The 261,972-nt window shown below is 40.1% G+C and overlaps 11 protein-coding genes and 2 long non-coding RNA genes across 20 annotated transcripts; 11 read left to right on the plus strand and 2 right to left on the minus strand.

Annotated features, from left to right (window-relative positions):
* Positions 1-1,563: 1,563 nt before the first annotated feature.
* On the plus strand, positions 1,564-10,758 carry LOC124119762 (nucleolin-like). Its single transcript, XM_046482397.2, has 5 exons — positions 1,564-1,720; positions 4,520-4,657; positions 5,316-5,480; positions 6,983-7,100; positions 7,879-10,758. Exons 1-5 carry the CDS (start codon positions 1,664-1,666, stop codon positions 8,124-8,126), a joined length of 726 nt encoding a protein of 241 aa, XP_046338353.1. The 5' UTR covers positions 1,564-1,663; the 3' UTR covers positions 8,127-10,758.
* Positions 10,759-15,967: 5,209 nt separating this feature from the next.
* LOC124119737 (phosphatidylinositol 4,5-bisphosphate 3-kinase catalytic subunit beta isoform-like) lies at positions 15,968-70,359 on the plus strand. 3 transcript variants are annotated; one of them, XM_046482369.2, is made up of 26 exons: positions 15,968-16,113; positions 19,269-19,416; positions 29,291-29,386; positions 30,421-30,553; positions 33,796-33,896; positions 34,282-34,407; positions 35,486-35,662; positions 36,758-36,827; positions 39,467-39,627; positions 42,336-42,521; positions 43,232-43,364; positions 46,320-46,423; positions 48,145-48,156; positions 48,726-48,737; positions 51,486-51,539; positions 52,823-53,014; positions 54,863-54,987; positions 55,437-55,586; positions 56,429-56,600; positions 57,692-57,810; positions 59,112-59,215; positions 60,986-61,064; positions 61,939-62,103; positions 67,111-67,228; positions 68,186-68,331; positions 69,703-70,359. In XM_046482369.2, the coding sequence occupies exons 2-26, from the start codon at positions 19,279-19,281 to the stop codon at positions 69,962-69,964; spliced, it is 3,135 nt and encodes a 1,044-aa protein (XP_046338325.2). In that variant the 5' UTR covers positions 15,968-16,113; positions 19,269-19,278; the 3' UTR covers positions 69,965-70,359. The 3 variants fall into 3 exon arrangements, with proteins under 3 accessions (XP_046338325.2, XP_046338326.2, XP_046338327.2); XM_046482370.2 differs by lacking the exon at positions 48,726-48,737; XM_046482371.2 differs by lacking the exons at positions 48,145-48,156; positions 48,726-48,737.
* A 2,110-nt stretch (positions 70,360-72,469) lies between these two features.
* Positions 72,470-79,648, plus strand: LOC124119738. Of its 2 annotated transcripts, none has more exons than XR_007220325.1 (2): positions 72,470-75,143; positions 75,243-79,648. It is a non-coding gene; the product is annotated as an uncharacterized LOC124119738 (long non-coding RNA). The 2 variants fall into 2 exon arrangements; XR_007220326.1 differs by having other exon boundaries at positions 72,470-75,123.
* Positions 79,649-87,345: 7,697 nt separating this feature from the next.
* LOC124141095 lies at positions 87,346-94,573 on the plus strand. 4 transcript variants are annotated; one of them, XM_046508994.2, is made up of 6 exons: positions 87,346-87,640; positions 90,391-90,775; positions 91,350-92,353; positions 92,963-93,029; positions 93,606-93,774; positions 94,438-94,573. In XM_046508994.2, exons 2-6 carry the CDS (start codon positions 90,469-90,471, stop codon positions 94,565-94,567), a joined length of 1,677 nt encoding a protein of 558 aa, XP_046364950.1. In that variant the 5' UTR covers positions 87,346-87,640; positions 90,391-90,468; the 3' UTR covers positions 94,568-94,573. The 4 variants fall into 4 exon arrangements, with proteins under 4 accessions (XP_046364950.1, XP_046364952.1, XP_046364949.1 ...); XM_046508996.1 differs by lacking the exon at positions 87,346-87,640 and adding an exon at positions 94,028-94,115 and having other exon boundaries at positions 90,097-90,775; positions 94,438-94,538; XM_046508993.2 differs by lacking the exon at positions 87,346-87,640 and having other exon boundaries at positions 90,097-90,775.
* A 3,969-nt stretch (positions 94,574-98,542) lies between these two features.
* LOC125378583 lies at positions 98,543-101,879 on the plus strand. The gene is made up of 3 exons (XR_007220327.1): positions 98,543-98,772; positions 99,871-99,999; positions 101,206-101,879. It is a non-coding gene; the product is annotated as an uncharacterized LOC125378583 (long non-coding RNA).
* Positions 101,880-125,271: 23,392 nt separating this feature from the next.
* LOC124119758 (ventricular zone-expressed PH domain-containing protein homolog 1-like) lies at positions 125,272-153,840 on the minus strand. The gene is made up of 15 exons (XM_046482392.2): positions 153,742-153,840; positions 148,670-148,886; positions 146,435-146,579; positions 145,234-145,408; positions 142,952-143,115; positions 141,876-142,085; positions 138,544-138,758; positions 136,554-136,727; positions 133,886-134,003; positions 132,653-132,770; positions 131,281-131,417; positions 129,968-130,102; positions 128,357-128,506; positions 127,262-127,366; positions 125,272-126,157 (listed from the first exon to the last, which is right to left on the minus strand). Exons 2-15 carry the CDS (start codon positions 148,876-148,878, stop codon positions 125,927-125,929), a joined length of 2,286 nt encoding a protein of 761 aa, XP_046338348.1. The 5' UTR covers positions 148,879-148,886; positions 153,742-153,840; the 3' UTR covers positions 125,272-125,926.
* Positions 153,841-159,756: 5,916 nt separating this feature from the next.
* On the plus strand, positions 159,757-165,689 carry LOC124119751. Its single transcript, XM_046482385.2, has 3 exons — positions 159,757-159,918; positions 163,412-164,135; positions 164,172-165,689. The coding sequence occupies exons 1-2, from the start codon at positions 159,908-159,910 to the stop codon at positions 164,061-164,063; spliced, it is 663 nt and encodes a 220-aa protein (XP_046338341.2). The 5' UTR covers positions 159,757-159,907; the 3' UTR covers positions 164,064-164,135; positions 164,172-165,689.
* On the minus strand, positions 165,687-168,841 carry LOC124119750 (purpurin-like). The gene is made up of 2 exons (XM_046482383.2): positions 168,492-168,841; positions 165,687-167,121 (listed from the first exon to the last, which is right to left on the minus strand). The coding sequence occupies exons 1-2, from the start codon at positions 168,763-168,765 to the stop codon at positions 166,727-166,729; spliced, it is 669 nt and encodes a 222-aa protein (XP_046338339.2). The 5' UTR covers positions 168,766-168,841; the 3' UTR covers positions 165,687-166,726.
* An 8,018-nt stretch (positions 168,842-176,859) lies between these two features.
* LOC124119734 (sterile alpha motif domain-containing protein 9-like) lies at positions 176,860-203,208 on the plus strand. Of its 2 annotated transcripts, none has more exons than XM_046482365.2 (4): positions 176,860-176,964; positions 193,421-193,514; positions 193,994-194,116; positions 194,729-203,208. In XM_046482365.2, exons 2-4 carry the CDS (start codon positions 193,463-193,465, stop codon positions 198,946-198,948), a joined length of 4,395 nt encoding a protein of 1,464 aa, XP_046338321.2. In that variant the 5' UTR covers positions 176,860-176,964; positions 193,421-193,462; the 3' UTR covers positions 198,949-203,208. The 2 variants fall into 2 exon arrangements, with proteins under 2 accessions (XP_046338321.2, XP_046338322.2); XM_046482366.2 differs by lacking the exon at positions 176,860-176,964 and adding an exon at positions 177,352-177,421.
* Positions 203,209-213,108: 9,900 nt separating this feature from the next.
* On the plus strand, positions 213,109-217,389 carry LOC124119752. The gene is made up of 7 exons (XM_046482386.2): positions 213,109-213,185; positions 213,845-214,052; positions 214,725-214,870; positions 215,082-215,220; positions 215,519-215,655; positions 215,991-216,135; positions 216,766-217,389. Exons 1-7 carry the CDS (start codon positions 213,164-213,166, stop codon positions 217,040-217,042), a joined length of 1,074 nt encoding a protein of 357 aa, XP_046338342.1. The 5' UTR covers positions 213,109-213,163; the 3' UTR covers positions 217,043-217,389.
* Positions 217,390-220,686: 3,297 nt separating this feature from the next.
* On the plus strand, positions 220,687-228,832 carry LOC124119746. The gene is made up of 7 exons (XM_046482379.2): positions 220,687-220,810; positions 221,593-221,800; positions 223,600-223,760; positions 224,684-224,825; positions 225,237-225,373; positions 225,782-225,929; positions 227,716-228,832. The coding sequence occupies exons 1-7, from the start codon at positions 220,789-220,791 to the stop codon at positions 227,984-227,986; spliced, it is 1,089 nt and encodes a 362-aa protein (XP_046338335.1). The 5' UTR covers positions 220,687-220,788; the 3' UTR covers positions 227,987-228,832.
* Positions 228,833-235,976: 7,144 nt separating this feature from the next.
* LOC124119755 lies at positions 235,977-244,730 on the plus strand. Its single transcript, XM_046482389.2, has 7 exons — positions 235,977-236,090; positions 237,295-237,490; positions 238,194-238,336; positions 238,740-238,881; positions 239,389-239,525; positions 240,538-240,685; positions 243,406-244,730. The coding sequence occupies exons 1-7, from the start codon at positions 236,060-236,062 to the stop codon at positions 243,692-243,694; spliced, it is 1,086 nt and encodes a 361-aa protein (XP_046338345.2). The 5' UTR covers positions 235,977-236,059; the 3' UTR covers positions 243,695-244,730.
* A 7,776-nt stretch (positions 244,731-252,506) lies between these two features.
* Positions 252,507-261,225, plus strand: LOC124119754. The gene is made up of 7 exons (XM_046482388.2): positions 252,507-252,649; positions 255,760-255,970; positions 256,695-256,840; positions 257,412-257,556; positions 258,251-258,387; positions 259,563-259,713; positions 260,315-261,225. The coding sequence occupies exons 1-7, from the start codon at positions 252,613-252,615 to the stop codon at positions 260,652-260,654; spliced, it is 1,167 nt and encodes a 388-aa protein (XP_046338344.2). The 5' UTR covers positions 252,507-252,612; the 3' UTR covers positions 260,655-261,225.
* Positions 261,226-261,972: the final 747 nt, after the last annotated feature.

The following is a 261,972-nucleotide window of genomic DNA, read 5'->3' on the forward strand; positions in this document are numbered from 1 at the left end:
TATATTAATATACAATGATGCACTTCTGTATAATGATGTAACTGATACAAACAAACAAACAAACATGGTCTTCATAATGCTTTTCTTTCAGGAACAAGATTCTTCCGTGCTCATCAAGTTAAATCCTCTCCATCATATATTCACCTACCTACCAAAATGGCAGTTGTTATTTTATTGATAAATGCATGATGTTCAAGTTACTTTGTGTGTGGCCAAAGAAGGTTGAATATCAGTAATTAATAATGCATAAAATGTGTTTTAGAAAAGCGACAAGAAGAGTAAAACCTGACGTTTCGGAGAGCTGGAGGTTACATGTCATACCAAAAGACGTTAAGAGATAGTACTTGTTGTTACTCTGCCTGGAGCTCGACATGAAGGGGGCTAAAAGAAGGACTGGTCGGCTCGGAGTCAATATACTGTGTTTGAGTAGGGTATGGGCTTAGTACCCTATATTATTAGGTGTTGTATGGCAGTGCTACTATTTTGGGGCGACTCGTTTAGGCTACTGTGTTGTCATCTATGTATGTTTATGTATGTAGTGTCTGAAACTTCACATAAAGAGGATGGGGGCGGGGGATGGGGGCGAGAGAGGAACACTTCTTTTCTCTCCTCCCCCATCCTTCCTTGTATTCGGTCCATTACTTTTGTCTATTGTACGCGTATAATACACTTTATTCCATATATTTGAAATTAATTGTAATTTAATATCGATCATCTCTGATATTTGATGTCACATCAAAGAGACTATTCCATCGAATGAAGATAAAATTGAGGTATCAGTGTAAACTAAGATGAAGATGACATACAGTAAACTACGGTTATAACGAACTCAAAAGGACCACTAACTTTAGTTTGTTATAACCGTAGTTCGTTATAAGCATATATACAGTATAACAATAGCAAATAGTCGGGACAAAAAAATCAGTTCGTTATATCCGTTAGTTCGTTATAAGCGTGTTCGTTATAAACGTACTTTATTGTAATTGGATTGTAATAATTTGCAAGATATACGTTACGTGTATATGCAGCATTATTCATGATCAATAGATTACATATTCCTAAAACAAATTCACTGATAGAATTTGAGTTAAATGAAAACCTTTTTATAAATACATATTTAGAGATTATTTCGAAATTATACAAAGAAAACAAATATCACTTTGCATAAAAATTGATAGTATGAAATACATATGTTATTAAAAATATTCTTAGAACAACGAATATGTCAATTTTGCACGAAACAAACATGTTACTGTGAACATGACAACAAATACAGAAGAGAGAGTGAAACCCAGTGCAACTTTACAAAGCAAAACATTGGCTTTGATACGAATAATTTCTGTGAAAATCGCGCTTAAAGAGCACAATTTTTGTTGATATGCCTTCCGAATTCATCAGTAGAAAAATTCCCATACATGGTGTTGTTCAGATAATGGTATTTTATTCTAAATTTTCGAATTTGCTGAGTGATGTTGAATATCGTAGTCGGTTTGTGTTTTTACATTCCCGCTTCCGGGTTGCTCTCGATCATGCTGACCAATCAAGAAGCCGGTTGCCTGACACGTGACCACGCCTTCCTGACTTGGTTGCGGCTCTCCTCGTGGAAATCGAGCATATTTCGTCCTGTATTCGGCATCTGTTTTTTGCAAAAAGACATCTCAAAATGACCGACGCAAAGCCCTCGCTTGCTCGTGATGGAACAATGCAAGTGACTGCAAAGGTGGGTTAAAGATTTCGACCGGGATTGTCCCAAAATCGGCGTCCAAAATCAGGTGCTTTTGTTCCTTGAGACGCCATAGATTTCGACATGTTTGAGAAATGCAGGGGTGACCTACATACCCGCATTTGGCCACCAAATACCGAAAACTAAGAGATGAATTGGCAATATTAGGATTCTTGAATAAATAATCTTTATTACTGCGAAGTTTTGTTTCTTAGTTTTCATTCCTAAGGATAATTTTGCATGGACGAATTTGCAAGTTGTCAAAATTCCAATATGGCGTCTTATATGTGCAAGGTCATGTTTGCTGGTCATGTACAATCTTGCCCGGTTGTGTATTATAAAGGAAGAGCGCTGTATTCGAAATGTTGCTTGAAAGTATTGTGCAATCACTGTTTAAACAAATGGACATACTCGTATACACTGTCAACTCCCATGCCAACATTCCTCTATTTGAAACCACAGTGATCACCAATCCAGAAATTTCGTACAATTTTCTAAAGTAATTACATATATAGCAAGACGACGTTATTATATCGTGTCAGATGGTTTCGTTCGTTTGAATAAGGATCTGTTACCATATCAGGTGTCATTTTGAAAGCATAGATGTTGATTGTGTGTCTAAAGTCTGAAGAATACCACTCAAATCTGGATGTGGTGATTTAGGTGATTTGTATTTTTGATTAAGATTTAGATATAGTACAGACTTAGGTTTAATAAACTTGATGTTCTCTTTAGCATATGAAAAGGAACTGTTCCTACTGAAGTTCCAGAACAAATATGAGTACAATGGCTTTAAGTGTCTTGAAAACATGAAGCACTATGAACATTAATCAGTGAGATGTAAAACATGCCAAGGTTTTTTTTCAGTCACTCAGATTGAGAAAAATATTGTTTTCTACCCTAGTTATCTCAGGTCTTATCAAATATGTGTGGAGGATTAAGCTATAATAGTTATTTGTAAGTCTTTAATTGCTAAAATTTGGTAACTTGACATTTAGAAGCATTTGACAAGGGAAAGATGCAGTGACACTTTTGTGCTTAACTTGGTTAGCAAGTCATGTATTTGTTGTCGCAGACTTTCAGTGTCAACCATTTGTGGGTTCTTAGAAACTTAAAACAATTATTTACTCGTCTAGAAATCTGAAATTCCTGTTGTGAGATACTCGCTTGTTTTGTTTCACTAATCTACAAGATTATGAGTATTCTGAAGCTATTTTTCTTTCAAGTCTAACATGATGCCTATCGTCAATAAGTCATTAATAACTCCAAGCTTTGGCACAAAATGCATTTTTGGTACAAATATTTTGAACAGTACCATATACCGTACTGTGACTTGTCAGAAAGTTACTACATATGAAAGTGGAGTAAAACACCCCATTAACCCAATTCCTGTTGTCAGTAATTTATTCACCCAAATCCAATTACCACTTTGAGGTAGTGTATTCTGTGATGTTTGTACCAAGGGTCCGGTTGGCTTTTTTAAAGGTTTTGTGTACATTAAGATTAGAGCAAATTTTATACCAGATGCGCTAGGGAAGGGCAGAGCTTTCCTGGCCCATGGTTTGTTGTCTTAGGGGTGTGGCTCAGCTTCTACAATAGACCATGGTGCATTATGGGCTATTTTTACATTAGAGAAACTTTTTTGCCCTTGGTGAAGAAGCGTCGCCCATCAGAACTTGAATGAATTGATACATTTCGTCGGCATTTCAACTGGGAAGTACTTTTTGGATAACTGGTTGTTAAAGCAGGTTTGATGCAGTTTTCTGTTTTGTTGTGAACCAAATTAATGTGTTCGAAATGTGAGTGGAATACTGTTTTGCTTTTGCAAAGCTGAATCAGCACTTTTGTGCTTAGCTAGCCTTGTGTATGAAAAACACTTGGCATTGTGATTTGAAGTGCGAACAGATTTTTCTTTTGGCTTTGTTGTGAAATATGAATGATACTTATTGTTTATAAAGAAGTCACCACAAAATAGTTTCATTCTTTTATAAATATGTCATTTCAGAAAAACACTGAGGAGACGTTTCTTGTATATCAGGGATTTATCTAGGGAATTTTTATTAATTTTTTTTTCAATATTGAGATTATAGTTCAAAGTTCTTATTTTCTTAAATCCAAAATTAAATTCAATCTAATGAACTAAACATTAAAGCCTCTCTGTACCTCTTTATCAAAGCCCCGACCAAACAGGTCAAATTTAGTCCATAATGCCAAGGACATTCTTTTGTGCAATCTACAACTTGAAAACTACTTCATAGGTTATTTTCAAATTCGGTGAGCACTTTTTATACCTATAGGAGAGGTGCAGTGCGAAGTTTGATTTCCATATTATGATTTTCTGAAACAATACAGCTTTTTTTTCTTTTCTTTTTACTTGGATTATTTTACTGAAACATTTGTGTGACCTTTAACTACTCTATGGATTCTTTTCAAATTTGGGGTACAGTTTCTACACCAATAGGAGATGTGAGGTGTAAAGTTTGATTTCAATAAGTGGATTGTCTAGTGAAATACTGCTTTTTCATGTTTTGAACTTATGTTGGGGGTATCAGCAAGCACTGCTCATGTTTTGTCTTTTTACCCCTTTTACAAAAATACTCATATTTTTTGCTATTTGTGAAATGGGTGTTGAAAGGCAAGGACATGGGATGTCTAGCAGTAATTGCAATTTGGTCATTTGTACTGACATTGGCTGCAGATATCAAATATCAGCCTCTTAGCATGTCTAGATGAATCCAAACATATTTGTGCAAGAAATTATCAGTTTTTTCTATGAATAATATTTGTACTTTTCAGGAGGGTATTGATTACCTTGAGTCAGCTGGACACGACAAACTGCTCAAGCTTCAGGGACTGAAACCAGAAGAAGACGCAGCATCCGGCTCCAACAAATCTGGGCTTCCCCGAGATAGCACTATGGCAGTTACAGCAAAGGTATGTCGGTGGAGGGTGGGGTGGGCTTAGGGCAGGCATTCAGGGTTGAAGTTAAAAACTGGCACAGGTAATGAGTGGCCCATCCCAGTCGACTGACGCCTTATAAAGTTCATGCTAGTAAACAAACTGTAAGTGACAGAAGATGTAAACACTGGTAACAAATTGTCTGTCTCGAGCAGAACAAGTGAAATAAGGCTGGGAAGGCACAAGGGATGAGTCGGATGTCACATGATATAATGTGTAATGACAATAACAATAAGACTCCATAGTTACATTACTTTCTGACTGCATGCATTATGTTTTACATTCATATGTTTGAATAAAGATTAATTAAGGTTCAGTGTATACATCGTCAGATGGTTTCTGCACATATCTCAATTTGTTTTAACACTGCACGGCTAAAAAATTCCCCATTGAAACCTACAGTGGTTTTCCAGGTAGCATCAGGTAGTAAAATCTATTGCATGTATGACATGAAGTCACCTGGGGCAATATAATTGTATGTTTGGATTCTTGTTTTTGAAGAAAATAGGGTCATGATCCAACAAAGAGAGAAATAATGGCCTAATACTAACAGTTTCATTTATTTGGGGATGACTGGGCAGCTTATGTAATGCAAGTTGTGTATCAGCTGTCATTCTAAAATGTTCTCTTACAGGAGGGTGAGCAGTTTCTGGAGGCAGCTGGAGGAACCGTTGATGCAGATGCTCTAACTCGAAGCCAGCAGAAGAAAATTGAAGAGATCCAGAGTGAAACATCTGAAGAGCCATCACCAAAGAAACCTAAAATGTCAAAGGAAGGAACAATGGCTGTCACAGCTAAGGTAGGCATATTCAGGCTCTAACTGGGTTAATCATCCAAAAAAACAACAGGGGAGGTAATTGGCGTATTATCTCCCTTGATGGTAGTTCTTTGAGGTAACACACAACCCAATGTTTTCCCATAGACTTCTATAGTAACATTATATATTTTTTTAAATAATTAAGCATTAAACAACTATTACCTGTACATGTGTGCACAGTTTGTCCTCAGAGCAGCAAAAAAAAAAAAAAAAAAAGTGACCAGCTTAGTCAGCTTCTTTTCCGAGTACAGGAAGCTAAACTCACCACCCCCAGTTCCGCACCAAATGTCACCTTATTGAAAATATTCCTGGTCACATTCAGCATAAGTCATCATTTTGAAAAAGACAGTACTAAATAAAGAAAAACATGGTCATTTTTAATAACTGGATTGATGTACATTTAAAAGACATAAAATCTTACACAATATCATCCAATCACTGCCTGCAGATATCATCGATCTCCCTACGAAAACCGCACTGTCCCAACTGGTTCTGATTTAGTGTGGTAGAACCTTGAGTTTCTGCCATTTTGTAATCCTAGACTGGATGTCATTATTATATATAAGAGAAAAGGAAACATTCTTTGGGCAATGGTGCCATCAAAAGAAATATTTTTTAATTAACACATGTGGAGCAGACTATTGTCAATAAACGTTGTATTAAGAGCAGAGTTAAATGGTTTTGTTCCTCCCTCCTCACTTTTGAGAAATATATCCATCAGAAAAATGTTTTATGCAGCTGAAGATAAGGGAAATGAAATACAAATGAGATAAGGCGATGGAAATGACTTTCCAAAACTCTGTTTGATGCATGTCATTGATCCCAATTGTGTGGATCGATGCTCATGATATTGATCACTGGATTGTCTGGTCGAGACTTGATTATTTACAGACCGCCGTCATATAGTTGGAATATTGCTGAGTGTGGCGTTAAACAACAAACCAACCAACCAATCTTTCCAAAACTAAATCCTTTACATCTTGGATATTAAAAAATGACTATTAAAACGCTGATGGCATTGTTGATTGTGTGCATAGGAGTCAATAGTTTCAATTGTCGCAATAATAAAACATCAATTATTCATGAGACATCTCATTAAATTTCTAAACTTGCTGTTTGTTAATTACAATGTCAGATTGGAGTTACTTCCCCTCGATTTTAGTAGTGACAGGGACGAAAACCGATGATTTTGACTTTGGCAGCAGTACTTTCATCCTTTCTATTACATTGGTTAATATGATTAACAATCCTTAAAGTTTGTTTAATACAATTACAATAGTGAAAATCGTCTCCCCAACTATATACTATACCTGACTCAGCGTTAGCATAGTTTTCAAACCTTATCATTCTGCCTTGTGCAATCATAAAGATTCTACGGCTTAGTAACATTATGTTGTAAAATACTTTGATCTTGTGAAAATTATTGTGTTTTTGCTAAGTTTATCCCTTATTTAGGTTATTAATTTTTTGATTTTTCTTGTCAGGAGGGTAAAGATTTGCTAAACAATGAAAAACTTGGTGATACAAGACAAGAGACCAAAGCACGGAAAGGGCGATCAACACCCAAGAGAGAAGGAACAATGGCGAAGACGATGCAAGAAGGTTTGTCAAGCAGTTTGTCAAGCAGCCCAGTGTTCTCAAAAGATATATATATACACAAAATATTTCCACAACAAACTTTGTCAAACGCTAGATGACAAAAATACAAATGCAATCTCTGACCACATGTAGCAGTTTTTGTTTTGGGTCAGTGATCGACAGACATTTCTGGCCAAAAAGGATTTTAATTCATTGATTGGAAGGTAAAGCAGAGGTTTAGATATCATGTCTGTCGACCCACGAAGATCCAGGGTAGAATAGATCTTCAGAAACCCATGCTTGTCATAAAAGGCGACGAACGTGGTCAGGTTTGCTGACTTGGTTGATACATGTCATTGTGTCCCAATCGATGCTCATGATGTCAATCACTGCAGGGTTTGACAAATGTCTTATCTACACACAAGCCCACTGGTCCAGTAAGAAATAAAAAATTCTGGCCCAGATATTAAGTTACAAATCCAACAGAAATTCAGAAATTTAAGAGTGCAAACACTTGCCAATATAGTTAAAGCCTTAACTCAGTGTTTGATTGGTCAGCAAAGTGTTAATTGGAATCAAGGGCAGATAATTTGAGATCCCGGAACCAGGGGAATGGATCCATGGGTCAATGTGTGTTTACTGAAATATGAGCCGTGGAGATTTAGAGGATGAATACACGCACATCCTACGACATTACAACTTGCAGTAGGATTTTCTTATGTTTCCTGTAGAGAATAATAATAGTGAATAATATAATTGATGACAAAATTCATTTTCTTCAGTGTCGCAATTTGTTTTGCAGCAAAATCGTTGTTAGGTGATGATGACCTCAGTGGGGGTCGAAGGACAAGGTCACGTGCACGAGGGGCCGCTCCACCAGCAAAACCACCAGTGAAACGAGCAGGTACGATGCAGAAGACCGCGAAGGATGGAAAGGAATTTCTAAACAGGTCAAGAAAGAGCAAGAAGGAGGAGGAGGAAGAAGAAGAAGACAAGGAAAGCAAAGATGAGGAGGAGGAAGAAGAGGAGGAGGAAGAGAAGAATGAGTGAGAAGTAAAGTTCATTTCGCAAGACATCAATCCCAGTTTTCATTTTCATCAGACTGAAGAGAGCGAAAGAGAGAGAGAGAGACATGTGAATCATTTTATTAACAGAGCAGCCAATTTAGATGTTAACCTGAATAGATGAAGAATGTTTGTCTTTGTTTAAGCATATTTTGATCATTCAAAAGTGCAAATTCTTATTTATCGCAATGATAAATAATGAGATTTCTTAACAATTGATAGATGTTTTGGACAGGTCTTGGAATGGATCATTTTACATAAACCAACCAACAAATGATTCATTTCTGAAACAAAGTTATTGATCAAATGTACCTATAATCATTTACATTTTAGTTCCATTGGTTCAACAGGTGAAGTGCCATTTTCATACATTATCAGAATGTATATTTAACTCATTGATGTCTGTTCTGTTTGTAAAATGAATAATTCTCGTACATTGGTTTAACGGCAGCAATTGATAATAGATGAATATAATAATGGTATCTGTTAACGGCTTGTAGATAATGTTATTATCACTAATAAATCACTACACAGAAACTGTTTATTTCAATTTTGACATGTCAATCAAATGCTGTGTATATGTCATCAGTCCCTGCTATGTAGATATGCATCATTCATATTGGCAGTGAGTGAACGTGGTGGCTGAAAGGCGATGGCATGTCGATTTCAATAGACACCTGTTTGAAATGAACTCCAGCACCACTGTTACCATGGTTACCATTTGTTATCATTGACTTTTTATTAGAGCATCAATGCATAAGAAATGTTCATGTGTTCCAAAATCTGCATTTGTTTCGCAAGTAATACTTCTCAACATTATCAACATATCCTTGATGGCATTATAGTACACGCATATATACACAGGTCTTTCCTTTTGAGAAACAAACCATCTTCATGCTTTGGGAACATTTGAATTAACACAAAGGCAGTTCATTCAAATCAATATTTATGGATCGATGAGTTAATCGATCCATCATCAAAATGCATAATCACACTCTGTAACTGGTTTTGCAAACTGTGTTCAATGTTTGGCCTTTCACAGCCTCAGCCATCTTGTATTCATCCAAATTCATGGCCATTTTACAAGCTAACATTACCTGCAATTTTAAAACTCTCAAACCTTGAAACGATTTGTGTTGTCACAATCTTTGTATATGGATTGTTACATAGGAGTGTTAGTCTTTTATGTAGATGAATTTGTTAATGATATAGACTAGGCAAGACTGTATGAGCGCAAATGTGTCATGCGTTGATAGATTTTGTCGAACGTTTGTGATGTTCATTTTTTAGAGACGCTGACTTACCATGGATATCTTTTGCTTACTATGGGCGTTTTTAGTGGTATTTATGTAATTTTACCTATGCTGATCAGACAACCCCTTCAAGTTGAGATATTTTACTCTTAATAAGATACCTCTCTGTGTGAAGAGTAACGATCACCTCAGCGCTAAGATCGCTTTGTACAACGGCACCCTGAGGACAACTCCATGAGGCCTCTTTTGGTAAGAACGACTTCGGGGCTGGTACGAGCGAGTGAAACGTTCAGACCACCATATCTGATTTCTGTACTGAGAAAATGAAGTAAAAGGACAAGTTCCAGATGTAGTTGTGTAAGAGAGCATCTTTTTATTGTTATGGATATCTTATTCTTCCTGTTGCCTTGGCACCATGGCTTCAACACCAAAAGGTACTGTCGAAGGAATATTTGGTGTTCTGTGGGTTCTCTTTTGTTCAAATGAAAAATTTCAAATCAAGGTGGTAAGAAATGAATCTTTAGAAACAGATGATGTCGAAATGGTAGTTTACTCAATGTTTACGTGACGTGACCTCCAATCATCACACATAGAGAATAGTATCAGAGTAAAAATCTGAATTTTATGTAGTACAAAAGCCCAATAGAATAATATGGTTCCCTTTTTATGAATACCAGGGGAGACCAAGGGGGGACTTGAGCTTGATATACTTCTTGATATATTCTTGCGTGCAGCTGCAGTGAGTTTTACTACCAAAGACTTGTATACGAGTGATAATATTAACTAGAAATCATTGTTACATTGTAATACAAAATTACAATATTGTGACCGCAAGGATACACTTTTCCTTCAGGTGAGATAAATTTTATTTAAATTGTTGATTTTTTTTTCTAATTTATTTCAGCTCTATTGAGCACGATATTTCTGTAGCTTGCTGAATTTGGTTTAGTTTGTTGTGAAAATGAACGTCTAACAATCTTTATCACAATTAATTGTTTAGGTATATACAAATGTTCTATCTATTGAGCAAATTTGTCCTTATCAAAGCTGCAAAATGATATTTGTGTCTTGTCTTACTGTAGTAAATGTTACTTTCATATTTTAGATTTTGCATTTACACATTTTACTAAAGTGTTATCTATATATATGCTAAAACTTTCCTTTACTTCAATGTGATTCTTTTATCATAAGTCCATGACTGCCAATATGATCCAACTAGGACAACACTTCATAAGGGAACTGTGTCATTTGTGTCATAATGTTTCAATGACAACTGTCAGCCATGAGGAAGTGTTCTACTTTTGTATCAAGATGTGTATGTTTTGTGACTGAGAGCTTTGGAAATAAACATTTCTTATGTCAGTACTGTACGTGTTATTTTAAATTTTGTATCTCTTATTGTAGGGGCAGTGGGGTAGTGGTTTCAGCGTTCAGTGAACACAAGGAAGGCACAGGTTCGATTCCCCACACGGGTACAATATGTGAAGCCTATTTCTGGTGTCACCTGTCAACTCTTTTACTTTTGTAACCTTATAGGTTTTGGGGAATGATAAAATCCCTCAAGGGATAAGTGAATGGTCTTTCGTTATTCAAGGGTGCCAGTGCACTAATGTACATGTTCCTCCTTGAATGTAGTAAGCCCGCAAAACAGTTGTTGCTTTTTTCATGTATATTTCCCCCATCCCTAAAAGGGGTTGAAAGATATCTCTCTGCGGGTTTTCTTAAGGACATTGGTGTGTCGGGAAACGAAAGGCAGACATAAACTGATGCCACATAAAAAGTGCAATATTCAACAGGAGTGGTATGTTGAAAGTACACAACATTAATCAATGGTTCTTTGTGCATTCTCACTCCATGGCACCATGCTACTGCTGCTGGGGAACTGAGGCAAGTTTTGACCCAAGTTTCTTTGCATATAAGACAAAATAAACTGATGTGCTGAAGAAAGTTGCTTCTATTTTTGACGAAAATTAAAACAAACATGAAATGGTTATTCGATGGTGATGTGATCAGGTATTGGGCGATAATACATGCATGTCAATGGGTATCTGGCAACAGGTGATGTCTCAAGGAACATGGTGGTCGCAGTTTCAGGGAACACAGTAATGACCCCATTGAAGCAGGTATTGTCATACCCAGTTGGTTCACTCATGCCAGACATTATCAATTGCGAAATTGAGCGCCAGTGCACGCGCAGACTTCATGGATAGCCATCTGATGTTATTGGGAATCCGTTACCACTCTTCCTTCTTTGCGGCTTTAGCTGTTGACGGTTCTTTGGTAGATGACGCCTCCTGATCTGTCCATCACCACACCACAAGTTTGTTGTTTAACGCCGCACTCCGCAATATTCCAGCTCTATCAGGGTGGTGAGATATGACTTTGGTGAGCGAGCTGACCGTGGAAGAACATCGTGCACAGCCAGGATATCCTGAGTGTTGTCTGTTGATGTTGGCGAAGGAATGGTAACATCACGGTTTGGAGAATGTCATCGCTGTGTACCTTGCCGTTGAGGTTGCCACGGATGATGACAAAATATCGATACTATACTATAAAATATCGAATATAGATATATTGCAATTGGTAAGCACTTAAAGTCAATACATCGATTGTTAAATCAGTTTCCGATCAATAGTATCGAATTCAGTTTGGAATAACGATCGTTTCGATTGTATTTACCATATCAGTAAAATAAATGCATTGCTGTTTAAATTTGTTTTTCTTTTTGATCATGAGTGGTAATAATTTACACATGGCATTGTGAAAGTTTCTTTTTCTTAAATTATTAGGGAAAAGAAAAAACAAATCAGTCGTATCTCAAACTTAACTTTATATTTGTTGTTATGGTTTTCACATTCAAAGGAAACTTCAGTTCCAAGATTTAATTTAACTCTAAAATCCATCTAAAATGATACACTGAAAACTATCGATATTTATCGCAATAGTTGCTTGCAATATCAATAGTTATCGCAATAGTTGCTTGCAATATTAATAGTTATCGCAATAGTTGCTTGCAATATCAATAGTTATCGCAATAGTGATTTCCAGACCAATAGGGGCGGTCGGTTAGCCTAGTGGTTAAAGCGTTCGCTCGTAACACCGAAGACCCGGGTTCGATTCCCGACATGGGTACAATGTGTGAAGCCCATTTCTGGTGTCCCCCGCCGTGATATTGCTGGAATATTGCTAAAAGCGGCGTAAAACCAAACTCACTCACTCACTCCAGACCAATAGTCACCCCTACCTTACCTCACGAATCCTTCTCTTAACCACCAATTTTGTTGACCACCCCTTGGAGTAGAATGGAACCACAGCAAGCCATGCTGTTCGTAAGAGGCGACCAACTGGTCTGTCAGACTTGGTGACTTGGTTGATAAGCGTGTCATCGTGGACCGACTCATTAACTTAACCTGAAATGTGAACTTTGACTGACCTTAGATATATAGTGACAATGGCTGTATGATCATAGCTTTGTGACCCAAAGGAAAACCTTTCAATTGTGTCATAATATACTTCCATTGCACACCAAATACGTCTGTCCTTTCTTTATTCATTTATGGCGATCGCACCTTTTCCTTTGTCCCTGAAACTGAGGGCACCGGTCTCCCACTCGAACTTGATTTTTTCACCAACTTTCCAGGGCCCGTTTCAGAACGCAGCTATTTTAATTAACGTCAGGAAAACTCCAAACCGACCGTTTAATATTTTAACCAGACGTTAGTTAACCAGCCGTCAAATTACTGATGCGGGATTAAATAGATAACAATAAGGTTAGCTGACACGGTGAAGGTTTAACATATTGGTTAAAGCACATATTAGGTTTAAATATTATCCCAAATTCCTGTGTCGTATCGAATATTGTCCGCAGCAGCATCGTTGACTTTACCGCGCTTTTAACCAACGGTTGACGATAACCATGCTTTGATAAAACATCATAACCATTTGGTTAACTGGAACGGAGAGTTAACACTGACGTAAATTAACGGCTGGTAAAGAGTTAACCGGGTTTTGAACAACCGGGTCCAGATCTTTCAAGCTCCGATTAAAGACACGCCTTTTCAAGTTCGCCTTTTGTTGATTGAAATGAAACCTTTCGTGCATTCATGCGCTATGGAAGGGGACTGTAAATGTGCATCAGACGGTTGGGATAGAGCTGCACCGGTGCTGGCTACTTCTAATTCCCATCGAGACCTTCCCTCTGGTCCACTATAGTGAATACAGGAAGGTCGGCGGTTCGATCCCCAGCCGCATCATACCAATTTGAAGCCTTTAAAAGATGTTACCTGTTGTTTCCCGATTTGGCGCCCGACATTATAAGGGGATAAAACAATGGTTTGGCCGGAGTCAGTATATTGTGTCATGGGTGAGGTTTAACTGCGGCACAGTTTGTTTTGTTGTTTAACGCCGCACTCAGCACTATTCCAGCTTGTATGACGGCGGTCAGTAAATAATCGTGTCTGGACCAGACAATCCAGTGATTGACATCATGAGCGTCGGTCGAGTCAGTTGGGATACAATGACATGCATCAACCAAGTCAGCAGGCCTGACCATGCACCCGATCCCGTTGGTCACCTCTTACTGTGAGCATGGATTGCTGAAGACCTATTCTAACCCGGATCTTCACTGCATGGGATGCGGCGCGGTATCTCGGTGGGTCCAGGCTGGACATGCACTCGGACTCTCTATCTATCTATTTGTTTGTTTGTTTGTTGTTTAACGCCGCACTCAGCAATATTCCAGCTATATGACGGCGGTCTGTAAAATAATCGAGTCTGGCCCAGACAATCCAGTGATTGACATCATGAGCATCGATCCACGCAATTGGGATCGATGACATGTATCAACCAAGTCAGCGAGCCTGACCAGCCGATCCCGTTAGTCGCCTTTTGCGACAAGCATAGTCGCCTTTTACGGCAAGTATGGGTTGCTGAAGACCTATTCTACCCCGGAATCTTCACGGGTTCGACTCTATCTAATCTAATGCGCTAGACTCAACAATGTCATTGTACTCATGTTTTTTAATAAACTGACGGGTTAACGAAACTAAACACCCATGTTTGATGGTGATTAAAAATGAAACAAACAAGAAACAAAGATGGTTATTCGATGGTGATATATGTCATAGTATTATTATGCTTCACCAATGGAGTATCCGAGTCAAGCAGGTATTGTCATGACCAGCTTAATATTTGAGTGTGTACTTTCTTTTCCCATGCCCGACAGGTTAGTTTCTAATTTATAGTTGTCAATTTTAAAGTGTTTTTTTAGTTTTTTGTTTTTTTGTTTGATTGTTTGTTTGTTTAACGCAGCGCTCAGCAATATTCCAGCTATATGACTAAATAATCGAGTCTGGACCAGACAATCCAGTGATTGACATCACGAGCATCGATACATCAACCAAGCCAGCGAGCCTGACCACCCGATCCTCTTATACATGTCGCCTATTACGACAAGCAAAGTCACCTTTTACGGCAAGCATGGGTTGCTGAAGACCTCTTCTACCCCGGAACTTTTATGGGCCTTAATTTTCTTAGTACAATGACCATACATGCTGAGGTTTATGTTCGTCTTGGCTTTCTCTTCAATATACTTGAAACAAACTTACAAAATACAGGAACATATTCGATCATGATTCTACATATTTCACAACCTCCGAGTGGGTACGTGTACAGCGTTCGCTCGCTCGTCACGCCGAATTAAGGCCTGTGTTCGATTCCCAACATTGGCAGGCTTACAATCTGTGAAGCCCATTTAGGATTTCAAGTCAAGATATATGGATGGAAAATTAAATTGCTAAAAAGCAGGTAAAACACTAGAAGACACTTTGTTCGAAATACAGTGCGTGCCAAATTTACAGTTAAAACTTCTATAGCATGGTTAAAATAGTTCCCGGTTTCAGCACGAAGAGTACACAGAAACATCATCTCAGCAACAGTTGATGTTTAGTTTATCATATCCATCCAGTGATATGTAAACTGAACAAAATGTGTCTGAAAAAAGGGTGCTCGCACCCCACAACCAACGTCGCACGCGCCTGTGTAGTATATCTATAATCCTGGGATTCAGAAAAAGAAGCGATGGTGCCAGTTGATAAGGGTCATGGACTGTACAAAATATGCTGATATACGCATGTCGTTATGGAATCTAGCCGCTATATTATAATATTAAATCAGAAAGATGTGGGTGTAAACACTGCATGGTAAATATAGGCCTATATTCACCGACAAAATATTGCGGACATTTCTTCTTATCCATGCAACAGTAAACGGAAGCAGATCAATTATGTAGTAATATTGCAAAGTATGGTGTGCAAAAACCCTTGATGGCTGTTCCTGTGCTGAGACTAAAACCATGTGCTATCTGCGACATATCAGCTGTTCGAGCTAGATTTTGAACTGTTGTGCTTTCCGCGGTCTGCAAATTGCGAAGTGCTCGAAGGCGTAGGATTACAAAGAAAATATTTTTTATCACAAACGACAATTTCAAAGATGCACATGTTTACAAAGAATGTGATACGCCTGCTTCAACTCATCAGCATCAATATTCAGTACATGATATTTGCAGTTAATACATGTTCCAGCACGGGGACTATGTTTTTCGCGCGTAGTGAGATACGACACGATGAGTTATCACGTCCAGGAAGTAAATGGAAATCAGCACAAATCGTCATCAACAAATATGTCAGAAAGTGCGGGTAGAAAGGGGTGGTTCTCACGTTGGTAAGTGTCCACGTTTATCCAGCAAATGGCAGATGGTGTGTGGGTGTGCTACACAACGATCATTATATGTTTATCATTTGTGTCACTTCACATGTTTCGTTATCAACTCAGAATTTCGAAATTAGAAAGTTATACAGTTATAACTTATATTGCTCACGAACCATGCTTCCTTTCTACTTCCCCGTTTGAACAAAAGTAATAATTTATTGGAACTGACATCCGGGAATTACATGTTTGTGGCCTATTTAGAATTATGATCAATGAATTATGATTGTCGAGAACCCGAATCATATATATATATGTCCTTGACTGGCTATTGAACTGACCACTATAAGTAGGCCTAATATTTCTAAAACTTTAATGTATAAAATAGGGTTGATTATAACGTGGAATATTACTGTTGCAAAAGTAGATCAATGATGTTGCTCAATAGTGTATTATACGATACAAAAATTATAAAGTGATTTGAGGTTACAGCATATATCGTGGGATCATGGGTTTTCAGTCATCATACGTTTTTTTAGACGGTCATCTTTATCACGACTCGTGCTTTAACAGTATACATGTCAACTCTCATGCATCTCGCGTGAGTCTCACACATTTATCACCTATGTCACGCTCACACGCAAGGTTGGGAAATTCTCACGCATTCATATTAAATGTAGATACAAATATAATTTTTCAGAATACATGTTCTCTAAGGCCATTAAAATGGTCTTAAAATCATTCAAAACCAGCCCCACCAGGGCTTAGCCCTGGACCCAGGGGGGTGTGCAGCCCCTACATCCTGGCTTCTCAATCATTTAGACATCCAGGGATTGATAGCTATGTAACAAGACAAATTTGTTATGGATGAGCAACTTCTTTAGTACAATTGGGCGACGTTTCGGTGTAGATCTAACACCGTTATCAAGCAAATGATGACCATGGGTTCGAATCTCGGTTCGCCAAGATTATGTTTCTTGGTTTGTCAGATCCAAACCCGTGCTCATGGGTTTCACCAAAGTGATAAACGCCTGAGACCTGTATCACTTTGGGCTTTCCTCCCACATCAAGCTGGCCACCCAGGGGTAGAAACTAACAGTTTTTGTCCACTTGTCCTTACAATGATAACATACAGCAAAACCCTTAAAATGGGCCAATTTCTACTAGTCCTTAGGATACCTTCACTATTGGGCAGTTTGGTAAGGACTACATGGACAAAGTTTTATACAGGAACAGGAAGTTCATTAGTTTGTTTCACAAAAATACCATATTTACCATAATAAAAGCAATGTGCACTTAAAAAATTTAAAAGGAGGTGGTAGGGTAGCTTAAGCACTTAATGCTTCAAGTGCAAGTCCAACAGTCCAATCCCTACAACAATGTTAAAAGCAAGATAAGTGATTTTTTACGCTCCTATTAATAGAACGAGGAAATTCATTTATCCCCCATGATATTAGTCATGTTTGTGATGTGCATGTGTTCTCTGTGTGTAGAACATGTTGAAGGTACAAGATAAAATGGGGTCGGTGGGTAGCCTAGAGGTTAAAGTATTCACTAATCATACCAAAGCTCTGGGTTCGATTCTCCACATGGGTATATGTGTGAAGCCCATTTCTGTTGTTCAACGCCGTGATATAGCTGGAATATTGCTAAAAGCAGCATAAAACCTCACTCACTCACTCATTCCTATACACCCACTCACGTGTAAAATTGAAATACCGTATTTAACCTAAAAAGCACCCAGGGCGCTCTCAAAATCAGAAATAGGTTTTATCAGACTTTTGAAAGATCATAAATTTTGTGGTTTATGCTGACAGCCTGAAATGTTTATATACAACAGAAATAATTTTTCCAGAATTTAATTGCCCATAATTAAGCCTGTTAAGGGTGCATATAACACACAAGTGCGTATTATACATGAATAAATAAGTCTTGTGTACATTGATCAATCGGAAGGGGTGCTAATTGGGATTGTTCACTAGCCAATGTATTAGCAATTATCGCTGTGGGCGCTTATTAGAGCAGGGCGCTTATTACGTCAAATACTGTAAGGATGTCTGAGTGATTTTTGCAACAGTCGGCAATATTGACACACTGAGCCTGGTTTCACAATGTGACACTGTGACTAGACAATTCCAGGGATCAATAAAAGGAACTTGATTAAACTTGCTCCAGGTGCATGTTGACGAAAACCTAGTTGCACCAGACAAAACCAGGTTTCACTCTGGTCCCAAAAGTTATCAAAGTTGAAATGTAGGTGCATGAACTAGTCTGAATTAATACAGATTCAGATCTCTTGATGACTGCGCCACGTTTGTCATGATTTTAACACAGTTAACGAACCGTAAAGATCTGGGTTAGAATCGGCCTTCAACAACCCGTGCTTGCTAAAGAGGCAACTATGCTTGGTGTAAAAGGCGTCAAACGGGATCGCATATCATCATATCTCATTTGCGTAGGTCGTTGCTCATAATGTTAATCACTGGATTGTCTGGTCCAGGCTTGAATAATTACAGACCGCTGTCATATCGCTGGAATATTGCTGATTGTGGCGTTAAATAACAAACAAACAAATGTTATCAACCTCTGGTTTACCTTGGTGAGATGATATATCTTGTAGATTGCTGACCGTCGCATAAAATAACATTTCCTAGCCTGCTCTTAAGATAAGCAGCTGGTGTTGGAATGCACTGTGAAATGTATATCTGTTTGTTTGCTGCTTCACGCTGACTAAGCAATATTTCTGCTATATGACAGTGGTCTGTAAATAATTGAAACTGGCGCAGACAATCCAGTGATTGACATCATGAGCATCGATCTACTCAATTGGGATACAGTGATACAGTGATGCATCAACCAAGTCAGAGAGCCTAACCACCCAAGCCTCCTACGACAAGCATGAAAAAGTATGGTGTCCGGAATAGAATCGGTTCCCAATCAGAGGAGATTGATGGCTCATGACTTAGTTGTTTGGTGTCATTGTGCCTTGATGGAGTGGGATGTTGCTCATGATATCTACCACTGGTTTGTCTGGTCCAGACGCAACAATTTACAAGCTGCCATGATGAAGATGGGTTGTTGCCAAATGTGGTTTTAGAAAAACATTTACTTGCTCGATATCATATGTAGTGAATGTAAACTAATGTTCAGATTTGATTACCTCCCTTTAGATATCCCATAATGCCACCTATAGTGGTGCTGGCGGACATTAGTTCAAACCTCACGGATGACAGCCTTAGCATCGACTACCTCCTCCCCAATGGTATTCTCATTCCAATCAAAACAAGTTTCTACAAGCCGTTTGAAATCATCAAACAGGTAAGATCAGACTTAGAATTTTTAATTGTATCCTAAGATTATTCTTGAAAGACCGCCTCCATGGTCTAGTGGATAGAGCATCTGCCAGGAGAGCAGAAGGTCGGTGGTTCAATCCCCGTCTGACAGAAAGATGTAACTTTTTATTACCCTGCCTGGCGCTTGGCATTATGCGGATAAAACAAGGACTGGCTGGCTCGGAGTATGCGATGTCATGGAATGAAGTATGTTATCATGGTATCTTAGTGATTTAGCACCTAAAACATGTAATTGTCTGGACTAGTTCAAGCAGCCACACACATATTCATGCATGTCGCTACATAAGTGCAATAATCTTAAATCCCATTTCACTTCACCACTAATCCAGAAGACAAGTGGAAACCTCATTTAACAGGGTGCCGTTGTACAAAACAACATTAGTGCTACGACTGTCAAAAGTCTTTGTTAAAGGGGCACTGATCTAAAGCAATTCCCCGGGACTGGTTGTTGCCTTGTTATTGTTTTTTCCCGTGAGTATCAGGATGATATAGCAGAAACCTAGACTAGTTCGCGACCTGTGCTGCGCAATTCCTAAGCCCATTTGTCACTTTTATTGATAGTAAAAGGGCGTATGGTCACATTGATCAACAAAATGAAATACAGTTCTGTAAATAATAAGGAAATGTAGGTATCTTTGTGGGTAGCATCGGTAATGGGGACGAAGTTTTGATAAGTCACTTGCTTGGTACTTGTGCGATTTTTGTTTACACTATTTTGACTTGCAGCACAAAGTAAATATTTCTCCTGATCATTGCTTATTTTATTGTGTTTCTATTTTAACAGTCAAAATGTGCAAAATTTTCACTTAGTGAATTTATTAAACGCCTGAATATTCAGTTATTTTACCCATCTGTATTATTATGACAACGAATTCCAAACATTTTTATGTTTAATACCATTACCAAGAGACTGAAAATGTTATGATGAAAAGCACATTTCTATATTGTTTGTCTTCTAATCCTACATGATAATCTATTGTGATGTTTTTATGCCCTTTTGATCGTCTTAATCAATTTTAGTCAATCTGTTAAAGAAATGGACAGATTTCTCAAACAGTGATTAAAAACAATCAATGTATTTTCTGTTAATCCTTTGATGACTAGGAATGATACATTGATTTACAAAAAAGTAAATCAACTGATCATTCATCTCCTGCTGGGCTGCCATGTGCATATTACATAACACACATTTCACCTCACTTCAAACCTGTATTTAGGTTGAATAATTACCCCAGACACGATAAATGCCTTTGTCAGGTATTCTGAGTGGTGCTACCACAAATTATACCTGTAATAAATTCATTAACTGAGCATCAAGTGAATGACAACACAAGTTTTGGGTTATATATATGTACCAGAAAGCATGGATGACAACAAGGGAGTAGTATTCGTATTATCGACGCAATCAGAAATCCGAAAAAGCTTTCACTGCATGGATACTTTTTTAAATGATTAAACTATAACCATCAGGGGTATTTCCAAATGACAACATCTGATGAGCTCCGCCGTTATTTTTGGATTTGTTTAGGCTGAAGAAATTAATTAACATGCACCCTTTGTCGAAATCTTTATAGATCATGGTTAACCAATCAGTGTTCAAAAATGAGTAAAACAAATATTGCCTCCAAGTTTACTTAGGGACCTTGCAGACGGTAGCCCAGTCTCTTGTCACGCTCAGTTGCGTTGCGTATCATCCGGGTACTCACGGGGGAAAAACAATAACACAGGCAACAACCAGTCCCGGGGAATTGCTCCAGATCAGTGCCCCCTTAAGGTATGGGAGTTGCGATCACCTCAGCGTTAAGATTGCTCTGTACAACGGCACCCTGGTCCTCAGGGTGTGTGGCTCCTCTTCCTAGGTCTTTGATCAGTCTCTCCGACCAAATATCAATGTTTCCTCATTACTGCATGCAGATAATCCATGAAAAATGTCTTGATCATGTTGATCATTCCTGCTGATTCGTTTTCTTTCAACATTGTCACAGTGATGATGTGTCATTTTCATTTCATCATCAGACTTTTAGGGGGGCTGGGACCCCATCTGAATCCCTGGACTTGACAGTAGGGCTGGGACATGACACTGAGAATTAAACCCTCAAATGCTCCCAGTAAATGAAGACTACCATCAATGGATTCTTACTTGTTCTTATCACAATTTATTTGATTCAGTAGTCTTGGGCTAGCAGACAAGCATGATGTTTTAAGGCAGTAAAATGTACATTTAATCTGCAATGCAATACACATTTAATCTACATTTAATCTGACGTGATCCACCATGTTCACAGTGTTGATCAGTCTGTTTTGTAATGTTGTCAACAAACCCAATTTTGTCAATCCAGACGTAAATGTTGATACATACTTTAAAATATTTGATTGTAAAATTTTACCCATTTTGCTATATGGTGCACAAATATGGTGTACAGAAGTAAGAAAAAGCATTGAAAGTATACCTACTAAATTTTGTAAATATACTTTGAAAATAGGATACAAATCTTCAAATGCTGTTGAATAAGGTGAACTTGGAAGACCGAGAATGTATGAACATGGTGTTGTGAGAATAATTAAGTATTGGATTAAACTATTAAGAATGCCTCTGGGTAAATATCCAAAACATTGCTATTTCATGCTGTGTAAACATGATGAATTAGGTTATAAAAATTGGGTTTCATATGTAAGATATACATTGTTTAGTTATGGTTTCGGTTATGTATGGTTGATGCAAGATGTCGGAGACTGTGATGGTTTTATTTATACATTTAAGGAAGGAACAAGAGATTTGTTTATGCAAGAATGGTCAGATTGTATATCTAAGTCACCAAGGCTAGATTTATATTGCACTTACAAATCCTTACAACAACCTGAAAAATATCTATCATCGATTAAGACTGTCAATTTAAGAAGATCTTTAACAAAATATAGATGTTGTTCAAATGATTTTAAAATACATAAATATAGAATGTCTGGTGACCATGACTTTGCTGACAGTCTATGTACTTTCTGTAAAGAAGACTTAGATGATGAATACCAAGCAGTATTTATACATCCAGCTTATACTAACTTAAGGTTAAGGTATTTGCCCTCGTATTATTATCAATATCCTACCATGCACAAGATTGTATTGTTACTCACAACAAATGACGACAACATTTTATTTCAGCTAGCTCTTTATTTAGATAAAATGTTTAAACTTAGAAATTCCAAAGCCAATATTAACTGGAGCACTCTGTCACAATATGTCAAATATTATCCAACCATCTGTACTATTGGCCTCATGACCAGACTATACAAAATAAATGCTGCTCTGTTCTGTTCAATTTTGTCAGCTGTTTTTGTAAAGATTTTAGTCTTCACAGATTGGGGCAGTTGATAGCTTGCTACCATCTTCATGTTGCTGGAATATTGCTGAACACTGAGGCAAGGCAGTTAACTTACTATATATGTCCATTTTCCACCCTTGCCCAACTAGGCTGGAATTTTGTGGCTTGATCGTAGCTCCACCTGTGGCTATTACGAGTAATGTCCTTTCTCTGTCCCCATTGACCAATCAGATTCCACTTTTTATATCACTTTCAGTTTCATAGCCAAATCTCTTTTGCTTCTCTCTTCAAACATCCAAAATTGGCATTCATTGATGTTGTTGAATGGACTTGATAATCATGAAATCATAGCATAGAGTTGAGGATGACTTGTATGTCTGCTAAACCAAACCAATTTGTGATTGCAATTTCCAGCCTGTGATTATTGTAATTCTGTGTTATCAATCTGTTATTGAACCAATGGCTGCCAGCCACCATTGATTCATGATATTCAGAAGTCGCAGTTGTTTGTTACATCTTTTTTCCATGGTTGTTTATTTCAAGTTTATTGCAGGCTTCACCACCTTCTCAACAACCTTCCTTGAATCCCTTCCCCTCCTTCCATCCCTCCTCCCCAACTGTCTTCATGGTTTCATGGATATTGAAGCCCCTGTCCCCTCCCTCAGCCAACCAGGATGTCCTTCTCATCCCATTTGTGTAGACTAGGGCTGCAACGAACACACTATGAGGCCAATACGATTCATATCACGAATGTAGGGTAACGAATACCAATATTAATTCATAAATACAACAAGTCAGCAATTGATGTATTTTTTGTTATATTCAGTGAAGCAATAACGACATAAATTATTTGACATGGTTTGTTAATTATTAATATATTGCACATTTTTGCTGCATGTAACCAGGTACTAGTATCTGCTCAAATGCAACAAATACCAGTGACCACATTACTGTCAAATTAAATATTATAAGAGTGTTGTTTTTGAAGAAATCTATGCATATAATGTGTTCTTATGGATATTTTTAGGTACAGGGTATGTAAATGCACATGATTGCATATTCATATATATTCGATTCTATTTGCGATGAATAACGAATTCAGTTCATGAATTGATACAGTTCGATTCACTGAATACACAAGTGAATCATATCAGCCCTAATGTAGACTAACATTGGTCCCTGAATTGAACATATTTATGGACAAAAACAGTTGTTATTTAAGTTATGAAATATAATTTAAAGGAGTCCAGAAACTCTCTTCATTTTCAGATACTGCAGTTATCTAGAAATGCTAAATATTATAGATTTGCATGGGCTGTATTGGATATATTTGTTTCAGGGTCTGTATGACAGACTACCTTGTCTGTTAGGTCTGCTGATAACATGTCAAAGAGGCCAGACCATTTTTTAATCTTTTTTCTCTGATGTTGATTGTGAAAACTTTGGTTGGTTGGTTGGTTAAAAAATTAATCTTTTTTAATATTTTTAAAAATTAGTTGTACAAACATGTTGTCAGTGATACACATGATTCCTCTACAAAGCCAGAACATTCGTTATTAATATCAACATGATCTGGGAAATGCTTTATTCTCAATTGGGAATGTCTACTGACATTTGCTGCAGACATGGGGCATTTGTAATGTTGATATCCTGGTAACTGTTGACAGAAACAGAAAAGATGCTTTTAGTTGACCTTGACCTGTTACACGATCAGGATCTGTAAATATACTCCCCTCACGCGACCACATGTATTGACCGAGAATGAGGAAATGAAACGACTAGTTACTGTTTTTTAGGGACGTATTAGAAACTTAATCGCATCTTGAAAACATGTCCTGATGAGAACAAATAACAAATATGCCGTGGTATACATTGATGTTGTCAACTGGACTTGATATCCAAAGACATGATAGTATGGAGATGAATGTATGTCTGCTAAACCATACCAACTTGCGACTGCAATTTTATTGAAGATGCTGACACTTATATGATATATCACATATGTTAATTAGTTGTCAAGAAACGTTATCATTATTATTTGGTGCTGAGCAGCCTGTCAACCCGACAGATCTTGTCAACTCCTGTCAGCCCTCTTCAACCCCTGTCAACCTTTGTGAACCCCCGTCATCTTTTGTGAACTCCCCCCTCAACCCGTCAACTTTTGTGAACTCCCCCCATCAACCCCTGTCAACCTTTGTGAACCCCTGTCACTTTTGTGAACTCCCCCCTAAACCCCCATCAACTTTTGTGAACTCCCCCCTCAACCCCCGTCAACTTTTGTGAAACCCCGTCAACTTTTGTGAACTCCCTCCTCAACCCCTGTCAACTTTTGTGAGCTCCCCCCTCAACCCCCGTCAACTTTTGTGAAACCCCGTCAACCTTTGTGAACTCCCCCCTCAACCCATGTCAACTTTTGTGAACTCCCCCCTCAACCCCTGTCAACTTTTGTGAGCTCCCCACTCAACCCCCGTCAACTTTTGTGAAACCCTGTCAACCTTTGTGAACTCCCCCCTCAACCCGTCAACTTTTGTGAGCTCCCCCCTCAACCCATGTCAACTTTTGTGAAACCCCGTCAACCTTTGTGAACTCCCCCCTCAACCCCTGTCAACTTTTGTGAACTCCCCCCATCAACCCCTGTCAACCTTTGTGAACCCCTGTCGCTTTTGTGAACTCCCCCCTCAACCCCTGTCAACTTTTGTGAGCTCCCCACTCAACCCCCGTCAACTTTTGTGAAACCCCGTCAAATTTTGTGAACTCCCCCCTCAACCCCTGTCAACTTTTGTGAGCTCCCCCCTCAACCCCTGTCAACTTTTGTGAAACCCCGTCAACCTTTGTGAACCCCCCCCCCCCTCAACCCATGTCAACTTTTGTGAACTCCCCCCTCAACCCATGTCAACTTTTGTGAGCTCCCCCCTCAACCCCCGTCAACTTTTGTGAAACCCCGTCAACCTTTGTGAACTCCCCCCTCAACCCATGTCAACTTTTGTGAACTCCCCCCTCAACCCCCGTCAACTTTTGTGAACTCCCCCCTCAACCCCTGTCAACTTTTGTGAGCTCCCCCCTCAACCCCCGTCAACTTTTGTGAAACCCCGTCAACCTTTGTGAACTCCCCCCTCAACCCATGTCAACTTTTGTGAACTCCCCCCTCAACCCCCGTCAACTTTTGTGAACTCCCCCCTCAACCCATGTCAACTTTTGTGAGCTCCCCCCTCAATCCCCGTCAACTTTTGTGAAACCCCGTCAACCTTTGTGAACTCCCCTCTCAACCCATGTCAACTTTTGTGAACTCCCCCCTCAACCCCCGTCAACTTTTGTGAACTCCCCCCTCAACCCATGTCAACTTTTGTGAGCTCCCCCCTCAACCCCCGTCAACTTTTGTGAAACCCCGTCAACCTTTGTGAACTCCCCCCTCAACCCCTGTCAACTTTTGTGAGCTCCCCACTCAACCCCCGTCAACTTTTGTGAAACCCCGTCAAATTTTGTGAACTCCCCCCTCAACCCCTGTCAACTTTTGTGAGCTCCCCACTCAACCCCCGTCAACTTTTGTGAAACCCTGTCAACCTTTGTGAACTCCCCCCTCAACCCGTCAACTTTTGTGAACTCCCCCCTCAACCCCTGTCAACTTTTGTGAGCTCCCCCCTCAACCCCCGTCAACTTTTGTGAAACCCCGTCAACCTTTGTGAACTCCCCCCTCAACCCATGTCAACTTTTGTGAACTCCCCCCTCAACCCCTGTCAACTTTTGTGAGCTCCCCACTCAACCCCCGTCAACTTTTGTGAAACCCCGTCAACCTTTGTGAACTCCCCCCTCAACCCATGTCAACTTTTGTGAACTCCCCCCTCAACCCCTGTCAACTTTTGTGAGCTCCCCCCTCAACCCCCGTCAACTTTTGTGAAACCCCGTCAACCTTTGTGAACTCCCCCCTCAACCCATGTCAACTTTTGTGAACTCCCCCCTCAACCCCCGTCAACTTTTGTGAACTCCCCCCTCAACCCATGTCAACTTTTGTGAGCTCCCCCCTCAACCCCCGTCAACTTTTGTGAAACCCCGTCAACCTTTGTGAACTCCCCCCTCAACCCATGTCAACTTTTGTGAACTCCCCCCTCAACCCCTGTCAACTTTTGTGAACCCCTGTCAAGCAACCATACCAAACAAATGAACCTGAGCTTGTCGACCAACTAATGAAGGTGGACTCAATTAGTTTACAGGCATAATACAACATCCACCCACTAACAGATTGTTCTTGTTACGAGACAAGTCAACAAGCAGGAAGGAAGTTATATCCTTGTTGGCAACATCCTTGATAATGTTTCAATGACCTATCAAATGTCACTGTGATTTTACATACGTGGTTGACATGAAACACAGTGTGAATTTACACAGAAGAACATGCGAAAATCTAACACATTGTAGGGGCGATCGGGTAGCCTAGTGGTCAAAGCGTTCACTCATCAGGCTGAAGACCAGGGTTCAATTCCCAACATGTGTACAATGTGTGAAGCCCATTTCTGGTGTCCCCCCCCCCCCCCCCCCCATAATTTTGCTGAATTATTGCTAAAGGCGGCATAAAACCACATTCACTTACTCACTCTCACGAACGCATTGTAACTTTTCAGATTATTGATTAAATGCAATGTGACCCTCCAGTCAAAGAAACTCTTTAAAAGAGAACAATGCATTCGCTCATACAATTATATATTTTTCACAGCTTGTCTTTTTGTAAAAAACACAAATGTGACCTGCCTGACCTGACATCATGACATATTAACAGGGCTCCAGGTACTTTCATGAGCCACTGAGTACCCTTATTTACTCACAACAGTTACTGATCGTTCACAGTTGGGTATTTGGACACCAAGGAGAAGACATTTTTATGTAATAATTCTGCAACAAATGGTGTTTCAGGTTACTTCTAATTTGTATCTGTTTGTGTGCTGACTTGGGTGTGCAATGTGTAGCATGAACTTTCAACAGCAGTATTTACAATAGGCAAGATGGAATGCCTTTTTTATGTATTATCTCCTGCCATAGAGTCCATGTACGCGTCATGCTTGCATTCAGTCAGTAAATAATTATCTGTGAAGAATTACAGCTACATTTGGTAATTATGCAGTGTTGTTGTATACTATTGTCTTTCCTCATGCGTGTATATTCACAAAAATCTCCATTTTGTTTACGCAACTATGCAGCTTATCTGTCGCTCTGTTTGAATATGTTATGTAGCTTCTCGCCTGACTCTGTTTGCACTTCAAGTTATCTCATTGAAAGTGTGATGGCAGTCACAAGATAGACATATTGTCAAGCACTTTTTTTTCCTCACAGATAAGTCTTGAAACTTGATAACTGATAAATATATTGCATGTGTGACTTGTCAGGTGTACTGGTTTTCTCAGCTGAACGTTTGTGCACGGGCCTCAGCCTTTGTGTGATGTACCGGTACAGCTTGTAAACTCCTGTGCTAGTGTCACACATGACTTACTGTACCTGTTTCTGTGAAACAACACATGCTTGCTGTAAAAGGCGACAATGCTTGTCGTAAAAGGCGACTAACAAGATCGGGTGGTCAGGCTGGCTGACTTGGTTGATGCATGTCATCAATCCCAATTGCGTGGATCGATGCTCATGATGTCAGTCACTGGATTGTCTGGTCCAGACTCGATTATTTACAGTCCGCCGTTATATAGCTGGAAAATTGCTGAGTGCGGTGTTAACCAACCAACCAACCAACTCTATGTTGAATGGACATTGATTTCCCATGCAAAACCTATTTTCCACATGAAATAACAGGTGAGGTGAAATTGGGTTTAGCGTTGCATTCAAGATTATTGCACTAGTGTGCAAACGTGTGAACGTGCATGCGTGATGGTGTGTGCTTGTACTAGTCGGGACTAATTTCGATTTTATAGTGCAAGCTTACTGAGATACCATGCCGCAGTTTAACATGAATACCCCACTCAGACACAGTATACTGACTCCGCGCTTACCAGTCCTTGTTTTAGCCCCTTAATGCCAAGTGCCAGACAGGGTATCATCTTTTAACGTCCACCACCAGATCACGGAGTAGGTCCATAAAATAAGAACATGTTGGACTATACAAATTTGGTTTATGTTATTCACAGGCTACTAATGTCGCTGGCATGTTGATGGGGGCATAAAGCGACATTCACTCACTGATAGGCTGCTGCTTGTGTCGACCATGAGATGAAAATATTGAGCAACTCAAATTTGTTTTTATTTCAATCATAAGCAGAAAAAACCATAGATCAAAACAGCATGTCCTTATCGTGAAGAAAAGATTATGGTTGAGGACTTGAAAGTCATGGATTTTGATTGTAGGTTGGAATCCCAGATTTTCCCTAATTAGGATCCAGAATTTATAGTCATTATCTGCAGAATGCTTTACTAGGAGCTAACTCTATCACTGTCTCTCTCTCAAACAGATCACTCACTTACTCACTCACTCACTCACTCACTCACTCACTCACTCACTCACTCACTCACTCACGACTGTCCTACTTTCAGGAGTTGTGGACTGAGGCAGAGAAGTTCCCCCTGTTCAAGTTGTTGAAGAGATCGGACAACTACTGCTTTGTGTGTGTCAACATCAATGGAGAGCGGGTGGGTACAGCACATTGTTCATTGGTCACATTCTGTGATTACTCAGCACTTTTATGCCATCAGATCAATCATCAATTTGTAATCACAGCAGCTCAGTCTTATCTGACCTCATTTAGTGTTCCCGATACAAAAACAAATGTTAATGGCTTTATTACCGAAATAACATGTTAGCAGAACTGGTTTTATTTTTAACCATTTGTTTACAAGAATTTTTGCTGTTAAGCCGTGAAAAGACCTTTGAATCCTTTGAAAAAACCTTTCTGACTTGAAAATGATATGAACCATTATTAACTCTGCTGTTCAATAACTATATCAGTTTCTTATTGTGCAAAAGATTGACCTGTAACTCGATCAGTTACTAATATTGATAGAATGGTGGGTTGACTTTAATTCATATATTGTGGCCTTACATGTCCTGCCTAACTATGTTGTCATGTTTGGCAGTGAAGAGGGACAGGATGAAAATGTTATAATTCATATATTGTGGCCTTACATTTCCTGCCTAACTATGTTGTCATGTTTGGCAGTGAAGAGGGACAGGATGAAAATGTTATAATTCATATATTGTGGCCTTACATTTCCTGCCTAACTATGTTGTCATGTTCGGCAATGAAGAGGGGCAGGATGAAAATGTTATAATTTATACATTGTGGCCTTACATTTCCTGCCTAACTATGTTGTCATGTTCGGCAATGAAGAGGGACAGGATGAAAATGTTATAATTCATATATTGTGGCCTTACATTTCCTGCCTAACTATGTTGTCATGTTCGGCAATGAAGAGGGGCAGGATGAAAATGTTATAATTTATACATTGTGGCCTTACATTTCCTGCCTAACTATGTTGTCATGTTCGGCAATGAAGAGGGACAGGATGAAAATGTTATAATTTATATATTGTCAATTTGTGGCCTTATATGTCCTGCCTAACTATGTTGTAATGTTTGGCAATGAAGAGGGACAGGATGAAAATGTTATAATTTATATATTGTGGCCTTACTGCCTAACCATGTTGTCTTGTGTGGTGGTGTTCAGGAGGAAATACTAGATGAGAGCCAGTGCCTACATGATGTACGACCATACAGCGCCTTCCTTAAGCTGGTGGAGAGAGAGGGTGACGAGCGACACAAGACCCTTGTCAGGAATATCAACAGTCTCATTGGGAAAGGTAAATTGAGTTTATAAGCCAGTTATTGAGCGAGTTGTCTGTTGTAGATACAAGTGTCCTGCACTTTGTCCGTGTGATTTGAGTGAGTTGTCTATTGCTGATACTTGTGTCATGCACTTTGTCCGTGTGATTTGAGTGGGGTGTCTATTGCTGATACTTGTGTCATGCACTTTGTCCGTGTGATTTGAGTGAGTTGTCTATTGCTGATACTTGTGTCATGCACTTTGTCCGTGTGATTTGAGTGGGGTGTCTATTGCTGATACTTGTGTCATGCACTTTGTCCGTGTGATTTGAGGGAGTTGTCTATTGCAGATACTTTTGTTATGCACTTTGTCCGTGTGATTTGAGCGAGCTGTCTATTGCTGATACTTGTGTCATGCACTTTGTCCGTGTGATTTGAGCGAGCTATCTATTGCTGATACTTGTGTCATGCACTTTGTCCGTGTGATTTGAGGGAGTTGTCTATTGCTGATATTTGAGCGAGTTGTCTGTTGCAGATCCTAGTTTTATGCACTTTGTCCGTGTGATTTGAGCGAGCCGTCTGTTGTAGATACAAGTGTCCTGCACTTTGTCTGTGTGATTTGAGCGAGCTGTCTGTTGCTGATACTTGTGTCATGCACTTTGTCCGTGTGATTTGAGCGAGCTGTCTATTGCTGATACTTGTATCATGCACTTTGTCCGTGTGATTTGAGCGAGCTGTCTATTGCAGATCCTAGTGTCATGCACTTTGTCCGTATGATTTGAGCGAGTTGTCTATTGCTGATACTTGTGTTATGCACTTTGTCCGTGTGATTTGAGAGAGCTGTCTATTGCTGATACTTGTATCATGCACTTTGTCCGTGTGATTTGAGCGAGCTGTCTATTGCAGATCCTAGTGTCATGCACTTTGTCCGTATGATTTGAGCGAGTTGTCTATTGCTGATACTTGTGTTATGCACTTTGTCCGTGTGATTTGAGGGAGTTGTCTATTGCTGATATTTGAGCGAGTTGTCTGTTGCAGATCCTAGTTTTATGCACTTTGTCCGTGTGATTTGAGCGAGCCGTCTGTTGTAGATACAAGTGTCCTGCACTTTGTCTGTGTGATTTGAGCGAGCTGTCTGTTGCTGATACTTGTGTCATGCACTTTGTCCGTGTGATTTGAGCGAGCTGTCTATTGCTGATACTTGTATCATGCACTTTGTCCGTGTGATTTGAGCGAGCTGTCTATTGCAGATCCTAGTGTCATGCACTTTGTCCGTATGATTTGAGCGAGTTGTCTATTGCTGATACTTGTGTTATGCACTTTGTCCGTGTGATTTGAGAGAGCTGTCTATTGCTGATACTTGTATCATGCACTTTGTCCGTGTGATTTGAGCGAGCTGTCTATTGCAGATCCTAGTGTCATGCACTTTGTCCGTATGATTTGAGCGAGTTGTCTATTGCTGATACTTGTGTTATGCACTTTGTCCGTGTGATTTGAGCGAGCTGTCTATTGCTGATACTTGTATCATGCACTTTGTCCGTGTGATTTGAGCGAGCTGTCTATTGCAGATCCTAGTGTCATGCACTTTGTCCGTATGATTTGAGCGAGTTGTCTATTGCTGATACTTGTGTTATGCACTTTGTCCGTGTGATTTGAGAGAGCTGTCTATTGCTGATATTTGAGCGAGTTGTCTGTTGCAGATCCTAGTTTTATGCACTTTGTCCGTGTGATTTGAGCGAGCCGTCTGTTGTAGATACAAGTGTCCTGCACTCTGTCTGTGTGATTTGAGCAAGCTGTCTATTGCTGATACTTGTGTCATGCACTTTGTCCGTGTGATTTGAGCGAGCTGTCTATTGCTGATACTTGTATCATGCACTTTGTCCGTGTGATTTGAGCAAGCTGTCTATTGCAGATCCTAGTGTCATGCATTTTGTCCGTATGATTTGAGCGAGTTGTCTATTGCTGATACTTGTGTTATGCACTTTGTCCGTGTGATTTGAGCGAGCTGTCTATTGCTGATACTTGTATCATGCACTTTGTCTGTGTGATTTGAGAGAGCTGTCTATTGCAGATCCTAGTGTCATGCACTTTGTCCGTATGATTTGAGCGAGTTGTCTATTGCTGATACTTGTGTCATGCACTTTGTCCGTGTGATTTGAGTGGGGTGTCTATTGCTGATACTTGTGTCATGCACTTTGTCCGTGTGATTTGAGGGTGTTGTCTATTGCAGATACTTTTGTTATGCACTTTGTCCGTGTGATTTGAGCGAGCTGTCTATTGCTGATACTTGTGTCATGCACTTTGTCCGTGTGATTTGAGCGAGCTATCTATTGCTGATACTTGTGTCATGCACTTTGTCCGTGTGATTTGAGCGAGTTGTCTATTGCTGATATTTGAGCGAGTTGTCTGTTGCAGATCCTAGTTTTATGCACTTTGTCCGTGTGATTTGAGCGAGCCGTCTGTTGTAGATACAAGTGTCCTGCACTTTGTCTGTGTGATTTGAGCGAGCTGTCTGTTGCTGATACTTGTGTCATGCACTTTGTCCGTGTGATTTGAGCGAGCTGTCTATTGCTGATACTTGTATCATGCACTTTGTCCGTGTGATTTGAGCGAGCTGTCTATTGCAGATCCTAGTGTCATGCACTTTGTCCGTATGATTTGAGCGAGTTGTCTATTGCTGATACTTGTGTTATGCACTTTGTCCGTGTGATTTGAGCGAGCTGTCTATTGCAGATCCTAGTGTCATGCACTTTGTCCGTATGATTTGAGCGAGTTGTCTATTGCTGATACTTGTGTTATGCACTTTGTCCGTGTGATTTGAGAGAGCTGTCTATTGCTGATATTTGAGCGAGTTGTCTGTTGCAGATCCTAGTTTTATGCACTTTGTCCGTGTGATTTGAGCGAGCCATCTGGTGTAGATACAAGTGTCCTGCACTTTGTCTGTGTGATTTGAGCAAGCTGTCTATTGCTGATACTTGTGTCATGCACTTTGTCCGTGTGATTTGAGCGAGCTGTCTATTGTGATACTTGTATCATGCACTTTGTCCGTGTGATTTGAGCAAGCTGTCTATTGCAGATCCTAGTGTCATGCATTTTGTCCGTATGATTTGAGCGAGTTGTCTATTGCTGATACTTGTGTTATGCACTTTGTCCGTGTGATTTGAGCGAGCTGTCTATTGCTGATACTTGTATCATGCACTTTGTCTGTGTGATTTGAGAGAGCTGTCTATTGCAGATCCTAGTGTCATGCACTTTGTCCGTATGATTTGATCTATTGCAGATCCGCAGAATGTGGAGGCGTGGCAGTCGGCAGAAGTGGCAGACTTCCGGTCCACCATGAGGCAGATGTGTGAGAAGATTGTTCAGGACAGGAATGATAAGGTTTGGAATGTTCCTGTGCGCACTTTACTTTTATTTTTTAATACAGACCTTTACTTAACTCACTTGTGTAGCTCAGTGATTTGGGGGTTGGGGTGGGGGCCATTAATTTGTTTTGTTTGGTCATTTGTCTGTTTGTACTGAGGTTTTTGTGGGAATATATGATTAGGTTAATAAAATACAAGAAGTGGTTCTCATGCAGTGGCTTTACATCTCTTATATCAATAGGAGAGGTGCAGCGCAAAGTTTGATTTTGATAAGTGGATTTTCCGAGAAAATATTGCTTTTTTCATGTTTTGACTCGGGGGTACTAGTGAGCCCAGTTCATTTTTTGCCTTGTTTGTTTTAGTCTTAAATGTTTTCATTAGCTTATATTAACATGTTTTAGGGATGGTTCGAAGCATTGATGTACAAATTCCCTCCACGTCTGCGGCCCAAGGTGGATCTCCCCAGCAAGATCACAGACAAACTCAATAACAACATCATGGTGGAAGTCGTCATTGAAGAGTCCAAGGTGATCAGCTTAGTGGGAGTCGCTTGTCATGTTCCAGGGGTGGTGAGGTAGCCCCATGGTGAATGCTTTTCTTGTGGGTTGAAGCATCAACAGTACAAATATTGTGTTACAAAAATCCAAGCCAGAATATTAAATAGTCCGTCCCCAGGTAGACAAGTTTGCTTTGGTTGCGTGAGACAGAGCTGACTAATGGATTTCAACTTCTTTTTTCCTTCAATACGGTGTTTCAGTATCCCTGTGTTATGGGTTTTCAGGCGCTAAGAAAACAGTCATAGTTTTCTCTCTAATCACATGAACAACTGTAAAACATGTCATCCACTTATAAAAGACAACTTTGTCTTAAAAACAAGCCATCATCTGAGGAAGTACAATGTCTGTGTGATTGTCTGTGTAATTGCGATAAACATGGCCATCCGAAAATGTTTGATGTCTGAAAACCTATGATCCAACTAATACCTTTATGAAGCAGGTGCAGAAGCAGGTTATATAGCTAAGAGTTACATAAATACAGATTTACAAAAACACATACCAACAAGGGTGACGTGGCTAGAGGGGTGAAGCATCAGGATTGAATGTTTTGATGGAGTTGTTTCTGGCAGGAACGATAAGGGTTGGTCCACTGAATCTGGTCCACTGGGGCTGGTTCACTGGATCTGGTCCACTGGTTCTGGTTCACTGGATCTGGGGCTGGTCCACTAGATCTGGTCCACTGGTTCTGGTTCACTGGGGCTTGTCCACTAGATCTGGTCCACTGGGGCTGGTCCACTGGTTCTGGTTCACTGGATATGGTCCACTGGGGCTGGTTCACTGGATATGGTCCACTGGATATGGTCCACTGGATCTGGTCACTGGGGTTTTGGTGAACGTGATCCGAGATGGTGGAGATGAAATCTTGTTTGTTGGTTGATCTGTGTTGTTCTGTGATGCAAATGTTGAGGGGTCAAGATGTTACTCTTACATATTAGTCTTGACAGCAGCATTTGATCTTGTAGACTGTGCCTCTTGGCTGGGGTTGGCTATTGTGGGTTTTCCATTTGAGCCAATTGACTCTCTCTGACCTCTCACGACATTGTTCCAGAGCACATTCACGATCCGTCTGCCCGGCTTGTGTAGACCTTCCGAACTGATCCAGTTGGTGCTGGTGAAGCTGTCTCGCTCCGGGAACCTCGTATATGAGCCGGAACAGTATCTCCTCAAGTCCTTCGGTATAGAGGAATACATATATGGCGTGAAATATCCCCTCCAACAATATAAGGTAAGGAGCAGGGAGGACATTGATGGCTTTTAGTTTTCACACTCATGAAAACCACTGTTCTAATGATATGTTTTGCGATAGTCATCCTATATTTTCCAGCATATTTTATTATCATGATCATGATAAATGCCTTGGACCCATTCGCCATCATAGCTTTGTTTGGAAGTGTTTTACACATTGTTTTACACACTGGCGCTCACATAATGTAAACAAACCTAACACAACACTTACCGTCTCCGTTTCCCAGATCATTAACTTAGCTTCAAATATCTCTCTCTCATGACTGTAATTTGAGTGGACAGATATTTTTAGCATCACGTCAATCAAGTCGAAGTCAAAATGAATCTTTGGTTGCTAATGGGTCGGGGTATTTATCATTATTGAATGGGGTATAGCATCCTGGATTATAGACGGTAAAGCTTGTTAAACTACTGGTTTAGTAATGGTGGTCCAGACTTCATTGTTCAGATGGGCGGTCGGTAGCCTAGTGGTTAAAGCGTTCGCTCATCACGCCAAAGACCCAGGTAAGGTTTCCAGACATGGGTACAATGTGTGAAGCCCATTTCTGGTGTCCCCCACCGTGATATTGCTGGAATATTGCAAAAAGCGGTGTAAAACCATACTCACTCACTCATTGTTCAGAGGACAACTTGATATAGTTGGATTAGTGTTGACTATGATACAAACAACATTATGTGAGATAATACAGTTGAACCTCGGGGTATCCGGACGTGGTTGCAAATGTAAATTTGGAGTTTTGTTTCAACGAACTTCAGAACTGTCTAAATGCAAGAAATACCAGAAAAACATTGGGATTGCTTTACCCTCGGTGTCGTGATTTACCTATGACATAAGTCCCTGTGGTATGTTCTGATTACTTTAAATGGCAGTAAACATGGTAAAGGAAAGTAGGTGATTCTTGCTTGACTTTGCATCAGTAATTTGGCATGTATCCGTGGCAAGGCCAGTGAAGGGACTGGTTCTGTTTTTGTATGTAGTTGTGAGTTCTTTTCTAGTTTTTCTTGCATGTTTGCATTTGTGAAAAAATGTTTTTGGCAGACCAGAAAATATGTCTCTCTGTTGTATATTTTTCAGTATGTGTACCAGTGCCTTGTGAAGAACACGGCCCCCCAGTTTCTGTTGGTTGCCAGGGAAACTGTTATAGGTGATGTACTGTATTATGGATGTTGATTATTCCTTAATTGTTTTTGTGGGTATGCGTCTGCATTGAGAGTGGCAGGTCGATGGTTTGATGAACTATTAGGGCTGGGACAAGTCCAAATTTACTACCTGGGTGCGCAGCCCCCTATTACCCGAACCTACCTGGGTAATCGCTGTAGGTCTCAAGAGATAGGTAAAACATGTCCGAATGGGAATTATTTTACCATAGCCCTGGCAAAAAGTATTTAGATACATGTATTTAACAATCTGGTCATGCATACACTGAAGTTGACTCAAGTTATATCTTTGTTCAAAGAAATGGAAAGTTAGAATGAATGGGTGCATAGTCAGAAAGACATGCAAACATTAATGACTTTTAGTGTCACTATAGAGTTCCAGATAATTTTTGTCATTGAACAATATATCCCGTGACTAACCACGGGTCTAGGTAGTCCTCTGGGTACCCGTGTCCTACTAAGTACCCACCTGACCCGGGTACCTGAGTACCCGAGTTACCCGTCCCAGCCCTACCGCGTATCATACCAAAAGACGTTAAAAGATGGTACTTTTTGTTACCTGCTTTGCCCTCGTCATTAAGGGAATAAAATAAGGAGTGGTCGGCTCGGAGACTGTGTAATGTGTCTGAGTGTGGTATCCATGTTAAACTGCAGCCGGGTATCTCAGTGGGCTAACACTAAAACCATCATTAGTCCGGACTAGTATAAACATGCAAAGCACACGCACACACAAACACACACCAGGACTCGATTTAAGGTACTTGATGTGACTTGCACACATGAAAAGCCAGTGATGATTTCCTGGAAAACAATAAATGCAAATTATATCTTTTTATTAAACAATAATGTGGAGAATAATACGCCATGGTATACAGAAATCATGGAAATGTACCCTGGATGAAATCAAATAACAGAAATGTTCCTAGCTGGCCACTTCCCAACACTGATGTCCATACAACGGATTGCAAATCGGTTTCTCAGCAGAATTCCAGAATGCAAAACAGACGTAAAAAAACAAGTTGGAGTTTGAGCATCTCAACTTGGCAACAATCTATTCCCGCATAATCATACGCGATACTTTAGGCTAGAAATAAACCAGAGCTTGATTTAAGGAACTTGATTTGACTTGCACCAGATCTCGGATGACTGTGTCATGTGTAATTAATTACACATATCTCAGGGAAATAAAATAAAGCTAACGAAGTGTTAGGTACTAAATGTGTTCACAGATCGTTTATGTGTGGACAGGTAATGGTTAGTCATAAATTTTAAAAAACAATAACATGCACTTGGTGCATGTAGATACAATGTATAGATATTTGGTTGCATTTTTTAATAATAGGTTGCACTGGTGCATTGTTTTTTTTGCTAATGCAAGACCTGCGTCACTGTTTAAGTGGGATAATCTTGATTGTGACGTAAAACCCCATTTCATCTCACCTTGTCTACTCCATCTTTCTCATACTTGTGAAAATTGAAACAACTTCATGAAGAAGAAATGTGGAATACTTTTAGTCATTGCTGTTCATAAGAGCATGATTTAGAACACGGTAGTCAAGGAGCTGCAACTGGCCGTCCTGAGTTGTCCAAGAGATATGCCACAGAATAATGATCTTGACAGAAGTCACCATATTGTTGCTTCCCTTACCACATTACTTTAACATGTTGTTATATCCCCATTAAGAATCTTGCAATTCCCTTGATTATTCTGTGAGACAGTACATTTCAATGTAGACCCCCAAATCATGTGACCTCAAATATTGGCTCGTCACATCATCAGTATTGAACTGTCACGTGATGAATACTGACTTGTCTGCCAGAAAACAAGATGGCGTCGGGTACTAAAATTCCACAGTTCGCAGCTATGTTACTGTAATCAAAGACGTATATTGATATATACGTCCTTGAATGAAATGGGATGTTAAAAGGCTTCATAAACTTTAAAGGGAATTTCGGCATTACAAAACGAAACGATACTCTTGACGAGGTCAATTGGCAAAAACAAGGACCCAAGGACACCTTTTTTTCACATACTGACCTCGTCAAAACTAATTACTTGTATGATATGGCAGGAAATAAAATAGAGTCCCAAGCACAGTAAACCCCAGACCACACACCAGCTCAGCTTCCCACGGGGACCTTGGCGATAATAGGCCCCCGGCACTTTATTGTATGTCGTAAGAGGTGACTATGTTGGATCAAGATGTCCTTTGAATTGATTGTTTTTTGACTTGTTTGTATTTTTGCTTGATTTTTAAAACCACACTTAAAAAATATTCTAGTTTTATGATAGTGGTCTGTAAATAATCAAGTCTGGACCAGACAATCCAGAGAATGACATCATGAACATCGATCTACACAATTTTGATACAATGACATGCATCAACCAAGTCAGCGAGTCTGACCACTAGTTTCTTACTATTTAGCATAGTTTGCTGAAGACCGATTCTAACACGGATCTTTATGGGGTGACTTGATAGTGTACACGTACCCCAACAGCCAGGGGCATGTTCTTCTAATCAACTACTGCTTTGTCTGAACACCTTTATTTACAGGCCACAGAGATATAGCTGGAATATTGTAGTGTAAAATGACAAACAAATATTTACCTCTATTTCTGCAACAGATCCGAAGCCGGCTGTCCCTCCTCGTAAAGGTAGCATAGCAAACTACTCACAAATATCAACGGACCGTCGCGGAGAGGACCTCTGTGTGTGGGACTTGAAGGAGCGGTACTACTTCACTGTCCGAGGGATAAACAAAGTCCAGCTCCCTGATGGTGCCAAGGTAACGTAAATCCACCACTCGGATACCATGATATGATATCTCAGCATGAAGATCTGACGGCACAAACTTAGGTCAAGTGAACTCTGAGCCAATCTCATTAAAATCAGATCTTAGTTCTTGCTATCGCGAAACAAAGATCTGAGGACATGCCATTACGGGTCACGTCAGAACGACCTTTCGCAAACTTTGACCGACCACTGAAAGGACCAACAAGAAGTCGACATCAGCCAATTAGAAAGCAGCTTTCTTGAGCTTTACGGCATTCGTTTCAAACTGGTGACTTCCGTTTCAGACTATGATTGAAAAATATGTTGACACAGTTCTCGATTAACATTTTGAAAACTCAACAAACGAACATTCCGGAATGTCTAATATGTGGTTGTGATTGCATGGCAGTGCTTCCAACGTACTGTGCAATTCCTCCTCCGTTCAAATGTTTATCCCACGGAAGCGAGAGATAGACAATAATTTTGACGGAATCAATCGTACGGGCCGTAACTGTCGTTTGGAATACCCCGTGTTAACATTTTTGAGGTTGCATGATTAGAAAACACATTCCAACTGTCACTTTCATGATCTGGTAAGCGACGCTTTGATTGGTCAGATGAAAGTTCACTCTGACGTAACCCGTAATGGGATGTCCTCAGATCTTTCTTTAGCGATAGCGAAAATTAAGATCAGATTTTAATGAGATTGACTCTGACCACACCCTTACCCCAAATCTTTCTACATGAAGGATGCGTGGGTTCTTGAGCCAACAAGATGTCAGCTTTTGAAAATGATTTGGCTTCATTTCTTTACCACCTTGATTTGAATTTTTTTGAAAAAATGAAAACCACAGAACACAAATATTGCATTGATAGTTGGGGATGTAGATGCCATGGCGTTCATGAGATGTATGCAAGGTCCATAATAATATTATCGCACAGCTTTAATGTTTTGCAGTCAAATCTCCCTGATTATTTTCATTGTCAAGATACAGAATGAAATATGCTTGTCTAAATGCTTCGCTCACTCGTACCAAGAATTTAGAAGCATAGCTCTGATTGGCTGATTATAAAGTTCACCTCCAATGGAGGCATCCTCAGAGATATCATGTCAGAGACCTGATTCTGTTGAGATTGCCGTCCATGACATTTTACATATTGTTTGCTAAATTAATAAAGTCTGGTCTACCCCCATTTATAGTGTAATAAAGTATGGTGATATAGTATATAAACTATACTTTATTACACTCTACAGCGTTAGAAACTAACAGTTTTTGTCCACAAGTCCTTATAATGTAGCAAAACCCTTAAAAAGGTGTAGTCGACCAGTGGTTATAGTGGGTAAATATATATATTTAATAACGTTATGGGTGGGTTAGTATAAGGGTGAGTTGAACGGCTGACGTAGTACCTATCTTTGTAGTCCTTGAGTAATGGCTTATGCCCACGCGGGCGTAGTGGCTGGGAAGACGTGACGATGGCACGCTCCTTGCATGCTCGGCTAGGCGGAAGCCATGATTGAGAGAGCCGAGATGTAAGGAGCGTGTTCATTGGTTGTGTCCGTTTTCCTGGTCACATGGTCCGCGTGTTGGCTTTATAAGCCTACCCTGGGTAGGGAATCGTCAGTCGTCTCTCACCAGTATCTGGTAAGCACGGTCGACTCCCGCGTCCTGAATCAGGATCATTCATTATTATTTTTAGGGCTTTCATTGAGGAGATAGATTAAGATGTATGGGTGGGGGAAAAATAGAGTAATGATTGAATAGGTTTGTTTATAGATGTTTTACTTTTGGGAGTTAAGTTAGACGGGTGGTTAATAGTACAAGTTTAGTTATACGGGGGAATAGGTTTAAGTAGGTAGGGAAGGGGGAAAATTATGTAGGGAATAGGTAAGGTTAGGATTTGGCCCCTTTTTGTTTTGTTTGTTAAATAAACTTTAAACCTAACTCCGTTCTTTGTGTTTTCTTTGTGATTAGAATTGATAAACCCTACCAGGAGCCTACTAGAATATAGAGACCTAAGACTACTGCCAGAGAGAAGAAGAAACACAACGCAAAATACGGCAGCATATAACATCTGACCTTTGGTCAAATATAGCTATATTTCTACTGTCACTGGGCGCCTTTTACAGGCTTTAGAGGGCGCCTATTACAAAGGGCAAATTTCTACTAGTTCTTATGATACCTTAACTATTGGCAAGTTTGGCAAGGACTATAGGACTAGTGCCAATTTCTACCGCTGCTCTACATGGGGTTAGACCAAACTTATTGCTTTTCTAAGATGCTGAATTTAAGACTAACCTTGGGGTTTTATTAGAGATGGGTTAAAAAAACACCTGTAATGAGCGGTGCCCTAAATTGAAAATCCGTGAACTGGGCTAACTGCAGGCTGTTCTACCTAATTGCCTTTACCCTTAAGTTAGGAGACATTTATATATTTTAACACAATACAACACCACTAAGATGGGTTGTTTTTCATTTAAATAGGTCACATTTCAGGATCTGTTCAGTGGGTTGTTATCCATAAACCCATGCAGCAATAAGAAGACTTTATAAATTTATGTTTTTATATTTTTCTATATTTTGACTTGTGAATGGTTGTCAAACGTATGTTGGTCACTTACAACCAATCAAATACTGGGTATGTGTCACATGATTTTTAATTACATCTGAAACGTGTTAAACTCAATTCACTCACTCACTCACTCACTGTCTGTTGCAGGTGAAGCTGTTCATGGGTCTGTACCACGGAAGCGAGGCTCTCTGTGGCATCAAGACCACAGACGAGATGATCGTACAAGAGGGAGTGTGTAACATGAAGCTCGATGTGACCTTTGACATCGCTGCCCGAGACCTCCCCCAGATGGCTCGCGTCTGCTACACTCTGTGTGCGACAGGGAAGAAGAAGGTGACATGTTAGGGACTGTCGGAGTTACAAATCATGATTTAAAACAGATTGCAATTGAAAGATGTACAAAATTGAAGACAAGGTCAGTTTTTTATGTCTATTTATATTATGTTGTGATTTGATGGCAAGCAGCACTGATAGGTGTGAAATGTGATGCTAACATGCTTGAAATCTTGTTAAATATGTCGCAATATAGAGGCTTGAACAGACACAGACCGGGCACTGGTCATGAATCTGTAATACTGAAACCCCATAAGGGCAGAAGCTCAGGCATCTGATAAGGTCATATGTTGAAAAGTGCAGCCAGGGCAGTCATTCATCTGTTTGTAGATTCACAGACAGGGCACACATTCTGTTCTACAGACTCGCTGCAGGGCAGACATTCACCTGTTTGTAGATTTGCAGACAGGGCAGACATTCACCTGTTTGTAGATTTGCAGACAGGGCAGACTTGATTCTGTTATGTAGATTTGCAGACAGGGCAGACTTGATTCTGCGCTGCTAGGGCAGACATTCATCTGTTCTGAAGATTGCAGTCAGGGCAGACTTTATGTTCTATTGACTCGCTGCAGGGCCGACATTCATCTGTTATGTAGACTTGGACAAGACTACACATAGCTTGCAAACTGTTAAGGATCAGTGTTAAATGCTCCTCAATGATGCAGTTTTGATTTCACTACTGTTATAATAATATTAACATGTTTGTTCAGGATCAAACAGCAGTTGCATGGGTGAATGTAGCTGTATTTGATTTCCGCTCACGGCTGACCCGAGGTGACCGGAATCTCCCAATGTGGCCATGGACTGATGAGATGCAGACTGAGGAGTTCCTGTACCCCATTGGTAGGTTCATGATGCTTCCAACATATCATCCATTCTCAAGAAGGGCCGGGGGACACGGGTGGCCATGTCGTCTAAGGCGCCGCGATTCACTGTGGTTTGTTGTGTCCCTTGGGCATGCCAGAAGCCTATGATTGTGGGTTCGAATCCCGGTTTGCCCCAATTATGTTTCTAGGTTTGTCAGCACCATACCTGTGCTCGTGGGTTTCACCGAAGTGGTAAACGTCTGAGACCTGCATCACTTCGGGCTTTCCTCCCACATTAAGCTGCCACGCCGTGATATAACTAGAATACTGTTAAAAGCGACGTTGAACCCAACTCACTCACTCACTCACTCACTCACTCACTCACTCACTCACTCACTCACTCACTCACTCACTCACTCACTCACTCACTCACTCACTCACTCACTCACTCACAAGTCTTTCCCAGATTTTCAGACTGTTGAGGAATTACATTCGATCATTCCCTCCAATCACACCTGTATTAATTACAGGCTGTCCTGATTTGCCTGGAATATTGCCGACAGTGGATTCAAAATTCACCCATTAATGCACATAAATAAATGGAATTGGTCTCAAGAGTTGGAAACCAAATGCCACATTGGGAATTGCTCATCTTCCCAAGGCAAGAGAGTTAACTGACTATAAAAGTCCAGTTTCCACTCTTGCTGAACTAGGCTGGTATGATGGAGTAACATTTCGGCTAACGAGTCTATAGTCCAATCAAAATCGAGCAACGAAATCGAAATCCGGTTCGTAAACTGTCATGCAGATTTCGGTCGATTGAAAGATGTGCAAAACATGTGCACCAGCAACTCGTTGTCAACAGATATTATCTAAATCTTTCCATGGTTTTAATCAAGATGCTCATGTGAATTGATGCACTTAGTGATGTAAGACTCGTTTTATCACAATATTGATCTTGATTATCGATCTGATCGATAAGACTGGGCGCTGCCATTTTTTTTGAAGAAATGCAAGTGATACGAGAGGTGGAATCTGATTTGTCCATAGGAGAGGCATGGAAGGGACATAGCTCGTAAAAGCCACAGGTGGCGCTACGATCAAGCCCAGGAATTCCAGCCTAGTTCGGCAAGGGTGGAAACTGTACTTTTAAAGTCAGTTAACTATCTTGCCTCGGGAATATGGGAATTGCTTAACTGGAGCCCTGGCAAAACTATTTGGATGCATGTACAGAACAATCTTGCCATGCAGGCACTGAAGTTGACTGAAGCTTTTTCTTTATTCAAACATATAAAAAGTCAGAAGGAATGTGTCAAAAAGAAATTGTAGTGTAACCATGGACTATTATTCTAATTATAACATGTCTAAGCAATATATCGTAAGACTAATCACAGGTCCGGGTTGTCCAGTGGCTACCTGGGTCCTACTCAGAACTCTCCCAAACTGAGTAAGACTAAACCCTCGTCTAAAAATGAACTATTTTTAGGTTCACCTGATGAAGGAGTAAGTATATACTCCGAAATGTTGTGTTCCTCATAATAAAGAGTGAGTGAGTGAGTTTGGTTTAACGCCGCTTTTAACAGTATTCCAGTCATATCACGGCGTGGCAGCTTAATGCGGGAGGAACGCCCGAAGTGATGCAGGTCTCAGACGTTTACCACTTCGGTGAAACCTACGAGCACAGGTATGGTGCTCACAAACCTAGAAACATAATTGGGGCGAACCGGGATTTCGAACCAACAATCATAGGTTTCTGGCGTGCCCAAGGGACACAACTCTGCACAGTGAATCTCAGCGCCTTAGACGACTGGGCCACCTGTGCCCCCTCATAATAAAGAAGTCGACATGTGTATCACTACTACATTCCTTCAAAGACTTCATATTTAGATTATTGGTAGTGTTGCATTGATGGAGAAATCAACCATTATCGCTTTTGCTGTCAAATATATGAACACAAATGGATAAAGGATTAAAACTCTCAGGCTTGCTGATTAGTTGTAAAACATTGTTCCTATATTTGATAAGGGTTACATTCTACTTAACTTCCAAACACATACTCAAAACTATTTAAGTTTGTAAACAGTTATAACCAGTGTCTTGAGTGTAAAAAGTACAGCGAAGCAGCTTCATTGGCAGAGAGATTAGTGATGTCGTGTTATTGTGATGTCATGGTAGCCAGAATTGTTGTCTTCAGCAATCAATGTTTGTCGGGAGAGGCTCACTGACTTGTTTGATGTCATTGTATCCCAATTGCGTACATCAATGTTCATGATGTCAATCACTGGATTTTCTGGGGTTGCCCTCATACAGCTGGTATATTGAGTGCAGCATTAAACAACAAACAAACAAACACGAATATTGCAACTTTACTGTTGCTGCTTCTAGCTGTGTCGGCTCACAATGCACAATGCAGGAGGCAGAAGTAGTCCAAGATTGTGTAGTCAGAGTGGTGTCCCTTAGCTGCCCAAAACATCTGATCGTGGGTTCTAGTCTTAATTCTTTATGCTGTGTTCAAAATAAAGCATGAAAGTTCAGGATCCCATTCCGCAAAATGATCATTGCGCTGAGATGATTGAAACTACCATACATTAACATTGACCTACGACAGTCGTTGTGCCGATATCGCCTTGTGGAACAAGGCCCCGGGGTCCCTAGGTTCAAATAGTAAAGCAGAACACCTAGTGAACCCCAGGGCAATCTTTGCGCTTAGATGATCATAAGTCTGTTAAAGTTTGACATTTACAACATTTGTTGGTCTAAGATTGCTTTGTGGAACAAGGCCCAGGACCTCCCTTTATTTTAATCCCTGTTTCGGATGTCAGATTCATACGATTGAAATACATGGCGCTGTAACTAAAGTTCAGTTATACATTCACGAAAGAGAGGTACAAAAGACATAGGTCATAGATTTGCTTTGTGGGACAGGGCACAGGACTCACCTATGTTAACTACTGCCTGTGAGCTCCATTAAACACTGATTCACTCACTTCAGGGTCTGTCACTCCCAACGCACAGGGCAACGAGGCCACAACACTTCTCATCAAGTTCCCCGACTTCAACATGAAGAACAACATTCGCTACCCAGCATTTGACAAGGTGAGGACCAGGAACAAACACATTCAGTAACTTTGGAAAAGAAGCGTTTTTTTCTCACATCATTAAGTCTTTAATTGCAAAATTGTTGTTTCATTTTTTATTCAGCTAGGTCATCTTTCATACTTTTTCAAATATCAATATCAATTATTCCTGTCAATTAGATTTTTCTGTTACACATAATTACTTTAAGGAAAAAGGTAAAATAATTAGTTTAAATTTGTTTTAATGGTTTATGATCATGTTGCAAATGTTTTAACGTTGTTAATAATGTTAATTATTAAGATAACTTACTATGTTTTTAATATTATTCTTGGCTTATGTTAACATTTGCTATATTTTGTGAGAATGTGTCAAGACCGTTTATTGTGCAGCTGACTGTTCTAAGAATGCTGCTGTATGTGTTGAAGCCCTGGGCACTAATCAATGTTCTGAAATTCTGGCTATTAATAATTTCATGTGTCTCTTTGCATACTTTATGTGTCTGTGTTAGTCTGATTCTTGCTTCAGTAAATATCTATTGTCCCTTAGAGAAGGAATTAATTATTTTGAAAATGGGATAATGCAGTGGAGAAAATATGAGAATCTGTTGGAGCAACAGATTCGAGTGACTGCTCTGACTTAAGCCTTGTCATAGTTGATATAACATTTCTCTATGATTTTGCATAAAGACCTAGTATAGTTGCAAGTTTTACTTGTTAAAATGCATGTTCAGAATGGCGGTGTGAATTCCTGGCTCAGAATCTACTGCAACAACAATAGCATTAGGCCATTATAATGTCTGAACAATTGAAGAACACATTCTTTCATCCTTGAATAAGCTAAATAATTGGTTTTAGTCTGAAGCAATGAGAAACTAGTGTGGGTCAATTGTAAACAGTGCCGTGTCCCGATGGCATGCCAGACACATTTGGCCTGTGTTTGAATCCCAGATTTGCCTTATACATATTTCTAGGTTCATGGTTTTACCAAGTGGTAAACGTCTAAGACCTGCATTACTTCCGGCTTTCCTCCCACATTGAGCAGACACGCTGTAGTATTATATTCCTGTTTAATTGTTGAAGGACAAGGCGAATCTATAAACCATATTAAAGCATTGTTCATGACGAGTAAAACCCAGAAGGTTGTGCCAAATGTCTAGCACAGCGATTTGCTCAGGAATCGAGAGGACAATAGATAATTTACAGCATGTGTAAAAAAACTTGCAGGCCCTGAGAGTTAGTAGAGTAATAATGTTATAAGTCCAAAGTAATTTCTGCTAGCCCCAGGCTTATGGGTAAGCATTAATTTCAAACCAAGGTCTGCTTGCACAATGCAATCTTAGCCCTAAGACTATTGTAAGTGGGAGTTATGATGGTCTTAGTGCTAAGGTCGCTTTGTGAAAGCGGACCATGGTTTGCCTAGTCCTCATCAATGATGTAACGATGTGATGTGGTTATAGACATTAGCATGAAACCCCCTTCACTCACTCACACATGGGTAGAAACACCCTATAGGAATACATGGTTGCAACAATGTACGAATTCAATGAATCCACTCTTCACGGATACCACAGCTGTTTCACTTACAGATTTTGCCAATTAGCAGAATTGTTAATGTCAATTTGAAAAACAACATATATGGTTTGAAGGCTTGCTAAAATTGTCATCTTTTGGAATGGATATAACTTTTCATGCAGCAGGATATATGTGACTGATTTTGCGTGTTTGTTTTTCTGCACACAGACTGATCCCAGAGTAAGTAGATTACAGTAACAAAGCTGTTCAAGTATTGTTATTTTTGTAGTGTTGTGAACAAGTATTATTTCTCTTCTTTTTTATTAACATCTTGGAATTTATTGTCTCTAAGTATTTCAAACTTTAAGATAACACAGCTGCTATTTGAAACTTAGTTTAATGCCATATCACAAAAAATGTGTAAGAATTGATCCTAACACCAGCAGAGGATATATGTCAAGACTTATTTACTGAGAACCAAGACTATTTTATTTTTAGCCTTAGAGTTGATATAAAAAACAGTAGCGTAGAAGGGGTGTGTATTATTGTCAAATAACTGTCATCGAAATATTCCTGATTTCTTCAATATTTGAACTAAGTTAAGACTCTCTTTCTCTGACAACAAATTTGACTTGTTATGAGTAGTTTTAGAAGCACTTCGCATTGTAAATTTATAAGCACCGGGTGCACTTATTATGGTGAATACAGTATATTTCCTTGATTTTATACTTCAGTGCTCATTTCAGCTTCATTTTTTTTTGTTAAATTAATTTTGAGTTCAATTATTTATTGATTTACGTTTACTTTAGCACATTTCACGGGTAAGGTCATTCTTTTCAAATATCTTGCAACATGTTGTCTTTTCCCTGCATTGGCCTGACAACCAAGCTGTTGTGGTTGTTGTACCACTGTTGTGGCTGAGGTAGCCGCTACACGATTCACCACTCCATAGTACTAGATTTTCATGATACTATCCCCAAAACTCATTGTGCAGACACATATGTCATTGCAGAAATATATATTATTTATGAATATTATCTTTTCTGTATATTGGCTATAAATATCTGAGAGACAATGAGAAGTGTTTTTTCCCCCACATTTTTACAAATATTCCTGAATCAACTGAAACTGTTACCATGGTTACTGCAGCTTTCATATTTTTTGCAAGCAATGTGTCATTCGTTGATATGATGACTAACCCAAAACAATCTGGCAATGTTGCCCTAACTTATTAAAGTTTGGCTATCAAAGTTCAAATAATTTTGCTGTCACAATTCTAATATTTTCATTATTTGCTGTCACTGATCAAGATATTAAATTTTACAATAATCCCCAATTTATTCTTCCTCAAAACTTTTATTTATTACAAGAGCATATTGTGTTCATGTTTTTGTCTGGTCTTTCCCAAATTCCTACTCACTTGTGTTTGTGATTGAAATAAATAATACTTAGGCCCTATATATCATTAGTTGGTTTACAACTCTGATCAACAACCAAAAACAAGTGAAGTTGGAAGCAAAAGTGACTTTTGACAATATTTTAGTTTTGCTGACTTTGTTTTACAATTAGATGAAATGTAAAATACACGAGAAATGGTGAATAACGCTTATATAAGACTTTATTCTACCACCAAAAACGATCAATTATCTTTTGGAGCACATTTGCAGTTATGCAATCTTAAATAATCTTATTGTTATAGGCAAAACATGATTCATCCAGATAGTTAAAAAATGAAAGCTACGGTGTTATAAGATTGCAAAGGTTGGGCTTGTCATGTTAATTTTATGATGCACTGAGGCGGCCACTTGTGACATGAATTTCATGATTGACCTCGATAACATTAAGATGCTAAGAATTCAGTGTTGTCGAACTGTGTTTTGTTTGTGTGTTGATGGTTTGTTTCGTATTTCAAGTATTACCTCCTGACTGTGAAATGGTTTCTCAAATTAATTATTTGTGTGAGGTTTTCTTATAAACACCAATGTAACCATGGTAATCTATCATTTTGTCAATTAATGTTAATGTCATCAATGCTGTTTTGCACTGACAATTTAATGGAATTAATAAAATCATTTGTATATGTACAATAGAGAACACGAACAAGGGAACCAGGTTGTGTAGAAATCATCGAAATAATTTGTAAATTTGAAGCTTTGTGCTTGAGGCTTAAACAAGTGCTGGTGTCTGACACAAAGGGTTAACTGATACCACAAGCAATTATCAGTGCTTTTGGCATTTTTCCAGTTAGTGTTAGTTGCTTGTTGTACTCCATGCAAAATGTTCATTTTAGATAATCCAGAGTTACCTCCCCTTTGCTTACCACCTGGCCTGGGACAAGTGCTATGATTGTTTGCTGTGTGATGTATCGATTGATTACATTTTAGAAAATAACCAAGCATCACTGCAGAACCCCCTCCCTTCGTGGATTTTCCTGATCATTTGACACCATTTGCCTTTGTTAGTTATTTTAAGGTGTTTTATGACAGTTTCAAGAAAATAAACATACAACAATTGATCCTCCTGACTCGTGCTATCAAGTAATTGTAGTTGGACAAAAGTTTTCTTTTGATTTATTGTAGTTTTTTTTAAATAATGTTAAAGAGATGTGAGTATTATTTTCATTTAGCCATTTTTATTAAACTTTGTGCATAAATTTCCCTTCAATAACTCTTGTGTGGCTTGCTTTTGATGGAAATGAATGATAAATTTTGTAGTCTTTATAATGAATGTAAAATCAGCTGTGAAAGTTAAAATTTCATTTTAGAAACAGACGGGTTTATATACTGGGCTTGTAATAAGTAAAAGCAAGGATGGTTCCTTCCCCCTTGTAACTGGAGGGGCATATATGCAGCATATATGAAAACAAATGTAAATCAATAATGCTGGGGATTTATTTGGCTTATCTGACTCACTCGGCATTAAGACTATTAAAAAGGTTTTGAAAATAAATGCGTCAAATTTCAATTTAAGTCTTAACACTATGTACATGGTACAGTGTAGATACACGGTGCGCACCGTAAATTTATAATGATAAATTGTTTATTAACATATAGGTAGGACTCATTTTGCCAACAAAGTCATTTCATTCCTGTTTCAAATGTTCCATGTGTGAAACGATACTGGATTGAAATATGAATCAGTACAGGTTTAAAATATGAATCGACACAGGTAATGAATCGATCATATCATCTGAGAATTGTATCGATGTATTGGTGATTCGTGCCATCCCTGTAAAATGCCATCAGAATTTAATGAAATAACTAATGTAAAACAATCCATAATAACTTTGATTTTTCCAGTTTGCCTAAATTCCCAAATAATTCACTGATAGATGATAACACAATAAATCGAATGATAAATAGAAACATGAATAATGATGAAGTCATTCGTTTCAATTAATCAAAATGGAGTTTGCCACTTTTGAAAATCTGTTAAAAATATAAATAACTTATAAATGGTTATTTTCTAGCTCCAGTAGAGTTTTATTGCGTCAATGAGGCTGAGGATGATAGTGCTTCTTTAAGATGAAGATGTATTGTATCCCAGTATATGGGTAGTCTGTGTTGCAGGTGCTTGAATGTGCTGCCAAGAACATGGAGCCGAGTGGAGCCCCTGGATCCGCTGTAAGTTGATACTGATACGTCTACCGCAAATGTATCATGGGTCAAAGTAGTTGGATGTAGGAGAAAAGATTGACAGGTTTACGGTGTTCCTGACTGTGCAAGTCAAACCTCCTCAGCTGCTTGACCTGCTCCTCGGACATCTGACCACTGTGTTCACTGTGTGTGGCCACTGTGAGGTTGGTCTTATGTGATGAACTCTTGGTCCCACTTGCTCAGATGACATGGAGCATTATTCAATTATTTGTCATAGATTTGAATTAATTGGGACACAAGGCTAGCAAGTAGACCCAAGCGTGAGTATGGTTTTATACCGCTTTTAGCAATATTCCATGAATATCACGGCGGGGGAGACCCAAAATGGGCTTCACACATTGTACCCATGTGGGGAACTGAACCTGGGCCTTCGGCGTGACAAGCGAACGCTTCAACCATAAGGCTACCCCTACCGCCCCATAGAACATCACACAGGGATACCTGTGACATGAACCAAACAATAACTTTTTAATTATTGAAATACACATTTACATTAAAATAACTTACAAAGTCATTACTGTTTTTGTAGTTTATGTTGTACTGTTCCACTGGTGCATGGGTGGCCCCGTTGTCTAAGGTGCTGCAATTCACTGTGAAGAGTTATGTCCCTTAGGTGCAGAGATCATAAGTTTAGTTCCCTGATTATGATCCTTGATTGGTTACCACCATGCCAAAGCTTGGGATCAGTACTGAAAAACTGAAATACTGTTCAAAGCGGCATTTAACCTGATGCACACACTCCCTCACCATCTTTATAAACCTGTCACCGTGTTACCCTATACTACATTAGGTTGCCGATAACCTCGGGTAAACCTTGTAACCAGCTCATCTTCCTAACCTAGGTTTTGAAGCGGTTCTCTTCCAAAGCCTGGTTTTGAAATAAGTCGCTTCTAAACCTGCTTTGCAACCTCACATATCATGCTAAGTTTTGTAACCTACCGGTACTGTTTTCACACTGAGCTACCGGGGCAGGTGATGAGAAGCTGTTCAGTTTTACATGTCATGACTCCAGCTGGTCCTTGCTGCACATGTTTTTCCCTCGCACACTTTGATCGAATTCTTTTTATACCACAACTCACTGTATTGTTTCACTATAAGGTATGTCGATATTTTCTTATTTTTCTGGTATTTCTTGCATTTAGACGGTTCATAAGTAGGATAAAACACGCCGCGCTTGCAGTTTTACATTTTCAACCCAAACTCGGAGACGTGTTGATCTCACTCTGAAATAACTAATTGACTCACTCCAGATGATGAAAGTGAGCAAGTCCCACCTGGAGCAGCTGATGATGATTGTCCAGAGGGACTCCCTCATCCCGTTGTTTGAACAAGACAAGGAGCTTCTGTGGATGATGAGGTACGAGTGTTGCCACAAGTTTCCCCACGCTCTACCCAAGGTGCTCAGCTCCGTCAAGTGGAACAGTCACATCGATGTGGCCAAGGTAAGGAGACCAGTGTCGTGGTAGAAGGAGTACCCTGTGGGGATGCCGGTGTAGCATTGGTCCCCAGCAACGTATGCTGGTTGTAAGAGGCGACCAAATGTCTTCAGGATCAGTGTCTTGGCTGGTTGCATGTCATCGTATCATGACTGGGTTGTCTGGTCCAGACTTGATTATTTACAGGCCGACATATAGCTGGAATATTGCTGAGTGTGCTGATGGACAACAAACAAACTACATAACATCAATCACTGGTCCAGTGGGCCACGTAAGGGCCGTATCGGTGTATATGTACCGCAAGAAAATTTACAGATATGAATCCAGTTAAATTTGAAAGTGAAGTAATATGGTCATTAATGAGTAATACGTCCTACTTTTTACATTAGACTATGATTCACATTAAAAAATGATATCAGTCTTCACAATATATATCAGCGATCATATTACACAGGTGAGGTAAATCAATACCGTATTCGACGTAATAAGCGCCCTGCTCTAATAAGTGCCCACGGCGATATTTGCACATATATTGGCTAGTGAACAATCCCAATTAGCACCCCTTCAGATTGATCAATGTACTTATTTTTTTGTGTTTTATATGCACTCGTGTGTTATATGCACCATTAATTATAGGCAATTAAATTCAGGAAAATATATCTGTCGTGTATGATACGCACAGACTTTTCTTTTGTATCATTTCAGGCTGTCAGCATTAACCATGACATTTACGATCTTTCAACTCTGTTTTTTTCTCACCAAAATTATATTCTAATAAGAGCCCCCTTTTTCTAATTATAAGAGTGCCCTGGGCACTTATTACGTCGAATATGGTACACATGGAGATTCTGTATGTCAAATGGGAATTCTAAAAGCAAGGCCAATCATTTAGCAGCTATTGTATTCTCTTTTATTTGATTGGCTAATACATGTATTCATTGGCAATAACTCGAGCTCGGCTTGTGTTGTGACTCAGTCATTTAATCTGATCATTTTGTGGCGAAACTGTCAAAACAACAGTAAATAAGACTTTCTTTTGCGAACCTGAAGTTACTTTGGTTTTGTCTTCCATACGAGATATGGTTGTGGTTCTTTTAATAAGCTGATAGATAATGTCTCTCACAGCAGACATAGTCACACTGGTGGAATTAAATTTCAAGATTGTTTGTGTTTGATATAAAACGTGTTGTTTCTATAATCGGTCAAACACAAGATGCAGTTAATGAAATCTTGCTTTTTATTTACTACATTCAAGTTAACCAGCAATGTTTGAGTGTTTTTTTAGCTTTACAAAGTGTTTTGTACTCCTCAAAGTATGTCAGAACTCCTCCATCACAGATTAATGTGGTACATACTCCTCTAGTTGAAAACTTAGCTGGAGCACTGCTGGTTTGTCTTGCCCAGACTCGTTTATTTACAGGCCACAATCATATGGTGGGAGTGCAAGGGGAGAAGTAGGTGCCAGGATTGTAAGTTGGAGTCGATTATTTACACGCCACAATCATATGGTGGTAGTGCGAGGGGAGAAGTAGGTGCCAGGATTCTTAAGTCGGAGTACCAGATTCAGCTTTAGGATCCGTGGTTCTGATCTGAGATGGGGGTATAGTTTGAAGGATACTTCTGAGGGTTTATATCAGCTGTGCAGAATTACATCCCTTAGCCGTGCCAGGATATGCTTGTTGTGAGTTTGAATTTTGTATGTTGTATGCTTTATTTTTCTATTTTAAGATTTAGCAGTTGGGCATATAAAAACATTTGATTTCTGTTTCTGACTCTGTTTTTGACTCTAGTCGGTCAAATCTGAACTGAAAAATAAAAAAAGATAAAAATTAACTGTTGATATACTGTTGGCAGATGATCGCAGTGCTGCAGACCTGGCCACAACTGGATGTGGACTATGCACTTCAACTACTGGACTTCAATTACCCAGACAAGAACATACGCAAGTTCGCTGTTAGTTGTCTGGATAACACAGACACGTGAGTTTCCATAGTTACACATTCCTTAGAATGGCAAATGCTTGATTAAGTGTTGGATTCAAACACCATTGTGTTTGTTGGCTATCCTGTTGTAAACTACTCAAGAAAAGTTAAGGATCCCCATGGGTTTTTTCTATAATTGTAGTTACTCTGTCATGTAATGCCATGTGATGACAGAATAACTATAGAAATATGAAAGAACCGATAGTTTGTGAACTTCCTTTCCTCAGTGTATGATGAAAGGGAAATAACATACAGAGATGTCCATTCTAAGAATAAGCTGATGAAGTGATGTCAGGTGACATTTGAGGCCAAGGACGAAGGGGAATGCAGGGTTGAGAATCTTCCTCATGTCCACAAATTTTAGCGACCACAAATATGTCAAAATTTGATGGCTTCCCCCATAAACACCCCAATTTATGGACCATTTGTCCTCACCTCGTCCACAGGTTCAGTGATGAAGAGTTATCCCGCTACCTGCTGCAGCTAGTGCAGGCGTTGAAGTACGAGACTCACCTGTGCTGCCCCCTGGTGGAGTTCCTGCTCACTAGAGCACTCGGCAACCAGCACATCGGACATCAACTCTTCTGGCTGCTCAAGTATGCTGTTCTTATTGTCTTCTAACTCTGTTTCGGTGTTGTGGTAGATTGCAAGGCCATATTTTGTTTTCTCTCTCTTGGCAGTGGGGGGTTCGGGTAGCCTGGTGGTTAAAGTATTTGCTTGTCACGCCGAAGACCCAGGTTCAACTCCTGACATTGGTACAATGTGTGAAGCCCATTTCTTCGTCTGGAATATTGCTAAAAGCGGCGTCAAATCTCACTCACTCACTCACTCACTCACTCACTCACTCACTCACTCACTCACTCTTTATTTCAGAGATATTATAATATTGTATTTTTGCACTGTATTCAATGCAATGATATAAAATTTAAGCAAAGGCTTTTTTAATCGTGACTATCACATTAATTTTAAAATGAAAACATTTGCTGCTGCCTTGGACCAGAATATTGGCCTCTGATCAGGTCTAGATTAATCCATTATGGCCTCATTGTTTTATCAAGTAGTAATTTAAGCGGCTTCTTGTCATTTGTCACTTTGTCATACATAGTGTGCTTCAACCAATCGTTGATAACAGGTTTCAAAAGTTACTTCCCAGTGTGAAATTATGTTGTAAACGTGAATTATTGAAAGAAGGACATCATGTGATTAAGAGATTATTCCGCTCTTTGCATATCATAAGTATCATATTAAGCATAAAAATATGAATTATGTTCACAAAGGCATGGATTATATTATTCGTGTTCCTATACCGATCTAAGCCACGAATAACTGTCATTACTGCTGATGCAACTGAAATCAATACATACACACTCACCTTATATGATGAAGTTTACGTGACTGATCATCTCCCTTGACTGACTCCCAATGACTGTGTTGTCAGGTCGGAGATGTACAACCCGTACGTGAGTGTACAGTACCGGCTCATCCTGGAGGTGTACCTGGTGGCGAGCGGCGAGCATATGATGGCGCTACACAAGCAGCAGGAAGCTCTCGGCAAACTCTGCGTCGTGAACGGGTTGATCAAGAGTGAGCGATACAACATGGGTGATCAGGTCAGTTGTGCTTGTTCGTTCTTGATCACTGAATGGATCTTTGTTCAAGTTACGCTGCAGTTTGTGTAACAATGTCAAACGTGAAACCATGTAACGTATGTTCTACACGATTTCATTTTGTTCTGGACCGCGTTCCCCGGGCGCGTCATACCAAAAGACGTTAATAGATGGTACTTGTTGTTACCCTGCTTGGGCCTGGGCATTAAGGGGCTAAAACAAGGACTGGTCGGCTCGGAGTCAGTAAAATGTGTCTGAGTGGGGTATTCATGTTAAACTGCAGCATGGTGTCTCAGTGAGCTAGCACTATAAATCGACATCAGTCCGGTCTAGTACAAGCAGCCACATACACACACACACGTGCATGCTATATAAGTGCAATAATCTTGGACGCGACGTTAAACCCCATTTCGCCTCACCTCATTTTGTTCTACTTGTTCTGTTGTTGTGTTTTTGTCCTCTCACTCGTGTCTACGACAGCAGGCATCGTTATGAATTAGTTTATTTGTTTCACTGTTTGACACCAGCTTCCTCATGCCTGTCTCGCGGTGCAGTCTCTACAAGTATCTGCACCCCACCGTCCAACCGTGGGATAAATGCATACTGTGAGATAGGATTAGTTTTAAGTTTTAAATTTTACATTAATTTGTATATTTATACATCTCACACGCCATGTGCCCTCCCGACCATCCCCGCATCACAGCTCCACCAACCAGTCAGCTGGGGTAGTCACGTCGTATCGTATGAAGTTGCGTGGGATTACAGTGTGTGACTGATTTTAGGGGTGGTGACCATGGTGATGCTGGGATGTGTTCGGGCGAAAGAAAAAGGAAGAATTGCGTAGTGTGAGATGGGATAAGTATATAAATATACACTTTAATGTAAAATTTACAATTTGGTCTGAGAAAAAATTCAAAACAGATAAAATTTGCTCCTTTTAGGGATACAATATATAAGTTACCAAACTGGGATTCTGAGTGTAGTAAGAATTCCAAATGAAATGTTTATCATGTACAAAAGTTTCCACTCACTCACTCACTCACTCACTCACTCACTCACTCACTCACTCACTCACCCACTCACTTGTGTTTCAGAAGTCCCATGAGCAAGCCAAGAAGGACATGCAGGCTGTACTCCAACAAAAGACCTACCAGGACATCCTCTCCAACCTCTGCAGCCCTCTGTCCCCTCTCTTCAGGCTCAGAAGTCTAGAGTAAGTCCCCATTTTAATCTGGTGCTGACCCAGTGTGTTAGTAGTGGCCCCCAGCAACCTATGCTTGTCTCCCTGTGAGGATTCCAGGTCAGAATAGGTCCCCAGCAACCTATGCTTGTCTCCCTGTGGGGATTTTGGGTCATATTAGGTCCCCAGCAACCTATGCTTGTCTCCCCATAAGGATTTCAGTTTAGAATTTACCCCCCCCCCCCCAGCAACCTATGCTTGTCTCCCTGTGATGATTTCGGGTCAGAATAGGTCCCCAGCAACCTATGCTTGTCTCCCTGTGGGGATTTTGGGTCAGATTAGGTCCCCAGCAACCTATGCTTGTCTCCCTGTGGGGATTTTGGGTCAGATTAGGTCCCCAGCAACCTATGCTTGTCTCCCCATAAGGATTTCAGTTTAGAATTTACCCCCCCCCCAGCAACCTATGCTTGTCTCCCTGTGATGATTTCGGGTCAGAATAGGTCCCCAGCAACCTATGCTTGTCTCCCTGTGGGGATTTTGGGTCAGATTAGGTCCCCAGCAACCTATGCTTGTCTCCCTGTGGGGATTTTGGGTCAGATTAGGTCCCCAGCAACCTATGCTTGTCTCCCAATAAGGATTTCAGTTTAGAATTGACCCCCCAGCAACTTATGCTAACAGAAAATATCCCTGTGATATTCCTGGAATATTTTTGGCTGTAACTTAGAACACAATCTGTTCTCTCACTCAGGATGTGATGTGGCCTTGTGTGCTGTACACCTCTGCGTTATGAGATTCTCACTTTTGAAAGATAATGTTACGTTTTCCCTATATATGGAGACTACCTCCATGGTTTAGTTGACAGTATACACCAGCTGTGCGATCCAATACGTATCACGATACTTGCATGTGCTCTTATCCTTGGGGCGTAAGCCATCTTTTTCATAGACAGGATGGCCAAATACGATTTACAGTTGTCAGGAATGGCACAATGGATGAAAATATTTCGGTTTCACTACTCATTTTCTCCAGTCATTAGTGTTTAGTGTAACATTTATTATAAAATACATCTAATGTAAGAATCGATGCTTTTAATTTAGTGTGCGATTGTGATCATTAGTTGTATTGAGAAGTAAAGAAATTGCGATCCACCGATGCAATGGTGTATCATCCCATTACTTTTAGATAGCATGGTAGATATTAAAGCTTTTACTTGTCACACCACAGGATCTGTTGCCCACATTCTTGGTGTCACTTGGCTATATCCATGAATATTGCTGAGAGTGGCTTAAAACGGAATTTCAATGAAATATAACTTTGGTTTGTTTCATTTACAGCATAGACAAGTGCAAGTTCATGAAGTCGAAGAAGAGGCCTCTGTGGTTGGTGTGGAAGGATGAAGCTGGTCAAGACATGTCCCTTATATATAAGAATGGAGATGGTTAGTGAGCAGAAGATCCCGGTTTCTTTTGGAAATCTGTTTTGTGACTAATAATGCTTTCTATTGGAAGTCTGTTTTACCGTACTTGACGTTTCACAGTGCTTTAGCTTCCCTACCTTTACAGACAGTACTGGAACAGAGAGACAGGTATCCACCTTGGCCCGTACTCCCTCATATTCTGCCAACATGACAGACGTCCTTACAGTGAGCCGAGGCTTACCTCTGATACTTCTAAGTTATCCTGACGGTTTTCCGGTGGCTTTGCTCAAGTATATCCTTTTCTGACGTATATTCCACTTCTCTGCGGTATAATTCTGCTTTTTGCTGTTTATTTTCGCAGAACAATTGCGACCAAGTAACTTAGCACATTTTCATGGCAAGGTTGCCATCTTGAATTTATCCAATCTTGTGGGTTCTTATTTGAACTATCTACTTCGTTGTTTGCTTTATGTTTTTAGAAGTTTATGGTAAATCTCTCATTTATTTTCTTGTAAATGACCTGTTAACATATGTCTTATGATATATATGTGGAATAAGTTTTTGTTGCCTGTTTTGCACTCTACACACAGTGTTAGTGTTTGGGTGCATGGATCAACTTGTTTTCCATGAACATGTTTATATTCTATGAGATGTGAATTGTTTTAAAAACCTAACATGGGGAATGTGTGCTCTGGTCCCCAAGAAAGGTTCCACGAAGCTGAGTATGATTGACAGTCTCGCTCTTTTCAACAAGAACTAACAAGTTCGACCAACTCACTTTTAGATGCTTTCATTCAATGCACTCCGCCACCAGGACCAGCCCACAACCCTCACGAGATTCAAGCACTTTCATTTACGATGGACCTCCATGTCAACAGGAGGGAACCTTACCTGGCACACTTTGCAGTGATTCCTCAGTGTGACTGGGGTTTATTACAGCAAGCCTGCCTTCCCTGTCAGCCATGGACTACTTCAAGCAAGGTCTGCCTCCACTGCCTCCCCGTTCTGGCGCCACTGATCTGCCACGGATCTGCTGTCATACAGTGATGCATATGAGGGAGTACCAAGCTCCTCACAGTGAGCCGAGACCTACCTCTGAATCTTGAATATCATCTTGAAAATCCCATTCCGAAGCTCCCTGTACCATCGCTGCCATTAGTGAAAGCTCCCCACTGTGATAGATGGCTTCAACCATGTTTGGAGTTGAACTTGCCAACTAACCATTATGTTTTCAAACAAGTGATGACTGCCAGGACGCCGAATACTCTTAACCCTGCTAAATTATTTTTGCTTTGTTTGTCAGTTTGAATTTCTGGCAATAGACTGCTTCAACCGTCTCACTTTTCCTGGGGCGATCGATTAGACTAGTGGTTAAAGCATTCGCTCGTCATGCCGAGGACCCAGATTCGATTCCTAACATGGGTACATTGTGTGAAGCCCATTTCTGGTGTCCCCCGCCGTGATATTGCTGGAATATTGCTTAAAGCGTCGTTAAACCATACTCACTCACTCTCTCTTACTGTCTGTAAGGTAGGGAGGCTAAAGCACTTTTTAGTGTGAGGTAAGTATAAAAACATTGCATTTATCTGTGACACTACAAAAATACTTTCTTTTTGGAAATCTATGTCCTGTGACTATTCGTTAAGACCTGTGGGTTGGTACACCTGTAACCTTGTAATAAGAACAGATTTCCTTTGTCATAGAGTTGCAAATGTTTGAATTTTCAAGGTAGCTTTGAACAATGATTTTGTAGGTTGATGCACCGGTAATACGTGATGATGTTTTATACAGATCTGCGGCAGGACATGTTGACACTGCAGATGCTGGAGATCATGGACAACATCTGGCAGTCAGAGGGCCTTGACCTTCGGTAAGAAGCCATCATTGTATTCTTCAAGTGCAGTTAGATAAACTGAAAGTGATCCGGGGACATTTGATTAGCAATCTTATTTTCGTTCATTTCTGTAGACCCAAAACCATGTAGACCACATTCGCTAATGAACTATTGTTTTCTGATTGGCTGCTTGCTGGTTTTAACATTAACTATAGGAATATGAAAGAATCGGGTGTCATGGCAGTCCAGATTAACTTGAGGAATATGAAAGAATCGGGTGTTCTTTTACTTCTTTTGAGTAGTATCATTATAGGGGATATTGTAGTCTGCTGAACATGAAGTGCATTACCCTTTTGATTATTAGAAATATTTTCCAAATAATTTGGAATATATTCAATTATTCAGCTTTAAAATAAGGCAACCTAAATGTTCCTAAATAATGTTCACTCTATGACACTCGTACACATGGACTTACAGGAAGAAAACTTTGTTTCAATAGTTCTGTCAATCGATTTTGGCCCTCACTTGTGATTATTCAAAGAAAGACAATGATAAGTATTACTTACCCAAACAATAACTTTTCTTGCTAGTTTAGCTGGTGGCCTTAGCAATCCAAGCATCTATAAAAAAGAAAATATAAATGTGGAAAGATTTTGAACATATGACCCAGACATGAAACAGATCGTTGTGTTGTGACAGGTCAGCATCGTCCAATGATTTGCATCATGTAATTCTTTGTAGTAATGACTTTGGTATGATTGGTTAAAAAACCTTTTATCATTGATAATTATTGGTGAGAATATCATCAGGCTATTGATAATTTAGATTTGTTTTTAAGATGTTTACTGGACCCAGACTTAGTTTATTAATTCTCTCATTTATACATATGTTATGTATTTTCTGTGTGAAGGATGAACGTGTACCGTTGCCTAGCAACAGGACAAGAACAGGGTGTGATCGAGGCAGTGGGTCAATCTCAGACGATTGCTAACATACAAAAGTGGTTCAACAGAGGAGCCTTTGACAAGAAGGCAGTATTTGAATGGCTCAAGCACCATCATAAGACTCAGGAGTCGTAAGTCTCATCTTGTACTGATTGTGTAGGAGTGGTCACTTGTTCAGACATGACTACCATAAATTAGGCTTTAAAAAAAAAGAATTGGTTCTCAGGCAATGACTTTTCAAAATATAGTGCAGGTGGGCAGTATTTTTTTTTATTTTGGGGGGGTTATTCAAACTAGTATGTAACCAAATAAACAGTTGTGTAACCAAATAAACAGTATTGCCCAATCGACCTTGGAAAGGGCCTCCCTACACAAATGAATTCCTTGATGAGTAAAATACTGGAATACAGTATTTGACTACCATTTGACTTGGAATATTTAAGGTTTGGGGGGGCTTTTTTAAAATGGAAATTAAAACAAAAAGTGCGGCAAACTTTATAACAATGCGGGCGGTGCCTTATAACCAAGACTATTATTTTTTTTAGTCTTACCGTTGCCATAATCATTACGATTTTTAGCTAACAGGTATTACAATGACAAAGTCAACCGTAAAGGAAAGAATTATATAAATCAATTTGTTCAATAGCAGTGTACCTTCAGTTGTTTACTCATTGCATGTCATTCTCTTGAAGACTGGCAGGACATCCTGTCTAAGAGTACTGTGTAGGGAGCTCCTTATTGTCCCCCGCCGCGCGAAGCGGGGGATATAGTATTCACGACTGTCCGTCCGTCCGTCCGTACGTCCGTCCGTCCGTACGTCCCACCTGTTTGTTGCCGCGATATCTCAAGAACTAAACACTGGATTGTCTTCATATTTGGAACTATGGTGTATATACAGACTCCGCAGACACCAGTCGGTTTTGGTGACCTTGACCCCATTTTCAAGGTCACAGCAGGTAAATCTGCTTTTTGAGTTGGAAAACGGTGTTGCCACGATATCTCAAGAACTAATCGCAGGATTGTCTTCATGTTTGGAACTATGGTGTATATACAGACACCGCAGACACTAGTCGGTTTTGGTGACCTTGACCCCATTTTCAAGGTCACAGCAGGCAAATCTGCTTTTGGAGTTGGAAAACAGAGTTGCCGCGATATCTCAAGAACTAAACACTGGATTGTTTTCATATTTGGGACTATGGTGTATATACAGACTCCGCAGACACCAGTCGGTTTTGGTGACCTTGACCCCATTTTCAAGGTCACAGCAGGCAAATCTGCTTTTGGAGTTGGAAAACGGTGTTGCCGCGATATCTCAAGAACTAATCGCAGGATTGTCTTAATATTTGGAACTATGGTGTATATACAGACTCCGCAGACACCAGTCGGTTTTGGTGACCTTGACCCCATTTTCAAGGTCACAGCAGGTAAATCTGCTTTTGGAGTTGGAAAACGGTGTTGCCACGATATCTCAAGAACTAATCGCAGGATTGTCTTCATGTTTGGAACTATGGTGTATATACAGACACCGCAGACACCAGTCGGTTTTGGTGACCTTGACCCCATTTTCAAGGTCACAGCAGGCAAATCTGCTTTTGGAGTTTGAAAACAGAGTTGCCGCGATATCTCAAGAACTAAACACTGGATTGTTTTCATATATGGGACTATGGTGTATATACAGACACCGCAGACACTAGTCGGTTTTGGTGACCTTGACCCCATTTTCAAGGTCACAGCAGGCAAATCTGCTTTTGGAGTTGGAAAACAGAGTTGCCGCGATATCTCAAGAACTAATCGCAGGATTGTCTTAATATTTGGAACTATGGTGTATATACAGACTCCGCAGACACCAGTCGGTTTTGGTGACCTTGACCCCATTTTCAAGGTCACAGCAGGCAAATCTGCTTTTGGAGTTGGAAAACGGTGTTGCCGCGATATCTCAAGAACTAATCGCAGGATTGTCTTAATATTTGGAACTATGGTGTATATACAGACTCCGCAGACACCAGTCGGTTTTGGTGACCTTGACCCCATTTTCAAGGTCACAGCAGGTAAATCTGCTTTTTGAGTTGGAAAACGGTGTTGCCACGATATCTCGAGAACTAATCGCAGGATTGTCTTCATGTTTGGAACTATGGTGTATATACAGACACCGCAGACACCAGTCGGTTTTGGTGACCTTGACCCCATTTTCAAGGTCACAGCAGGCAAATCTGCTTTTGGAGTTTGAAAACAGAGTTGCCGCGATATCTCAAGAACTAAACACTGGATTGTTTTGATATATGGGACTATGGTGTATATACAGACTCCGCAGACACCAGTCGGTTTTGGTGACCTTGACCCCATTTTCAAGGTCACAGCAGGTAAATCTGCTTTTGGAGTTGGAAAACGGTGTTGCCGCGATATCTCAAGAACTAATCGCAGGATTGTCTTAATATTTGGAACTATGGTGTATATACAGACACCGCAGACACCAGTCGGTTTTGGTGACCTTGACCCTATTTTCAAGGTCACAGCAGGCAAATCTGCTTTTGGAGTTGGAAAACAGAGTTGCCGCGATATCTCAAGAACTAATCGCTGGATTGTCTTCATATTTGGTATTTTGGTGTATATACAGGCGGGGGACATTTCGTCACTTCTGTGACAAATACTTGTTTATGTTACATTTACAGAGCTCCAGAAAATCTTTTAGTGTTGTGGGTATTTTACCCATGCACTTTAAAATCATTGGGTATCAGTAATTCTGTCTGGGTACTAGTTTTTGCACATGTGGGTATTTAAGTTAAATATTTAAAAACACTATTCATCTAGTCCCTGCAAACTGGTGTCGTGTGGGTTCGAGAGCTTTATAGGACTCAAAAATACCACGATACTTCTAAGAGAAAGTGTGATGGCAAATGATCATGATGTGACTGTCATCGTGGAGTTTGGCAAGGTTGGCGGAATGCACGTTTATCTGTAATGTTCGTTGCTTATTTGATACGCTTGGATTTTACTTTACTGCAGATTTCTGCATTTCTGATGCGTATTTTACGCAGATACGCAGCTTATCTGGAGCTCTGCATTTAGATATATTTTGGGTAGTTTCTGGTTCTTTCAAGTTACTGGGGAGTGAGTATGTGAAAATATGTGGAGACTCATCTGAATGTAAACGCCCTAATAGTAGCAATGATGAAGCTCGCAATGGTGGACAGCAATAGAAAATTGAAGTATTAACAAAAGAGCGAGTTGGTTGGTTGGTTTGTTGTTTTGCGCCACACTTGGCAATATTCCAGCTATATGATGGCGGTCTGTAAATAATCGATTCTGGACCAGACATTCCAGTGATTGACATCATGAGCATCCATCCACCCAAATGGGATCAATGACATGCATCAACCAAGTCAGCGAGCCTGACCACTAGATCCCGTTAGTCACCTCTTATGACAAGCATGGATTGCTGAAGAGCTATTCTACCCCAGATCTTCACGGGTCACAAAAGCGAATAACTCATTCATACAAGGATGTACTGTTCCTTTCAGACAGACCACCTCCGTGGTCCTGTGGTAGAGCGTCCGCCCGGAGAGCGGAAGGTCCGGGGTTCGATCCCCGGCCGGGTCATACCAAAAGACGTTAAAAGATGGTACTTGTTGTTACCCTGTCTGGCGCTCGGCATTAAGGGGCTAAAACAAGGACTGGTCGGCTCAGAGTCAGTATACTGTGTCTGAGTGGGGTATTCATGTTAAACTGCGACATGGTATCTCAGTGAGCTAGCACTATAAATCAGCATCAGTCCAGACTAGTACAAGCAGCCACACTAACACATACTCGTACATGCACGTCGCTATATAAGTGCAATAATCTTGGACGCGACGTTAAACCCAATTTCACCTCACCTCACCTTTCAGACAAATGAGTAAAATTACTGAATTTGTTTTAGCCAGATAGGGCATGAGGATTAAGTTACTTTGTTTGATTTGTGAAGGAGCCTTCCATTCACTTTGCAGAGTTATGGTTCTTGCTATACCAGGATACGGTGTAGGGTCAAGTGCATGATTCTCCACAATTACGATCCTTGGCTTCGCAGCCCAGTACTTGTACTCATGTATTTAACAATACAGTGAATGACTTTCAACTCTTTGGGTTTTCCTTCCACAACGATCAGACTTGTGTACCCTGTAGTGATTTAAACGCAGATTAGACCCCAGAAACCTCATGCATCTTGCAAGAGCCAAGTTGGTTAGTTTGTTGTTTAACAATAATTGACAATCCAGTGGTTGATATCATGAGAAGCAGGTTTGGAATGGAGTTTTTCATTATTGATGGTGTCACTCATTGTGCACTGGGGAGTGGAGGGAGTGATGCTCATTCATCAATCACTGAGATTGGTATGGTTATTGTTGAAATAACTGCACATTCTCATGCCACTATGCCATGTTGGGTAATAATATTAGCATAAATTCCCTGTTTGTTATATTTCCTTACAAAATGTGAGATACTTTTCCTGTATCTATTTTTTACTTCCCCCGTGGGGATTCCGGGTTAGAATTGGTCCCCAGCAACCTAGCAACCAGCTTGCAGTTAAGGCGACCAAATGGTGGTCAGCTTGGTGACTTGGTTAATTGCCTTACTACCTGGCCCCACTTGCACAAGGTGATCATAGCGCTAAGACAATTGTAACTCCCATACCTTAACATAGGCTTATGATAGTCTTAGCACTAAGGTTGCTTTGTGAAACTGGGCCCTGATGGCGTGGATCATTGTTCCCAGACTTGTCCAGAATCAATTATTTACATTTTGATGTCATATAGCTGGAATATTGTTGAGTGCGGTGTTAAACAATTAACAGACTATTTATTACTTTAAAATGCTTGTTGACACATGTAATGCAGTCTTGTTAGTAAGGGCAACTTGTTGAGAGTTCAAGAAGAACCAAGGTAATGATGCTGTCGCCTTTCTTCGGTTGCAAGCACAGAAAGCCCTATGTTTGAATGAAAGAACCGTGTGAAGGTGTCTGTTTGGTGTATTTTCTCCTGGAAAAAGTGTTTTAGAAACTGGGACAAGTTGCCAGTTACACCATGCAACAAACGTACCAAACATTGCTTTGAATGACCTTGACCTGCAGTTTACAAGAGTTACTGAAAGCTCTGTGTTTGTTTCAGACTGGACGAGGCAGTAGAGGAGTTCATCCTGTCGTGTGCTGGGTACTGTGTCGCCACCTATGTCCTGGGTATCGGGGACAGACACAACGACAACATTATGCTCAAACAGTCTGGACAGGTAGGAACACTGACTCATCTCCTTGACAATGGGGGGATTCTGGGTTGGAAAAGGTCTCCGGTGTCTGGTGCTTGTTGTAAAAGCTGACCAATGCACAGCCTGTAGAGATTCCGGGTTAGAACAGGTCTCTAGCAACCTAGGCTGATGGTAAGAGGCGACCAATGGTATGGGTGGTCAGACTTGCTGACTTGATTGATAGCGTGTCATTATAACCCACATCTTGGATCGTTGTTCACAGTATAAATCACTGGTTTGTCTGGCCCAGACTAAACTATTTACAGGTAGCTGTCATAGAGCTGGAATATTATTGAGAGAAACATCTTTGATTCATGAGTGTGAGGTGATCAGGCTCAGAGACTTGGCTGGTTGAATGAAGAGTGGTGACTCGTGGTCCTGGGTACAATGCTCAGGTCACAACTCACAAGTTAAGCAACATTGGTCACAGAGGGTAGATGGATGGGTGTCATGTTCTTGAAGTTTCCAGGGCTTCAGTCCAGCCCTACACTGAAACACATGAAGCACAGGTGTCTCCCTAGGCAAGTGACTGTTCGAAATACACCTCTCTTCACCGAGAAGTTGTAATTATTGTACCCTATTGGCTTAGATTTGTGCACTCACCTTCAGACACTGGTTTGACAAGTTGAGACGACCCGTGGAGATCCGGGTTAGAATTGATCTTCAGCAACCCACGCTTGTCGTAAGAGGCTACTAATGGTGACTAAGTTGATGAATGTCATCGTATCCCAATTGCGAAGATCGATGCTCATGACGTCAATCATACAGACTGCCGTCATACAGCTTGAACTTTGCTGGGTGTGGCGTTAAACAACACACAAACAAAATCCAAGTCGAGACCTGATTATTTACAGGCCGTCATGATATCTATCCCTGGCAATAATGCCTACCGCCACTCTGGCTGACGAAATAAATAATTCATGATCCATTTTTCTTTTTCAGTTATTCCACATTGATTTTGGCCATTTCTTGGGCAACTTCAAGAGCAAGTTTGGTGTGAAGCGAGAACGTGTTCCCTTCGTGCTCACGACACATTTCGTCTATGTCATTCAGAAGGGCAAGAGCAACAACTCCGAGAACTTCAAAAGGTAAAAACAGCTGTGTTTGACAGAAGTCCCAAGTAATGCACCATGACCACCCACGAGGTGACCTTATGGATATGTGTCCTCAGAAGACTGACAATGATTGGCTGGTTATAATTTGTGACCTGACTCATTGTTAGTTATACCAAGGTTCCGTCAGTCCGTCCATCAGAAAACTTTGTCCGCGCGATTTCTCTTAATCTATTCAGTGGATTCGTTTCAAACTTAGTACATATAATCTGTGTCATATGGAGGGGTGCAGTCAAAAGAAGAAACTTGTTTTTATTAATTTTCCATTTTTTAATGAATTTTTCAAACCCTAACCCTATCCATTATTTAATTTGAAACTACTGACACACTAGGCGGGTCGGGGGTATTAGTGAGCCATGCTCACTTTTTCCCTTGTTTGTCATCTGTTCCTAACAGTATTGCTTGCTACTCATACTGTCGACCACTGGCTAATGGTCATCGTGATATAGCGTAAAATAACATTCTATCCCACTTGTCCTGCACACATTTGCTACTTCTGTCACTGTATATAGTATTCCCACCTCAGTGGTCTAGTTGTGTATGCCCGGAGAATGGAAAGTCTCACTGACAATGTGGGTAGGCGTTGTGTGTTGTGTGTCAGATGCCCCCCTTTGTAGAGGGATCGTGCAAGAAAAATTCTTACATGTTTTCCCTATGTATGGAGACCGCCTCCATGGTCTTGCGGACAGAGTGTCTCCTTTAGAACGGAAGGCAATTCTTTGTTTCCCCACTGCATCATACCAAAAGATGTTAAAAGATGATACTTGGTGTTCGCCTGCCTGGTGCTCGTCAGTAAGGTTATAAAACCAGACTGGATAGCTCAGAGTCTGTATACTGTGTCAGAGTGGGGTAAAATTGTTAAACCGTGGTATGGTTACTGGGCTAGCTGTATAAAACCAGCAGACACGCATACACACATCGCTGTATAACTGGAATAATCTTGAATGCAATGTTAAACCCCATATGGTACACATGTAACAGCATCGCGAGAAGGCTGTTCCCAGATGCACCCCTGTTAATAGCTAAGGTTTTGCTGTTTATCCTCTGTGAAGGAAATGTTGAAGGTCATGGCTGGTAGTAGGTTTCAGACAACTCATATGTATCAGATATATTATATTCCTCACTGGTAATAGCCTAAGTATATTATTCATAAGAGTATACAGTTATAGCGAACTCAAAGGGCACACTAATTTTAGTTTATTATAACCGTAGTTTGTTTTGAGCATATATAACAAATGATCGTTCCTTATACCCGTCAGTTCTTTATAAGCGTGTTCATTATAACCGTAGTTTGTTATAACTGTAGTTCGTTATAACCGTAGTTCGTTTCCTGTATCTTGTTGCCAGGTTCCAGAGTACCTGTGAGAAGGCGTATCTGATCCTCAGGAAGAAAGCTCCTCTCCTCTTCTCCCTCTTCCTCATGATGCTGTCGTCAGGGATACCGCAGCTCACCTGCACCAAAGACGTAGACTATCTGCGGGAAACTCTCAAACCAGATCTCACCGACGAAGAAGCAAAGGCCCACTTCCAGACCAAGTTCCGAGAAGCTCTGGAAAAGAGTTGGACAACAAGCATCAACTTTTATATTCATCTCATGGCCAACAACTAGATGCAGATTACTGACAGACATGGTTCGGCAGTTGTGTTGTTCATTCTTTGTAAGGATACCAGTATTACAGAGTTGCGAGTTCTTGGTGATAATGTTTACAGGAGGAAACATGGTATATCGTGATATCAACAGAGACTTACCACCGGTTGCAGTTCTTCCAAAAATATTTTTGTCTTACTCACAATAAGATGCTGTATCTTTTGATAACGTCGACAACAATATCATTGATTTCATCAATCACAAGGTTTCATTAGATACTCATTTCCCTGATTACTGTAAATCTTGAAATTAACGCGAGCGTGAATTAAATGCGAAAAATGAGAGTGGTCTTTGCTCGCATTATTAAACATCGCATTTATATCAACAATATGACATTTTGGGTAGCAGAAATACCAACTTAGACATACACTGAAAACAAACAACTATGTATTCCACAACACTGTTTGCAGCTTACTTACTTACTTATATTGGAGATTTAACGTGCGTTTTCCGACTGCAAGCGTATGTCGCACACGGGCCCACCAGGCCATTTAATGTGTTTCCGAAAGGGGAAAAGGACGTGGTGGTGCAACCCAGGAGGGGGGTTTAGGGGTTGCTTATATAGTAATTTTGAGATTTTGACATTTGGAATGAATGCCAAGAGTGGATGGAGGACGAACTAAGGGAGCTGTGTGTGGTGGGTGGTTTGTTAGTTTATGTGATTTTGGTATATTAGTTTATTTGGGGTTTAAATGCGATTAATTAGTCCTGTTTTAATTAAGTATATGCCTAAGGCTTTGAATTTTTCTAATTCATTTTGTGGATTTAGGATTGATTCTAGTGTAAGTCCGGTTTTAAGATTTAGGGTGGTCTGTAGTGTTGTTCGGTGTGTTTGGTAGTGTGTGCAGTGGATGAGTACGTGTTCTGCTGTTTCTTGTTGTTTGCAGTGTGGGCAGGTTCCTGTTGTGTGTAGTTTAGCTATTTTAAGGTGGTTATTTAGTTTGGTGTGGCCTGTTTGCAGTTTAGTCATTATTCTATCGATTTTTTTGGATGGGTGGAGTATTTTTGGTTTAGTTAGGTTTTTTTTAAGAACTTTTCTGATTTGGCTATTTGTGTTTAGGTATATATTTTGCCATTTTTGGTGATTTTTTGTTTAGTGACACTTTTAATTTCTGATTTTGAGATAGGTAGGGTTAAGCTTATTTCTGGGAGTTTAAGGGATAATTTGGCTGCTTATGCTGTTTGCAGCTCTTGTAACAAGTATATAAACAATGTCATTCAAACACTAATCACATCCTGTGAATAGTCACTGCTGGGGTCAAGACAAGAGTTCTACTCACTTATGTTATCACTGATCACACTTGCAAGTCCAGACAGACGCCACCCACGCAACACAGTGTCTTTGTTCTTTGCGACTGCGTCAAAGGCCGACACGAGCCAGCGCGCATGTATTGTTTTAGCTGAAGTACTCTACTCAGCACTAATAAGCGGTGCTATTTGGTGTGTGATTGGACTAATGTAAGGTTGGATTAAGGTGTGGATTCTCCTGTATTTTCTTAAGATATAAATCCACTGATGCTTGAGAGGAGGGGGTGTCGCATTCATATTGAGACGCATTTTTGGCTAGGGGCCAGCGGTCACATTCTTTTGGAGACGCATTAATTTCATGATTTACAGTATCTGTGTTATTTCATCCATATAAGGATGTTGAGACCATGACAGAGTAGAGGCTCTCCTGCCGAAATAATGGATCCTCAAAGATCAGCTGAGTTGATACCGAGTCTTGTTCCTCATCAGTGATCAATCTGAAACATCCGACCACCTCCAAATGTTTTCACAAGGGTGAGATTCTGTTTGTCATCCAAATCATTCTTCTAACTTTCTCAGTTCGAAAATCGTCATAAGCAGTTCCTTGAGTGTAAAAAGTACAATCTCACTGAATCAGATCTTAGTTCTCGCTATCGCTAAACAAAGATCTGAGGACATCCCATTATGGGTCACGTCAGAACGACCTTTCATCCAACCAATCAAAGTGTCGCTTACCAGATCATTAAAGTGACAGTCGGAATGTGTTTTGTAATAATACAACCTTGAAAATGTTAACACGGGGTATTCTGAACGACAGTTTCGGATTGTGCGACTGATTCCGTCAAAATTATTGTCTTATCTCTCGCTTCCATGGGATAAACATTTGAACGGAGGAGGCATTGCACAGTACGTGGGAAGCACTGCCATGCAATCTCAACCATATATTAGACATTCCGGAGTGTTCGTTTGTTCAGTTTTCAAAATTGTAATCGAGAACTGTGTCAACATATTTTTCAAGCGTTGTCTGAAATGGAAGTCGCCAGGTTGAAACAAGTGCCGAAAAGCTGGAGAAAGCTGCTTTCTAATTGGCTGATGTCGACTTCTTGTAAGTCATTTCAGTGGTCAGTCAAAGTCTGCGAAAGGTCGTTCTGACGTGACCCGTACTGGGATGTGCTCAGATCTTTGTTTAGCAGCAGCGAGAACTTAGATCTGATTTTAATGAGATTGGTAAAAAGTACAGCTTCAGTGGCAGAGAGATTAGTGATGTCATTTTACTGTGATGTCATGGTAACCCATGATGTCACAATGGTCTGCAAAGTATTGTGATGCAATTTCATTGTAGTCATATCTCCTTGAATAGATCACTTGATCTCACCAAAGTAATATCTCCAGTGGAAGCCTGATTTGGATGATAAATCTTATTCTTAATCCAGAAAATCTGCTCATATTTTCACTATATATATGTCTTTGTATTGAGATTTTGTTATTTCATAATTCCAGAGGTTTTGGGTATTCAATTACTGTGCCCTTCAGACATGTCCGTAGATAGAAGTATATATATATTATTTATTTATAATGTCTTTTTTAGTTTTTTTATTGGTTTCCCCAAAGACTTGTTTGATTTAGGTTATTAATATTGATAATATGAGCAAGGTAAATTTTAAAAATATATTTCAAAACAGGTGTGGCTACGTTTTAAAGGGAATATGGAACAGATACCAAATGTGTCTCTTCCATTATTTCTTGTGTAAGTATCCTCAACTTAACAGGCCCTGCTGACTCTATGAATCTGAATTCTGTTGAATCAGTTTCTGTCAAAACATAAATACTTACATTCTGTTAATATGAAAGCTACATTTTAGCCAATGTTTATGTATATGTCTGTTTTTCCTATTGGACACAAAATCATGATTTTATTACAAGTATTCCATAGCATTCTTGTCATATATAATAGATTATCTACAAAGTCAGTCAACCGCTAGTTAAAATCATTAATCTATATTTACCACCCATCTTTAATCTATATTTACCACCCATCTTTAGTCTGTATTTACCACCCCCATCTTTAGTCTGTATTTACCACCCCCATCTTTAGTCTGTATTTGCCACCCATTTTTAATCTAGATTTACCACCCATCTTTAATCTAGATTTACCACCCATCTGTAATCTAGATTTACCACCCATCTTCAATTCATATTTACCACCCATCTTTAATCTATATTTACCACCCATCTTTAATCTGTATTTACCACCCCCATCTTTAATCTATATTTACCACCCATCTTTAATTCATATTTACCACCCATCTGTAATCTGTATTTACCACCCATCTTTAATCTAGATTTACCACCCATCTTTAATTCATATTTACCACCCATCTGTAGTCAAGATTTACCATCCATCTTTAATCTAGATTTACCACCCTTCTTTAATCTAGATTTACCATCCATCTTTAATCTATATTTACCACCCATCTTTAATCTATATTTACCACCCTTCTTTAATCTAGATTTACCACCCATCTTTAATCTAGATTGAAACTGACATTTACAATTCATCATCCTGACATAACAAAGCATGGTCCTGTGTACAGTGAACAGGTCACAGCTCAAGGAAAGTTTATCAACGTCGGTCTCCAAGAGTAGATGGATGGGTGATCATGGTCGACAGCTTGCTTCCTAAAAGTTTCAGAGCTTTGGCCTCAAGCACATGTATCAACTGTGGTGTTTCTTTTGGCAAGTGCATCATTCTAAATATGTGTCTGTTCACCCACCAGTAAATGGGTACCCGGTAGGATGAGATGGTCAAGTGTCTGGTAACCTAGCTCTTCACAGGCAGCTTGGTTTGTCTGAAGCATGGTGCACACTGGGCAGAGACCTTGAAATAGATCTATTTTTATGGTGTATGGAGAGTGGTAATAGTAAGTAAGAGCTGTCAAGATCTTAGCAGACTTTAGCAGATATGTAAGAAAGTGAGATATGCAGTTTCATGATATATAATATATTAATCGGTTCTTTAGAAATTAAGAATCCAAGAAAGAGAAAAGATAATACTCATATACATCACAAAATAAAATTCACCAAATGTTCTTGATTATGGGGCTCTCAACCACACTGACTATTTGACAGGAATAACATCTAGCGGTTGACGGTAACCTCTGTGACATCCCTGGGCATAATGACACAAACTGTCTCACCTCACCTCACTGGCATGAGGAGGTTATTTCTTACAAGGATTTTATTACACAACGAAACTATCTTTTCAGATGTGAAATCAATTGTGACTGCTACTCAATACGCTATGCAACAATTATCATCCAACTATATTTTGTATCTTATATATATAATGTTGAAACTATTTAAAATATTTTGTATTATGCTTTTCTGTTGATAAGGTGCACATGTTTTTGAAAAGTATTTGTAATGTTTGTATTAATATCGTACATTTTTGAATATTTTTCTAATTTTCATCGTTCATGTTCGAATTAGAAATCACATGTGTGATCTTGCTATGTACAGTGAAACTGTGTTAAGCCTTGCATTCAGGACTGCCATAGAGAACTTCATCTCGGGTACACAATGTATATCCTGCTGTATTGCATTTGTTTATTCAGATGATTTCCGTGACGATTTCAGTTTTTGCATTCCATTACAAAACAATTTCTGAGTGCGCTAGGAAATTACATAGAGAAGGTGTGTCTGACATAGAGATGGTGTGTCTGACATGGAAAAGGTGTGTCTGACATGGAGATGACCTGTCCCACATTGAGATGGTGTTTCCACATACAGAGGGTGTCTCCCACATAGAGAGGGTGTGTCTGACATAGAAAAGGTGTGTCTGACATAGAGAAGGTGTGTCTGACATAGAGAAGGTGTGTCTGACATGGAAAAGGTGTGTCTGACATGGAGATGACCTGTCCCACATTGAGATTGTGTTTCCACATACAGAGGGTGTCTCCCACATAGAGAGGGTGTGTCTGACATGGAAAAGGTGTGTCTGACATAGAGAAGGTGTGTCTGACATAGAAAAGGTGTGTCTGACATAGAGAAGGTGTGTCTGACATAGAGAAGGTGTGTCTGACATAGAGAAGGTGTGTCTGACATAGAGAAGGTGTGTCTGACATAGAGAAGGTGTGTCTGACATAGAGAAGGTGTGTCTGACATTGAGAAGGTGTGTCTGACATAGAGATGTGTCTGACATAGAGAAGGTGTGTCTGACATGGAGAAGGTGTGTCTGACATAGAGAAGGTGTGTCTGACATGGAGAAGGTGTGTCTGACATGGAGAAGGTGTGTCTGACATGGAGAAGGTGTGTCTGACAGAGAGAAGGTGTGTCTGACATGGAGAAGGTGTGTCTGACAGAGAGAAGGTGTGTCTGACATGGAGAAGGTGTGTCTGACATGGACAAGGTGTGTCTGACATGGAGAAGGTGTGTCTGACATGGACAAGGTGTGTCTGACATAGAGAGGGTGTGTCTGACATGGAGATGGTGTGTCCCACACAGACAGTGTATCAGACCAAGTGACAGTGTGTCTATCATAGAAACAGTATGACATTGAGCAGATGTGTCTGACATAGAGACGGTGTTTCCACATACAGAGGGCGTCTCCCACATACACGCTGCATCACCCACTAAGAGAGGGCATCTCTCACACAGAGAAGGTGTGTCCGACGGTTATGTTTCTAGTCCTGGACATGGTGCGAGATCCTTTTCACGTGTTTCCCGGTTTTGTTTGTAAATTTGAAGGTCGTCTAACGATGACAAAGGTGTACCATATATATAATGCATGTTACGTCATGTTTTGTTGATGATAAACTTGTTTTGTCTTCAATTTGCTCTCTATGGTGTCTGTCACTGTACATACATGTCATTGTTTGTTCCATGTCATGTTTATGCTATTGTTATCGTTATTCTTCCATTGCTTGTGGAAAACCGTCACATTTTGACCTGTTATTCATTGAAGAATGAGAACAGAGCTTCAGAAATATCAAGTAAATGTTGCTGTTTGTTAGATTTTACATATAAATAAATATGACAAGCTGATTTTCAGAATTCATGTGTATAGCATATTTCGGTCGTAAAACTTTATCAGTATTATGTTTATCGATTTTTTAATGCTTATGCCCAGATTATTTGTGATAAATGTACAGCTAATTCAATAATTATGTTAGAATCACTCTTCAGCAACACATGCTTGCCGTAAGAGGCCACTATGCTTGTCATACGAGGGGCTAGCGATATCGGGTGGTCAGGCTCGCTGACTTGGTTGATGCGTGTCATCGCATCCCAATTGTATAGATCAATGTTCATGATGTAAATCACTGGATTGTCTGGTCCAGACTTGATTATTTACAACCCGCTGTTGTATAGCTGGAATATTGCTGAGTGCGACATTAAACAACAAAGAAACATAAACGTATACTGCAAGAAATTAGTAATTCTCCCAAACATGTCACATGACCTAACTTGATCTGCATTGGCAGAACTGTTGATGACCCCCCTAGATTAGACTCTTCCAATGTTGTAAGTATTGGCCCAGTACTATAGAGCTGTTGAAGTGTATTTGTTGGAGAAGTCACAAGACGTTGAGTTTAATGTGTGGCTCACAAATGTTATTTTGTACATTCCTGGTTGCTAATATTGATTGTTTCACAAGTTATTACATTGCTGAAAGTTTATTATTCATATATTTAAAGGCTTTTGTTTGTTCTGGGGCTTATTTCTTCACAGCATGTGTAAGAAGACAGGGCCTTTCACAAAGATTGATGTTCAAACAACAAAAAGAAAGAAATAAATAACACTCCTATTACCTACATTCCACTATAAGACCAGACAATTTACTTGCTTCTTTTACAGACTCTCTCTCTCTCTCTCTCTCTCTCTCTCTCTCTCTCTCTCTCTCTCTCTCTCTCTCTCCATAATAAAATAACATAACATTATAAATTGACACGTGCATATTTTCTTGTGTAAAAAAAAACAAAAGTGAAGTAGGTAGGATATTTCACATCTTCTCAAGGCAAGGGCGTTTAAAACAGACTTTAAAAGTCCATTTTCCACTCTTGACGAACAAGGCTGGAATTTCTGGCGGCGCCCAGTAAAGACGATCTGATCAATAATAGAGATCTATTTTGAAATGAAACAGGCTTTACCTTGCAAAGTGAATCAAATCGCTTGACCACCTAAATTAAAACATGAAAAGATTTGGAAAATATGTGTCGACGCCCCGTTTACGGTACACATGTTCTGCAAATCCTGCAATCGAATTTCAGCACTGCATGTGCCACGTTGTTTAGGAACCAGGGTGTCGATATCATTAAGGGCTTTTGATTGGACTATGCATAGACTTGTGGAAACTGAACTTTTAGAGTCGGTTAACCACTTTGCCCCTGGAAGATGGATTTTCCATTAGATTGCACTGCGTGTGTTCATGAAGTCATATTGTGTTTTGTTATGTCAGCATATTGTCTTCTGTTGCCCATATTATGTAGACATCTTAGTATTTTGTGGCATGGTATTATCATTTCAATTTTTGTAGGTCAACTTTGTAGGCAGCACTGTCTAATATATAACAAAACATTCCAATAATTTGTCATGAGATTTATAAATATTTTTCACCAACTAAAAATATATTTAGATGACACAATGAAATGAAGGGGATTTCAACTTTCATTAGTTTGATTAATCAAAAAGTTTTAGAAAATTGAATCACACTGTTTTACATCTCTAAGTTTTGTTATTTCTTGTGTTTACTGTTCATTTTGAAATATTTTTTGTTATCAATTAGGCATTGGCCGTGTATGCTTTTTTCAAAACATGCTTTTGTTTGATTTCTGTTTGTATTCAGTGAATGGGATAAGGGCAATGTTTTCGTTTAGCTCCCACGGAACACAAGGTCGAAGTGAGCTTATCACATGTCTTGTCCATCCGGCTGTCTGTTTATCTGTTTACTTCTTTCACTGAAGGAATCCAGCACCAGAGTGGGACTTAGATGAGGGTCCTGGTTGGGAGGGTTGGTGGGAGGGGGAGGTTACACTGTTAATAACTTAAACTTAAAATAACAGTCACAAACGTAAGATGAGTCAAAGCCTATCATCAAAGATTAATTTAAAATGGTGGTTCAGTCCAATGAGGACACATGAGACCAATCTGATTCTCATGTAATCAATTTATTGTGGCCAAAGTATGGCAGATCTTGAAGTATTAATTATTAAAATACTCTCCTGATTCTCAGGACAAGAGACATAATATTTATCTTTCCATATAAAGCGAGTTATGATTTAGTGGTTATAAGAAAAATATGTGCCATATATTTTGTCTAAGTTTTGTTCACACTTAGTGCCATATTTGGGCAATAGTCCATTTTCCAGTTTGAAAGAGATCTACAATTCTAACTGTGCTAACATGCAAGACAGAACATGTTGTCCTTTCAAAATGGCCTCCATTCTGTACCCGTCTGCACTTTGCTTGACTCTCTTTCTGTCAGTAACCAGCTTTTTTTGGAGGATGTAGACTATGTTTATCAAGACAGGAGCCATTTTGTCCTCAAGCATGTTCAGGTGGAGGAGAATAGTCAACATTCAAAAGTAATTTCCGGTGTTGTCCATCATGGCTTAGGCTAAAAAGAATAAAAGTCTTGGTTCTCAGGCACCACCTACATCATAAAATTCTTTTTTATTCCATTTTCAAAAAAAAAAAAAAAAAGCCCAAAGGTAGTCAAATAGTGTATTCCAGTATTTTACTCATCAAGGAATACATTTATGTAGCGAGGCCTTTTCCCAGGTTGATTGTACACAATTGTTACATACTAGTTTACAAGCACACACACACACACACACAGAGAAAAAAACCACTTGTCCGCATTATATTTTCAAGAACTATTGCTTGAGAACCTATTCTTTTATTTTTTTAAGCCTAAAGAGATTATAAAACTTTTGATTAGGTTATAGATGTATATCGTCATTAAATTATCACCTTAATTTGAAAGGATACATATTAGCTTGATGAAGATTGACAAATTTCTCTATCCTTGGTTCCGCTGAAATATTTCATTGGAGTCTATTACTTGTTAAGTATCATTTAATATGTTGTACACAAACTATTTATACCTTATATGATCATGATCAAGATTTTAATTGTTTCAGTTAAAATTAATCATTGTTAATTAGACATCGTCATTAAACATAGAATTTGTTTGGTGAGAATGAATGAAAACTTGTTGGTATTTTTCTTAGTGCCCGGTTTACTATTTTGATAAGAAATTTATCACATATTTTCCACACAGCACAATCAATGTCAATATGTTAGGATATTTTTACTGTGTCCAATAGACCAACCACAGTTTTGCTACCTGTTGTTAATATTTGTTAATCATTCTAATAAATGAAACAGCATATTTCACATTGTGTTGTGTTGTTTATAAGACCATGACAGATTAGGTATTCATGTTAAACTGCGGCATGGTATCTCAGTGTGCTAGCACTATAAATCGGCATCAGTCCGGACTAGTACAAGCAGACACACACACACATCGCCGTGCATGCACGTCACTATATAAGTGCAATAATCTTGGACGCGATTTAAACCCCATTTCACCTCACCTGATATTACTATAGCTAATTACTCTGTAATATTTGTGGCACCCAACAGGTGTTTCCGTCAGATCTGGTTTAATGGTTTCATGACTCAATGTAGGAAGTGCGGTGAAATAGTTAGTTTGTTTGTTTGTTGTTTAACGCCGCCCTCAGCTATATGATGGCGGTCTGTAAATAATCAAGTCTGGACCAGACAATCCAGTGATTGACATCATGATGATCGATCCACGCAATTGGGATCAACAAAGTCAGCGAGTCTGACCACCCAATCCCGTTAGTCATCTCTTACAACAAGAATAGTCGCCTTTTACGGCAAGCATTGGTCGCTGAAGACCTATTCCACCCCGGATCTTCATGGGTCGAGGTGAGTATAGTCAAGTTCAAGATTATTGCACTTCCTTAACAAAGTGTGCTTATAGTAGTCTGTAGACCCTTGAAGATCCAGGTTAGCATAGGTCTTCAGTAACCCATGCTTGACATAAAAGGCCAGTATGCTCTCTGACTTGGTTGATGCATGTCATCGTATCCAAATTACGTGGATCAATGTTCATGATGTCAATCACTGGATTGTCTGGTCCAGACTCGATTATTTAAAGACCACAGTCCTAGAACTGAAATATTGCTGAGCGCAGCGGTAAACAACAAACAAACTAGTCTGTACTAATGTTGGTTTTATGGTACCAGCCCACTGATATACTAGTTTTTAACATGGATACCTCACTCACAGTTTCCTGCCAAGTCCTTGTTATATTCCCCTTATGCCAAGCACCAGGCAGGGTAACAACAAGTACCATCTTTCATGTCTTTTGGAATGATGCAGCTGAACCACAACCTTTCATTCTCCAGACGCTTTATCCACTAAACCACAGTTGTGGTCCCTTAATTCAGGGACAAAGACCAAAGCGATGCAGGTCTTGACCCAAGTGTAGATTGAATTTTTGTGAAGCAGGGTTACCACGGGAGCTCAGCAGGCTGCAGGAGACTCATGACTTCACCTGCGCACATTCATATTTCTGTACTAACTGTTTTTCTGACCGGGAAATATGACATTGAAAGTAAACAGGTGGTTTTACGAATTACACAAAATATTTTATTCATTTCACCATTTTGGAATGGCTCTAACAAACCAGACTGCCTCTGTGGTCTAATGGATAGAGTGTTTGCCCGGAGAGCAGATGTGTTTCCCGGTGGTGTTATAACCAAAAGATGTTACTTGTTACCCTGCTTGGCGCTCGGCATTAAGGGGATAAAAGGGCTGTTTGGCTCGAAGTCAGTAAACTGTGTCTGAGAAGGTTATTCATGTTAAACTGCAGTATGGTATCTCAGTGGGCACTGAACACTCGGCATAAGTCTGACTTGTACAAACAGCGACACACACACGCCTTTTTTTGTGCAAGAATGTTGAACGCGACGTCAACCCCTGTTCACCACCTCCAACAAACCAAGGGTCATAATCAGGATCAGTATGGGATTCGAACTTGGCACAAATAATGAGAATCATCGGGGAACTTATTAATCAGCCAAAAAGCGTCCAGGCTTCTGAAGTCCTTCATTTTTGGTAGGAGTGAAAGAAGCATTCAAACAAGAATATGTTATGTCTTTTTATTACTTGCCCGTGAAGAGATCACCCGTTTAATAAACATACAGCTGTATTACACATTGTGTAATACCAAAATGCGTGCTTATGTACTCTCGGAAAGCGCTCAACATCCCTTGGCTTATTCAACGACATTGCGTGTGGAGTTGATAGATCACTGAGAGGAGCTTATGCACACTCGATGACCCCAGCAACCTTGTTGCTAGGCTGACGTCACATGGCATTGTTTCGCCAATGGATCTTGCAACAAATTCCACAAATTACGTCATCGGGTATTGTGACGTTATTGTAAACTTTGAGGTGCAAGACCCGTTCAAGAGGGCGATCGTATTGTAGCGCAACGACAGTCGTTAGTCTAAGTTAAAGTATGTGAGATGCGATAATTTTGTGAATTCTAACGGTGGACCTTTGTATGCTGTGGATCGTGTAGGTGTCAGCCTATTCATACTCAACAGTATAATTCTAAAAACGTTATAAATGGCAAGTAATAAATAAAATACTAAAGACGCTCCCGTGTAAAACCAATTTTATGAAACTCGTGAATAGTTGTGGTATCTGACTAGCGAAAATATCTGGAGTATTAGTATAATCAAGGAATTCAATATGCAAAGACATACGGCCACATACAACATAATTAAAAACACAATATTATATGCATGTTCATATCATACTATCATCGTTGTCTGGATGAAATAATGCCCCGACGTTAAATTTAACTTCACTCATGTTCTACTATGTTTATGGACACGAGTGACATGAACACAAATATAATGTTCTATTCATTAACGAAGAAGATGTCTACATACAGTGATGAATTTTAGGGTTTGCCTATAAGGACAGCAAGTCGCAAGACCAAAGGAACCACCATTTGTCGAATGAGGTCAGTCTGCCGGTCTCTTTTCCGAGCTTGACCTGAGATTGGAATGACGTCACCAGTCTTCAGCTATGACGTCGTTTCTTGTGTAACGTCATTCCGACCTTACGTCACAATAAGATTCGAATGACGTCAACAATGCCGTCCGGATGACGGAAACAATACACTGTAGTCTCGTGATGTTATATGACCCTAGAGCACAATTGAGTTTTATCATTTAACTTAAGCATTTATCCATGACATAAGCTTATGACATAAAAACATTTATTACTTGCCCGTGAAGAGATCACCCGTTTAATAAACATACAGCTGTATTACACATTGTGTAATACCAAAACGCGTGCTTATGTACTCTCGGAACACGTTTCTAGAAAAAATATTGAAAGCTCTCAACATCCCTTGGCTTATTCAACGACATTGCGTGTGGAGATGATAGATCACTGAGAGGAGCTCATGCACACTCGATGACCCCAGCAACCGGTGTTGCTAGGCTGACGTCACATGGCATTGTTTCGCCGAAGGATCTTGCAACAAAATTCCACAAATTACGTCATCGGGTATTGTGACGTGATTGTAAACTTTGAGGTGCAAGGCCCCGTTCCACAAGGCGATCGTACTGTAGCGCAACGACAGTCGTTGGTCTAAGTTAAAGTATGTGAGTTGCGATAACCTTAACGCTACGATAATTTTGTAGAACGGACGCCTGAATTCTAAAGGTGGGCCGTTGTATGGTATTAAATTCATACGTTTCAACTTTTGACGTGTGTGAAGTATTATTGTGTTGAACTCAATTGGATTATGCCGTGGATCGTGTAGATGTCAGCCTATTCACACTCAACAGTATAATTCTAAAAACGTTATAAATGGCAAGTAATAAATAAAATACTAATCTCGCTTCCGTGTAAAACCAATTTTATGAAACTCGTGAATAGTTGTGGTATCTGACTCGCTTTCGCTCGTCAGATACCACAATTATTCACTCGTTTCATAAAATTGGTATTACACGGGAGCTCGTTTAGTATTCTATATGAATGTCATACCCCAATGACATAAGTATGCAAATTAGGTATGCAAATTAGATAACCGGAAGAGCGAGCGGTTTGATTTGAAACTATATATTATAATGAAGTTACACCAGAAATATAATCAGATTACACAGAATCGTTGTTGTTACCGTTATAAAAGTTTCAATTATTCTGCAAAAGTCTGTTCAAGTATTTTGTTTAAATTAATCCGAGGAACTTTTTTTCTCAGCGAATTGTTTATTTTGGTTTACATGGCTATGGAAAACATGTATCACTACCCACGATCTATACGTAAGATTTCGACAAGTTGCTGATGTTAATGTTAAATGCAATTATTCCTTAATTTGGAAGCAAAAATGTGAAAATGATAAATAGAATTCATCACTCGTGTTTTTTAATTTGGTAAATATCAACCTCGTCCCGTTAATCGGTATTTGCCTCGCCAAAGGCTCGGCAAATACCGATTAACTAAGACTCGGTTGATATTTCCCATATTAAAAAAACACTCGTGATGAATCCTCTATTTATGAACCCTGTATGTTTGCCTCTGATCAGTTGTGTCACATTTACTGTATTATACATTCTACCATGAATTTGGAAATTACTCTATTCTGATTGGTCAATCAGAGGCTATTAAGTCACAATAAACCCCCTCTGATTGAAACAGCTGGTTTGACGGGCGCATCACCGCGGAAGCTAATATACATAGAATAGTACTTTTTTCAGTCATTGTCGGTAGGCATTTTTAAATAATTATATCTACAATTACAGATTACAAAATACATAGATGATGTTACTACAATATTCAACGGATGTGTGGAAATTCATTTCGTGCAGAAAACACGATAGAAATCAACAAAGGGAACGTATTTACGTTTTGGAGACAACAGAGAGCTTGGAATTTTGGCGCTTTTCTATAAACGACTGTGACGTCATATCTTTTGCGTCACAATAAGCGATATGACGTCATAATGGTGACGTGCGATGTAGAGCGAAAGCCTTGCAAAGCTTGCTTTGTTTTCTTTATGGATGCCCACCTCATGTTAGCTTACCAAGTTGCCGTGCTTATATGCTTACAGTGCCTGTCATATGTTCGAGTAAAGTATGACGGTGAAAACAAACTGCTTGAGTATACACAGTGCCATTTTTTGTTCGGTGATTCCGTAATTCAGATCGATAACCTACTCAAAACACTGGACTCAACCCATGCCGCTTCACTCAGAATATTTGCTGCGCGTTCGGTTCCAAATTCAATTTAGCGCGGTTAAATCTACAGGTAGCCTAGCTCTATATTGACAACACAGCATGTTTATCTCGTAATTGTACATAGAGCAAGGAATAGCACATTGTCGATGGTCACATGTACCGTGTTCACAGTTGTTATTAATTGACAATTCGGAACACACAGTTCTTGATCTACACTCAAAAAGGATGGACTATTGTGTAATGGTGGTTTGGTTTTGCTAAGATCAAAGTTTCCAAACCGAGGTGTATATACAAAGCATCAAAGCCATAGAAAAACCAGTCTCGATTCCCATCGAAACAGATTCGTTTCAGGCAAAGGTTTTAGAAAGCTGATATGTGATTGGCTGAACAACCCACGCATCCTTCATTCACATTGGGTGGTCATAGTTCACTCAAGGTTCACATGACGCGACCTTCTGTGACATTCGTCACCACTCGCGTGTTTCCGAAACCTACATTCGGGCGTCCCGGAATGGGACGAGTTGGTCACGAATGCTTCTGTGGAGGTCTCTTCCGATTTTCACGCAGGTGTCGTATCGGAGTAAAATATTTAAATTTAATGAGATTGAAGAACTAACTAATTGCTGTAAGAGTCAACCAAAGCTTTTTCTACAGTTTGCTACAGACGGACAGGCGACAGAGAAAGATACTTTACATCAGCTCTCTCGATGTCAGCCGGAGCTAAAAACGTAAAACAAGAATGTAATGTAAGTGGTTCAAGTGAATGAATTGACCCCCAAAAGAACATTCGTGGAAATAATTAACAAACCCCGAGCCACGAATTTCCTCGATTTTATTTAGGAGATAAAAGAAGAAATGGTCGGCTCGGAGTCCGTGTACTATGTCTGAACTGAGTATTCAATAATTCAGTGTTAAACTGCGGTATGGTATCTCAGTGGGCTAGCACAATAAAATCAGCATTCGTCCGGACACTATAATGAGTGAGTGAGTTGGGTTTAACGCCGCTTTTAACAGTATTCCAGTTATATCGCGGCGTGTCAGCTTAATGTGTGAGGAAAGCCCGAAGTGATGCAGGTCTCAGACGTTTACCACTTCGGTGAAACCCACGAGCACGGGTATGGTGCTGACAAACCTAGAAACATAACCGGGGCGAACCGGGATTCGAACCCACAATCATAGGTTTCTGGCGTGCCCAAGGGACGCCGGACACTATAAGCAGCCAAACATGCCCCATACGTACGTACATTCACTTCGCTGCAATAATCTAAACGCGACGTTAAACCCCATTTCACCTCGCTTATATTGCACAAATTTACTCTTCATAGTCGATCCACCCTTACTAAAAAAGTAACATCATGGTATTTTCAGGTAAACATATTAAAAAATGTATTTCTGCAATAAATTCAGTCAACTTCTTCAACCAACGATGACTTTATGTAACATGCCATGTCATACAAAACACGTGCAAGTCGTGAAGAGTGACTAAACGCGATAAGCTTGTTTGCACATGCGCACCTCACGTTCAGGACACACACGTGGTTTGGTGATTAGTCGAATGACATGGGAGTGGGTAAGGGGTATGTTCAGCACAGCGCCGCTTTCACAGCTTAATGATTTGAACGAAGTCGATGGTATGTTGCATGCATGCATTAGTTAAAATACATAGATCTAGTGTAAGCAAATGGACTGCTTTTTTCAAATGTTAAATTAAGAATAACTTTCATAATTTTTATACTTCATTATTTTCGTATGTTTCCTTCCTAACAATGTTATTTTTAAATATAAGTTTTTGTGATTTCATTTTGTTCCTCAAATTTCAACAAAATTATAGAACGACAGTGTAGTATTCATGCAACCATTACATATTATTATTTCAAACTTGTTCTCTGTGGGGTAGAATGTTCTCGACACGCCATTGCCAGCCGTACAAGGCGACTAAGTTTGATCGATGGCAGATGAAGGCTTAGTAAATGGCTCTCTTATCAAATCTTTACTTCAAACACTATTTTACAAAATTAATTTCACCTTTTAACGGATCCTGGAAAGAGCCTCCCTCAAAAATATATATAATTACAAGGATTGAGCGGCAATGCATACATATATATATGTTTTGGAGGAGTGGAAACGGGCGGAACTCTTCCAACGAATCCTGTTGTCCAAATGTTTGTTTTATGACATTGGGCAGATGAGGGGGGGGAAATATCGTGTCATGTGACATTTCTTATCCGCAACTTCAGGATGTATTTTTTTGCTGCTGAGCAACATGAGAAGATGAATCAAGATTTCATTGGTTGTTCTTGTCATGGCGGCTGCTTTGTATCAGAGAACATATTCCAGATTTTAAGCATTAATTCTGAGGCAAATTAAGATAACTGAAAATTACTAAATTACCGTTCATGATATTAAGAAAATCCGTCTTATTATCATGAGGTGCACTGTCGAAATTTAAGCCAGTACAGTTAAGTGCATAATTTAGTTTTCTTAATTTATCAAATTTATTGTAAATGCATTCCATCCTAATTGTGAAATTTACACTGCTAAACATGTTATTAATATTCAAAAGAATGAAGTCAAGAATTATGTGAAATATACTAGCATAGTCAGGGAAATGCATTTTCCCTCATAATCTTTTTCGGGTACCAACCATGGCGTATGGTAATGAACATTCCCCAGAACATCAAACAAACAAGCAAGCAATCAATCTTAATCATTATCGGGGCGGTAGGGTAGCCTAGTGGTTAAAGCGTTCGCCCGTCACGCCGTAGACCCGGGTTCGATTACCGACATGCACTGTAAACCCTTACCGTACACGTTACATTGCTTTTACGGTAAGTCCGCGTAAATTCGATACATTTTTGTACTGTTTCGGGTGAAACAGTACAATACCGTTCTTGTCGTACCCGTTTCGTTGGTTTTACGGTACTTTCGCGTAAAATCGGTACTCCACTGTTGTATTCGCAATCGCGACTATTAGGGTGACGGTATTTTACCGTATCCAAATGCATCATGGGATATTTGTTTCCTGCCGCCATTTTTTGTCATCGGGAAGAAAAGAAGACTGTGGCCCCCAAATCCGACCGAAAAACAACAACAGCGGTATAACTTTATATTGGCAAAATGGTCGTAGATCTTGTGGAACATGAAAATAGTTATTTTATGCGTTGTAGTAGTTTTGTCAACATTTTACGGCCGTGAGTTTGGAGGTATCGCTAATCCGAGCAATGACGGGGCCATGCTTTCTTGCAAATCCTGCCAATTTCAGACAGATAACCTCAGACACTATGTAGTGCATTATGCAATTCACAGAAATGTTCCAAATATACAGTTCCCATGTTGTCATGAACAATGTAAAAGGAAGTTTAAAACATATTCAGCCTTCAGGTCTCACGTTCACCGCGATCATAAAGGTGAAGGTCACAGGACAGTGAGACCCAGTGTTGCAGTATTACTTTGCTGCAGGAGAGACAATTGTGACTCAACATTCCCGTCTATTGATGACCTATTGACTCATTTGCGACAACATATTAGACAGAGAGATTCTGTTAATTGTCCTTTCAGACATTGCCAGGTGAAATGTGACAAAATATCTACATTTTCGTCACATTTGTCCAGAAAGCACAAACATCAGCGTTTGGATTGCATTTCATCAGATTATATTTATTCTGCCACCCGCAATAATGGAGCTGAAACTGAAAACCAAACTGACAATTTTGAGGAGATGCCCAGTGAGAAAAGTTCTGTTAATTATGATATAATTAATGATGATGAAAGTACATTTTTAGAAGTTTCGGAGGCAGATTTTCTACGAAATGTTGCGCAATTTTACATGAAGTTAGAGGCTAAACATTTGCTGCCAGTTTCAATTATTCAAGATATAATACACGAGTTTCAATCATTCCATGACTGTAGTGTTCAGATTATTGAAAAACACATTGAAGACAGACTTTTATTGCTTGGGGTTAGTGCTGAAGTTATTACGCAAGTGAAAAATGACATAAATGAGTCTGATGTATTTTCCAAATGTAATAATGGCCCACTGAGGTCAAATAAATGTAGGACAAGTTTCTACACAAAACATTTTACATATGTTCCACCTGAAGAAATAGTGTTAGAATCTGACAGTGTGACCAGTGGGGATCAGTCCAGTTTCCAGTACATACCAATACTAAAGACTCTGTCATGTTTATATTCTTACCACAAGGAGTTCATAAACTTTCATGATCTTGAAAACAGGGAGGCTTTATGTGCAGATAAATTGATCGACATTCATCAGGGTTCACTCTATCAGAAAAGTTCATTTTTTTTGAGCGGGGATAAACTATTTCAGATCATACTTTACCAAGATGCCTTTGAGGTGGTAAACCCTTTAGGATCTGCTCGCAGAAAACACAAACTTCTAGGTGTATATTTCACTCTTGGCAATTACCCTGTGTTTAGACGATCAAATATAGATCACATGCAACTAGTAATTCTCTGCAAAGAGAAAGATTTGAAACAATTTGGTTCAGACAAATTGTTTAAACCTCTGTTAAGAGATTTAAGACAGTTAGAGCTTCATGGACTTGACATTGGTGATGGAACTTTCATTAAAGGCTCATTGTTCTGTATACTTGGTGACAATCTAGGATCACACATGATTGGAGGCTATCTAGAGAGTTTCTCAGCAGATTATTTTTGTAGATACTGCATTATCAGTAAGAGTGAAGCATTTGATGGGGATCATCCAGCTAGCGGTTACAAGAGGACTATAGAGAATTATCAGGAAAGTGTTCAAGTTGTTACAGATGACAAGGTACCTCATCATAATGGCATCAAGAAAAATTCAGATTTCAATAACCTTACACATTTCCATGTGGTAAATGGTTTACCACCATGCTTGGGGCATGATCTTTTTGAAGGAATCTTGCCATATGATCTTATGCTGATCATTACTTACCTTGTGAAAGAGAAAAACTGGTTCACATTTGACCAGTTGAATAGGCGTATTGCGCAATTCAAATATAGAGGACGTGATTCATTAGACAAGCCTTGCACTGTTGGACATAACTGTGATAAACTTACAGGGCATGCAGTACAAAATTGGGTGTTTATAAGATTATTCCCCTTGTTAGTTGGAAAATACATACTGGATACTGAAGACAGTGTGTGGTGTCTTTTCCTGTTGATGAAAAAATTAACAGAGATAGTGTGCAGTCAGTCATTTTCTATGTCATTGGTAGCTTTCCTCAATTCAGTTGTGGAAGATTATTTGTTTGAGAGAAAGAGACTCTTTCCAAATGTTAGGCTTCGGCCAAAGCACCATTTCATCAGTCATTACCCTGAACTTATCCTAAAGTATGGACCTTTGATGAGACTTTGGACCCTCAGATTTGAGAGTAAGCACTCATATTTTAAGAAGTGTGCCAGAAAACTACAAAACTACAAAAGCTTAGCAAAAACATTGGCCAAAAAGCACCAAATGTTGCAATGTTTCTATAACTCTGGAACTCTTTTTGCAGCTGAGCTGATTGCAGATAACCTGTCACCATTTAATCCTGTTGTATATTCAAATGCATTCAGAGAAGCAATTGCCCGTCATTCATTAGATGCGACAAACACTTTCAAAGCTGACAAGTTGAGTTTCAAGGGTGTGCAGTACAGAATTGGAGATATCATGATAATAAATCAGTCAAGTGTATCAGAGTTAACAATTGGAAAAATTCAAAGCATGTTAGTCAATAATGAGCAGTTGTATTTAGTTGTTAGCCGTGGAGTATTTTTCTTTGTCCCTGCAATGGAACTATTTGCATGTGAGGAGGATTTAAACACTGGCAATTTAGTATGTAACTCCATTACTGAATTTGCAGATTACTGCCCTGTTGCTGTGTACCAGGAAGCTGGAACAAACTTCTTGTCATTGAGACAAGCTATTTCAGTCTAACACAATGGAACAGAACACTATGGATCAAATGGAAATATGTTGTGAAAGTGGCAATATTCCACAAAGTCCTAAAGCTGTATCAGACTATGGACTAAGGGCAACATTGAGAAAAAGTGTAGTTGACATATTGGGGAATTTGGAAGAAAGTGTTATCTCTGAAATTGTTCAGGAGTTGGAGAAACTTGGTGTTGTAACCATTCAGGATTTAGAGTGGATCCATGAAGACGATCTGAAGGGAAACATTCGACCTGTCCATGCACGGAAACTTTTGAGAAGATCCTTGATGCAGAGTTCCACCAGAATATCAGCTGGTAAGCAATCATCTGAATAGATATATGTAATCTTTTCCGTATGTCAGATGAGGGTGTTTGAATTTAGCATTCATTGCCTCTACTTTAAATGTTTCTTGTGTAAAAAAACTTAATACCTGACTTTTTTTCAGTTCCCTGACAGATAACATCTATTTTTAATGTATTTCAACATTCGATTCTTTCGAGGAAAAAACTTTTAACACAATTTTATTGTCTTGCAAAGAAAATGTCTTTTTCGGAAATTTGGAAACAGTTAACCCTTCTCGTGCAGCTTACTTTACCGAACTGCATCTGTTAGTGGCGGCTCCCTTTTCCTTCACCTGTCCAATTTAGTTAATGATGTCTCGATTAATGTTCACAGTAAGTATCGGCCCACCTATATTGTAACACACCTATTATTAAATGGTCACCCATGTATGATAACATACCCAAGATTTGTGACATCTCACACCAACCACCACCCATCTCACACCCATCTCACATAGACCACCACCCCACCAACAAGCACCCTTCCTGTATTTCTCACTGCGACATTGATTTGAGATTAACAACATTTAACTTCTATTAATATTAGTTCCAGGAAGTAGCTGTTCTTCCATGTCACCTTTGTCACCTACTTCGCCATCATCGAGTGATTCGTCCATGAAGTTTTCACCGAAAAGTCCGAAACCCATCATGTATTCAAATCGAGACCCCAATTGGCCGGTTAAGATGGAACTTCCCTGGGATGATCTGAACTGTTTAACCAAGGAGGCCCTTGTACAGGGTAAACGCTTAACACCAGATGCCAAGAAGGAGGTTGTACATAAGGTTGTGGATGTTGTAAGACGAAACACACATCATGCCCTCCGACCTCAGTTTTCGATCATTGCACAAAGGATGGTAGCTAAGTATACACAAAGTCTTCAAGACAAAATTGATGACAGTGTGGTGGGCTCTGGGTATGACACTTTGTTAAACAAATTAGTGACCAGGAACCAAAATCTGAATCGCGGATCCTCAAAATTCTGCATGTCAGGAAAGAAACGGCCTATGCAGAATACAGAAACTGAATCTGGTAGTGACGATTCCAGAAATGAAGTCAAAACAAGGAGGGATTCCTATGGTTGTGTTAAATGGATGCCAGAGTTGAAAGGTGATAAAGTGAAGGTCATGGAGGAAATCAGGGATGCCCTGATTGAGATGAATCAGTGTAATTCTGACAAAAAAGATGTGAACAAGATAGAAGAGAACATGTTGTCATGTTATGCTCTGCAGAGAAGGGACATCAATAGTGGAATGTCAGTGGTGGATCTCAAATTATCATGGCCATTTCTGTTCAGTATTCAAGGAGTTCTGTGTCACTCCCAGGAATTACTTGGTTTTAATGTGCGATCCGCTCTGGGAAATGCATACGCCAAGAAAGGACCTCGACTAAACAATTTCTTCAGGAAATCATCTGATGGAAATGAATTCATCTTTGATGAAGCACGACGACAGAGTAGTCAAGATAACCTGAAGGCTTGGTTGTCGGCAGTGGTACTGTGCATAATGGGACACCTTGGAGAAAAGGATGAAGAGCTTTTCTATGTTGTAGATGTAAGTTCAATATACAGGTTGCTGAATCTTGATCAATTTTCCCAGTATTTTAACTTCTGGAATTAATATTATGAATATAATACACTTGCTACCTGCCCAATCACCAGGGACTGTAAATTTCTGAATTTATGGGATGCACAGACACATTTTGCATGCATTTTATGACAGCTATATCTCTGAGGTAGAGGGGTTATGGGTATGGGGGTTAGCTGATTAGTGATTGTCTAAGGTTTAAAATATTCTTAGATGTACATGATGTAGGCAGATTTTGATTTTGGAACCTTTCTTGGGTCTTTGGTTAGAAAAAGATTAAAAACTGAGAGCTATTTAAGGGCACTCTGTTAAAGCAATCTCCTAGATATTCACATCAACAAATTATCCGTTCAGATAAATACATATATATCTAGCATTCCTTAAGTCCATATTGATTATTTGTCAAATGAATATAAAAGATGTCTTTTAAGAAAATATTTTATTTGAAGCTTTTAATTGTTCTTGTTATTCTAGTATTACATTCCATCTCTTTTCATGTACTTCATTTACCAAAGCTAAATTCACTAAAATGGTTACTCTTCTGAAAATAAAAGGTTTTAACACTTGTTTCTTAAGGAAACATCAACTGCTGCAGAAGTCCAGGCTTCCAGTAAAACAGATTCACCTGTGTTGGTGGTTTTGGGTATGTTGAATCAATTGTTGGCATGTCAGTTGTTTACAATGGGAGTTTGTTTACTGTAACATTGTGTACAGTGACTGTAGTCTACTCTTGGATGTGGTGAAAACTTGCAGACCCCCTGGATTCCGCGATTCCATTGCACATTGTCCTTGTCATATGTAGACCAGGCTGCGGTTCCACAAAACAAACTAAAACTAAGATGATTGTGGGTAATACTGCATTCCAGTGGCTTGCTATGGTCATGGTGTGAAAATCGCATTGAAAACGGGTCCCCAAGGCAAGGCAACCTTCACGCTACGACCTTCGTAAGCCTGTGATGTGAAATGACTCGTCAAGGCCTAGTTTTAGATGATCTCTTTAAGATCATCTTAGCGTGAGGTTGTTTTGTGGAATGGGCTTCTGCTTTCTGTGGCAGAGATGGCGACATTCAAAATGACCATTATTTTTAGCCCACCTGGACCGAATGACAATATACTTTCTTAAAATGCCCCTCACATCTTACTTCAGTTAAAAACAAATCTGTGATTCAACAAATAAAAAAAGAAAAGGCCTTATGATTTTCAACTTAAATATGTACAGGTGACTCTGTATTAGCTGGGAAGAGCTACATGGTAATGTGTGACCGCCAAATCCTCATCCCAAGATGTCACAGTTTCATGGATTCGTTCTCAGCCCTCTTTGCATCATACTACATCTTCAACCTGCAATACCAGACCGGGGCTGCAGCTACACTTGAGTTCATTCAAAGGTAAATTTCTATGATATTTAAATGTGTGATATGTTAAGAAAATTTTCCATGAAGTATTTTTCTAAACACAAATGGGACATTTAAAACCAAGGAAGATTGGTTGCAGAAACACTCAACAATTCTAGCATCGGTTCTGCAGTTTATCTATTTTCTGAGGTAATTCGGTAAAATGAAAATTATTTGTAGCATGCAAATGAGATTCCATTTATATTTTGTATTTTGGGGGATAGACTACTGTTTGGTTGCTTTTTAGCCCACCTGGACCAAAGGTCATGGCAGCCATATTGAAAATGCTGAAAAGGTCGTCTTCAAAACTACTGGGCCGATGAAGCTGAAGCTTGGTGTGTTCCAAACCAATGATGACACTCAGATGTGTTCAAGGCATTCGGATCAGATTTCCAATATGGCCGCCAATACCATTTTGTTTTTTTTGGTCAGACATTGATTAAGCAATTGAGTTGAAAATTGCAGTGGTGGTAGCTAGCACAAAGGCCACAAACACATTTGACTAGTTTTGCTGTATTTTGGTATTAAACCTGGATTTGACCTTTGAAGATTGACTACGCCCCTGCTAAGTCCATTGTTAAATGTTAAATTTACTTGACAAAGTGAATATATGTAGCCAGAACATTATGGCAGTGAATCTTCCTTTGTTTTTTTCAGGTGCTTCATTGGTATCAATCCTGATAGGGGATCCAAAGGCAATAAAGGGAAAAAGAAGAAAACTCAGATGGGTGCCAAAGTATTGAAGCTGATCAGCAGCCTTTCTGACTTTGAGTGGCTTGAACCATAAAGTGATCGCAAGGAACTGTAACTTATATATCTAATACAGCTTTAAGTTGTTGTTTTACATGCTGAACTACGAGTGGTAATGAGTTTGCAGTTATTGTTTTATGGAAATAGTTAAAGATTTATTATTTCCACTTGATAAATGTAAAGCAGACTGGTAATGCAAATTTTATCTTTAACCAAGGTGTTTTATTTATCATGAGCTGTATAGTGACTACATGATCATGATTAGTGACTGTAACTTGCTTGAAGATTTAAGCATGACTGAACTAGAACCCTTAAGTCCTATTTTAATGTGCTGTTAATGTATATTGGTGGCAGATTTCATTATTTTCAATGAAGGTAAGGATATCAGAGTTTTAATAAGTAAAAATCAATGATAGGTGTTAGCAACATTTACATAAAAACTGCAAATTAGATATTTAATTCACTTGTTAAAGTGGGCTGCATTGTTTAAATTTTGAGAGTTGCTGCAGATTGCCGTAATTTTTTTATGTAGCTTAAAACCTGAAACCTGAAGTTTCAGTGGTATTCTGTTTTGCTATGATAGATTTAATTGTTTTCAATGAAACTAAGGATATCATAGTTCATTGGATCACCATTAGATGTTTTATGAAGTTTGTCAAATTAGAGAGAAAGTTAACTGAGCATGTACATCACTTGGAGTGCCAGTAAACTCAGCTTGTACATCACTTGGAGTGTCTGTAAACTGAGTGTGTACATCACTTTGAGTACCTGTAAACTGATTTTGTACATCACTTTGAGTACCTGTAAACTGATTTTGTACATCCCTTTGAGTACCTGTAAACTGATTTTGTACATCACTTTGAGTACCTGTAAACTGAGTGTGTACATCACTTTGAGTACCTGTAAACTGATTTTGTACATCACTTTGAGTACCTGTAAACTGATTTTGTACATCACTTATGGTACCTGTAAACTGAGTGTGTACATCACTTTTAGTTCCTGTAAACTGATTTTGTACATCACTTTGAGTACCTGTAAACTGATTTTGTACATCACTTATGGTACCTGTAAACTGATTTTGTACATCACTTATGGTACCTGTAAACTGATTTTGTACATCACTTATGGTACCTGTAAACTGATTTTGTACATCACTTATGGTACCTGTAAACTGAGTGTGTACATCACTTTTAGTTCCTGTAAACTGATTTTGTACATCACTTATGGTACCTGTAAACTGATTTTGTACATCCCTTTGAGTACCTGTAAACTGAGTGTGTACATCACTTTGAGTACCTGTAAACTGATTTTGTACATCACTTTGAGTACCTGTAAACTGATTTTGTACATCACTTATGGTACCTGTAAACTGAGTGTGTACATCACTTTTAGTTCCTATAAACTGATTTTGTACATCACTTTGAGTACCTGTAAACTGATTTTGTACATCACTTATGGTACCTGTAAACTGATTTTGTACATCACTTATGGTACCTGTAAACTGATTTTGTACATCACTTATGGTACCTGTAAACTGATTTTGTACATCACTTATGGTACCTGTAAACTGAGTGTGTACATCACTTTGAGTACCTGTAAACTGATTTTGTACATCACTTTGAGTACCTGTAAACTGATTTTGTACATCACTTATGGTACCTGTAAACTGATTTTGTACAGCACTTATGGTACCTGTAAACTGATTTTGTACATCACTTTGAGTACCTGTAAACTGATTTTGTACATCACTTATGGTACCTGTAAACTGATTTTGTACATCACTTATGGTACCTGTAAACTGATTTTGTACATCACTTATGGTACCTGTAAACTGATTTTGTACATCACTTATGGTACCTGTAAACTGAGTGTGTACATCACTTTGAGTACCTGTAAACTGATTTTGTACATCACTTATGGTACCTGTAAACTGATTTTGTACATCACTTATGGTACCTGTAAACTGAGTGTGTACATCACTTATGGTACCTGTAAACTGATTTTGTACATCACTTTGAGTACCTGTAAACTGATTTTGTACATCACTTATGGTACCTGTAAACTGAGTGTGTACATCACTTTGAGTACCTGTAAACTGATTTTGTACATCACTTTGAGTACCTGTAAACTGATTTTGTACATCACTTATGGTACCTGTAAACTGATTTTGTACATCACTTATGGTACCTGTAAACTGATTTTGTACATCACTTATGGTACCTGTAAACTGATTTTGTACATCACTTATGGTACCTGTAAACTGAGTGTGTACATCACTTTGAGTACCTGTAAACTGATTTTGTACATCACTTTGAGTACCTGTAAACTGATTTTGTACATCACTTATGGTACCTGTAAACTGATTTTGTACATCACTTATGGTACCTGTAAACTGATTTTGTACATCACTTTGAGTACCTGTAAACTGATTTTGTACATCACTTATGGTACCTGTAAACTGATTTTGTACATCACTTATGGTACCTGTAAACTGAGTGTGTACATCACTTTTAGTTCCTGTAAACTGATTTTGTACATCACTTTGAGTACCTGTAAACTGATTTTGTACATCACTTATGGTACCTGTAAACTGAGTGTGTACATCACTTTTAGTTCCTGTAAACTGGGCATGTAGATCACTTCGAGTACATCAAGCCATGTTAAGTTAACATACTTATATTTATCATCTGTTTCATGTCATAAAGTAACTGGTAATGTTAAGGAGAAAATACTTTCTTGTGCAGGATTGCAGTTCTGAGTTGTTATTATTAGTCTATTTAATCAATGACTCACTCACTTTATTTCACAAATTGCAGAAGGTATTTGTTTACTGATCATATAAATACCCAGTCAGTTAACTGAATAAAACTTGTTTTTTGACAAATCTGTTGTTCAAGTGATTTTGTACATTCACTATTCAGCAGTAAATTACTGTAGTAATGGTAGAAGAATGGTTTTAATACGGTAAAAGGTTGGCAACCGTGCTGACGGTCATTTACTGTAAAAAGTACAGTATAAAAGTACTACGGTATATACTGTAGTACTACGGTAAATGCGCGTCAGCACGGTTGCCAACCTTTTACCGTAAAATATTACGGTATGGTTTTACAGTGTGGGTACAATGTGTGAAGCCGTGATATTGCTAGAATATTGCTAAAAGTGGCGCAAAACCATGCTCACTCACTCCTACATAATCTTTTCAGGGTACCCACCATGGCGTATGGTACTGAACATCAAGCAAGCAAGCAAGCGAGCTATCTTGATTCACAAATACTTGCCTGGAAGACCAAAAGCCTATAAGTACAATTTGTATGGACTGAAGAATTGTCTTCAGCAACCCATGCTTGTCCTTAAAGGCGGCAAACGCTGACTTGGGCGATGCATGTCGTGGTATCCCAGTTGCGTCGATCGATCCTCATGTCAATCACTGGATTGTCTGGTCCAGACTCGATTATTTACAAACCGCCATTGTACATAAACTTGAATATTGCTGAGAGTGGCATGTACAACACATGAAGAAAACTGGAAGTGTGAAAGTTTTCTGTATCAAGGGCAAGGCCACATTCACTTTTCACTTGCCCATAATAACAATCATAATCATAACAATGTTATTTTTAGATCTTGGTAGACGCTTACAACTGTCATGGAGCATGTCATCCGTTTGCTATGTCCACACTTATTACAAGGCCGTGTCCTGTTGCAGACGCTGTTTGACGAGCGGACGTTGATGTTGTGAGACTGTCCAGAACTGGTTTTTCCCATCTTTGTGTCCAAATACCGCCAGTTCCTCTCGTATCCTTCACGGACGGTGAATGACTTGTTGGGGAGATGGGATTTAGTTGTAGAAAACATGCACCAGTGCGACCTGTTTTTGAAAAGTGCAACTTTTTGTCTACGTGTACTGTTAGGTCAGATTGTTTTGTGGAAGGGGTGGAAGAACGTTGGGTTTGTTATAATACGTTGTCCAAAACAAGCCACTGTTGCCATGTTATTTACCTTAACTCTGATATATCTGTGAACGCATCCCACGCAAGACACCGGAGATTATATACAGCGATGACATCCCGCTCCCCCAGTCAGAAGATGTCAGAAGAACATCCGGCCTACAGCACATGCACTTCTCAACGCGTATGGATGTACCTATACTATAGTCGCTCCGTTCAGTATAGCATTGGTTCTTTGTTCTCCGTGGGGATTCCTGGTTGGAACTCATGCAGCGACCTATGCTGGAAGTAACTTCAAGTAAGTGACTTGGTTGGACACTCATGGACTGGATCGGTGCTTACAGTATAGATCTTTGGATTGTCTGGTCCATACTCGATAGGTCGCCGTCATGTAGCTGGAATATTGCTGGGTGCCGTGTTAACCAACATACTTCACTTGGCATTCGGCGAAATATATGAAAATATAAGAAAAACGTTTTGAGGTAAATCTTGATGTCTTTCAATTTGCAGTACCTCAGTTTTACTACAAAATCTGTGCTAATCTATTTTCCCTGTCTATCGCTGGTGGAACAAGAAACAACACTGTAGATGGCGGTATGTAGTACATGTATTTCATTTGTTCCACTCTGCTATTGCTAAGATGATCGTAACTCCCACATTTTAACATAGGCGTACAATAATCGTTGCACTGAGGTCGCTTTGTGCAAGTGGGCCCTGGACATGCCATGTCCTTTGTCTGGTTTTATTAGCAATTGCATCAAGGTTGCTTCTGCTTCTGGGGTTTAAGTGAGGGGATTGAACAATGGCACCGATGGCCCAGTCGTCTGAGGCGCCGCAAGTTGCTGTGCAGGATTGCGTCCCTTGGGGGTACACACGTAACCAATGAGTGTAGGTTCGAATCCCGGTTCGCACCGATTGTTTCCCCAAAGTGGTAAACGTCTGAGAACTGCACCGCTTCAGGCTTTCCTCCCACATTAAATTGACACGCCATGGTATAACTGAAATTTTGTCAGTGTGTGTTAGTACGGCTTTAATGTTTAGTTTTACGTTATTGAATGAAATGTTAATATATCCTAGGCACCATAGGCAACTGTACATCGTGTAAAATCATGAGGGGAAGTGTTTTATCTTGTTTCTCAACTAGAAAGAAAAATCTGAAACATTATCAACAATTTCATGTTTGGACACACTTTTCACACTTTTGGTAACTGTTATGTTCTTGAAAAAGATTCTTAAGGGCAATGTGATTATCAGTGCCTTTGTGGCCCAGGTCTTGCACAAGTTTGTGATTTTATGAGATATAAATACAGTGACAGCTCAAAAGGAAGAGGTCACTGAAGGTTTATAATTTTAGTAAGAAAAGATGAGCCAGTTGACTGATGCTGTGTTTCTGCAGGGGAGACTGCTGTACTGTCACCCCCCTCCCTGTCTGGATGCTGCATACTCCCAAGCCATACCCACCCCGGAGGAAGGCGGAATCACCCACCCTGGGCGGCAGGGGAGTGAGGGGGATCTCATGCTGAAGGTGACAGTCCACATGTGGCTCTTATCATCTTGTCAGCCTTCGATATTCGTGTCAGTGCGCCACATGAGACAATGATGCAATGATAGTAGTCCTCATAGACTAGCAGCATTTGAGGGCTAAAATTCTGAACCAGTTCTCGATGCTTCAAATATTGTAACATATGTTACTAATTGGAACTGAATAAAACTGAGAGAAAATGAAAACATTGTAAACAGTTTAGTCTCGTTCAAGCACTATTACAAACTAGTAAATCAAAGTTTCCACTCAGGCTGTACTGAGTATTCTGAAGCTGGTCGAAGTCAGATGATTGAAATAACTATCTGAAGGTGAGGTGAAAGTAACCCGTTTCTCACTGTATCCAGTGCATACATCCTCAATAAGCCAGTGTACTGTATATCTTCGTTTTGTGTTTCCAGGACTCATCCGCCACCATAGCTTCATTTCTACTTTAATTTCATTTTCTTTGGTTGATGATTTCAAGCTCATTTTTTAGCGAGAGAAACTCTATGCTTAGTGATAAGAGATTGCTGGTGATGTCACTTCCAAAACAAAGCCATGGTCATGATAGAATTGAGATAAAATACTCTGGAAAGCCGAGGCTAAAGTGCTTGCAGTTGCCAATTGCAATTCTTTACCGAATCGTCAGTATGTAGGCTGTAGCGAACCGGGCGGTCAGGTAGCCAAGTGGTTAAAGCGTTCGCTCGTTACACCGAAAAACCGGCTTCGAATCCCGACACTGGTACAATGTGTGAAACCCATTTCTGGTGTCCCCCCGCCATGATATTGCTGTAATATTGCTAAAAGCTGCGTAAAACCATACTCACTCACTCTTTATAAAATACTCACTGTGGCGAACCTTTGATTTTTATTGATAATTGTCTTGATAGTTCGTTATGACAGTGACCCCCATGTTTGACACTTCTGAGACATGGATTATGTTTTAGAACCAATGCACACAAACACCAGTTTCCATGCAAACAGAACATAGAAGAAAGAGTGTTTTAGATCATCTCTGATACACATGAAAAATAACTTCAGTCGAACCAGCTGGATGTGTCAAATTCTGTCTTGAACTCATTTGGGAGGCCCAAGTATTAGAATTAAACATCAAATGTGCAAGCTGATTACTGTTTGGTTTGTCTGATATAAATGGAGACACAAACTTTTATTGGATTCATAATGCAACACCAATATTTGTATTTTCAGGTCAAAATGTCTGCCCACACATGGAGTGTCCAAGTACGTCTGCACGGAGGGGCCCCAGTAGGTGTCTGCGGAGTCGTCACTAAACTCCACACCTCACCGCAGCCAGACATCAATCAATACCGAACCATGGACACGACACAATAACGAAGTGGTTTTAAACAAATATTTAGCAGGGCATGAAGGTTCTGTTGATCTGAACAGTACGATTTCTCTAAGGAGCAAAGGTGGCCCTCGTTTCCAGCTTCCAGAACATCTGCCAGGGTCCACTGATCTCAGGGACCTGGTCTGGATCTGTGTTCATGCTGACACCTCTTGATATAACCGACATACTGTTTAAAGCAGCTTAAACCAAACTCACTCATTGTGTTGATGGGTTTCATTATAGTGGCAAACATCTGACGGGCATCTTTTGTCCTTACAGACGGTAGAGTTGCCCCCAGGCCTACCAGAAACCTTGGAAAGGCCTGGAAAGTTCTGTCAAGACCACTGATCACTGGTTTGCCTGTTACGGATTTGACAATGTTTACTGCACTGTGTTATAGCTGGAATATTGCCGACTTTTGCATTAAACATTCACTCAATCACTGTTAAACTTACTCATATGTAAGCTGGCAGTGAAGATCCGGGGTAGAATAGGTCTTCAGCCAACCCATGCTTGCCGTTAAAGACGACTTTGCGTGACCACGGTCATGTAGCTGGAATATTGCTGAGTGAAGTTATTGCCCAATTTGATTAAGGTGTATCTACCAGCAATATAGTTGACACTGGTGGGGGGACTGTACAAACTGAGTGTTTATTGAAGGTTGTATCGTCCCCTAAGGACACAAAAACACCACCTGTATTTCTGTGTTATCGGATTTGCTCATGGCACAACAAAACGGTGAATTGAAATATACTTGGCTGGGAAGTTTAGGACTAATACAGTATTACTGGTAGTGCTTCATCACATCTTGTACAGTGTTGCTTGTGAAATAAAACATAATACAGAGAAGCTTGCTGGTTTGACACGTCCTGTTTTGCAAGTGAATCCGCTGAAACAGGTTCCATGCTGTGATAAGGCTGGTGAAAGACTGCAAAAGCAATTTACAAGCTAGCAATCAATTCACTCACTGGAAAAAGAAATCGATAAAATGGAAGAAAATTTATTTGCAATAACAGGACCTTAAAAAAAAACTGAAATCATTTCTCAAAAACAGACTCCCCTTGGTTTGTCAGCATCCACGAAAATAAAGAAAGCAAAAAACTTTCCATTACACAAAAAATCAGAACCTTAAAAAAACCCATAAAACATTTCTCAAAAATTTCAATCCAAGGTGGTATTTTACTGCAGCTTCAATATACAATTACTAGGCTTACTTATAAGCACTTACTAGGAGGAAGAAGTTTCATATTTGTCCTACAAAACATGTATTGGTTATATATGTAACTATGATAATTAATTTCTTCACAATATTTTTGGGTTTTTTCTTGTAAATCGAAATGACCACATGATTTTACGTACTTCACATATATTTCCACTGTCGAAATCTGCATATCTAGAAGCCATAAATCAAATAATTACTGGCCCATTTGATTGTTGTCTGCTGAAAAAGTCGAGATGTTGTTAAGTATGACACAAATTGCTACTTAAGCCATTTACAGTCTTCAGTTTCTCCAGATGCTTGGTGACATGTATGTCCAGCTCACATTTTCAAGGCACAACAAACATACCACATCGATCTTCTACATGCGTGTCAGTGTCACTTTCACTGTCCGAACTGTCAGTGATGCTCACATCAGCAATATCTACATCTACATCTGAATCATCGGGGTTGGTCGTCAGTTGCTCAGTGATGCTGCTTGGCATTTGATCACAATCTAACTAAACAATTGATATGTTCTATCTACAAACTTCCAGCCATGTCCTTCTGGTGCATATTGAACAGGAGTTGGTGTGTGATACAAAGATTGTGTGTTTGTCCTTTTGACCATCAAAGCCAACTTAGAGAGGCATGACGTCTGACCATGGACAATGGTTACCGTCCTGGTACCGGCTGGATCATGCACATACAGTGGCTACTATTGGCTACCATAACACGGGTTCTATGAGGAAGTGTCCGGTGTCACAACCGTCACCAGAGAACCGTCCCATGAAGATTCCCATGCTAAGAGGCTACAAATTGGATCGGGTGGTCAGGCCAACTGACTTAGTTGACACATGTCATTGATGATCATGATATCAATCACTGGATTGTCTGATCCAGACAATATTATTTACACATCTCTGCCATATAGCTGGAAAATGGCTGAGTGCAGTGCTGAACAAAAACAAACCCGGAGAACCATCAGAACATAAGACCATGGGCTTACACTTGATCAACAAGGTAAGAAGACGGTACGGAGCAGTATCTACCCAAGCCATGACTCACCAGTGTCCAACAGACTGAATGTCAGGGGCAAGTCACCATGGGCAACAGTGGCTACCATGGGACTATGACAGATCAGACTACAAGTCAGACTACAAGTCAGACATCAAGATGTATGGGCATCCATCATGATATAACCCAACTCGCTCACCTGTAGATACTTCGGAACAATAAAATGCGAGTGTTGGGTTGTGAGGCAGGCAGGCAGGAATGAAAATCTAATTATTTGTCATGGCTTGTACTCCATTAAATACAGTCAAACACTACAAGTCAAGAGCAAGTCACCATGGACAACTGTGGCTACTGGGGCACAAGGACAGACCCGACTACAAGTCAAGGGCAAGTCACCATGGACAACTGTGGCTACTGGGGCACAAGGACAGACCCGATTACAAGTCCTGGGCAAGTCGCCACAGACAACAGTGGCCACTGGGGGTCAAGGATAGACTGGACAACAAGTCAGACATCAAGTTTCAACCATTAGACAACTTCACCCAGCTACAGGATGTTGTTGCATTCCGCAAAAATCAAAGATTGCTTGCTGTTAACAGACAGATTTAGTGAGCGAGTTGGGATTAACACAGCTTGTCAGTTTGATTTGGGAGGAAAACCCAAAGTGATGCAGGTCTCAGACATTTACCACTTTGGTGAAACCCACAAGCATAGTTTGGTGCTAAACCGGGATTCGAACCTTGAACAGTGAATTGCAGCACCTCAGGACGACTGGGCCACCATTTAACAGACAGATGATGGAGATTAGCTCGCCATGCAATACCTCCTATTCAGGAATCAAACAGCGGCATGCTGGGAAACAACCCCTCGTGATGAGTGAGGTGAGGTGAAATAGGGTTTAACGTCGCGTCCAAGATTATTGCAATTATATAGCGACTCGTGATGAGTGAGTATGGCTTTAAGCCGCTTTTAGCAATATTCCAGCAATATCAGGGCAAGGGACACCAGAAATTCGGCTTCACACATTGTACCCATGTAGGAAATCGAACCCAGCTCTTCGCGTGACGAGCAAGCGGTTTAACCACGAGGCTACCCGACCGACCCCCCTCGTGATGAAGTTGGACAAAGTAGTTTTGTTGCTTCATCACTTGAAACACCTGAAAGGTGGACATGTCTGGATGGATACAGGAAACAGCTGCATCAACACAAGGCGCTACATTGACATCAGTGCAGCTGCTTTGATAATTGGCAAAGATGTGTCATGTACTTCCCTCTGTACACTTTCACAGGGTGCGACTACACAGCTGCATTCATCAGAAAGGGAAAGTGTCAACCTTGCAAATGGTCCGGTCATCGGAAGCCTTCTCATCTACGTTTAAGTGTCGGGGGTTGTCCCAGATACCATCAGAAAACGTTTCTTGAATTGAGAAGTTTGTGTGCAGCTTATATTCCAGACCGGAGATATCAGACATAAATGACATTTGATTTAGTATTTCTAAACAGAAGTACAACACATTGTGCTCCACCGGACAAGATTCAAGGGTATGACCCATGTGTTACCACCATCCAAGAGAACATTGGTTGAAATGATCAAACAAACTCTGTGTAAACACCAACTCCTGTTCAATATGCACCAGAAGGACGTGGCCGGAAGTAAGTAGATGGAACCTACCCATTGTTTAGTTTGATGGTGATCCAATGCCAATCCGCATCACTGAGCAACTGACGACTATCCCTGATGACACAGATGTAGATAATGACAACGTAAGGATTAGAGACAGGTCTTACCAGTTTCTGTGTCACGTTCACTGTCTGAAGATCAATGTGATACGTCCGTGGTGCCATGAAGATGTGAGCTGGACATACATGTCACTAAGCATCTGGAGAAACTAAAGATAGTGAATAACTTAAATAACAATTAGTGTCAAACTAAACAACAACATGACTTTTACAGCAGACAACAATCAAATGGGCCAGTAACTGCTTGATTTATGGCTTCCAGATATGCAGATTTCGACAGTGGAAATGTATCTGAAGTACTTACAATTGTGGTCATTATGATTCACAAGAAGAAACTCAAAATATTATGAAGAAGAAATTAATTATCATAGTTACATATATAACCAAATATTTGTTTTGTAGGCCAAATAAGATATGAAACTTCTTCCTCCTAGTAAGTGCTATAATTATTGTAAATTGAAGCTGCAGTAAAATACCACCTTGGATTGAAATTAGTTGGGAAATGTTTTTGTGCTCTATTTTATAGATTCTAACAGAACACATTTTAACTGACAACCCATTTACACAAGATTCTTATCCTAGATGCTTTTATATTTATTTAAAAATTGGTCAAATGATAACTTTTCCAAAAACCACTACAAAGAGTTATCTACTCCGGTCAACATCTAAAATCTGATCCCGATCACTCATTTTACCATAACCTTCTAATTACTTCAATGGAATGATAAAAAATGATAGTCTTAATTTTCAACACATTTCTGTTACAGACAATATAATCTGTGCTTTTTTCCTTTAATATGAGTGAGTGAGTTGGGTTTAACGCCGCTTTTAACAGTATTGCAGTTATATCACGGCGTTTCAGCTTAATATGTGAGGAAAGCCCGAAGTGATGCAGGTCTTAGACGTTTACCACTTCGGTGAAACCCAAGAGCACGGGTATGGTGCTGACAAACCTAGAAACATAATCGGGGCGAACCGGGATTTGAACCCACAATCATAGGTTTCTGGCGTGCCCAAGGGACGCAACTCTGCACAGCGAATCGCCCCTCCTTAGACGACTGGGCCACCCGTGCCCCCTCCTTTAATATGAAGTAAAGTGAAATGAAAGACAAGTGTCAATACAGATTATTTTAGCCATTTTTTATGCCAAACAAGTTTTGTTGCAACAGAAATATAAAACACTTACTGTTAGAGTATAACTGTGTTGCTTATTGTATTCTCCATATTTTGACACCATATATTAAAAGAAAAAAATCATTAGTTTTTTATGAAAACATCCACTTACATGAAGTATACTGCACAATAAGTGCTGAGCCAGCACCTCTAGTGAGAAAATGGAATTTTGGATTTTTGTAAGACATTTTTTTGTGTGAAAATTCAGCCCTTTTTCTCTTTGAAACAAGCATTAACTTGTATGGACCTCAATATGAAATAAATCGCTCCCCTCTCTTAGACTTATACACTCTTCCATATGCACTTTGACTCCCAAGATGCATTTGTTGTTTGTTTAACGCCGCACTCAGCAATATTCCAGCTATATGATGGCTGTTTGTAAATAATTGAGTCAGGACCAGACAATCCAGTGATTGACATCATGAGCATCAATCCACATAATTGGGATCAATGACATGCATCAACCAAGTCAGCGAGCCTGACCACCCGATCCCGTTAGTCGCCTCTTACGACAAGCATGGGTCGCTATTCTACCCCGGATCTTCACGGGTCGCTGAAGACCTGTTCTACCCTGGATCTTCACGGGTCAGAAGCATTTGTAGTTTTTTAACCAAAATAATTATAAAACATAACCAAATGAGACGGCGGGGGCCACCTGCACAGTAGATAGTAACATTATACCACATGATGGCCACCTGCACAGTAGATGGTAGCATTATACCACATAATGGCCACCTGCACAGTTGATAGTAACATTATACCACATAATGGCCACCTGCACAGTAGATAGTAACATTATACCACATAATGGCCACCTGCACAGTTGATAGTAACATTATACCACATAATGGCCACCTGCACAGTAGATGGTAGCATTATACCACATGATGGTCACCTGCAAAGTAGATGGTAGCATTATACCACATAATGGCCACCTGCACAGTAGATGGTAGCATTATACCACATGATGGCCACCTGCACAGTAGATAGTAACATTATACAACATAATGGCCACCTGCACAGTAGATGATAGCATTATACCACATAATGGCCACCTGCACAGTTGATAGTAACATTATACCACATGATGGCCACCTGCAGAGTAGATGGTAGCATTATACCACATAATGGCCACCTGCACAGTAGATAGTAACATTATACCACATGATGGCCACCTGCAGAGTAGATGGTAGCATTATACCACATAATGGCCACCTGCACAGTAGATGGTAACATTTTACCACATGATGGCCACCTGCACAGTAGATAGTAACATTATACCACATAATGGCCACCTGCACAGTAGATGATAGCATTATACCACATAATGGCCACCTGCACAGTTGATAGTAACATTATACCACATAATGGCCACCTGCACAGTAGATAGTAACATTATACCACATGATGGCCACCTGCACAGTAGATAGTAACATTATACCACATGATGGCCACCTGCTCAGTTGATAGTGACATTATACCACATAATGGCCACCTGCACAGTAGATGGTAACATTATACCACATAATGGCCACCTGCACAGTTGATAGTAACATTATACCACATAATGGCCACCTGCACAGTAGATAGTAGCATTATACCACATGATGGCCACCTGCACAGTAGATAGTAACATTATACCACATGATGGCCACCTGCACAGTAGATGGTAGCATTATACCACATGATGGCCACCTGCACAGTAGATAGTAACATTATACCACATAATGGCCACCTGCACAGTAGATGGTAACATTATACCACATGATGGCCACCTGCACAGTAGATAGTAACATTATACCACATGATGGCCACCTGCACAGTAGATAGTAACATTATACCACATGATGGCCACCTGCACAGTAGACGGTAAGATTATACCACATGATGGCCACCTGCACAGTAGATGGCAACATTATACCACATGATGGCCACCTGCACAGGAGATAGTAACATTATACCACATGATGGCCACCTGCACTGGAGATAGTAACATTATACCACATGATGGCCACCTGCACAGTAGACGGTAAGATTATACCACATGATGGCCACCTGCACAGTAGATGGCAACATTATACCACATGATGGCCACCTGCACAGTAGACGGTAAGATTATACCACATGATGGCCACCTGCACAGTAGACGGTAAGATTATACCACATGATGGCCACATGCACAGGAGATAGTAACACTATACCACATGATAATAAGTTCCAACTTAATATCTTGAAATTTCAAGATACTATCGAAAAAAATAAAAAACAAATGGCCCTAAAAGGCTTCCTACATTTGCCCATCAACCAGATAATATTTTAATTTCGGTTATTAATTGATCATGCTAATACTTAAATATTGCTCAGTGCCCCTTATGTTCAAAGAAATGTTTATTAACCATTAGCCATGGTTGGTAGCCTAAAAAGAAATGACAAATGCATTTGCCTGATTGTGATAGCATATCTCTCACAATTCTTGACGACATTCTTTACCACAATATTTATCACAATTAAGCCGATAACATTTCAGCATCACGATGGAAATTATTTACAATGAATTTTATCAAATAAAAAACAAAATGTTGCACCAAACTTCAGTGGTTTATGATTGTGTACCTCTCATGATCATGATTATAAGAAGGATTTTCTTAATATTATTTCAAATGACATATTTTGTAATTGTATGCTGGTATTGGTGTCTGTGAATGGCTCCCATCTTTCTTTGTATTGCAATAGTTTCTTGCAGTTTCCTTTTTTTCCAGTGATTGATGTAGGTATGGAGGTATTTTGGTTTGTTGCCAGCTAATATCGAAGTGAGGATGGACGCCGGTCATAAAATTGTTGTTGTTTTTTTACATATATCCACGTAAACACATATGAGCCTGTATCAATATTAACTCAAAACGGTCATCTGATGGAGGGACCCCGAAAAACAAGTGGTTGAAACAAGCGTCAGAAATTGTCTCAAGTCCTCGCTAAACTCTCCAATAATTATGGTATCATAAGGACTAGTAGACATTTGACATTATTAAGGGATTCATTAAATGTTATCATTATAAGGACTAGTGGACTAAAACAGTTAGTTTCTGTCGTTGTTGGTTTTCATAAACAACATGCTTTCATCTTCTGACATGTTTCGTTTGGACTGTGCGCACCGGAAGTGGACAGTTGTCCGGGGGGACAACTCTGTCGATTTTTCCTTTGGGGTTTCCTTGCACGGCGCCAAGCTTTATATGCTTTGCTTTGAGAAAGTTTCTTGCGGATGAGCAATAGTTGGAAATATGTTAACAAACTCTTAAAAGAAACCTTATTTTTATCTCCCACATGTATAATAATGTGTGTACATACGAAATAAATAAATGATAATGAAATATTTTTTAAAACATTCCTGATATTTAGTTTTTGTCTTTTCTAAAAAAAATTACACCAAAATGTTTGTGTTGGTCCGACACGATGATCAAACGGAGAAACTCTTTGATATGAGTAACAGTTAGATAGTTGTGGGTTTAACAATATCTGCATGTCTTCACTGATCTAGTTCTTTATAAAATAGGGGCGGTCGAGTAGCTTTGTGCTTAAAGTGTTCGTTCGTCACGCCGAAGACCCGGGTTCGATTCCCGACAAGGGTACATGTGAAGCCCATTTCTGGTGTCACCCGCCGTGATATTGCTGGAATATTGCTAAATGCGGCGTGAAACCATACTCACTCACTCTTTATAAAATAATATTACATCAATGTAACTATTACTTTGAAATGATTAATTAAGAAAAAAATTAATAACTTTACCACTGCAGATATACAAGAACATTTTTTTATGCCATTCTGCCCAGTGTTACTGCCATAATTATTCATTCAATGTTCTTGACAATGCAACATATGTTGCTGACATATGATGTGCCAACAAAAAGTGGTTTTTTTTATGTCATTCCATTCATTTAAAAATTTAAACATTTATCATGTATACCACTATGGCTGCGTCAACTTTACACTTCTTGTTCCTTGAAAACAATAACAACTGTTTCAGGGAGTCATTGTTGTGATACTCGTGAAGATCTGGGTTAAATAGGTCTCGAGCAACACATGCTTTCCGGACTAACGGGATCGGGTGGTCAGGTTCTCTGACTTGGTTGATTCATGTCATCGTATCCCAATTGCGTGGATCGATGCTCATGATGCTAATCACTGGATTGTCTGGTTTAGACTCGATTATTTACGGACATCCGTCATATAGCTGGAATACTGTCGAGAGCGGCGTTATCAAACAAACAAAAAACATTGTTATGAAAACATGTTACTAGTTTTGTTTTCATATGTCTGTTTTCTATTTTTATATTACACACGTATTTAAACTCAAACGTATCATGTTCTCATTCCCGATTCTGAATTTACCACATGCAAATTACGATTTATTTCACCTTCTGGGTTACACACGCGCTTTATGATTGCATATAGGTACTTGCATCAATAGGTAGGTGTGCTACATTTCAAGATCCGGGATGGAATAGGTCTTAGCAACCCACGCTTGCGACTATGCTTGTCAATGCTTGTCGCGACTATGCTTGTCGTAAGAAGCGACTAACGGGATTGGGTGGTTAGGTTCGCTGACTTGGTTGATGTATGTCATCGTATCCCAATTGCGTAGATCGATGCTCATGATGTCAATCACTGGATTGTCTTGTCCAGACTCATTTATTTACAGACCGCCGTCATATAGCTGGAATATTGCTGAGTGCGGCGTTTAACAACAAACAAACACTTAATTGAAATCAGAAAGGGCATAATGTGTTTAAAAACAGGTCTGAAATGCTCCAATTAAATTCCATCACCGATTTATAGAAATTGACCTCTCGAAAAGCCGCATTAACCCAAGGTCACCTTGACTGATGGGTGCGGTGCCAAACAACTAACACAATGCATTGTTCAAATGTCACCATCTCACGACCTGAGATGTCTGAACACAAACAGGCATATAGAATCAGATACTTCTGTAGTTTATACCTTTGTGAGTTTCATTCTTCTGAGCCATAGGCTACATAAATTGTTTCTGAAGGCTGGTATTTATAAAGTTAAAGCATTGGTCTCAATAAATATATCATAATAAAGAAATCCCTTTAATAAAGAGGCTTGCTTACCAATTTTTGCAGAGTCAGAATTCGTTTGTTTTAATCCGATTAAAAATTAATATGAAGGGTGTCATGAAGTCAGTTCCCGCTAGATGTGCCTGAAATTGTCCGCAATAAGTTCGAGTCTTTATTATATCTGTTTTCAACATATTCGATATGTTTGCTCCAAGTCAGGTGTTGATCTAGGATCAGGCCTAGAAATTTGATTGGTTTGCCTTTTATGGAGAGAAAGGGTATTATAGCATCTTTCTCCCTGCGTTTGAATGGAACTCCCACAGTTTTTTTTCACTTGAAAGAGTGAACACCCATTCATTGCATCATTGATCTACTCCATCCATGGCTGACTGGAGTGACAGAACGTTTAATGCTGCCTGTGGCGTGCTGTTGTCTGGTGACATTGGAATGATTGTTCCCTATTTCAACTGATAGCAACAGGTCTTGCAAGAAGCTGTCTATGAAGTTTGCCATGTTCCATTCTTCTCCAGTTTGTGCTTGTTTGGTAAGGGGTCCACTATGCTATACCACGTCGAAGGCTTTGCTGAAGTCCAGAAATACTGCGGCTAGGTATAGTCTGTTTAATCGACATTTATTTACTTCATTTTCCAGTCTTAGTGTATGATCTAAACACGAGTGTCTCTCCCCGAAGCCGCTTTGATCAGGTTTGATGTGGTTGCAAGTTTCAAGGTGATGCGTGATTTTTCTTTTGTAGCCATGGCTTTCATAGTTCTGCACATGTTTGAAGTTAACCTTTTCTTTGACTGTTGGGGCGGTCGGGTAGCCTAGTGGTTCAAGCGTTCGCTCGTCACGCCGTAGATTCGGGTTCGATTCCCGACATGGGTACAATGTGTGAAGCCCATTTCTGGTGTCCCCCGCCGTGGTATTGCTCGAATACTGCTAAGAGCGGCGTAAAACCATACTCACTAACTCACTCTCACTCACACTCACTCTCTGTACGGGAATGGGGGTAACTTCGGAATTTTTGTAGGTTTACGCTCAGCCCTGATTGCATGTATTTTGCTCCAGACTGTTTTTAATCAGCATTTGTGGTTTCATTTAGAGATTTGCAGGTTTGCCATGACTCCATTTTAGAATCGTCTATGAGGTGTCTTACTTTTGTCCTGGATGCTGAGACTTGGGCGAAGACTGATTCATCCCATTTAGACATATGGGCTTTCTTTCTCACTCTTTTGCTTTCGTTATTTCCCTGTTTCACCATGGTACCGAAGTTTTGCCGGTTGTGCCGGCTTTTGGGGGGAATTGATTCAGCTGCGACAATAATTATTGAGGTGAGAATGTGGCAAAAAAGATCAGGATTATCCGATGCAATTCCTGGTGATTTGAATGATGTACATTCCTCCCTAAATTTGAGCCAATCAGCCTTTGCATAGTCCCATGTAGGCAAAGGATTGGTCTGTTCCTCTAATGTTGGTGGGCTGCCCATAGCACTACGAAAACAGGGTTAGTCCAGAGTAGAAAAAGCGAACGCAGGCATGTACATGCACGTTGCTATATAAATGCTAAAATCGTGAACCTGACTAAACCCCATGGCACTAACCCTACTTCTTTAAGCTGAAAACCAGATCTGACAGAAACACAAGGCCATAGCCAGGGTGCTACACAAATTACAGAGAAGAATTGCTTTTTCCATATTTTATTAACACATAGAATAATGTTGATATCACCAAGATATCGGATATGATTTATCATATATCACAAGTAGAATATATAAAAAGTTCCGATGTAAACATGATCAACAGTTAACAAGTCAATGTGGAATTTATGAAGTAAACGAGTGTGAGTGGAGGACCTTCACGGTTGCAGATTCTGACGGAATCACTGTCGTACACAATACCATCTTTGGTGATCCAGGGTATTATATCTCCCTTCTATCATGATAAATACCCTGAACCCATTCGATAGGTCATATTACCATCTCTATGAGAATTTCTATCATGATTGTAATCTATATTTAAGCATTACCTATTTCGACTCAACTGGAGGCAATGGTAGTGAATGGGTCCAAGAAGATATTATACACTGGATGACAATACTGGTTCTTGTAGAATCTGTGTCAAACACTATACTGGTTCCGACAGAATCTATGTCAAACACAATACTGGTTCTGACAGAATCTATGTCAAACACAATACTGGTTCTGACAGAATCTATGTCAAGCACAATACTGGTTACGATAGAATCTATGTCAAACACAATACTGGTTCTTGTAGAATCTATGTCTAACACAATACTGGTTCTGACAGAATCTATGTCAAACACAATACTGGTTCCGACAGAATCTATGTCAAACACAATACTGGTTCCGACAGAATCTATGTCAAACACAAAACTGGTTCCGACAGAATCTATGTCAAACACAAAACTGGGTCCAACAGAACAAAACAAATCTTTTCTCAGCAACATAGTAAAGCTTGGCTCTGACAAAACAGTACAGAATTTCCATGCTTACAGTCAAATTTTCCCTAGTATAGTGTTGCAATTAAGATGAGTTCTGAGATCCTTGAGGTTGACTCCTCCTTATTTAAACTGATGGATCTCTACATCTTTACATCAGGGATATGACAAGGACCACTCGACAACCATGCTCAATTCTGAACACTGTCTTCACAGACACTACAGCCTCCATATGACACTTGGTAATCTGGAGGGTAGTGTTCCCTCTGAATGTTTCCGACTATTGAATGTCTGAATGTAATGAGTGACTGGTACAGAGTAATTTTCCATTGCATATATTAGACATTCCCCCAAACATTGTCCAGATGGCAGGGTTTCCGGACTAACAAGGCTTAATTGTTTATGAACTATAAAAATATTAACCATGATTATTCATTCAAGCTTATTACTATTTAGTCAGAGTAGCCTGTTACTTCTCCTTAGCATGATTGCATAAACAGATAGAGGCTTTCATTGTTGTAAGACACTACAATGGACAACAGATCTCCTATGAACAAGTTAACACTATGCCATAGGGCAACACTGTACAACAATATGAAGAACTGAGTGTTATTTGAATGAAACATTACTAAGTTGAACCAAGCACAATACATGCCATCAAATTTGTTTTGGAAATATTAGGCAGCTACATGTAATGCATCCTCTGTCCTCCGGGGTATTATATCTCCATTCTAATGATATGTACCCCGGACACATTCACAACCTTAGCTTTGTCACCAGCTCCATCTCTTATCATCACCATAGGAGTGAGTGAGTGAGTGAGTGAGTGAGTGAGTGAGAGAGAGAGAGAGATATTCCAGCAAAATCACGGCGGGGGACACCAGAAATTGGCTTCACACATTGTACCCATGTCGTGACTCAAACCCGAGTCTTCGGCATGACGAGCGAATGCTTTAACCTCCAGGCTACCCAACCACCCCAAGTGTTAAGTGAGAGGAGGGAAGTTGTTCAGCTACAAGACATTTCGGTTGTAAATGAGATGGTATTCAAAAGTCAAGTATTGATGTCATTGCTAAATCATGAAAGAACTGTAATTTGACTGGACATCAATTTTAATGAGCCAGACTCCAGGCGGAGCTATGATGGTGAAAGTTTGCTGGGTATTAATCATAATACAGTGCAGATAAAATACCCTGGATAATCGAGGATGCAACTTGTCAAGCGTGGTCCTTGAGGTCACTGTTACAACATCTTCATCTATGGACCCCAAACTATGTTTTAATGTCATGCGTGATTATTTTACACAGGGGTCAGTCAAAGCTTGCCATTTTTCTCTTACTATGGATAAACTTTGTGAAAACACACATTCAAATCCTTGACACTTTAACATAAATATACAGACATGATATGTGATGCCAGCAGCCATGTAAAAACTGGTCAAGTCAATACAACAAAACAGCTTGTATCCCCACTGGAAAGTCAGAATGAGGCATGTAATGATTATTTTTATTATGATCCTTAGTTTTCAGAACAATATTCCATGCTTGTTTGTTTCACCAAAATGGTATATCATCAGATGTCAGCTTGATGGGAGGAGTGAGTTGGGTTTAACGCCGCTTTTAACAGTATCCCAGTTATATCACGGCATGTCAGCTTAATGTGGGAGGAAAGCCCAAAGTGATGCAGGTCTCAGACGTTTACCACTTTGGTGAAACCCATGAGCACGGGCATGGTGCTGACAAACCTAGAAACATAATCTGGGTGAACTGTGATTCGAACCCACAATCATAGGTTTCTGGCGTGCCCAAGGGACGCAACTCTGCACAGCGAATCTCGGCGCCTTACACAACTGGGCCACCCGTGCCCCCTGATGGGAGGAAAGCTTAAAGTGATGCAGGTCTTAGAAGTCACTTTGGTGACACTCCAGAGGACAAGTATAGTGCTGACAAACAAAGGGAATATGTGAGGCGAATACTGGACACAAGCCTATGATCATTTCCGATGCATCCAGATGTGCCTACCCATGTGTCGATTCATCTGTTAAACCTGTACAGATTTAAAAAAAAGGTAACATTTACAAAATTTGACAACATAATCAGGCTGACAGCAATGACCAATTGTTAGCCAGGCATAGAACATGGAGGAACTAATGGGCAAGGTAAGTATCACCCCAGGTATTGCATCGTTACTCAAGTATTGTATCAATACACGAGGAAGGCGTATCAGGACACTCCTGATATTAAATTCCTCCAATTACTGGACACTCGGACAATGATCAGCCAGTAATGTCACACAGTATGTAGGCAGTCTCTGGTTCTGTTTCTTCGAAGAAATCTCCATGTACATCAAACACACACAGGTTAAACACGTACACAATACACACCCATCCTAGATGCTGTATGAACTGTATCAAATGGATGGGTTCTCATATGAATGATCAAGACTGCATAGACAGGGGCCTATCATATTGTTGTGGACAAATCATGTAAGTCAAATCACTGCATAGATTGGGTGAAAACCGAAGTGTTAACAAGATGTAAAATATTTCAAAAGTTAACAATCACAGAGAAAATATGATCAGAAGGCGTTACATATATACACTAAGAATAAAATTCAAATCTGTCTGTTGTGTTACTGTAAAACCTTGTCCACAGGATTAAATTGATACATCAATGTTTTACAGAATAACCTACAACATGTACAAGCTACATGGAATTTAAGTTTATTTTTCCTGTGTGAATTTACTAAGAGAGTCCTGCACCCTGACATTTCGCAAACAAAGAAACACTGGAACAAAAGCAAACTTTTGTGCGCAGTGAGAATTATTGAGAAAGAATTATATCAGCTCCATGCCCTCATAGGTCGTACACAGAGGACAACTGGCTTTTCTATTACATGCTTATCTCAACAACTGAGCTAACAAAATTTATATTCTCAAAAATAAAAATGCCACCACTTTCAGGTTATAAGATGTCTGAAAACGATAGTGTCAATTAGGCAGACTGAAAGTAGTTTCATCAAGAAATAAACCTAGGGACCAAGTTGTATGTTGTGTAAGCACTCGGTTATATTCCAGCCATATGACGACAGCCTGTAAATAATTGAGTCGAGACCAGACAATCTGGTGACTGATATCATGAGCAACATTCCACACCGTTGGGGTACGAAGACATGCTGTCAACCACGTCACCAACCATCTGATTAGTTTGGTCAGCTCTTATAACCAGCACAGGCTGCTGGGGCCGGAATGTCCGAGAGACTACATTTTCAGTGGGGCATGGGACCAATCTGTTAGTTTCCAGGGAGGTTCTGTCTTTTTGGGACCATTTTTTCTTGAAAACATGTTATTCCAACCAAAAAGTAAGTAAGTTTTATGCAATGAATTGCTTCAGGTGCGGGAGCCAGCAGGGGAAAAGAGACCTGGCCTTGGACCAGACGATACATTGGTCGGTCCCTATAACCAGGCAGGCTGATAGTAGTTCCGTCATGAAGGGTGGGTTATTTCATCTGTGTGAATATAGATTTTATATTTAGAGACAGACATAGAATTTCAAGTCTAGATAATAATAAATTGATTTATCCATTTTCCAAACCAAGCAAAGCGCCTAATATCAGCCATTGCGCTAAAAATGAATCTGACTTGTCTTTAAACAAGTCTTCAACAGTACACCGAGATACTTGAGTTGACAAGGTTTTACAGTGTATTGCTGTAACCTTCACAAACACTCTGGAGGGCATTACATGTCAAGGCACAGTTTCTACATTTACATCTTGATACATAAACTTGCAATCGGTCAAGCAACCATAGCCAGTTATCCTATCAAGCATTTTGGATAATGTATGGAACACGTCTCAACATGGAACCAAAACAGCTCCAGGCAAAAAGGTTTTTAAAATGTACAATATTTAGAATAAAGAAGTAAGAATATCTGTTGTAAGTTCAATATGGACAGGGTAACAAATATATAGGTTTACTGATGGAGGGATTTGTTTGTATTGTCCAACTAGGACTGTTCATTGATACCTATTACCGGTAAATCTCTGAAACAGTAGGTGGAAAGTATACTTGTAAGTTTCAATTTTATTACCAACATTTGATTGGGTGAGTTGTCATGCATAAATATCTTTGACATAGGGTACTTACAGGCCTCAAAGTTGCGACTAAAACGGTCGCCAATGCGACCTAAATTTCAATTTGTCTACTGTCTAAAATTTAGAGGTAGCCAAATGACTACCTTGAAAAACATCTTGTGGCGACTAAATTCTAATGCTACACATATGTAGACACAAAAATATGTCTGCTACTAATTTTACTCACAAATGTTTCCTCCTAAAGTCAACAATGAACCGAAATGCATAAATATTAATGTAATTAGTATTTTGTTTTAGTTGATAGTTTATTAGATAAGGCAGGATGTACCTATATAATCTACTAACATAAATTGCATCATTGTTCGAGTCACAAGTAACAAAACTCAAGTACAGTTTCCACTTATATACAATTCCAAGACTAGTGCTTTGACTTGTACATATAATAGTTATTTGATAAAAGATAATTTCAAATGCCTTTGGCTACCTACAATATTGGCTTGACTTCTTGATTTTACCACTGGCTACCTGAAAACAAATACTCGTAGCCATATGGCTACTTTGACTTTAAATTAAACTTTGAGGCCTGACTTAAAAGTATCTTTCACCTGGTGCCATTGTACAAAACCTTAGTGCTACAAATGTTGTAAGCCAAGGTTAAGGCATGGGAGTTACAATCACCTTAGCGCTAAGATTGCTTTGTACAACGGCACCCTGTATGTTATTAGGTTTAAAATATGTTGCGTTGTCTATGACACGTCATTCAAAGAAAATAGAACTGGTAAAATAGATCAATAGGAATTCCCAAACATTAACCAAATGAAGTCATTGAGGATGTAACAGGATAGAAAGTTGAGATTACCACAGATACCTGTTTCAACAGTCTCTTCATTCAATCACACTTATGTATCCATGGCAACGATATATGAAATGTATACAAATATATGAAATATAGTGATAATGTTGCCGTGGTGATATGTTACATGACCTGACAAAGATTTGAGCGCAAGTTAAGAAAAAATAAATCAACATGTTATCACACAATCTGCATAAATACAAAGCTGATGTAAACACAGTAAATGGAATCATGTATGTAAAACGAAGTTCAGGATATCATCCCAGAATCCCCAAACCAGAAGTAAAAGGATATGGACTTTGTAATCTAAAAATTAACAAAGGGACCAATAATTTAACATGTTTGTTGTTTAACGCAGCACTCGGTTATATTCCAGCCATATGACGAGAGCCTGTAAATAATCGAGTCGAGACCAGACAATCCGGTGACTGATATCATGAGCAACATTCCACACCGTTGGGGTACGAAGACATGCTGTCAACCACGTCACCAACCATCTGATTAGTTTGGTCAGCTCTTATGACCAGCACAGGCTGCTGGGGCCGGAATGTCCGAGAGACTACATTTTCAGTGGGGCATAGGACCAATCTGTCAGTTTCCAGGGAGGTTCTGTCTTTTTGGGGGGTTTATTTTGATAAATGATAAAGTAGGTAAGTTTTATGCTATGAATTGCTTCAGGTGTGGGAGCCAGCAGGGGAAAAGAGACCTGGCCTTGGACCAGAAAATACATTGGAATGAAAACTTACAATTTACCTGCACTTAAGCCTTCTGGTTCTATAATCCTGTGAAATGTTCAGTCATATATCCAAATTGAGTTCTATGTAATATCAGCCCTAACTGAGGATAGATAACACAAGCATATAAACCGACATCAGTATTTAGAGTGATGAACATTACAGAAAAAATATGTCCTCAATAAGGGCGGCAATGCATTCACGATTGCCCCTGATAGATGATGATTAACTTGTTACCTCACAAGCTTGAATAAAACAAAACAAAAAATTAACAAAATTAACAGAAAATTCACAACCATAGAACATAAAATGTACACCGAGATTCAAACTTTGAAATGTGACAACGATCTGAAACAACCATCTTGAAATCAGAACACAAGAAGCTCCACACAGGTTCAACCGTGACTGACCCTGGTGAAGAGTTCTGTCTAGAGTATAATGGACGGTTCTGTTCAACTCCTGTCACACAGTGGACATATTCTCTACAGATACAGAAACACCCTGTTTTTATGCACCTTGTTAAACCGGACACCTCTCATTCTAGACAATGACAAATCACAAAGTCACAACAAATTGATTACAGAATCACCAGCTGTTTTACGAAATGATCAGACTTACTTCCAAACTACCTCTCTAGCCCAGAAGCACCTTCACAAGCTTCAGAAGATTTTCAAATTCAAATTTCTAATCTAAAATCGACCAATCAAAAACACAATGTTTACACTTGATATAATGATAAAAGTCATTCTCGTAAATTGCTCATTATCTGAAAACAATCTTCATAGCAAGATCGGATATTTGAAAATATAACCCAAGTAGTGAAACAACAGACTAATCAAGATAATGTTGTGTACGATTAAGGGACAAACATCACTAGAACATAATGGATTCTGGTATATTTTACACTTGTGCTTCTACAATTAGGACAAATCTATACCCCAAACCATCAAATAGTTACATTGTTCTAGATTATAGATCTCCATCTCACAATACAATCATGAATAAGGTTTATCTGACATACAGACTTCCATTGCCTCTGAGGTTACTTCATACAGGACCTCCACTTGGAAGACCTCTTAACACACAGGATCTCTACGTACAAGATCTCTACATACAGGATCTCTACATACAAGACCTCTACGCACAGGATCACCACACAGGCAAGCTCTGTACACAAGATCTCTACATACAGGATCTCTACGTACAATATCTCAACACACAGGTTCTCCACACAGGCAAGCTCTGTACACAAGATCTCTACTTACAAGATCTCTACGTTCAAGATCTCCACACCCAGGATCTCCACACAGGCAAGCTCTGTACACAAGATCTCTACATGAAAGATCTCTCACATATAGGTCTAAAAAATACAGGATCTCTACACTCAGGATCTCCACACAGGCAAGCTCTGTACACAAGATCTCTACATGAAAGATCTCTCACATATAGGTCTAAAAAATACAGGATCTCTACACTCAGGATCTCCACACAGGCAAGCTCTGTACACAAGATCTCTACATGAAAGATCTCTCACATATAGGTCTAAAAAATACAGGATCTCTACACTCAGGATCTCTACACACAGGATCACCACACAGGCAAGCTCTGTAACAAGATCTCTACATACAGGATCACCACACAGGAACTTTACATACATCTCTTCACATATTCTTGCCACTAACTCACTATAAGCGAGGATTGAATAGGAATCTGTAAGTTAAGATACTTTGGGTACAGTCATGTGTAAATAATCATAAAAATAATAATCTAGAATATTCTACTAGTAATCTACACCATACAAAGGACATAAATGATATCCTTGTACAAAGTCTACCTCAATATTCAAGAATAAATAAATAAATGTTGTCCTAAGACCATAAACTCTGATAATACATAGCTATATAATCATGGTAACAATGGTAAGCCAATGCTTTATGACGAACTGGAGTACCAACAATGGTAAGCCAATGCTTCATGACAAACTGGAGTACCAACAATGGTAAGCCAATGCTTCATGACAAACTGGAGTACCGACAATGGTAAGCCAATGCTTCATGACAAACTGGAGTACCAACAATGGTAAGCCAATGCTTTATGACGAACTGGAGTACCAACAATGGTAAGCCAATGCTTCATGACAAACTGGAGTACCAACAATGGTAAGCCAATGCTTTATGACAAACTGGAGTACCAACAATGGTAAGCCAATGCTTTATGACAAACTGGAGTACCAACAATGGTAAGCCGATGCTTTATGACAAACTGGAGTACCAACAATGGTAAGCCAATGCTTTATGACAAACTGGAGTACCAACAATGGTAAGCCGATGCTTTATGACAAACTGGAGTACCATCAATGGTAAGCCAATGCTTTATGACAACCTGGAGTACCAGGAAACTAGTTCAACAAATACACGTACAGGTAGTTAACATGAATTTGCAAACAAAACCAACTCTCTGTTATCAGGTGTACTGAGCTCCAGATAACTTTTAGAGCAATTGAGTTTTTACTCAAAGGTTTCTATTTTAATTGGGTTATTACATTTTTCATTGGGTAACCAATATTTTTTCACTCATCTATTCATCACTCTATTGGGTTTTTCCAAAAATGAGTAAGCATTTTGAGATTTCAAAAAAAATATGACAGTTGGAAATATAGGCTGGACTCGGAAAGTAAATTTGCTCGTAATTGTGTTTCGGAAATTAGCTCCATTGTACGCATGCTGAAAAAGCTTCATTGGGTATTTACGTGTGCTGGTTTCAAACAATTGAGTTTTTCATTTAATGCATGCATTTCTGTATGCAAGTTAATTGAGAGTAATTGGGTTTTGAAATGTTTTTGGGGGGTATTTTACGCAAATACGAAGCTTATCTGCAGCTCTGGGTGTATCCACGAAAACATCACTGGATGACAGCAACTCAGTCCAGCCTTGTACTGAAAGTGTCAGCAGTCAGCAGTCAGAAACAACCACAGTGCTTTATGAGAACGAGTACTTTTGTTCAACAGAAGCGAAAACTGGTTGAGAGAGTTTCCCATACACCTATTGAGCTAGTGACCTCCCCTGAACCTCTAGTTCTTTGAATTTGTCACCAGCCAAAAACTAGAATGCATTTCCCCTGCAGGACAACTACAATGTAGTATTGTTTTTCCACTCTGAAATAAGAAGCTGCCACTGTGACAACAGTTTCAAAAACCTGTGATAAGTTGTCTTTCTGATTCAGCCTCGAGGTCAGCATCAGTTACTGGACTCCTCAGAAATACAAGAATGTGGGACTACTGCGAGTCGATTGAGACAGTTCCACTACATGGGTTCCTTCACTATATAGGATGCTCTGGTGATACATCTTCCCGAGGCAAGAGAGTTAACTGACTGTGAAAGTCCAGTTTCCACCCTTGCCAAACTAGGCTGGTATTATGGAGTTAGATTTTGGCTGGACTAACAAGTCTATGCATAGTCCAATCGCAATCGCGCAATGAAATCAAAATCCGGTTCGTAAACCGTTGTGCAGATTTCGGTCGATTGCATGATTTACAAAGCATGTGCACTGCCAGCTCATTGTCAACAGATATTTTCAAAATCTTTTCATGTTTTTAATCAAGGTGCTCGCGTGATTTGATTCACTTCGGGATGTAAGACTCGTTTTATCACCATATAGATGTTGATTATCGATCAGATCGTCTTGACTTAACCGCCATTTTGTTTGAAGCAAAGGCAAGTGATACTAGAGGTGGAATTTGATTGGTCCATAGGAGAGGCATAGAAGGGACGTAATGCGTAATAACCACTGGTGGCGCTACGATCGAGCCCAGGAATTCCAGCCTAGTTCAGCAAGGGTGGAAACTGGACTTTAATGGTCAGTTAACTCCCTTTGCCTCGGGAAGATGCTTGTGATAATACACAGACGAACTCTGTGATATAACACTAAATACATTTGTTTTCCTCATCAATTCTTGACATTCACCTTCATCACCACTGTTATTTCACAGAAAACAAGTTGATTGGTAATAAATAATTGGATTACATTGTTATACTTAAAATTACAACACAAATTTGAGTAGTGTGTATGTCAGTGCTTTTCATCCTGACCTCATACGACAGCAGCATGTGTTCATACAAATTGCAGGTGGGTCACTTGTAACTCCAGCCATGCATGTTTCATGAATCAGTCTCAGCACCATGACTGCTGCAAGCATATGTTTGACATGGTAGTTACAATAGCACAACCACTGCTTGGTGAATGGCACAGGTCATCAATGCAAATATTTTTAGTCAGGTAATTGTACACAACCGAAGAAAGTATTGCATAGAAGTCGCATTTGTGGTGGCCTGAGAACAGCAGGGGTCTGGAAACGGTCATATGTGCCGAACGTGTCCGATTGGGAACCTCAAATGTTCAGGTTTAAAATATTGCTTACTGGGCATTTAATTTTTCTGTCCGGACATTTAAAAATATTGTCCGGACATTCTTAAATTTTGACCGGACCGGATTATTTTTGCAACAGGTGAGACACGTGGATAGGTAATTTGCAAATGTACTGTACACGACGACCATCTTTGCTGTTCCCAGAGGTGCTGTCAAAAACATGTGAGTCTGTGTTGCACTACATTTGTTGCCCCGACAATGGAAGGTCGGAGGTTGAATCCCCTGCCATGTCATACCAAAGGACGTTAAAAGATGTTACTTGTTGTTACCCTGCCTGGCGCACGGCATTAAGCAGATAACACAAGGCATGGTTGGCTCGGAGTCAGTATGATGTGTCTGTGTGGAGGAGTATCCATGCTAAACAAGGTATCTCAGTGGGCTGGCACTATATAGCGGGCATTAGTCTGGATTAATATAAGCAGCCATTCTCACACATGTATGCACGTCGCTATATCAGTGCAATCATCATGAACTGTTGCTAAACTCCATTTGACCAAATCCCATTTGACCAAATCCCATTTCACCTAACCTCACCTGTGCCACCATATGTGTGCTGCTTGGTCGTAAAACATCTCAAGTAGGATTTGTATGGAGAGCAGTGTCATGCTCTCAGAAGTCATCGTGTACCCTGTTTAGAATATTCAAACTATTGATTTCAGCACCAGATCTCTTCAAACAAGATAACAAGAGCTATCACAAGCCTCACAATACGATGAGACTGATCTGTTTAACATCTGTAAGAATTGATTTCTCAATGTGTTCTGTGACAGAAAAACATTTTAAGATTGTCCTAGTCCCTGTTTCATAAGGCAATCATACCACTGTGATGCAGGACCCATTTCACAAACCTATTGACGTGCTACAACTGTCGTAAGTAAATCAACGTAATGGTATATAATGGACTTCTAGTGCAATGGCTGTTGTAAGTCTATGTTAAAGTATAGTCATAAAAATAGTTGTAAGTCTATGTAACATATGAGATTAAAGATTGTCGTAAGTCTATGTAACATATAGGAGTAAAGATTGTCGTAAGTCTATGTAACATATAGGAGTAAAGATTGTCGTAAGTCTATGTAACATATAGGAGTAAAGATTGTCGTAAGTCTATGTAACATATAGGAGTAAAGATTGTCGTAAGTCTATGTAACATATAGGAGTAAAGATTGTCGTAAGTCTATGTAACATATAGGAGTAAAGATTGTCGGAAGTCTATGTAACATATAGGAGTAAAGATTGTCGTAAGTCTATGTAACATATAGGAGTAAAGATTGTCGGAAGTCTATGTAACATATAGGAGTAAAGATTGTCGGAAGTCTTTGTTAACTTATAGGAGTATAAATAGTCGTAAGTCTTTGTTAAAGTATAGGTTTGAGTAAAGATTGTCAGAAGTCTATGATAAAGCATAGTAGTAAAAATAGTCGGAAGTCCATGTTAAAGTATAGGAGTAAAGATTGTCGTAAGTCTATGTAAAATATAGGAGTAAAGTTTGTTAGAAGTCTATGTTAAAATATACCTGTAAAAATTAGTCATAAGTCATGTTAAAGTTCATGAGTAAATATAGTCATAGGTCTACTTTAAGTTATAGGAGTAAAGATTGTCGTAAGTCTATGTTATAGTATAGGAGTTAAGAAAGTCCTAGCACTGTGATCACTTTGTGAAACAGGTCCCAGCTGTGTACAAAAGCAGTGGTCTTATGACAGTCTCAGAGTGAACTACATCATAGATCACAGGCGGGAAGTATGTATATCTGGGGGCATAATGGTGACAAGATTCTAGGGTTGTTGCTCATCTTCATATGCTGGACCACGGCCCTCCTACAGCTTGGTGTCGCTCATCACAGAACGTGGTCGTATGTCCCTGTTCTGTGTCCTGGCCACTGCGATGTGGAGACACTGCACCCACTGTTCCACGTTCTGCTGGCCTTTGGCCTTGAACACATAAGTCTGATCTGCTGTGAAGATCTCAAATGCACGAGGAATATCCCGGATTCCCTTCCGGACTGCTTTCACACTCTGAATCTTGCTGACTGGTAACATTTCTTTACACTGAAAGAAAATGAACACAAATAAGTGAAAAAAACCTATTCCATTACATTGAAAACTTGAAATCTGCATCAATGCCAAAAAGACTCTGATTTGAACTTTGACATCAATCCCCTAAACCAACCCGACGTCTTTGAGGGCCACATCACGCAGGTAATAACAAGAGAAAACTGTGTCGGATCAAAAACATCTTTCCATGATCGTTTTAATAGAACTGTTACTATGTAACGCCATGGTAGAGGCTAATGCCCTGATCTCGTGAGGATTATTCACTCTCGGTGGATCAAGTTTGGTGATCTCATAAGCCTGAGGGATGACTGCATTAAGTAGTAATGCAGGATAAGTAAAAAATTCATTGATTACAGAAATCACTGTGCTCAGCAATATTCCAGCCGGATGACAGAGGTCTGTAAAGGATCGAAACTGGACCAGACAAGCCAGTGATTGCCATTATGAACATCGAACTACACATTTGGGATATGATGACTTGCATCAACTAAGTCAGAGAGCCTAACCACCCACCCGATCCCATTGGTCGCCTCATACAACAAGCACAGGTTGCTGAAGATCAATTCTAATCCGGATCTTCATGGCGGCGTTAACAAGTTAGACATGGTATCAAAACAGACAGAAACATCCTATGTGTGTTCAGACCCACTCCTAACTCGCTACAGACCATGTCTCGCACATCGATGCAAACATAAAAGGACAAAAATATTTTCCTTTTTCAAAAGCATGAATGAGAATAAATTAAGAAACACACAATGTTACGGATCCTCCATGCAAGTTCCATGCATGTTGACCATTGTTTTCTGAGAAGATGAAAAGACAGCGCCATGGTACTGTAGCTCACCTGGATAATATTATATATGTAATCAACAGTCAGCCACTACGCAGAAGTTGCAGTCAACATTGCTTTTCAAATATTCCCAGTATAATACTTCTAACAATACTGAGGCTAAAAATATCAACAAAAACACATGTAACTAAATTTCCACAATATTTCCAAGTCGGCAAGAATGAATGTTCTATCTTGGAGCATTGCAATGCCCAACAGTTCCATTAACTTAACACAAAGTATACTCTGGGCCTGTGTGTGTTACTGACCGAATCACTCTTGCTGTAGGTGAAGTTGCCCCCGGAGAGGGTGAAGTACCGCGTCTTCCAGCGTTTCAGGAACTTCCAGCGGCCCTTCTTCTCCTTCAGCTGGCCCTGACAAAGTATTCAGGAGACAATAAATTATCTACAAGGAGACCTGGGTTCACATAGTTTGTCTTTGAAGTTGAATTGAATTTGAACTTCACTGTCTAGCCCTCTTACACAGAAGTAGTTACACAGCACTGAGCTTTGATAACACACTCTATTTCTCTGGCAATAGGCTGATTGATATTAGCGTTAGGCTAAAAAAGAAATTGGTTCTCAGGTTGGATTTCAGAACACTGGTGTGGGCTGGCGGCCTTTTCTGGGGTAGAGGTGGTGTTCAGTCGACCTGGGAGAGTGCCGCCCTATATAAATGTAATCCTTGATGAGTAAAATCCTGATAAATGTTTCTTTTCTTCTAATTTGAATCAGCTAGTGGTGGTCACCATGGTTGTACCAAGCTTTGACACTGTTGTAAATAACAGAACTCAACTTCTTGGTATCTTCATGTTCTCCAATTGTATCAAAAGCAGACACAAAAATCTTCCATGTCAACAGACCAGTTAACCAGCCTTATATGCTTAAAACAGCTGATGCATATGTTTTCATGATTATCTTTGCCTCATTTTTATATCAAGTGATTTAGAATTAATTTTCTTTACACAATTCTACAATCTCGCATTTAACAATGATAATAAAACATGTCATCATCAAAACATTGAAACAGTAAAAGACATAAACAAAAGGGTACTCTGGAATGTTTGACTACAATATTTTCTTCTGTACAGTGCACTTCCCCCCCCCAAAAAAAGCTGTGTAGAGGACATGGAAACAAAGGAATTACCCAAATGGAACTAGTTTTTTCATTTCATATATTCTCAGTGAATTCAACCATTTCTTGTCATATGCTTATCAAAATGTGTAGACTTTTAAAAATTGAAATGGATGTCTGTTGTTTAACACCACACTCAGCCATATATCAGCTGTATGAGAGTGGTCAGTAAATAGTGAAGTGATTGATATTTTGAACAATCTCTGGGTAGGAGAGCGAATGTGACTCACCGCTATGACAGGCAGGCCATCCTGTAGCAAGCCGGACACTTTTTCTGGGTGGTTGCACATGAAGCATGCCCAGTTCTCCTGCGTCACGCTCAACTCAAACACATCGAAGTAGCGCTCATCGTGGAGTTCATGTAGCAGAGTATCTTGATCCTACACAACAATGAAGAACAAAAGATTGTTCAAATCAGAATTACACATGATCGTTTGAGCAATGATCCAAGTTCACACAGTTCAAAGAAGCAATCTCATTATGTGTGTGGCTGTTGCTGAATGCCTCATTCAGCTGTATTGAACTGTATGGTGGCGGCCTGTAAATAATCTAGTCAGGAGTCGACAATCCAGTGATTGATATTGTGAGCAACGATCCATGCCATCTGGGCACAATGACCTGCAACCAACCAAGTCTCCAGTCTGACCCCCCGATCCATGAAGTCACGTCTTACTACCAGCATAGGTTGCTGGGCCTCAAATCCAACCCATAGTTACCACAGGGTTTCAATCTCAACAAAAGTTTGCCACTAACGTGGCTATATCCCCCGCCCCTGTTGCAGAATTTATGACATGATTAAATCTAAACAAACCCTAACCTTTTTTAACCGAGGAGGAACTTGTCATGGAAATTGTAAAAAAAAGAAGAGTTTGGAACCTAAGTCCATCTTTTTGCCATGGAAACATAAAAAAAATTTTTTTCTAAAATTTCTAAATAGCAAAAGGCACCAGTTCAGCATCTACTTGACAGACCTGCAAAGTTTGATGAAAAAATATTGAACGGTTTATGAGTTATGCTCCGGAAACGAAACGTGACGGACAGACTACAGACGGACGAACAGACGGATGTAAGGACGGACGGAGACAGTTTCTATATCCCCCACCAACTTTGTTGGGTGGGGGATAATAAGATAAGATGTTTTACTCCAATACAATACCTCTCGGAGTGAAGACCTGAGAACACCTCAATAGGAGATTGCATCAGGCAAAACCCTGACCGAAATTTTGGCTGCCCAGTCTACATAAAGAATGAGTGGGTTCTTGTGGCCATAAGATGCCCACTTTCTATAACAATTTGGCTTATTTCTTTACCATTTGACCCTGCCTGCCTGACCCTGGCTGGTAACCTTTCTGTCGGCTGCATGAGATTTTCCTTTACATGCCTGACTGTCCGGCAGATAATTTTAAGACTCCTTATGTATTCAGTTTTATTATAACTCCTCATAGATTCTCAGTTAATTGTTTGCATTATTTCAACCTTATCAAGACACAATTTGTTTCATATTTTATGCAATTTGCTAATATTTATAATGTCTGAATGCGGGCTTGTAACTTTTAAGATGGGCAGGCAACATTAATGGGTCTGTCTTGAAAAGTTGATGGGTTTTAAAATTATTTCAAACACTGACCATAATGAGATTAGGGTACAATGTCCCATCAGTGCACATCAACTCATAGTGCAGACAAACCAAGGACCTGATTTGGGCCAAATTTTACCCAACCATGCTGTTCGTTTAATAGGTGACCTCATGCATAATCATTGGGTTTTGATACCAAATTTATCAGAGCAGTTTATCTCATTGTTAACACCATCTGAGATAAAACTGTTATTCTGTAGCTCACCTTATGTGCAGGGAAGGTGGAGGTCATGAGGGTCAGGAAGCTGCTGTTGCCCCGCTCCCCCTTCAGAGCATCCCAGCAGCGCTTCAGGCAGCTCACGTTGGTGTCTCGCTGACTCAGAGCTGAGGAGGACTGTGCCTGAAGACCATACACACGCAGGTACAATAGAGTCTGGACCAGACAATATAGTGACTGCCATTATGAGCATTGATCTATGCATAGGTTGGTTTGTTGTTTTACGCCGCACTCAGCAATATTCCAGCTATATGACGGCGGTCTGTAAAATAATCGAGGCTGGACCAGACAATCCAGTGATTGATATCATGAGCATCCATCCACGCAATTGGGATCGATGACATGCATCAACCAAGTCAGCAAACCTGACCACCCAATTCCGTTAGTCGCCTTTTAAGACAAGCATAGTCGCTTTTTAAGGCAAGCATGGGTTGCTGAAGACCTATTCTACCCCGGATCTTCACGGGTCCTATGAAATAGGCATACAAAGACATGCATCAACCAAGTCAGAGAGCCTGACAAACCGACCCTGTTAGTCACCTGTTCTAACAAGCATGGGTTGCTTATTTTAACCCAGGGTAACACTGAGCGAGTGAGTTGGGTTAAACGCTGCTTTTAAAAGTATTCCAGTCATATCACAGCGTGTCAGCTTAATATGGGAGGGAAAGCCCAAAGTGTTGCAGGTCTCAGACGTTTACCACTTTGGTAAAAGCCACGAGCACGGGTATGGTGCTGACAAACCTAGCAACATAAACAGGGCAAATCAGGATTCGAACCCACAATCATAGGTTTCTGGCGTGCCCAAGGGACGCAACTCTGCACAGCAAATCGCGCGCCTTAGACGACTGGGCCCCCCAGGTAACACTGTGAGTTTATAAGTTACAAAGACTTACTTCCAAGGAAATATTTGTGTGTGACAATTGCATCAATCAAATGGCAGCCATAGAACTTCTAAGTTAACTCAAAATGCGAACGGGGCGGTCGGGGAGCCTACTGGTTAAAGCGTTAGCTCGTCACCCCGAAGACCCGGGTTCGATTCCCGACATGGGTACAATGTGTGAAGCCCATTTCTGGTGTCCCCGCCATGATATTGCTGGAATATTGCTAAAAGCGGCATAAAACCTCACCCACTCAAAATGCGAACCGAGTCAGTTGTGACCTGACAAGCAATTGACACCAATTTACCTCACACATCATGATGTCATGACATAAGAAAAGGATGTGTATTGATTTTTCGGACAGTCAGAGAGCAATATTCTATAAGGAGTATTTATGAAACTGGATATATATATGAAGCTTACCTGTACAGATAAAAACATGAGGTGTATCCATGTTTTGGGCAGGCGTGTGTTGAGTGTGAAGTAGCTGTTGAAATACAGGCACTGCTCCGACTGACTACAACACTGAAAGTGGAGGCGCAGGTACCGCCGTCGGCCATCTAGAATCATGATATACAGCATGCAGTCCGTTTGCCAGAGACAGATGGCAATAGGGAATTCTCATATTAATGTCAACTTTCAATGCAACATTTTCATGATTATATCAATCTTCGATAGGGGTGCACGGTTGGCCCAGTCGTCTAAGGCGCCGCGATTCGCTGTGCAGAGTTGTGTCCCTTGGGCACGCCAGAAACCTATGATTGTGGGTTCCAATCCCGGTTCGCCCCGATTATGTTTCTAGGTTTGTCAGCACCATACCTGTGCTCGTGGGTTTCATCGAAGTGGTAAATGTCTAAGACCTGAATCACTTCGGGCTTTCCTCCCACATTAAGCTGACACGCCGTGATATAACTGGAATACTGTTAAAAGTGGCGTTAAACCCAATTCACTCACTCACTCACTCAATCTTCGATAGGGCATTTTCATGAATTTATGAACTTTTTATGGGACATTCCCTAATGCCATTAGCAAATGTCAAAAATACATGTTTGATAACAATAACTTCATGTCCTAGAAATTGAACTGATCTAAAAGGTGATAAATTCACGGTCTGACTGTTGACTCTGAAAGTAGCAGCTGACTTATTATGTGTTACAAGCAGGTAATTCTACATTACCACTCTAACTCTAAAACAGAGGGAGTGGGTTTGGTTTGATGCCCCACTATTAGCATTATTATGCCTCAAAGTGAGATTGACCAATCAGAGAGCAGAACTACTGACCCAACATGAGCCCGTTTACTGTCAGAAAAAATCCAAGATGGTTGTAACTGACCTAATATGACAACGTATACAGTCAGTAATAGCCATTTTGGATTTTCCAACACCCACCTCACATATTTCACATAAAAATTCTGGTACAGAAAATCATTATTCGACACTGTTTTGTGTTTTAATATAATTAATTGTGATGCTCACGACTCGCAAAATATTCTTCTGCTAACCTAATATAACACTGTATACACCCACTAAAGACACCATAACCAATAATATTCCAGACATGTTAGGTCAATTGGTACATGTTATACCCACACTGGGATTAGAACTGAGACTTTGGCATTAATGTTTTAACTACCAGGCAATGCAACCGCCCTTATTAGATTAAAAAACAACAACTACAAAATGTTGTCCCTCTAAATCAATTGGACAGGTAAGCCCCTGTAATACAAATGTTATCTTATTTAATATGAAAAAAGCATGGGTAAAGTATAGTGAATAATTTGAATAATTACTTACTGACAACACTGCACTTTGTTGGCAAGGGGATCCTGGCTTTGAGGCTGCTGATGAAGTTCTTGATTTTACTCAGATGTTTCTCACAGAAATGTTGCACACCATCATGGGTCGGTTCAAACTGAAACAATGTGATCATCTTGCATCTTGTACACCAAGGGAAGTGTTCAGGCACTTGGAAAACATCGAGCTGGGACCCTGATATTACTAAACTCATAAAATAAGAGATAGATATAAGATACAGGAACAAATACTGATCAGGTCCCCTCATCTATTCATAACTCTATTCGGTTTTTTCCCCAAAAAGTGAACATTTTTATATTTTAAAAAAATGAAATAATGTTTTAGATGTATATAACCATGATAACTGTTCCAAATATATAGGCTTGACTCGGAAAGTAAATTAGCTCGTATTTGTGTTTCGTAAATTAGCTCCTTTGTATGCATGCTGAAAAAGCTTCATTGGGTATTTACGCATGCTGTTTTTATACATTTGAATTTTTCAATTAATGCATGCATTTCTGTATGCAAGTTAATTGAAAGTAATTGGGTTTGAAATATTTTGGGGGGTATTTTACTCAAATATGCTGCTTATCTGTAGCTCTGCTGTAACAAAGACTTACAGCAGTCGTAGCGCTAAGATGCTTTGTGGCCCCTGGGCTTTTATTATGATTTAGGTGGTTTCTAATAAATTACATATGCATTACAGTACCATGCTTTACTGATTATGACATTGAAGTTTGGCTCCTTTAATTTTCCCCTGGCTCCTTGTAAACAAATGTAAGGAGCCACTAGTTCATAAAGTAAAGAGCTAAACCTGGAGGCCTACAACATGAATTAAAGTATTTAAAAAAGCTGATAACAAACAAGGTTAGAAATGTAAATGTTCTGGAAATGATTGCAGTAAAGACTCAGACATCCCATGCAGGGTATTCAGAAAATCTGATTAAAATCAAACCTTATTTGGGTGTAAAATAACCACAAGACAAGGTGGCCATTATTATTTTCCATTCAGAACTTCCCGTTTATGTTCGTTACTGCTTTGCTTACTTGTAATGAGAATTTAGAAATCGACATGATGATTGGCTGATATGGACATTTTTTCAGATCTTGACGGAGAGAGTATCAAATCTGGGACAGAGAGAGGTATCAAATCTGAGAGAGAGAGGTATCAAATCTGAGTCAGAGATCTGATTTGAACGAGATTAGGTATGTAGAGAAAGACAAGACACTCACAGATTGGTTCTGTCCGGTCAATGTGGAGGCGCTGTTGGCGGAGAGTCTCTCTGATATAAGTGTGGACGTCGGACTCCCTGCTCGGTCACTCCCAACACCCATGTTGGAGCTGCTTGCCCTGGAAACGCAAGCAAATACATGTGTACTCATTCAGCACAACCAGTGAGGATTCTAGGTTAGAAATGGCCCCCAGCAACCTTCAAGGTGACGTAATGAAGTGGGTGGTTAGACATGGTGACTTGGTTAATAGCTTGTCAGTGTGGCCTGATGGTGAGGATTGCTGCTCATAACATCAATCACTGGTTTGATCCACCGTCATATAACTGGACTATTGCTGAGGGGGGCGTTAAACAAAAAACAAGCAAACAAGCATACAGGGTGGAGCTCGTGTTACCACAACAGACTGACAGACATAAAGATTCACTTCAAGGCCAACTCAGACATGTTTAAGAATTCATTGAAGTCACAGCACAACATTTATATTACCCAAATCAATGTATCAGTGTGCACACGAATTTCATAATCAGGTCCGAAGGGAGGGGGGGACACAACCTGGGAGGTTTACAGTCACATTATCTTTTCAAAATCTATCGATAAATACCCTGGACCTATTGCTGACATATTTTGTTTCAAGACAACCACAGCACAGCCAACTGCAGGAATTTAGCGGGAGGACCATTGTGCCCCTACATGGTATACATGGACTCCATAATTCAATATTAATTTTTAAAGCTTGAATTCGTATTTGCCATTTGGGAGTACAGCAACTGAATTTGTACGTCTTAGCTATGGGTGTGCATTATCAATAATTTAGAGTGTCTTATTGTCACACAGAACTATCCTACTGATAACACAACATAATATCCTGATTATTCTGATAACAACATAATGTTATGGCCTGCCCACATTAGAAAATCAAGACTTGCAAGTTGATCAGACTTCAAAACTGTTTCACTTCTGCATCTCTAATAGCTTTCATATGGCAGACTGACATCTACCATTTCCGATTCCATACGCAGATCCAGAGGAGTTGCTGGTGCACACACACCTTTGTGAAGTATACTCACCACATTGAATATAAAATATATTTTAACTAAATCATTTCCTCACTCACGCAAATTGTTTCCCGAATTATGAGCTGGCATCCCCACCCCTTTTCCCAAAAGCTGTGCATGCCTCCATTTCATAAAAATTGTTTTTGGCTTGCCATTCCCTAGTATTTATGACACAGGGTTTTACTTTGCATATGAAACTGGGAATCACTGCACATGTCTTTGAAAGTCATGAGCACAACTTTGAGAGTGATGAATGTAATTGATATAATATGATATTTTTTACATTTTTATACTTATCCTGCATTACCATGATTACAGTATTTATAACTTTTAGTCAACAACATCTTTAAAACAAGACATAGCTCCTGACAGTCTTATCATCACAACCTTTTCATGTATAGAAATGCCTGTAAGTCATAGTCACTTTATGTACGTTCTACTGCTGGGGACATCCTAACAAAACAATAAACAATTTCTGTTACAATCCCTTTGATGTGTATGTAGCAAGTCGTACTCAGTAACACAAATCTAATCTCATGAAAATGAGATAATTAATTTTTATACGATAACTCTGTGTGTGAAGATCTGAGGACACCCAAGGTCGGATCAGCCATTATTTGGTTGTGGCTATGTTATACACATCTTCCCGAAGCAAGGGCGTTAAATGACTGTAAAAGACCAGTTACCACTCTTGTCGAATTAGGCTGGAATTCCAGAGTTACATTTTGCCTGGACTAACGAGTCTATGCATAGTCCAATCAAAATCGTGTAATGAACTTGACATCCGGTTCGTAAACAACATGTATTTCAACGAGCAGATTTTGGTTGACTGAAGGATATGCAAAGCAAATGGGTGTCGAGAGATATTTAGCAAATCTTTTCATGTTTTTAATTAAGGTGCTCAAGTGACTTGATGCACTTCACAAGGTAAGACCCATTTTACTACAATATAGATCTTGATTATCGATCAGATCTTCTTGACTGGCTGCCGCCATTTTGTTTGAAGCAAAAGCAAGTGAAGTGAGAGATGGAATCTGATTGGTCAATTTGAGGGACATAGAAGGGACATAACTTATAATAGCCACTGGTGGCACTACGATTGAGCCTGAAATTTTTGGCTTAGTTTGGCAAGGGTGGAAACGGGACTTTTATAGTCAGTTAACGCCCTTGCCTCGGGAAAATGTGTTATACACCCAGTTGTTTCAGAAAGCTTGGCATCTACACCTAAAAGGGAGTACCAATATGGGAAATGTGTATTCTGAGTGAGTTTTCTTTTGTTAAAATCAAAATTTCCCAAATCGAAATTGTAAAGAAATGAAGCCAAATCAATTTAGAAAGCTGACATCTAATTGGCTCGCACATCCTTCATTTCCTTGGGCTGGTCAAAGTTAGCTCAGGGTTAATCTGATTTGACCTACTATGGAGTTGTTGTCAGATCTTCGTGAAGAGAGGTGTCATATCCGACTAGATGATCTGATTTTAAGGATTTTAATTGCATCAAATATCATGGACATGACTCATTGATACTCTGTTAGGAGTAATTTCGATGACAATGGCACCAACTATGCAGGATGCCTGTGTCATGTGAAACCCTTCATGATCTTGCTACTCACCTGGAAGACTTTGCCAACGATTGCTGACTCGCCATATTGCTTGATGGCAGCGTAGTTGTCTTGACAGACACTGTGCCACTAGGATGGGTTGCATTCGGTGGGTTGCCCACGGTGATGATAGTGATGGTTCCTTCTGTCTGGCTTGACACTGATTTCATCTCCTTCTCACCATCACTGAAGTTAGAAGGGGAAATAACTCTCATTTGATGTAACAAAGGGAGATGACTCAATTACCAAAGCTGATGAAGGTAGTTTCTTCAAACTAAGCTGGTCAAGACAGAAATGTCTTTTGTTAAAAAGCTATCGGAAACACCATCATCGTCAACCAAAATTACAGGAGCACGGAGTTCAATAAATCCTCAATCGTCAAGGGTGTAAATAGCTTCGCTGATCTTTTTTACTTTTTCACGGGAGTTTTCTTCATGTTCTTAGTGTTTGTAATCTTGTCAGTACTGTTTGACACCCAGTCCTGCTCATGGGGCCAACATTCATACAACTAAATACTGAAAGATTCATAAGGCAAATCCACGCATTGAGCACATCGTGCCGATGTACTGCAACACCTACAGAAATTGGAGAGGCCGAAAATACCTGTCTGCAAGTGAGACACGCGGGACGATGCATGGACTGTCCATCCATGATGAAACACGACTAAGAAGAAAATGAAAACTGGCAAATTGAAGAAGGACAAAGGGTTTTATCAGCCCCAAGTCAAAACCTTTTGCACAATGTATTTATTCCTGAGGAACCCAAATAATTTACAGTGTTACAACACAGGCAGCAGTTGTTGTTAAACGCTGCAATCAGCAATATTCCAACTATATGACGACAGTCTGTAAATAATGTGAGTCTGGACCATACAATCCAGTGATTGACATCATGAGCATCGATCCATGCAATTGGGATACGATGACATGCATCAACCAAGTCAGCGAGCCTGACCACCCGATCCCATTATTCACCTTATACAACAAGCATAGTCACCTGTTACGGCAAGCATGGGTTGCTGAAGACCTATTCTACCCCGGACAGTTAGTGAGTGAGTTGGGTTTAACGCTGCTTTTAACAGTATTCAAATCATATCACTGTGTGTCAGCTTAATGTGGGAGGAAAGCCAAAAGTGACACAGGTCTCAGGCAATTAACACTTTCGTGAAACCAACAATCACGGGTATGGTGCTGACAAACCTAGAAACATAATTGGGATGAACTGGGATTAGAACCCACAATATTAATAGGTTTCTGGGGTGCCCAAGGGACACAACTCTGCACAGTGATTTGCAGTGCCTAAGACGACTGGGCCACCCATGCCCCACTGTGTACAGGCTACTTTTTGACAATGAAGACAATAATAAACAACACATTGCCGCATTTCATAAATGGTGTGACATTTTCACAAATACTTAAGTTGCTTGTAATAAGTACCAATCACATCTGCAAAACAGAACTTTTAATGATGACTGTTCTGTTATGCGATTGTTATATAAAAGTTGTAGTCAGTCTGTTTTAATCTTCTGTATGGTATCAACCCCTCTCACTCAAGAAGAAAATCATTATTTTAGGAGGCAAAGTTTCAGGATGTCATAGATGAGCTGTGTAAGTTTCTAGCTGAGCTGGTACAATTTTAGATGACCCTTCTCACTTGTCATACCCTTGCTATATGTTTTACCATCCAGACATTTTTTACTTGTTCCCAATCTTATATCCTAAAGATCTAAAATGTCTTATATTTCTGTTTGCCTTAAATAATTGTTAAGGACACTGTTTTCTTTCGTAAATCAGTTTTGATCCATGTCATGTCAAACCAGAATAACTATAGTAATATGAAAGAATTGGTGGTCCTTAACTTCTTGTAAAAAGTATATTTTCAGCCCACCCAACAATTCAAACTTAATTTTGCAAATTATGTAAAAAATTAATTTCATCATTAAACCAAGAAATGAAACGGAAGACGTGGAGCAAATCATGTACTGGAGATTAGGGACACCTACTATTTCTTGAGATCTTCTTTCATTTGTTGAACAAAGAGTCGAACTGCACTGGATCCACTGGATGCCAGCTTTCCAACTTCCTCCATGTTGTCTACCAATAGGGTGTTGTGATTCAGTCCAATACCTCGTATCTCCTGGAGGATTGTGGGTAATAGGGCTGGCTCTGTTGTCGTTAACCTACTCACCAGATAGTTCATCGACTTCTTAGCTTCCGTCTGGTCATGAAACAGAAGACCAATGTAAAATTTCATGTGGTTTATCATTAGACCTCTGCGACATATTATTGGCCATACTATTACAATGATAAAAGGCATTACCAATCTAAGCAGATAAAGAATACTATACAGAGAAGGATTATGCAGGGCCGATATTTGACCCAAATTCTGGCATTTGCGAAGACAAGTACGGAAGGCTTCCTCAGGCAACTGCTAGCAGGTTTATAAATACCACAGCATTCACAACAAATATCATGTGGATTGGCTGATGAATAAGTATGTCTGCAATTCTTACAGACCGGTGATTTATCATGATCAGTTCCCATAATTTGCTGAAGATGATGATGAGATAAGAGAAAACTTTTAAAAAAATATAATCAATTCTCCACCAATCGAAACACGGTCACACACAGTGGCAATGAGAAAGAGAATGATGTGGGAGGGGTAGTCAAGTGATCAGGCCAGGTTCCGTCACAGCACATGGGATTACTGTGCATGACACATTTTTTTGAGTGGTGACTGCTGGGATGTGTTCAAGCGAAATGTTTTAAGAAGCTGGATACTATTTTAGGTCGTTTCCACACAAGGATAGATGGTGAAGGATGAAAATCAAAGTGTGAGATAGGATAAATTTCAGGATAGGCTTTGTAGAGTGAGTGAGTGAGTGAGTGAGTGAGTGAGTGAGTGAGTTTAGGTTAACGTATCTTTTAACAGTATTCCAGTTTTTCACGGCGTGTCAGCTTAATGTGGGAGGAAAGCCCTAGGTCTTCCTAGGTACTAGTAATCTTCATTACGACCACCCACTTCCCATTAAGCCAACCCTTACAACCAACCTTGGACCCACTTCTGCCATGCCACTGCAAGAATTCCAGGTCAGAACACATTGCCATTATCACATCCTGGGCAATCTGATGGTGCCCATGATCTTGGCAATCTGTGGCACCAGTATTGTCTAGGCCTTGATATTCCCCACTACTGACCTGACTGATGGTGCCAATGGCACCCATGATCTGGGCAACCTGTGGCACCAGTATTGTCTACTGCTTGATATTCCCCACAACTGACCTGACTGACAGTGCCGATGGCGCACATGATCTGGGCTATCTGTGGCACCAGTTTTGTCTACTGGCGCACATGATCTGGGCTATCTGTGGCACCAGTTTTGTCTACTGGCGCCCATGATCTCGGCTATCTGTGGCACCAGTATTGTCTACTGCTTGATATTCCCCACTACTGACCTGACTGATGGTGCCAATGGCACCCATGATCTGGGCAACCTGTGGCACCAGTATTATCTACTGCTGGATATTCCCCTCAACTGACCTGACTGATGGTGCCGATGGCGCACATGATCTGGGCTATCTGTGGCACCAGTTTTGTCTACTGGCGCACATGATCTGGGCTATCTGTGGCACCAGTTTTGTCTACTGGCGCCCATGATCTGGGCTATCTGTGGCACCAGTATTGTCTACTGCTTGATATTCCCCACTACTGACCTGACTGATGGTGCCAATGGCACCCATGATCTGGGCAACCTGTGGCACCAGTATTGTCTACTGCTTGAAACTCCCTGCTACTGACTGGACTGATGGTGCCGATGGCGCCCATGATCTTGGCAACCTGTGGCACCAGTTTTGTCTACTGGCGCACATGATCTGGGCTATCTGTGGCACCAGTATTGTCTACTGGCGCCCATGATCTCGGCTATCTGTGGCACCAGTATTGTCTAGGCCTTGATATTCCCCACTACTGACTGGACTGATGGTGCCGATGGCGCCCATGATCTGGGCAACCTGTGGCACCAGTATTGTCTACTGCTTGATATTCCCCACTACTGACCTGACTGATGGTGCCGATGGCACCCATGATCTGGGCAACCTGTGGTACCAGTATTGTCTACTGCTTGATATTCCCCACTACTGACCTGACTGATGGTGCCGATGGCACCCATGATCTGGGCAACCTGTGGCACCAGTATTGTCTACTGCTTGATATTCCCCACTACTGACCTGACTGATGGTGCCGATGGCGCCCATGATCTGGGCAACCTGTGGCACCAGTATTGTCTAGGCCTTGATATTCCCCACTACTGACCTGACTGATGGTGCCGATGGCACCCATGATCTGGGCAACCTGTGGCACCAGTATTGTCTACTGCTTGATATTCCCCACTACTGACCTGACTGATGGTGCCGATGGCACCCATGATCTGGGCAACCTGTGGCACCAGTATTGTCTACTGCTTGATATTCCCCACTACTGACCTGACTGACGGTGCCAATGGCACCCATGATCTGGGCAACCTGTGGCACCAGTATTGTCTACTGCTTGATATTCCCCACAACTGACCTGACTGACAGTGCCGATGGCGCACATGATCTGGGCTATCTGTGGCACCAGTTTTGTCTACTGGCGCACATGACCTGGGCTATCTGTGGCACCAGTTTTGTCTACTGGCGCCCATGATCTCGGCTATCTGTGGCACCAGTATTGTCTACTGCTTGATATTCCCCACTACTGACTGGACTGATGGTGCCGATGGCGCCCATGATCTGGGCAACCTGTGGCACCAGTATTGTCTACTGCTTGAAACTCCCCAATACTGACCTGACTGATGGTGCCGATGGCGCCCATGATCTTGGCAACCTGTGGCACCAGTATTGTCTACTGCTTGAAACTCCCCAATACTGACCTGACTGATGGTGCCGATGGCGCCCATGATCTTGGCAACCTGTGGCACCAGTATTGTCTACTGCTTGATATTCCCCACTACTGACCTGACTGATGGTGCCGATGGCACCCATGATCTGGGCAACCTGTGGCACCAGTATTGTCTACTGCTTGATATTCCCCACTACTGACCTGACTGATGGTGCCGATGGCACCCATGATCTTGGCAACCTGTGGCACCAGTATTGTCTACTGCTTGATATTCCCCACTACTGACCTGACTGATGGTGCCGATGGCACCCATGATCTGGGCAACCTGTGGTACCAGTATTGTCTACTGCTTGATATTCCCCACTACTGACCTGACTGATGGTGCCGATGGCACCCATGATCTGGGCAACCTGTGGCACCAGTATTGTCTACTGCTTGATATTCCCCACTACTGACCTGACTGATGGTGCCGATGGCACCCATGATCTGGGCAACCTGTGGCACCAGTATTGGCTGCTGATCTGCAACTTCCTCCAGCTTTGCACGATGCTCAACAAATGTTTTGGGTTTGTCAGTTGCCATGTCAACAAACATGAGCATCACCACAGCTCCCAGCATGTTGCTAGGGAACAGCTCACAGAACTTGGGAACATGTTCCTCTAAAAGCTGAGAATGAACAGAATAAAAGAGAAAGCATGTTTTAGACTATATTTTGAAAACTCGTCCAATGGAAAAGTCGTATATCGTGTAAAATTATATATTATCGACTTCCACAATCATGGAGAGGAGTGAGTATATACCTGATCAGAAATATTCCACAATGTGATGCAGGCATGAAAATATGTCATGACACAATCTGAATAAATACTATACGATCTATATACAATGCACACATATACTGCTGTATGTAATATATGAATATTGTTTAATTGTTTGTTGTATCCACCTATTAATATTCCAGCAATATGACAGTGGAATATATATTGAATCACCAGGGCTCGAATAAGCAATATAAAACATGCACCAGTGCAAACTATTATTGAAAATATACAACCTAATATTTAAGTCTACAAGGCAAAGTGCATGTCTAAATCTTTCAAATTTGTGGCTAACCCTTACTTGTCCATACAAAATCTGTCTTTGAACACACTCAGTACCCCTAAGCTTTATATACCATACTACGTCAACAAAACCTGTTATGTGTTATTTGCCATGTTTTTTGTTGTTGTTGTTGGGGGTTTTTTTTAGGGGGGCTTGACATCATCAAACAGTGGGTGCACATTCAACTCTCAGTCTGATAAATTTGTGGGACTAGTGTGCAACTTGGTTTTGTCTGGTGCAACTAGGTTTTTTTTATGTCAAAATCACCTGGTGCCTGTTGAATCAAGTTCCATAATAACCCTGACAACAGACATGGTAACTCTATCAGCATACATATAAGTGAAGACATCATGAAGCAAAAGAAGTCTTTAACCATGACAACAAAGATATTTCAGTGTAGACACATGACATCCATTTGCTGCTGCATCTACCTGGGGTTTCTTCTTGGCAATGGAACCAAAGACCTGGATGAGGGAAACTTTCTCGGAGGAGTCACACTTGTCCAGCAAGGCTACCAGGTCATCTACATGGTCGTCCACCGGCACCGGGTTCTGGGCGTAGATCTGTGGCATCACCTGACTCATCTGGTAGTTACCTAGACACCACAGAGGGCATGTATCACACAAAGGTCATGTATCACACATACAGGTCATGTATTACACATACAGGTCATGTATCACACATACAGGTCATGTATCACACATACAGGTCATGTATCACACATACAGGTCATGTATCACACACACAGGTCATGTATCACACATACAGGTCATGTATTACACAGGTCATGTATCACGCACAGATGTCATGTATCACACACAGAGGTCATGTATCACACAGGTCATGTATCACACACAGAGGTCATGTATCACACACAGAGGTCATGTATCACACATACAGGTCATGTATCACACATACAGGTCATGTATCACACACAGAGGTCATGTATCACACATACAGGTCATGTATCACACATACAGGTCATGTATCACACATACAGGTCATGTATCACATGTAGAGGTCATGTATTATACACAGAGGTCATGTATTACACACAGGTCATGAATCACACACACAGGTCATGAATTACACACAAAGGTCATGTATCACACTGGTCATGTATCACACACAGAGGTCATGTATAACACACAGGTCATGTATCACACACAGAGGTCATGTATAACAAACTGAGGTCATGTATTACACACACAGGTCATGTATCACACAGGTCATGTACCACACATAAGTCATGTATTACACACACAGGTCATGTATTACACACAGGTCATGTATCAAACACACAGGTCATGTATCACACACAAGTCATGTATCACACAGGTCATGTATCACACACAAGTCATGTATCACACAGGTTATGTATCACACACACAGGTCATGTATCACACACAAGTCATGTATTACACACACAGGTCATGTTTTACACACAGGTCATGTATTACACACACAGGTCATGTATCACACACAAGTCATGTATTACACACACAGGTCATGTATTACACACAGGTCATGTATCACACACAGAGGTCATGTATTACACACACAGGTCATGTTTCACACACACAGGTCATGTATCACACATAGAGGTCATGTATCACACACACAGGTCATGTATTACACAGGTCATGTATGACACACACAGGTTATGTATTACACACAGGTCATGTATCACACACACAGGTCATGTATTACACACAGAAGTCATGTATTACAGAGGTCATGTATTACACACAGAGGTCATGTATTACACACAGAGGTCATGTATTACACACAGGTCATGTATCACACACACAGGTCATGTATCACACACACACACGGGTCACATATCACACATAGGTCATGTATTTCACGTAGGACACTACAGCCACCTACCACACAGGACACTACAGATACATGCCCCACAGGATACTACAGCCACCTACCCCACAGGATACTACAGCCACCTACCCCACAGGACACTACAGCATCCTACTCCACATGACACTACAGACTCCTTCTCCACAGGACACCACAGCCACCTACCCCACAGGACACTACAGCCACCTACCCCACAGGACACTACAGCCACCTACCCCACAGGACACTACAGCCACCTACCCCACAGGATACTACAGCCACCTACCCCACAGGACAGTACAGCCACCTACCCCACAGGATACTACAGCCACCTGCCCCACAGGACACTACAGCATCCTACTCCACATGACACTACAGACTCCTTCTCCACAGGACACCACAGCCACCTACCCCACAGGACACTACAGCCACCTACCCCACAGGACACTACAGCCACCTACCCCACAGGACACTACAGCCACCTACCCCACAGGACAGTACAGCCACCTACCCCACAGGATACTACAGCCACCTACCCCACAGGACAGTACAGCCACCTACCCCACAGGACAGTACAGCCACCTACCCCACAGGATACTACAGCCACCTGCCCCACAGGACACTACAGCCACCTACCCCACAGGATACTACAGCCACCTGCCCCACAGGACACTACAGCCACCTACCCCACAGGACACTGCAGCTACCTACCCCACAGGACACTACAGCCACCTACCCCACAGGACACTACAGCATCCTACTCCACAGCACGCTACAGCTACTTACCATGCAGGACTCTACAGCCACCTACCCCACACAGCACTAGTCACCTACCCCACAGCACGCTACAGCTACCTACCACGCAGGACACTAACTACGATGAGGGCCATGTGTTTAGCCAAGAGGTCAGCATTGTCGATGGTGGCAAGGGAGAGGTAGCTGGACACATTCCGTGAAAGGTCTTTATTCTCACAGTCCAGGAACTGCACCACTGCCGGGATAGCCAGCGTCATCACACACTGCTTGTTGTAGTGCTGCAAACAGAGAGACACCAATGGTCATCTTCAGAGTAGGACAGTGGTCACTAATCAATGGTCACCAGATTAATGTTGGATGAAAACATAAAGGTCTCTGGATTAATTCAGGTTAATGTCAAAGACTTTCATCACTTTGCATTAAAAGCTATTTTAGAACTTCTAGGAAACACTGTTGCAAACTGTTTTGTTGTCGTTCAGTTCATTTGCATAATTGTCTTAAATTTAGCATAATATAAGACGTAATTACGATAAAATGGTGGCTGCAACAGGGTGTTGCAATGGCTGCCACAATCAAAATCAGGGTACATCAAACATTTGGTGTTTAAAACTAAGGGTGGTCCAAGGGTCCTTCAGATTTGCTCCCATAGACTTTCATTGGACTCTATTGTAAATTTGGGGTTGTTATCAGAACACATCAGTCACAAGTTTAACTTTGGGGTTGTTTTCAGAATGCATCAGACTCATTCATAAATTTGGGGTTGTTATCATAACATATTAGCCTCAAGTGTAAATTTCCTTCTTTAATAGGCATTTAGAGGTTGGAGTACTAAGAAAGGATAAGAATCTATGGATGAACACCGTTATCAAGCAAGTGATAGACAGAGTGTCGTTGACAAGTACATATACAAGTAGGAGGCAATGTTTATACAGTAGAGTAGATATTGTTATACTGGAGTAGAGAAGCCTGTTATACATACACAAGGGTTGTGATGACAATCATCGGTGAAGTCAGTGACATAAACAAACCTAACCTAACCTAACCCTAACACTAACATAACCATGTTAACAGAACCTAACAATAAGGATTAAATTGTAAATTTGGGGTTGAACATCAGAACATGACGATAATGTAATTCAAAAGGATTTAGTAGTGCTGAATATGACAGTGTTTGAAGTTAAGGGGTCCTGTGGTCTTTGAGATCCTCTGCTACAGAGATCCCCGAAATCTTTTAACGTTAGGTTTATCACAAGGACCCTTGACTTCCATGCTTAACTCCCACCACAGTACAGGACTATTCCTACCATGAAGAGACAGCTCATGACGTCAGAGGCTATCTTGACGTGGGGTGGGTCTTCCTCCTTCTTGGCGGGGGTGAGGTTGTGTGTGTGGCACATCTCCAGGAGACGCACCAGGGACTTGACATGCTTCTCTATACTAGACGTCTCCCTGTTTTGACAGGAGGTGCAAATGAGTCAGTGACGTTTATTGCATCTTTGAAATGTTTTCAGTCATATGACCACGATCACAGCATGTAACACCACTTTTTAGTTATCAGTCAGGGTGGCCTCTTTTGGATGCGGATTTTCAATTCCTACTACAGGAGACGTTTTTTTGCTTTCAGGGGCAAAGTCACTGAAGCGCGTGAAAAAGGTTGGTTGGTTGGTTTGTTGTTTAACGCCGCACTCAGCAATATTCCAGCTATATGACAGCCGTCTGTAAATAATCGAGTCTGGACCAGACAATCCAGTGATTGACATCATAAGCATCGATCAACGCAATTGGGATCAATAACATGCACCAACCACGTCAGCGAGCCTGACCACATGAAAAAGGACCTTGAATATCCTGCGTATTGGTGTCACTTCAACGTCAGCGCTTGGTTGATTCCCGGCCTTCATTACCACCAGGAGGCTCTTTAGGTGGCCGCAGCCTGTGTGGTTAGCGGCTGAAGCGGATACATGAGAAGAAGACGTGTGTACTTGAATGTGTGTGATTTAAAACTGACGTGTTGCACTATCAGGATTGTTTGTTTGAAAATTATTAATATATATATACATACATGTATACATGGTATATGGTTATATCATGGCATGTCAGCTTAATATGGGAGGAAAGTCCAAAGTGAGTGAGTGAGTGAGTGAGTGAGTGAGTGAGTCTGGTTTTACGCCGCTTTTAGCAATATTCCAGCAATATCACGGCGGGGGACACCAGAAATGGGCTTCACACATTGTACCCATGTCGGGAATCGAACCCGGGTCTTCGGCTTGACGAGCGAACGCTTTAACCACTAGGCTACCCGACCGCCCCAAGTCCAAAGTGATGCAGGTCTCAGATGTTTACTACATTGGTGAAACCAACGAGCAAAGGTATGGTGCTGACAAACCTAGAAACTGAATCAGTTGTGGTTATATTACAGTTACAAAAGATGGGATATAGATGGACACAAACATATGGCATAGAGGGCACTGTGAATGTTATGATACATAAAGACAACAGGGAAATACCAGACAATCGGTTGAACAGTTTGTTTTTTTATCACATGTTTTTACACCATCATAACTTGTAAAGTAATGTGCTGAATGTATTGTGATACAAGGGTTCCAAATCAATCCACTGTAAACTACGTTAATTACGAACACGATTATACCGAACTGACGGATATAACTAACTGTTTTTGAGTCCCGTCCATTTCCAGCAAAAAGTCTGTATATGTGCCTATAACGAACTACGGTTATAACAAACTAAAATTAATGGCCCCTTTTTGTTCGTTATAACCGTAGTTTACTGTATTGTATCGAGGGCCTTGTTTGGGGTTACAATACTTTATTGCTGTATCTTTACACACAGCCAACACATCGGAGTCTGTTTCATCATGCTAATACCCCTTTTCACTACAACCACGAATATCGTGGAGCACTCTGAATCGGAAACTTTCGAAATTTGTGATGATTTGGCCAATAATGCCAACTTTCATGCCTAATTGGGTTGAAAAATATGAAGAGTGCCAGGAATGGGTTAAGAAACATGTACCAATTACAAGATCCATGTACAGATCATGCACGAATTGTAAGAATCACCTACGACTAAGTTACGAATATGCTGAATGTTGTTCTTACTTAATTCTTACATGATTCGTAGTTGACTCGGGACATTCATGGCTGTTTTGGGGTGTTTTCGGGTTGAGGTCAAGAAATGTTTGTAGCCACGAATCGCTAAGAATAGCCAAGAATGCAAACGAATCAATTACGAAGCTGTTTCGGTACATAAGAATTAATTACAAATAGATTACGATACAGCCATGAAATTGCAATTCGTGGACCCTTCCACAAACAAAAACTTTCTCGCCAATTCGACAAACTCCAACGAACTGTACAAATATTTGGGCATCAAAAAAGATTCATTTAAGAACTTCAAGAAATGATTGAGATTTATCTACGAACATGAAAATTTGCCTATTCGGGGTGATTCGGGATATTCATGGTCGTAGTGAAATAAGGGCATAATCAAACTAACAGTGCTTGATTATCCTTGCCTACCTGATGGCTGTCGTGATCCTGGTGATGCAGATCTCCACCACGCTCTGATCGTTATCGTTGCTGTCATAGTCGGCAGTATCAGCAATGTCATGTATGCGGTCAATGATGTCCGAGAGGTCGGCTTCTATGTCCTTATCCTCCAAAGAGAACAGCTCCCCTGCTTTAGACAGATCCTTCTGGTTAAGGACTTCGGCAAAAAGCTTGTGCATTTTGCCATCTGAAGCAAAAAGAAGTTTTCAATTTTTATTTGTTTGACCAAAGTCAAGAAAGAAAATCCAGAAATTTCAATTTGCAATGAAATCTATTGAGAGTCCCTGCAAATCCTCGTGTTGTGTGGGGAGCACAAGTACACTGAACATTCCAGGAGGACTATTTCCTGCCTAACTGTAGATACTGTCAGAGTCCACATTTCGTTCCACGATTCAAACTAATGTTTATCACACGACACCTTGGCCTCCATTCTGTAGCAGTTGAAAACCCTGTTAGTAAACTTGTTGGAATTGTGAATTGGGCGGAGCCTAGGTCTTCTCTCATTAGTCTTAACAATGCTTAACCAGAAACCACCCCATTTTGTTTGTTTGGCGTTTAATGCTGCATTCAGTGATATTCTAGCAATAAGACAGCAGTCTGAAAATAATTATCTCAACTCAGGCCTCAAAGTTGCAACTTCTTTGGTCGCCATGGCATTGACATTTCCTCTTGGCAACCAATATTATTTAAGTCGTCGCCACTTGGCTACTTGGCAAAATCATCCCGCATAATATTAGAGACAGAATAACAATACATTAATAAATACTGATTGACTGAACTCAAATTTCATAATATGAGTAAGTGAGTGAGTGAGTATGTTTTTACGCCGCTTTTAGCAATATTCTAGCAATATCACGGAGGGGGACACCAGAAATGGGCTTCACACATTGTACCCATGTCGGGAATCGAATCCTGGTCTTCGGCGTGACGAGCTAATACTTTAACCACAAGGCTACCCGTTTGCCCCTTCATAATATGGTGTGTGAGGTAAAAAAACAATTGATAATCTTGTCAAGTATTTACAACAACATAAATAACAACAAAGCTTGTTAAATCAAAGGTAGATATCAGTATTTGATATGCTTTAACAGTATTATACATTACTGACAACAATCTTAATGTTTTGCTCCTTAATTTTTCACATGACTTCTTGAAGTTCACAATAGCTCCCTGAAAACAATATTAGGAGCCAATGGCTCCTTGGGAAAAATGTATACTTTGAGGCCGGTCAAACAGTCACTCCAGTGATTGACACTTGAGCAATGGCACATGCAATATGGACACGATAACATGCAATCAACCAAGTCACAGTCTGATCGTCCAATCCATTTGGTCACCTCTTAAACCAAGCAATGAAGCAGAGGTGCTGGGAGTCTGTACCCGATATTCTTATCCGGAATCCCAAACAGCCATGTACAGCACAACACAATACAGTACAGCAAGGATAATTGGATCCAGCAGATCCAATAGAGCCCCTCAACAGGCTTACTTACAATATCGGGGCTCGAAGTTCACTGAAATAGTCTCTTTCTTTCTTTGTTGTATTACGCTGCACTCAGCAATATCCCATGCATATTTAATGCAGAATGCCTCTGGCATACTTTATGAACATATTCTGTGCTCAAAAGACCGCCATTTGTGACAATTAAGCCCCTTGTTACAATAAAAATTCTACCACTTACAACACAGATAATTGTCAAGGGAGGCTATTCATGTTTGGCTTCAAGATCAACAAAGATCGATTATGTATCGCTTTACTCGTTTACAACGGTAAATTCATGTTTTTTATTAAAAGGTGATGATAACAAATAAAATAACTGACAACGTGGCTATCGGCAGGAAAAAAAATAATGGAAATATGATATATTTTTTTTACATTTTCTCATAAATTACAGTCAGCAGGTCCGTATTCCGAAAAATATAAAACGCCTGGCCTTAATTATAAAAATGTTGTTACCATGGTAAGCATGGTGAAATTAATCATTTATTACTGGTACTTAATGTAACCTTGACCCAGCACCTGAGGAATACATATTGTTTGAATTGTATTTCAAACTTGCTATGTCTGTACATGACAATATCTCCCTACATGTTATTTGTGTTAATGGGAAACAACACTTGAACTTTGAAAGTATTGAAATGTGGCTCAGCTTTTTCTTCGCGGATTCAAAATTTGCCTTGTGTTCGGCGCCAAAGAATGAGAAGCCTCACATCATAACAAAGGATATAGAATAAAGACTTGCAGCCAAACTGACATGTGTTTTTGTTGTTGATTAATGCATACAAGACTTAAAAGGGTGAAGCTAATGGTCAACATCATATTATGCGGAGTAAGACACTACATAGTATCCCTTCAGGGAATTCAGGTGAACGAACAGGTAATAACAAACTTGGTCAATAAAAATGTGAAAAATTTGAGATCAATTATCACTAGGCATGATGACTTAAATTGTATTTTCCGTTCTGTTAAGCATTGTTATATACACAGATGCCACTGATTGATATACCCCTGACACTGAGCGTTGTACCTCCAGCGTAATGCTGCATACTTACTCAGTCTTTAGCTGTCACCTCAACATTCCACATAAAAACACAACACATGTGTTTCCTTCAAGCCTGTACTACCTCGAATGCTCATACTGACAAAAACCCTGGTGTACCTCAGCCGATACAGGGTAGAACTCACAAATCAATGGAGCACTGCTGAAGTGCACTCTCAAACGCAGGGGTGAACATAATTGAATTATTTTGCACAGGTAATCTGAGTGATTCTAGCACTAATTATACTCGTAACAGAGTCGTTAGTTCGTTTGATTTGTTGTTTAACTCCGCACTCAGCAATATTCCAGCTGTATGACGGTGGTCTGTAAATAATCGAGTTTGGACCACACAATTCAGTGATGGACATCATAAGCATCGATCCACGCAATTGGGATACGATGACATGCATCAACCAGTCAGCGAGTCTAACCACCGGATGCCGTTAGTTGCCTCTTACGACAAGCATAGTCACGTTTTACGGCAAGCATGGGTTGCTGAAGACCTATTCTACCTCGTAGTCATTAACTGAGCATCAAGTGAATGATGACAATTAGAGGTGCCGGGTTTATACAAGCATGCATGACCAGAAGGGAGTAGTAATAGTTGAGTAGTAATATGCCTATGTTTTGAGTATATGAACTGAACTTCTTTGTTGTAAAAGTAATATGTACACATATTTGCTGTATACTAAACATACATACATACATATTTACACATGCACACGAATTTGCAAGGTGAAAAGTTTTAGTAAGTATCATCCTTCAAATGCGATGATTCAAAGGGATTCCCCCTCACTGTCAACGAGGTCCTCCCTTGTTTGTCTGAAGCCCAGTTTCTTGGGTCGTTGTCGCTAATTGGCATCTGCTTATTATGCGGGATAATTAGAATGGCGCCTGCTCGACGACTGAGAGTCCTGTTTCCCTTTAATAATAATGCACTAGTTTCCATCCACCAAGTGGATACTCATAGAGCTACACTATTATACTCGGACCCCATGGTACCGCGGCATTCATCGTATCGCGGCATTTGTGATTTCCGATAGTTCACGCGGGACACGCCTCTTGGCAGCTGTCTATTAATGCTAATCAGTAACCAGGAAGTGCACACTTCGTAAACAATTTCAATTTCCTCGGAATGTTCCGTCTGCTGTAAGTTAGGAGTTATTAATGCGTTGATACATATTACTGGCATCTTTTGTAATATTGCCTTACCCCCATCTATCAATGGCCAACAATATAACCCGTAGTTCCCCAAGTAAACTTTCTCGATCGACCTGAACTAGATCATCTGCATATTCATGGCGACTAATGAGGTAACGGAAGTTACGTAGTCCGCACATTTTTCCCCGCTCTGTGCCAAGAATCTATTGGGATATCATAAGGGCCATAATGCCAAACGTAGAAATACGTTCTTCACTAGTAACCAAAAGATAAATACATACTTTGGCCATACTAGGAGTGCTTTTTATATATTTATTGTTGACTTTTAACATTTTTCCATTTTGTGACAAATTATTGCCATCTAATTTTTTTTAAACAATCTTAAAATATCATTTCTGATATTTTGATGTTGACTTTTCGGTAAATATGCATTGAATACCTATTGCTGATAACACATTTAGAATTTTACTTGTGCTGTCTTTGCACTTGTCTGGGCAAATCACTGATGTCTGGCAGGATCGTACCAAGTGATTGGTAGAATTATGTCCTCTTTTTGTCCAATTCGGACCTCAATACACAACTTTTCTCTGTACCGCGATACGATGGAGTTCTCTCCCTTGTCAAACAGAGCGCGAGGCCCGGCTTTTACTCGGAGCTACTAATGTAAATAATGAACTTTTATCAGTAAAATATGCATTGTTAGATAAAATAAATGACATCTGATATAGAGAACACGAATAATCATAAAGGTTAGTGAGTGCATTTTGTTCCGTTTAGCGTACATGACAAGTACCGCGATACCCCGAGGTTGCAGGCTATTACCGGTCAATGGATCAGCGAGCACTCGATTTCAATTCTCAGCTCCCTGGGGAGTATACAACCCAAGCTGCCTGTGATAATTTAAATAACTGAAACATCCAAAGATCCAAACAACTAAATAATTGAAAGCAATTTTCAATAATCCAACACAAACTTATTGTTTAGATGTTTTTATGCATATCATAGACATTCAGTTCAATGAGCTCACCGTGTCACCCTGTCCATCGATCTATAATTTCAAGACGTCTGTTTTCATAATGAATGATCAGACGATAAATTGCCGGTATATTGGGGCATTCAAAGTGCAAAACCTCTCATCAGCAATTGCACCTAATTGTCTTAGAATAACAATTTCAAATATGGACCTAGCTTAGCAATGCAATGTTTGTTGACAATATTGACAATACAACTTCACAAGGCTCGCCTGTTGATTCACTGGCATCGGATTGTTGTGACAACTTCAAATCTGGGCATCTTAGATACCCAAGAAGTTATCTTTTTAAGATAATGATAAAAACTTACTTGACGAACTTCTCTCAAGACAAACGTTGCGTTGATTCAAAGCATTTCAAAAAGTTTTCCCTTAAAGTGCGATAGCGCGATCAAAATTGAACCGGAAGTAAATATAAGGGAGCAGTTATTATGCTGTATTGAAGTCGTCTTTTGATAATCTAATTTACAGGATCTAGTTAACAAGATAACAATGATAAGTAATTTCAGCTTCTGTAATCATTATTTCAGTAAAAATGTTTATTTGTTGATTGAAAAAAGAAAGAATTATGTACAGGTATGCCAGTACTTTATTCATTTCATATTGATGTGGAATGAACACTCATTTACAAAGTTCAAATCAAAGCGAAACGAAAGATAATTTGATATCCAATTTAATATTATGGTAATTTAATACTTATTTCTCAAGGACCTACAGTTTCTTGAATGAAAAACAAATCAGCCAATTCACCCTTCTGCCAACATTTAAAAGTGTACATCAAAAGTCAGAGCGGAGCTTGGGCGCATGGCGCGTTTTACTGTTGAAGCGTCTTTTCCAAGTGGTTATTTTCTTTTCACTGTTCGTGGATGAAATCAGATCCAAGGAAAAACTCCAGTATCTTATCATAAGCAATATTACCATTTACATTTAGGTTTGATCATGACAAATGCTTACATCAATAATTATTAATCAACGCACAAAGATACTTATGTCAATATCTTTGTATAACGTATCGATTTTCTATTCATTCATTGAGGATTTGATATATGTGTTGAATTTGGTATTGTACTAGAAGATTATTTGATGAAAAGCCTTACGTCATCTTACATGATCAGTGTGCATTGTGTAAATTTATTTTTATAACCAAAATGCAAGATAGACTTGAACTTGCAAATTGCGTGTATACCGCTCACTAAGAGTGACCTCACCGCTTGTACGTCATCAAACGTCGGCGGTGTGGAAATTTGCTCATGCTATCAACTACTTGTTTGCCTGTCCCAGACTCTGGCGTAATTTTCTTGGAATAGTGTTGACTGTTAGCGCTCTCGGCACCTCTTCTCACAACTTAAGACCCGTGAAGATCCGGGTAGAATAGGTCTTCAGCAACCCATGTTTGCCGTCAAAGGCGACTATGCTTGTCGTAAGAGGCGACTAACGGGATCGGGTGGTCATACTCGCTGACTTGGTTGATACATGTAATCGTATCCCAATTGCGTGGATTGATGCTCATGATATTAATCACTGGACTGTCTGGTCCAGACTCCATTATTTACAGACCACCGTCATGGGTACAACGTGTGAAGCCCATTTCTGGTGTCCCCCGTCGTGATATTGCTTGAATATTGCTAAAAGCGGCGTAAAACCATACTCAATCACTCACTTACAGACCGCCGTCATATTGCTGGAATATTGCTGAGTGCGGCGTTAAACAACAAACCAACCAACCAATCTCACAACCTAATTATTGATTTCTTAACGACCTCCAGTAGTGAGTGAGTGAGTGAGTTGGGTTTAACGCCGCTTTTAACAGTATTCCAGTCATATCGCGGCGTGTCAGCTTAATGTGGGAGGAAAGCCCGAAGTGATGCAGGTTTCAGACGTTTACCACTTCGGTGAAACCCACGAGCACGGGTATGGTGCTGACAAACCTAGAAACATAATTGGGGCGATCCGGGATTCAAACCCACAATCATAGGTTTCTGGCGTGCCCAAGGGACGCAACTCTGCACAGCGAATCGCGGCGCTTTAGACGACTGGGCCCACCGTGCCCCCAACGACCTCCAGTTAGGAGAGTTAACACATTTTTTTTATCAGGACTGTTTCCTTTCGGTTTAGGAGACCATTCGACGACACACTTATTTTCGTACTCTGCATTATGGATCTGCCTACATGTACTCCAGAACCGTGACATGTGTCTGTATCATATATAGTTGATACATTAGTCAAACGTATACGCTTTAGGAATTTATGGAGAAATCCAAGAATCCACACATTTGAGCTACGATGACATGCATCAACCAAGTCAGCGAGCCTGACAACCCGATCCCGTTAGTCGCCTCTTACGACAAGCATACCGTATTTCCTCTATTAGTCGCCGGACCTCTAATAGAAGCCGGGTCAATTGTTCAGTGCACAAAATAGAAGCCGGGCCTCTAATAGACGCCGGGTCGATCAATTGATTGAGATATATCTACGGATATCTACGAACTCAAAATATTTCCATTTCGTGACGATTCGGGACATCCGTGGTCATAGTGAAATGGGGTATTAATAGAAGCAGGGCCTCTCATTGACGCCGGGTCAAAGGCTTGTCCGAAATAAACAGAAGCCAGGGCGTCTAATAGAGGAAATACGGTAGTCGCCTTTTACGACAAGCGTGGGTTGCTGAAGATCTTTTTTAACCCGGATCTTCACACAGTTGCAGGATGAATTGCCTCCAATTCAGCAGTGAGTATACTGACTGACCTTCAGGCAGGCGGACAGAATATGCTTGGGGTTTGGAGCGTTGGACATGGGTCCCATTACCAGCAGTGTTGTTGATAGGATTCTTGGATCAATCAGTATTTGTTGGGGCACAGACGTCCCCGGTATGTGAATGTTAGTGACAGCTACAGATCGTAGTAGGGTTGGGTGTTCTTTTTTAATAAAGAAGGTTCCTACTTATATGTGCGTGATTAGTGACATGTGCGTGTCGTTCAATAAGGTGACTCGTCATTATTTTGTTAAAACTTGCGATGACTGCAGCAAGTTCCCGGGACCCTATTGCACACTGAACAAACAAATGAGCCATAGGCTTAGCTGCTAAATTAGAAGTTTGAACCGCACTTGTGATTTTTGTTTGTTTGTTGTTTAACGTCGCACTCAGCAATATTCCGGCTGTATGACGGCGGTCTGTAAATAATCGAGTCTGGACCAGACAATCCAGTGATTGACATCGTGATCATCGCTCCACACAATTTGGATACGATGACATGCATCAACCAAGTCAGCGAGCCTGACCACCCGATCCCGTTAGTCGCCTCTTACAACAAGCATAGTCGGTTTTTACGGCAAGCATGGGTTGCTTTAGACCTGTATATTCTACCCGTATCTTCACGGGTCTGCAGTTGTGCAAACCGGATTCAAAATGTTCAAGGGCAGTTAATTCCAGATCTGCATATGGTCTCCGAGTGTACAGCTATGGTTTGTGTGCGTCGACTCTCCTCTGGTCGTGATCTTTGCGAAGAAGGGGGGTAGCTTTAAAAATAAAATTGGAAAAAGCTTCCCTTGTCGCATGTCAAGCCCGGCCTCCCTACATTCCCGACATGGGAACAATGTGTGAAGTCAGTTCATGGTGTTGCCCACCGTGGTATTGCTGAAAGTGGCGCAAAAGCTTATTCACTCTTCATCTTAAGCTGCGGCATGGTATCTCATGGTTCTTGCACCATAAAACTGGTATTATTCCGAACTAGTACAAGCAGTCGCACACACACATGTATGCACGTCACTGTATACGTGAAATAAGTTTGAACGTGACGTTGAACCACATGTCACCTCACCACTTCGTTATACAGCTTCTCTCTTCTGCCACTCCTCGCCTGACGATTACCTACGTGACCAGGATGTCACTAAACAAGAATCAAGTAATAATAAAAACGTGTTAATAGGCTCAGAGTTTTATTACCATCAGCTAGTTGTATCAATAGACAATAATATATAAAGACCGCCGTCATATAGCCAGAATATTGCTGAGTGCGGTGTTAAACAACAAACAAACAAATAATATATAAAGGTTAAAAACCCAATTTACACCGACAAAGATAACTGATTACAATAAACTACGGTTATAACAAACTCAACGGGACCACTAATTTTAGTTCGTTATAACCGTAGTTCGTTATAAGCATATATACAGCATAAGTACAGCAAATAGTCGGGATAAAAAGTAAGTTCGTTATATCCGTCAGTTCGTTATAAGCGCGTTCGTTATAAACATAGTTTAGTGTAATTAAATCAGAGCAAATACACAAGCTATGAATCCACAATGTCATTTTGAAAGATGTCAAATGTAACAAATGATATATTTGGGATAACACTTTTTCAGTAAGGTACATATTCTGGTATTTTATATTATATTTTTGAAATACTTTTTGGCTCGAGGTAATGACACCTGATTTTGAGAAGGGTTTTAACTATGTGCGCGGACGTCGTAGAGAACAACCTGTCCTGGTCAGCCGGGGGATGCAAAAGAAGGAATAAGGAAGCATACACATAAGAGATAACATATATCAAATCAAAACATGATAAAAGTATTCCAAAAAACCGCTAGAGAATAAACTCTATGGGTCAGCCATTCTCTAACAATGAATGTAAAGACACTGGACAACGACGACGCCGGACTTTGCCGAATGGTGACGGAAGCCGGACAATAAAAGAAGGGGGGTCACTAGACTATGACAAGATTGGTTTTGCAACCCGGTGACACGCCCCGAGAATGCCCCTTGCGGTATTCCATATCTACCCGAGTTGAAAAAGAATACTTACTGCACACGTAAAAAATGATGGTATGAAATGTCACAATCAGAGCACAACAGCCACATATACGCCGGGCAGTCGACAGGGTGCACACCTGAATTACGGTATTTCTTGTGTTCAAATCAACCCTCCAGCATGACAGGCAGGTAAGATGCACAGATGGTCTCCGTGGCACATTCCAGTTATCGTATCACTGACCCGTAACATATGTACAAGGTCAGGTAGCCTTGTGGTTAAAGCGTTCGCTCGTTACGCCGAAGACCCGGGTTCGATTACCGACATTGGTTCAATATGTGAAGCCCGTTTCTGGTATCCCCCGCCGTGATATTGCTGGAATATTGCTAAAAGCGGCGTAAAACCATACTCACTTAATTAATAAATATGTTACGTGTTCCGCCCACTATTGCTGATGATGAGAAGTACGATGTATAACAAATTAATAAAGTATTATCTTACCTTTTATGACTGGTTCTGCTGGTGGTTCGCTCACAATGCTGTGCGCTGAGTAGTGACCGTTTGTGGTTTGAATACACTCTGATCATCATATCATCATACGGTTCTAGTGATGAAGCGGTTCCTTTGGATGATTTGGATCTTGTTCTTTATTTAATTATCTTTTTTGTTTTCATGACTGTCACGGAGATGTAGTGTCATTAATCAAGAATAAAGTAATAATGAAAACGTGGCACTAGGTCCACAGGTTTTCTGTAATCAGCGAGTTGTAAACAGAGTTAACAATAAAAAGGATAAAAAACCCAGTTTACACTGACAACGATCACTGATTTATTAAATCAGAGCAAATATACAAGCTGATTAGCGAAGCAACTGTATAACAGTAATAAAAAGTGCGTAGACAAATCAACACAAGATAATTGACAACATGCAGAGACGGCCAATTTGGTCGGCCGCGACCAATGAACCCTTAAGAGTTAATTAACTCAACCCTACTGAGTGAATAACCTCGGTTGGGTTAAATAGCGGGAAACAAACACAGAGGGCCTATCCCTAAAATAAATCTCTTAGACATTAAAAAAGACGAAAACCGCCCGGATAGCAAACTGGTCTTATTGACTAAAGACTGTGAAGCCAATTTATGGTGTCGCCCGCCGTGATATTGTAAGAGCGCCACAAAACTTCACTCACTCACTCTTCATGTAAAGCTGGAACATGATATCTCATGGTTGCTGCACTGTGCATGCACGTCGCTGTATACGTGAAATAAGCTTAAACGCGACGTTGAACCACATGTCACCTCACCACCTCGTTATACAGCTTATCTCCTCTGCCACTCCTTGCCTGACGATTAAATTCATGACATGCACAACTTACACACTGCACAACCGCCTACCTATGGAAGACTGTTAGGGGCATTCTCGCTTTCTCGCGATCGCTAGCTTTGGGAACAAGCTAACTATATATGACAAAAAGTGCGAGAGTTCGACATCGCGAACATTTTGGGCGGATTCGAATTCTCGCACTTATATTAAGCTTGTTTCCAAAGGACCAGATAGCGAGAATGCCCCTTTATATCTACCCGAGTTGAAAACGAATACGTACTTCAAACGTCAAAAAACGAGTTGTAAATCATGGATTGTAGGACCACCACAGCCACATATACGCCGGGTAGTCGACAGGGTACACACCCGGATTACAGTATTCCTGTGTACAAGGCCCTTCTCTAGCATGGCAGACAGGTAAGATGCACAGATGGTCTCCGTGATACATTCCAGTTATCGCATAACTGACCCGTATCCGCCACTGGTGAGATCATTTTTCACTTTATGCCTCTATATTTTATCTGGCGGCCGCCAGATACTTCCACTGGTGAGATAAAATATAGAGGCATACAGTGAAAAATGATCTCACCAGTGGCGGATATGGGTCACCGTAGACCCGTAACTCTGCATCTGTAAAAGGCGACTATACTTGTCGTAAGAGGCGACTAACGGGATCGGGTGGTCCGGAACCCGTTCCACAAAGCGATCTTAGTACAAGTTGGTCGTAACTCACATACTTAACCATAGGCTTACAATCAACGTAGCACTAAGATCGCTTTGTGGAACAGGGCCCAGGCTCGCTGACTTGGTTGATGCAGGTCGTCGATCCCAGTTGCGTGGATCGATGCTCATGATATTAATCACTGGATTGTCTGGTCCAGACTCGATTACTTACAGACCGCCGTCATATAGCTGGAATATTGCTGAGTGTTAAACAACAAACAGACAAATATCTGGACTGTCTACATCTTAGAACAACCAAGAACCACTTGAAGGGTCATATGTATCTCATGTGAAAAAATCGGAATATGATTAAACCATTTGTTTGTTGTACCGTTGAAAAAACAAAGCAGTGATGCGTGACGTGTTTTTATAAATACACTAAAGTACGTTTATAACGAACACGCTTATAACGAACTGACGGCTATAACGACCTGATTTTTTTGTCCCGACTATTTGCTATAGTTATGCTGTATATATGCTTGTAACGAACTACGGTTATGACAAACTAAAGTTAGTGGTCCCTTCGAGTTCGTTATAACCGTAGTTTACTGTAGAATAAGACGTCTACCTCTTATCAAAAGCTCTCGACGTTATGCGTTCGGCTGTTAAGAAAGGTGTGTCATCTGTATCCGTGTTCTATTCAAGGAGATCACAATGATACATTAGCCTTGGATATGATTACCTATTGTATACAACGGAAACTGCCGGGCTAAAAATAGAATGCACTCATGTTTGATGGTGGCTAACAATGAAACAAACAAGAAAAACAATGGTTATTCGATACTGATGTATTTGATAAGGGTGGGCCTTTGTTTGTAGTGGGGCCACGTGTGGCCCAGTTGTCTGAGGCGCCGCGATTCGCTGTGCAGAGTTGCGTCCCTTGGGCACGCTAGAAACCTATGATTGTGGATTCGAATCCTGGTTCGCCCCGATTATGTTTCTAGGTTTGTCAGCACCATACCCGTGCTCGTGGGTTTCACCGAAGTGGTAAACGTCTGAGACCTGCATCACTTCGGGCTTTCCTCCCACATTAAGCTGACACGCCGTGATATAACTGGAATACTGTTGAAAGCGGCGTTAAACCCAACTCACTCACATTTTGTTTGTAGTGTTTCGGCGACTGTTTTCGGCCAAGTAATGTTTGTCATTTTGGGTCAAATCCAGTCAACCTTTTTTTTGCCAGGCAGTTTATGTAACTTTTGTTTTACCGGTTGAATGAAACGCGGTTATAGCATACACGTGTGAGCGGTTGTACGCACAGTAGCTGTGACCTTGGTCAACAGCGCTTTAAATACAATATGACAGGGGATCGGCAGTCAGGTGGGTGCGCAACTATATTTAGCAGTATGTGCAGCGTACGTACAGTACCAGCACGAAACGTACGTGCAGATGTATTATTTAAGAGCGCTATCGACCAAAGTCACTGCTAGATATAACCGTCACATCACTGTCGATGTTTACGCGGATTAAAACCACGTGATGAAAACTCAATGATGATGTTTATCGCTAAGAAAATGGACATTTCTTGAAAAGCGTACTTTGCAATTTGTCGCAACTGTAAGAAATATCCCTCTTCGGGCGAATGGCTTGTTTCCACGTTATAAGTATGAACACACATGAGTCTATCTTCGTCAATTAATCGTCGCGATATTTCGTGATTCTATTTCAGGTGGGTATGACAAAAATCCTGTAACGACCCACAGTCTTGATACTTCTGCAATATAATGCTCAAAGGCAAACATTTTGCAGTTATTTAAACACCTGAATAACAGAGACAATGCTTTGATTGACACAAAACATAATTACTTCTAGGCGAGACTATAATCTCGTCCCTTTTTAATAAACTGTTACAGTTTGAAAAGGAAAAAAACAAACATTCTGACGACACGTAGATGGACCTGCATGTACACACAGCATTGGGGTTACATTTAGACACTGATGTACATGCGTTAAGGGGTGTGGTGGCAGCTGTTTATGTGCATTTCGTTGGGCGTGTCTGCATCCACCGGGGGTTACATCCTGCGTGCTGTGCCAGGATCACCGGGTGCTGCTTCTCTTAAAGACCCTTGAGCATATATTTTATGAAACAATCCTGGTCGCATTCCCATCCATCCCCTTCTCAGTTCTAGTATCCAAGTCTCATCCCCGTCCTAGCGCAAGCATCCAAATCGTATCCCCTTCTCAGCTCTCGCATCCGCCTCACCACCTTCTCAGCTCTTGAATTCATATGTCACCCCCTTCTTATCTCTAGCATCCGTCTCTTCCCCTTCTCAGTTCTAGCATCCCAGCATCATCCCTTCTTAGCTCTATAGCATCCAAATATCATCTTCTTCTCAGCTCTCGTATCCGTCCCATCCCCTTCTCAAGCGTCAGCACGCAAGCCCTATCCACGAATCACAGTCCCGAAGAGGGACTGGTCAGTCGAAATTACTAAGGCAGATGGCGACCTGTTTAACACACGAAGCAGCAACAACTTATTTGCTGAATCCATTGCTCACGTGTTACAAGAATGTCAAGACCACGCCCCAGCCCGGGCTCGGTTTAAACAAGAATTGCAGTTAGATCCGCTATCTGTCATAGACCTCCTAAAGAGATGCAATAGCGAAGGCCAAACTAACTCTATTTCTGGGAGATGGACAGCTACTCGAACGTATATAAACAGAGCAGCCAAGGATAAAAATGAAGTTATATCAATGTACGAAAATAGAAATCATGTCAATGCAAAAACAGAAATTGTGTGAATACCAAACTCACAATAGATATGTGTAACCTACTCACACACATGAGTCCCAGGACCCGTGAGGATTCCGGGGTAGAATAGGTCTTCAGCGACCCATACTTGCCGTAAAAGGCGACTATGCTTGTCGTAAAAGGCGACTAACGGGATCGGGTGGTCAGGCTCGCTGACTTGGTTGATACATGTCATCGATCCCAATTGCGTGGATCGATGTTCAGGATATTAATCACTGGATTGTCTGGTCCAGACTCGATTATTTACATACCGCCGTCATATAGCTGGAATATTGCTGAGTGCGGCGTTAAACAACAAACCAACCAAACAACATGAGTCCCAAAGAGGGACAGGTCAGCCGAAATTGCTCAGGCAGATGGCGACGTCGTTAACACTTGAAGCAGCAACAACTACATCAGTGAATACAAGGTACTCTGACATCCACCTTTGTTTCAGCGACAACACCGACCCTGAAGAAATCCAATACAAGCAGGATGACAAAACCGCCAAAAAGAGATGCATCCGCATCTTGAAGGAAATGGAGTTCCGCTGCATGAACTCGGCAATCATGAACTATGAGCTGTCCAGTCACTATGACAACCTCCAATTCCGTGTGTCCGTCGTCTCCAGCATCGCCGCAGGAATTGCCACGTTGCCCGCCGCCAAGGTCATCCCCGCAGCCCAGGCCATGACTGGTTTGGGGTCAAAGGTGACAAAACTGGGAATGGTCGCACTCCTCGGTGCTTCCGCCGCTGCTGTGGCCTATTCACAGGCGGCAGAATATCTCCTTCCAAGTTTGAAACGGAAGACTACGGACTACAACAAAGCTGGAGCCGGCTGGCAGAGGCTTGAACTGAATATTCGAGGCTTCCTCGCGTCTTCTACGGTGGACCAGACGACTGTTAACGAGTACAGGTCTTTTATAGAACACTGTGGAGAAAAACGGGAGGAAATTTGTAACATCGCTCGCCCCGAGGAGTGGAGTTATAAGAAGTATAACGCCACCTGTAGTCACGTGATTGAGAGGTACAAGAAGAGGAACCAATGGCATATGGAGTTTCGGCGGCAGCAGAAAGAGGTGGAGGAAGAAATGAAGAAAACTGGATAGACTGGTTCCCGATCGTTTCCGCGACAGAATGGGAGGAAGAGAAGCGATACCAAGCGGAAAATACGGGAACCAGTCTACAATCACAGGAACTCGTTAACGAGTTCCTGTGTCTACAATCTGGTAACCGGCAGTAAAGAGATTTTGACATTGACAGAACCATTTTGCTCTTAATTTTGTTTTAAAACAACATTTATTCAGACCAATCTAGATTATAAGTTTCATTGCTGGTATGGGAACCTGTGTATTCAAAATAGAAATAAAATGATCAAAATTGTTAAAACATCATATACAACTATTGGACTTTCAATATCGGGGATATCCGCAGTTGCTAAGTTCAACATATTTTAAAGACGGCAAAGCCAGCATTCGTTGTTTTAATCGACCTAATGTTCTCTTTATCCACGCACGGTGTTTTTAAGAATTGCTAAAAATCAGTGTGGAACTTAGAATTATTCAAAGTGATTTTATGTATGTGTAGTGAGTTCTCTTTGTTCGAGTATCGTTACGCGTTCTGTCCAACATTACTAATGATGAGAAGTACGATGTATAACAAATTAAAAGCATTATCTTACCTTTTATGACTGGCTCGGCTTGTGGCTCGCGCATTATGCTGTGCGCGGACGAGTGACCGTGTATGGGTTGACCATACACTGATCATCATATATTATACAGTTCTAGTGGTGAACTCGTGCATTTTGGAATTTTTTATATAATTCATTTTATTTTATGTTTTCATGACAATAAGTTGGAAATGAGAGTAGTGCTCGTTTAAAGAGCAGAACTTCAAAAACGAATATTTCCAGATGTAATTTGATATACAGATCAGTCTAGTGGTGAAAAGTTCCTTTTGATGATTTGGGATTGTTGAAATGCTTAACAGATGATATTGTTTTCTTCCCCGATAACTTTTTAATTTGAAATATTTTTTTAACATTATGAAGCCCGTAGAACCTATTATTTTTAAGCTTTTAAGGATAACATAAATATTTGAATATATTTAATAGTGAACTACACAGAAAAAAAACTACACAGAAAAGTACAGTATTGCTCGGGAAGTTGTTTCTTCTTGTGGCAAGCATCAGTCGGTGTGGTACACTATCGTTATTTTATGTACGCTTCAACCCAATAATCAATAAATTTTGCTGGTTAACAACAGCTTTTTGGACTCGTATGTCATGCGAAGAGAATATATTGTAACAGTGAGAAGTGTTCGATTGAACAAAATAATTGTTTCTGAGATTTGAATCATCCAGAGTATTTACTACATATTTTAGACCAGAAAGTTCCGTTCTTGTAGTTGAAGCTATTTTAAAACCAACCTTTGGCGAATGTTTGGCGAACACCTCACGTTAACAATGTTTTGTTTGGCGTACACCATCAATGTTATGTTAGGCGGAACACATTAAGTTATCAATGTTATGTTTGGCGAACACCCCGTTATCAATGTTACCTTTAGCAAACGCCTCATTTTAACACTAAGTTTCTGCTTTTGGAAGAATGCAATTTGCATAGTTTTGTATGCATTCGGAACCCACTGCTTACTATTGCTTTGGACGTTTTCTTTCCATGAATTATAGGCCTTGTAGTTATGAATGAAGGAAACGTAGTAAAGAAAAACAAACACTCTTTTCTCTTTTTTTATTTAAACGACAACTGAAACACGTTTCTACACAACAATGCAAAATGTCAACATAAAAAAATCGACTAAATGGAGTATATTCACAGTGGAACGTCAAGATGAATGCCTGCCCAGTCAACAGAAACAATACTTGTCGGTGAAATCATGTGATACATGGAGTCGTCTCCACATTCAGGTAAAGAGGTCACGCGCACGCACACGCACAAACACCAAAAAGACACACAGAGACACACACTCGCGCGAACACAAATAATCATCATTCTTACTCTCTCTATCATCTGTAACGCTGTGGAATGTTGTTATCTATCTATCTATCCATCTGTAACACAGTGGAATGTTGTCATCTATCTATCTATCTGTCTATCTATCTGTGACATAGTGGAATGTTGTCATCTATCGATCTATTTATCTGTAACATTGTGGAATGTTGTCATCTGTCTATCTGTAACATAGTGGAATGTTGTCATCTATCTATCGATCTATTTATCTGTAACATTGTGGAATGTTGTCATCTGTCTATCTGTAACATAGTGGAATGTTGCCATCTATCTATCGATCTATTTATCTGTAACATTGTGGAATGTTGACATCTATCTATCTATCTGTAACAGAGTGGAATCTATCTATCTATCTATCTATCCGTAACATTGTTGGATGTTGTCATGTGATATTACAATACTCTGCAAGACAACTTTCAGTTATGTTCCGGCTTAGAGCACAACCTACTCACTCCAGTTAATGTCATGTTAACCCATGTTTCCCTTACTCATTAAACATAGACACCCGTTTATCCGGACGTGTAATGCCCCACCCTGACATTGCTGGCCCCTCCTTCAAGAGAAGCACAATAGTGCATGCCTTGAAGCATTTACAGAACATATATCCCGTCTCTACCATGGTGTAATGGACATCATGCACTTGTTGACGTTACTCACACTTCTATTCGGAAAGCAAGGTTTCTGGACTAACAGGGTTTCGCTGTATATCCACAGACATTCCAGCAAGCCCTTTCTTACAATCGAAACTAGACTTCGTCTTTGGGCAACTTCTTGTCTTTAATATTACAGTTTCCAGTCTGTTTAATAGGCTTCATCTTCGATGGGTCAATACACACGTCTTTGATGATGGCGTTGATCTGCTGCCATTGGTCGGGGGTATGTCCTTCTGGGTTCCGGTTCAGAGTCCACACAAACTCCTTGCCCGGTTTGCACGTCCCGTCGTCCACCTGTGCCCAGCATGCATACACCACAGCGAATCCTGTGTAGTCTGTGCGGAGAACCCAATACGGTTTGGCGCCGATGAACCACCCAAAAAGAGTCCCCGGAAATGTCACAATGTTCTTCTGTGGAAAATCCTTGTTCGGGGCCACACCAAGTCCTTTTGTGCCCGAACACAAAAATCCGAGTAAACCTGAGCCACCTGTTAAAATAGTAAGAAACACGTATAAACACATTCAGGCACCACTACTACAATTGTCATGGCTAAGCTATGTCTGCGCTACTACTACTACTACTACTACTACTACTACTACTACTACTACTTACTGCAGTCATGCTACCTTCTACTGCCGTGGCTATTACAACTACTGTCACGGATGCTACTACAATAGGCATACGACTGCTACTACTACTGTCACGCCAACAACTACAGTCACGGCTACGGTACTACTACTACTACTACTACTGACCCGTGAAGATTCCGGTGTAGAATAGGTCTTCAGAAGCACATGCTTGCCGTAAAGGGCGACTATGCTTGTCGTAAAAGGCGACTAACGGTATCGGGTGGTCAGGCTCGCTGACTTGGTTGATGCATGTCATCGATCCCAATTGCGTGGATCGATGCTCACGATGTCAATCACTGGATTGTCTGGTCCAGACTCGATTATTTACAGACCGCCGTCATATAGCTGGGATATTGCTGAGTGCGGCGTTAAACATCAAACAAACCAAACCAAAACTACTACTACTAGTTCTAAAGTCGCGGGACCCGTGAGGATCCGGGGTAGAATAGGACCTCAGCAACCCATGCTTGCCGTAAAGGCGACTATGGTTCTAAGAGGCGACTAACGAGATCGGGTGGTCAGGCTCGCCGACTTGGTTGATGCATGTCATCGTATCCCAATTGCGTTGATCGATGCTCATGTTAATCACTGGATTGTCTGGTCCAGACAAGATTATTTACAGACCGCCGTCATATAGCTGTAATATTGCAGTGTGCGGCGTTAAATAACAAACAAAACAAATAAAACACGAGCGTCGCGGCTGCTGCTATTACAGCTACTACTGCCGGTACTACTACTAGGCCTACTACTACTACTACTTACTACTACAAATACTAATACTGTTACTCCTAGTTCTGCTACTGTCGCGGCTATTAATAGGCATATTACTGTCGCGCCAACTACTACTACTACGTATACTGTTATACTACTTCTGCTACTGACGCGGCTACTACCACTCCTGTAGCTATTCATTTTATTATTTTGTAATTATAGCATCTAACAACGTTTTAACCCCTACATTTAACTAGATAGACTTACATATCTATAGTCTCTGAAATAAAGATATCTTACAGAAAAAAAACCAGTTTACAAACAAGACTGTCTTCATTTTCAAACACAGCAGTAATCTAGACTTGCCAAATATTATATACGTGCATGGGCTGCATTGGATATATTTGTTTCAGGGTCTGTAGGACAGACCTACAACTAGGCGCGCGATATATTAAACAAGAGCCTGTGCAAGGCTAGGGATATTCAAGCCTTAAACACAACTGTCAGTCATGCCCACCTGTCTGTATTCCGATGTTGCCGTCGTCGTCCAGCGTGTACACGGCCTGGACGTCACTGGGAGGGAACCAGTTTGTCAGGAAGGGAATTTCCATCCAGTAACGGTTGATCGCCACAGTGTACCACTGCCCTTGGTACGCGGCAGGGCTGAAGTCCGTTTGTGTTGGAAATGCATCCACGCGACAGTCTTGTTTTGCAAATGCATCATCAGCATCGCCCGACCCCCCTCGGGGCAGGAGGGTGAGGACTATCACTGCACAAGCAATCTGATGCATCTTGCGGTTGTGTCAGGGTGAGGTGGTTTGGTGGCGTCACGCTCGTGATGATGTACGGCGAATGTGAAATATGCGAGGGTCTTAACGGATGCGGTGCCCAATCCCTATTGTGTGTTTTGTATTGTATACATTTAATTTTAAATTAGAAGATGGTGTATATATTAATCAGTAATAATGACTTGAGTCACACCAACATTAGAATAGAATGTTCATGAATTCCCGCCATTCTCTTTCCATCCTGACGGCTGCTCCGCCCCCAGAACGTCATTTTCCACCGTGTCTACTCCGCCTTTTTGTTCAAAGCAAGGGACATAACTCTGGAGAAACTTCAATTACATGGCGCCATATATTTGACTGGGCACGCGCCCAACCAACCCTGTTTAAACTGGATAAATTCCCCAAATTTTTCCATTCCAAGTCCTTTCTGGGGTTGCAGACATTGAACAAGAAAAAGAGAACAATATCTCATTAAAATGGGGCGGAGTGGGCAAGCGATGAAAAATGCCAGGCTGGCAAGCGCCAGGTGCTGAGATCGTATCCCGCTTTGGACAAGGTTGTAATTCAGCAAATGGACCAACACTGGTTAAAGGGCTTTACGGCGTTGTCACTGTACCAAGATGACAGATTGTGGAAACACGGATAGCCTACGTACATACACCCGAAACACGCGACTCCTCCTTGGTATAGTGGTAAAGCGGAAAGGCTGGGGTTCGATCCCTTGCCGCGTCATATCAAAAGTATACTGTGTCTGAGAGGGATATTCATGTTAAACTGCGGCATGGTATCTCAGTGGGCAAGCTCTATAAAAATCGGCATCACTCCGGGGGAGTACAAGCAGACACACACACACACACACACACACACACACACACACACACACACACACACATGTGCATGCACGTCGCAATATAAGTGCAATAATCTTGAACGCAATAATCCGTGACACTAGTGTCAAAACGTGTCACTCAGCAGAGAATGGGGAGCCCCATATTTGAGAATCATTCTAGCGCCTGAAGGCAGCATGGGTTGTATACTCCTCAGGGGAAACATATTTATCTACCGCATTTGTGCAGAGACGTTGGATAAAGTGAAGTATCTGAATGTATCTTTCATAACATAAAATCAGATCTTTTACACCGATACAATACCTCTGACAACGTCTCTTTGCGACCTTTGCCCGCCCAATCTAAATGAAGGATGCATGGATTCTTGAGCCAATCAGATGTCAGCTTTCTAAGACGATTCTTTACCACCTCGATTCGGAAATTTCAATCTCAGCACAAGACTGGTCGGTTTGTTTGTTGTTTAGCGCAGCAATATTACAGCTATATGACGGCGGTCTGTAAATTATCGAGTCTGGACCAGACATTCCAGTGATCGATATCATGAGCAGCGACCCACGTAATTGGGAGCGATGACATGCATCAACCAAAGAAAACCACCACAGAACACAAATATATCTTCGATGCTACACACTTATGCGTGTTGATGATGGCACTCAGAAACGACAGGATGTATAAAATATCCAACAACGTAACAAGAACCAGTCACTAATAGCCTGGTGTTTGTTTGTTTGTTGTTTAACGCCGCACTCAGCAATATTCCAGTGACGGCGGTGTGTAAATAACCAACATTGTCCAAGCCGACATGTTTTCACCCCTATACAGAGCCTCAAGTCACGATGCGCGACTGCTGCTTCATACTGACGGCAACAGGTTGTCCACTTGAAATATTCCCATTCAATAAGAATTATCTTGAGATCGAAGAAGCTAAATATGAATGCAGTGTAGGCCGTTCCATTGGTTTACAGATAAATCAAACACATTCCCGAGACTGTATCGTTCACATGCATGTGTTGAATTATCGATCAGATGAAAATCGACTGCCTGCAACGTTTTTGATTTGTGTATTTTATCATTGATATGATTACTGGCGATAAAACAAATGAGAGAACACAGAAATATTGCGGTTGAATGTTGAGGATTTGGCCTGAAAACCATTTAACGCTATTTGAAATGTTAAATATCCAGGAGCGAAACTATCAAAGTAAAAGAAAAGCAACTGCTTACACCTAAAAAAAGCCCACATTTTGTAATAAGTACACCCCAATTTATCATCTTTGCAGTAAATTATTAATTCAATCTCTACACGCTCAAACATGATATTTTTCTTTAACTTGAGAATCGCACACAATTGAACATGTAAAAACACACAACAGTAATATCGATTCGTTTTAATGTTCAAATTTCATATACTTACATATAGGGGGGTATATATTTTTATTTACTGACCAATAACGAGTTCTTGTGTACTTCTGTCACCTCGTTACATTACACAGTCCATCCATGTGTTTTTCAGTAAATAAAAATATATACCCCCTATATGTAAGTATAGGGGGTATATATTTTTATTTACCGACCAATAACGAGTTCCTGTGCAGAAGTTCTAGTCTGGTCGTAAGGAACTCTGGGTTGGCTTCAAACGATTGAGACATAGTTATATTGAAATCTAGGCTCTGGTAAAGACTGGCATCTATTCAAGCTGGCCGTTAGTATTTCGTAACTCATACGTAAGAGGGGCGGTCGGGTAGCCTAGTGGTTAAAGCGTTCGCTCGTCACGACGAAGACCCGGGTTCGATTCCCGACATGGGTACAATGTGTGAAGCCCATTTCTGGTGTCCCCCGCCGTGATATTGCTGGAATATTGCTAAAAGCGGCGTAAAACCAAACTCACTCACTCACTCACTCATACGTAAAAAAAACCACACGTGCAGCGCTTTCATTGTCGGCTTCGCTGTGCGGAGCTCTCTATTGGTTGGTTTGAGAATTGATTTGGCATTAACTAAAGATGTGACGCCCTAATCGGAAATAATTTCATGTATGATTTAAAAACACAGAACCACCGATGTACTGAATCTTTACCCGCGTATACAACATTTAAAATGGAGGGATGCATTTTGTGAGCACTGGTTTAATATACAAATGCTGAATAAAACCCTCGAAATATTTGCGTTTGGTTGTGCTATTTATAATGGAAACATTGCAACATGTGCTAATTGTGTATGAAGTATTCAAGACAAACTGCACGATCCACAACCGACGCAGACGGGGTAGATAAAACATACTTACATACTGCACCACCCGATCAGATCGGATCTTCCTTACTCTGCTTATCTCCCAGCCAACATGGTGTTCTGGTGACAGGTTTGTTAGTTTTACACCTGAACACTTCCATCTTCCCGAGGCAAGGGAGTTAACTGACTTTAAAAGTCCAGTTTCCACCCTTGCCGAACTAGGCTGGTATTATAGAGTTACATTTTAGCTGGACTAACGAGTCTATGCATAGTCCAATCGAAACCCGGTTCGTAAACTGTCGTGCAGATTTCGGTCGATTACAGGATTTGCAAAGCATGTGCACCGATAGAACAGAATCTTCTACTTTATGTTCAGCTAGGGTATATTTACCGTTGGAGCGATGACACTTGTCTCAAGCTTTCACTTTTTATCAATATACATTTTTGTTACGTTGAGGTTTTTTTACGGTCAGGAATATGACCCAAGACGCCTACACAGCTACAGGGGTTGCGGGGCGAACTTGTATGCATCATCTATCGTGGTGGTCTTGATTGGCATATGGGTATTGGCGGAGGGCTGCGTGCATTGTTTTTTTTAACAAGCATATGAATGCCAACGCATTCTTTCTACTTATATTCTTAGTACATGCTTCAACTGCTGTGACCAGTATGAGTGTTCATGACAATGGAATCTGTTTCGTTGGATAATCGAGACTGGTTATTCTCTGGCGTTGACGTTATCTTTAATAACATGGAACCAATTGATTGCCTCCTATTTCACACATTGTAGTATCAACAATGCGTGATATAGGTAATATGCATCTATGAATTATAATTCTTACTTCCAGGTACACGTGAAGACGTGTATTTGCTGTCCTGGTTGTCCACGCGAAAGACGTTGATGGCTCCCTGTACATGACCCTAGAAGGGGCTCCACAATGACATAATTTACACTGACGTGGTGAGTGAGTGAGAATGGTTTTACGCCGCTTTTAGCAGTATTCCAGCAATATCACGGCGGGGGACACCAGAAATGGGCTTCACACATTGCACCCATGTCGAAAATCGAACCCATGTCTTAGGCGTGACGAGCGAACGCTTTAACCACTCGGCTACCCGACCGCCCTGACCACTACATGGACCATTATGAGCAATTAATATTTTATATGTTTATAGTTTTCGTATGCCAGTTGGGGGGCACGGGTGGCCCAGTCGTCTTAGGCGCCGCGATTCGCTGTGCAGAGTCGCGTCCCTTGGGCACGCCAGAAACCTATGATTGTGGGTTCGAATCCCAGTTCGCCCCGATTATGTTTCTAGGTTTGTCAGCACCATACCCGTGCTCGTGGGTTTCACCGAAGTGGTAAACCTCTGAGACCTGCATCAATTCGGACTTTCCTCCCACATTAAGCTGACACGTCGTGATATAACTGGAATACTGTTAAAAGCGGCGTTTAACCCAACTCACTCACTCACTCACTCGTATGCCGGTTGCTTGTGATATGTACTTTGTAACCTAGTTTCTTTGCTACTTATTTGAATTTAACATGTACTGACGTAACATAACAATATTTTAATCGAAATCAATAACGCCAATAATACTTATGCAGCGTATTACACAATTTGTACCTTCAACAAGCACCTCCCACATCCCATCTCGATCCACACTCACGCACCCACTCCTATCTGGTGTATAAATAAAACTGCAGGGACTCGCTCAATACTTTTTACCTGCAAAAAGACCTGTGCACCACACCTTCATTGTTAATTTTCCATATAACCCAGACTTCATTGTATGTTAAGGAAGAGTTTACATTGATCTTGTTTTGTACTGGGTCTTTGACTAAAATCTGCAAATGGAAGAGAACTATTACCATTTAACAGTTCAAATCATCTTATTAGATAATCAGTGTCGGTTTCTTTATTTCAAAATGAGTAATTCACTGTGTTATCTTCTTTAGTCACCTTATACAGGATAGGATTTTTTGAATGGCTATTTCATATGAAAATATTAAGTAAGCGCGGCGTGTAACTTTTTCCCAGATGTACACTCTCCAAAAAAAAAAGAAACGCACAAGTAGATTTTTAGTAAATTTATTGTACCTGACGAAGTCGATATATTTGATTTAATATCATAGATACAAATATGAAATTTTGGAGCTAGATAGTCACATGTTGTCGTTGTACAAAGGCATTGAAAACTGTACATTGTCATGTCACATTAGGCCACAGGATGGCGCTGAACTAAAGTTCTCGTGCAATCACGACTTTGCATCTCCTCGGCACTGACTGGAGAAGTGTACGAATTCTGTCCAGCGGAATTCTGCGCCTTTCTGCCTGTAACGCGTTGGCCAGTTGTGGGAGTGTCTGCTGCGTGTTCTGACGTTGACGTACACGTCGATCGAGTTCATCTCAGAGGTGTTCGATTGGGTTGAGATCTGGAGATCTCGACGGCCAGGGCAAGCCGTTGATGTTGGCATTATGAGGGTACTCTACCTTGACACAAACTGTGTGTGGTGGAGCGTTGTCCTGTTGAAACAACTCCCTCTGGCGATCAATTATTGGAAGAAGGTGAGGTTGAATAATATGATTCATGAAGCGATTTGCTGCCAAATTTCCCTGAAACACAACCAAGTCAGATCTCGTGTTAAATGATATGCCCCCCAACACCATGACACTACCGCCACCGAAATTGTAGAATTCACGTACACAATGTGGGACAAAACGTTCATTTCGACGACGATAAACACGTTGTCTTCCATCTCGCCGGTGAAGAAGAAATCGTGATTAATCGCTAAACCACACTCGTCTCCAGTTTCTCAAATTCCAAGGATGTAAGATATGGCCCCAACGCAAGCGTCGCTGTCGATGGGTCTGTTGCAAAACAGGGACGATAACTTGTCTTCTTGGTCGGATTCCAGCCTCGCGAAGATGATTCCTGACAGTCTGGTCCGACATCCTCCTCAAACCAGGGATGCATCCTGCTGTGGCATTGCGATGACGTAGGTGGAACAGCCGTCCTGTGCAGGGGTGGTAATTCTTGGTCAGCCGGTTCTCGGACGGTTTGCAGTGGAATTGAACTGTGTGTGTCGGTCATAAATGCGGCAAATGCTGCTGTGGTGGACGTTGAAGTGGCGTGCAACAGATGAGTGCTATTCCCCTCTTTGGATACGTCCTATGGCGATGTTCCGATCGGCAGCGCTGAGACTCGGCATTTTCGAACTTGAAAAATGTTGACAACTGAATGACAAATTATTGGCTTTTGGTTGCCTTTTTACAGCCACTACCACGAGTACGAATGCCATAACTTGCACGTGCATTTTGCTTTACTGTTTTCCTCTATGACATTTTTGAACAAGTGTAAAAACCATGCCGTTTAAGACATTGCAAATCGACAATGGCTGCGTTTTGACGCACCGTTTGTCGAATGTAAGGCCACCAACATTTTCCAATAACTTATATTCAATTTATATACCGGATTTTTGTGTGTAGTCAGGTTCAATGAACTACATACTACCTATGCGTTTTTTTTTTTTGAAGAGTGTATAACCTGATTTTAATGCCATATGCAAGTGTTATGAACTGGCATGTAATTGATGCACGATAGTTTTAAAGTATAAGCATCTGCACGCAATCGGTTTTGATTAATCCCTAGGCATCAAATACGCGTAACAGCCGCATATCAACCAATCAAATGCCTAGAATAACTGAAAAGTGACATGTGTTGCATGTCTGCCCACTCCCCAAAGCGATTTGTCAACGCATTCATTTAGTCTTGGAAAGCCTTTGATGGTGTAAATGGGGACACCACATTGTACTTGTTAGAGGTTTTGTTAAGTCGATTTTAGGCTCCTGTACTTTCAGTGGGGTCCGGCAAGGTTGTAGTTTAAGCCCTGTTTTATTTACATGTTACAAAAAATAATTTTGATACATATAAAGGAGTCATGTCATCATGATATTTTTGTTACGAAATATATGGAAGATTTATGCAACTATTGTGCTAATAAAAACGTATTTGCTGTTCAAGCTTCACTTGGTGAATCTGTATTATGTATACTTTATTTCATGAAACCTCGTTAACCCGGACAGACATAGTTCCAAATAGAATCGTCCTGACTAACATTGGTCGTAGCAATGTTCCTTTACTTCACAGACGTTTCGAACAGTAATCGAACAGTAATCACGATGAAGGCGGGGTTTTCAGACTAACGATGAGTATGAATTATTAGTTGCCCGACGGCGTGGGACGTTGCTCATAATATCAATCACTGGTTTTTCAAGTCCAGATCGGTTATTTTCAGGCCGCCGTCATTTTGCTGGAACATAACTAAGTGTGGCGTTAAACAAAGAATATAGCCACTCATTACCTGTACTAAGAAAACAATGTGGGTTATCAGGTTATAACTGGTCCCCATGCTGTTCGTAGGAGGCGACCATATGAATCGGGTTGTCAGACTCGGTGATATGGTTGATTTCTTGTCATAGTAACACGACGGAGCGGATAGTTGTTCACAATATCGATTATTTACAGGCCGACCTTATATAGCTGGAATGAGTGCGATGTTTACCACTATCCAACAAGCAACAAACAAGGGCATGATCAATTTTAGCGTCTTACGTAAATCAATTGAATCACCGTGCCTGACCACCCGATCGCCTCGTACGGTAAATACATATTTATATATTGATTGGGACCTATTTTCACCAGGAATCCCCAATGAAGCTAATAGCCACCAAACTGTCAGTCAGTTAGGTATTTTAACGTCCAACCGATCCAATCAATTGCGAGAATAGAATATGTCAATATATATATTTTAAAAAGATATGTATGAAACTGAAGATTGTATAATGGATTAAACTATGTATAGTACCAATAAAATGTGTTCCGTTCTATTCTGTTATGAATAAAGTATATTGATAAGAAATCAATACTTTTGTGTAGAACCAGGGCGGATCAAACCGGTTTTAACAGCTTGACACATAAATATTCTTAGAAACAGCTTACTTGGAATTACCCATGACACGTGCACCTATTAATAGCTTTTCAATCGCCAAAATGGCGGGACGCACCTGCTTTGACACCTACTTCCTTGGTGTAAATATCCACCTGTTGTTGTTTGTAGAATAAGGTATGTACTTAATACTCACATATGCTATCTAACTGCCGAGAATGGTTATTCATACATGCGTTTACAATTTCAAATGAACATTCCTGTTGTTGACAAGTAGAAAAGAAGACAAGTAGACAAGTAGACATATTGTCAGGCCTTTACAAACTACATTGCGGAATATTGAATAGGTAATGTACATTTACGTAACCCAATTAATAGATAAATCATACTCCTCGCATCGATAGTCACGATATTTCGATTAAAGATATGTATTTACATTTCCATGTAATGAATTCGGCCATACACAATACAACATGACACGAGTGTATTTTTAGTATCGTCATGCAACTGAACTGTGGCAGCTGGGTGTGTTACATCATTCATTTTGCATACGGCAATGCAGCCACACATCTACTTACTGAAGGTTTAGCACTCAATGGCGGTTGAACACGTGTTGGACGAGCACATTTTTGGAGTCAGTGAGCACATTTTCTTCACAATCACAGTTGTCGCCCTTAACTGACTCTCGCCAGCAATATGGCATTCACTGTTATGTAGCCTGAAGTTGAATGCCCACTGCGTTTACGTTAGACCGCCGGTTGGAGCAAGGCTTCATGGAACTAATCTATTACTATTCTATTACACTTAGACAATCTGTAAATATAACTGATGTAAAGAAGATGTTGGGATAAGGTGGACTTAATATATATTAGTACTTCTAATGATTTTATATATATATATATATATATATATATATATATATATATATATATATATATATATATATATTATTTACTATGTAAATTTTAATGTGATTTCTCTATAGCAGTGGTATTGAGGTCCAACATATTGTCTAAGTGTAATAGAATAGTAACAGATTAGACCCTTGAAGTAGCACTGCTATTATTCCACTATTATTAGTACTGCTACTGCAAATTCTACTGCTACTGCAAGAACACCACTACCAATGCCACTACCGCTACCACTACCACTACCACTGCTACTTCTACTGCTACTGACTGCAAGAACACCACTACCACTACCGCTACCACTACCGCTACCGCTACCACTACCACTACCACTACCACTGCCACTTCTACTGCTACTGACTGCAAGAACACCACAACCACTACCGCTACCGCTACCGCTACCGCTACCACTACCACTACCACTGCTACTTCTACTGCTACTGACTGCAAGAACACCACTACCACTACCGCTACCGCTACCACTGCTACTTCTACTGCTACTGCTGCTGCTAATACTACTGCTACCACTACCACTACCACTGCTACTGCTACTACTACTACTACTACTACTACTACTTCTACTACTAATACTATCACTACTACTACTACCGGTACTGCTATTGCTGGTACTACTACTACCACTACTTCCTACTACTACTACTGCTGCTACTACTACTACTACTAGAAACGCCAGAAACCTATGATTGTGTGTTCGAATCCAGGCTCGCCCCGATAATATTTCAAGGTTTGTCAGCACCACACCCAATCTCATTACAATCAGATCTTAGTTCTCGCTACCGCTAAACAAAGATCTGAGGACATCTTATTACGGGTCACGTCAGACCGACCTTGTGCGAACTTTGACCGACCAATGGAATGACCAATCAGAAGGCAGCTTTCTCGTGTTTTACGGCTTTTCGACTACGCTTCGAAACATATTTTGACAAATTCTCGATTACAAATTTGAAACCTGAACAAAAGAACATTCTGGGTTGGCTAATAGATGGTCTAGATTGTATGGATTCAGTCGTTAAACCCGTAACTATCGTTCGGAGTTAAAGTTTTCGAGGTTGCATGATTAGACATCTCATTCCGACTGTCACTTTCACAATCTGGTAAGCGACCCCTAATGGGATGTCCTCAGATCTTTGTTTAGCGGTAGCTAGAACTGAGGTCTGATTTTAATGAGATTGCACCATACCCTGACTCGCCCACTGCTACTACTACTGCTACTACAACTACTACTGCTACTACTGCTACTACCGGTATTACTACAACTGCTACTGCCTGTATTACTACTACTGCCTGTATTACTACAACTGCTACTGCCTGTATTACTACTACTGCCTGTATTACTACTACTGCTACTGCCTGTATTACAACTGTTGGTACTGCCTGTATTACTACTACTGCTACTGCCTGTATTACTATTACTACTACTGTCTGTATTACTACAACTGCTACTGCCTGTATTACTGCTACTGCGTGTATTACTACTACTGCCTGTATAACTGCTACTGCCTGTATTACTGCTACTGCTACTACCTGTATTACTACTACTGCTACTGCCTGTATTACTGCTACTGCTACTGCCTGTATTACTACTACTGCTACTGCCTGTATTACTACTACTGCTACTGCCTGTATTACTACTACTACTACTGCCTGAATTACTGCTACTGCTACTGCCTGTATTACTGCTACTGCCTGTATTACTACTACCGCTACTGCCTGTATTACTACTACTGCTACTGCCTGTATTACTGCTACTGCCTGTATTACTGCTACTGCTACTGCCTGTTTTACTGCTACTGCTACTGCCTGTATTACTACTACTGCCTGTATTACTGCTACTGCTACTGCCTGTTTTACTGCTACTGCTACTGCCTGTATTACTACTACTGCCTGTATTACTGCTACTGCTACTGCCTGTTTTACTGCTACTGCTACTGCCTGTATTACTACTACTGCTACTGCCTGTATTACTACTACTACTACTGCCTGAATTACTGCTACTGCTACTGCCTGTATTACTGCTACTGCCTGTATTACTACTACCGCTACTGCCTGTATTACTACTACTGCTACTGCCTGTATTACTACTACTGCCTGTATTACTACTACTGCTACTGCCTGTATTACTACTACTGCTACTGCCTGTATTACTGCTACTACTACTGCCTGTATTACTACTTCTGCTACTGCCTGTATTACTACTACTGCTACTGCCTGTATTACTACTACTGCTACTGCTTGTATTACTACTACTGCTACTGCCTGTATTACTACTACTGCTACTGCCTGTATTACTACTACTGCTACTGCCTGTATTACTACTACTACTACTGCCTGTATTACTACTACTGCTACTGCCTGTATTACTACTACTGCTACTGCCTGTATTACTACTACTGCTTCTGCCTGTATTACTACTACTGCTACTGCCTGTATTACTACTACTGCTACTGCCTGTATTACTACTACTGCTACTGCCTGTATTACTACTACTGCTACTGACTGTATTACTGCTACTGCTACTGCCTGTTTTACTGCTACTGCTACTGCCTGTATTACTACTACTGCTACTGCCTGTATTACTACTACTGCTACTGCCTGTATTACTGCTACTGCTACTGCCTGTATTACTGCTACTGCTACTGCCTGTATTACTACTACTGCTACTGCCTGTATTACTGCTACTGCTACTGCCTGTATTACTGCTACTGCTACTGCGTGTATTACTGCTACTGCTACTGCGTGTATAACTACTACTGCTTCTGCCTGTATTACTACTACTGCTACTGCCTGTATTACTACTAATGCTACTGCCTGTATAACTGCTACTACTACTGCCTGTATTACTACTACTGCTACTGCCTGTATTACTGCTACTGCTACTGCCTGTATAACTGCTACTGCCTGTATTACTGCTACTGCTACTGCGTGTATAACTACTACTGCTTCTGCCTGTATTACTACTACTGCTACTGCCTGTATTACTACTAATGCTACTGCCTGTATAACTGCTACTACTACTGCCTGTATTACTACTACTGCTACTGCCTGTATAACTGCTACTGCTACTGCCTGTATTACTACTACTACTACTGCCTGTATTACTACTAATGCTACTGCTTGTATTACTACTACTACTACTGCCTGTATTACTACTACTGCTACTGCCTGTATTACTACTACTGCTACTGCCTGTATTACTACTACTACTACTGCTTGTATTACTACTAATGCTACTGCCTGTATAACTGCTACTACTACTGCCTGTATTACTACTACTGCTACTGCCTGTATAACTGCTACTGCTACTGCCTGTATTACTACTACTACTACTGCCTGTATTACTACTAATGCTACTGCTTGTATTACTACTACTACTACTGCCTGTATTACTACTACTGCTACTGCCTGTATTACTACTACTGCTACTGCCTGTATTACTACTACTGCTACTGCTTGTATTACTACTACTACTACTGCCTGTATTACTACTAATGCTACTGCTTGTATTACTACTACTGCTACTGCCTGTATTACTACTACTGCTACTGCCTGTATTACTACTACTGCTACTGCCTGTATAACTGCTACTGCTACTGCCTGTATTACTACTACTACTACTGCCTGTATTACTACTAATGCTACTGCTTGTATTACTACTACTACTACTGCCTGTATTACTACTACTGCTACTGCCTGTATTACTACTCCTGCTACTGCCTGTATTACTACTACTGCTACTGCCTGTATTACTACTCCTGCTACTGCCTGTATTACTACTCCTGCTACTGCCTGTATTACTACTCCTGCTACTGCCTGTATTACTACTACTGCTACTGCCTGTATTACTACTACTACTACTGCCTGTATTACTACTACTGCTACTGCCTGTATTACTACTACTACTACTGCCTGTATTACTACTTCTGCCTGTATTACTACTACTGCTACTGCCTGTATTACTACTACTGCTACTGCTTGTATTACTACTACTGCTACTGCCTGTATTACTACTACTGCTACTGCCTGTATTACTACTCCTGCCTGTATTACTACTACTGCTACTGCCTGTATTACTACTACTGCTACTGCCTGTATTACTACTCCTGCCTGTATTACTACTACTGCTACTGCGTGTATAACTACTACTGCTACTGCTTGTATTACTACTACTGCTACTGCCTGTATTACTACTACTGCTACTGCCTGTATTACTACTCCTGCCTGTATTACTACTACTGCTACTGCCTGTATTACTACTACTACTACTGCCTGTATTACTACTTCTGCCTGTATTACTACTACTGCTACTGTCTGTATTACTACTACTGCTACTGCCTGTATTACTACTACTGCTACTGCCTGTATTACTACTACTGCCTGTATTACTACTACCGCTACTGCCTGTATAACTGCTACTGCCTGTATTACTACTACTGCTACTGCCTGTATTACTACTCCTGCCTGTATTACTACTACTGCTACTGCCTGTATTACTATTACTACTACTGCCTGTATTACTACTTCTGCCTATATTACTACTACTGCTACTGCCTGTATAACTGCCACTGCCTGTATTACTGCTACTGTAACTGCCTGTATTACTGCTACTGCTACTGCCTGTTTTACTGCTACTGCTACTGCCTGTATTACTACTACTGCTACTGCCTGTATTACTACTACTGCTACTGCCTGTATTACTGCTACTGCTACTGCCTGTATTACTGCTACTGCTACTGCGTGTATTACTACTACTGCTACTGCCTGTATTACTGCTACTGCTACTGCCTGTATTACTGCTACTGCTACTGCCTGTATGACTGCTACTGCTACTGCGTGTATAACTACTACTGCTTCTGCCTGTATTACTACTACTGCTACTGCCTGTATTACTACTAATGCTACTGCCTGTATAACTGCTACTGCCTGTATTACTACTACTGCTACTGCCTGTATTACTACTACTGCTACTGCTTGTATTACTGCTACTGCTACTGCCTGTATTACTGCTACTGCTACTGCGTGTATTACTACTACTGCTACTGCCTGTATTACTGCTACTGCTACTGCCTGTATTACTGCTACTGCTACTGCGTGTATTACTGCTACGGCTACTGCGTGTATAACTACTACTGCTTCTGCCTGTATTACTACTACTGCTACTGCCTGTATTACTACTAATGCTACTGCCTGTATAACTGCTACTACTACTGCCTGTATTACTACTACTGCTACTGCCTGTATAACTGCTACTGCTACTGCCTGTATTACTACTACTACTACTGCCTGTATTACTACTAATGCTACTGCTTGTATTACTACTACTACTACTGCCTGTATTACTACTACTGCTACTGCCTGTATTACTACTACTGCTACTGCCTGTATTACTACTACTGCTACTGCCTGTATTACTACTACTGCTACTGCTACTGCCTGTATTACTACTACTGCTACTGCCTGTATTACTACTACTGCTACTGCCTGTATAACTGCTACTGCCTGTATTACTACTACTGCTACTGCCTGTATCACTACTACTGCTACTGCCTGTATTACAACTACTGCCTGTATTACTACTACTGCCTGTATTACTACTACTGCCTGTATTACTACTACTGCTACTGCCTGTATTACTACTACTGCTACTGCTTGTATTACTACTACTACTACTGCCTGTATTACTACTACTGCTACTGCCTGTATTACTACTACTGCTACTGCCTGTATTACTACTACTGCTACTGCCTGTATTACTACTACTGCTACTGCTTGTATTACTACTACTGCTACTGCCTGTATTACTACTACTGCTACTGCCTGTATTACTACTCCTGCCTGTATTACTACTACTGCTACTGCCTGTATTACTACTACTACTACTACTGCCTGTATTACTACTTCTGCCTGTATTACTACTACTGCTACTGCCTGTATTACTACTACTGCTACTGCCTGTATTACTACTACTGCTACTGCCTATATTACTACTACTGCTACTGCCTGTATAACTGCTACTGCCTGTATTACTGCTACTGTAACTGCCTGTATTACTGCTACTGCTACTGCCTGTTTTACTGCTACTGCTACTGCCTGTATTACTACTACTGCTACTGCCTGTATTACTACTACTGCTACTGCTACTGCCTGTATTACTACTACTGCTACTGCCTGTATTACTACTCCTGCCTGTATTACTACTACTGCTACTGCCTGTATTACTACTACTACTACTGCCTGTATTACTACTTCTGCCTGTATTACTACTACTGCTACTGCCTGTATTACTACTACTGCTACTGCCTGTATTACTACTACTGCTACTGCCTATATTACTACTACTGCTACTGCCTGTATAACTGCTACTGCCTGTATTACTGCTACTGTAACTGCCTGTATTACTGCTACTGCTACTGCCTGTTTTACTACTACTGCTACTGCCTGTATTACTACTACTGCTACTGCCTGTATTACTACTACTGCTACTGCCTGTATTACTGCTACTACTACTGCCTGTATTACTACTTCTGCTACTGCCTGTATTACTACTACTGCTACTGCCTGTATTACTGCTACTGCTACTGCCTGTATTACTGCTACTGCTACTGCGTGTATTACTACTACTGCTACTGCCTGTATTACTGCTACTGCTACTGCCTGTATTACTGCTACTGCTACTGCCTGTATGACTGCTACTGCTACTGCGTGTATAACTACTACTGCTTCTGCCTGTATTACTACTCCTGCCTGTATTACTACTACTGCTACTGCCTGTATTACTATTACTACTACTGCCTGTATTACTACTTCTGCCTATATTACTACTACTGCTACTGCCTGTATAACTGCTACTGCCTGTATTACTGCTACTGTAACTGCCTGTATTACTGCTACTGCTACTGCCTGTTTTACTGCTACTGCTACTGCCTGTATTACTACTACTGCTACTGCCTGTATTACTACTACTGCTACTGCCTGTATTACTGCTACTGCTACTGCCTGTATTACTGCTACTGCTACTGCGTGTATTACTGCTACTGCTACTGCCTGTATTACTGCTACTGCTACTGCCTGTATTACTGCTACTGCTACTGCCTGTATGACTGCTACTGCTACTGCGTGTATAACTACTACTGCTTCTGCCTGTATTACTACTACTGCTACTGCCTGTATTACTACTAATGCTACTGCCTGTATAACTGCTACTGCCTGTATTACTACTACTGCTACTGCCTGTATTACTACTACTGCTACTGCTTGTATTACTGCTACTGCTACTGCCTGTATTACTGCTACTGCTACTGCGTGTATTACTACTACTGCTACTGCCTGTATTACTGCTACTGCTACTGCCTGTATTACTGCTACTGCTACTGCGTGTATTACTGCTACGGCTACTGCGTGTATAACTACTACTGCTTCTGCCTGTATTACTACTACTGCTACTGCCTGTATTACTACTAATGCTACTGCCTGTATAACTGCTACTACTACTGCCTGTATTACTACTACTGCTACTGCCTGTATAACTGCTACTGCTACTGCCTGTATTACTACTACTACTACTGCCTGTATTACTACTAATGCTACTGCTTGTATTACTACTACTACTACTCCCTGTATTACTACTACTGCTACTGCCTGTATTACTACTACTGCTACTGCCTGTATTACTACTACTGCTACTGCCTGTATTACTACTACTGCTACTGCCTGTATTACTACTACTGCTACTGCCTGTATTACAACTACTGCCTGTATTACTACTACTGCCTGTATTACTACTACTGCCTGTATTACTACTACTGCTACTGCCTGTATTACTACTACTGCTACTGCTTGTATTACTACTACTACTACTGCCTGTATTACTACTACTGCTACTGCCTGTATTACTACTACTGCTACTGCCTGTATTACTACTACTGCTACTGCTTGTATTACTACTACTGCTACTGCCTGTATTACTACTACTGCTACTGCCTGTATTACTACTCCTGCCTGTATTACTACTACTGCTACTGCCTGTATTACTACTACTACTACTGCCTGTATTACTACTTCTGCCTGTATTACTACTACTGCTACTGCCTGTATTACTACTACTGCTACTGCCTGTATTACTACTACTGCTACTGCCTATATTACTACTACTGCTACTGCCTGTATAACTGCTACTGCCTGTATTACTGCTACTGTAACTGCCTGTATTACTGCTACTGCTACTGCCTGTTTTACTGCTACTGCTACTGCCTGTATTACTACTACTGCTACTGCCTGTATTACTACTACTGCTACTGCTACTGCCTGTATTACTACTACTGCTACTGCCTGTATTACTACTCCTGCCTGTATTACTACTACTGCTACTGCCTGTATTACTACTACTACTACTGCCTGTATTACTACTTCTGCCTGTATTACTACTACTGCTACTGCCTGTATTACTACTACTGCTACTGCCTGTATTACTACTACTGCTACTGCCTATATTACTACTACTGCTACTGCCTGTATAACTGCTACTGCCTGTATTACTGCTACTGTAACTGCCTGTATTACTGCTACTGCTACTGCCTGTTTTACTGCTACTGCTACTGCCTGTATTACTACTACTGCTACTGCCTGTATTACTACTACTGCTACTGCCTGTATCACTGCTACTACTACTGCCTGTATTACTACTTCTGCTACTGCCTGTATTACTACTACTGCTACTGCCTGTATTACTGCTACTGCTACTGCCTGTATTACTGCTACTGCTACTGCGTGTATTACTACTACTGCTACTGCCTGTATTACTGCTACTGCTACTGCCTGTATTACTGCTACTGCTACTGCCTGTATGACTGCTACTGCTACTGCGTGTATAACTACTACTGCTTCTGCCTGTATTACTACTACTGCTACTGCCTGTATTACTACTAATGCTACTACCTGTATTACTGCTACTGCTACTGCCTGTATTACTACTACTGCTACTGCCTATATTACTACTACTGCTACTGCCTGTATAACTGCTACTGCCTGTATTACTGCTACTGTAACTGCCTGTATTACTGCTACTGTAACTGCCTGTATTACTGCTACTGCCTGTATTACTACTACTGCTACTGCCTGTATTACTACTACTGCTACTGCCTATATTACTACTACTGCTACTGCCTGTATAACTGCTACTGCTACTGCCTGTATTACTACTACTGCTACTGCCTGTATTACTACTACTGCTACTGCCTATATTACTACTACTGCTACTGCCTGTATTACTGCTACTGTAACTGCCTGTATTACTACTACTGCTACTGCCTGTATTACTACTACTGCTACTGCCTATATTACTACTACTGCTACTGCCTGTATTACTGCTACTGTAACTGCCTGTATTACTACTACTGCTACTGCCTGTATTACTACTACTGCTACTGCCTGTATTACTACTACTGCTACTGCCTATATTACTACTACTGCTACTGCCTGTATTACTACTACTGCTACTGCCTGTATTACTACTACTGCTACTGCCTGTATTACTACTACTGCTACTGCCTGTATTACTACTAATGCTACTGCCTGTATTACTACTACTGCTACTGCCTGTATTACTGCTACTGCTACTGCCTGTATTACTACTACTGCTACTGCCTGTATTACTACTACTGCTACTGCCTGTATTACTACTACTGCTACTGCCTATATTACTACTACTGCTACTGCCTGTATAACTGCTACTGCCTGTATTACTGCTACTGTAACTGCCTGTATTACTGCTACTGCTACTGCCTGTTTTACTGCTACTGCTACTGCCTGTATTACTACTACTGCTACTGCCTGTATTACTACTACTGCTACTGCCTGTATTACTGCTACTGCTACTGCCTGTATTACTGCTACTGCTACTGCGTGTATTACTACTACTGCTACTGCCTGTATTACTGCTACTGCTACTGCCTGTATTACTGCTACTGCTACTGCCTGTATGACTGCTACTGCTACTGCGTGTATAACTACTACTGCTTCTGCCTGTATTACTACTACTGCTACTGCCTGTATTACTACTAATGCTACTGCCTGTATTACTGCTACTGCTACTGCCTGTATTACTACTACTGCTACTGCCTATATTACTACTACTGCTACTGCCTGTATAACTGCTACTGCCTGTATTACTGCTACTGTAACTGCCTGTATTACTACTACTGCTACTGCCTGTATTACTACTACTGCTACTGCCTATATTACTACTACTGCTACTGCCTGTATAACTACTACTGCTACTGCCTATATTACTACTACTGCTTCTGCCTGTATTACTACTACTGCTACTGCCTGTATTACTGCTACTGTAACTGCCTGTATTACTACTACTGCTACTGCCTGTATTACTACTACTGCTACTGCCTATATTACTACTACTGCTACTGCCTGTATAACTGCTACTGCCTGTATTACTGCTACTGTAACTGCCTGTATTACTACTACTGCTACTGCCTGTATTACTACTACTGCTACTGCCTATATTACTACTACTGCTACTGCCTGTATAACTGCTACTGCCTGTATTACTGCTACTGTAACTGCCTGTATTACTGCTACTGCTACTGCCTGTTTTACTGCTACTGCTACTGCCTGTATTACTACTACTGCTACTGCCTGTATTACTACTACTGCTACTGCCTGTATTACTGCTACTGCTACTGCCTGTATTACTGCTACTGCTACTGCGTGTATTACTACTACTGCTTCTGCCTGTATTACTGCTACTGCTACTGCCTGTATTACTGCTACTGCTACTGCCTGTATGACTGCTACTGCTACTGCGTGTATAACTACTACTGCTTCTGCCTGTATTACTACTACTGCTACTGCCTGTATTACTACTAATGCTACTGCCTGTATTACTGCTACTGCTACTGCCTGTATTACTACTACTGCTACTGCCTATATTACTACTACTGCTACTGCCTGTATAACTGCTACTGCCTGTATTACTGCTACTGTAACTGCCTGTATTACTACTACTGCTACTGCCTGTATTACTACTACTGCTACTGCCTATATTACTACTACTGCTACTGCGTGTATAACTACTACTGCTACTGCCTATATTACTACTACTGCTACTGCCTGTATAACTACTACTGCTTCTGCCTATATTACTACTACTGCTTCTGCCTGTATTACTACTACTGCTTCTGCCTGTATTACTGCTACTGTAACTGCCTGTATAACTACTACTGCTACTGCCTGTATTACTACTACTGCTACTGCCTATATTACTACTACTGCTACTGCCTGTATAACTGCTACTGCCTGTATTACTACTACTGTAACTGCCTGTATTACTGCTACTGCTACTGCCTGTATTACTGCTACTGCTACTGCCTGTATTACTACTACTGCTACTGCCTGTATTACTACTCCTGCCTGTATTACTACTACTGCTACTGCCTGTATTACTACTACTACTACTGCCTGTATTACTACTACTGCTACTGCCTGTATTACTACTACTACTACTGCCTGTATTACTGCTACTGCTACTGCCTGTATTACTACTACTGCTACTGCCTATATTACTACTACTGCTTCTGCCTGTATAACTACTACTGCTACTGCCTGTATTACTGCTACTGCTACTGCCTATATTACTACTACTGCTACTGCCTGTATAACTGCTACTGCCTGTATTACTACTACTGTAACTGCCTGTATTACTGCTACTGCTACTGCCTGTATAACTACTACTGCTACTGCCTGTATTACTACTACTGCTACTGCCTATATTACTACTACTGCTACTGCCTGTATAACTGCTACTGCCTGTATTACTACTACTGTAACTGCCTGTATTACTGCTACTGCTACTGCCTGTATAACTACTACTGCTACTGCCTGTATTACTACTACTGCTACTGCTTGTATTACTGCTACTGCTACTGCCTGTATTACTGCTACTGCTACTGCCTGTATTACTGCTACTGCTACTGCCTGTATAACTGCTACTGCCTGTATTACTACTACTGCTACTGCCTGTATTACTACTACTGCTACTGCTTGTATTACTGCTACTGCTACTGCCTGTATTACTGCTACTGCTACTGCCTGTATTACTGCTACTGCTACTGCCTGTATTACTGCTACTGCTACTGCCTGTATTACTGCTACTGCTACTGCCTGTATTACTACTACTGCTACTGCCTGTATTACTACTCCTGCCTGTATTACTACTACTGCTACTGCCTGTATTACTACTACTACTACTGCCTGTATTACTACTACTGCTACTGCCTGTATTACTACTACTACTACTGCCTGTATTACTGCTACTGCTACTGCCTGTATTACTGCTACTGCTACTGCCTGTATTACTACTACTGCCTTTATTACTACTACTGCTACTGCCTGTATTACTACTACTGCTACTGCCTGTATTACTACTACTGCTACTGCCTTTATTACTGCTACTGCTACTGCCTGTATTACTACTACTGCTACTGCCTGTATTACTACTACTGCTACTGCCTGTATTACTGCTACTGCCTGTATTACTGCTACTGCCTGTATTACTACTACTGTAACAGCCTGTATTACTGCTACTGCTACTGCCTGTATTACTACTACTGCTACTGCCTGTATTACTACTACTGCTACTGCCTGTATTACTGCTACTGCCTGTATAACTGCTACTGCCTGTATTACTACTACTGTAACTGCCTGTATTACTGCTACTGCTACTGCCTGTATTACTACTACTGCTACTGCCTGTATTACTGCTACTGTAACTGCCTGTATTACTACTACTGCTACTGCCTGTTTTACTGCTACTGCTACTGCCTGTATTACTACTACTGCTACTGCCTGTATTACTACTACTGCTACTGCCTGTATTACTGCTACTGCTACTGCCTGTATTACTGCTACTGCTACTGCGTGTATTACTACTACTGCTACTGCCTGTATTACTGCTACTGCCTGTATTACTGCTACTGCTACTGCCTGTATGACTGCTACTGCTACTGCGTGTATAACTACTACTGCTTCTGCCTGTATTACTACTACTGCTACTGCCTGTATTACTACTAATGCTACTGCCTGTATAACTGCTACTGCTACTGCCTGTATTACTACTACTGCTCCTGCCTGTATTACTACTACTGCTACTGCCGTTTATATTTCTACTACTGCTACTGCCTGTATTACTACTACTGCTACTGCCTATATTACTACTACTGCTACTGCCTATATTACTACTACTGCTACTGCCTGTATTACTGCTACTGCTACTGCCTGTATTACTACTACTGCTACTGCCTGTATTACTACTACTGCTACTGCCTGTATTACTGCTACTGCTACTGCCTGTATTACTGCTACTGCTACTGCCTGTATTACTGCTACTGCTACTGCCTGTATTACTGCTACTGCTACTGCCTGTATTACTGCTACTGCTACTGCCTGTATTACTACTACTGCTACTGCCTGTATTACTACTACTGCTACTGCTTGTATTACTACTACTGCTACTGCCTGTATTACTACTACTGCTACTGCCTGTATTACTACTACTGCTACTGCCTATATTACTACTACTGCTACTGCCTGTATAACTGCTACTGCCTGTATTACTGCTACTGCTACTGCTTGTATTACTGCTACTGCTACTGCCTGTATTACTACTACTGCTACTGCCTGTATTACTACTACTGCTACTGCCTGTATTACTACTACTGCTACTGCCTGTATTACTACTACTGCTACTGCTTGTATTACTGCTACTGCTACTGCCTGTATTACTACTACTGCTACTGCCTGTTTTACTGCTACTGCTACTGCCTGTATTACTACTACTGCTACTGCCTGTATTACTACTACTGCTACTGCCTGTATTACTACTACTGCTACTGCCTGTATTACTACTACTGCTACTGCCTGTATTACTACTACTGCTACTGCCTGTATTACTACTACTGCCTGTATTACTACTACTGCTACTGCCTGTATTACTACTACTGCTACTGCCTGTATAACTGCTACTGCCTTTATTACTACTACTGCTACTGCCTGTATTACTACTACTGCTACTGCCTGTATTACTACTTCTGCCTGTGTTACTACTACTGCTACTGCCTGTATTAGTACTACTGCCTGTATTACTACTACTACTACTGCCTGTATTACTACTACTGCCTGTGTTACTACTACTGCTACTGCCTGTATTACTACTACTGCTACTGCCTGTATTACTGCTACTGCTACTGCCTGTATTACTGCTACTGCTACTGCCTGTATTACTGCTACTGCTACTGCCTGTATTACTGCTACTGCTACTGCCTGTATTACTGCTACTGCTACTGCCTGTATTACTACTACTGCCTTTATTACTACTACTGCTACTGCCTGTATTACTACTACTGCTACTGCCTGTATTACTACTACTGCCTTTATTACTACTACTGCTACTGCCTGTATTACTACTACTGCTACTGCCTGTATTACTACTTCTGCCTGTGTTACTACTACTGCTACTGCCTGTATTACTACTACTGCCTGTATTACTACTACTACTACTGCCTGTATTACTACTACTGCCTGTGTTACTACTACTGCTACTGCCTGTATTACTACTACTGCTACTGCCTGTATTACTACTACTGCTACTGCCTGTATTACTGCTACTACTACTGCCTGTATTACTACTACTGCTACTGGTTTTACGCTGCTTTTAGCAACATTCCAGCAATATCACTGCGGGGGACACCAGAAATGGGTTTTACACATTGTACCCATGTGGGGAATCGAACCCGGGTCTTCGGCGTGACGAGCGAACGCTTTAACCACTAGGCTACCCCACCGCCCCTGATAATAAATAAAAATAGACAGGTACCCAGGCTTACATAAGGTAAAATCAGAGGTTCGAACCTACGATCATAGGTTTTCGTATGCCTAAGGGACACAACTCTGAGTAGCAGTGGTAGTATACTGTTATAAACCGGCTCTGTGTAGTCCGTCTGAAAGCACGGCGTCCTGTGCCATGGTGTGGGGCGGTATCACACGTAACTGATTTGGTTATTTTGAATGTACATTTGACTAGCCTGCGATATATTTACGAAATTATGCGTCCTGTCGTTGTTCTATCCACTGGAATTATCGGCAGAAATTTTGAACTGCAAGATGACAATGCCAGGCCACATCGTGCCCAGGTCAAAACTGATTATCTCCGACGAGAAGTATACGGACATTGGAGTGGCCCGCTTTGTCCCCTGTCATGCCCCCAATAGAGCATCTGTGGGATGTTCTCGGGCAGGGAGTGTACGTCAGAGTCCCAGCACCCGCCAGCGTGGACCATCTTGGGGTAGATCTTCAGGCGGAATGGCGGTCAATATTAAGGGCAACCATAGGCACGTTAATCAACAGAATGACATCAAGGTGTCGTTTATGTATCGCCCAACATGGGGGACACACCAGATATTGATCCACACGCCCGAAATTAATTTTACAGACATTTATCATCTTTACACCTTCACCTTCACAGAATAAAATGCAAGTGCACACTGATCTATTGGCCTGGTTAATGATGTACCCCTTGTATTTGGCGCATTATAAACATACACATTATTGTAGAAAACGAATTTAACATTTTTACCTAAACGATATGTCAGTGATATTTGATGATATTTCCTTTGAATGTTGTCAGTGATGTGTTTCAGTTGTTCAACAGTACCTCCTGGTGGTGACGGATATTATCAGCAATGGCGGCGCCGCGGAAAGGAACGAAAGCTGTCAACTGCACGACCGAAAAGGGTATACTTAATGTACACTCTTTTCCTTTGGTTGAGAATACAGTTGGCACGTTGTCTGTATATTTGTGCAGAAATGGTTGATGCTATGAATTCTGAAGAGTTTTCTAACATTTTTTTCAAAAGTGTGTGTGCTCGTCATCTGCTCATTATTCTGTATTCATAGTACAACTGTTGCTGTGTCAGTGTTGAGATTACGAAACAGAAGAAACGTCGCTACATTTCCTTTTTTTGAAAATGCAGCCAGGCTCAGATAATGAAACTGGTTCATTTTTTTCTCAGAAAGGGAATTATTTAGCGGACGAATGGGCAAACATGTAAAACATTGTTTTTTAGCGGGAAGGTATTGGGAGGTGCTGGAGATGAGACACACAAGGTGTATTTTAAAAAAGGAGACTCTATTCACAGTTTTGAGAAATATTTTAATAGTGCTTCAATGTTTTTATGTTAAATCTTACGATTTTACGAATGGTTCAAAAACAGGTCCGAAGTACACGAACGTCCAGAATTATTACTTGAATGACTGCTCTGGGGTGCAGATTGGAAATCAGAATCAACAGTTTGCCGTGTTTGACGATGGTGTTCAGCTGCTGGAGCAACCACTTGGTAAATATACCTATATACACATGTATCACTCAGTGGATGTTGCTCATCATAACAAGGGGCGGTCCGGTAGCCCAGTGGTTAAAGCGTTCGCTCGTCACGCCGAAGACCCGGGTTCGATTCCCGACATGGGTTCAATGTGTGAAGCCCATTTCTGGTGTCCCTCGCCGTGATATTGCTGGAATATTGCTAAAAGCGGCGTAAAGCCAAAACTCACTCACTCACTCATAATAACAAACACTGGCCTTATGGTTTGTCTCGTCACCATTATTTACAGGCCCCCATCAGATTGTGGACATATTTCTTTTGGCGAACACCTGGTATCATCGCTATCTGATGGTGATTCATAAACACAGTCATGCTCATGACAAAGTCGGAATCGTACAATGGACTCTTCTTTTATTAGAATATCCTTATGATTTTGGAAATGTGGTTTGTGGCGTTAACAGAAAAGCAAAAAATAATGACTTTGACCACTAACATTTCAAGTGATGACACCAAGTCACCTACGACTCAGGTATACACCTCAGAACATGGATTATTCACAAAAATTCATGAATAATTATGGGTTGTCAGGTATATATTATTGGTGACAGTTATATGTATTTATTTCAGAGGCATCCACTAACGGGTTTACAACTGATCAGGTTGTTGTGGCAATGTTGACAAGCATCCTCAATCCAACACATAGTGCAGATGCACCACCAGTATGTTTGCAAAAGCTAGAAGACTCTTTCAACAAACTTTATGGAAATGTTGAACGTAAACAGAGATTCAAGGAAATCACAGGTTTGAATTTACTACCATTCTTAAGACGTATCCCTGATAAGTTCAATCTAAGTTTGAAAAACTCAAACTGGTTCGTACAGGCAGTCCCACTCAAGGTGATTCAAGGACCACAGCAATCACATGTGTCTGAAAATGAAGCAAGGTTTTTACAGAGAAGCACAAAGGCAATCGAAGCAGCTGCCACTTCTGTAACTAGCTCAGATGACACAAGCGAAGAAGAAACAGATGGTGAATGGACAATTGTTGGGGGGAAGAAAGGAACTAAGGCGAAACATGTCATCGACCCTGCATCTACAAAAAAAACAGGAAAGAAAATGGAAAGAAATACATATGCAAGTGTACTCTCAGGTCCACCCAAGCAAGGAAGCAAGAGAACAAAAAGGGTTTCAGTGAACCCAACTCAAGCCAAATGTAATACAATGTGCCTACCATCTTCTCCATTTCAACAGTCAGTGGACAGGCACCAGGTAGAGCAAACGCAGTCAGCTTTTGAAACATTCATGAAAGAAGTTGACAATTTCAAAAAAGGTCACTTTGTTCTGGTGACTGGGGATCTGTCTGGCAACACTCTTTCAAAATCGGTTGAAGTTCTAACAGCCATTCCATGGATGTTGGTATTTGATTTTGATGAAAAAAGCCGTGATCAAGGTCTCCTGGCAAGGGTAGAGGAACCGCTTAAAATTGCAAGCTCCTTGCATATTTGCAGCTGGAGAGAACAGGTCAAGATATCTGAAATGGCTACGACTTGGTATTTCATCCGAGGTTATCGAGAAATTCCAGAAACGAGATTTGAAAAGGGATACCGGGACTGGTTCAAGCAGGTTAATTCTCCTGTTACAACTCTTGCTGAAGAACTTGCAGGTTTTGTCCAAGACACAACTGTCCTGAAAGTTGTAGTGATTTGGAATGATGACATTTCTAAGTACCTTGACTACATTGTTTGCAAGTTAGATGAAAACATACAACAGAGTATAAAGATCATCATATGCAGAGATGACAAATCCAGTGATAATTCCCAAAATGATTTCACACACATGTGTCATCAAGTTGAAGAAAACATAGCCGTTATCAATATTTCAGCACCTAATCTCTTTCTGGGTATATGTGATCACATTCATAAAGGTGTCAGTTCAAAGAGAAACTATGACTTGTTTGAAATACCAACTGCAAATGATTGTGGGAACTCGGTTGACAAGCAAGGATTTGCATGGCTACATGAATACATCCAGGTAATCTGCAGGAAGTTTCCTGAGGACTCTTCATCAGATGTTGAGCTCATCGAGGAAGAAGCACGTGTTTTCTTTCAAGGTGGAACACTGAAATGGGCGACAAGGTTTCTTTGTGGATCAGAATACTTGGATGTTGAAAGAGATGCATTGGGCCAAATCGTTGAGAAAATAAAGAACTTGGTCCTGTCATTTAAATCTGGGTTATATACTCTTCATCATGCACCCGGATCGGGTGGATCTACTTTGGCACAACGTGTTCTATGGGAATTACGGGACACATCACCTTGTGTCCAAATACACTTCCACCCAGGCGTATCAGTTGGGGACATAGTAAGCCGCCTTGAGTATCTGTATGAGAGAACACACCTACCAATCATTGCATTGATTGATGGTGAGGATGAGCACATTGTCCGCTATCTGAGGCGAAGTGTGAGGCAGATATGTTTGGTTGTACTCCATGTGAAGAGATATCCATATAGCATGTCTGAGAAAGAGAATACATCTAAGAATTTCTGGCTTCAGGGAAATGTCAGCCAAAACGAAGCAAGAAATCTTGCCACAAAATTTGGAAGCTTTTGCAAAGAAGAACAGAGACGTGATGCACTTAAATCTCTGAGCAAGGGGGTGAGGGAAGGAGTTGAGCATCAATTATATGAGTTTGGACTCACTGCATATCTACATGAATTTAATGGCATTCAGTCCTATGTGCATGGATATCTCCGTTTAGACAAGAACGCCCCAAAAGAACTTCTGCCATGGCAGAAAATGTTGGGTTACTTTTCCCTTGTCTATTATTATGGACAAACCTCAATTCCTTGCCAGTTCTTTGCTCATATGCTTGGAAAACCTTCTAACTATGTTGTGTCCATTGATGATTTTCCATATGAAGTTAGACAATTTGTTGTCATTGATACTTCAAATGGCAAATCAAATGAAATGAGGGCATGTCATTACATCATAGCAAAGGAAATATTAGAACAACTCCTTACTGGGGGACACACCACCAGAAGTGAGCGGAGTGAGACACTTTCCGCAAAGGCGTGTAGCAAGTTGGGCAAGTTTGCAGTCTCGTTCATTGATGATGCAAGTCTGAAAAGAGTGAAATTAGCTGTATCCCCACAGGCAGTAATGCATATGCTTGTTCGAACCTTCATCTCCCGAGACATCAAAGACACTGGCGAAAGTGAAACACAGTCCAAGAAACGTCCTTCATTAGCGAAATTGCTGGTGGACATTACTTCTAAACCACCATACACTGAGCGACTTCAGGTGTTGCAAAAGCTAACTAAAGCATTTCCCAAGGAACCAAATGTACATGCCCACTTAGGACGGTTTTATGCAATGTGCAGGCCAAATGAAGAGGATAAAGCAATAAATGCTTTCGAAACAGCTTTGAAACTTTGTGAGAAGAAAATGGAAGGAAAAAACCCAGAAGAACAAAATGAAAGATTGAAAATAACACTTTCCCATATCTATCATATGTATGGTATGATATATGGACAACAGGTTCACAGATTTAAAAGCAAGCAAATTTCAAGCAAGAGCTTTGACGAGAAAGCTTCAGATTTATTACAACTAGCTGAGTTAGCTTGTAATTTATTTATCAAATGCAGAGAAGCAAAGCCACCAGGCCATGAAGACAGCTTTGGATATGTAGGGGAGATTAAGGTCAGGTTACGGGTGTGTGACTTTGTAATTCGGCACAGTGGTTATGAAAATATGCATGAATACATTGCTGAAGAAATAAACTCAGAAAATGGTTCCCAAATTGCCATCTTCATAGAGAAAAGTATCACAGCCATTGATGACCTTATCATTGAATGCTCGACAGTTGTCGATCCAGCTGACATTGATAGTTCTTTCAATGATGCTGTCACCTGGCATCAAAGTTTGCTTGGAAAATATGGTCAAAGCTTAGAGGCATTACACTTACCTGATACTATTGGCAGTAAAAGGTTCAAAACTGCTGCCATAAAGTTGAAACATGGTGGACATGCACAACTTGACAGCATCCGATCCGAAGCAGACATTAAAGAAATTGTTGCTTCTTTTGAAGATATTTTTGAAGATGCATTCAACAGAGGCGTGGAAAATAGGAAAACACTTGATATTGATTTCCAGGAATGGTTAAATGCAATCAGACATGACAGCCTTTCAGTGGACTACAGTTTAGAAACTGTCCTCAGCCAGGTGAGAAAGTGGCATTCGATGCTAAGTTCACCAATGTCGAAGTTCAGTCTATTTGTTCTCACAAGCATCATTGGATTTGGCACAGAATTGGGGAATGGCAACCCTGAATGCCTGTCTGAGGCCCAGAATTTAAAAGAGGAACTACGGAAATATGGACGCTGGGTAACAAGATCTCGATATCCCCGAGAATGGTTGGGAAACACTGGAAAAAAAATCAAATGTTTGATTTCCAACAAAGTTTATGTTGGTAATTCTGAAGGAGAGGTTACAAAAGTATCAAATGCACGGCGTTCTCTGGTTGTATGTAAGGGTACCATCCGTCCTCCAAACAAGAACAAAGTAGCTGGGTTTATCGAACTTGATCTGGGCAACAACTATGTTCCAGTCCATGTGTTCTTTGTTCCACTGCGTACAAAATTTGAAGGTCCCATTAACTCTGGTGAACGTGTAGAATTTCATCTTGGATTCAGCTTCTTCAATGGATATGAGGCTTTCAATGTGAAGGCTTTGAAAAGGTATGAATGCATTTCATGTGGATCCAAGGTTGAAATTCTCAGCTGTGAACAGTCAAAAGCTTGCATGAATGAAAGATGCCAACAGCAAATTAGGAAGAGCGATGAATTTTGATGCTAGACGATGTTACAAAATCTTACAAGATGTTACAAGAGGTTGCGTGAATGAAAGATGCCCACAGCACATCAGGAAGAGCAAAGAATTTTTATCCAAGATGTTAGCGGTCTCCAAGTTACAAAATCAGTGTACAGAAATGACCCAACTGTTATTGGTTTAAAATGAATTCTCTCAGGTTGACAATTTTCGAATCATCAGCCTGAGGTGCTATACACGAGTGATTCCAGCAATGTTGTCAAGCATACTCGGATATTTGTTTGTTTTATTACTCGGTTTTCGGATCCACCAACTCCAAATTCACAAATGTGAAATAAAATTGTTATTTATGTATTCCCATTGGGGCTGTCAGTATGTACATCTGGAGCTGCAGCTGACAGCTGTGACTGGTAAGTCCCCCATTATGTCCCCGACATGATGTGTACAGCCGCCATGGTGCAACTGTAGTTGCAGTACTTGTACCAGTTACTGTAGATTAGCAACTGGTGGATCCAGCTTCTGTATCTTGCGGCACAGGATGTCTGAGATGAGTTCCAGTTTTTGTAGATCTGGAGTCATGGCAGGCCAAAGGAAGGTCGTGGTTCTTAATATTGTTTTCATGCCATACATACATTTGATCATTTCTACAGATGAACCTACGTTGTATGTGTGCTTACATACATTTGATCATTTCTACAGATGTACCTACGTTGTATGTGTGCTTACATACATTTGATCATTTCTACAGATGTACCTACGTTGTATGTGTGATTACTTAAATTTGATCATTTCTACAGATGAACCTTCGTTTGATTGTTACTTTATTCCTTCCTTCTTTGTGTATGTACGTACACATATTTGATTGTTACTTTAGATATTCCTTCTTTGTATGTCTATGTACATATATTTGTTGTTACTTTAGATATTCCTTCTTTGTATATACATGTACACATATTTGATTGTTACTTTAGATATTCCTTCTTTGTATGTCTATGTACATATATTTGTTGTTACTTTAGATATTCCTTCTTTGTATATACATGTACACATATTTGATTGTTACTTTAGATATTCCTTCTTTGTATGTCTATGTACACATATTTGTTGTTACTTTAGATATTCCTTCTTTTTATATCTACGTACACATATTTGTTGTTACTTTAGATATTCCTTCTTTGTATGTCTATGTTCACATACATGATTGTTACATTAGATATTCCTTCTTTGTATATCTACGTACACATATTTGATTGTTACTTTAGATATTCCTTCTTTTTATATCTATGTACACATATTTGTTGTTACTTTAGATATTCCTTCTTTGTATACGTACACATATTTGATTGTTACTTTAGATATTTCTTCTTTGTATGTCTATGTTCACATACATGATTGTTACTTTAGATATTCCTTCTTTGTATATACATGTACACATATTTGATTGTTACTTTAGATATTCCTTCTTTGTATATACATGTACACATATTTGATTGTTACTTTAGATAGTCCTTCTTTGTATATCTACGTACACATATTTGTTGTTACATTAGATATTCCTTCTTTGTATGTCTATGTACACATATTTGATTGTTACTTTAGATATTCCTTCATTTTATATACATGTACACATATTTGATTGTTACTTTAGATATTCCTTCTTTGTATATCTACGTACACATATTTGATTGTTTCTTTAGATATTCCTTCTTTGTATGTCTACATACACATATTTGATTGTTACTTTAGATATTCCTTCTTTGTATATCTATGTACACATATTTGTTGTTACTTTAGATAGTCCTCCTTTGTATACATACACATATTTGATTGTTACTTTAGATATTCCTTCTTTGTATGTCTATGTTCACATACATGATTGTTACTTTAGATATTCCTTCTTTGTATATACATGTACACATATTTGATTGTTACTTTAGATAGTCCTTCTTTGTATATCTACGTACACATATTTGTTGTTACTTTAGATATTCCTTCTTTGTATGTCTATGGACACATATTTGATTGTTACTTTAGATATTCCTTCTTTGTATATACATGTACACATATTTGATTGTTACTTTAGATATTCCTTCTTTGTATGTCTATGTACACATATTTGTTGTTACTTTAGATATTCCTTCTTTGTATATACATGTACACATATTTGATTGTTACTTTAGATATTCCTTCTTTGTATGTCTATGTTAACATACATGATTGTTACTTTAGATATTCCTTCTTTGTATATACATGTACACATATTTGATTGTTTATTTAGATATTCCTTCTTTGTATATACATGTACACATATTTGATTGTTACTTTAGATAGTCCTTCTTTGTATATCTACGTACACATATTTGTTGTTACTTTAGATAGTCCTTCTTTGTATGTCTATGTACACATATTTGATTGTTACTTTAGATATTCCTTCTTTGTATATACATGTACACATATTTGATTGTTACTTTAGATAGTCCTTCTTTGTATGTCTACGTACACATATTTGTTGTTACTTTAGATATTCCTTCTTTGTATGTCTATGTACACATATTTGTTGTTACTTTAGATAGTCCTTCTTTGTATATACATGTACACATATTTGTTGTTACTTTAGATAGTCCTTCTTTGTATGTCTATGTACACATATTTGTTGTTACTTTAGATATTCCTTCTTTGTATATACATGTACACATATTTGTTGTTACTTTAGATATTCCTTCTTTGTATGTCTATGTACACATATTTGTTGTTACTTTAGATATTCCTTCTTTGTATATACATGTACACATATTTGATTGTTACTTTAGATATTCCTTCTTTGTATGTCTATGTACACATATTTGATTGTTACTTTAGATATTCCTTCTTTGTATATACATGTACACATATTTGTTGTTACTTTAGATATTCCTTCTTTGTATGTCTATGTACACATATTTGATTGTTACTTTAGATAGTCCTTCTTTGTATGTCTATGTACACATATTTGTTGTTACTTTAGATAGTCCTTCTTTGTATGTCTATGTACACATATTTGTTGTTACTTTAGATAGTCCTTCTTTGTATGTCTATGTACACATATTTGATTGGTACTTAAGATATTCCTTCTTTGTATGTCCATCTTCACAGATTTAATTTTTTACTTTAGATATTCCTTCTTTGTGTATTTACGTACACATATTTGATTGTTTCTTTAGATATTCCTTCTTTGTATGTCTATGTACACATATTTGATTGTGACTTTAGATAGTCCTTCTTTGTATGTCTATGTACACATATTTGTTGTTACTTTAGATATTCCTTCTTTGTATGTCTATGTACACATATTTGATTGTTACTTTAGATAGTCCTTCTTTGTATGTCTATGTACACATATTTGTTGTTACTTTAGATATTCCTTCTTTGTATGTCTATGTACACATATTTGTTGTTACTTTAGATATTCCTTCTTTGTATGTCTATGTACACATATTTGTTGTTACTTTAGATATTCCTTCTTTGTATATCTACGCACACATATTTGATTGTTACTTTAGATATTCCTTCTTTGTATGTCTATGTACACATATTTGATGTTACTTTAGATATTTCTTCTTTGTATGTCTATGTATACATATTTGATTGTTACTTTAGACATTCGGTGACGTAATTCACACATGCCACTATTCCTTCATTCTGATTACCTGAATTGGTCACGTGTTATTGCATTCCCAATTAAGCCACGCCCACCGAGGCGCACTACTTTTATTACTGCGGAATGTCGGGGAATCCCAATATTACAGTCGAGGGAATTCCCTTTCTGCTCACGTGTATCGTTATGCAGAGGACATTTAGCGACTTTCGTGCATATTCATTATCTAAACTACCCTTTGAAACCGATGGCCGATCGCTATGTTTTTTTCCCGCACGCCTCGGTTCAACTTTCATGTCTTCGGGTTTCATTTCTAACTAGCATTTTTCAAACTGAGTTTTACCGTAATCCGGGAAGTAATGTTTGAATTTGGCGGTAACTGACCATGTTATTTGAAACAGCCGCCTTCTCCCGGACATAATTCTTCCGGTTCGTTACAGTCTGACTGTTGCAGTTCTTTTCGCCCCCCGCCGTAACTGACAGGTCCAATGAACATTGTTTGATCCTACTCTACGTTGATTTGCTACTGACTGTGTAGGCGTGTCAAGTAATGTGCATAAATTAAACGATCACCTGATTCATGTCACGCCACAGTATGTATTCCTACACTTGGAATGTTTATCAATCTCGTCATTTTTGTCTGTTTTGATATGTACAACTGTTTGTGGTTAACTATTGTAGATAAAACATGTACAACTGATTTTTGTTAAAATATTGTAGATAAAACATGTTTTACGTTGTCGAATTTAATTATAAGCATTGACTGTGTGCTAAGCGGATTCATACAGTTTGCACATCGGTTTTTCGAATCATACCTCAATGAACCGAGAAAAATCTTTATTTCTGTATAAATTACCACCAAAGACAATAAATAGATCTCAATTGTGCCCATTGACGGTATTTCTCGTAGCATTCCTTTTCTCGGGTACCTGTTTTTATTTCTTCATTCATTTTTTTTTTTAATATACGCGTCAACACAGGGCAATAACCAATTTCGATTATCCACCGAACCATTCCAATAGGCGAAAAAGGCAAAAGTGCGGTGAAAATTTTATAAATGGATCTATGAAAATCAGTGATAACACGAGGTGTTCACAAAAGAGCAACCAGATTTTAGTTCAGGTGGTAGATTAATTTTATCGGAAGGAAGTCTTAGTCTCCACGGTCATTCCTGGCCTCTTTCTTTGCTTGCGGATATTTCAGGTTATCCCTCGTCTTAATTAGGATTAATATACAATTTCAAAATCATGCTTTTTCTATTTCGGACAGGCGTTATTGCCAGTAAAATAGGAAGGAGTGAAGTAGAAGAATGATGTGTTTAAACAACACACACAAGTCAAGGTGGTGTATCTTTTATTGATATTGGTTAAATGATTCGGTAGGAAGAAAATGGTCAATTCTATTTTATTACATATTAATTAAGACACCGAAATATGTGTTTTTTTTCTGTTATATTTGTATATGTTTGTTTGTAACTGGAGGAAAATAAAACAGGTGTACAACTCCATCTTCGGTGTCTGTTCCTTGTCTTAACTCATCGTCACCGTGGGATGATTACATAATGTGAAACGAATGGGAGAGGAATAATATGTTTGATTGAGTATTAGAACCGATTGCAGTTTATATTTTTCAGATGAAGTTCCACATTCTCGTAATACGAAAAGAACAAAAGGGTTTGTTAGGTTTAATCCAATTTAGTAACATACAGCAATACTATAAATATTTTGAACTAAATTCAAGTTAGAGAGGAGACATGAATTATTAAGATCGTTTATAATAAAATGTGAAAAGAAGTGCAACGGAATTGGTATATTTCTGAAAGCGGTTTTATTTTAAATGAGAGACAATATAGGGACTGGAAGAGGTGAACTATATAAAAATTCCAAATTGATTTTGATGTAATTTCATTTTCACTTTTATAAGACATTGTCCAAGTTTTTGATCACCTGGCTCCCGAACGATAGTCAACAATTTAATGAGGTTGTACTTGAAAGTTTACAATACCACAGCGACACGTATACGAAACGGGGAACTGAATAGCAAATCCAACAACTGTGTTTTAGTGACGCTCTAATATTACATTTGGGTAAATACTCAGGGCTTAATCTCAGGGTGTATATACTAATGACAAATAGTTACTATTGAGTAATAGCACAATAACACCATGACAAATACCTCTTTAGAGAAATATCCCAATAACGCAGTGACAAATAGTTCCTAAATCATAATATCACAATAACACCGTGACAAATAGTCCCTTTAGAGCAATATCACAATAGCACCATCACAAATAGTTCCTATATGGTAATATCGCAATAACATCATGATAATAACGACCGCCTCCGTGGTCTTGTGGTAGAGCGTCCGCCCGGAGAGCGGAAGGTCCAGGGTTCGATCCCGGGCCGCGTCATACAAAAAGACGTGCTTGTACTTGTTGTTACCCTGTCTGGCGCTCGGCATTAAGGGGCTAAAACAAGGACTGGTCGGCTCGGAGTCAGTATACTGTGTCTGAGTGGGGAATTCATGTTAAACTGCGGCATGGTATCTCAGTGAGCTAGCACTATAAATCGGCATCAGTCCGGACTAGTACAAGCAGCCACACACACACACATACACGTGCATGCACGTCGCTATATAAGTGCAATAATCTTGGACGCGGCGTTAAACCCAATTTCACCTCACCTCACCTCACATGACAATAACATTGTGACAAATAGTCCCTTTAGAGCAACATCACAATAGCACCGTCACAAATAGTTCCTATATCGTAACTTCACAATGAGATCACCACAAATAGTTCCTATATCATAATATCCCAATAACACCGTGACAAATAGTCCCTTTAGAGCAACATTACAATAGCACCATCACAAATAGTTCCTATATGGTAATATCGCAATAACATCATGACAATAACATTGTGACAAATAGTCCCTTTAGAGCAATATCACAATAACACCGTGACAAATAGTCCCTTTAGAGCAACATACAATAGCACCGTCACAAATAGTTCCTATATCGTAACTTCACAATGAGATCACCACAAATAGTTCCTATATCATAATATCCCAATAACACCGTGACAAATAGTCCCTTTAGAGCAACATTACAATAGCACCATCACAAATAGTTCCTATATGGTAATATCGCAATAACATCATGACAATAACATTGTGACAAATAGTCCCTTTAGAGCAATATCACAATAACACCGTGACAAATAGTCCCTTTAGAGCAACATCACAATAGCACCGTCACAAATAGTTCCTATATCGTAACTTCACAATGAGATCACCACAAATAGTTCCTATATCATAATATCCCAATAACACCGTGACAAATAGTCCCTTTAGAGCAACATTACAATAGCACCATCACAAATAGTTCCTATATGGTAATATCGCAATAACATCATGACAATAACATTGTGACAAATAGTCCCTTTAGAGCAATATCACAATAGCCCCGTGACAAATAGTCCCTTTAGAGCAACATCACAATAGCACCGTCACAAATAGTTCCTATATCGTAACTTCACAATGAGATCACCACAAATAGTTCCTATATCATAATATCCCAATAACACCGTGACAAATAGTCCCTTTAGAGCAACATTACAATAGCACCATCACAAATAGTTCCTATATGGTAATATCGCAATAACATCATGACAATAACATTGTGACAAATAGTCCCTTTAGAGCAATATCACAATAACACCGTGACAAATAGTCCCTTTAGAGCAACATCACAATAGCACCGTCACAAATAGTTCCTATATCGTAACTTCACAATGAGATCACCACAAATAGTTCCTATATCATAATATCCCAATAACACCGTGACAAATAGTCCCTTTAGAGCAACATTACAATAGCACCATCACAAATAGTTCCTATATGGTAATATCGCAATAACATCATGACAATAACATTGTGACAAATAGTCCCTTTAGAGCAATATCACAATAACACCGTGACAAATAGTCCCTTTAGAGCAACATCACAATAGCACCGTCACAAATAGTTCCTATATCGTAACTTCACAATGAGATCACCACAAATAGTTCCTATATCATAATATCCCAATAACACCGTGACAAATAGTCCCTTTAGAGCAACATTACAATAGCACCATCACAAATAGTTCCTATATGGTAATATCGCAATAACATCATGACAATAACATTGTGACAAATAGTCCCTTTAGAGCAATATCACAATAACACCGTGACAAATAGTCCCTTTAGAGCAACATCACAATAGCACCGTCACAAATAGTTCCTATATCGTAACTTCACAATGAGATCACCACAAATAGTTCCTATATCGTAATATCACAATAATACCATCACAAATAGTTCCTATATCGTAACTTCACAATGACATCATCACAAATAGTTCCTACATCGTAATATCACTATGACACCATAACAAATATTTTCTGTATAGTAATATCACAATAACACCATAACAAATATCTTCTGTATAATAATATCACAATAACATAACAAAGTGTTCCCATGGGGTAATATCTCTTGAAAAACATAAAACATTTATGAATAACAATGTCTTTATTGTTTGTAATCGCGATAGGCCCAGAAGAAGCCCTCAATCGTCGTTACAAACAATAAAAAAGATATTCCTAAAAAATTCACGCTCTCTTCCAACTGATCAATGCCTATCAAACACTTCACATACACTACCACAACATGACGCTAACACTCATCCTCCGAATGTGAAGAGTCATACTGATATGACATATCAATCTACAAGTTTTCAAAGTTGTTCCCATAATTACGGAAATAATATTCCTTATACATGATTGGACAATCCAGTCAACACTTTGACATAAAGTTCAACATTTTAGACGAAGTGGTAGATCAATGTCACCTGTTTTCCCATACGCAGACTGCAGAAACTAAGCCAAAAGGTCAACGAGACACCAACTGTATTCTCGTGACGCATACGCCTTCCTTAAGGGGGAGTATGATCTAAGCGTTAATTTGGCTGTAATGCTAATTGATTAGGGCGTTATTCTATGTACGTGTTGTGATACCCTGAGGGTATACTTACTATTGCTGACATCCGTCGATGGAAATAGAAAAAAAATATGCATAAAATCATTCTTTGCGACGTCAGAAAAGAGGCTTATTTCTATTTACTGTGAATACGACGTTGTGTTTATATTTGTACTGCAAAAAACGCCGGATGACTGTTATGTTAATATTTGTCCTGTAAAAACGCCGTATGACCGTTATGTTAATACTTGTACTGTATATATGCCGGATGACTGTTATGTTAATATATGTACTGTACATACGCCGGATAACTGTTTCGTTAATATATGTACTGTATAAACGCCGGATAACTGTTATGTTAATATTTGTACTGTATGTACGCCAAACGACCGTTATGTTAATACTTGTACTGTATATCCGCTGGATGACTGTTATGTTAATATATTTACTGTATATACGCCGGATGACCGTTATGTTAATACTTGTACTGTATATACGTCGGATGATCGTTATGTTAATACTTGTACTGTATATCCGCCAGATGACCGTTATGTTAATATATGTACTGTATATAAGCCGGATGATCGTCATGTTAATACTTGTACTGTATATACGCCGGATGACTGTTATGTTAATATATGTACTGTATATACGTCGGATGATCGTTATGTTAATACTTGTACTGTATATACGTCGGATGATCGTTATGTTAATACTTGTACTGTATATATACACCGGATGATCGCTATGTTAATATTTGTACTGTATATACGCCGGATGACCGTTATGTTAATATATGTACTGTATATACGCCGGACGACCGTTATGTTATTACTTGTAGTGTATATACGCCGGATGACTGTTATGTTAATACTTGTAGTGTATATACGCCAAATGACCGTTATGTTAATATATGTACTGTATAAACGCCGGATGATCGTTATGTTAATATATGTACTGTATATACGCCGGACGACCGTTATGTTATTACTTGTACTGTATATACGCCGGACGACCGTTATGTTAATATTTGTACTGTTTATACGCCGGATGACTGTTATGTTAATACTTGTAGTGTATATACGCCAAATGACCGTTATGTTAATATTTGTACTGTATATACGCCGGATGATCGTTATGTGAATATTTGTAGTCTATATACACCGGATGACCGTTATGTTAATATATGTACTGTATATACGCCGGACGACCGTTATGTTATTACTTGTACTGTATATACGCCGGATGACTGTTATGTTAATACTTGTAGTGTATATACGCCAAATGACCGTTATGTTAATATATGTACTGTATAAACGCCGGATGATCGTTATGTTAATATATGTACTGTATATACGCCGGACGAACGTTATGTTATTACTTGTACTGTATATACGCCGGACGACCGTTATGTTAATATTTGTACTGTTTATACGCCGGATGACTGTTATGTTAATACTTGTAGTGTATATACGCCAAATGACCGTTATGTTAATATTTGTACTGTATATACGCCGGATGATCGTTATGTGAATATTTGTAGTCTATATACACCGGATGACCGTTATGTTAATATATGTACTGTATATACGCCGGACGACCGTTATGTTATTACTTGTAGTGTATATACGCCGGATGACTGTTATGTTAATACTTGTAGTGTATATACGCCAAATGACCGTTATGTTAATATATGTACTGTATAAACGCCGGATGATCGTTATGTTAATATATGTACTGTATATACGCCGGACGACCGTTATGTTATTACTTGTACTGTATATACGCCGGACGACCGATATGTTAATATTTGTACTGTATATACGCCGGATGACTGTTATGTTTATACTTGTAGTGTATATACGCCAAATGACCGTTATGTTAATATTTGTACTGTATATACGCCGGATGATCGTTATGTGAATATTTGTAGTCTATATACACCGGATGACCGTTATGTTAATATATGTACTGTATATACGCCGGACGACCGTTATGTTATTACTTGTACTGTATATACGCCGGATGACTGTTATGTTAATACTTGTAGTGTTTATACGCCAAATGACCGTTATGTTAAAATGTGTACTGTATATACGCCGGATGACCGTTATGTTAATAAATGTACTGTATATACGCCGGATGACTGTTATGTTAATATATGTACTGTATACTGTCGCACCCCTCACAAACACATGCAAAGGAAAGTCAATTGATAACTGAAAAAAACGGGAACATATGGTACAAGTGAAAATAGGGAATTGTATACTAGGCATTATTTGGAATGTTAATACTACTTCAGACTGAACAGTGAAACGGTGAACTGAATAGCAAATACAACAACCGTGTTTTAGTGACACTCTAATATAACATGTGGATACACACCCAGGGCTCGATCTCATCAGGGTGTACATAGTAAATAGTTCTTATATCGTAATATCACAATAACATCATGACAATAACACTGTGACAAGTAGTTCCTTCAGAGCAATATAACAATAACAACACATTGTGGACATTGTGTTTCGATGAACATTTTTATGAGCACCTGCTAGCCAAACGATCATTGTATGCTGTTCACGTTCCGACACCACGTGTGTGAGTATCATGATCCCAACAAACACGCAATGTATATTTACTGTAACTTCGGGTGGCCGTAATAGGTGTACGTGTATCAAGTGCTTATCGGTCTGGAGGAATCACGACATGAGCGTTTGAATGACTTTAATAACAGTCAACGAAACATTCTAAGATACGACGCGGATAGGTTGGACTTAAACAGAAACAACAGTTTTTCTAAACTTTTTAGTCAACATCAAACATGGGTATATACTTTCTTTTGCCCGGCAGTTTGTGGACAATATTTTGTTAATCTCTTGTTATTCGATATATGAATGTACATCAGGGGACAGCTTCGGGGATAGCCGGGTTTGAGTGAGTGAGTGAGTATGGTTTTACGCTGCTTTTAGCAATATTCCAGAATATCACGGCAGGGGACACCAAAAATGGGCTTTACATATTGTACCCATGTGGGAAATCGAACCCGGGCCTTCGGCGTGACGAGCGCGCGCTTTAACCACTAGGCGACCTGACCGCCCTTGTATCCGTTTCTGAGGCGTCGCTGTACTGGTAGAGCTCTTTTATAATGACTAACCGTACGTCATGATCAATGAATGCATTCATTCTTCTTGACTAAAATTTTCTAACTTCTTAGAATGTTTACCTGGAGGACTTACTTGACTCATCACAGTCACGTGCCCATAGAAAGAGGACACTGAATCATCGCCTCTCCCCCTGGGACCGGGACTGCCCCATGCTTGTGCCCCCGGCTGGGTATGATTAAGTCGCATTGGACAATACAACAGAGGAAGTCAACACCTTATGGTCACATCTTATCCCGTGTATAATAGATATTACGCTGTAACTTACATTAACTGCACCAGTAACCATGCACTGTTTGTTGTACGCATTCAGGAGAGATGACACGGAGAATAAGCAAATTGAACCACAACAAACGCGGATCCCTTGGGGTGGGGAGAGCTGGTGCGGGAGGGGAGGGTAGAGAGAGGGGTGAGGGCGTGGAGGGTAGGGAGAGCGAGTGTGGGCGAGGTCGGGTGGGGAGAGCTGGTGCGGGAGGAGTGGGTAGAGAGAGCGGGTGTGGGCGAGGTGGGGTGGGGAGAGCGGCGTAGGCGAGGTGGGGTGGGGTGGGGAGAGAGGGTCTGGGGGTGTGATTTCGAACCTTCCAGATATTTAGACATTTAGGAGTTTTATTGTCTTAACGGTGATCCAGAAAACAAACACACAAATACAACGCAACTGTAAAACACAAACAGCTTCGGGGTTCATTGGCATTCATTAAGTATAACTTGTTGTCGCAAAACGCACCCCTCCTTTTTCCACAAGCTGTACCTGTACTGGGGCGGCGGGGTGAGCCCGGTGGTGAAAGCGTTCGCTCGTCACGCCGAAGGGCGGCGTTCGATTTTCCACATGGGTTCAATTTCTAGTGTCCCGGCCGGAATATTGATAAAAGAGGCGTTAAACCATATTCACGCACTTACAGTATTATATTGTCACAGCAACCTTGTCTCATAGGTTTCCCAGCACCACATCACTCTGTACACATACATTAAAGAAGATTGTTTGAAATGAATAAATAATTGAGAACTTAAAATCCAATTAAAACATTCTTGCAAACACCATTCAGATAACCATGACAAACACTACATTGGCGTGACTAATCATCCAGAAAAGTATTGTGTTTTGTACCAATTACAAGGTACACCATTGTACCCAACCCCCAGAAACTGTTAATAAGACCACAAATACAGTAAACTACGGTTATAACGAACTCAAAGGGACCACTAATTTTAGTTTGTTATAACCGTAGTTCGTCATAAGAATATATACAGCATACAAGCAGCAAATATACAGCAAATTGACGGGATCAAAACACATTTCATGTTATCCGTCAGTTCGTTATAAGCGTGTTCGTTATACACGTAGTTTACTGTATATGAAAATACTGAAAAAGGACATATTTGTTGAAATAACCGAGTGATAGTATACATGCTGGAACAAATATAATTGTGACGAAAGATAACTGAAGCGAAAAGATCCACAACAATTATGATGACATGGATTATGTGACAACACAAAAATAGTATCCGTTCAAATTGTTTCTTTAAAACTGCGATACATATTCAAGGGGGAATGGTAATGATCTAATATTTCATCACACTTCGAGAACAGAACACCAGAAATTTTGTCATATCATTTCATATTACAGTAAAACTACAGTAATAACGAACACGCTTATAACGAACTGACGGATATAACGAACTTACTTTTTTGGTCCCGACTATTTGCTGTAGTTATGCAGTATATATGCTTATAACGAACTACGGTTATAACGAACTAAAATTAGTAGTCCCTTTGAGTTCGTTATAACCGTACTTTACTGTATATTGTATCGGTTGCCAGAACAACATATCATATCAATATGATTTCTTACTATCAACATATCAACATATTAATTGCATGACGATCTAAATGCAGAAATATTAAATTTCAAACTAAAAAGAAAAGAAATCAAATCTGATATGATATTATTTTTAAATCTTTACATGTAAAGAAAACTCCACTTGAGACAGGTGTATAAGGTATCAGGCTAAGAATAAAATTCTGTCCGAAAAAAAACCACACAAAAAAACAAAACAACAGGCGCCATTTCTTATTAAAGTTATGATGATCCAACACAGAGCCCGCTGGACACAACGGCATACCGAAAGTTACGTCAATAATTGCAATCGTGGACTACAGCGGGCACACTTCTGATATTATCGTACAGCAGAGTGATTAGTGGTAACGAGCACGCGTCAGTCATTAATTAATACAGCCATATTTCACCCGATTAATTCTGTTGCGATGACACACGTGTCTGTTTCGTTAATGATGGATATAGATCAATAGAAATACCTCACGCATGATTAACATTCCGTACATTTAACACACGGGTATATAAGCCTCACATGACCTGAACATGACCATTCCAACTTCGTGGTCTCTTGTACAACAACGGTGAAATGGATTACAGATTCGCACTTGGTGAGTGAAATTGACTTGTTTGATTTGTTTTTTCGTAAAGAAAAACCCTTCACATGGACGAGTGGTACTGTGCTCTGCAGTCTATTACTATATCTCCAGACGAAATATTTCAACAGTTTTGATATTAAAGGGTAACTTTCATTAACAATTTTTCAATTAAACGTTTAATACCTATATCAATCTTTTCTACTTTACCGACACTTTCAATAACAAAAAAACCTGCTGAAACAAACGTTAAGCATTAACATATCTGAACTTGACGAATTATATCTTCATTATAAACATACTTTGGAAAGAACAGTGGGAGACCTAAAATAGCTGAACTCTCTACAAATATGATATCTATATTTTGCGAACAATACGAAAAAGATAAACATCCTAGTTTGGAGTTAGGGTGGCAAGAGTACAATGTGCTAAACCCATTTCTACGTGTAGTTGTTTGGCATATGACTAAATACAGTGTGGCTCAATACCGATCCATTCACATTTCACGTGTGAAATTCATTTCGATCATATTGTTGCTGGAATATTGATAACTACAGCTTAAAACCAGAATAATTCACTCACCTTTTACAGATGGGTACAATATACGAACCTATCTATGGCTGCCTCCGAAATATAGCCGAATTCATTCACTAATTCTCCACTTGCACCTCCAGCCCTCGTCCTCCTGGCCGTGACGACACAAGTCCGGGGCCAACAAAACCAACAGGCGACACAATGCCAGAGAACGTTCCTGGCAAGCGCGATGAGCTGTGTCCAGAACGGGTCCATCAACTTTAACCACCTGACCTACATCACCAGCAATGGCACCTCCGGCCAAATGCCCCCCGAAGGAATACAACAGTTCCAGCTCCGAGCCTGCAAGTATGTGTGCTTTGACTACATCTCTTGCGTTTATCGGTGCCCCATCCAATGTTAGAACCGGCATATGTCGCATGTATAGGGAAACCCGTTAATCCGGACGGTACCGTTCCCAGTATAATCGTCCGAATAACGAATCTTCGGATTAACGAGTCTGTGTTAATGTCCAGTGTAGATATGAAGACGTTCCTCATAGTCATCGTCCGAACAAACGGATCAGGAGTGATGAGATTTCACCGTATTAGAAATCCTCAACAGAAATCCTCCATGTATATGTTTTGAAAAAACATTATGATCCCATATTACCTTTCCTTAGAATGTTAGAGAAGTAATCTCCACTCCTGTGGCAAAGAATACACCGGTTCCATATTCCATATTCCTGTTTCCAGAATCTGTTTTCTATACTCTAATACGGCTACAATAATGCAACAATGCTGCATGCAATGTTAGAAACTCTAACTCCAATAAGTCTTGAAGTCAGTAAAGAATGGGGGAGCATATGTAGGTCGGTGGCTAACGCGTTCGCTTGTCACGCAGAGGACCCGGGTTTAATTCCCCACCTGGGGACAATGTGTGATATCCCTTTACTGTGTTCCCTGCGGTGATGTGGCTGGCATAATGCTGGAGCATCACACCCTAATCACTCACTCAATAAACAATTCTTTCTTCTCGTAGCCTCCGTCCTCAGATTGACCAGTGTGGTCAGTTGGTTTCGTCAAGATTGGTCAACAGCTCACTCTGCATGAACGCCTTGGACAAACAACAGCTGATGCTCAAGGCCAAGAATATCTTTGGGGAATACGACAGGATTTGTGCCCATCGTGAGTCTTACAAACTATTTTAAATCACTATTAAAAGACTTTCGGTGTTGAAACTCTACCTCCATTGAAGTACTTCCGTTATTTAGCATGATTCAACATGAAAGCAAAACATCTCAATACATAAACAAAATTGTATAAGAAATGAATTTCAAATCACTTTATCTTCGTTAGGAAAATACAAGCAGAATGTTAAAATGATCATCCATTTCAGCCTGCAGATACACGCTTCTGGATGAACTTCGTCAGTGCTTCAGTTACAATAACCTCGACCCAAGGACCTTCGTTGATGGTGCATGGGGCCAGGGAGCAGTCATTGGTACAAATGAAGATCAGGTCTTCAAATTTTGCAAGTATGTACACTTACAATATCACTATACATTTTGAATGGATTACGTTAATTAACACTTTCAACTGCAAAACATGATATTCCACCAAAGTATCACATTGACTTTATCCCAAAGAAAATTAACAAGCCATCTCATTCTAAATGCATAAACTTCACTTTATTTCCCTCAACCGCAAAACCTTTTCACAAAAAAAATAAAGTTGCATAATTTAATTTGAATCATAAGAATAAACGTCATATCGTCAAACAATCATGACTGACGTTGACCTTCGCCTACATCTTTCTTCGACTGTTTCTTGCAGCAACCGACAGATGCTTATGCAGTGTATTCGTCAGAAGTCCCAGATGTGCCCCGATGCCGCCACTGTCTTCTATAGAATAGGAATGGACATCCTGTCAATGGAGAAGGGAATTGAGACGCTCTGCCAGGCACCAAGAGGTAACAGTTGTTCAATTCTTTGTTCACAGTACAAAACATTGATAAACCAACTGAAATTTAATCTATAAGAATCAAGAGGTCGACCGATGAGTTTAATTACATCTAACAACCTTAAGATATTCTTGTAGGACAATAGTTCCTTAGTGTTTTCACAACGGTCAATGTCTTCTTGGACAAAAGCAGTGTAAACTCTTCGCTGAAGGGTTCAGGCTGTGTGATACTGCTACCAGCGCTTCACGTAGTGTAGTTCAGATCACATGTCTCTTTTAAGGTCTCTGATTTTATCTTATGATGTGTCGTTTCTGAATTATTCAACTGAAGCATTCCTCCTTCAGTTTACCTGGCCGGTATCGGGTGCTTCACCAGCCCCACCCCCGAGGTGAAGATGTGCCTCCAGGATGGAAGCATGAAGATGCAGAACATGAAGCTCCTCCTGCAACAGACCATGCAAGAACAGCAGTTCAAGATGCAGACCTGCACGTGCGTACCTGTCCACAGATGTACCTCGGAGAATTAGTGCAATAATCCGTTATCTATTACTAAATTGGGGGGGCACATGTAACCAAGTCGTCTAGGGCACCGGTATTCACTTGTTGCGCCCCTTACGCGTGTCAGAATGCAATGATCATGGGTTCGAATACCAGATTCGATTATGTTTCTAGGTTTGTCAGCAACTTACCCCTGCTCTTAGGTTTCATCAAAGTGTGAAAAGTCTAAAACCTGCTACACCTCGGTATTTATTCCAACATGAAACTGACACGCTATTATAATGCATAGATTTGTTCGTATTAACTGGTCAGGGTTTAACAACCTTTTCTGGAGTCAGGTGGTATCTGTCAACTGTGCACGACCCTTTAGCAGTACATTCTGATACCATGGGACATCATTAGTTTGTAACACATCAGTCTATTCCTCCAGCTTTTTCAGTACATTTGTTCAAAAGATCCTGATTCCAATTCTTTAATTTTTGCAAACAATACAACTGTTTCATATTATTTCTGAAGTAAACTATATTGTTTCCACGGGATTTATCGAAATCCTCATCAATTGATAGAGATTATTTTGGCCCATTGATTGGGAAACTAACAAGAGTGTTGTTCGTTTTTCCAGCGTTCGTCTTCAGCAGGTGGACTGTGAGTTGGGCGCCTGGGCCCGCCGTCAGCACGACAGATGTGACAAAGCCGTCATTGGTCTGAGGAACGAATTAGAATGCAAGATCCTCCCTAGTCTCTGTATGCAGACACACCCGCAACAGTACCAGAGACTCTGCAATCCAATGAACTTCCACCTGAACGAACGTGAGCAATACGCAAGCGCCGGAGTCGTCATGGTCACGTGGTCGACTCTCGCCATCTTGGTCATAGCTGGACTTTTCTCAACCGAGTGAATGGCTTTAAGTTCAAGTAAATCCACAAAATCTGGCCCGAAATCTGATAAAGTTGATCAGCGTTGACAGAAAAATGGAGTATGACGGCCATGAAGAATTTCATTCTCCTTTTATTTGGCATTACCACAATACAATCCGACAATCCAGGATCGCCAACCCATTGTTGTACATAGCTTCATGTCCCATCGATCTCCCAAGCTTTCATTTGCTTTCGTAAATCAAGAACATACAATAGTCTTGTACATTCCTAAATCCTATTTCAATTGATGCCGTGCATATGCAATACATGTAAATATGATTCCGTTAGTGTAGAACTATTTTTAATAAAAATATATTTTGTTCATAAACAAGTTGTTGGTCTTCAATTTCATTACAGTGGAAATCTTCGGAGTATATGGTTAAACAGTGATGCACGCATCACCATAATCATATAAAACATACACGCAACCACATGGTCATAACCACAAAAATAGTGCAGTGTTTCAAACATTTCCTAATGAAACAAAAAACATGCTTGCATACCATATGAACAAACGTAAAGTCTTCATGTGTAGTCTCCTGGGTTACAGGTAAGCATCGTCTCACCTCTTGATTCAAGTTACTCAGAGGAATCAATAGTGGCATCAGTTTGGAAAACTTCCGGATCTCAGCTATGAATTAAGTAAAAGTACAACTTCCGGATTTCACTAAAAGTGCTGTCAACTGGGATCCCACAAACAATCTTACGTGTCTTTTCTGTTTTAGTCTCTGATGGTTATCTTAACCAGAGACATGTAACATTTTAAGTTGCTGAACAGAACAGTTAGCTACAAAAAAGCGGGTTAGAATACATTTATGATCTTTGTTAACGTTTCATTTTCTTGTGGTTAAAATGACAGCAAGTGCTTCTATGACACAGTATGTCTACTGATGACACGTAATCAGTGTTTGTCCTTCCTTGACATGTCTGATACTTTATATAGCACTGCAGAGTGGTCTTCTCTTATACAATAACACACATACGAAAGAGCACCAATCTTCTGTATTCTGATTACAAATACTGCGACATGATCATCAAACCCACTGCTGCCATTTCCGCAAATGTAACAAAATATGCACCATAGCGGCATCGTAACCTGGAATCATTACATGCATTCTACCAGGGAATAAACCCAGACATCGGAAGAATATAACATCACAGGATTTATTTATCTATTGAATACTATAAATATCAGATGAATTGAGATATTTAGCCATTTCCCTTTTCGCGAACACCTGTTGTCATATTTTACATATTTTATGAGCGTAACAATACAAAATGGTTGATGTTGATGTTCAAGTGAACACTTGACTTGCCTTTGCGTGTGTTTGTGAGAAGTGCCACCGGAGTAGAAGGCGACACATGGCATCGTCACTGTTTTAAAGTGATTCATAAATGCATGCTTTTAACATAGCCCGAATCATACAATAAATTCTGTTCTTGGCAGATATATTTTTCTTTTCGCGAACACAGGATGTTATGACTGATTTTCAGTGATCCAATCATATATTATTTACCTATATTTTGCCTTTCGAGGGATAATCGATACTGGTAATTCTCTGGCTTTTAAGTTTAATATTATTATGATTGTGGAAGGGTTTTATCGACTCTATTTACACCAATAGCCAACAATCCAGCAACTGAACAAGGAAGTGAAAAGTCTTATCAATGAAGGTATGCAAGTGTTGACTTCCTGTTTTGAGGGACGGAGACAGATTATGGGCATATGGTCATCTGTATCAGTGTCAGCATCTACGTATCCAGGTGATGTGTCACACATTCTCTCCACACAATTTACACACCAGTCAGCGATAGCCATGGGGCATTCATGTATGGGTATCACGTGGGGTATGGGTGAGAGCCCACAGCAATGACAACATTTATGTTGTGTTAATTCTACGCTTCGCTTATAATAAATTTAATCAAAGGCATAGATAGATAAAGATATGTACATACGTCTTTTATTTAATTCATAATCTGTATTTCCCTTATTTGTTATAAAATAATTAGTATCTACAGGTATGGGAAGGATGCCATGGCGCCAAATTATGTATATATATTTCCCACAGTGCAACTTGTTCTCAAAAGATCGGATGCAAAATGACGTCATACCACTGCACAAAAAGTGATGACGTTTTCTGCTATTCTTGATAGTTACCTTAAGGCCATCACTAAATCACATTGATGAAGTAAGGTTTAGATGTTTATGCATTGCTCAAGACAGGAGGTACTCAAATGATGTACGCAAAATATTATCAGAATTACATTCCGTGCCCAATACACATTCAATAATTCTTTAAAATTAACATGTACGCAACCATTGCTCTCTTGGACCAGAATGATTTGATTCCGTATTTATAGCTTAGTATCGAAAGGTTTCGTGAGAAACTTCTAAATGACCTCTAATTACCTTCAGGCGACAGCAAGGAGTGTTGTTGCACCCATGAGGCGGGGGAGACATCCATCCACCAAAACATGGACGAACAGAGCAACCATGTAAACAAAGACTTATTAGAAATACATTAAGATGGTTATATTGCTCAGTTTCCTGTGTCAGAAAATACTTATAAGAAAAAGTATATGTGTGGTAGACATTGGAAATAATTTAATTGTTTTCACTATCTTAAAAAATATTAACATGATCGGGATCCAAGTTTATTTTGATAATTCCTTGTTACTTCATGATTACGCAAAGAAGAAAACGAGCTAGTTTAAACAATTTAAGCAAACAGTGCTGTAATCTATCGTTGTTTTCATATAAAACATTTTTGATGCCATCCTTGATTCTACAGTAAACTACGGTTATAACGAACTCAAAGGAACCACTTATTTTAGTTCGTAATAACCGTTGTTTGTCATAAGCATAAATACAGCATATATACAACAAATGGCCGGGACTAAAAAATAAGTTCATTATATCGGCCAGTTCGTTATCATCGTGTTCGTTATACGTAGTTATCTGTAGTTTACAAAAATATTTTTACGTTTCTATGTCGTGATGTTTTTCGTTGTTTTTTCATGATAAGCAGCTGCGTAATGTATCATATTTGAAATATAAAGAAACCGACTGATAAAGAAGGTTAATTTATTTTGAAAATCGGATTCGTTCAGAATTGGTCGCTTTTTTGCAGAGGATGACATCTATTTTGTTAATAAGTCTGAATTGATTGTGAAAATAATAATAATCTGGATTAGATCAAAATGATTGATTGCGACATGTCAATTAATAGTAATATGAAATTATATTTCCCGTAATGTTTGAATGCAGAAAATTTCATGGTTAACGTTATGCATTGTATTACATAGTTACTTATAATACATGTTACTCTGATTAGCATTTTGCAAAGTTCGATGCACCTGAAGTTGTCAGAAAATATATTTCAAATAATGTTCAAGTAAACTAATTGGTGTGATTTATTAAATCTGTAAATGCTACATAAGTTATCATATCCAGTTCTTATCACAAGTGTCGCCTTGCCTCAGGTCATCCCCAGTACCCAGAAGTAATCAATTAGACTCATCAGCTGTCAACCCTCTCTCACGATTGACGTTCAGGATCAGTGACGTCATATTATGTTCTACTTTGATTGGTTGCCTCCGTTTTCATTCAATTACGTCACATGCTGTTGGATTACACATTAAAATCTTTAAATGAAAGTATCTATGTTCTTTTAGTCCAGTGTTTCACAAGGGTTGGAAACGCCAATACTCCACAGGATACACCAAGATGTTGGCAAAACTCATAACAGGTAAGCAGTGCTTGAACTTTAAGACTTACTGTTATTCAAATATTGTGAGTGGCGGAAGCTACCGGTAGAGGAGGACATGCTTACCTGTTCGACAAAAGTTTCTATGCGCTAAATTTTGTTTAAGTTGCATTTTCCAACCAGTGCATGCGTCGTTTCAAAAGTTTAATTTGAGTACAAGTACATTTTAACTTTCCACAAGGAACCTATGTTAATCACATGTAAATGACAGTATATTACAATGTGATAACATTATATCTTAATACATTAAGAAAGTATCCGTACAAAAAGTAGTTGATATACTCTATACAAAACTAGAACTGTATTTTACACTTATCCACCTTATGAATGTTTGTGAACCACCTATTTACGAATGCTCTAGGCTATATTACAGATAAATAGATCGAAAAAGAAAGATAAAATAACGCTGATGCGATGTCATTGGATTTTGTGGTCACATAATAAGGTCACATTCATCATCATCATACTACCAGCAATATATGCCTTGGTATCGGTTGTGTAAAAATTGTACAGACTATTTCCATGCGGCATTTTCATTGACGTTTCTATTTCAACCAAATGTGCGACGTACATGAAAATGATAGTGATGCTTGAAGGTCATAGTGTCACACGTATACCGGAAGTGAAGGACAGATTGTTGTAAATATTGCGTCCTGTCACGTGTTTCCACCATGAGCGTAGTGCCGGCAGAACCTGTTCACTAATAATCTTAATTACATTTTATATTATAAAAATCAAATTTTCAATTCACAATCACCACTTAGGTTGTGTTGTCATGACACTCTTCTCCATGGCAACCGCGCAGACCACTGGAATGACCACGTGCCAGCAAACGTTTCTGCAGCGGTTGTACGCCTGTGTCGGCAGCAGCAACATGGACGTGAACAACTTTCTCTGGTTGGTCACAAACAGAACCAATGGTCAAGCTCCAAACAACACTGATCCCAACACCTTCAAAAAACAGGCTTGTGGGTGAGTACTGGGGAACCATAATTATAATAATAATATTAAAAGCAAAACAATAATAATAATAACATCCTGTTGCTTTCGCACACTCAAGAAGTTTGGACTTGAGTTGATATTCATGGATGGTCTCTGCGCCTCCCCCTAAGGCAAATACCATCTCCTTTTTGGATGGTTTGTATACCGGAGGGAGGCGGGCTGGGCTGCGGAGTTGACAGATGATTTTCTCCATTGCGTTCTGTAACCGAGTGTTAACCAGCTTCGGGGTGCGGGGCTGGGGGTGGGGGGTAGTCCTAACTGGGGGATGTCGCAATAAAGTCACGGCCACATATTCTTATGCTGTACCCGTCCTTGACACGAAGAATCATGTCAAACAATCTTCCCTCAATCGCTTATAATTACCAATCATAATGGGAGGGTGTGGTTTGAAGACCCTGGAGGCTCTTCGTGATAGAATTGTATTTTGCACTTTTGCACACATTTATTTGTCTGATGATCCTCTTTTGAAACATGTCAAGACTCATGATGAAAACAAGGCAGTCCACGGTTTTCTTAACCGAGCCAAGGATGTGGGACATAATTTCAATGTCAATGTTGATTTTGTTGATGTTTCTGAAGTGCTGAGTGTCACCCAAGCGAAGGGCCATATCAAATCAGACCAGACTCAGTTTTTACAAGGAGAGGCTATCTGAACGAACACTACATCGAGTTTATGTGCAGTGTGTTGAGAAATTCATCAACCTTGCAGAGTCCCTCGCCTGGATGAAGTCCGGCTGGCCTATAAAAAGTAAAACAGAAGGCTTTCTGTTTGCTGTTCAAGACCAGTTACTTCCCGCTCGAAACCATCAATGTGTGATTTTGCATCAAAATTAAAACATGAAATGTAGATTATGCAATGAATTTAATGAGACTGTCCGACGCATTGTCAGTGGATGCCCAGCTTTGGTACAAACACAGTATCTTAAGCGACATGATGGAGTGGCTCGATTCTTATATTACCGTCTTCGCCATGCTTGTGGTTTCGACACAGAGGTCCATCCATGGTACGACCCAGAATATGTAGTGGTCATCATGGAAAATGATATAATTCTTTAGAATAGGCCCGTATACAGCCTCAGACCTATCCAGGCCAACAAACCTGATCTTGTCCTTTTTGATAAATCCAACGAAAGAATTTATATAATTGAATTTACTGTTCTTTACGTCACTATTGTGATTGATGAGATTCATGAAAATCATGGCAAATGTGCGAACCTCGCTTTCGAAATATCACGCTTACGTCCCAAGTACCAAGTTGTCCGACTCCCTATTGTTCTCGGTGCCTTAGGTTTGGCACCTCCCAATCTATTGTCTGACCACGGTCTGCTGCCATGAATACAGTCCTTCTGACAATTTGGGTAATGCAAGAAGCTGCAGTGTTGGGGAGTCTTCACATTCTCCGAAAGGTTCTGGGTTTGACTAGGCAGCGCTTCCTGTGGGAAGTCCCATTCGCCGACTCAGCTGCGTGTAGAGGGAGCAAGGGCCCTGAGCTGATGATGAGCCTAACCATCCTGACTGTGCCAGGATCACCCAAATCCTCTTTGCTGCATTTAATTCTTTTAATCTGTAGAATAATAATATTATTATTGTGATTTTGTGGACTGACATCTGAAACGAGTAAACCAGTGGTCGATAATACAAAATATATTTAACAATAATAGTATATAAAGCAGCCATTGCCACACACGATAGCAATTCTTTTTTTGTTAAATCATTATTGGGTTTTAACCCTTGTATCCAACAATCTGAATGTATGATATTTTTTTCAGTCAAGAAGAAGCCCTTGTCAAGTGTGGCATTGAGTTCATGAGGGAACTGATAAACGCCTCAATGTGCAATTCCAGCCCGACCCAGTCCGAGGACCAGCGCCCCCTCATTGACCGTCAGTTCCGGGCTTTGTTTGGATCATTTGATCAAATCTGTGCCCATCGTAAGTGCCACATCCTTTGTATTGTTGACCTGAACAGCTCGCACCAGTGGCTGGTTGGAGTATGAGGCAGAAACTGCGTTGTTGTCTCCAGCATGTCTGGGGCGGTGGGGTAGCCTTGTGGTTAAAGCGTCCGCTCGTCACAGACCAGGGCCCTGTTGCACAAAGCGATCTTAGGGCTAAGATGATCGTAACTCCCATACTTTAACACAGGCCTACGGTAGTCGTAGGGCTAAGATCGCTTTGTGGAACAGGGCACTGGGTTGCATTCACTGCATAGGTACAATGAGTGAAGCCCATTTCTAAAGCGCTCTTCGCCGTGATATTGATGGAATAGTGTTAAAATAAACCGAGGTGTAAATTCATACTCATTATATCTAAAATCTGCATATCTGGGTTCAATATATGTGAGTGAGTATGGTTTTACGCCGCCTTAAGGAATACTCCAGCTATGCCACCAGACATGGGCTTCACACACGTCCACTTGAAATAAAGGTGTTTTCGCATCGCAACCAGTCAATCGTGAAGGGATAGGTGTTTCTTGTGGGTCGTTTTGCTGGTTTAAGGATGCGTTGTCTTACATTTTAGTCAACTAATTTAAATGTTAAACCGAGTCAGTTAAAACAGTCATTCATGATTTCATTGCATTGTCAATATACTGCTTAATTTTCTCTTTAGTTTTCCTCGTCATTTTTAAAAATAACCGTAATGTAATAATTGAAAGACAAACACCAAGGACTATTGTAGCTCCTGTAATTCTGAGCAGGCATATGTTTCTACACAATGCATTTTTGGAACATTTATTTGGAAACATTTCTGCAAACTTTGGAAGTATTTCTGCAAACTATGGAAACACTTCTGCAAACTATGGAACTTTGAAATATTTTATGATCAATATTTCACCTGACTTTCTTGCCAACCCGCAGCTTGTCGTCAAACACTGACTACAGACTTACGTAACTGCTACACTGAATCCAACCTCGACCCAGATCTTTTCCTGTCCAATTCCACAATGGGGCGTGGCGCCGTTATCGGGACGACAGATGACCAGGCTCAGACATTCTGCAAGTGAGTCACCCTTTTAAATAATAATCTGGAGGTCAAAGGCGTAATCACACAACGCAAGCACATTGATAACTAGGATTATCGAAATTGGTTCGAAAATATTTGGTCACGAGCATGTGTCTATGAATCTCTTTGAAATAGGCATGATACCAAGTGTTCGCGAATAGATGAGCGTATACACCCCAGCTGTGAAACCTACGAGCACGGTGTGGTGCTGACAAACCAAGACTAACAATGAAGGCTAGCCTGTGATTCGAACTCAAGACCAGAAGACCAATTTCGCGTAAATTCACAAACGTAAGGACCTCCAGGCGACGCCACATTACAGAGGCGGGTGGCTTAGGACTTGATCGTGGTCGATAGTGCTGAAATATGTTTTAGGGTTCGGGGATTTTATCATAAGTCTCATTCCAGAAACAAGGACGCACTCGTCATGTGTATGAAAAAGAGGCGAGACGACTGTCCCGAGTCTCCCATCGTGCTGCGAGCTATTGGTCTGGACATTGACTCCATGGAGAAAGGTGTTGGAGTCTTGTGCAAGCATACTGATCGTAAGTAGAACCTTGGACCGAAACCACCGAGACAGGCCACGTCATAGACTGGTTGGAGTCTTGTTTCAAATAGGAATATGTAAAATTACGACACATATGAGAGAGAGAGAGAGAGAGAGAGAGAGAGAGAGAGAGAGAGAGAGAGAGAGAGAGAGAGAGAGAGAGATTCGGGTTAGAATTAGTCTTTAGCAACCAATGCAACGGGATCTCGGGAGATGATTGCAGTTTGAGTGAGCAGACAAAATAATGAACACACAGTAAATAACCAATAACCAATAACCAATGAAGGACTTCACACGTATTTCAGCGTGCTGAACCGTATCCAGCTTCTCGAAACCGCCTACGAAAGATTACCACGAGACTACTCACCGTCCTTAATCTGAAAGTGATCTGTATTGTTTGTTTCAGTGTACCTTGTCGGTATTGATTGCTTCGCGGAGCAGACCGAGTCGGTTATGCAATGTCTGCAGAAACAGACCCAGGACACCGTGCAGCTGATGTTGGCCTCCCAGCAAGAGAACCTGGAGGAGCAGCAGTTCATGGACAGATTCTGCCAGTGAGTCATACACATGCATATACATGCACATAATCATGCAGCTACACGTCATTAAGGCCTCAAATTTGCGGCTAAAACGGTCGCCAATGCGACCTAATTTTGAATTTGTCTACTGTCTAAAATTCTGAGGTGGCCAAATGACTACCTTGAAAAATATCTTGTGGCGACTAAATTCTATTGCTACACATCTTTAGACACAAAAAAACCATGTCTGCTACTACTTGTACTCGCAAATAATTCCTCTTTAAGTCAGTAATGAACCGAAATACATAAATAATAATGTAATTAGTATTTTAGTTTAGTTGATAGTTTATTGGATAAGCAAGGATATACCTATATAATCTACTAACATAAATTGCATCATTGTTCGAGTACTCAAGTACAATTTCCACTAATATACAATAATAGTTATTTAATGAAAGATAAGTTCAAATGCTTTTGGCAACCTACACTATTGGTTTGACTTCTAAATTTTACCACTGGCTACCTGGGGGAAAATACTTGTAGCCATACGGTTACTTGGTAAAAAATAAATTTTGAGGCCTGATCAGACACTCATATGTACAGTGAGTCAGTGAATCAATGGTGTCCTACGTTTCAGTAATGTGTAAAAGATACTTCGGCGGCCTGTAAAGCTTACTGTAATCACACTAGTCGTTATCGCATTGGATATTCAAAAAGCTGGCACACCACGGAATTGTGAAGTAGATATATCCACTGTCTTCTCGACTGTGCAATGTTATTCTAAAATAACATATTCTAAGAAACCATTTTGACTCTTGGTAAATTCAACGTCGACAGTGCCTGGGACTTTCTTCGTATGCTATGAACTGCGCAAAAGGTCAATATAAAACGTCAAGGCCAAAGAATAACTAATCTCGATTATCCGCCGAAACTGATTCCATTGGGCGCAAAAGACAAAATAGCGGTGGAAATTGAATGGATGACACCAGGTGTTCGCGGAAAGGACAGGCCCTGACCCGTGAAGATTCGGGGTGGAATAGGTCTTCAGCAACCCAAGCTTGCCGTAAAAGGAGACTATGCTTGTCGTAAGAGTCAACTAACGGGATCGGGTGGTCAGGCTCGCTGACTTGGTTGATGCATTGCATCGATCCCAATTGCATGGATCGATGTTCATGATATTAATCACTGGACTGTCTGGTCCAGACTCGATTATTTACAGACCGCCGTCATATGGCTAGAATATTGCTGAGCGGGACGTTAAACAACAAACCAACCAACCAACCTGACGTACCGGTAGCACTCGCCACTGACACAATTTGCATACAAGAGTGTTTGTTTGTCGCCTGACTCCGCACAGCAGCACACTTGCCATGCCATGGCGGGCTGTAAACAGACAATCAGGTGAAGGACCACAAAATCCAGGGACTCGATAGTGCATTTACTGACTTATTTGAAACAAAAAAAACCGATATGTTAGTTTTACAGTGTTGAAGAAGGACATACTCCTCGACCCCAGGCCAAATTCTACTCTTGGAGTTGTTATACGATCCTGTGTCAAACTGAGACTTTGTCTCACAACTAGTGTGGTGTGAGAAATAGAATTTGAGTTTACAGGTAAACAAAGTTGGCTTGGAATGACTTTCATTAGGCTGAAAATGGTTAAGGGCTAGCAAGGCGCCAAGATGAGGTTCGATGTCTTAAATAACGAGAGGAGCATGACCATCTAGGTTGCAACGAAAGCGAAGTATGAAGATATAATACTGTATGTTACTTTTCACAAGGCGCATTTGAATGATTATGAATCATAACCTATTAATTTCAGGATTCGTGTTGACCATGTAGGCTGTGACCTTGACGCTTGGGGCCAAAAGAAGCACAAGTCGTGCAGCCCTGCTGTAATGGGCCTCAGGACGGAGCTGGAGTGCAACCTGCTCCCTGATGTGTGTAAAGAGCGTCTGAAGAGCACCGTTGACAAAATATGCCATGTCGACAACTTCAATCGAGACAAAAGACTTGGTGGTGGTGCAACTTCCGCTTACGTCTCAATGGCAACACTTCCATTTGTGCTGATGGCTGCCATTTTAAATTACTAAACTGGTCACTCCTCATCGAAAGCTGTTTGAAAAAATATACTACAGAGCAATGATAGATAAAACAGAAACAAACATCCTGATGAAGTCTTAATGACGGAGAAAAGGAAAATGTACTGTTTGTGTTTTATTTGTGAAGTGTTGAGTTACATAAAACGCATTAAAAGAGAAAATACTATTTAATGAATATTTTATTTATACTCCTTATATGAAGTACAAAGTATTTATGTTTGTTAATTGTTGAATTAAATTTCCTTGTGAATGCACATACAATTGTTCTTACATTGTCTGCTTCTGGTCCAGTAGTGCTTTGGTCCCATTGTAAATAGTGTTGTATTCAAACTAGGTAAAACTTTAAATTCAAAACCATTTTTGTTTATCTTAGTTGGATACAATAACGGTCGTGTACACAACTGTTCAAAATAAACTTCCCTCTTGAAAGAGACCGCGGCGCGGAACTTCTTCGTCACGGTTGCGCCAGTAGCACGTTTGTTCCTTGATCACAAACGATGCGCGAATCTATAACGCCAAGGTCAAAATCGAGGCACTTTTGTTTTGTACTGCAAGGCAAAACAAATGCCCTCTTCATTGCAACCGAGGTGCGAACCTTTCGTTCACCTTCCGTTGTCTGTCTTGTATTGTAGAGGTTGTTCACTGTCAAGATGATAGCATATATTCAAAGGATCTGTACCGTAATCCGTAGCTTTTAAGTCCACTAGCCGTAGATCCTACATTGCTTTGTAAGAAAAATGCCTGTTTGCTTGTCTTAACTTTTGCTGTATTGTTTGTCATGAGGTGTCACATCACACCCCTACCTGTACATACGGAATAAATATCAAATGATTGTCATAAATGTGTCAGCCCTATGTTTATCTTAAATTGTGTATTATATTATGATTAGTTTAAAATCTTGAACTGTGCTAGTCGTCACTATCAAGAATCTATCTGTTACATTCTTATCATTTAATTGGTGCTATGCTCGGGTTAGTTGACTGTTCCACCAAATTTGATTCAAGGCAGTCATAAATGGTGCCCATGGGGATGCCTCCCTGCTTAAATGTTATGTTCCCTGCATTTCACATGCTGTTTTCTCAGTAAACTTCAGATGATAATTACTTCCACTTTTGACAATTGTCCTGAACCTTTGAAGATGAAGACTATACCAATGGTTACCATTGACAAGTGGGATGTTCTTGTGGGATAGTGGAGCACAAAGTTTAGATTATTTTTGCACTTGAATTTGAGTTATCTGCTCTTGTTTGGTACATGAACATGGCAGGCATGATCGGTCTACAAGTTTCTTGATTGGACAGTTTATAGACGAATGGCTGTACCTATATTGGATCGACAAGAGGGCGATTCGGGCCTTTTATCGACCTAACATGAGTCTACTTTTCTTGCCAAGTGCAGTTGGGACACCTTTTTGGAAACACAGAATTCACGCCGGGTTCCAACACTATTCTGGATTCATGACCGATGACAAGCATCTTTCAAGACAATAAACAGCGTTTATGTCTGCAGTGTTCGGCGACTGTTTTCAGCCTAGCAATGTTTGGATAACGTTTGTGTTGTTTTTCTTGTCAAATCCAATTTTTAAGTATGTACTTTCTTTTGCCCGACAGTTAAGTTGCGTGATATAATATAAAACATCAACGCTAGGGAATAATAATCCTTAATACTGTGAGGTAATATAGACAGAAAGTACAATTGGAATTAATACCATGTGGATTCCCAAGGACTTCAAGGATTTGCTTGGAGTTTTGCAATCTCAGAAAGAACCAATTTAATAACATTCACCACTATCCCACATAACAAACTTGAGGAAAAAGATAATTCCTTGATCCATGGGGAACTTGTTACCAAACGTGGTGTCCAGAGATATAGTTACATATCTATCTTCAGAGGTTCATGGCAATTTGTCCAAAAAGAAGAAATATAGTAGACAGAAGGCATCCCAATGGGCACCAATTTTGCCACCACCACCCCCCCCCCCCCCCCCCTCCACACACACACACACACACCTCACACACACACACACACACCCCTCACACACACACACACACACACACACACACACACACACACACACACACACACACACACACACACACACACACACACACACACACACCCTTGTAGATTATCTGTTTCTTTTTCATATGAATCTGAACTCAGATTGGTAAAGTTCAAAACAAAACAATAAAGCCAAGACGTTTCACGTATATGGATGATCCGATATCGTTCACAAACGGCCAAGTAGCCAATTTACCCACCTGAACCAGAGACAAGGAGGCCAGTGAGACTGCCTCGCCTCGTATGTGTCATATGTAGATCTTAAGATTCAGAGTGACAAACCACTCTCCACAAGTTTGACAACATGACATTTATGTCGAGCAATATTCCAGCAGTTCAAAGATTTGGTGTCTACATATGACAACGTTTTAGGTACAATCGAGCATGCAATTTCTTCCAGCATATCAAAATACGTCATAAGCATCGTACACAAAAGTTGTTGCAACATTCAAGGCCTCAGTAGATCTCAGTAAAGCGTTCAACATGTCGTGCCCTGAAAACCAGGTTGTTCAAACTCCAAAAACACAACTTTCTAGTTACAACGATTTGAAAATTGTCATGCTTGCATTTTTTGTAGATGTCATTCATTCTACACTGTATTTGGCACGAAGAGGTACACATGTATTCTCAAGTGACAAGTCCATGTTAATCTTTCGAAAAGATCATACATTTTCTGGAAAACAGATTTTTCTGTTTGGAGATAGAACAATTATCTAAACATTTTGCAGTTATCTTGAGTTCCAGATTGTCTCAAACACCATTTCCAGTTTCGAACAATACTTTAGACATGTATTTGATGTCTGTATGTCACTAATTGTGCCATGGTAGACATGTGGGGGACAGTTCCAAATTTGACGCATCAGTTACAAAAATGATGTCCGATGCAATTTCCTATTTGGACTTGTACCAAATGTTCGCGTGTTGTTGTTTTTTCAGGTAACCTTGACTACCCTTTGCATGTGTTTGTGACGGGTGCCACCGGTGAGGCAGGATCCGCTGATCCTTTCGCGAACACTTGGTATAACACATGCTCATGACAGTCGGAATGCTTTTAGCAGAGATTTCTTATGACTATGGAAAGGGATATTTTGTCTTTGATTGTCATGGATACTGTAGACAAAGGGTTTCCAAAGTAAACACGGCACCACTCTTATAACTATAGGTCTAAGTTTGTGCCTGTTTAATGTATGTTGTTTATATCAGAGCAAATTTGTTGTCAGCTCTTTTTAGAAATAGTTTATTTACAAGAAGAGATTTTCCAGCAGTGTTTTGAAAATATCTCGTCTTTTTCTGCTTCATCATTTATGTGTCTATCAATATTGCTTACGTTTAAGTCAGAATATAAAGTTTGGATACTATATTCTTGTCCTTCTCATCTGATACGGGCGGTGTGTTAGACTTGTGGTTAAACCGCTCGCTCGTCACGTGGAAGACTCAGGTTCCATTCTCCACATTGGTACAATGTGTGAAGCCCATTTCTGGTGCCATCCCCATGGTATTGCCGGAATATAGCTTAGAGCGGGGTAAAACATACTCACTCACTCTAACTTGAAAGTTTACACAGCATCCACAAGTCTCCAATGCAAAACACAACGTGGTATGTAAAGACCTAATTACGCAAACTTGGTCTGACTTGTTCTTACATACACAATAATGAGTGAGTGAGTATGGTTTTACGCCGCTTTTAGCAATATTCCAGCAATATCACGGCGGGGGACGCCAGAAATGGGCTTCACACATTGTACCCATGTCGGGAATCGAACCCGGGTCTTCGGCGTGTCGAGCGAACGCTCTAATCACTAGGCTACCCGACCGCCCCACATACACAATAAATCCCCACTTATGTGGAATTTTGTGTGTTGACATTTTGATGTAGTTAACACTACTTGTTCTAGTTTCCGACACAAGTGAAAGATCTCGCTTCGTCACCCCTCACGCCATGAACTGTATGTATGCTCCATCCGTCAACTGGTGCCAATCAAAACTTATTTACAACCGCCATTCGGCAACAGATAGGTTCCAATAAGGTATCTGAGTTACCGATCACAAAACGGGACATGCCCTACTTGTTCATGGTGTGTATATTTCCATGAAGAAAATAGCTCCGTCCCTACATTTTTGACACCAGTGGCAACCTTTGCCATGGTAGAGACGAGAGAGTGAGTACAATGTTCAGTTTATGTAACTGTAATAGATACACAGAATGAAAATCAAACATAATAACCACGTGGAATCGATCACAGGTCTTCCTCATGTCGAGCCAACCCTTTATCCACAATGCTACGTTCCACACCCCACACCCAACACCCCACCACCTCCCCCAAGGTAGGGTGAAGTGGAGGTGCTGACGAGTGGATGTGGAGGAGGAAGGTTGGACTGAATTCGCATCTGATTACATAATGAATGACAACGAAGCAGCCATGGGGCAAACTGTTCCTTTTCTTGTGACAACGATGCGATTATGAGTGAGCGAGTGAGTGAGTATGGTTTTACGCCGCTTTTAGCAATATTCCAATAATATCACGGCGGGACACGCCTGAAATGGGCTTCACACATAATACCTATGTCGTGAATCGAACCAGGGTCTTCGGCGTGACGAGCGAATGTTTTAACCAGTAGGCTACCCAACCGCCCCGAATATGACTGGTCCCTAAGTCTTTCACGTTGTTAATTGGCAAATTTCTGCTTACTTAATCACAAGGTTTTTTGTTTGTTGTCTAACGCCACACTCGGCAATGCTCAAGCTATATGATTGCGGTCTGTAAATAATGGAGTCTGGATCAGACATTCCAGAGTGTGACATATGGAGCATCCATCTTCGCTTTTGGGACACAATGAAATAAACGAGCCTGACCGCCTGATCCGGTCAGCCGCCTCCCCCGACAAGCATGGATTGTCCAAGGCCAATTCTTACCTGGATCTTCACGTGGTTTGATCAAGAGCGACTCTTCGGCCCGGTTTTTTTGTTACATCTGAGGAGTTATTGTAAATTGTTAAATGGTCATACCTGAATTCATTTGTGGTCATATTATAATCCTCTCTACATTTTTCCTTCATGGTTTCGAAACGGTATTGATTTTGCTTTGTTCAGAAATATTCCGTGCATCGATTGATGACCTTAATATTGGACAGTGTGTCCTATTTGATTCCCCTAAAGCTGCATAATAAAACATAAATGAACTTTTAGAACTCTCTGTGAGGACTATTGGATCTGTTCATAAGAAAGAAGATTGGCGTTTCTTCTTTTTAAGACTTAATGTAATAGATTATAACATCACCAAGTCTTTGATCTTTCCCAATATGTGTAGGAAAAGGATACAAACATATCCAGAAAATTCCTTTTTGGGTAACAGCCTTAACCATGATTGGATTATATTCCGTCATAAATCCCCAAAGTCGGGTGATAGAATGCTATAAGGTATTTGTCAGTCATAGACGTATACGTCCCATGACCTATTCGAGTTTTGTAACTAAATGCTTTTTAAATCGGGTGTCGACTGTTTTGGTCACTTTGTTGTCCGAACTATGTGAGTGGTTGGTGCTTACAGTAGAGCAGGACATGCTTACCCTTTTCGCGAACACATGGTCAGTTTGAATGCTCCACACCAGAAAAAAGCCTGTACAATGAAAATACGTATTTAATCTGGAGACATGAACCTTCTGGTGGAAAACAGCTTCTTTATTCTTTGTAACCACGGTTCATGGCTAGTGTTTGCCCCTTCATCGTTCGGATACTGAGTAGAAATACTGTACTCAACAGCTCACTCAGTATTCACCCGATGAAGAGGCAAAAGGTAACCACGAAACGTCGTTACAAAGCTGACCAAAGTTGTTATAAATAGAAGATTCCATGTCTTCATGTTCTCCCAACATCTAGTTGGCTACCAAAGACTTGTATTTTGTTTGGTTTTATGATTTCAAGTGAAGTGAAACTGTCCCTGTCCAAATCACCACTTGCCTCATATCTCCAACAAATAGATTCAACATTCATTTACCATATAGTATCTCAATAAATGTTCAAGTTTTTGAAAGGCATTTAGAAGTGATACACATACGGAAGAGAATGTATGGATGCAAACTTCTTTATTTTTGGAACACATCATTTCGGAGTATATGCTTTCTCCTTCATCAATTAATGTTCTTAAGCTAGGTTATATGTCTATAGTGTCTCTTAGGATATCAAACACTATCGTGATACAAAACTCCTATCAATAATCGTCGCTGATAGGAGAAGCAAACCCATTAAAATGTAGATGATGGCAAACTAAAACACATCACTCTTGACTCTTTATCATGTTTATTGCGAAATCCACTCTGTGCATCATAATATTTCCGGTAATGATCACTTAAATAGACATTATTTCCTGTGGCTGGTCACGACTTCAAAGTCTGAATCTAAGGTGATGTAGTACTTCACTGGCACAGCAATGAGAAACTATTAACTTCTACGACCTTCAGTTATAACATAATCATGGACATGAATCATTTTCTATCGTTTAAGTTATCTAACATGATCCGGGAACCATTGGTCTAGTCTTCTATGTGAAGTTGCATCCCTTAGCCGTGACAGGATGCGATTTGATTTCAACAGTCACCCTGATTACCCTTCGTTTGAACATGCTCTTTCTTCGAAGATTTAAAAAAGCGCAATACGACACTACTCAAAAGTTGTTTGATCAGGGTAACAACATTCAAGGCCTCAGTAAAGCTTCAAAAGGTTTTATTGTAGACATGCGGAGGACATTTCCAAATTTGACGTATAACTGACAAACATGATTCTGATGCAATTCACTATTTTGGCTTTTTTTCAGACGAACAATTCATGTGTTTTTGAGGCTGGATAGTCTCACCCTTTCATCACCTGGTCTTATCATGATTTGATAATGACTAATAAACTTGTGCTTATGATAAAGTCGGGATCGTACAATAGAGATTTCTTATGATTATGGAAATTGTTCGTTGATTATACCATTTGTGAACTGTTTAGCCCCTAATTGAAGAACAGTCTTTTTCATGTTAAAAAAGGCATGATATATGAAATGAGATAAACGCCTTGAAAGGTCAACTTCTGCTGTTGAAACAAGTTTTACAAAAAGAGTCAAGACTTACAATTGTACGACATATAAGTGGTACTCTAACATAATATTTTCGTTAATCAGTGTATGTTTGGTACAAGAAAAACTAAATACTGTGTTGGACCATGTTGTACGCAAGTCATTTCGACATATCCCTGTTCATCTGTTTGATCGATTGTATATGGTTGATGCGAAGTGGGACTGGTATATTGCCAAATAGTCCTGCAATGCCAAGCGGTCATTTAGATCATACAATGCATTTGTGGTTTAGTGTAGCCAAGTGATTAAAGCGTTCGCTCGTCCCGGGTTCGATTCACCACATGGGTACAATGTGTGAAACCCATTTCTGGTGTGCCCCCGTCATGATATTGCTGGAATATTTCTAAAAGAAGGTAAAACCACACTCACTCACTCACAACAAAGCATGGACAATAGCAAACCCTCAACATGGTTCTACTATCATAAATCTTCAGGAATATATTACAGAAATACATATCATCATATACTCTGACATATAAAAAATATTAAACTATTCATGATAACCTTCCAGCGTTATATCCTTGTCCAATTACACAAAAAATCCATTTATTTCTCTGCATCGCAAGCGTTCAGCTTCAACAATCATTGATACCTACAGCCATGTACATAAGACGGGCGCCTAGTCCTTGGCGTGACCAGATGATATTTTCCTCAAGGCTATTATCTAATGCGGAAGAAATCAATAAATTAACCCGACAGCAACCCCATTTTTCTATTCAATCATACACGTTACATGACAGGCCCTGGAGTTAAAAATCTTTTAAGTTTCATTGGTTCACAAGATGTGACGTTTCGTGTTCAGATAAGAATCATAATGCTAATCTATGGAAAACATAAATAGCCTGAATCAGAAGTGAGGTTGTAAATCTTGATCACGTACACACATTTCATGGCCATCAACATGCTGCGGGTGCTAATTGGTAAGTACGTTAAATGTATTGGAAATTAATTGTTTCTTTATTACACTTGCCGCACCCTTATTGCGCTATATATATATATATATATATCAAGTCTGAGTGTATTTTGTTAAGGCCATAAGACCAATTAATACAGAGGTTAGATAAATACTTCGAGCAGGACTTTTTGGGGGCCAAAATGGACATAAGAATCACAACAAAAAATTCCGCCTAGCCTCTTATGTTATTATTTTGACGATATTTTTGCAAAGGGTTCATGTTCATATTTTTCGTCTTTTTTTATGTCACTATTTTATCTCAAAAACAAGGTACAATAAGTATAGCCTATTTTTGGTCTTCCCCACCGTACTATTGCTGGAATATACGCCACACTCACTAACTCAGAACTACCGGTCTGTAACTTACTGTATCAACAATATTTCATAAGGGATTGTCGGTGAAACATTTCTTTACAGTTTCACAAACAAATACCCACACACAATGCATAAAACTGTTGACTGTATTAACAAGTGTCTGTTCTTGTGATACAAATGTCCCGCTGATGGTCCTATTCGGATGTCGAGATCCGATATTCCTGTCCATGTGTTCAAGTGGAGACGCTGAGTTCCGTTGTTGCAACTTTTCGTAATTGACTACATTATGTGAACTAAAAAATGTTTTGCGCTTTTATCTCATGAAGCACCAAAGTATCGTCTCGCATACTAATTTCCACCAATATATATCCTGTTAAACAACTTGATTTCCTTTAATATTCTGTTTTAAGCGAAAGTAATAGCAGAGAAGGTTTGGATTTAAGACAACTTGTAGAATTAACATCAGATGTAGTGCGTAAGTGGGTAAATGAGTGAGTTGGGTTTAACGCAGACTTAAACAGTATAACAGTTACATTATCACAGCGTGTCAAGCAAGTGTGAGACGAAAGCATGACGTGAAGCAGTTATTCGACTTTGCCATGTTGGAATATCCCTCAATCACTTTTTGGTGCTGATAAATCGATCATCATTATCAGGGCTAATCAGGGATTCGAACCCACGAAAACAGAAACGCATAAGGGACGCAACTCTCCCGAATTATAACATATATATAACGGAAAAAGATTACTTACAACAAGCAAGTCATAAAAAGCTCTTAATGCAAGACGTTGGTATGAAAGACTAACCGTGCCAAACGTAACGATTGTTATTCAAATACCTTCTTCTCTCAACAGTGATAGCGGCAGTGTCCGCGTTAAACCTTGTGGTAGCCCAGTCTCAGCAACAATGTCAGACAGTTTTCCTTACCCAGTTCTACCAGTGTATACAGAACGTCACGCTCAACCCACAACATCTACTCTACTTCACAAGAAACGGGACAGTTGGCACTCAACCACCAGACATGGCTGTATTTCAGGACCAAGCTTGTGGGTGCGTGCGCATTTTTATTTTATGTCCTTTTAGAGAGGCTGTGATTAAATGTTGTTTTCGGCTCGGCCAGCAATATTTAACATATATCACAGAGACCACTGAATACAGAAAAGTAATTGCATAGCAGCATAAGCATCAACACACTTCCAACTTGCACAAAGCCATCTTAGCGCTTCCACGACAGTAACTCCCGTACTTTAAGAAAGATACGACAGCCGCAGCGCTAAGATCGTTTTGTGCAAGCTGGCAAAGGTAATTCAGAAGGCGGCCATGTGTAGCATAGGGATATACAGTAAACTACGTTTATAACGAACACGCTTATAACGAACTGACCGATATAACGAACTTAGTTTTAGTCCCGGCCATTTGTTAAATATATGATGCATATATGCATATAACGAACTACGGTTATTACGAACTTATATTAGTGGTCCCTTTGAGTTCGTTATAACCGTAGTTTACTGTAACGACTTGTCGTAAGAGTCACCTGATGGGATCAAGTGGTCATGCATGACCTGAATGACACTAGGTTACCGTGTCCCTACCTGGATCGTTGCTCATGTTATCAACCCCCGGTTCGCCTGTTTCAGACTTCAATTACGGCAAAAATAACACCCATTCTCTCGTCGTCTCATGATCAACATTCCATTTAAATGAAATATTACATCAAATAACTTTCCAATTAAATATGCTTGTGTTTCAGTCATCAGACAAACATTTTCAACTGTTCCCTCAGAGTCAGGGATACTTTACTCAATAACTCAGCCTGCCCCCTGGCGGAGAAAAGTTCCATAACCAACTTCTTCGGTAGCATATTCCAGCCGTACGACATTCTCTGTGCCCACCGTAAGTATTTAGTACCATGAGGCAAATCAGAGAGCTCTCAACATCACGAGGCTCAAGCTGACATCGTTCCCTGAAGGAAGATAATAATTATGTTCCTGTCTTTATTAGGGTAGCAAACTGAATTACCATATTCATGACTGAGGTAAACTGAATGTGTTTTATTTTTTATTTTGGGTATCAAACGGAGATTTGATACCAGTGAGTTTAAAAAACAATTAAAGGTCTTTAGTCGGAATAAGACTTTCACTTTCTCCAAAGAAAGACATGTTTTGTAAAAATAGTATATAACAAAACTTGTGTATTATACTCTAGAAATTCAAAAAGCTGAACGCTGAATTAGTTCGACCAGTGCATGGGTAGGACAACAAACCTAAATGGCTTAATGATATCTCATCTTGTGCAGCATGCCGGTTTTCACTCGTGGACAAACTGAGGGGGTGTTATTCCGAATCCGATCTGGATGCGGATCTGTTTATGCCCAACAACTCTCGGCCCGGGGGCAACATGATGGGAGACACTTTGGTGGAAGTGGATGCGTTTTGCAAGTAAGGACAAACTGACTTTATCAGAATATCTAAACATGGACGCAAAAAAGACAAGTTGTAGTGTATCAAAGAAAAAGTGTGCTCAATGGTCTGGTGACCTGTTCGTACCTCATTATCGACGTGATAATTCTTGTTTTCTGTCATCATTAACTTATAGACTAAAGTACATCATACAATTTGAGTGAAAACATTCAAGTTAAACAAAGTGGCATTTGAATTCCAACTGCCCGGACTCAAATCTTGAACAATCATTTAAGTAAAATTATACCAAAAATGTTAATATTTCATAAGGTACTAGGAAGTGTGCATATTTTTAAATTAACGCTGAGGGAGTTGTAAAAAAGTACATGCTTATTCAAGGAGTTAGCCCCTCTGTAGAAATTTAAAATTTAAAATTCATATGTATTAACATATATTTATATTTGACTTTATGTCCATAAACTTGACACTGATCTTCCAAAACTATTATTTGTCAGGATATATGCTTGAGATTTCTTTCTTTCACAGAATGCGAAACCCGCTTGTTCAGTGTATGAAGAGAGAACAGAGAGTATGTCCTGAATCTCCAATTGTCATGCGCAACATCGGCCTTGACCTTGATTCTCTCGATAAAACTGTCAACGTCCTTTGCCTCCACCCAAAAGGTAATGTGAATGAATGATACAAGTTAAATGATTAATGTTGAAATCATCGGGATTCAGGAGACTTTCATTCGGTATTCTCCACATTAAGTTTATACATTATGAACGTGTTGTACTATAATACTGTACAATCAACTGACTTGAAACTCCCGTGTCACTGACCCATGATTGTGAGTTTCGTTTAACGCCGCATTGGACTGTATTTGAATGACACAACGGCTTGTCAGCTTGACGTTGGGCGAAAGCCCTCAGTGATGCAGATTCTTAGCCGTGTAACAATTTGGTAACACCTACGAGCACGACCAGGGTGGGACAAAGCAGGAACAAATATCCGGGCGAATATGCATCTCTCCATCAGTGGTCTGCCTTGATGTCAGTCGGTCATCTTTGTGTCCCTGTACTATAATCCCCTATAATCTGGTTTCCACTGCCAGTGTCTCTTGCTGAGCATTGTATTTTGAGCGTTTTGTGAAATTAATAGACATTTTCTAACAGTTTCCTTACCCTTTATCCCAGAATGGTTCCATTCACTTCCAGTATCCCTACCCCACCCCCACCCCCATCCCCACCCTAACCCCAAAGAACCCCTTAAGCCCCCAGAAATGGTTCCATTGTCTATCAGTGTCCCTGCACTTAACCGCTGACATGGTTCTATTGCCTCCCGTATCATTATAGGGGCGATCGGGTAGCCTTGTGGTTAAAGCGTTCGCTCTTCACGCCGAAGGCCCGGGTTCGATTCCCGACATGGGTGTGAAGTCCGTTTCTTGTGTGATGTTGCTGGACTATTGCTAAAAGCGGCGTAAAACCATACCCACTCACGTCTCATTATACTTAACCACTGAACTGGTTCTCTTGTCTTTAATTATCCTGCCGTATTTTTGTTAGTCTGCAATACTAACTGCCTCGTGAAACTATTGAGAGTTTGTGTCACTCGCAGTTTTAGCAGTACTTTCCTGATCACAAACCTTCTAGATTTACAGAGCTTAACCCCAGGAATGGTTCTCTTGACTTTCAGTGTACCTGGACAGTCTCGAGTGTTTCTCGTCTCCGACCCGGGATGTCCAGATGTGCATGCAGAGTCAGAACCAGAAAGTGGTTGAGCTGGGTCTGACGGCGGAGCAGCAGAAGATGCCCCAGAATGAGTTCCTCGTCAACTTCTGTCGGTAGGTTCAATCTCACTGACTAATGGACACAACTCAATGGTCACTGCAGAGCCAAATGGTACACGTACTATCACGCAAATTAACAGAAACATTGAAGCCAGATGGTAAGTACCATCACACAAATACTAAAATACATTGGGGCGGTCGGGTAGCCTAGTGGTTAAAGCGTTCGCTCGTCACGCCGAAGACCCGGGTTCGATTCCCGACATGGGTACAATGTGTGAAGCCCATTTCTGGTGTCCCCCGCCGTGATATTGCTGGAATATTGCTAAAAACGGCGTAAAACCATACTCACTCACTCACTCACTAAAATACATTAATGCTAGATGATAGGCAAATCTTAAAAGTCTACAGACACTTTGAAGCCAGAGGGTAGGTACCATCACACAAATACATATACACATCAAAGCCAGATGATAGGCACAAACTCACAAGTCTACCGACACTTTGAAGCCAGATGGTAGGTACCATCAAACAAATCAATTGATAAATTAAAGCCAGATGGAAGGTACCATCACACAAATCAATTGATACATTAAAGCCAGATGGAAGGTACCATCACACAAGTCAATTGATACATTAAAGCCAGATGGTAGGTACCATCACACAAATCAATTGATACATTAAAGCCAGATGGTTGGTACCATCACACAAATCAATTGATACATTAAAGCCAGATGGTAAATACAATCACACAAATCAATTGATATGCTAAAGCCAGATGGTAGGTACCATCACACAAATACTAAAATACATTAATGCTAGATGATAGGCAAATCTTAAAAGTCTACAGACACTTTGAAGCCAGAGGGTAGGTACCATCACACAAATACATATACACATCAAAGCCAGATGATAGGCACAAACTCACAAGTCTACCGACACTTTGAAGCCAGATGGTAGGTACCATCAAACAAATCAATTGATAAATTAAAGCCAGATGGAAGGTACCATCACACAAATCAATTGATACATTAAAGCCAGATGGAAGGTACCATCACACAAGTCAATTGATACATTAAAGCCAGATGGTAGGTACCATCACACAAATCAATTGATACATTAAAGCCAGATGGTTGGTACCATCACACAAATCAATTGATACATTAAAGCCAGATGGTAAATACAATCACACAAATCAATTGATATGCTAAAGCCAGATGGTAGGTACCATCACACAAATCAATTGATACATTTAAGCCAGATGGTAGGTACCATCACAAAAATCAATTGATGCATTAAAGCCAGATGGTTGGTACCATCACACAAATCAATTGATACACTAAAGCCAGATGGTTCGTACCATCATACAAATCAATTGATACATTAAAGCCAGATGGTAGGTACCATCACACAAATCAATTGATACATTAAAGCCAGATGGTAGGTACCATCACACAAGTCAATTGATACATTAAAGCCAGATGGTTGGTACCATCACACAAATCAATTGATACATTAAAGCCAGATGGTAGGTACCATCACACAAATCAATTGATACATTAAAGCCAGATGGTTGGTACCATCACACAAATCAATTGATACATTAAAGCCAGATGGTTGGTACCATCACACAAATCAATTGATACATTAAAGCCAGATGGTCGGTACCATCACACAAATCAATTGATACATTAAAGCCAGATGGTTGGTACCATCACACAAATCAATTGATACATTAAAGCCAGATGGTAGGTACCATCACACAAATCAATTGATACATTAAAGCCAGATGGTCGGTACCATCACACAAATCAATTGATACATTAAAGTCAGATGGTTGGTACCATCACACAAATCAATTGATACATTAAAGCCAGATGGTAGGTACCATCACACAAATCAATTGATACATTAAAGCCAGATGGTTGGTACCATCACACAAACAATTGATACATTAAAGCCAGATGGTAGGTACCATCACACAAATCAATTGATACATTAAAGCCAGATGGTTGGTACCATCACACAAATCAATTGATACATTGAAGCCAGATGGTTGGCACCATCACACAAATCAATTGATACATTGAAGCCAGATGGTAGGTACCATCACACAAATGAATTGATACATTGAAGCCAGATGGTAGGTACCATCACACAAATGAATTGATACATTGAAGCCCAATGGTCGGTACCATCACACAAGTCAATTGATACATTAAAGCCAGATGGTAGGTACCATCACACAAATCAATTGATACACTAAAGCCAGATGGTAGGTACCATCACACAAATCAATTGATACACTAAAGCCAGATGGTTGGCACCATCACACAAATCAATTGATACATTAAAGCCAGATGGTCGGTACCATAACACAAATCAATTGATACATTAAAGCCAGATGGTAGGTACCATCATACAAATCAATTGATACATTAAAGCCAGATGGTCGGTACCATAACACAAATCAATTGATACATTAAAGCCAGATGGTAGGTACCATCACATAAATCTATATAAACTTTGAAGCCGGATAGAAGGTGCAGTCATACAAATCAGTATACACTGACGCCAGAAGGAAAGTGCCACTCATACACATTGAAGCAAGAGGGTAGTACACTCTCAAAAAGTCAACAGACACATTGAAACCAGAACCAATTCACGTTTTAAATGTTTACGAAATTGAGGGTGAGATGGGTCACATGACAATATGCATGGGTATTTCAATAGGGCGAAGGTATCCGCCACTGAGTAAGAATGATTTTTTTCAACAGAATTCGTCTGGAGCATGTCAAGTGCGACCTAGATGCGTGGAGGAAGCATACCCTAGATACCTGCAACCCAGCGGTTATAGGTATGAAGACGGAGCTAGACTGTAAACTCATGCCGGCAGAATGTAAAACGGCGTTAGGAGATCAGTATCAAATGGTGTGTGCTGATGATAAATTTAACACTCAACATAGGGATAACTATGGCAACGGTACCACCAGATGTACAACTAGTTCCATTTTGTATATAGTGCTCACGTGGATTACGCTTTCATCCTTGATCAACTTAGTGTGACATTGTATATAGATTTTGAACTATCCTGTTGTATACAACTGGCATCATATTGAATAATGAACCACAGAGTCGAAAGTAACAGCGAAATCTCGTTAATCCGGACCCCCTTTGTTAGTCGGACAATTCGGTTAGGAGCGCCAACATCAAATTAAAGGTTTTACTCTTTCATTGTGATCCGTTAATCCTGACGAATTCAGTGAGAGTTTCACTGTAATATTAATCATGATTCGGCCATTAGACTTCAAATTGAACACTTTTAAGACATGACGAATGGAGGTTTTGAACGAAGGAAATATAATTATACGATCAATTTGAAAATGACCGAAGTGGCGAATGACCAGATAAAAGAGTCATGTATACGAGGTAACATCCTGTTGGACACATGGTAGCGTTCCAAAGAGTAGGAGCGGCGGGGTAGCCTAGTGGTTAAAGCGTTGGCTCGTCACGCCGAAGACCCGGGTTCGATTCCCCACATGGGTACAACGTGTGAAGCCCATTTTCCGGTGTCCCTCGCCTTGATATTGCTGGACTATTGCTAAAAGCGGCGTAACACAACACCGACTAAGTCCAAAGAATAATCGTCCAGAAGGTGTGGTGTCCGGATTAACGGGGTCCGGATTAACAAGGTTTCACTGTACACCATTCAGTATCCATCATGTCGGCCGTGATTCCTGCCTTTCTCTCACACTGATATTTGAGTTATATATTTTTTCTCAATGGTGTAGGACTGTACTTTGCAAACACCAATAACGTTTGCACTTCAATGTCACTTTACATTCATCATATTGTCTCATTTCATTATTTTTGCTTTCTTAAATGCAGGGAGAACTGTCTCATAAATAGATGTGTATGTTTGTGTTGAGACCATTGGTCAAGTTTGTTTTGTTTTCGGGGGAACTGAATGTTATCATTCAACAGCTCCCATTGTCCACTTCCTGTGTAGCATTGCAGGACGATGTTGAATGTATTGCATTAATATGATAGAATATTTAGTTTTGTAACTTTATAACTCAAGAAAATAAATATATTTCACATATGTTGTCTTGTTTCAATGTTTATTTAGGAGATATCGCTCATTATGAAGCTAAGGTTATGACGTCACAGTGGTGTATAGAAAATCACCAAATAGTAAGCTCTCTGTTGTCCTCAAAACTTGAAATACATTCCTTTTGTAGATTCCCATCGTGTTTTCTGTTCTATATGTTTTGCCACAAATCCTCTGAATATTGTAGTAACAGTAAATTTGCATTTTATAGCCAATGATTGTAGATTTATTATTTAAATATGCCTACCGACAATGACTGTAATAGTACTATACTAAAAATATTAGCTTCCGTGGTGATGCGGCCGTCAAAAGGGCTGTTTCAATCAGATGGGGGTTAATTGTAATTTGACACCTCTGATTGAGTGTTTTCCAAATTCATTGTAGAATATCTATTTATCGCTCGATTTGGGTGACTATTTGGGAAATTTTATTATTGCAAAGGTATTGTGCGTGACAGTATTGCTAAAGTTAAATCACTATTGTAATAATATCATGATAGCGCGAAACACCAAAAAAGATAACATTGCAATGGCTGCACCCCTATTTCAATAGTATCGTAATCCTGTAAATCACTATTGGGATATATGGTATTGCTTAGTTGAATCACTATTGTAATGATATCATGATTGTGTGAAACTCAGTTAGAATAAGGGGGCGGTCGGGTAGCCTAATGGTTAAAGCCTTCGCCCGTCACGCCGAAGACCCGGGTTCGATTCCCGACATGGCTACAATGTGTGAAGCCCATTTCTGTTGTCCCCCGCCGTGATATTGCTGGAATATTGCTAAAACGGCGTAAAACCATACTCACTCACCACTAGGATAATATTGTAATGGCTGAGCCACTATTGCAATAGTACCGTGACAGTGTAAAGAACTTCTGGGATAATATTGCAGCAGTTGATTCACTATTATAATATTATCGTGATAGTGTTAATAAACACGACAAAACACTTTCCATAAACATAATAATTTCTGCTGAGAGCAAACATAAATGTATGATTCTGACTACATCATGAACAGGTGTCTATGAATCATTATCAAATATGATGACACCAGGTGCTCGCGAAAAGATAAGGTTATCCTCACACACACACACACACACACACACACACACACACACACACACACACACACACACACACACACACCCGGCACCCGTCAAAAGCACATGCAAAGGCAAGTAAATTGTTCACCTGAAAAAACACGGGAACATATATATACGAGCAGAAGTTCTGAGTCACCTGAAAAAGCAACAGATTTTTGGAAGCCTACGTCTATTTGACCGTTATTGAACGATTAGATTGAACTCTACGGAGCGAATGCGACTTGCACAAAGAAGTGTTTTTTTGAAAGAGTTACCCTGGCGACGTGCCATTTCATTACGCCAAAGTCATGTCATACTGATAATCTTATTTATGAAGCAGCAAACTTGAAGAGAAAATTCATGAAATAAAGGTAATGAGAAGCGAATAGCTTCAAACTTGTTGATAAGGCATGAAGTAGAAAACTCTCACTTACTGCTGATAAACAATGATGTGAAGGTGTTATTGCAGTAAGCATAACGCACAAGTAACTAGACATCCGTTGCAGGTAATGTCCGTGACAGCAAAGGTTAGCGTGCGGTATCTGACTGATCAAAACAGAATCCAAGTAAAAAACCACACTGCGTATTCGCATTTAAAATACAGCTTGTAAGTTAAAAAAGTTAAATGAAAAAACTCGCGCCAGAAACCTTTGATTGTGGGTTCGAATCCCGGTTCGCCCCGACTATGTTTCTAGGTTTGTCAGCACCATACACGTGCTCGTGGGATTCACCGAAGTGTTAAACGTCTGAGACCTGCATTACTTCGGGCTTTCCTCACACATTAAGCTGACACGCCGCGATATAACTGTAATACTGTTAAAAGCGGCGTAAAACCCAACTCACTCACTCACTCACTTCGTGCATCAATGTCCGTGCTAATCCGTATATTCGTACTGCACGTGCATTTTGGTCGTTGTAGCCAGACTGTCTTGCTAATGACATTACTGATACATTGCTCGCAACTCCTCGGCTTCCTTACTCACAAGTCAATGTGCTTGATTTCCATTGACTTTCGAATGAACTATTTGGGCTTTACTTATGTGGTGCAATCGAATCACACATAAAAGCCAAAACCTACGTTTTACACGATTTGCACTAGCTCATATGTGTTTCACTATTTGTATCAGCACCATTATGAAATGCTACGAAGCTTATGATGAAACTCGGGAACATCGGCCCAGTTTGCTTAATTCAAAACGGGGGGCGGTCGGGTAGCCTAGTGGTTAAAGCGTTCGGTCGTCACGTCGAAGACCCGGGTTCGAATCCCGACACGGGTACAATGTGTGAAGATCCAGGAAAAGAATTGGCCTTCGACAATCCATGCTTGTCAGGAGGGAGGTGACCGGATCAGGCGGTCAGACTCGTTGATGTCATTGTATCTCAAAAGCGAAGATGGATGCTCCATATGTCACACTCTGGATTGTCTGATCCAGACTCCATTATTTACAGACCGCAATCACATAGCTTGAGCATTGCCGATTGTGGCGTTAGACAACAAACAAAAAAACAAACCTTATGATTAAGTAAGCATAAATTTGCCAATTAACAACGTGAAAGACTTAGAGACCAGTCATAATCGGGGCGGTCGGGTAGCCTAGAGGTTAAAACATTCGCTCGTCACGCCGAAGACCCGGGTTCGATTCCTGACACAGGTATAATGTGTGAAGCCCTTTTCTGGCGTCCCCCGCCGTGATATTGCTGGCATATTGCTAAAAACGACGAAGAACCATACTCACTCATAACACCAGAGACTAATATTTCATTTGTAAACAGCATTATGGGAACTTATCCAACATACAGATTCAAAACGTCAAAGCTAGACGATAATCTCTGTCCTCTGCCGTAACAGATTACACTGGGTGTTTAAGCCAAAACAGTGGTGAAATTATATGATTTTGTTTGTTTGTTTAACGCCGCACTCCATCTTTATGACTGCGGTCTGTCAATAATCGAGTCTGGACCAGACAATTCAGTGATCGACATCTAGAACGCTATCCATACAATTGGGATGCAAAGACATGCCATCAACCAAGTCAGCGAGCCTGACCACCCGATCCATTTAGTCGCCTCTTACAACATGCATAGGTTGCTAGGGACCTTTTCTCTTAACCAATAATCAAATAAATGGAACGCTGAAAATTGGTGACGACACAAGGGGTTCGCCAAAAGGGTAAGCCGATTATTTGTCAGAAAAGGAAACCTGATTATTTTTATAGTATTTGTGGAATAGGTGGAACATCTGAGAATAGATCCATTGCAACTTTAGGAAGAACCATGAGCTTTTGGGTGGGTGATGGTTTGAGGGAGTTGTGGGTGTGTGGTGGCTCTGAAAACATAATCATGATCAAGTCATTGTTTTACTGAAAATTGTTAACCCCAGCCGCTCATTATAGGCAAAAACAAAACGAGCCCTTATTTTGCCTAGTGAATACGGTTCGTTATTTCAATCTATTTTTAAAAATGATCTCATCTCTTTCAATAATGCCAAGATAAATGAGTATCTTCAAGTCACCTATCCACCAGAGAAATAAGAAACCATATTCAGTGACAAATCCCTTTGCATATTCATAAAGAAATAGTGAGTTAGTGAGTTGTGTTTAACGCCCCTTTTAACAGTATTCCAGTTATATCGCGGCATGTCAGCTTAATGAGGGAGTAAAGCCAGAAGTGATGCAGGTCTCAGACGTTTACCACTTCGGTGAAACCCACGAGCAAGGGTATGGTGCTGACAAACCTAGAAACGTAACCGGGGCGAACCGGGATTCGAACCCACAATCATAGGTTTCTGGCCTGCCCAAGGGACTCAACTCTGCATGGCGACTGGGCCTTAGACGACTGGGCCACCCGTGCCCACTATAAAGAAATAAAGATAATGACAACCCGTATGACAAGAGCGATGATTTCGATTTCTGCATCGTAAATATCCGCTTCATGTCGGCCAATATACCATCCGCTCCAGGTTATAGCCTCAACGTTTCCCCGTCCCTTTGGGACATATTATTCAAATCTCATGGAAAGATTTTGCTAACAGCTTGGTTTTCAGTTGAGTTTTTTTTTTATCCAAAACCTGGTAAAGACTTTCAAATTTTTTATGGTAGACATTCAGAGTAGTTTACCAAATGTGATACGTTGCTTGTCAACGCGATGCGCGGCGCTGTCCCATACTGTGGCCGTCAATAGGAGTTCCACACCTTCTTATGCACCTACTTTAATGAGTTGACTGGTAAGACTTGGTAACTGGGTTGACACCGTGACGTCATACCCCGACGTCGTTGATCATTGCTCATGATGCTGAACACCAGATTGTCTGGTCCAGACTCGACTGCTGAAAACTGTTGGGACTGCACAAAATAAGAACCAGACTCTGTCTTAAAATCTCAACTTTAAAATCATTATGGATGCTGTCGAAGTATATGCTCAAAATGGGCCAAAAGGGGAACCTGTTAAATGTCATTCATAGTGGGCTAAGTCATTGCGTGATATCATTGGTAGAATGCAAAAACTGAAAAGACGAAACAGAATTGGAATACACCCATTCTGTACCAGCCTGCTGACATCCAAAGTCTGGCTGCCCTACCCGAAAAGTGTGTAGTCCATCCCACTGACAGTGCCTCCAATAACATATTATTTGTTTGATAAAACAAGCAACATGTCTAATAATGCGACAAAGCCAGTACGTTAACTGGGGAAGCAATATGTCAAAACCACGCATCAGTACTATCAACTCTAAACCCCGAACGTTTGCCCATTCTCTTTTGTACTGGATTGCAAAGCTCCATAAGAATCCGTACAAAGAGATCCAGCAAATGTATGACGAAATCCCTGTTTCAAAGATATAACATAGCCGTTAATACAATCAAGGAAGGACGCCCTTCATATTCACAGAAAGTATTTGAGACGTGTGGAATTAATGTCGTGTGGATTCTCAAAAGCTCAAAGGATTTGCTAGAATTTTTCCAATCTCTTCAACTTTGCACACCCCAATCCCACACGACAAACGTGAGGGAAAACCACAGATTGAGTAATATATCTGTCGTCAAGGGTTCGGGACAACTTGTCTCAAATGAAAGCGATTGTCATCTAATAAAGTTGAGTGTGTGTGTGTGTGTGTGTGCGTGCGTGCGTGCGTGCGTGCGTGCGTGCGTGCGTGCGCGCACTTGTCCGGACTAATGCCAACTTTATTGTGAAAGCTCACTGAAACACCATGCCGCCGTTTAACATGAATACCCGACTCAGACACAGCATACTGACTCCGAGACGACCAGTCCTTGTTTTAGCCCCTTAATGCTGAGTGCCAGACAGGGTAACAACAAGAACCATCTTTTAACGTCTTTTGGTACGACGCGGACGGGGATCGTACCCCGGACATTCCACTCTCCGAGCGGACGGTCTACCACTCGACCACGGAGGCTATCGTTTTTAACAGAGATGTCTCATTATTATGAAAATGGTTAAATGTCGCTTTTATTTATTAGAAACATATAAAAGCGCTTCATTCTCACATGATCTACTAACACATATGACATAAGAGTAATCATTTTTAGAAAAGGACGTTTTCAAAAACTGTATTACATTGTTATTACAAAACAGTAAAATGGTCGAAATCAGTTGGATTGTTCAAACATACTTTCTGCGAGAGAGTTTATTCAGAAATTGGTAAGCCACAGGCCCAAGGACATACAAAGTCATTATATTTTGCATAGCAATGAATATATAAATAAAACTTTATAAACATTGCATGTGGGGCGACAATTAAATTCATAGCGTGATATATATGTTGACACTTTGGTTTATTGTACGTTAACGATTTGAAGATAAAAGATTTACAAACTTGCTTAAAGATGGATGAGTGAAATAATGCCCATCAAGATAGCGAGTTCGTAATCCAAATATTGTTGGCATACTAACAAGAAATGGTATTCATTTTCGACATAGTCCAATCCAAATTGTCTTCATTGTCTTCACCTTAATGTCTTCATATAAAGATATCCTGTAAGGTTTACAGTCAATGTACTTTAAGTAGAGTTCCGGTTCAATAGTTGATTATAAGTTCTTGATTCTTGAAAGTCACATCCAGAACCCTTTGTTTAAGTTGAGATTCAACAATTGTTGAATTTCCAACATCATGTATTATCAATACATATCCAAAACCGTATTTGAAAACAATGTTCTTGACGTAAGTAGCCCAAGGTATATGATCAACTTCATCCAGTCCATACAGCATTAGATACGTTTGCTTAGGTAATCGATTTGTTTTCATAGCAAGTAGTTTAGTCAAGTATGTAATACACTTTGGTTTGGTTTTGATTTGGCTTGTTGTTTAACGCCGCACTCAGCAATATTCCAGCTATATGACGGCGGTCTGTAAATAATCGAGTCTGGACTAGACAATCTAGTGATTAATATCATGAGCATCGATCCACGCAATGGGGATCGATGATATGCATCAACCAAGTCAGCGAGCCTGACCACCCGATTCCGTTAGTCGCCGCTTACGACAAGCACAGTCGCCTTTTACAGCAAGCATGGGTTGCGGAAGACCTATTCTACCCCGGATCTCCACGGGTCTGGAATACACCTAATGATATAGTGTACATACAGTCTATGTCTTCCACATTCACCTAGAACTGCATCGTCATTGTTTGGCAACTGAAGTATAAGTTTGAAGTATTTAGTCTGTATCCTTTCTACGTGTTCACAGTACTGTAGTTCCTATAATTCTGAACCGTGGGTTAAAGTTGGTAGAATCATTGTATCAAACATGTTCGTTGCTGAAGGTGCAGGTAAACCTCCAGAAATCACTGATACAATTAATCTGCACCTGTAATCTTCGCACTGTCAGCTGAATTTGTGGAAAAAAAACATCTTTGGTACAAGTATTTGCTTCAAGAATGTGACAGGCAGTTCGACTGAAACACAAAATGTATTACTGTTGCGCCAGAATACAGAAGTTAAATCCATTGTCTGATGACGCCTTCCGTTATTTATTTTTGTTCATGAGTTACTTATTGATGCTTTTTCTACGCGATTTGCACATTTTCTTTGCTGTAATACTATTTTTACTGTCGGGGATTCATAACACACTATTTTTTATATTTGTGTTTATTGTATCTACAGTTTGTCATTAATTAATGAAACAGTCATAAGAAAAACAATTATATAGGTAGAGCAACCCGAAAAATAAGCCTTCCAAGGTCAGGTAAAATCCGGAAGTAATACGAACATAACTGATATGATATCACTTACAAACATGCATTAGATTGACGGGAACCAACCTAAAGATGCTTCCATCAATGATGCCCCGCCCCGCCGTCCTAAATAAGGAAGCAATTAAACACTTTATCTTTTACATCAAAGGGTGGTCAGTGAGACTAAACAACTAATTACGCAAAACTACATTGATTAACCCCTTTGCAGGACACACCTTCAAGCTGATAAAGAAAGTTTAAGGCATTACCGAAACAAATCAAGTACACCCTGGGGAAAATTTCCTTGTTTTGGGACTGACCGTACAAGCCTAACTCCCTCCGGGACGATCGGTTTTCAATTCATATAGATCGGAGCTTCTCTGTTTGACAACTCGTCAATCAATCATTTACCCAGCGGCCATCTTGTATTCTTCCGCTGACATCACGTGACTGCACCCATCAGCACACCGTCACAGACATGAGTAATAACGTCAGCGCTTTAAGTCAAAATGGTCCCGGACTATATATGCCGAGTCATTTAGTCGGTGTAACAGTAGAATACGGTTTAGTTGTATCACAACGGTAACAAACATACATCATCATGAAGACCACGATAGGATTTCTTGGATTTGCACTTGGTAAGTACAGCGAGTTGATATTGCTTTTGTACCCAATGTATTCATACTGGATTTTTGTTGTTGTTAAAGTCCTATACTGGGATTTGGAATGTGAAAATATGTTCACTTTTAAGAGTGTGATATCGTTTGACTGACCTGTCAACACAAAATCTGTCCTTGTAGGTTTCTCAAATGTCGTTAACATCAACAACCTGCTTTAGTTTTGAATTTCCTTCTGTATAACAAAGATGTAATGTCTGCTACAAGAAGCGGAATTGCCTGATCTACTCACTTGTCATGAGTGAAAAATATCAGCGTTTGAAAGTTTAATCAAGTTTTCCCGTCATGCCGTCGTAATTTCTTACCGACAGCTTTACGTTTGAAAAGTATTTTTGGTTAAACAATGTAATGGAAATTGGCATTAAGAACACTGTGCACTAAAAATCCACTTCCAGACGTAATTAAAGGTCTTGCTTCAGCGATTACGATCTCCAAATGTTCGTGTTGTACATCTTTGAAGAAATACGTTTCAAATAGGTTCAGAATGTTAATTACGACGTAATTACATTAAAAATAGGAATCTTTCCCCCGAGTTTTTTCACTAGCTCGGGTATGAGAACCTGTTTATCATGTAAGTGATTTTATAAGTCTTAGTTATATTTGTTTTCGAATTAAAATGTTTGAAATTCTTTATCATAATATAATAAATTGAAAAATTATTGTAAATTGCCTTAGTGGAAATATTTTACCAATTTTACACATTGACTTTGACATATACATATTTTATGCCCGGATGCTTCTATATTATAGGCAAAGTTCATACACAAGTTTATGCCAGGCGGATGAAATACATTGATATATAAAATCACGGGCTACCATAATTCTTTTAATATCCCCGGCCCTTGGGGTAGCCTAGTGGTTAAAGCGTTCGCTCGTCACCCCGAAGGCTGTGTTCGATTCCCCACATTGGTACAATGTGTGAAGCCCATTTCCGGTGTCTCCCGCCGTGATATTCTGGAATATTGCTAAAAGCAGCGTAAGACAATTCTCACTCACTTTAATATGTCTCCTAGAATTATACTTGTTGTCTACATGTATTTCTGAGTCGTATACCTCGCATTTACTTATAAACAGTGACTAGTAGGGTTTGCTTAGCTGTGTGGGATTGATTACCGAGAATCTGAGATTGTGTCTGGTATCTGAATGGTGAGATCAAAAGTATGCTAAACGCCTACTGGAATATAGAGAATATATATGGAATACAACAGAAAATGTTATCATTACGTACAATCAAGATGAAAATAGTATCGGACATGGGGGTACATGTGAGCTTAACTGAATTTTCAGGGACATGCAAAGAATATAAAATGAAAAATATCTTGACAAAAGACAATCTTGGTTGTCATGTTTTCTGGCGAACATATTTCAATATCCACGCTCATGTTCACGTGTTTGTTAATGTTCCCCTTCCTGTTTTTGATCTTGCCGTGGAATGGGTGGCCGCCATTCCCTGTGCGGAGTTGTGTCCCATGGGCGAGCCAGGATCCAATGATCTTGGGTCTGGTTTGCCACATTCCTCCTGATTTTGCTTTCTGACATCACAAAGCTCTTGCTCGTGAAGTGAGTGAGTTTTACGCCGCTTTTGGCAACACTCAAGCAATAACACGGTGGGGGACACCAGAAATGGGCTTCACACATAAACATCACAGACCTGCATTACTTTGGGATTTCCCTTCACATTTAGCTGACACATCGTGTTTTAAGCGAAATATCGTTCAAAGCGGCGTTAAACACAATTTTATAAGTCACTCACCAACTCAATCGTGTTCATGGTCTCCTTATCCAACAAACAACCACTGTGTCTCATTTTAAGACCTTTTTCACATTAAAAATATTTGAGTATGTTGAAAAAGAAACATTTAAAAATAATCATAAGTAAAAAACATGCTTACTCATAGCTTATCCGATAATACCTACAACACGACACCCTTCCACCTTGAACGTACTACCGGGTTAAGTGGCCAGGGGCAACATCGTTGATCATGTTGATATCCTGCCCATGGGCATAATTACACACGTAATTAACAGGGAGTGAACAAATTGATTCACGCGATAGAGATGCCCTTCCCGAGGGTCCGTCATCAACACCCATATTTTGTAACACATTTTTTTGATACTTGTAAAATGGTCAGATGTTGACATAAATATATTTTCCTGAAGACAACCTGGAATAGATTGCACAAACAATACTTTATTTACTACTTAATGATTACAAGACATTCAAAATGAAAACACTTGACGATTTATAAGTAAAGTTATTTACTTTGGAATTAGCTTCGCCGGACAATACGAAAACACAGGATTAAATAAGAGAAAGAAATTACTAATGTCATACTTTGCACAAACATACATATCTTCATATATATCCGCGAATTTGATGTCATTTCTTATTATTTGCTTCCAGAAGAATTTGTCCAAGGAATATTCTGTTGAATTCTGTCTCTTATTTGAGATATATTTTGCATCTGAATACAGTCTACTCACATGTTACACTGTAAACTTAACGAAATGTGCGGATTGCTGTAAAATCGAACGACAAATGTTCCATATAGTTCAGTGAGATCGAACTTTCAATCTTCGTAGGTGCTGATAAACCACAATGCTTGAAAACAATAGACATTTTACGTCCGTTTGCATGAGGTTTTTCTTTCATTTTATAAGAGAAATAAAACATTTTACCTCGGATTTGGTTAAAAACTCTCGGAGTCCTTCATGTTCACAGCTTCAACCAAACCCTCAAAGCGTGTTTTAAAGTATATGATGTATGTATTTAGTACATCAGAACCAGGGACTCTGACTCAACAATGTATGTCTGGTGTCCTACCATTGACATTGGTTTAGTCAATCCTTAAACAATCTAAAAAGAAGGGATGTGTGAAACGAAATCAAACATGGCGGATGGTGTTTGGTCACCTGACATCCAAGGTTTGAATGAATGACTGATGTTTGTTTTTTGCACAAGCTGATACACTTTCAGGACAATATTTTCTCCAAGAAGAAAAGGAAAGCTCCATAGAAGGTGTTTACAATGATAAAATATCGAGTAATTTTTTAATTCAATTTCTTTTTAGTCGCCATCTCCCTGGTGTATGTCACACTCGCCCAGCAACAACCGCCCCAGGGCGGCCAGTGCATGCAGAGCTTTGACCAGCAACTCAGTCCACGGTGCTTTGACCCCAGGGGACTGGACTTCCAGGGAGTGTTGTTCCTCATCACCCAGAACGTGTCCGGGAGCCTACCCCCAGGGGAAACTGTCCCCTCCTATAGGCAGAGAGTGTGCAGGTATGTAACGACCCACGCTCTATAACAGATACATACCAATTAATGTAGTGCTCAGATTGAACAGGAATCGTAAGGATTGGATGCACGAATTTTTGTGAACCAAACTTGAAAATTACTTTTCATATTTTCCCTGAATTACAACCCACGAGAAATGCAACTGTGAAGACACAAAACCATAATGTACCATTCCGTTAGGTTCCTGATTTTGTCTCCAGGAAGGGACAAAAGAAACGCATGTTTCAATATGGAGCAATTAGAACAGATCGTTTTCAGATTACAATTTAAACGGAGACCACCTCGGGTCAATTGACATCCCAAACACATAGTGTTAAAGCATCATCTATTTTTTTATTATTATGATGAATATCAAATTTAATGTTACTTGTAACCATAATAGCACAAAGATTGTTTCTCAGTTTCACACATAGTACTAATAACATCGTTTAGAACTCGACAAGTGGGGCAGTACAGTTCCTAAGTAAAAATACTGTGTAACGAATCGCATATAATTTTGTATCAATTAAACAAGCATTGTTTCGCAAACACCTATTGTCATCACTGCTTTTCAGTGATCCATTCATAAATTTTCACTGCTGTTTGCCCTTTTGCGCCCAAATCTATTTCGGCGGATAATCGAGACTGGTCATTTTCTGTCGTTTTTATAATTACCATTTGCGATGCTAGATTTTGACATTATGGTTATACTGAAGCGTTTCGTTTGCAGACCCGCCGAGTTGGATTTTATAATTCCCTGCGTATTGCAACTGAAGGCACAGTTCACGAATGCCACATGTACAGCGGATGAGGTCACCATGATCGACACCAGCGGGAGATCACTCCTGATGATCCTGGAACAACTGTGCATGGAGCGTAAGTAACGGACTCTTACGTGTTAATATTTCGGTCATAATTTGAATTTGATTGTCATCCTTGGTTTGAAACCTTTCAAATCAAAATTTGATAGTGATTCATAAACACATGCTCATGATATAGTCGGAATGTTATAGTGATTGAAATATAATTTATGCAACATCAAATGTATTATAAATATGAACTTAGTATTTTCATATTTCAGTCAAACATTCAACACTAATATATAGTTTAATGTCCATGAAACGACATATTTGACTGCATGTGAAGATCTGGGTTAGAATAGATCTTCAGCAACCTATGTTTGTCGAAAGAGGCGACTAACGGGATCGGATGGGCAGGTTGCTGATTTGGTTGATGCATGTCATCGTATCCCAATTGCGTGGATCGATGCTCATGGTATCAATCACTGGATTATCTGGTCCATACTCGATTATTTACAGACCGCCGTCATACAGCTGGAATATTGCGGAGTTCGGCGTTAAACAACAACAAACAAAACAAAGTATGTTCACAAGTACATTGTTGACTGGTGTTTGAACTAATGAGAAATTAATATGTCCTGCTTCAGCTTGTGAACGGAACGCCATGCAGAGTTTGTCCCAGTGTTTCGTGTCAGCGCAGATCAACCCCGACAGATCCTTGAACACGTCCATGACAGGAGACAAGTTCTCCTTCATTGGCAACACCAGCGCCGACACAGAGCGTTTTTGCAGGTACGTATCTTTGACATCCTTCAAGACCCGGAAGATCCGGGGTAGAACAGGTTTTCAGCAACCCATGCTTGCCGTTAAAGACGACTATTACTGTCCTAAGAGGCGACCAACGGGATCGGGTTGTCAGGCTCGCTGACTTGGTTGATACATGTCATCGTATCCGATTTGCTTGGATCGATGCTCATGATGTCAATCACTGGATTGTCTGGTCCTGACTCAATTATTTACAGACAGCCGTCATATAGCTGGAATATTGCTGAGAGCGGCTTTAAACAACAAACAAACAAACAATCACACATCCTTCAACATGATGATTTAATCTCTCATGCCGACTCGGGCAGTAGAATAACAAACACAGTTTTGGATTATGGAGGGTTGTGTTTAGCGTCGGATTACAGAGGGACATCTCAATATATAGGGTTTGTTGAGATATTATTGACAGGTCTGTTTAGATATGGTTCGGATTATAGAGGGGCCGGTCCAGAGAGAATGTCAAATTATGCATATTTCTGATTAGAGAGAGTATATGAGTCAATGATCTAAATAATTTTTCACCGACTCTCACACGCTTCGATAAATATATCCATTGCACATAACAATCAAATGTACCAAAATGATAACATCTGGTTGCTTGCTCTTTAAAATTGCGATTTATTCGAGTAAAGACTATGTTCAATGAATTTGTATTTCTCAGTGTGCGCGAGCAGTTATTTACGTGTCTGAGGCAAGTGGGGCAGAGCTGCCCTACAACTCTACCCAGGCTGTATGAAATGGGGATTGACATCGTTGCCATGCAGAGGACCGCCGATCTCCTGTGCCGAGAGAGAGAAAGTGAGTTGAATGTTTTATTATTAGCACAACGTCACCGGAACCGTGAAGATCCGGGGTAGAATAGGTCTTCAGCAACCCATGCTTGCCGTAAAAGGTGACTATACTTGTCGTAAAAGGCAACTATGCTTGCCGTAAAAGGTGACTATACTTGTCGTAAAAGGCAACTATGCTTGCCGTAAAAGGCGACTAACGGGATAGGGTGGTCAGGCTCGCTGACTTGGTTGATGCATGTCATCGATCCCAATTACGTGGATCGATGCTCATGATATTAACCACTGGCCTGTCTGGTCCAGACTCGATTATTTAAGGACCGCCGTCATATCGCTGGGGTATTGCTGAGTGCGGCGTTAAACAACAAACAAACAAACAAAACAACAACGTCACCGAATCAAACTCAAAACAAACATTCATTCACGAGGTACAATATCGATTATTGAGTAGGTTCTTCTAATTTTCACACATTGTCATTTAAGAAAAACAGCACAAAAACCGTATGAAAAACCATCAGAGAAAGGTATCAGAAGTCAAAATATTGTTCAAACGTCGTAAGTGACGTCATTAATTTGTGACGTCCTAAATAGTGGCAATGAAGCAATATGTGACGTCATTTAGCTTGACCTGGCTAATCCGCATTCGAAATGGCTGACATACACTTGAATACAATATCGGAAAATAATTACACTCGATCTTGGCCTTGTAATGTTTTAACTAACGTTGAAAGTGATGAGCCAATGTCACCGAGCAAGCCATTGAAATGATTTTAATGCCGCTTTGAACATTATTTCAAAATGCTGCATGGCATTTATTGTGATGGGAACCGTTTGAATCTCATGAATATCCGTGAAATAACACCGCGAAAAAATTTAATAACGGTTCAGAGTATGAATCGAAGTGTATAGATTTACCGTTGCAAATAATTTTTTATCAATGTGCTGAAATGTTTGCATGTTTGAGTGTTAAAGTGAGTGTTGGAGTTTATTGAGCGAGTCTCAAGGTCTTACTCCGCTTAAAGCAGAAAGTTTACAGCGGGAGACATCACGAATGAATTTTGAGCACTCGACAGCATTTAAGTTACATTTGTATGAGTGGAAATATCATCGCATGTTTTGTGAAGCAAATACGATACATGTGTGACTTCATGTATAATGACTCTGAATGTCATCTGTGTTTCTCAGCCTATCTGGGGGCCTTCCAGTGTTTCTTCACCCGAAACCAAGGTATTGCGACATGCGCACAGCAGACCTTCACTCAGCTCAGAGAGGTTGTGATTGGTCGAATGGAAACAGGATCTGTGACTCCATCGCAATTTGTCGTCAGACTCTGCGGGTGAGTGTACATAGACATACATGACTAACAACTAACATACTCTCAATCTGAGGCTGTAACCTGATAGCTAGCATGTTGAAATAGGCTGCAAATATATACGTTACCGTAATTTCCCTATAGCGTCCAAATTGCAATAAAATGACAAACCATTTCGATAATCCGACTTTATCATAAGCATGTGTACATATCGAATAGTGATGATACAAGTGTTTACAAAAATGTGAGCCTCCTCACAAGACATGCAAACCCAAATGCTTCTTACCCGTGCTCGTGGGTTTCACCGAAGTGGTAAACGTCTGAGAGCTGCATCACTTCGGGCTTTCCTCCCACATTAAGCTGACACTCCGCGATATAACTGGAACACTTGTTAAAAGCGGCGTTAAACCAAACTCACTCACTCAAACGGGTGGAGCGAGGGGATTAAAAATTCTGACCACACTTAAAAAATTGATTTGTGCGTGCCTAAAATAGACTGTCGGATATTTGTAAAAGAAATATTGTGTTCCTCGTGTTATATTTATACGTGTCTGGAAAGAATAATCTGAAGAAACAAAAACCGCTCTCTTTACATTTTCACTGCATTGAGACCTCCCTTTCACAGAGTGCGACTGAACCAGGTGAACTGTGAGCTCCAAGCCTTTAGAGGAACATGTGATGCTTCCCAGACACATCTGAGGAACCAGGCCGAGTGCACCATTCTCCCCCAGCCTTGCCTCCAGGAGCCATCATTCCAGGCAGGACTCCGACAAATGTGCCAGGCTGCCACTACACCACCCACAATGCAGACCACGCCCAGACCAGCTGTCACTACCCCCGAGAAACCCCATATTGTCACTAAGGAAATTCCAGGCAGCAGTGAAAAAGGCGGAAGTGCCGCCATTACGGTCTCGGGCATTCTCGTTTTGGCAGCCATGTCGTTTTCTGCGAGTCTATTTCGTTGAACACACGAATTTTCAAACAGGGTTTTAATTTATGCGTCTCAAAATGTATTACGTATCGAATAATACTGAAATGATAGTGAAGGAAAAAACCAACATCATGAAAATATGCTACGGACAGTGAAAATGATGATTGTGTTTGTATATGGGGGTCGATTCAGTTTTCATTTAACTATGATGTGAATGTAAAGTTGTTTATGCAAAACGTTCATCTGTATTTGTCCTGTGCTATCGTTATATCAAAGAAATACATTATTTCCTAATTGAAATTATAACTATTAAGTAACGTTATCATCAGAAAAGTGTATGAAGTTCCTTGCAGGCTGTGATCAGGGCAACGGCATGAAGACACCTGTCTGACTGATAGTCATGTTCATAGCTTTATCATTAAAAAAATATTAAAAAACGACTCGAGTTTAATTTAATACTTTTTAATAAGAAAGCATTGATGGTTAATTATTTGAGTGTCTACAACCATTTTAGCTGAACTAGCTGAAAAATTAAAGTTAAATTAATTTGTTTGTGTATTGTATATAGTAAAGAAGTTTGAATAAAGTGTATATATTCTCTTAAATATGTTTTTCACTTAATTGTGTGGCGTGGTCTAGTGGTAGAGCGTCCGCCCGGAGAGCGGAAGGTCCGGGGTTTGATGCCAGGCCGCGTCATACCAAAAGACGTTAAAAGATTGTCCTTGTTGTTACCTTGTCTGGCCCTCGGCATTAAGGGGCAAAACCAAGGACTGTTCGGCTCGGAGTCAGTATACTGTGTCTGAGTGGGGTATTCATGTTAAACTACGGCATGGTATCTCAGTGAGCTAGCACTATAAATCGGCATCAGTCGCAGCTGAAGAAGTTGTTTATCTCAAACTGCGTTCGCTATTCACGTCGAAGGACCGGGTTTGTTCACCACATGGGTACAATGTGTGTAGCCCTATTCTATGATTTTGCTGGAAAATTGCTAAAAGTGTCGTAAAACCAAACTCACTAACTCACTCAAGCTGAGGCGTCACTGCACAACCGACCCATTGTTCATCGTAAAGTCTCACCCAACTAACTCACTTTCTAACGATGCATTGAGAGATCAACCACAGCCGTCCAGTATGACTGTATAACAATAACAGTTGGGTGTGAGTGAGTGAGTTGATCTTAACGCCGCTTTGATCAGTGTTTCAGTTGTACGATCTTTGAGTAAAGCCCAAATTTATGCAGGTCCCCTGTGGGGACGCCAACGAGCATCATGGTATTGGCAGACGTAGAACCATGGTTAAATCGACTGAGTGAGTGAGTTGGGTTTAACGCCGCTTTTAACAGTAATCCGCTAA

This window comes from Haliotis rufescens, unplaced genomic scaffold (genome assembly GCF_023055435.1).
Source record: "Haliotis rufescens isolate VD_foot unplaced genomic scaffold, xgHalRufe1.0.p SCAF_13, whole genome shotgun sequence".
In the NCBI taxonomy this organism is placed as follows: domain Eukaryota; kingdom Metazoa; phylum Mollusca; class Gastropoda; order Lepetellida; family Haliotidae; genus Haliotis; species Haliotis rufescens.

Coding starts and splice junctions, on each gene's coding strand:
- LOC124119762 (XM_046482397.2), top strand. CDS start 1,664: ATGACCGACGCAAAGCCCTCGCTTGCTCGTGATGGAACAATGCAAGTG. Junction 1,721..4,519: donor CAATGCAAGTGACTGCAAAG/GTGGGTTAAAGA, acceptor TGTACTTTTCAG/GAGGGTATTGATTACCTTGA. Junction 7,101..7,878: donor GGCGAAGACGATGCAAGAAG/GTTTGTCAAGCA, acceptor TTTGTTTTGCAG/CAAAATCGTTGTTAGGTGAT.
- LOC124119737 (XM_046482369.2), top strand. CDS start 19,279: ATGCCACCTATAGTGGTGCTGGCGGACATTAGTTCAAACCTCACGGAT. Junction 19,417..29,290: donor CGTTTGAAATCATCAAACAG/GTAAGATCAGAC, acceptor TCCTACTTTCAG/GAGTTGTGGACTGAGGCAGA. Junction 39,628..42,335: donor AGCTCCCTGATGGTGCCAAG/GTAACGTAAATC, acceptor TGTCTGTTGCAG/GTGAAGCTGTTCATGGGTCT.
- LOC124141095 (XM_046508994.2), top strand. CDS start 90,469: ATGGAACAGAACACTATGGATCAAATGGAAATATGTTGTGAAAGTGGC. Junction 90,776..91,349: donor TTCCACCAGAATATCAGCTG/GTAAGCAATCAT, acceptor TATTAATATTAG/TTCCAGGAAGTAGCTGTTCT. Junction 92,354..92,962: donor AGCTTTTCTATGTTGTAGAT/GTAAGTTCAATA, acceptor TTGTTTCTTAAG/GAAACATCAACTGCTGCAGA.
- LOC124119758 (XM_046482392.2), bottom strand. CDS start 148,878: ATGCACAAGCTTTTTGCCGAAGTCCTTAACCAGAAGGATCTGTCTAAA. Junction 132,771..133,885: donor TGACCGGACAGAACCAATCT/GTGAGTGTCTTG, acceptor ACATTGTTTCAG/TTTGAACCGACCCATGATGG. Junction 127,367..128,356: donor ATGGCCTGCCTGTCATAGCG/GTGAGTCACATT, acceptor ATACTTTGTCAG/GGCCAGCTGAAGGAGAAGAA.
- LOC124119750 (XM_046482383.2), bottom strand. CDS start 168,765: ATGCATCAGATTGCTTGTGCAGTGATAGTCCTCACCCTCCTGCCCCGA. Junction 167,122..168,491: donor CAACATCGGAATACAGACAG/GTGGGCATGACT, acceptor CTATTTTAACAG/GTGGCTCAGGTTTACTCGGA.
- LOC124119734 (XM_046482365.2), top strand. CDS start 193,463: ATGGCGGCGCCGCGGAAAGGAACGAAAGCTGTCAACTGCACGACCGAA. Junction 193,515..193,993: donor CAACTGCACGACCGAAAAGG/GTATACTTAATG, acceptor GTTCAAAAACAG/GTCCGAAGTACACGAACGTC. Junction 194,117..194,728: donor GCTGCTGGAGCAACCACTTG/GTAAATATACCT, acceptor TATTTATTTCAG/AGGCATCCACTAACGGGTTT.
- LOC124119752 (XM_046482386.2), top strand. CDS start 213,164: ATGGATTACAGATTCGCACTTG. Junction 213,186..213,844: donor GGATTACAGATTCGCACTTG/GTGAGTGAAATT, acceptor TTGCACCTCCAG/CCCTCGTCCTCCTGGCCGTG. Junction 214,053..214,724: donor TTCCAGCTCCGAGCCTGCAA/GTATGTGTGCTT, acceptor TTCTTCTCGTAG/CCTCCGTCCTCAGATTGACC.
- LOC124119746 (XM_046482379.2), top strand. CDS start 220,789: ATGTTGGCAAAACTCATAACAG. Junction 223,761..224,683: donor TGATCAAATCTGTGCCCATC/GTAAGTGCCACA, acceptor GCCAACCCGCAG/CTTGTCGTCAAACACTGACT. Junction 224,826..225,236: donor CAGGCTCAGACATTCTGCAA/GTGAGTCACCCT, acceptor GTCTCATTCCAG/AAACAAGGACGCACTCGTCA.
- LOC124119755 (XM_046482389.2), top strand. CDS start 236,060: ATGGCCATCAACATGCTGCGGGTGCTAATTG. Junction 236,091..237,294: donor CATGCTGCGGGTGCTAATTG/GTAAGTACGTTA, acceptor TTCTCTCAACAG/TGATAGCGGCAGTGTCCGCG. Junction 237,491..238,193: donor TTTCAGGACCAAGCTTGTGG/GTGCGTGCGCAT, acceptor CTTGTGTTTCAG/TCATCAGACAAACATTTTCA.
- LOC124119754 (XM_046482388.2), top strand. CDS start 252,613: ATGAAGACCACGATAGGATTTCTTGGATTTGCACTTG. Junction 256,841..257,411: donor GGAACAACTGTGCATGGAGC/GTAAGTAACGGA, acceptor GTCCTGCTTCAG/CTTGTGAACGGAACGCCATG. Junction 257,557..258,250: donor GACACAGAGCGTTTTTGCAG/GTACGTATCTTT, acceptor TGTATTTCTCAG/TGTGCGCGAGCAGTTATTTA.